We start from the raw sequence: 222,500 nt of genomic DNA, 5'->3' as shown, positions 1-222,500 counted from the left end.
TCTGCCCTTAACAAAGCCAAACTGGGTAGGATCCAATGTTTGGAAGTTCCCAATGTCTCTGTTAATGAGTTCCATAATGATGTGCTCCATAGCCTTGCAGACCAGGCTAGTCAGGTTTATAGGGCGATAGTTCCCGGGGTCCATTGTGGCTCCACCTTTGTGGAGTGGGATAACTGTTGCTGTGCACCACTCTGTGGGTACATAGCCTGTAGAGAGACTGAGTTTGAACAGTGTGTTTAGGTGAGGGGTTAGTTCATTTTGGAGCTCTTGTAAGACACCGTCCGGTCCCATTGAAGCTGTATTTATGGTTTTGGATAGGGCATTTTAACCTGTATGTTGGTGATTGACAGGGCCCTACATTCTTCTGTTATGGTTATGGGCCCTTTAGGGGGTGAGGGGGGTTGAAGTTTGCACTAAACCTGTCTGCCAGAATGTTGGCAATATTCGTCGGTTCAGTGTATTTTGTGCCATTCTGCACTAACTCAAAGCAGATCTGAGAGTTTCCACTTAGGTTCTTGACATAGCTAAAGAACGCTTTGTGGTTATCTTTGGAGTCATTGGCAATTTTTCTTTTGAAACTAGCCTTGGATGATTAAATGAGGGATCGTAGTTTCTTGCGATACTGATCAGGGATGTCTTTCCTTCTTGGGATTTTACTCTTTTCTGTACTAGTTTCCTCCTTCTGTTGTATAGCTTGTTTATGGCAGGGGTCCACCAGACTGGTTTCCTTTTCTTGGAGGAGTGAGTCTTGGTTTTACTTGGGATAGCACGATCCATGCATTTCTGCAGATGCTCATAGAGTGCCTTTGTAAAGGTTTCAGCAGCTTGGACAGCATTGTCCTTTAGCATGGGGGCTGTGAATCACTCCACGTCGGTCTTAAGTAATGTGAAGTTTGCTTTTGAAAAGTTTTTCATGGTGATTTCCTTGATTGGGGGTGGGGGCGGAATGTGGATATCCAGAGTGATTAGTCTATGTTCTGATCTAACCAGCGAGGGGTTGACCTCCAGTGTGGAACACCGGTCGCCCATGTTGGTGATGTCCAGGTCCAATATGTTGTTCCCTGTGGTGGGGGTGTTGACCAGTTGATCCAGGGCATTCGAGTTTATAAATTCTAGGAAGCGTTGGGCAAGGGAGTTAGTACTTGAGTAGTTCTCCCAGTTTATGTTTGGGGAATTGAAATCACCCAGTATTAGGGTGTTTGGTAGGACCTTCATATTTCCCAATGTCTCCAGAAATGCGGAATGGTGGTCCTGGGTCATGGTGGGTGATCTGTAGCAGGCTACAATTTGGATTGCAGATTTGCCCTTTGTTAGTTGCACATGGATGATCTCTGATGCATTGTGCTGCACCACTAACCTGGAGGTGTGGGTATCCTTGATGAATATGGATACACCCCCACCTTTTGTGTTTTGGTCCTGGTTCTGTGGCCGAAAGGCATGGTATGAGTTATAGCCTAGTAGTGCTGGGGTGCTCTCAGGAGCCTTAAACCAGGTTTCTGTTACTGCACAGATGTCGATGTTCTCCATAATGAGGAGTGCCTTGAGTGCATGCATTTTGAGGTTTAGACTTCTGGCGTTGAGTATCATTACCCTCCTTTTTGGTTACTTGTGCTATTTATGGTGGTGGGTTTGTCTTTTGAGACTTGCCTAAAAGAGGCACTATGGGGGCGGCAAGAGCCTTGGTCAGTATTCGAAAGCCTAAGAGTGACAGGTGCAAGCCATCTCTTGCAAAGCAACGTGGCTTGTCGAGCATATCATCCCAGGTAGACAGATACTGGATCCCCTTTGAATGACACCAGAAACTTAGCCAATTGTTGAAATTGATCATTTTTTCTTTATACTGTGGCATCATTCTTGGTGAGGGCAGGATGCTACTCAGGGTCAGGGTCATACCAGCCTGGGCTACATGATCAGAGAGCTCTTCCATGTCTCTTTTCATGTAATCCAGGGAGGTACATCTGAGGTAATTCACACCAACATGGACAATGACAGAGTCGTATTTGTACTTGTTCTGGAGTGATCTGAGTGCTTGTGTTATGTGGCGGATCCTGGCGCCTAACAGGCAGCTAACAGTAACCTTCTCCTTGTTCAGGCTAGTGAGTGGGACATCAGTGTGCCTGACTATAGAGTCACCTATTACTAGTGTGTTGGGTATGTTATTTTGCCTTAAGGGCTGTGATTGCGTGGCACACTGATTATGTGACGTATGTGTTTCATGGTTGGTGATGGGGTGTGGAGGTTGCTTGGATGTCTGCTTTGGAGGTCTCTGTTGCTTTTGCAGATTTTTATTTAGAGCCTCCGACTATGTTTTCATGTATTCATGTGTGTTATTTGCCGGTGTTGGTTTATTAGGTCTATGTGAGACTGGTGGTGTGTTGCAAGTATTACCCTTCTCCTCTTGACTGTCAGTTCAAGTCTTGGGTTGAGAGAGCTCTGCCTCCAGTTTGGCTGTATAATTGCATCTCTCACATATATTATTGTTTGGTGGTAGGAGGAGAGGGTTGTCTGTGTACATGAAGCAATTGTAACATTGCCTCAAAATGCCCAGATTCACCAGCTGGACTGGAGAGTACACTGGAAACTGCCCTTTGGACATGCCTGAATAAGTGGAGTAAGCTGTTTTCTGATTAGCTGGTGGGGACGAATAGAGAGCCTTGTCCTTCTGGACAGTATAGAGGGGTCTAGTGCTAGGGTTAAGTTTTAAGCAAGTGCTTGACTGTGAAATTAATGGTTTGAGTGCTAAAGTTGAAGGTTTGTCTAGTTCCAAGGGAAAAATTGAAGAGTAGACTTTGTGGAGCCGAGAATAGCTTAACTCTAGCTAACTGGCACTGCCCGGTGCACAAAACCGCACAAATGCGTTTTTTATAGCAGGGAAGTGAAAGAGATAGAAATTATCCCAAAATGGCCGATAAAGTACTAACTTCTGGGCTGAAACCACTCCTCCAGGGACAGATAGGTTGCTCAAAGCTCCTAAACTTATGTTTTTGAGTTGCAAGTTTTATGCAACTATATCCAAGCGATTGAGATTAGAGTACTTTTAATAACATAAAATAGGCACCATACACATTTGTGTGTGTGTGTGTGTGTGTGTGTGTGTGTGTGTGTGTGTGTGTGTGTGTGTGTGTGTGTGTGTGTGTATACAGTAATGCTTTGCATTAGTGAGTTATATAAAGTATTACTGTTCTTTGATATTATTATTATAACTTATTAAACAAAAATGATTTTGACTTTCTAGAAGCTTTATATCTACCTTTCTGAAAGTTTATTTTTTTGTAATATCCATGTTTTTCTTTCATCTCTTCCCCCATTTGCTTCTAACATAAGGCCCCATGCAATTTGCTGCACACATAAGTTACCAGATATGTTTCGGTCCACTGTCCCCAGTGATGTGTATGAGCCCCTACCTGTCTTGCATTAGGATAGTGGGGAGGAAGCCCATCATTTTCAGACTACAGCTTTAGTGGTGGTGGAGATTACCTTCCTTTTTCCCTGTGGTAGTTTCTCTATAATGTCAGAGAAGCTCCTCTAAACTGGCAGATTTTCTTACCTGCAGGCATATGCAGTATATCAACCAACTTGCAGAGATGATGCTAATATTGCTCCACAAGTTCTGCTTGGAGCCCCTCTAGCAGGAACAGTGTTAATGGAATTCACTGATACCTCTGTCATGTCACTCTGTCCACAGCAGCACTCTGCCAATCATTTTTCCAACTGGAAACCCTAATCCCTTGCCATGTGACTTCATCTTCTACCCTTACTCTCCTACCTCCAATAACCTACAATAAATGCATGTCTGCTTACTTCAGTTGGTGTCAAACAGAACAGCTTTTCCATATCAGAACCACACAGGCCCATTACTGCTGTTACCATGCCAACCTACTCCGGTACTGTTTTATCTACAAGAATTAATAACACCACTACTTCACTGAGGTATAATTTCATCATAACTCCTCTGTGAAATCATGCATGCCATTGTACATAATTCATTCTCACATTCACTATCTTTGATTGTTAACTAGAAATACACATCGTGTGAGACATAACAATGGATGTAAGACTGTTTGAATGCTGCCATCTCTTTGTAACTAGCTGATAATCTAAACTAGTTTCCTAAAGACCCTGACAAGACAAACAAATTTAGAAGGCCCCAGTAGTGTTAGCAGAGGCACAGTGGGGCATCCAATAGAATTAACATAATTATGAGATCAATGGTAGCATAAAAGGAATCAGGGCTACCATAACTATAACAGCTTCAAATGTACACATTGTTTTTGATTAAAATAGTGTGATCACAGTGTCAGGCTTCCTGTCTGTATAAAAGTCGGGGTTTATAGCATGTTGCTGAAACCACTGCATCTGAACAGACATTCACCCTACAAAAAACTAAGTTTCAATTGGGTTATTAGAAAATGAATTTTAATTTTCTGCTCAAGAAATGTTTGTCGGGTATGAAAGATTAGTCAAGCCAGGACACCCACTAAAAGAATCAGGGAAATCATATCAGGTTTTCTGAAATCAAGAAGCACGGTTCATGTCAAATAGTCACATAATTACATTTAGCTAGAATAGTGTGTGTGCGTGCGCGTGGGCGTGTGCGTGTGCGTGTGTGTGTGTGTGTGTGTGTGTGTGTGTGTGTGTGTGTGTGTGTGTGTGTGTGTGTGTGTGTGTGCCTTCTGTGAAGGTTGGGCACCAGGCTGGCAACTCGACACTGTAAAAACTCCACTGCAAATCAATCTGCAGGCCAGTGATCCACTGTGGCGATCCCTAACACCCTAACAGGGAAAAGCTGAAAGACTCACAGTATAAATTTATTTTTGTGCAGCCAGGATTGTGTTTGAATTTAAAAGAAAAACAAGTATTACTCTTTTCTTCCTCCTTTTATAGGATTGTCGTTGTACATGACATTCTGACATGTTGCCACACAATCTTTCTTTGCTTTGACAGACTTGTAACAGAAATATCAAAATAAGCTGATGTGCTTTTATTTTTTATTTGAATTATTTATCTGCCTTTCCTTGTGCTTATATCGAAAAAGTGCATGTTGCCTCTTATTGTCTGTTGTACTGATGTCCTTCATCTGAATTCATTATCTGGTTAGCTGTTGGATAAAGTAGTGTAATTTTACACTCTAGCAAACACTTGTTTTCTCATCAAGGTTAGTGGATTTTCCTTCTAGTGCAGTGGGAGGTAACCTGGTCTGTCGAGTTTGAGGAAACACTTGAGATTTCTGCATGTAGTTTTACTGGCTGGAGAGTGTATTAATCAGCTTATCTTGATTTTAGTGCCTTTATAAATTATATACAATTTAGTGTCTCTTGGCTCATTTATACAAAGCAAAGTACTTTTGTTCAATAATCACATTTTTTGCTGTTTAAGGTACACTGCTGTATCCATATCTTTAAGTTTGTTTGTGGTAGCACTTCACTCTGGACACTGTCTTACTGTGCTTTTACATTAGGAGGACTGGGATTATTCATCTAGTAGCTGTAGGTGTTTAACTGGTCTTTTTGAGCTGAGAACCCACAAAAGGACTCAAGTATTTTTCTTTGCGTTTCTGTTATATACTGTGACTGTACTTTAACAGTTAAAAAAATGTACTGTTTGCTGCTGTTTTGCCTTGTATTTTGGTACTGCATTTGTTGTACTTTGACTATATTTCACACCAACTGTTGCTTTACTTAATTTAAGAAAAGATCTCTTTCTGCTGTTTTATTCTGTTGCTATTATTAATTAAGAAAAACCATGCTGCTTTTTACACTGTTACTTATTTAATTAAAAAAAATGATCCGTTTTTTCTGTTGTTCTGTTGCACTTCTGTTGGTCATAATATAGACTGGATTCAGACCAGCTAAATTCAGTTCTGTTTGTAGACTGAGCACCAAAAATCAGGACATCTTTTTTTGGAGAAGCCCCCCTGTACCCTCGTGGCAGGAGCATTTAGTAGGACTATGTAATTGAAGGTTACTGGTTCAGGGTCCAGTTGGAGCTATTTCATTGGTGCAGGACTCAGTTTGAGCTTTTTCATTGGTTTCTTTGTATTACCTGCTTTGCTGTTGTTTGAACTACAAGTGTAGGGCCCTCACTGGTTAAATCCGACCATAAATCAGTCATTTTTTTGAAATAGCAATAGTATCAGAACACCCCAAAGGAAAAGTCAGGTACAAAAATTCACCAAAGCTAACTATACCCTCCTAAGGGTAGGTATAATTGACTTCCAAGCTCCAGTTTCCACAGATGGCAATGATGGTTATACGAAGGTATACACTGATGCCCTGTATAAACATCTACACAATTATATAGACACACCTGTGCAGCTGGAATTAAAGCAAGATCCTCTAGAAAAAAATCTAGCATTAATAAATGATACAATAAGTAAAATAAGCGGCTGTCTATAAATAAGATCCTGGAATGGGAAGAGCACCCTTCTCAGCCTAAACAAGCAAATAAGACAACTCGTAAGATATTCAAAGAGCAACTATGAGAAAAATTTAGCAATCGTAGCCAAGGATAACCATTAAGCTTTCTTCAGCTACATCCGGAACCTAAAAGGTAGGACTCAGATGTGTGCTGAACTAATTGTGGTTGGTATCACACACTCTGACCCTGCAGAAATTACAAACCTGCTAGCAGACAGTTTTGGTAAAAATTTCACCCTCCCCAAGCATGCTACAAACCATGTTTTCATCATCTCCTCCTCCCTGCATCTCCAAAGAGCAAGTCATTAATGCTTTCTCTGAGGCTAAGAACACAGCCTCCATGGGACCAGATGGCATTCAGGACTGCATTCTTAATGTTCTAAAACAAGAGCTAGATACCCCATTAGGCACTCTATTTAACCACAGCCTGCGTACTGGCTTTGTCCATACTGAATGGAAAACAATGACTGTTATCCCCCTCTACAAGGGTGGCTCAGCAACAGACCCAGGTAACTATAGACCCATAAGTTTAACCAGCCTCATCTGTAAGGCAATGGAATGAATCATCATGTACCTCATAAATAAAGATATAGGTGACCTCCATACCCTGGTTCCATCCCAGTTCAGTTTTATCAAGGGCAGGTTATGCCTGCTAAACCTGGTGTACTTCTTCAAGAATGTGTCCAGAGCCAGAGAAGATGACAAAGCCATGCACACAGCCTCTCTTGACTTGGCCAAGGCCTTCGACACTATCCCACATTTGGGCATCATTGACAAACTAACCAAGTTGAATATCAACCCCTATGTTGTCAGATGAGCTGCAAACTGGCTCACAGATCGGCAACACTCAGTCAAAGATAAAGACTTTACCTCTACCAGCAGACCTGTCACCAGTGGGTTCCCATAAGCATCAGTGCTGGGCCCCTCTTGTTTGGCATATACTTCTCAGATGTCCAGGCCAAAACTGATGAGCTGTGACTTACCAAGTTTGCAGATGACTGCAAATTAGGTGCTATCATTGAATCTCCTAGCAAAGTCAATGTACTTCAAAAGGGGCTTACACAGACCAATGATTGGTGTCAAAGCCATGGTCTTAAACTAAATGCTAAAAAATGCATCATCATTCCCTTTGGTAAAAACAATGTCCCTGTGATTATAAAATAAAATAAACATGGTGCTGTGGTAGCATTGTCACCTCACAATAAGACGCTGTCCAGTTCGATTCACAGCTAGAGCGTCTTCTACGTGGAGACATGCGTGAATGAGTGTAACTTCGTTGAAGGTTGTGTGTCAGGGCTGGTAACTCGGCACGTGAAAATCAACTACCAATCATTAGCGGACCGGAGTTCTGCTGTGGCGACCCCTAACTGGGAAAAGCCGAAAGACACAAACAAACAAACCCTAAGTACCAACTCAGTAGTGAGAGACTTGGGAACGCAAGTTGACTGTGACCTCAACTTTGACCACCATGTGTCTACTGTGGTGAGGAAGGCATTCTGCATCACTCACCTAATTAGCAAAGACATCGCCTCAAGAACAAAAGAGGTTATAACTCCCCTGTGCTCATCCCTTATCAGGCCTATTACTGAATATAACGCTTCCTTTGGAATGTACCATACCAGATACCTGTATCAACTTGACAGACCTCAGAGATTTCTAACTAAGAAAATTCAGGGTCCCCAGCACATCTTATACTGACAGACTGAAGTCGCTGTCACTGTACACAGTAGTGTATAGACTACTTAGAGATGACTTATGTCTGGTTTACAGGGCTATCTCTGACCCAAATCTAATGGAAATGCTGCACATCCGTAAGTTAAATGAGACTAGAGTCATCCATTCCAGGGACCTTAATCTAGCCTGCGACATAAAGAAGACCTGCTGGAGAGATAGAGCTTTCTAAAGATATATATATATATATATATATATATATATATACTTTTTATCAGGCAAGGGAGTGGTTTATTGTGTTGCCTGATAAAAAGTATATACATATATATATATATATATATATATATATATATATATATTTAGAAAGCTTGTGAGGAAACTATTACTCTATTTTTGTTTTACTTGGATCGCTTGTCTGTGTACTTAATAAAGGATTTTTGACTGGAAACAGACTGGCTGCCTTGCTTGGATTACTTTCAGATACTTAGTAATTCTGTACAATTGTATATTTTTTATTATTTTTTTTTTATTTAAGACGAGTTTAAGTTCGCTACTTCTACTACTATTGTCTGATCTGATTAATATACAGGGATTAACTAGAGATATATGGATTGAAAATCTTCCACACAGAGATGTTTCTTACACTGTTTTGTTTTTGGACCCACTATACTTGTTTAGTGGGTTGTTTTGAGACTTCAGGGATACCACGGAGATTACTTGTTTGTTTGTTTTTTTAACTGCAACATTAAGTAATCCCTCAAGGAATTATACATTTGGCAAAATTATCCAGCAGTATCTTCATTCAAAATGATAAAATAATTTTATATTGTTATGTGTACACATATAGACATTTTCATCCAAAAATCCATTTTCTGTCATACCTGCAAATGCAGTGCTATGTTAAATAAAATATTATCCCAGTGGTAAATATATTTTGCAATTTTTTTGGATGACCAATGCAAACAAAAGGCATAACTGGTGTCATTATTTCATGTGAGAGATAAACAAGCAGAGTACAGTCAGTGAGTTATGAGACTCGATTTGCAGCCCTATCAGATCCCCAGATCTGATTAGCAGAACTATTTGACTATCAGACAGTCTCTCGATCGAACTGTCACTTAGTGTTAAAATGTTAACACTTGGGTAAAAGTCACAACTAACCCTTCACCACCATGAGAGTCATGCCAGGACTTTAGAATAATTGTCTTGGGATAGAGTGCCTTCTTTTTGTTGCAGTAATCACTTTATTATTATTATTATTATTATTGTTTTTTTTTTTTGGATATTGCCCTTGACTGAATCATGTATCATGCTTTTATCATTTCTTATTTCTCAGCAACACAAATTGCCTTCTGTAAGATTAATGTGTCTTGGTTCTTTTTCTGGTATAACCATATCTTCACATTTTCTCTCTCTCTCTAACTATCTATCTATCTCTAGCATTTGTCTCTTCTTATTTCTTTACCTTTTCTCACTCTGGATCTTGGGAAACATGTTACCTTGCTCCTGAATGAGTGCTTGCACATCAGGCTGTTGGACGTGGCTCTAAGAATAGGATGCACCAAATGTATGAATTGCCCTTATTGTACTGTTTGCCTGATTTCCAATGAATGCCTTTCGTCGTGACTATCAAGTTGGCTTGGTAACATTTTGCATGAAGCATTGCAGTAGCCATTGGCTTGTGACCAAAGCAAAGTCACTTTTCCCTATGGAATTCTTTAAAAAGGTCAGATTATTTTTTTTAATTAATGTCTGTTAAAGAGTGGGATATTTTCATCCCTCAATGTTTTAGGTATGCTAAAGGTAGTATGTATTTGTCAATAGGTGTTAACCATTACTCATGGGGATGTGGAAAAAAATTGGTTTAACAGCAGGGAACATAGAATATTCAGCAATGACAACTAGTGCATTTTTGTTTTTTTATTAGCCCATGAAAGTGAATTCTGGGATCAGTCCATGGTTCTTTAGGAAGTGTAGACATCTGTGCAGATGTAGCTGGCTGTGGTGTGTCTTCATGTGTCATAGTATGTAACCTTTCAACATTCATCTATTATCTCATTCGTACTTAGAAATCAAATGTTCTCCCTTGTCATGGATATTGTTACTGAAGAGAAAGCTGGAGATGAGGAAAGGCTCCAAATAGTCATTCCAAGACTTAGAGAAAGCAAATGACAGTGTCCAAGATGGCAAATATGGACAGAGATGAAGTGGCTCAAAGTCCTAGAAACATTAATATAATTAGTGCAGGCTTTGTCCAATGACCTAATGATGCAAGTAATAGCAGTGTTCAGATTCAAAGAGGAGTTCCCTGTGGAAGTAGATGTGCATCAGGGTTCAACTCTGAGCACATCGCTGTTCATACTGGTGATGGACTCCATTACCAAACCATTTGGAGAAGATGGATCAAGAAAGCTGCAGTATGCAGACAATCTGGCACTACAAACAGACTCTGAACAGGAACTTCAGTATGTCATGGGGGCTGAAATGTAAAACTGACAAGTCTCTTGTCATGGCACCAAATGGGAGAATTCAGAAGAAGGTGAAAACTAAGATAGAATGGAAATAGTGGGTAAATTGTTTATCATTTTGAATGAAGATATTGCTGGATAATTTTACCAAATGCATAATTCTTAGAGTGCTTACTTAATGTTGTGGGTAAAAAAGCAAAGCAGCATATTCAAAGTTAGCAGCTTTTGAGTATCTGAGAAGTATGGTTGAAGAAAAGGAAATCGGAATATGGCGGCCATAGTTATAGCCACTGTGTTGCGGCCAAAGTGTCAGGAATCATTTGTGACAGAAGAATGCCAAAGGACCTGAAAAGTAATGTGTACAAACAGAGGTACAATCAGTGATTTTGCATAGCACAGCAACCTGGGCAGTGAAGGCAGAGCAGCTAAGAATGTTTGAGGTGATAGACATGAAATGCCTGTAGGATGAACAATGTGGGAAAGATAAAGAAATGAGGACATCAGACCTGAAGCCAAAGTACAGCAAAAAAATAAAAAAATGAAAACCAAGAAGAGACTACTCTGTGTTGAACACATGCAAGAAAAGAGAAGATGATTTGGTAAAACGTATTTCTGAGAGACAGGAATAAGGCAAGAGGAGATGAGGACATCTAGCAATGAGATGGGTGGCTTACATGAAAGAAGGCCTGCAATAGTTGGGGATAACTGTCAAAAAAGGTAGAAGGGTGGCACTGAATTACGAAAAGTGTCAGCAGTTGATGTGACAACTTGATTCCTCGTAAAAATGGGGAAAAGGGGACTGGTGATGATAATGGTGCTGGCATTAGGGGGTTAAGGCATTTAAGCAAACTTTGACCATTCTCTGAAACTGTTTTTTTTTCCTTTTGTGTTTCTCAAAGCATTTTCTTTTCTCCACATTTGCATCCTCATTCTTCATTTTATGCCATTTGCCAGTGCTAAAGTAGCAATTTATTTTGTGTAAAACATCATCTCATTCACCAGCATTCTTACTGGCTGATAATGTTACTCAGCTGGCAACTATATTTTCATAAGCATCACTCTTATTTGTATCTCTACAGCCAAGTTCACATAATCATCAGACACTCTAGCATGCCTCTCAGTCTCTTATGTCATATCTCTCCAACCATGTTAACACAGTCTTTAGCTACTCTAGCATGTCTCTCACCCTCTTATGTCATAGCTAGAAGGTGGCTTGATAAGCAGTCAGCATTATTGTCATTTCTCTCTCTAGGCTGTACTATTCATTGTGATGACTCCTGTCTCAAGGACTTTCACTCAATTCCAAGTGGAAGCTATTCTAAATATGTTTTTAGTGGTGTAACCTATCACTAAAGTGAAGTGCTTTCTAAAAGTGTAGAAGTGAAAGTGTTCACATGCCCAGATAATGGCTAGAGCTTCCTTCTAAGTATGCGCGTGTGTCAAAGACCTGCTAATATATGCAGTGACTATGTAATACCTTTACTGCATCTAGCATGTTACTGCATCAAGTCCTACAGAGCTTGAATCTGCCTTTAGTTGGGTAAGAATATTCACATCAAAATAATACACCGCTGTTCCTGACACTGCTCCCTTCTTTAGTTCATCTTGTGGCATTTGTTGTTTTTCTGTCTAGATAAACAAAACACCTTTTTTTCACCAGCTTCCTAAGTGACCTGTAATTGCTCTGAAGTCCTTTATAGACTCAGAATTGTAAGTAGTCATAAGCAAAATATTTTTAACATAATTTACGTTTGCTGGAGCTGTTGCATTACTTATTGCTTTTACTACCTTTTGATCTGGTGACATAACATTAAAAATGTAAACTCACAGAATTCAATGTTAGTCTCACCAGATTCGTACTTTTCCTTATGGACAAGACTGCTTTCTTTTAATCTGTCTAGTTCTTCCTCAGAGTTTCATCATACTGTATTTTTTTATAGGTACATAGGTATGTCTTAGGCTATTGATTTGTGAGGATCTTAAGAACCCTAGGCTTCATTTCACATAGTGATTATTAGCCTTTATATTTTCAATATGAATAGCAAAAGACAGTCCAAACAAGTATATGTTGGAGTAATTACATGTTTACCCTATCTACAAGGGCTTATGGTGCTAAACCAAAGCTGAATTTGTGGTTCCCATCCATTCATCCAAAGTGTGCATGAATTAAATAAGAGAAGTACTCTGCTTTATATGCCATATACAATAATGTTATCAATGAAGTTCCTTTTAGATAGCACATTGGTGCAGTAATTAACATTGCTGGCTGTCTGGTTCATTTCCTGGCTAGAGTGTCTTCTGTGTAGAGTCTGCATGTTCTGAGGCTCTGCTGGTATTTCCATGATGTCCAGTTTTCTCCCACATCTTTAAGACACGCCTGTAGGAGAATTGTCAAGTGTTTAAGTTACTAGAAGGTTAAGCCCCTACATTGCTGGAAGGTATGCATGCAGTGTGTGTGCGTGTGTGTGTGTGTGTGTGTGTGTGTGTGTGTGTGTGTGTGTGTGTGTGTGTGTGTGCACCTGTTTTTTTTGCTTATTTTGTTTGAGTTATATATAGCACTTTGTGTACTGTATATTTTTCTAGCTAGTTTCACTGTGTGTGAGGTATTAACTGAAAAGTGTCCACTTTTATTAAGCATCTGTTGGGTTGTTTGTTTCTGATAACTTGTTTGCAAACGCTTTCTCTAGAGGCTCCTTTAGCTGTTTAAAACTTTCATTTAAAGGCTCACTCCTGCTTTTCTACTGTGAGAAACATTTCTGCAGTTTGTTTCTAAGTAGTGTGGATATTTGTAGCATTGTCCATATTCAGGCTTGTATTTGGGCCTAGCATTTGTGGAGGCTGTGTGTCTGAGCACATATTCAGGGACATCTTGGTTTAGCCAAAGCTATCAGGCATTTCAGTGAGAGAGAATTGTTTAAGGTCATTGGCTGACTGAGGTCACCTGGACTACAGCTTAGACTAAGCACCTCATTGGTTCTTTTGAGCTTTTTTCTTAAAAGTTGTCTCAGGTTTCAACTTTCTGTTACCTAAGAAGTTAAGTTGTGAGTGTTTCTGCCATTTCACACTGAGCTAATCGAAGGAAGGACACTGAGCAAACTCGGATCTATAATATATAACATTAAGTATCCTGTTTTTTTGCTTATTTTGTTCAAGTTATTTATAGCACTTTGTGTACTGTATATTTTTCTAGCTAGTTTCACTGTGTGTGATGTATTAACTGGAAATTGTCCCTTTTATTAAGCATCTGTTGGGTTGTTTGTTTCTGCTAACTTGTTTGCAAACGCTTTCTCTAGAGGCTCCTTTAGCTGTTTAAAACTTTCATTTAAAGGCTCACTGCTGCTTTTCTGCTGTGAGAAACATTTCTGCAGTTTGTTTCCCATCCTCCCTCCCTATTGGTATGTTGTTCTTATAGTTGGTGGCTTTGCAGTTGCCCACCCCTACTGTAAATTTGATCTGGGGCTCTCCTCCCAGTCTAGTGTCATTACTTAATTCTACCTAATACAGGGAGAACATTTGAGAAGGCCAATCAGCTTAGTTTCTGCTACTCCTTTCTCTCTTTCCACTAAAAAAAAAAATTCTAAGCTTGTTTCCTGCCTTTCCTGTGGGTAGTCTAGTCTGTATATAGATTTGCTGTGTGCAGGACTATTTGTAGGCTTCTAAGCCGTCAAGCCTTTCTGTGTTGGAGGGAAGCCTTTTAGCTTAATTTTGTTTCTTAGAACTAGCCAGTTTTTTTTTGTTTCAGCACTCAAGTCTGTTTCTTTGAGCTCAGCACTTGTTCAGAACTTATTGTAAGCACTAAATAAGCTACAAATTACTACAGCACTCAACTTTCCTCACTGTTTAGAGGAAAACAGTTTCTAGTACTTAACAAATAAGCACCTATCCAGGCATGTCTAAGGGTTACCTCTCAGTGTTTTCTCCTGTCTACCTGATGAATCTGGGCATCTTGGGGCAATGCAGTAATTGCCTCATGTACACAGACAACCCTCTCCTCCTACCACCCAACACTACAACCTGTGAGAGATGCACTTATATAGCCAAACTGGAAGCAAAGCTCTCTTCATCTAATACTGGACTAGACAGTCAAGAGGAGAAGGTAAACACTTGCACCACACCACACTCAGCACATAGTCCCTCAAAACCTACACCACCAAAACACACACATAGAAACACAAACTACACACCTACATTCATGGAGGCTCTCAGTAAAAACCTGCCCAAGCAACAGGGAACTCCAAAGCAGGAACACAAGCAACCTCCACCCCCCAACACAACCCAAATGACACATAGCCCGCAAACTCAGCGTGCCACTCAACCATAGCCCATAAGGCATAACAACGTACCCAACACTCTAGTCATAGGTGACTCTATAATCAGGCACACTGATGTTCCACTCACCAGGCTAAACAAGGAGAAATTTACTGTCAGCTGCCTGTCAGATGCCATGATCCGCCACATAACGCATGCACTCAGGTCACTCCACAACAAGTACAAATATGTCTCTGTCATTGTCCATGTTGGTGTGAATGACCTGAGACGTACCTCCTTGGACTACATGAAAAGGGACATGGAGGAGCTGTCCAATCTTGTAGCCCAAGTAGGTATGACCCTAGCCCTGAGTAGCATCCTGCCATCACCCAGAATGATACCACAGTACAAGGACAAAATGATTGACTTCAACAATTGGCTAAGCTTCTGGTGTCATTCTAAGGGGATCCAGTATCTGTCTGCCTGGGATGACATGATCGACAAACCATGATGCTTTGCCAGAGATGGCTTGCACCTGTCACCCCTGGGATTCCGGATACTGGCTAAGGCTCTAGACACCCCTATAGTGCCTTTTTTAGGCAAGGTTCAAATGACAAATTTACCACCCTAACAGGTACAGGCAAGAAGAATCTGAGGGTATTGCTACTCAATGCTAGAAGTCTAAACCTCAAAATGCACTCACTCAAGGCACTCCTTAAAATGGAGAACATTGACATCTGTGCAGTGACAAAGACCTGGTTCAAGGCTCCAGAGAGTACTCCTGCATTACTAGGCTATAATTCATACCACACCTTTCGGCCACGTAACCTGGACCAAAACACTAAAGGCAAAGGCGTGTCAATATTCATTAAGGATATTCACACCTCCAGGCTAGTTGCTCAGCACAATGCATCCAAGATTATCCAACTGCAACTAACTCTGGGCAAGACCGCAATCCAAATTGTAGCTTGCTACAGATCCCCCACCATGCCCCAGGATTCCCACACCTCATTTCTTGATAAACTGGAAAATATTAGGGTACAACCTAACACCCTAATAATGGGTGATTTCAACTAGCCTACCATTAACTGGGAAAACTACTCATGTACCAACTCTTGTGTTCAATGTTTTCTGGAATTCATAAATTCCAATGCCATGGATCAACTTATCCACACCCCCACCAGGGGCAGCAATATCCTAGACCTGGTTATTACCAACATGGGCAACAGGTGCTCCACACCAGAGGTCAATTCCTCTTTGGTCAGATCCGACAACAAGCTAATCACCCTAGACATCCACATCCCTCCCCCACCCCCCATTAGGGAAACCACAGTAAACAATTTCTCCAAAGCCAACTTCACACTTCTTAAGACAGAAGTGGCAAACTTCACGACACCCATGCTGACGGACAATAGAGGTATGACTGCTGAGTCCTACACAAATGCACTTTATAAGCACTTACACGAGTGCATGGATTGTGCAATCCCTAACAGAACCAAGATGCTATCCTCCAAAAAAAGGAAGCCAATCTGGTGGTCCCCTGCCATAAACAAACTCTACAACAGAAGAAAGAAACTGTTGCAAAAGAGAGTAAAACTAAAGAATTTACCAGCAAAAATACATCAAAAATTTTTAACATTAAAACCTTTGGCAACTGCAGTTCAGATTGGGTGATATATCTGGCGCAATGCTCATGCTCTGCTTTCGGCCAATGAGGATTAGAATCAGCGAGCACCTAAGTTCCATTAGAAATAGGCGTATAACCAATGCCTTATACAAACATACTAGACAACACACAACAGCTTCGTTTCAGTTTATTATCATTGACAGAATACAATTACATAGAAACTTCAAAATGGGGTGGCACAGTAGACTTAATAATATGGAACAAAGATGGATCACCACACTTGGGGCCCTTTTTAAACCTGGACTTAATGAATATCATGTACATGAAGGATAAATACTAGGTATGTTACATCCATACTAGAGCTATATTGAGTTAATCTGGTATTGAATTCCAGACATATTAAACAATTTCCTCATTTTTCATAATAATCCAAACAACAATTCCTGGTATCCCACTACTTTTTAGAACAGGTACACAATTGTCAGTTAAGAATATACACTCAATAATTCCAATCTTTTTTAATAGTATGGTATTCTAAATATAAAATATAATCCACATGAAGCATATTATTATTATTAGCTGCTTGAAATAGATTTCACAATATTAATGACTACAATTTAAATGTTGATTGATTTATTAATATTTGTATTAAACATTATTGTATAAATATGTCATTTTTGTTGAATCTATTTGGTTTAAGATGGTCGTACTATGATTAGTTAGCAGCAAGAATTACAAAATGAATAAGGAATATACCACTTTAAGAAGTGAGTATAAATTAAGTAGCTGGATGCATTATGGTCTAAATTTACATTTCTTGGATAAGTCACATTGAAAAAGGCAGTGTTAGCCGAAACCGGTTTGTGCATTTAAAATTAGGTTGTTTATACAATCTAATAAAATTATTTTTATCTGTTGCCTTTGAGTGCTGGTCCCTTCATTTTGGATTCATAAAAGAGAGTAAAATCCCATGATTGGAGAAACTCCCTGGTCAGCCTCAGTAAGAAGCTGAGATCCCTCATAAATTCCTCCAAAGCTAGTTATGAAAACAAAATTGCCACTGACTCTAAAGACAACCACAAAGCATTCTATAGCTATGTCAAGAATCTCAATGGCAACACCCAGATCTGCTCTGAGTTACAGCACAATGGCACTAAATATTCAGAACCAACTGATATTGCCAACATCCTGGCAGATAGGTTCAGTGCTAACTTTACCCCCCTATCATACCCTAAAGGGCCCATCTCTATACTAGAAGAATGCAAAGTTCCTGTAATCATGGCTGTACAGGTAAAAAGCACACTATCCAAAGCCATGAACATAGCATCCATGGGAACTGACAACATCCCAGGCTGTGTTCTACATGAACTACAGAACGAACTGGCACCCCACCTAAGTACCATGTTCAATCATAGCCTCACCTCAGGCTATGTGCCCACTGAGTGGCGCACAGCGACAATTATCCCACTCCACAAAGGGGGAGCCACCACAGACCCTGGAAACTACCGCCCCATTAGCCCAACGAGCCTGGTCTGCAAGGCTATGGAACGTATCATCATGGAACTTATAAACATTGACATTGGTCATCTCCAAACTCAGGACCCCACCCAGTTCAGGTTTGTAAAAGGCAGATCATGTCTCCCAAACCTGATAGACTTCTTTGAAGCAGTCACCAAAGCCGTAGATGAGGGTAAGGTGGTTCACACAGCCTATCTAGATCTTGCCAAGGCTTTCGACACCATTCCACACTCTGGAATTATAGATAAACTTACTAAACTAGGTATAAATCCCTATGTCACAAGATGGGTTGCCAACTGGCTCACTGACAGAACCCACACTGTGAAAGTAGCAGACTCCAAATCCAACTTCAGACCAGTGACAAGTGGAGTACCGCAAGGTTCAGTCCTAGGTCCTCTCCTGTTTGGTATCTACTTCTCTGAAATACAGACCAACACAGAAGGTCTTTGGCTAATGAAGTTCGCAGATGACTGCAAACTAGGAGCCATAATCAAAACTCCAAAAGATGTGGATCCTACAAAAGGGCCTTGCTGAGACAGATGCCTGGTGTCAAAGCCATGGCCTCAAGCTCAATGCCAAAAAGTGCATTGTCATCCCTTTTGGTAAAAACTCTGTACCCATGAACTACCACATGGGCGGTAGTCTACTTAACACCGAAAGTGTGATAAGAGACCTTGGGACACAGGTGGACAGTAGTCTCTCCTTTGATAATCACATCGCCACAGTAGTCAGGAAATCCTTCCATGTGGCACACCTCATCACAAATGGTTTCTCATCCAGGAAAAAAGAGGTCATTGTTCCCCTCTACTTGTCACTCATTAGACCCATTATAGAGTACAATGCTCCTTTTGGTATGTACCTCACAAGACATCTACAACAACTGGAAAGGCCACAGAAATACCTCACAAAGAGGATTACCGGCCTCAAACAGATGCCCTACGCAGACTGTCTCAAAATACTGCAGCTTTACTCTGTTGCATATCGCCTACTCAGAGGCGATCTTTGCCTAACACACAAAGCTATGTCAAACCCAGAGCTTTTAGACATGCTGCACTTAAAGAAATCCTAATCCCTATGAGCTACACGCTCTATGGACCTAAACCTTGTCACCACAATAAACAGAACATGCTGGAGGGATAGATTCCTGTCCCAGAGACTTCCCATACTCTAGAACAAACTACCTATCTATATCAAACAAAGCTCCTCAGTAGCACTCTTCAAGAAAAATCTTGATTGGATGGGAGATAGGAAATTCACCCCGGGGATCACTTCTGTGGCTCTGCTCGACAGTGGCACAGGAAAATAATTTTGTTGGGTGGCGAAAGCCAGGGTACCCTTGGCTAGGCTTATATAGGCCCTAGAGCCAATAGCCTAGTACCTACCTATGAACCTATGAGTGCGTGTGTATGGGCACCTATGTGTCTGTGTATATGAATCAGCGCAGTGAAGACAGAGCAGCTGAGGAAGCTTGAGGAGATAGACATGAAATGCCTGAGATGGATAGTAGGATGCACAATGCACAAGCGTATATGTATATGTGTGTGTCTATGAATTAATGCATGTGTGTACATGCATGCGTGTGTGAATGAATGCATGCAGGTGTGTTTTTCTGGTGTATGTGTGTATACATGCATGTGTTTTTGTGTGTGCGAGTGTGTGTGTGTGTGTGTGTGTGTGTGTGTGTGTGTGTGTGTGTGCGTGTGTGTGTCCTGCAACAGACTAATGCCCATTGCATGCTGTGACTGGCTTAGCTTCCTCCTTGAGAGAGAATAGTAGAAAGTGACTATAAGAAAATAACTGAATGAATGAATAAATGAAAGTTTCCTGTATTATTTATCCCTTATATCACATATATCATCTCACATCCTGAAAGATTTCAGCAGCATAGATGACCCTAAATTTCAGTCTTTGATAATTTAGCAGGTTTATGTAGGTAGGGAGAACTGTGAATTTACAACTTATAATATTCTGACCAGAGGTCTAACTTACTCAGCACTTTTGATTTATTACTTTAACTTATAATACCATCTTGTTCAGGTATCATTTACCTCTCCCTTCTGTATGTCTGGCAGCTCTCATATTTATCTGAATCCTGAATTTACCTGGGCTGAGCTTAGGTGGTGTCACTGTGTATGAAACTCATGGAGTGGGGACTAATACTCATTTTATTATAGCTAATTTCTGGATTTTCTCTAACCCTTCCTTTACCTTCCCCCATAAGTAGAATGGGATCCTTCAATTACATTGTACCAGAGTGATTAGCTTGTGGGCTTATATGCAGCTTGACTTGATAGTCCTGTAATTTTCCAGTACCAATGAACACAGTATTGTATTCAATCAACAGTTTGTCCAATGTTTGCCCTTGTTGTTTATTTTCATTTATATAATTTATATTGTTCGGCCTCTGTACTGCTTCTAAGGCTTTGGCTAGATACTAACAATTCTGGTCTTTCTTGTCCTCCCCTCCTTTTGCAGTGGAACAACATTTTAAACAAACTGATTCTGTTGTTCTGTATACACACATACCAGTTTCAGAACCTTTTGGGACAAGGGAGAATGGCACAGGGGCAGCCAATGATGGCCCATCTATCCTGGAGAAATGTAGGCCTCTAGGCCTGATTCCAGCCATTCTTTAAATACCCCTCACCCCACCCCAATGTTTTTTTCTCCTCTGCAGTCTTGCATGAGGAATCATTAGAATACAGGATGGCATATGTCCTAGACTGGAATGATATTCTGCATGAAAGTTGTGATCTCCTGAATGTTTTCCTGAGTAAGGAGGACTTTTCATTTAATCTGTGCTGAATCTAGACACAATGTAACAAAGCACTAAAACTGCAAATTCCAAGAAAAACAGCAATATAAAAATGTGCGTTCCCCCCCTTTTAAAATAAGTTATGAGGTGTATTTATGGCTGCCAACAAAATCAACAATTTCAGTATTTAGGGCTATCTTTCAAACAAAGTCAAATGAAATAATCTGTCTGAGTAAACACATAAATCACTTTAAATCAGTTTCAAGCAAAAGGTGGAAAGCTGTAATTCTGAAAAGGATTCATAAAGAAGAACAGTGCTGGATTTGGAAAAAAGCTTGCTTATACTGTAAGGAAACACAAAAATATACATGTATGTACACGGATAAAAATAAAACCCTCATATACAAATATAAAATAGAGATAAATACATTCTCTGTCAGAACAAGAAAATAAGGACAGATACTTAGTAATCTAAAGCTGACACTGTATATGTATTTTGGACAGAAGGTTGCCACAGATGTGACAGCAAGATACCGAACACAAGAATTCTCATCTCTGCCTTGCTTGCCTGTTTGACTTGTCTGAACTTTTATGTAGTCTAATTATAACAATCCAAAAGATGATGACTTGAATCAAATCTGCTTTGGAGAAACCTTCTTGATACAAACACTTTGGCTTCAGTTATAGACTTGGATGGCAACTGATTACTTTTTACGGATACACGAAAGTTAATTTCTTAGGCTTTGAGGATCCATGAATAGGTCTGTATTGTGCAGCTTGTAAGGTCAGCATTAGGTATTCAGATAGCTTATTCAGCAAAAGCACACTGTACAGACGTAAACAAAACTGGCCTTCTACCCCATCATTTTAAATGATTCTGTCCTTTATTTAAAAATGCAGCCTTAAGACAAAGGAGGAGCCACACTATTTGTCGTTTGGTACTTTCTCATAATTTCACACACCATCTCCTCAGTCATCTTTTGTTTCTTATGTAATGCTAAATTTGAATTCACACCACTTGGAGAAAAAGGAGAAGGTGACTTTATGTATGTGTGCATGTATTTATTTATTTCAAGAACATAGACCCTCTGCCAAAAAGGATGTCTTTAATGTGGTGTAGGTTTGTTTTTTACAATATTTGTAGGCTGCCTTTTTGTTATTTAGATACTTAATTTGCAAAGTTTTGAATCTCAGCTAATGGAGATGTGATGTTTCATTACAGACACACATAGCAGTTTTAGTATGTTTTATTACATTTTAATATGTAAGATTAGCTTAATTATAGTGTGCCACCTGACCAGTAGCCACATGCTACACATACAAAAATGCTGATTGTGATGGGATTAGGTTTCATTCTTGTAGGCTACTCTTATGCTTAGAGATTGTTATTGTCCTATTTTGCTCCTCAGATATCACTACAGAGGCCCCTGTATCTGAGCCCCAATGAGTTGATTATCCAGACAAAGGGAAATGTAACTGTCACTTATTTCTTCAAGTGTGTAAGCAGTGGGGCTAAACATTTTATAAATCCTCTTGGGGACGTGGGTAACGGTACCAAACTACAGTACACATGTGCTTGGAACCTGAACTATTTCCTGTGAGATGGCCTTACTGGGATATGAAGGTCTTCCATAAATTATTTCTATTGTAGGAATGATAAGACATACTTTAAGGCTGCAAGTCAAGCTTCTTTGTTACAAAGAGTTTGTTCGAATTTTAAAGCGTCAGGGCATGTCTCTGGGATTTGTATTTCTCTGGATCCCAGAATAGCCTGGAATATAAGTTTTTTTATATTTTCTTGTGGTATGGAACTCACTCTATTTTAGATATATTTTTTAGTTGTTTTATTAAATGTAATGCAATTTGTACAGGACAAGGTGGACAATCAGGAATGTATGATAAAAGGAATATTCCTGAAACTGTATTGAATAACATTTTCTTTTTTTTTTTTAGAACCTACTTGTTTGCACTTTTCTGAGATAGTACACTCTTCTTATGAAGAATTGAAAACTGCTTCCCAGGGGTACGGGCAAGGAAGGTTGTGGTCACCAATATCTTTTTTATTACTGACATTTAATTAATTAATTAATTATTGCTTTTATTTACCAGGATGGTCCAGCTCAGAAAACTGTGGAGATAAGCTTCAAACACACAGATAAATTACAGTGCTGAGTTACAATAACAGAAAAAATATACAGTTAGGAGACAATGAATAGATATAACAGTAATTAAATGCAGTGGATTACAATGAGGGGAGTGCAGCTGTTGCTCCCAGTCACTACCACAATAAAAAACAGGCTGACATTCAAATGCGTAAGCTTACAAGTAAACGATGTATGAAGAGATCTGTGTGGTGTTAGTTATGATCATGCATCTCAAGTGTACCTCATTACGAAGAACGTTCTTCATTTTGGGACTTAAAGACCCCATGTTCCCCAGAGTTTCAGATTGAAAGGATCTGTCACTTATACATTCAATGACAGGATTTATTTAACTGATATCCATGGTAAATAGTACTGAATCATATTAATTCATCAAAAGATCTTTTTTATAAGTATAAAGAAGCACATTTTGCTGATCTTGTGAACTTCATTGTTGAAGCTGTTAATAAGCTTTTAGTAGGTTCCACATTTCGCCAATTTGTTCCACATTATGAGAAGCAGTGTCCCTCATTTTGGAGATGGAAGGTTAAGAGCTATGGTTTTCACAGTTAAGACCACATCTTGGAGTTTTTAGCAACTGTTTCTGAAAGATGCTCAGAGTGACAAAATGTTCTAATTTGGCTGGCAGTCAATTTATGTAAGTGTAACTTTTAGATCACTGAGTACTTGTGTAAATTAATGGTCTGGTAATACCAAAGAACTTTATGACCTATTACAGATTGATTAAAATAAATGATTTTAATTTCTACTATAACTCTTAACTAGATGCTGCTGCCTGAACCAACCCTGTATCTCCTAGTTTTGGCACTAACAGTCAGATCACTTCCAACCAAGGTGAGCTGCTGTATTCCACACCCCCACCCACTTCCAAATCCTGGTGACATACCTAAAAGGATCCATCTTATGTCCTTTGCTTTGCAGCACCTTTGTGAGGGACTTGCACTGTCACCAACAGACCATATCATTGTATACAGTATGTAGATGGTCCACCGTGCTTTTTCCTGATGTCACCAACATCAAAATAAATCTAAGATCACCTTAGGTAAGGTAATCTATCAGACTTTTCTCTTGACAATTACAAAATGAAGGTCTCTATCACTATAAAATGAAGGTCTCTATCAGTATATTTGTTTTTTTCCTGATGCTTGTCATGTGTTATAGGCCATAAGAGTCAACACATCTGTGAAGTGCATTTCCCAAATTGTGCATTGCTTCACTTAGATTTCTTAGCTGCAGTAAAGTTATAGTTTCAGAATAATGTTTTATTTCTTTTAAACAGCAACCTGGGAGGTGTGAAATGTGACCATTAGCAATTAGTCTGATCAAAAGAAACTTATTAGTGTTGTATTGTGAAGTCTACATGTACTTTTGGCTCCAGTATACTTGATAATGTGGATATGAACAAAAACGGGATTGTAGAAAATATAATGTGCTTATTACAGGAAACAGTATACAAACATTATTGGTTATTATTGCTTCCATATCTCATCAGCATGAATGTTAAACCTCCATACTTGTTTAGATTTAATACTTACAGGAAACATACCAATTACTAAAGTAATAATCCTGTGAAATAATTTAACATGTGCCGAATGTTTGGTATATTTGCTCATCTGCTGCATTAAGCAAAAGCATTCACTCTTTTTTCAAAATTGTTGCAAACGTGATAATGGGTGGGGTGAGGGATGCAGCAATGGGAATTGCCTTTGCTTCTCTAATGGCACCCCTTGGAGGATGGGTGTGCAGCAACTGAGGTTGGAGTTGAGAGTGCACACATCAGGCAATGTACACTGTAGTGTCAGTCATGTGATGTAGTGTGCATGTCTAGGACACTGGTTGTGTGGACCCAGCCCTTTGCCTGTAGTAGGAAACTAGGGGTTGGGCCTCAATCAGGAAACAATTAATGGCTGCCGGGATGAAGGATTTCCATGACTGGCACTCATCTTATAGGGGAAAATGGGCCAAGTGGTAGCTGTGAGAAAAAGGATATTACACACACACACATTGCAGCAATCCTACAACACAGTGACAAGTTGTATTGTTGAAGATACTGCTAAATCGAACTATTGCCACTCTCTTAAACAAATACTCTCAAATACACTGTCGAGTTCAATCACCATTTAACCACGTGACCAACTAAAAAGGTACATAATATACTATACCTACTAGATAAGTGTTGGTGTGCTACATTTTTCTCTGTTTTTACATAATACTAACTTTCTACCAGCTTGTGTTCAGTCAATCGATGTTTCACTGTAATATCAAGGAACCACCTTTACATTATTAGCCTCCAAACTCTGGTACCTCCTTCCCTTCACCAATTGATCATCTATACTCATTCACAAATGCTCCTCAAATGCACCTTAATAAATGGTCTTACAATCATTCTGATTGAAGCACTTGGGGAATAATTCCATCTTACTGATGTGAATTACTGTCTGCATCTCTTCTACCTGTATATCTTAGCTATGATGTGTTTCTCATGTAAATAAACATTTAATTGTATGACAACTCTATGTTACTAAAACTGTTTTGTGAAATGTCATCCCTGGGCCTCTGATTTAAATGGACTTTACCCAGTCAAACTACTCCAGTCATTAAACAAAATCAGTACAAAACAAATGAATAATAAACTGTATATTCCTACTATCATTTTGCACTGCACCAATCCTAGTGCATAGGATAACCATTTTTTTCTTAGTGCATTGAAATGCACTTACCATATCAGGTGGGCATATCATACAATGCAGCAAGATTAAAATGTATACTCTTCACAACAAGTTGTTTGAATAGGATGGTTTAGGACCATAGGCATGCAAAAGTATCATAGAATTTCAGCCTCAATAAAAAAGATGTTGCAGCTTCCAGCAACTACTGTAACTGGTTTTCATGTAAGAAGCAATGATTGATTTATTCAACTATTACTATCATTACAGACAGAACTATTTTTGCAGAGATCTTGAACAGCTGGCCTTGCATTACAATGGGTCGTTCTAAGGCAATCTAGTTGCAGTAGTGACATTATGCTAGAGACGTACTGTTTATGGAGATACTCTGGAAATACTCGGGCAAGTTCATGAAAAAAGTTTATTAAGCATCATAGTAGCTTCTTGTAAGCTATCCAAGCTTTAATATCTGGACTTCTGTTTATTTATTTATTGCCTGGTAGAAGGTGAAAGCTTAGACACTACAAAGATTAGAAAAGGTCACTCATCATCCTGCTTGGAGAGGAAGGGTGGCATTTTACTCTACTATGGCAGAAGAATAGGCTTGGAAGGTAAAGTTTTAAAGGGCTTAGATGAGTATGACTTCTTGGTGAGACTGGTCCTCTGAACAGGTAGTTAGACACCCTCTAAAGGAAATGAGGTTTGTTAAAATGGTTATTGCTATGAAAGAGATCTCCACAGGCTGCCGATAGAAATGGAATAATATATTATGATACCATTGAAAAGTTGTCTAATACTGGTGACTTATGGGAAGTATATTTGTAAAAGGTCTTTGTAGAAGAGTAGGCCCTCTAATAGGACATCAGTAAATACTATGTCTTCCAGACCTAGCTTCTAGCACACACTTGGTCAGAAAGCTTAGTTCAGTTTGCTTTTAACTGGAAATGATTAAATCAGACGCACTAATAATAAACACTTTTCACTTGCAGTGGTTATGAACTTTAAAGCATTCCAGTCCAGATACTCGATCTCACACTGTTGCCTCCTCACCCCTCTTCACATTCAGATATCATAGGTATCCCTCTAAATTGAATGGTTCCTACTACACTGAATGACTTAAGTACCTCCTCAGTACCTCTCAACTCCTTTCATCAGTAGTTCAACAAAGCCAAAAATAAAGAGGCGACAAAGGTCTCAGACAATGTTTACATTTTATTCTAATTCACTTAAAATAATAGCCATACCTCTTAACCACTTAGCAAATCTGGACAATAACAAAAAAGAATGAGGGGGCAAAGGCCCCATAATAGGCCATATTCTAAAAATTAATCTTATAAATTTAGAAGGTTGTTAGAATAACAGGTTTTGTTACTCTTATATGCATTTTCTGAATGATATAAAGTCTGAAATTCAAATGCATGTCTAGTGTCAATCTTCAATGTTTGCCAGAAAACCACACATTTTATGAGGAACAGATCAAAAATTCGAGTAAAAATCTAGTCATTCTGAGAAAATCTTGACAATTGAGAGGAATGGCTTTATATATCTGAATATCAGCCAATTTTTTTATTATGGTAGGGACTGGGAGCAACTGTTGATGGCGATCGTATCTCTCAACTGCCCCAGATTTTTAGAACATTCTTGATTTTTGTCTCATATTTTGCCCTGTCCCTCGGGGAAAAATGACGATTTCTGGTAAATCACCAAAGATTACAGTCAATGAATAATTCGTATTGTTCAGAAAATGTACGTTGATGCATGAGTTATGATCACACCTTGTATTTTTTGTGACTGTTTCTGAAAGATGCTCAGAAAAAAATATATTTTTTGGAGTCCGTAAATAACGGTGAGAGCTGCTCGTGCCAACAAATAAAGAATAATACTTTGAAATGCAGGCACCTGCTCTAATACTGAATGCCCAAAAATCTGGACCTAACATGTATTAAGCCGGAGGTAACCATTTCTCGAAATATTCCCTTTTCTCTGCGGTATGGCGAATCATACCTCATTATGAGGTACGCTCCTCAGTTTGGATCTTAAAAAGTCCGTGTTCCACACTGAATGGGTCTGTCACGGCGGTGACAATCGCATTCAGTCTTCGGATTTTTTTTAGCTGTTATTCGTAGTAAATAGCACCGAATCACATACATTCATCAAAATAACTTTTTATAAGTATAACACAGTTTAACCATCCTGTCAGCTTCCTAGTGAAAGTTGTTAGTACGCTGTTATTAAGTGTTCCACGTTTTTCCAATTTGTTCCACATTATGAGAGGTAGACAGCGTTCCTCTTTTTGGACGTGGAAGACCGAGAGAGAGCTATGACGGTGATCTCGGAGTTGGTATATCTAAGTTCGGGGTGTATGAGGGCTTGCTCCCCCCACGTGTGTGCGTGTGTGTGTGGGGGGTCCCCTCTATCTTTTTTTTGTGGGGGAGGGCGATATTTTCCCGTTTGTCTTGTCCGTACTGGGCTTTTTGAGTGCGGAAATTTCAGTTGGGAACCAAAAAAAAAAACTCCCTCGGGTACAACACCATTATTTGCTGACTAAAATAAACAAACACAGTGGCAATTTTAAAGATGTAAAATGTAAACAGTGATGCCTGTATAATATACATGTTGTCAAAACTGACTATAAACCATGTGATTCGTACATGTTAGAAATAAAGCCCAGGTTCCTGTTTGGGTTTGAGGCTGTCCATCTGCTGGTAGCATCACAAAAAAGAAACATCTTAATGTACGGGTAAAGATGGTTCCGGGAGATTATCAGGAGATGTAGTAGTACGCAAACATTTACAGTTTCTACAACTATTAGTAAGATGAAACGTTCGAGAAATAAGTGCAGCCAGCCGCCCAGGGGTTAACATCAGTTACTGAATGCTGAGCTATATACATAAGAAGAGCCTCCGATGACCTCCAAATGCTTCTGTACAAAAATGGACAGAAGAACACTGTCAGAGGAAGGCAGAAGCCAACCAAAAGTCAGAGGGAAAAACGCAAGGAAAAGTAAACCTCATAAACTAAATGATTGTGATCGTCTGTCTATAAAAGGAGTTGGTTCACAAGTTCCTGCTTCTCCAAAGGAGGGGCTCAGCTTCTTCTGGCAACATCCATTAAGAATTCCAGGAATGTACAGAAGCAGAGTAGCCAAGCCCCTCAGGCAAACTATTGTCTCTTCCTTCCTACTGCTGGCTCTGTTGCCTCACGCATCCCTTGCTTTACCCAAATAAGGTACCCAACTGACCCTGGGCTAGACTCTTTGCTCTCTTCCAAAAAGTAGAGGGGTAGGGCTAAAGGTAGGGAGGAGCCTGCGAAGCTGCGGTGACGTCATCCAGATAAGGCGGTCATTTAGGGGGGCCGCCCTGCTTGGGATGCTTGCTGGAGTGCGAGGACTCTACTCCTGTGTGACGCTCCCTGCGACGGAGGTTTCCAGTACAGACAAGAGACCAGTAAGTATTACGAATAGGACAGATAATGGTGCAATTGATATTTTCATTGCGAGCAATAAGTTATAGGATGTTAGTAGTATTACATCGGTTAGATTTTATTACTCTAAAGTGTACGTACAAGATTGAAAATCTGGGTGGGGGGTGAGTCCAGTGTAAAAGTTTGAAAATATGTTTTCCCTTTAGTTACAAAAGTCAGAATTGTTGTGAAGCAGACTAAATGTAGATGCCATCAGTAAAACATTATATATTTTTTATCTAAATAGAAGAGGTTACTAATGTGAAAGGACTGGGACCAAAGTAATGACACTTACTTTATCTAATTGTCTGTAGTTTTTCTATAACACCGACTTCGCGACGATGAATTGTTATGCAGCTAGACACTTTCGTTTTTAAAGGAAATGCACAAATTTAACTTTTGGCTTAAAATTGGAGATTAGAAGGTTGTTGGTACTTACACGAAACTGGATTTGAACTCCGTACTGTGTGTGTGTGTAGGCGCGCGGAACGTAACTGGATATTTCTGTCATTTCCGAGTAATTTTGTATTGTCATTGTTTATTACTGGATGGATTTAACCACATTTTTTGGGGAGGTAGTTTTCTAGATTGCAGTCACCAGGTTTTCACTTACTTAGGTTAGTCTCTAGTGATGAACATGTATACCCAAGAACAAGAGTTCCCATGCTTATTTTACAACAGACACTGGGTTATTACACATATTTCCATAGCAAAGTGAAATGATATTCCTAAATCAGCAGCTCAGTATAAGCTTTTGAAGATGCATTCCTAGTTCAGGGGCTCCACTACAAACTGTGGCTTGTATTCATGCAGTTTTCTGTATAGATATTTCAGTATATCTAAGAATTTCCAACCGGTTATTTTCAGGGTGATGCTTCTCATTAGTCATTTTCCTGTTTGCTCAGTTAAAGAGCCCCTGGACTTTTGTCTGCTTTTAGAACACTGGGTTGCTGTACAGCTAGCTTGGCTTTATGAAGGCTAGACTTGATGGCAAGCTTGTAATTTATAAAATAATATGCACTGTTAAGACATATCTTGCAACATTTAAGGGATATGTGTGTGTTTGTGTTGGTTACTGAAAAAAAGACTCAAAAATCTATAAAAAGTTGTGTTTTTTATTAAAATACAGTCATTTATAGCCTAGAGAACATATTATGTAAAAGTTCCATTCTGATTTCATTACAACTAATTTCTGAGTAAGAAACTATAGAGTTGCTGTGGACTTACTGGTAAAGGCCGACGTGATTTGGGAGCACTGACTCAGTAGCTTGTTATAAAAAATATCTTTTGTGTTATTCTTCAGTCTGGATGTAAGATATTAATCCATCAGAAGTAATGCTATGTGTTATGACTGCACACCAAGTAAAAAATGTACCACACCCTTTTGCCTGAAGCAGCAGCAGTAGTACCACTGTTTACCACACAGTAGTGCTGTCACTCTACTGAGAGCTGTCTTTAACATCTACCTGCTAATGCAAAAAAGAAGCTCTGGACAAAACTGAGGTAAACAACCTGGTGCCACCCTTCATCTTTCCAAGTGCATGTGAAGCTTTTGTAAGAAAAAGTCAGGAAACAGCTGATGTGAGCCTGTTCCATATTGTCTTACCTCTGCTATGTAGTTTGAGGTTTCCTACAGCAAATGCATCCATCTTCAGCTACTTTATCTGCAGGCATTTAGCTTACAGTATTTATCATTGTTCAAAATTAGACTGGAAAGTAGAACTGCAGTTTTTTAGTGATTCGTTGTATTAATGAAGAGTCATTTCTGCTGTAAATGAAGAAATAGGTTTAGGCAGACTGTGTTATAGAAAACACTGCTTGAGGTAATGCTTTTGGTTCCTTTATATTATACAAACACTTCAGCCCAGTTGTGACAATATTAATACTCTGATTACATGCAGAGAACCATAAAGCTTTTATGTCATACCTCTAAAGCATTCATAACCTTTTCAGGGTTGTCCTGATTTGAGCTCATAATTTTGATCTGATCCTCCTAAAATCTGTGATAATTTGAGAAAATTGAGCTGGTTCATTATCAAAAAGTAATGGCATTCATCACAATTACAGACTTTTTGTATAAAACTATTTTTGTATAAACTTCAGAAAATGTATGCTATTTCATGTATTCTTATCTTGCCAGCTTTCTAAATTAATAATACTAAAATTTAAAAAAGTCCTTAATTTGGGCCCTTTATGCATGATCGTTTTGACATTGTCTCTAATTCAGTTGTTGAGAGATTGAGATCTATGTTTGAGATTGACTATTGCTAATTTCTCAAGTGTGATTCCAACCAGGGTGTCCTGGGAAATCTATGTAAATCAGTCCTCAGAACCCAACTCACAATTGCACCTTTAAGTAAAATTAATGGATTCTGAGCAAAAGCTGTAGTAGAAGACTGTAACAGCATATGTGTCCAGAATGCATAAGGCTGGAGAGTTTGGTCAGACCAGTTCTACTTTTCTGTAGTTTCCACGGACTTTAGTCCATCTGATTCTTTTGTTTAGTTCTCTTATTACCCTTTTTGCTGGGTATTTCTGTAGGGGGGAATTTTAATAAAGATATCTGATGCTGAGCCTAATGCCTACAATTGGAGTAACAAGCCTAGGTAGACAGCACCAATGTACAAAACTATAAAAATATGTGAATGCAGAAACGTAACAGTGGTATGCAACTAAGGGGATATGTTTTGAGTGCTACATGCTGCTAGGGTTAGCGTTCCTTTAGATAGGATTTTCAAACTAAATCTTCTTCCACAATCATTTCATCCACTGTTTTTTTTTTCCTCAATCACATAGTACATCTCCTTTCAGTGAACGTTTCTATACTTGAACTTCATCTGCACACACTATTTTTGTGCTATTCTGTAGGTGATATAGGATCTCTGATCAACGGTGATTAGTAACTTGTACAAAGTCAAACCCATCATAAGGGGTTGGGTATGCTATTAGGCAAGGTGCCTTTGCATCTCTGTTTCGTTATTTCTCGTAGGTACACTGTTGGTGGTCTCTAGCATTGCTTTCTGCTTTAAGGGACAGCCAGCATTACTAGATGTAACTAAAAGGTGGCAGTGCAGCAAAAGAGGTTAATGGTTCACTTTTATTTAGTTTCATAGTTCATAGTTTAGTACTAAACTAAACTATGAAACTATAAAAGGTGGCAGTGTAGCAAAATAGGTTAATGGTTCATTTTTATTTGCAAAGGAACAGTTTAGCAGATGTCTAAACTTGTAGTCTGGCACAGCTAGATTTTTTGATTATATTGTATGGCAGCCTTGTAAAGGTTGTAACATTGTATGGAGGCTGGCTACACTGTTCTTTGTTATTCACAAAGGGCAACAGAAAATGTCATATTCTGTGGCTTGTTCATAGTCTGACATTGCTCAAGTCAAGACTGATGGAATCCAATCCAGGACTGTACGACAGGTTTGTTGGGAACTTACATGCTGTACTATCAGATCACTTGTTTTATTATCTGGAAGTCGAACCTAGGTCAGCTGCTTGGAAGACAGCTACACTTGCTAGTAAACAGAGCTTTATTTCTTCTTTTCCCGGTTAGGGGTTGCCACAGTGGAACTATGGTCCGCTAATGATTGGCGGCTGGAATTTTATGGTTCCAAGTTGCCTGCCCAATGCCCAACCTTCAAAGAAGGTACACCCATTCATGCACACGCCTGCGTGTCTTTAAATGTCACTTGGAACGTGGGGAGGACATGCAGAGGCTCCACACAGAAGGGGCTCCAGCCGAGAATCAAACAGGAGAACCTCTTGCTGTGTGGCGATAATGCTAACCACTGCACCACCGCGGCCTACTGCTAGTAAACAGAGCTCCAGAGGGAAAAGTTCTAGTGGACAAATAAATTGTAATAGTTAATTGGCTTAGCAATTTCAGTTGGCACACACGTAGTCTTTGTATAATTTGATTCTATTACATAATTGGTCCAGTACTCTTTTTTTTTTTTTTTTTTTTCAGGTGAACTTTTACTGTCATTCTTATCATCACAGATACAAATTATTGGAAGTTTATATCAGAGACTGCTAAATAATTATTTCATATTGTTTCTAATCAGTATACACCAATACATAGTTTATGTCTATGTGCTTATCTAGTTATATGTCTATCTGTCTGCTGTCTATCTACATATGCTGCTAATCTCCAAACCAAATAGTAAAATTGTCACACAGACAAACCAATTAGTAGAAACTGTTGAGTAAGTGCGATGTGTGATATCTTGTTCACTGCAGGTCAGATTAAGGGTTTGGATTCAAAGCTGAGATCAGCTACCAAAAGTTAGGGAGAGGTGAAGCAAAGCAAAGGGGTTTCCTGGAAGGAGCAGAATATGTAGAGTAAGTGAAACAGGATGATCACAAGGGCAGCATACTTGATTACATGCTATATGTCACAAGTACAGCACAGATGCTTGCATACAAGCTCCTTGGGAGTAGTTGGATGGACTATAGTAATGTATTTCGGGAAGAGGCAATGAAACGTAGGAGTAGGCTAATAAAGGATCGAGGAAGAATATTTTATTTGTTGTTTGGGATAAGTTTGTGATTCTGTCCATTTCACTATTACTGAAGTGTAAAACACAAAGTGTATTGCCATTTCAGGTTGCTTAGTCTCACATGATGTACAGATGGATGTACTTGTAAGGTGGATAAGGACTTACGTTTTAAAGGCATTTTGGAACAAACAGTTCCATATTTTAGCAGAAACTGCTTACTTAAGTGTGAGACAGTCACTAAATTGATTATCCATAATTTTAGTATATTTCCAGAGTCAGTGAGTGGAAGTCACTTTGTGAATCTTAGGTTATTGGGGATGTGTGCCAGCTTTGGGGTATGTGTCATATTTAGGGACAGAGGCCCCTGCAAAGTAACTGATAAGCAAGGGAAGCTGAGAATAGGTTAACTTACTGGAGGATAACAGACTGATTGATTAATAAATGCATGGTGATGGGATCTTGCAAGTGGCCTCTATACAAATTACACAACTGTGTAATGTGTGTTGGAGAACTTTTCAGCTCGTGGGCTTCTGCTCATTATGAAATTGTTGCTTCAGTGCTGCCTGAGCTTTACAGGTCAAGGTTGTGATTGCTAATTAGTCATTTTGTAGGGAAGTGATTTATTTGAGCTCAAGTTTTATAATATTTTTGAAGTTCTCTGGAATTGTGGTCTGCTACAGAAAGACCAAAACAACTTTTCACTATATATTGATGATCACTGTCTCTGTCCCTGAGGTACAACAACCTTTAAGTGACTAAATGAATAACAAAAGTGAAAGAGTTGTGGCATCTTTAGGGGTATGGGGGAGACGGCTTATCTGCAAAAGTTTGTGCATTTGCTCATAAAATTTAAAGTTTTGGGTATGTATGTTCTGAGAAAATATGTACTCAAGTTGTAGGTTTCAACCTGTTTGTCATACATATATGAACAGAGATGAGTAGTTTTAGAACTTGTATTGGATCCAGGCTTTTCAGTGACACCTTACTGAATTTTCATTCAAATAGAAGTTTCATAGTAATGTAGCCTGGAAAATTCTAAAACTGGTTTCAGCATTCAGGGAGTGACTAGTCCTAGAGTACAGTTGTAGTTGTTAGTGTGGGTTGCCAGTTGCCCTTGCCTAGTGTAAGTCATAACCTAAAGAGTATAATAGCAGACTACCTAGCATTTTTTTTTAACTGAAGACTTTCTGAACAATATCTGATGTCATTAGTGGTCTGCATAGGTGTGTCATTTTTGGTAGTGAGAGTGCACAGGAGTACCTGGTTTGCTGTCAATGTTTTGGTTCAGTCAACTTAGTTGTGTCATGGCCTTAAGAATCAGCCCACATGAATGGAGCTTATGATTCTCCTTCACAGAGAGGAGTGAAGCGTTAGATCAGTCTGTCCTTGATGCTGTCACAGTACATGCCCCACTACTGATCCCTGATGAATGCAGGTCTAATAATGCACTTCATCCTTTATTACTCAACTTGCCTGTGCCCTTTTCCACTTGAACAGTGTGTCGCTTTGTAAGGCTTCATGCGACTTTATAATACATTTTGCCTTGTGGCTGGGTTAGTGCAGAAAGTCCCATTAAGGAAGTTCCCTCACCTGTATTTTACAGAATACGTGACACCTGGTCAGAATGGTGAGAGCTATATGTGTGTTAATGTTATACTTGTCTACTTAGATGCTTTTAGCTAGAGTCTCATGATATACATGAATGATGTTGATAGGCTGAACTGCTGTAATGTGCTGTGTACCCCCTTCCTCCAGTGATGGCCTACAGAGGGGAGTGGCTCTACATGGATGTGGCATTGATAATGAGATGCAGTGCTTCTCCCACAGTAACCAGTAGAGTTCAGAACATATTTGTGTGTGAGTCAGTGATGCATGTTGTATTACCCTCACTGCTGCAGCACTGTAATGCTGCTTTGCCATCCTGATGCAGAAGAAGAACCATAATTGGACAGTGAGCCTCTCCATCTGTTTGATATTTGCCTCAGGCTGTTTCACTTAGTATGTAAATTGATTTCCTGCCACTCCATGGTAAAGATGTTTAATTTGCTACTGTGTGTCTCTTGATTACATGGACCAGATGCTATCCTTGTCTATTCTATTATGTTCATTTCTTTTTAATATTACATTTTCTGTCATCTCTGTTATATTTTTATCTTGTTCTGAAATTGTAAAGGCACAAACCTACACTGGAGGTGCCACATTCTGTCATTTAAGGCCACTGCAGGGAACTAAATCTAAATGCACATCTCAGTGCAATAGATGCATGTGGAAATGTTGTAAGACATAATACTTAACCCCTCAATTCCTAGCTGTTACAGTTACATATAACTGCCACACCTAAAAATGTGGTCACCAAGGAGGGTGATGATCCCTCAACCAGATAAAAAAGTATAATGCTCATATTATTGTTAAATAGCCCCCACACCACTATAATAGCAGACTACCTAGCATTTTTTTTAACTGAAGACTTTCTGAACTGGTATGGGCTCTGAGGTGACCTAATGTAGTTGTATATTGCCAGAAGTCACCCAACATCTGCTGCATGTCAGAGGTAACTAAGAATGTCATAGTCAGTGCTGTATATGAAAATCTGAGACATATTTAATTAGGTATTTTGTTTATTTATTTGTTTGTTTATTTTTGTTTAATGGGGAAGTACACTAATCAATGTTGACCAATTTTAGGCTCAGCCTGGGTGAAATACAAAGCATTTCACAAACAAAAATATAGAAATTTAAGCAGTAAATGAGTACTTCAGACTGACTGCATTGGAAAAAAAACTGTGTCTCTGCATTATAGTGAACTAGCACAGTGCAATGTACCATCTGGCAAAGTGTACTGTACAATAAATACATTTGTTTCTAAAATGAGTTAATCTCCGGTGAATCTTGAGAGAGGAGCAGCTGCTCAGAAAGGAAACATGATGGTTATATGATAAGTCCTGTGTTGAAGCAGGAGCGTTTGGTTTAGTTGAAGAATTGCTTTTTGAGTTGCATTCTGAATTGGGAATAAGTGTTGACTTCCTTCATGCTGATGGGAAGAACTTGTCAAAGAGTAGGCGTTTGAGAGGAGAAAGCATGTGCAGGGCGGTGGAGTTAGGTTCCAAGGTTAATGAGAGTTGATGTGGCCTGTGAGTGGTGTCTCAGTTTGTATTAGGAGTTTTTTTCGTGAAGTCTAGCTGCAAGGGGAGTAAATATGTGGTGTTAAAGTAGTTTCTTGAGTTTTGGTCCTAAACCTAGGTTAGATCTTAGTTTTATGGGTAGCTATTTGGCTTTTTCTAGAGTGATACAGTGATACTAACAGAGAGGTGAATTTGTAAATGAATTGGCCGATGCTGTTAGATGGTCTGGAGTTTAGCAGCGTTTTTCTTGGAGACAAAAACAAACATTGGGATCCCATATTCAGTTGAGAAAGGAGAACTCCTTTGCCAATGGCTGCTCTGGCTGGTTGTGATAGAAAAGGGGAGATCTTTTTGGCTCAGAATGGGGGGGGGGTATTTTGGCTCTCACTTTGTCTGTGTAGAAGTGGAAGTTTAGTGACTGATCAAGCTGTAGTCCTAGGTATTTGAAAGCAGAGTCTGTCTCTATGGAATGGTTATGCGGATTAAACATAGTTAAAGAATGAGATGCTTGGTGAATTTTCTTTGGAGTTCCAAAAGCATAGTTTTGGTCTTGATGGGGTTGAGAAGTAGTTTATGGCTTATAAGCCATTGGTGGGGCTCATCTGACTGTAGTTGGCATTGGATGTTGGTGCAAGAGTGACCTGATAAGTAAATGACCATGACTTCATCCGTAGAGGATAAGTCGGAGATTGGGGCCATCACAAGGAAGTTTGTTAATGAATATAGGGGGAGGGGGGCAAGAATGAATCTTTGTGGTATGCCTTTGGTAATAAGTGCAGATTCTGACTGGGAGGATCCTATTCTAACTCTGAAGTGTTTGTCAGTGAGGACGTTTTTAAACCGGGTAGTGGCATCCAGACTGATACCAGTTTAATTTAGTTTGTTTTGGAGAAGATAATGGTCAATGAGGTCAAATGCCTTTGTCATGTCTGTAAATAGGGCACCTACCTGTAAGGAGGTCACCATCAGAGTTTAGCAGGATGTCATCAGTTAGGGAGAAAAGTGCTGCCATAATACTTCATCCAGGTGAGAGTCCATGTTGTTAGGAGGAGAGCAGGTGGGACTGTTGTATGTAGAGAGAGAATTGGGTGTAGACTATCTTTTAAAGAAGTTTGTCCAGAATTTAGAGGGTGGATATTGGACTGAAGTGAGAGGTATCTTTTAGGTTGGTTTACTTTGGGAGAGGTTTAATTAAAGCAGTTTTTCAAATCTGTGGCATGATGTTTTCTGTGAGACATAGATTATGTGCACAGCGAATGGGACACATTGTGGTTGGGTATCAGCCTTGTGTTTAATTCACTGTTCAGTAATGGCCAGCCATGCATCTATGTAAAGAAATAGGATGAAGGTTGTAGTGCTTAATAGGATGTGGTCATTCAGATGACCGTCTATGTCTGTTAGCCATCTCCATCTGTTAACACCAGAAATGGCTGTCTAGTCAGTAATAAAGATTGTAGTCCCATGAAAGGAAAATATTCAGAAGGTAGAATTGTCACTTGGTGGTTTAATTAAGAAACTGCTACTTTACCACGAGTGCCTCCACTCCTAGCATTCTAGATGTACAGCCAGACTTGTGTTTTGCATTAAAGTAAAACTTACATATACTACTTTCATAACAGCTTAATTGTGGGATCTGGATGGAGGGAATGTAGACCAACAGTTGACTCCTCTTAAACTGTGGGGTACTATTTCTCTGGCTTATTGTCTACTGCATTGTCTTCAGTTTTTTGGGAGAGGGGGCTAAAATCTGGCCACCACCCCAGTTAGTAATTTGTCCCTTAGCTTTCAGTATAGCGTGTGTATTTGAGGTTTGGCTTCCAGATAATGACCGGATTCTGGAAATTACTTGGACAGGCAGACTTTCTGGGGAAGTAAACCCATATAAATAAACAAATAAATTTGCAGGCAAAGTTGATGAATGTTATAAGAATAATCAACTAAAAACAGTAGTCTTATGGTTTCAGCCTGACCTTTCTTTTATGGAAATATCTGTTTCAAAAAAGTTAATGACTTTCCCTCAAAACTTTAAACAGGCTGAGCTTGTGTGGTTGTTTGAATGAGAGATGTGGTTCATACTTGTATGCCTGCATAATAAACTGTGATGCAAATATTTTTGATATTTTGCATTTCTACCTTGGTTAACAGCTAAGTAAATAAACAAATGTATGTTTTCTGCAAGTTACCGACAAAAGGCCATCAGTGACTTTAACAATTAGTTGTAGTAAGCAGTATGCCACCTAGCATTGCATTCTTTTATAAACTGATGAACCATTTTACAGTACACATAAAGATATGAATCGACAAATTGCTGTAGTAAATACACATTTGCTCTAGATTAATGTGGTTCTTGAACTTCTTAAAGTTGTAAGATTTCAGGCTTTTAATACCTCTTCTTTGGGTTGAGGGTATCTTGTCTTGTCAAACATGTGCACTCTGTGTTTTATATTGATTCAAGTCTGTGAACTTGGTAGTTGGCTCTGTAATGTAAAGCAATAAAGTCCTGACTTTATCCCAGATGGCTCCGGTTTGATTGGTGGCCCAGGTGCCGGAGAAGCTGGTGTAAATTTGGAGAGAAATGATGCAGTTTATCCTAGTCACCTCTCTCAGGCACAGAGTTCAAGCAATGTGCTGGGAACATTTCTAGCCTAGGCCTCTGGTCCAAACCTTGGCCATGAGTGGAATTTGCCAGTAGGATGAGGGGCAAGTTATGGAGAAGTACACTACCATGGAGTTGGTGACAGCTTCCACATAATACCCATTACACACCCCATCCAAGACCATCACACAGCATATTAAGGGAAGGCATAAGACACCAAGCAAGCTGGGTACCTCCTTTGCGACAGATCAGTAATAGAGTACTGGCTCACTTCTTTCATCTAATACTCATCCAGTTTAGAAACCTTTTTTTCCACAAGATGGGGGGCAATGTGTTGATCCCGTGGTCTGATGGTAACAGACAATGAGACGTGGAACTAAGGAGCTTGAAAGCTGGTGTCATATGGTAACTTAACAAAAGCCACGACAACGTAGTAAAGATAAGCACTGTACAGTGGGAAAATGTCTATTAACTTCATTGCTAGGTGTGTAGTTAGGATTTTTGATATTCTATGCCATCTTCCAGACCGTAGCCCCCTCTCTACAAGGTTAGCCACTTCAGCTCCAAAAAGTACAGGATGAAGAAAAAAAATAGCTAGGCGGGTGTTCTGAAAAAAAAAGCCATTGACAAATTATACAGCCAATAATTTGTAAAAGTGTACACCGTGATTTACCAGATGTATGTCTGGTTATACTCATTTTGTTAACAGCAGTATTACCTTCAAAAAGGTCAAAGAACCTAGATAATAAAGCAGGGTGAGGGTTAATGTTTTAGTCATTTTCAGATAAGCATGGCAGTTTGGGAAATATTACTGGAATGCAAACGAAAAGTCCTTGCACACTATTTTGATTCTACAGGGATGGATTAGGCAAAACTGTTTTAGGTAGACATTTGGAGTTTTGTCTTTTGTGTTGTGTTTGTAAATCTGTTTTTCAGTTGTTTAAGACCCAGAAAGATGGGGCATAGTTAATGTAAGCTCCATGTTACGGATGCCTTTCCCTTTCTAGTCATTTATTAGGTAATGGCTAGTCATTCTGATTCATGCATTGCTTTTCTGTTCCTAATTATTATTTTTTTTTTTGTGAAATAGCCCTTGGTAGGCTGATGTCATTCATTTTTGAAGTAGAAAATGTGTTCCACCCAAAACATTCTTGAAAGCTTTGTCATGATGTCACTGTGAGTTAATTAAATATCCTGTAACTCCCAGGATGTTTTTTGTTCTGCCTGACATGGGAAGAGTTAATTATTCCTCATCTGCCAGTGTGTCAGCATACATTTTGCATAGTAGCTCAGGCATCATGTAATCGTATTTAGTCTCTTTAATTGTGTTAAGTGAGCTGATATATGAACAGTTTAGTGTAGCCAGTTATCAGCATCTTTTAAGAGTGGGAGAAAACCAAGGTACTCAGAGGAAGCCCCCACAGTCCTGGAAAGAATATGCAAAACTGTATACAGATAGTGACAGGTCTGTATTGAACTCTGGGTCTAGGGCTGTAAAACATTAATTAATCAATGTTTGGAGCTAAGTCCTATGTGAAGGGGAAAAAAAAACAATATCACTACTGCAGCTCTTGTGGGAAATGTACATTTGTGAGATGAACAGCTGAAAAAGATGTGCAAAACGGCTGAAATTTTTTGAGCTGTAAGGTAGACTGGACTCAAAGGCCCATATTCAGCCATGGCCTGATTATAGTGAGCTCTGAACAAGGAAACCAAACACAGTACTTATGTATGTATTTATTTATTTACTTTATTTATTTAATATGAGCACTTTCCATAGATGCATTTTAGTCTCACACCAGGAGCAGTACCTGTTTAAGTGACTTACTGAGGGCTACATAGTAAGGAAATAATGGCTGTGGAAATCAGATCCAGGACTACTGCAAGATATTTATGAATCAGGCTCTGTCTTAAAACTGTGCACGCAACCGCCAGACATTCGACATTATGTTACAGTAAAATGCACACCAACTCAAAGTAAATACAAGGATTCCATATAACAATGTAGCCATTCTGTTAATGTATGTCTGCTTGTTTTGTTTGTAGTGGATTTTATTGTTTAGCGAAACCTATGTGCACTTTGAAATGTAGTCTTGAAGGTGATATCCCTAATATATGTTGCAGTGGAATTCCAAACTGTGAGGGGCATACAGCAAAAAGGATTTCAAGCCATTGTGAAGGAAATAAAGTTGGAGCATTAAGAGAAGAAATAGAAGAGGAAGATCATCTTGGGGCTCTGAAAAGTGAATGAGAATGTGATAGCCTGTGACCTTAAAACAGAGGTTTATAAATAATGGTACAGGTAGTTAGCATGTGTGTACGAGAGAAGATAGCTGGGTTATTTTTTATTTTTTTGCAGAGTATGATAATGGTGCTTGACTCTTGACGAGTTTAACATAAATCTTTTTTTTACCCATTGTCTGCACATTAAGTACTCAAATGTAGAGATCATATTTCAAAATTAGGAACAGAGCTCCTTTTCCAACAAAATTCTTGGCTTCTGCTGCGAGCATATGAGATAATGTGTTGGCAGTACAAAGCCGAGATATTTTTTTTTGCATGGTTCTTTTTCAAACTAAAGCATAAAAGGAAGTGAAAGGCCCATTGCTTAGTCCACTTAAAACTGTTGAGTGTTCCAGTAGACCCTATATTAGGGAAAGTAATGTTCCAATTTTAGTCTGTTATACTTAATCTTTCTTGTGTCATAGAGAGCATGGATTTGGTCTTCTGAATGTTAAACTGCTTTTCTTTTCACAAGCACTATTTTTGCAGTTTGTCATGGTTTGTTTTAGAGCCAAGGTCACTACTTTTGCAGTTGTCATAGTTTGCTTTAGAGCTAAGGTCATTTCCAGGAGGTTATCACCAGATCATCTGTGCTGAAATGGCTCCCTACTGAAATGTCAAAATGCAGAGTGCTGAGAAGCTGAAAAAAATGACTGAAAACACAGAGAAGAGCAAAGCTCGAAAATCGTTCTTCTCCTTTAAACTTCATTTTGTGAGTGGTGCAAGCTCCCCCAACTTATATATATGTCAACTTCAAGATTGCTATACCTCAGAGAAAAGTGAATATTCTGAGAAATGGCATTTCAAACTTAGTACATGTAAATCCGTTCTTTCTGCCATTCTGTCTCTATGTTAAGGAAGTCGCTCTAGCGGGTTCCAGCATTTGAAATGGTTACCATGCAAAAGCATACTTCTGAATCTGGGGTGCCTGATATGAGGGAATTGGGTGCAGTGCAGAGAAGTAGTCCCAAGAGCTAGCCTTGGGGAATCACAGATAGAGACATGACCGTTACCTAAAGAGAAGCTGCCATCCAGCATTTTCTGAAGGTTGTTATATGGGTTACATCCTGCCAAGGATTCAACAGCTGGCCCGATTCCAAAGCTTCAGGGCACCTTCCACATACCCAAACTGTCAAGCAGCTTGAGCTGAGCTGACTAATAGACAGTACTCTTTTTCAAAACACCCTGTGATCCCTGAGATTCTGGGCACACTACAGCACAACCAACACATACATTTCATTAGCTCTTTGTGAAGGAGCCAACGTCAAACGGAGTCAGTTGGATTGTACCAGTCCACACTCACTAACCGCCAGTGACCATCACCCTATGTTGCACACCAGTGACTGAAATCAAGTCAGAGGAATTGCTGTAACCTCTCCAGAAGTTGTATTTCTTGCATAACAAAATATAAGAGCAGGTATTTTTCTTTCAGCTGCTTGGATGCAATGATTTTTCATATTCCGACAATAAATAAATAGGTTTTGGCAAGTAGGCTAAAATACTGCCGACTGAATTTTACAGAGTCGAGGAAATGGCATATACAGCCTTGATCATCAAAGAAAGGTAATGGAACAATCACACCTTGTCATAATGAAACACTGTATAAGTAGGTTTACATATCTGAGCTTGTAGCTGAGATTATTTTCCTTTCTCATGTAAATGCTGTCATGAAAAGAGCTTTCCATAGAGGGTTGTTTTAAAGCCACTTTGCCGGGTCATTAAGATCTGAAAAAAGAAATCAGCAGGGTAATATATTTTTTAAAGAACCAACCAGTAAATTATAACAAAAATAGTTTACAGTAAAAAAAAAAAATCTTTGTCAAAGTAAAACAAACAAGCTGCTGATTTGACTAAATGGCTGAATATTATGGTAAGTACTGCAAATGTGCTGTGATGACATCATCATGTGGGATTTTAGTATGGCAAGATGTGGTATCCATTCCTTGGCATTTTGTGTTCTTTCTGTATAACTAGACAGCATGTGGAAGTAATGGCTTGTATCCTGAGTATAACTTCCCTATATATTGACTAAAGGTTTTAGAATCTTAGAGGTTTTAGAATATTTTTCAAAAAACCCAGAGATCCCTCCTGTTATTCCCTTATAAATTCAGTCTTTTTGGATTGCCAGTCTTGTGGACTTTTAGTAATCGTGTGAAAGGTCCATGGACTGGGTTTGAATGGGATCTGTTCAGTTAATGCATGAACATGGTTTGGAAGAGACTGAACAAGGTTTGTGTATTGTACAGTAGTGTCGCTTAGTGATTCTGTATAACGGGTTTAATCAGTGAGCTGTCCATGTGCTTCTAAGACGTACTTGTCATGGTCTAAAATGATCACAGCAAAACCTTTATCGACTTTCTTGATGATAATGCAGTGAATGAATCACAGAACTGTATTATCACTTTTTCTAAATTTGAAAGGTTATATTTGGGCTGTTTATGTTTGCTGAGGATCTAAATATTAAAAACGTGATGAAAACAATCAACAAACGGTCTAGCTGTCATTGAAGTCTAGTGGGGAAGAGTAAACATTTAACAAAATCCACAGCAAAAAGATGGAATGTTGAGAATAAAACAAAACTATGAATGAAGGTCAGTTGTTGATGTTCAAATGATTACTACTGCAGTAACCTTACCTATATGGGTTATATCTTACCAAAGATGTAACAGCTCCTGAAGTGTGTGTGCTGAAAGGGTAAGGGTATGTCTAGAGCCTAAAATGAGCTGGAGTTTTTGTCAGTGGTGACCAGAAGATATAGGGTCATCCTATTGGAAACAAAATTGTGTCAGCGAGATGTAAAGGGGTCACACTGAACTGAAAAAGTGTAGAAGGTGGCACAGGCAGCAGATTGTAGGGGACAGCTACTCCTCGGCTCTGGGAAAGTACAGCAAATAATAGCCAGCCAGATGACATAGAGGCAGGGCATCCATTTGCAACACTGATAACAGAAGGTTGATAATGGACTCACACTATCAGTAGGGCTGGCTGGATGATGGGATTAAGCAACTGATGGAGATCTCTGCCGTCATGTGGGGATTAAGGAAAAACACCTGATGATTGGATGACCTTCATGGAACATTTCAGGTGTAACATACAGTCTGTTATATAATATATTTAGAAAACCAGATATAGTGGTCCAGGAAAATAAGACAAAAGTAGCATTAATCATTGAAATCTCCCCACCCAGTGACTACAGTGTCCTGCGTACAGAGAGACACAAATTCATAAAATGTCAGGATTTGCAGGCAGAAAAGAGCAATGTGGAAGAAAGATACCCAGAAAGTTCCAATAGTAGTAGGAGCAACGGGTCTAATAAAAAAGAGTCTACAATCCTATTTAAATACGTTACCAATACGTGTAACCCCATTTTTGGCTGACATCAAAGACTGAAATAATACTAATTTCATGAACTTTAATCATGCTTTGAGTTAGGAATGGGGTCCATCTGTGTCATGGTATTAGAAACCCAAAAGATTTGGAGAAATTAAAAAAAGGGTGGCAATGATAATCTAATGCCATTGCACTAGCCTCCTCTACAGCTAGGGAAATTAATCTGCTACCACAGGAATGATGGCTCCCAAGTTCCACGCTCATCATTCCCCAACAGATCCCTTGTTACCCAGGCTTAAACAAGGAGCACCACTAAGGTATACTTCCCAAGGAGTCAGAGGGCCCACCTGATGAGTGGTCATGTCTGTGGTACTGAGCAAGGTGCAATTGGGGATTCAGAAATGTGTGAGTGCAAAAACTAGGAAGAACAGAGAAGAGCCTAAGGCAGTTCAGGGTTGGAGAGGAAGAATAAAAAAAGGCAGACTCTTGAGTATCTGTGCCAAATGGGACCAGAAACTGTCCGAGTAATTGAATACACAGTTTGTGCAAGTTCTGCTGATTGCATTGTGGCACAATAAGAAACAAAAATTGAAGGTATATGCAGGTGCATATGTATGTGTGTGTGTGTGTGTGTGTGTGTGTGTGTGTGTGTGTGTGTGTGTGTGTGTGTGTGTGTGTACATGCATGTGTATGTATTTTTTTCTGTTGGTGGTTTTGTATAACAAAATATAGTGCATCTTGTGCAAGTGGTATCAGAAGAGTAAGAAATCAACCCGCCACACTGATTAGTGAGTTTGTCAAGTTAAGGTATGAAATTCTAGAGCTGCAACAGAAAATTACCTTGAGTACCAGGTGTTAGGAAGTTGTGTTTAAATGAGTGTATTGTTTAGCAAAAGTATGTTTCCTGGTGTCAGTGTTGCCTTCGGACAGTCCTCAGACATGTTTAGAACTGGGGAGGAACTGTCAGCTTCATTTTACACTCAGTGTTCTTTTGGCCCTAAAGAAACCAAAAATATGGTTCCAAAAATAAAATCTGTAATAACACAATGCAGTACATCAGTACATGTAGCAGTGAGTCTGTCTCTAATCTTTTTAAATTCAAATACGATGAGATGAGTTTTGTTGTATAAAGCTTCTTTTTAAAAACGTCTGCTGATTTTTACCTCACACTGTTTTAAACCTTTATGGGCATAAAGTTCAGAAGTACTCGCTAGACATTGTTGCCAGTATGAGGAGTAAGGGCTGCAGGCCTATATTTTCAAAATTTTACTCTGTCTTCTCTTTTATATGTAGACATAATTGCGGCTTTTTTATATTCATGTAAAACATAATCTACACTTGAAGACATTGTAGATAAATGGAAACCGTCTTAGTACTGATGTTTTTTTTAAATAACCCAATTATTGTATCAAGTTCTGTTAAACAGTCACTTTAACTTCATTTAAAGATAAAATAATTGTAGCATCTTTAACAAGAAAACAATCGCTGTCCTCTGTGTGTTGTATATCCACCAACAGGGCCATAGCTGTCTCATCTGTCGAGTGTCCAATGCACAATTTATACCACAATACACACATTGCAGTCCTTATTGCAAAAGTGGTATAGTCATTTGGAAATGCCAGTATGGAATGCCGGTGATGCAGTACCAGTTAAACAGCATCTCCCGATCACATCCTCTAACACCTGGCACTTGAGTCTACAGCCCTCTTCTCTCCATCCTAGCCACACCTCTGTCCACCACCTACAAGTAACTTGTTTTATACATGCCCTTAAACTGCAACAGCAAATACTTCTGCTACAAGTAGCCAAGTTCACTGTTTTTATTTCTAGGTCCTTTTTAGTCTCATTTCTGTCATCCAGTAAGCCTTTCCTAATTACACTCTGCCCTTTCATTCCTCCCATGTTAGGGATTACCCCAGTACAGTGCAGGGGTGAGACAAGTCTGGAGGTGGCATCAAACAGGCAGTCATTTTGTTTGTGCCCTCAATGACAGCCTGGCAGTGAGCAATAAGGATTTTTTTGTATAGCCTAATCCCACCCTTTGACTGGACAAACGAGCACCCCCATCAGTGTGGCGACTAGTATTGCCTTCCCCCTGTGACTGCATGTTCCTTTACATTTGCCCCCCCCTCCCCCCAGGATAGGTTCACCTTGTCTCCCGTGCCCGTTTCATCAAGTGCCAGAACCACTTTGTCCTTCTGTTCCACCGGAGTTGTCACTGACAATCATTGTTAAATAGCTTTAGGCTTTTATGCTCATGTTCTACCAGGACATAGAAACAAAGGTTTTAACTTTTTATATATTTGCTGTAAGCAATTCATAATAATATATGTTTTTCAACATTATGACTGGACATACTACTTCACTGCTGATAACAGTTAGGATTTACAACTACAGTATGAACTACCCAGTGGTGATAATAGAATAGCTTTCTCAGCTTAACATTCCACAGTAAATGATATTTGTGCTCCAGAGCATTAATCATTTCTGATGGAGGTATTGAAATATGAAGTCATAAATTAAAAATATATATATTTTTAATGATTTATACACATATAATCCCAAATTATTCTGTTTTCCAGTCCCACAAGAAGAGAAGACCCTAGTAATAGTCCTTATGCTTGGTCCTTGTAAGGATATTTTGCAGCAGTAAAATAGAGGTCCATCACTGCAGTATTGTTTCTTGTGTAGTTTTATATGAGTCTTTGGTTCATCTGAGAGGATGACTTACTGATTTTCACAAGGTACTGAAAACATTTGCCTGAAGAATGCTAACTGTGAGGGAGCGGTTATTATATATCCATGGTACTGACCACAGTACTGCAGATATTGACTGTCTCTGCAATGATTACAAAAGAAACATTTGCAGTTGTCATACGTACAGGGACTGGTAATGAATTTGGTGACATTACATTAGAAACACCTTGAAGAAACGAAACAAGGAGGGACCCGGGTAGGAAACACTGTTAGAAGAGGGAACAGAAGAAAACAGTCTCGTGGCAAAAAAGGACTCCTTGTCTCACCTTGTCTTCCGGTTTCCTTTGTATGAATAAGCTGCACACTTTAACAATTGCTGTTTTAGCACATCAGTCATAAGGACTGTGTATCCTATGCCTTACTGAATTTTTATCAATGCCTTTAAACCTACAGTCTCATCATGAAGGGTTTTTAAATCATTCAGTACTCATTCCTTGTATTTCCCATATCTGTCATTTCACTTCCCCAAATCCCTCATACATTTGGTGGTGTGGTTTATCTTCATGTGCTTGTAGATTTGTTGTATTTTTGGTTTGAGGAATTAGACTGCATTATTTTGCACATTTTTGCATTTAATTTAAGCTGCCATGTCGTACCTTGTCAAGTCTCTTCTAATCCTATGTTATGCATTATCTTTGCTTTTTTTTGTTCTCAGTAAAAATGCAACTCTTTAAGATATATTTTCTCTTATGACAACATTGAAAAGACACCCTAAATATTGATATCTCTTTTCTGTGCCATCTCTCAATTTGTTTGTGTAATAATTATAAAAGCTATCAGAAGCATAACTAAATTATGTCCTTGTGCCTTCAGAATTAAAAAGAGTGTATATTTCTTTGTAGAAGTAAGATTTTTTTCTTACTTTTTAAAAGTTGTTTTGTTGCTACCACAGTGACATCAAATCAAAATATATATTTTTTTCATTAAGTCTCAAGGTACAGCTGCTCTATTGGATTTGAAGCAACACAATCTAAGGATATTTCATCAGCAACTGTTCCATTATGAGAACGTCAGACTGTTTGGTAGATGAAGCCATTCATACACAGAGATTGAAATAGCAAAAAACACAGTAGTAAAACCCTATCCTTCATAAGTATGTGTTGTAGTAAAGGATTAACAAGGTACACTTAATTATGTCATCATTAGAATAAATGTACTACTTACAATGTTAGGAAACAACATACTGATCTATATACACCCGCAACATAGTGAACCTAGTATATTCTTGTATAAAACGTAAACCAGTCAAGAAGTACTAATGAAGTACAACAAAGGCAAGCTACTGTAGAACTGAAACAAACTACTAACACTGCTCATGTGCAGCTGTCCAGTAAATAAGCAACTTATCACGGCGTATTAACATTTGTCCAACTAAGTGTAAGCACCTTCGACTGAACTCTAACTGGGTTCCAGGTCCCACCCTACCTTCCCGTGATACAGCTGTACACTGCTGTAACACTACCCTTCTCAGTATGATCAGGTAGCCATCAACAGATCATTTTGTATTCCAACACTTTCCACAGCCACTGGTAACAATAACCATCCCTGCTCAAAAATATGCATATTAAAATGATTTCACCAAAAAGTAATTTTGGTCCATCATCTTCAGACATGTAGCTGCTGAAAAAAAAAACAATTAAAAAAACAATAAACCGAGTCTAGACACCAGTCTCCCAGATACTAAAACTCCCATACTCTTTACTAACCATTTCTCAGACTTCTCTACTCTGTTGTCAAGTAACAGCCCAGTGTGAACAGTTCGCAAACTTTATTAGAATAATACAATCCCCATAGGTGTCTGTTGTTGTTGTTAAAATTGTGTGATAACAATCTGGAAAAACTAAGGTAATATATCACAGAGAAAATACCACTATCATCTGGGTAACAGTGTGTTTTTGTAGGCTGTATAGCTGCCAGGCAACGTCTGCACTCTGGAAGCCTTACTGTAAAAGTCTATTAACCTGTCTATAATAAAACCTATGCTATTTTCCCCTCAAATAACTCCTGACTTTACTCATTTCACTCTGTCTACATCTTCCTGATGAGAAAGTAGGAAAAGGAATTTGATCTTTAGATTTAAGGTATTGTCTGATATGACAACAGTAACATGTATCTGGCATATAAGGCATCCTCCAACCTATTACTGATAGGTCAGCAAGCCAGATTGCTTCAGAAATACTCAATCTAGGGATCTAACCCTCTTCTGCAATGTGAATAGAACAGTTTGAAGGTACAGGTATATCTCGCACAAGATACTGTTGCTGTGGAACAGACTCCCCATCCATGTAAAACAAAGTTCATCCCTGTCCATTTTCAAATGCAGTTTAGATCAAGTATAGGTGGAAAGGAAACAGAAAAATTACCCTAGGACTGCTGCCTGTTCTACTAATGGATGGAAGCATCTCCTAAATGGTTTATCCCATACATTGCTCCCTTCAAATTATCTATGGTGTGATCCCAGTTATTCTCATTAGAGGTGATATATAATTGTCGACCAAGAGATAGGTAAGGCCAATCTAAAACCCAATGGGATAGGTTACTTAGAGCCTAAAAGGGGAAATTGGCTATGCTTAAAATATCCCACAAGGGCAGCTAGCCTAGTGTTTACCTATGACCTTGGGCATGAAAGAATTTATACAGTGCGACAGCAGGGGTTGAATTGAACAGGACACCTGCCCTGAGCACCAACCTGTAGGGAGTTGGAAACACAAATGACAACTTAAAAGCTATCAAACAATTCCAATCCGTTAATAGACAGTATTATTAACTCCCTCTTAAAATGTCTCTCTTTTTTTTTTTTTTTTTACCTGAAGGGTTCAAACTCGCTAAAAAGAACATACAGAGAGACCGGGGGTGGGGGCTGCAAATAGTGTGCTGCTCAAAGTGTCAAATTCCCTTACTAAAGCTCTGGGCCACTGTATCTTAACAAAGGGCTAGCTACAGGTAAGGAAATGGCCAATGCAATAAAAATGCTTTTGCACCATGGCATTAGAGCACTGAATCTTTGGTGAACATCTGTTTGGTTTTGGTTTGGGTTCAAGGTCTGATAAAACCCAGGTTCCCCATTCTGTTATGTGATGGCCTTAAGGAGCACTGTGGTTGTGGATGATTCCTTCTAAGAAACTATTTTTCTGCAGATGCCTGTTAATGGTCCTGTGAAATTAATTGTGTGTATTTGTAAAGAATTTTTCATGTTTTTGACTGACGCTATGTAGTTTCTAGTCAAATTTTGTCACCATCAATAATCTGTTGCTTGTGGCTGTTAGTGCATTTGGCCTTTGATCTTCTGAAAAATAATCTCAGGCATATTATACCATTCGCCGGTTCTCAGTGAGGCACTTTCGCAGCCCCTGACGCCTGCTACCTCAGAGCCACAGGCCGCTTCCGACTCCCACGTGGAGCCGGCTAGGCCACTGGAAATTCAAGGTATTGGACCCTTGGAAACTATTCCCTCAGATGGGTCCGGAGCCACTGAGTAGGCATCGGCTTCTGAGGATGTTTTCAGGCCTACACAGTTATATGTAAAAACAACTTCAGCTTCAAAGGCAAAGACTAAAGCACCTCTAAAGACAAAGAAACAAGTACAACATTCCCCTGGACAGGCCTCCATGCCTAAAAAACAGATGCTTAAAATGGCCGAAGACCTAATTACTTTGATCAGGGGTTCCCATCCCCCTCCTGATAAGAGGCCTAGGCAAGAGACAGAATATGAATCTTCAGATCAAGTTTCCATTTCCTCTGATTCCTCTTCTGAACAGGGATACTCTCTTCCTTTTTATGAGGATTCTGATGCTGAAGAATCTATCCCTTCAGCCTCTCCTCCTGAAGATTATTCTTTCGGGGAGTCCCTGCATACTATGAGGGAGCATTTTCAATGGGAAAGCTAAGATTACTCAGAATCTAAGAAAAGGCTCAGAGATTTTTTTTACTACCTCAGCACAGGCCCCTTGCTATTCCTCCTGTTTTAGACATTGTAGATGATGTATTTATAGAGTCCAGTCTCACTCCTGACTCTTTACCACCAGCTCCTGTTAAGCCAGACAGATACTACAAGGTTCCTGATTCACATAAATTTCTTTATAAAAACCCTGCTGCTGACCCAGGAACTATTTCTCAGGGTCCTAAAGGGGTCAAGGTGTCCACTGCAAAAAACCCTATTCCCTCTGATAGGGATTCAAGGGCCCTGGACAGATGGGGGAAAAAGATTTACACTTCTGCTACTTTGGCTGTAAGGGCCTTAAATTGTCAGTTTCATGTGCTTAAATATCAGCAGTATCTTATGTCACTACTAAAACAGAAAATGTTCACAAATTCTGAATGTGCAGAAAACAAAGAAATGCAGGATTTATTGCATGCAGCTGAACAAGTGGGAAAGCATACTTTGCAATGTGGCTTTGATTCTCTGGAGGCCTCCTGCAGGGCCGCTGTTACAGGTTCTGTCATTAGAAGGCATGCTTGGTTAAAGGAACAGAATCTGCCTGTTCATGTTAAAGCAAAATTATTAGATGCTCCATTACAGCATGATACCTTGTTTGGTGTTAAAGCAGAAGAGGTGTTGAAGAAAATGGAGGACAAAGCTAAATCTATACAAACAGTCAAGGATTTCTTACAGGTACAACCTCCCAGATTTAGCAGGAACTGGCCTACAAAGAATTGGTCCTTTCCAGTGTCAGACAGGCCACAAAGAGGCAGATACAGATGCCCCAGAGGCAGATCCCAGCCCCAGGGCTCATACAGGTCTAAACAATGGGTTGCGTCTACCTCCAAAAGCGGAGAATATAAATCACAGCCATACAGGAAACAGTGTCACTGACTTTCCCCTGCCAGCACCAAGCACTTATCTTCTGGCAGCCCCTTTAAGGGGAAAACTAGCACTTTTTTTCACAAAATTGGCACATGATCACCCAGGACAAATGGGTCCTGAATATAGTTTCTCAAGGCTACAGGTTCCATTTTCACACCCTGCCAAGGGCAAATGGAATGCCAGACCTGCCACACAATGGGCAGAGGCTAATAAACAAGTTTCAGCCCTCATGGACATGAGGGCCAGTCAGCAAGTGCCACAACAAGAGCAGGGACTAGGATTTTACTCAAGACTCTTCTTGGTGCCCAGAAAGGACAATGCATGGAGACCAGTACTGGACCTGTCTATTCTAAACACATTTCTGGATATTCCGAAATTCAAAATGTTGACTCTGCAGCAGCTTCTGCCCATGCTGGGCGAGAAGGCATGGCTTGTGACTTTAGACCTAAAAGAGGCATACCTGCATGTCCCAATCAGACATTCATGCAGAAGATACCTCAGATTTATAGCTGGCTCAATGCACTACCAATTCTCTGCATTGCCCTTTGGCTTATCTACTACGCCCAGGGTCTTCACACCAGTGGCACCAGTAATTGCATTTTGCAGACAAAGAGGAATACAAATTTTTCCTTACTTGGACGATTGCCTTATTCAGTCAGAGAACAAGGACATTCTACTACAGCATCTGGCGTTAGTAAAAAGATTACTAACATGCCTAGGGTACACAGTGAATGAAAATAAATCAAAACTAGTACCCTCACAAGAGATAATATTCCTGGGTGCAAGCTTAAATACAACTGCCCAGATGGCTTGTCTCATGCCAGACAAACAAAGACAACTGACTACTTATTTCAAAATGTTGGCAACAAAGACCCGGTTATCTGCAAGAAACATTCTGCAGGCTTTGGGCTTCATGGCATCCTGCATACTGCTAATTCCATATGCAAGACTGCATATGAGGAAACTACAATGGTATCTAAAACGTGTTTGGACTCAACATTGCCACAGCCTGGAAACAATAATTACCCGCATTCCCTGCCTGCAACAGGAGTTTCGATGGTGAGCAGAGACCTGTCACCACAACAAGGGACAGCCTTTCACTTTACCCACAGCCAGGCAGGCACTAACAACAGATGCATCAGATTATGCCTGGGGGGCCCATATGGCAGGAAGATGTATTCAGGGCACATGGTCCGCAAGCCAAATACATCTACATATCAATCAAAAAGAGATGCTAGCTGTTCAAAATGCCCTGACAGCCTTCAAGGATCTACTTCATCCAGCACAACTATTGATAAAGACGGACAATACTACAGTCATGTGGTACATAAACAAGCAGGGAGGCACACATTCCTACCCCCTCTGCAGACTAGCCATGACTTTGTGGGACACAGCATTGACTTACCAAGTACATCTGCAAGCACAATACCTGCCAGGAAGGATAAATCTTCTGGCAGATGAACTAAGCAGAAACTTAATGGATCCCCACGAGTGGAAATTGGATCCACAAGTCTTCAGCATGATAACAAGGAAATGGGGATGCCCGGACATAGACCTCTTTGCCTCGGCTCACAACTGCCAACTACAGAAATTCTGCACAAGGACTTATCACAAGCTGGCATGGAAAGTGGATGCTCTATCTTTCAGCTGGAAAAACTTAACAGTATAAGCCTTTCCCCCACTGCCTCTCCTCCCCAAAGGTACTCCTAAAGGTCAGACAAGAGAAGCCAAAAATAATAATGATTGTCCCAGACTGGCCCCACCAGCACTGGAACCCAATCCTAAAGAGCTTGTCTCAATGCCCAGCCTGGACATTGCCTCAAATTCCTCACTTATTGACTCAACAAAACAGTCAGATCCTGCACAGCCAACTCAGGACCTTAAACTTGGCAGCATGGCGGATAATGTAACCATTCAAAACACGTGTCTGTCTAAAGAAGTGATGGATGTTATTTTGGAGGCCAGGAGGCCTAGCACCAGAAAATCTTATGCAGAAAAATGGAAGAGAGTCTGTGCTTGGAACCAGGCACAAGGAATTAACACAATTGTACCAAATATTCCACAGATTTTACAATACTTAACTGAGATGCTGGACAAAGGCCTATCCTTTTCCTCAATTAATATTCATGCCTCTGCCATTTCAGCTCACTACAATATAGAACCACCTCTATATTTTCTCATCCATTACTAAGGCAGTACCTCAGAGGGGCTAAAATATAATACCCCCAAGGAGAGCACCAATACTTGCATGGGACCTAAATTATGTCTTGGAAAAGCTCACACTGCCTCCTTTTGCACCAGCCTCTACAGCTGATATAAAATTCTCATCTTGGAAAACAGCTCTGCTCCTAGCAATAACCTCTGCAAGACGAGTATCAGAGTTACAGGCACTCATGGCTGTGGAACCCTTTATCATTTTCCATCAGGACAGGGTTTCTCTGAGGACAAACCCGACATTTATGCCTAATAGTGTCCAGTGTGGCCCTGAATCAAACAAGTCATTTGTCTATCTTTTATCCAAACCCACAGAATAAGTGTGAGAGACTTCTGCATTCTTTGGACATTCACAGGCAGCTACGCTTCTACTTGGACAGAACAAAAGCTTTCAGAAAAACTGAACAACATCTAGTGGCATATGCTGCAGGATCACAAGGAAAGGCTATCTCAAAGCAGACTGTTTCAAAATGAATAGGCCACTGCATTTGTTTCTGCTATTCACAGCATGGCAAATCAGTGCCTAAGTGCATTAGGCCACATTCAACCAGAGCAGCAGCCACTTCAGCAGCCTTCCTCAGAGGAGTACCAACCAAAGACATCTTAGAGGCTGCAACTTGGAGTTCAGTGCACACTTTTACAAAGCACTATCACTTACCTCTCTACTCTAAATCTAGAGCAGGCTTTGCCACTGCAGTTCTGCAGGGCCTCATAGCCTCTCTTAATCCTATTTAGCCCCAGCTGCCCAACCATAGCTTTGGGATTCAACCCAAGAGTAATGACTGCAACAGTGAAACACGAACATAGCACAGTTGTGTACCTACCATAAATGTAGATGTTTGAGTGTATTCACTGTTGCAGTCCAGGTTACCCACCCACCAATCCCCTTTCCTTTGCTGGGTCTAATCTGTACTTCTCTATTCTATACAACCTATGTGGTGTATTTGCTTGTAGATGAAGATAGAGTTTTACTTTACTGCATGCATGTTTATTGGCATAAATTAGCCTACCTGTTTGGGGGCACCTGACATTTGGGGCAAGAAAAACTGAAGAAAATGGCATCGGCTTCATCTTTTATACCCCTGGCGCACTGACGTCAGGGAGGAGGCGACAGCAACCGATGCCGGACCAGGACTTTGGAATTCAGGCCGACTGCGGGTAGCCTGCCAGCAGGATAACCCAATTGTAATGACTGCAACAGTGAATACACTCGAACATCTACATTTATGGTAGGTACACAACTGTACTTTCTTACTGAAATAGAATTTAAAAATTTTGATTTCTAATATTATATGTAAGAGGTGGGATGGATACTAAATGAAGGGAGTCTGATATAGATATTATAACAGAAACTTGGTACAGTGATGTCACAGTTCAACTTTGTCTTAAAGACTAACAAGGATTCATCATTACTAAAGGGTGACAAGAGGTGGCAGAACATCAATATACATTGGGAACAAACACATAGACATGGAATTATACAACAACAAGACTTCCAAGATTATTTCTGTATATGTTCACTCTGAAGAAAAACAGGTAAAAATAATAAACTACAGAAGCCCATCTCTTGTGTCGAATGAGAAAGTACCATTGGCAAAACATTTGAGAGTATTTTTAACATGTATATAAAAATGTGTTTTGAAATATTTCAACTTGGCTTCTCTATTGGGAGGTCATGGACAATCAATATGATATAATTTTATTCAGATGTAACTAAGGCAAATGATAGTGATATTCCTGTTATAATTTGCAAGGATATGAGAAACAGGTTTGATTCTGTTCCACATTCCTCAATTAAGGCACTGGCACGGAGTAAGTGGAATGTATATGTCACAAAATAGCTAAACAACTTACAGAGAAGGCTGTCTGTAATGCAGATAGGAGACATAACAATCACATGAATACTCTTTTATTTAGTGGACTAGCACAAGGGTGGTTTGAGGGCCCATACTTATTCTATGCGTGTACTTCAACTATGCTTCTTAACAACAAATGTTGGGTGGCAAAGTTTGATATAAAAATAACAAGCATGGTAACATCAGCCAGTGACCCAGAGGTACAATGCTGTGCAGATTAACTTTTTCATGGGCTTCGAGTAACAAAATGATGTGCAGTTGTAAGAAATGTAGTGTCCTACTTGTAGGTGAGGAAAGATAGATTGTCTGTATGGAGTAAACAGTGGGGTGGGTTTACCAAGTGTGCTAACTTTGATGATCTCTAGTGGTTTTAATGAATGATGCCAGGTTTACTGAGCATGCTGCAATACAGATAGTTTACCAAGTATACTAACTTTTGTTTTAGTGGTTTTAACGGTGAATGATGTCAAGTTTACTGGACATGCTACAATACAAATTGGAAAGCCTTGTGAAATAATGAAGACAATTATAAGATTTATGCCTTATAGAAGTGACTCTGTTGGGTTCATTGAATACAAGTATTATCAGACCACTAGTGGAGTATGGGGCTGGCTTTTATAGCTATAATGTGGCTAATATTGCTTTGGAAAAAGTGCAAAGGCATTTCATGAAATGTGTCTCATGTCAGTAAATGAACATATGAAGATACACTGAAAAAAGAAAACAAATTTAAATTCATTTACATTTTCAGTTGTATAGGAGTGACTCAATATGGATTTTTAAATGCTTAAATAATGAATCATTTGCAGTTATTCTAGATATACATTTCGGAAAGTATGATAAACCAAATAGGAATAACAATGTTTTTTAGAAATTATTGATCAGACAAGGAACAATAGAGGGCCAGGACTAATTAAAAAAAAAAAAAAACAGGAAGACATTAGAATAGGTTGCTGTGAACTGGCCCCGATGTTGCAGAATGACTTTTTTTTGCCTGATATTTTGGTCTTGTAAAGTTCTGTGTGTGAGTGTGTGTGTGTGTGTGTGTGTGTGTGTGTGTGTGTGTGTATATGTGTGTGTGTGTGTGTGTGTGTGTTTTTTTTGGTATGTACATGGGGGGTGTAGATGCTCTCAGTTGACCCTGATCTCACAGAATTCGTCTTATTTTTTTGCCTCACACTTTGGTTGTTGTTGTGTCTTTCGGCTTTTCCCGGTTAGGGGTCACCACAGCGGATCTCCGGTCCACTAATGATTGGCAGTAGATTTTTACGTGCTGACTTGCCGGGCCTGACGCACAACCTTCAACGAAGGAACGCCCATTCACGCATGTCGCCACACAGAAGACGTTCTAACTGAGAATCGAACTGTTCCTTGAAAAGTCTTTTTGCTTTTCTGTTAAATCGATGAGGATTATTGTCACAATAACAGATATTCAGGCTTGGGCTTATAGCCTTCAAATATATGCTAATGCAAGGCCTGTTATGCTAGCATGTTTCTAAGCAAATAAAGGCTGCAGTCCCTGATTTTGGTCCATTATCCGCCATTATCTTAATTTTTTTCTTTAATTCATGAAGTAAGAGATTGAAAGCTATGTGGTGGTGTTTCATGTTTGGGTCTGTTTCTTGTAAAGTTTTTTGCTTTTTTCTGGCAAGTCATTGAGCACTGCAGTCACTAAATAATGATGACATTCAAGTTTCATACTTAAATGCTTTCAAAAAGTATACTAATCAGATAAGATTTTCAGCAAAGTGAGTCCTGTATTGTTGTACCTAGGTTCAGTAACCAGGGTTGGTCGCACTACATTGGCATTAAATAGAATAGGTGACATACTACACAGGTGTTTAAGCACTGTTTGTACTCTTTATGTAGTGCATTTTGGATAGAAACGTCGACAAGGAACATTAGATTAGGTTAGATCAGATCAAATTCTGATTCAGAATGTTATTTACATCAAAAAGCAAGGAACATGGACAACTGTAGGAAAATAGGCATTCAATAATTGAATAAGTACTGAACTCTAACATAAGTAGTATTACCATTATTACATCATTAATTTTTATAGTAGATTACAAAAAGTTTTTACATAATGTAAGGTCGTTTTGTGTAAGAAAATGACTAAAAAATTAGTATTTCTTTCACAAAGCACTTTTTAGTGTATGAAGTGATCTGAATTTAACTTTTATGGGTATGTTTTTTTAAAAACATTGTATAAACAAGAAGATGTTATCATTTAGGGCATTATTAGCCTTCATGTATTTTTAAAATGGCTATTACTAATCACACACTAAAAAAGTCAATTTGTGACATCATTTCCTATTTGTGTTATATAAAAGACATGAGCAAGAGGGGGCTCATTGTCTTTTTTCTGAAGAAGTTCACGGAAATAAAGTGAAAGAAAGCGCTAAGTTTTGATTGCCTTATTGGTGGATGTTTCTATACTCGTGGTCTTTTCATTTATTTGCAAGGTTGAGACATATGTGTTGGGGAACTCTGTAGTGGGTTGCACTGTATTCTGACAGTAGTGAACTGAGACGATAATAAATTCCTGTGTGACAGATATTTATATATTTATCCATCTAGTTCATCACAGTCAAGCATCAGAAGTATTCAGTCACACAAGTGGCTGTAATTGATGTCACATATGTGGGTGTGTATTTGTCTTTGTGTATTAGTGTGTGCACGCACAGTGCGAATGTGGAATAGGAGTTAAAATACATTGCTGTGGTCAATTGTTATTATTTTTAATTTGTTGCGTTCTGATATCTGAGATATATACAGTCAAAGTCGGCTTTAATTACTGAACACAAGGGTCATCTGTGGATGAAACTGATTGACACTGTTGACATTTGTTCAAGATGAGCAGTTGTTTTTGCTTTGCAGAAGTATTATGCAAAATTGTTTTGTACTTTCTGTCAGTCAGACATCAATATTGTATTTGATAAGTGGCTGTGGCACTTTGGGCAAGATGTTTGTGATAACAGCTGATCACTGGCAGAGTCGCACATCAAGTAGTGCTGCCATCTAATAACACTAGATGCTCCTGTTAAGTTTTTGGCTGTTTGATTCCTTCTGTGTGGAATCTACATGTACCCTTTGTCACTTTGCAGATTTTATCCATGTGCCATGGTTTCTTCTCCAAGACCCTTGTCTGTATATGTCTCTGGATTATTTGTGTTTTTACTTTCACCCCAACACCAAATGTAACAGTGTTTTTGAAGGGGTAGGAAGGCAGACACTATTCCCATGCAGGATCTATATATCCTTGTGTTTATCTTCTCACTTTATTGGGAAGGTACTGTTTTCTTAGCGTTGAAAATTAAGATTTATTCATAACTTATTTTTCCTTGAAAGAAAAAACTAAGACTGAATATTTTTCCACTCTCATGTTTTTCTTGTGTGCAGACTATCATTAAATCAAAAGGTTGTAAAAAAAGATGTAAGATGCACCTTATACCATCTAGAACTCTCTGATATCTGGGGGTGTAGTTACCTCCTCCAGACTTGATTACAGAGGAGTTCTGGCCAGTTAGGATATGTTAAAAACATGGGGAGATCTTAAACGTAAAACAAAGTTCAGGGGGAACTAATGGGCACCAGGGAGGCCCATACTGTTCTTTTTCTAGGGCTGCATTTTACCTGTGGCTGGCCTTGTTGATTGCAGCCAGACATCTAAGATATATATGATCAGTCAGTAATGTGGCTATAATGAGTGGGAACATAGTGAGGTAGTCTGTGGATGAAAGTGAATAACCTCACCTGTTCCCACTCATTATAGACATTTTTCTGACCTGACGCAATATAGCCCACCCCACTGCATTTAGCTCCCCTCATTCAGTTGCTTCCAGCATCCCCCCTTTACTTTATAGTCACCAGCCACCAATGAGTTTTCTGAATGCTGTTCTTATGTAAAGATTAACACTATATACACTTGAATGTAGCATTTCCTGATTGCATTTTTCTTAAATGTTAAAGCTATATGTGTGTGTAAGCATGGTGTTGTTACCCCGGTGCTTTTCTGTGGAAAGGGCACAGATAAAGTGGGACTGCCTGATGTACTGATAATTAAATAAACTAATCAATGTATGCAGTATTTGTAGTTTTTTATGTCTTGCAGACAGCAGGCAGGTTTGTTGTACTCCAGGTATGTCATAAGGTTATGTGTTTCAGAGTATGGAAGGCTGAGTTACCAAAAAAATGGTACAGCTAATCTAACCACTCAAGCAGACAGTGGGCCCATTTCCAAAAGACTTGCTCTCAGTGTAAGTGACCATGTTCCTGAAAGCAGGTGTTTTGGAATCTGGCCCCCAGTATATGCCTATTTACAGATAGGCCTTACAATGAAGTAAGTCACTTACACTGATGGCAAGTCTTTTGGACTAAGGGCAGACTTACACTGAGAGCAGATCTTTTGGAATTTGGCCTAGTGTGAAAACAAAAAAAATAATGTTTTCTGCAAGAAACATTCCAGGAATGTGCATATCTTCTTTTTATTGGAGGCCTCACACAGATGCAGTACAGCCTCTTAAAAAAAATATTGATATGAATAGTCCTGGATTTTTTCCAGAGCTAATAGGATTCATGTATGTACATTCTTGATTGTCTGTAGTTGCTTCAGTTGATAAGCTGCCACTGTTCAAGAAAGAGCTAAAATCCCATCTGAGGAAAGAATTCATATTTTATCCCTCCAACTGCTTGCCGACCTTTGAGTGTTGTAACATCCATTGATCCTCTACAACCCAGGGGGTAGAAAGCCAGTTATGTGAACTGTTACACAGGCTGCCATGAGGGGATTCCTTTTTTAGCCATGCTGTTCCCTGTGCATGCCTGCAGCATCTAATGGGTGCCATGCATTGGGCATTGTGATCAATGATCACAACTTGACATTCTGCATAATCATAGCCCTACCCCCTTGTAAACAGTACCTCCTAAGTGATCCCTGGTACAACAACATAGGGAGCATGCTCAGACACACTTTCTGTCCTGACAACAAAGTAGAGGTGAACAGGCTTCACCCTGTCCTTCCTCTCCTCAGCCATACCATCTCCAACAGGTGCATAAGCCATTGGTCAAATTCAGTTACCTTGTCTCAGTCAAGGATGTGACCGTCTGTGCCAACTGAATGAGTAAGGAAGAAAGGATTCAAATGTGATAGTTTTAAAGACCATGGGTATGCACAATGCATATGGACGGCACAGTGGTGCAGCGGTAGCATTGTCACCTCACAGCAAGAGGTTCTCCAATTCGATTCTCGGCTGGAGTGCCTTCTGTGCAGAGTCTGCATGTCCTGCCTGTGTTTGTGTGGGTTTCCTCCTGATGCTCCAGTTTCCTCCCACATTACAAAGACATGCATCTGGAGCATTTCTGCCCGGACCACTGCTGAAAATTGGCTTTGTTCCAAGTCGGACTTTCCCATTTAACAAATGTTGAATAAAAATAAAATAACTGCATGCTGTAATTTATGTCTATCAAATGCAAGCTTAATCTATTCTAGTCTATGAACAATCCACTTGGTTTGACCAATGATGTTGGGATAGGTGTACTAAATTATGTAATTACTGTTGGATGTTTTTCATTTTCCTTAGACTGAGCATGTATAGCATTTTTAGTAACTGCCATCATTACTGTGGATTTTGTAATGTACTATTAATCCCCCCACCCCCCATGATCTTTATGGCCTATTGGATCCCTGCTGAAAGAGAGCTGTCTCCAGCCCATTCGTTTTCATGGAGCAGGAGCCAGTCACAAGACTGTCATTCAGACATCCATCAGGGTTTTTCTTTTTGGTATGCCATACCCACATCTTCTTATCCCACATGTGTCCATAGTACCCAAGAGGAAAGCATGCATTGGACTGATGCTGTAATTGTCCACGTCAGTGCCACAGTCAGTGGCCTGCCACCTTACAGGTAGTGCAGTCATATAATCATGATCTCCGCCAGTGTTGAACCTAAGACTAGTCTAGTCTTTCCCAGCCCCTCCTGTGGGAAGAGTAAGTTGACACAGTTTTTTACCCCCACCACTATTGTCCTCTGCCACTTCCAGAGACACCAATCCAACTCAGACCATCTGGGTTGTAGTCCAGGCTCCATCCTTCTACAGCATGGAATGGAGAAGATTTTGTATTTTATAATTCTGTTTGCTTTACAGGCATTCACTGTAAATAACTTGTGTCATTTGTTTGACATTACATTATGGTCATATCCATTTGAATCTGTTTCATAAATGTTATTGTAGTTGATATATGGCCCATATCATTGCTGAAAATAGTCAATGACCAGTCTACCTACCTGGTTAACAAATGTTAAACACATAAACCACCAAATAATATGATGTTGTGTTTTTTGTTAGACAAAATTTAATTTGCCTGCTCTGTGTATCCATTTGTTTGTTCATAGACATTGTGCAGATATTTATTGATGTGTGCTGAATTTTTACCAGATCCAATTTAAGAATGTATAATACAGCTTTTGTTTCAGGTAGATCAATAGAAGAGCAGTTTAGACAATTGGAAACACATTGTAAGAGGTCTCTAATGGCCAGTGCTTAGAATAACAAGTAAAATGTGTAATTTTAAACATAATAAATCTATTCCTTAGATACCTGTAAAACTGTTGATATTGGAGCTTCTTCGGGTAGGCATTTGAGTGGGAGATGATGTCAAAATGCATTTGTTCTCTAGAGAGGGCTCCTAATCCATGTGCCATTAAACATGTCGGGAAGTATTTGTAAATCTGCAGCCTAGTATGTATACTTGTGCAAAACAGTGTTAATTTAATGTAGGAGACAGTTTTGAAGATAACCTATAAGCTGTTAAAGTTTCTGAATTTTTGGGCAGTTTACCAAGAATAGAGATTTGTATGTGTGTGGAGACTCTATTTAATTTTTCCAGATGTCCAAAAAGATCAGATAAGTGATAAGATACTTGTGTAGGCTAAAGGTTTTGCAGTAATAGTATTACAAGGCTATAAGTCTTAAGGCATTTGGGTAAGAAACAGTATGTCAGAGGATACCCCTTACTGCGGGAGTCAAAGGGCTCTTAACTTTTCATTTCTGAGATACTGTGAAAGAGGAAGTAGGCATGAGAGTTGCATATTTGGGGTATCATTAGGATATGGGGTTTGGGAGACGATGTTTAATGGTTTGTTTCGGTATTTTTTAATCTAAGGGCTGGGTTTCCTTTAAGATGGACCATTCTCTGATAGCCATTTCATGTCCAGGGTCACAGTGGAGTTGAAGCCTGTCCAAGAAAGCAGTACAAATAAGATAGAGAGCCAGTGCTAAATGTAATGCCAATCCATCTCATGACACAAACAGTTGCACACTCTCACATTCATTAGTATGGGCAGTTTAGAAAATCATCCTGTTACTGATCTTCATGTCTTCCTCATGAGGGAGGATACCAGAAGCCCAACAAACATTCATGCAGATGCAGGAAGAGCATGCAGACTCCACAAAGAATACACCACGACTTAGGAAAGGTTTTGTTTTACTATGAGTAAAGTATCTTATAATATATTAAAAGTTTTAGAATGCGTAAAGCGTATATCTTTATATTAGAGGAGTAAAGCAGCATGTTTGTATTACAAGACCTCTCTGAAAAAAACATATCTTTGAAATAACTAACACAGTAATTTAGCTTTGTGTTATTTTTGTTTCCTTAGATCCTTTTTGATTACTCAACATGGCTAACAAGGGACCAGCCTATGGACTGAGTAGGGAAGTACAGTCCAAAATTGAGAAGAAATATGACAATGAACTAGAGTCCCGCTTGGTTGACTGGATCATTGCCCAGTGTGGAGCACAAGTGGGTCGACCAGCTGAAGGCAGACTTGCATTCCAGTTGTGGCTGAAGGACGGCACTGTAAGTGGACCATTTAACTGCCGTACTTGGCATGTATTTGCTGCCTGAAAATTCAGTCTTGCTGTATTGATGTAGAATGTGCAATATTCCAGAAAGTCACACTCTAGCCATTACCTGATGTCTGTATATAGTACTTTAGTCTATTTTTGTTCTTTTCTATTAACAAGGAAAACAGTATTGCAAGAAAGCAGGGATGCAGCATTCTGGAGAACAGAACAGAATCATTGCATTTACCACATATAAAGCATCAAGTCTTCTATTTTTCCATTTATCTTAATGGTTAAACAGAGGGAGTGTTTATGGCAAAGTATTGTTCTTAAGTCTGAAATGTGGAGAAGATTGAAAACATTTAATGCACTCTGGTTTAGGGGGGGTCGGTTAGAAGTACTTTTTTCTGTGTGTTGTGTGTATGATAATGGAGAATTAACTGACAGCTTCACTGTACAGTTAAAGAAGGTAGTTCCAGCAATAATGTGGCTTAAGATCTCCATTACAGTATTAATACTGGAGCAATGTGGAGTTGGTAGCATCTTTAGTGATTTATTGTGACAGCATGTTCCATTGACTTTTAGATTATCTTAAAATACAAAGCAGTAATATTTATAGCTTCACTTTTTCTAGTATCATTCAGCACTACCATTCTGCTGTAAATGTTTCAGATAAGGGACACTAGGCTGCTCTGTAGATGCACTGATCATATCACATTGCTTTTTCTGTCTCACATCCCTGTTTTAACCATTCAGATAGTGAGGCAGTGAACTGTGACAAGTTGTTGCCACCTCTTTGAATTCTTTCTATATATCGAGGAGGACACTGCATTGGGGTGAATCATCTTTTGAGTTATCAGATCCATGGGAACATGGGACCCACCGCAGCAAGGGACTTTGGAAATGACCACACTAAGAAGTAGTGCATTGCATTTACAAACGTGGGAGGCCTAAGGCAGAAACTGGAAAGTTAAAGTAGTGAGATATAAGGGGCTAACCTGTGCCCTTTGCTAGAAAGAAAATGAATTAAAAATGAATGCAAGAGAAGCCAGGGAAAGCAAAGGCAAAGACTGAGGAAAAGTTATCAATGAAGGCCCATTCAGTCCAGAAGTTTGACAGATAAGTAGAGGTGAAAGAAGGAACAGACTAGGCAATGCTTTATTATAGATTGAAAGTAGGAAATGTGAAGAATAAAGGGGTCAGAAAATAGTTAGATGAGTACTTTGCCTCAGTCATCACAAGAATGTTAGATAGAGAAATAAACATTGTGATATTTTCAAAGCAGAAATCAAAGTAAAATGGAAAGGGGGAAAGGATTAGACTTTAAGGATAAGTCCGAAAGATCAGGTGTGTTGCCTTCCTGGACATAAAAGAGACAATGAGTTTCTCACAAAGGCATCAATATTTTACTTTTTTTTTTTCCCTGCAGCGATACTATTCAGCTGAACAGTTGTGTGGCTGCTCAAAGGAGGGTCTAACAGAGAACCCCTGAAGCTACACTCAAGTGAGCTTGATATCCAGCTGAAGAAAGGTAGAGAAGTCCTCAAAGTGAAGTTATTCACTGTCATTTAGCAGCAACTGTTTAACCAGCAGATGAATTGGCTTTGCAGAGCGGAACTGTTATCAGCCAATCCTAACCTGGTAGTGTAGCTGTGGCACATCAGAACTAGACCATAGAAACTCTTTGGATCTGGCCTCACTGATTTTGTTATGGATTTTAACTTAATGCCATTTACGAGAAGTGCAGGGGAGTAACAGTAAGGGAGACTGGAGAAATGTCTAATATGGCTTTCTGGCAGATGGGGAATTTAGCCAGGCTTAAAATTGTTTGCAAGGACAGATAGTCTAGTGTAACCTATGAGTATACAGGTGTTGGGTAGCTGAAGGGAACCCAGGAGGTCAAGAAACACATCTGGTTCATTGTAAAAAGTACCAGACTTTGAAGCAGTTATTGCACTGGCTAGCCTAAATGTGTGAGTTTTGGAATCATCACAGTCCATTAGTACAAGTGATAGGTACTTATTTTGCATAATTTGCTTAGTGTTATTATTTCTGTAAAAATAATAATTATTATTATTGTTCAAAGCAGATAATCCCTCTAAGTATATCTTATTTCAAGGCTGATTCAGGAGTACTGTTTGGTTACGTGACTGGGTCAGAACCATTCAGTATGGAAACAGTGACAGAGAATCAAATCCAGGACTACACAGTGAAGTTTGTTAGCAGTTCACAACCATAATCCTCTGTGCTAAACTGCCAAGCAATCGGAGGGAGAATGTATAGTTGCACTGCGTGTGTTTACAGTTTCTGTTAATTTCATTGCTTTTATTTTAGAATGTCACTGTTCATTTCTTTCCACTTCCCTGGATCTTGCCAGGTCTCATTTAAAGAAGTTATGATCTTCTGAAGATTAAAATGAGTGCACTGCCCATGTTTCCCAAAGAAGTTTAGCTAACAGATAAAAAAATGTAGAAAAGAAATTAACAGTTGATGGGTTGAGGTCAACAGGCTCTAGCTGCATATAGCTCCTTTTAAGTCAAATGGCATGTTTTTTAAAAAGATGCCATTTTCAAAGTTCAGGATCCAAATGATGCCATTTTGAAGTCATGCCTGTAGATCAGTTCATAATGTGAAATTTGTACTTTACTCTGCAGTGTGCAGCAGTGTATTCTCTTAACCGTCATTTCCAGTACTTGCAAATGGTATTTGCCTGAGTGTCTTAGCGTGGTCAGCTGTGGCAGTAATGTCTTCCATAAACTGGAGTAGTACTAACTTAAGTACAAGGCGTGAACCTCTCTGTAATTTTGTAAAGACTGCACCCACTGCAAAAGTGACTGTATTTTCACATATGCTGAAGTGTTCATCGACGTGTCAAAGAATTAAATGAGCTATAGCTGTAGTGCATTAAGCAAATGCTGGTCATTCTGGTCTAGAAACTTGGTTATTTGAAGTTCTCCTTTGGAGTTGGTACTGAGTCACTGCGCTTAGCTTACCTGATGCATTTTTTCCATTGTTCTTGTTTCTTGTGGGCTGTTTCTTAATAAAAAGCTTTGCAAACTGTTTAGTAAGGATTGCTCCACATAAATTAACTTTATGTTTAGGTGACATTACCGAAGGGATAGCGTTTGGATGAATCTATAGACTTTAATGGATGCAATCTTACACAGGCATAGTGTGGGGGCTGTCCCTCTACTGACATCACTGAGGGATAAAGTTCACCATAAGTTAATGAAAACAATGTTGGTATCAGCATAGGAAAAAGTTTATTTTGCAAAAGATTTTATTAAAAATATGGGACATAAATTTACAATAACAAGTAAAAATGTACCATGACGTAAGTATCACTTTTTTATTTATAGGTTAGTACTAGGCAAACTGCCATTGTGAGCCATTTTAAGTCTAGCCAATTATCCCTTGTGAGACTCAAACCCTGCATCTTGTGCTTGTAAGGCAAACACCTTAACCATTAGGCCACCCTCCCAACCCCTCAAAAAAATCACAAAGCATAAAGGAAAATGAAAAACTATGAAGAAATACTTTTAACAGACATGCTTCACAGAACACCAGGTTTTGATGTTAGGCAGACTATTATAGTAAGTATAGGCACAGAAACTTGCACATTCTCAGGAATGAGTCCCCCCTCCTCCCCACCATGATTTCTGCAATTTTAGTATCCATTTCAAAACCACAGACTGTTTTACTAGAGGGAAGTTTGTTCATACTGTTAAAAAATACAGTTAGCCAAATTCCATTACCGAAATAAATGTACAAGAACTGTGGCAGCCTAAAGCTGTATAATAAAATGTGGTCACATTTTGGCAGTAGATTACGAGCTTTTTTATTAACAATATTCAGTTTTTGTTAAAAATAATAGTGGTAGTTTAGGGAGACAACATTTCTGCTGTGAAATTGTTTTTTGTGCCAAAAGCTGCAAAAGTTGTAACCGCACATATTTTATCTATACAAATTTCAGTAAAAAAAAATCTGTGAAGCTAAAAAAAAAGGTATTAAGATGCTGTGTGCTGGGGATAGCAAAGAGGATCAGCTCTTCAAGTGCACTGGTAACGTCTAGGGGAGATAGAAGGAGATAGTCAGTCTGGGGGAGGTTGAAGTTATACCTTGTCCCTCTCAGTATCACACTTGTCAGACAGTAGTCATCATTTAGTATGTAATTGTATTTCATGGTAAATACTGACTTATACTGTTAAAAGTGTAGCATATCCTGTTAGAAAGAACAGTGTGCTGCTGCAGAACAACTGAAATCAGACCGAATAGCATATGTATTCCCAATATTCATAATCGATTACTTCGGAACAGCTGTAGGCAGAAACTGAAAGTTTTTTTGGGTCATGAGTTGGTTGTCTGTGCAGTACTAATGTTTCAGAATTTTACTAGGCAGTCAGTATAACTATTAATTTGTTCTAAACCCATACCAGTGGCATAAAGACAGGGCTTCAGACATGGCTGTTGGCTTTCATTCAAAAGTTGTTTCGCACCACATTTTCTTCATAGGACCATAGGAGATTACTAGGCTGTTGACCTGGAGGTCATTTTAAGCCTAGATGTTTCATCTCAATGTAATGCCATAGATATGCTAGTCAGTACCCAAGATTGCATTTAATGATAACTGCCCATGTCCAGGAGGGATGTGGGCTCTATCCCTGGTATGAATTAATGGTGCCCCATCCACTCGTCCATGTTGCTCTTGAAGTGTCATAGAGGTGCTCCGTTTGACATGAATTGATAGCCTGTTCCAAGTATGCAGCAGTCGCTGGGAGATAAATCTGTCCCTCCAGCATGTCTTATTTAAGTTGCAGGCCATATCTGATTTAAGGATATGCAGCAAGTTCATTAGGTTTGGGTCGTGGATTGCTCTGTAGGCCAGGCACAAGTCTCCCCTAAGAAGTCTGTACAATACAGAGTATAGTGACAGGGACTTCAGTCAGTCTGTGTAAGGCACATGCTGGAGCCCCTTGATTTTCTTTATTAGAAACATCTGAGGTCTCTAATTGCTGCAGGTGCTTAGTACGGTACATGCCAAACGGGGCATCATACTCACTTATGGGCCGGATAAGTGCCACGTATAGGAGGCTTATATATAACCTCTTTTGTTCTTGAGGTCCTTTACTAATCAAGTGTGCTGCTTAGAAAGCTTTCCTTACTACAGTAGACACATGGTGGTTGAACTTAAGGTCGCAGTCAACTTGTAATCCCAGGTCCCTTACCACTTCATGGATACTTAAGGTATTGTTGTTGATTTGATAGTGTGAGGGGGCATTGTTTGTGCTGAAGGGAATGATAATACATTTCTTTGCATTCAGTTTGAGACCATGACTAATACACCAGTTGTTGGTCTGCATGAGACCTCCCTGGAGTATACTGACATCATTTGGGGATTCACTGATTGCACCTAGTTTGCAGTCATCTGCAAAGTTGGTCAGCCACAACCCCTTAGTTTTGACTTGACCTAAGAAGTATATACCAGACAGTAGGGCGCCCAGCACTGACCCCTGTCTCACACCCCACTGATAACAGGGTGCAGGGTGCTGGTTGATGTGGAGTCGCACACTTTGATAGTGTGTGTCTGGTTTGTGAGCCAGTTGGCAACCCATCTTACAATGAAGAGGTTTACATTCAGTTTGCTAAGTTTATCAGTAATGCCTGAATGGCGGATTGTGTTTAAAGCATTTGCCAGGTTGAGGTGTGCTGTGTGCACAGATTTGCCCTTGTCAATGGCTTTGGTCACATTTTCAGAGAAATCCACCAAATTTAACAGGCATGATCTTCCCTTCACGAAACCAAATTGGGTAGGATCCAGGGTTTGTAGGCCACTTATGTCTTTATTTATGAGGTCCATAATATGTTCCATGGCCTTACAGATGAGGCTGGTCAGGCTTATGGGTCTGTAATTCTCTGGGTCTGTTGCTGGGCCACCTTTGTAAAGGGGAATAACTGTTGCTGCTCTCCATTCCGCAGGCTATGATTGAAAAGGTACTCAGTGGTGATGCTAATTCATATTTTAGCCTGTTTAGAAGACAGCCTGGGATGTTGTCTGGTCCCATAAAGTCGGTGTTTTCTGCCTTGGACAAGGTTTTGAGGACCTGCTCTTCAGGTTTGTAGGATGGGGGGAGTTTGGAGGAAGGTTTGTTGTAAGTTAGGAGGGATAAGGGAGTGAAATGTTTGCCATACCTATCTACTAGCAGGTTTGCTATCTCTGCGGAGTCAGTGTGTGTGATACAGTTGGCCAGTAGTTCTGTGCATGCTTGAATCCTACCCTTTAGGTTATGTATGTAGCTGAAAAAGGCCTTCTGGTTATCCTTGGCTGTACTTGCTAAGTTTCTCATAAAGGAGCCCTTGGAGAATTTGACAACTTGTCTTATTTGCCTGTTGAGGCTGAGGATGGTGCTTTTCCATTGTTGGGGCTTTGCCTTTGTTTTCTTGGACAGCAACTTTTTGCATTTATTGTAAAGTTTGTTGATTCCGGATGTCCATCATGGCAGCTTGTTTTTACTTGGGGCTCTGGCTTTAATTCTTTCTGGTACGGCCGTGTTTATATACTTATCCAAGTGATTGTACAGGGCTTTAGTGTAGGCTTTGGCATAGTTACCACTTCCAGCTTGGGGGGGGGGGGTCTTGAAATTCATTTATACCTTCACCTAGGAGGGTATAGTTTGCCTTGGTGAAGTTTTTTAGTCTGATTTCACCCTTTGTGAGTTCTGGTGGTAGTGCCAGCTTGAAGGTGACTGATTTGTGGTCAGTTTTAACTAATGAGGGTCTGACAGTTGTGGTAGTGCATCTGTTTGACATGTTGAGGACCAGATCCAGAATGTTTGTTTTCCTTGTCAGGGTATGGACAGTTTGTTCCAGGGCATTTGAATTAACAAAGTCAAGGAATGTTTGCGCTATCAAGTTAGGGCTAGCATTGGTTTCCCAGCTGATGATGGGATAATTGAAATCCGCCATTACCAGTGTGTTTGGTAAAATTTGGATGGATTGTCTCCAGTTTGGTCAATTAGGCTTTGTGGACATATTGACCCATGGAGGGGGATCTGTAACTAGTTCTGACTTGAATGGGAGTCTTAAACATGGTAACCTCGACATGGAGTAACTCCATGAAGTTGTCCAGTCTAACTAGATGTGAAGTGAATTTGTTTCTAATAGAGACTGAAATGCTGCCTAGTTTTCAGATGTTCATTTTGCAGTTAAAAGTGTGGAAGGCATTGTAGCCTTGCAAGGCTGGGGTACTCTCTAAGGCCTTGAACCAGGTTTTTGTGACTTCATAAATGTCTACATCTTCTAGTGATAGAAGTGCTTCCAGGGAGTGCAGTTTTTGGTTTAAGCTCCTAGCATTTAGCAGCATGAACCTTGTTTTGTTCTTATTGGTTAGTTTCATGTCTGTAATGTTGTTTTCAAGACCTTGACTAAAAAAGGCACTGTGAGGGAGGCAAGAGCCTTTGCCAGCAGCTGAAAGCCTAGAGGTGCCAGGTGCAAACCGTCTCTGGCAAAGCAGAGAGGTTTGTCAACCATGGCGTCCCAGGCTGACAGCAACTGGATCCCCTTTGAATGACACCAAAACTGAGCCAGTTATTGAAATCAATCTTTTTTGTTTATACTGTGGCATCATTCTAGGTGAGGGTAATATGCTGCTCAAGGCTAGGGACATTGCTTCCTGGTACATGTACTCAGAGAGCTCAGTCATGTGTCTCTTCATATAGTCCAGTGAGATGTCTCAGGTCATTCACACCAACATGAACTATTGACAGAGTCATAACAGTACTTGGTGCTGAGAGACCTAAGTGCATAGGTGATCTGACGAATCCTGGCACCAGACGGGCAGCTGACTATGACTTTCTCCTTGTCCAGCCTAGTGAGTGGGACATCCGTGTAGCTCACTATTGAGTCTCCAATGACAAGAAAATTTGTTTTTTGAGTGTTATGCCTTACTGGCTTATGTGTCATGGGTGCTGTGGGGACTGTGTTAGTTGTGTTTTGAAAGTCTCTGGTGTTTCAGTAAGTTTTTTGAGAGAACCTCCACGTATGTGAATTTATGTGTTTGATGCGTACTATGTGTATGAGTAGTAGTACTATGACCATATCTAGTGGTGGTTGAGTTGACAACCTTCTCCATGTTACTGCTTTGAGTGAGCGAGAGCACAGATTCTAGATTCTTGGTGTAAATATCTCTCACACTCTGTACTAGTGTGTTATTAGTAGAGTGTTGTCTGTGTACATGAGACAATTGCTACACTGCCTCAAGAGACCCAAGTCAACAAGGTTGGCAGGAGAAACAAAGGTAGCCCAACTGTCCAGAATGCTAGGTTGAAGACTGTTGTCACTAGGGGTGACTATTCAGAATCGATCATGGAGGAGCTCAGTGGATAAATATTTCTGTCTGGGTTTAGGGACTAACCCCATCTATGGAACAGGCTCCCCATCCATGTGAAGCAGAGTTCTTCCCTAACCCAATTCAAGCGCAACTTGGACAGTTGGATGGGAAACCAGAAATTCATCCCTGGTTTGGCACCTATATCTGTAATGCAAACAGGTAACGTGTAAATGGTTCATCTCCCAAGCCCATGCTTGTCAGAGATTTGGAATGCATGTCAGAGATTTGGGATGCATGGCTAGGCTTAAAAAAGGCCCTTGTGGTCATTAGCCTAGTAAACACCTATGAACAAAAGTGCAGATAGGCCCCTTTCAATCCAAGATGGCCTGGAAAATATACTCAGAACAAACAAACCACTACAAACAGTTCCAGAAGCAGCAAGCCTGTATCTGGACTATGCTACAGGTACTGCAGGAAACAATAGAGAATGTTTAAAACAGCAGAAAAATATCAGTTTGACACTAAAAAAAATGTTTAAGACAGTAGAAAGTCAGCAAGGAGGCCTTAAACAGTTAACAGATCAATTATTTAAAAACTGCTTGGCGGGAAAACCAGAACAACCAAAACAGATAGCTTAAAAACAGTGAAAAATACCAGTAAATATGTGACAAAGTGAAATTAACAAAAAAGCTTTGTAAACAGTGAAGACAGAAATACAATTCAATTTAACAGGCACAGTAAAACAGACAATTGCAATACAACAGTGTAGTTTAGTACACAGTAAATAAATATAATATAAAAGTAGATGGCAGGCAATAAAAAGTGCAGTAAATAGTATAAACAAGCAAAAAAAAAAAACAGGCAACTTATATTTTTTGGAAGCTCAGAAGCCTCTAATCATGTGGTATCTCAGCTCAGAGTTGTGGCTGGTAGCCCACCTCACTTTGCGCTATCACCACAGATTAGAACCACAGTGCATTGAATCTGAAACCAAAATTTTTTTGTGTAGCTGTTGAGATAACTCCATGTTTTTTCCATGACACCTTTTGACTTTTGATAGTTGCAAGCTTCTAGACTGCCTTATGATTGTATTCAAAGATCCTGGGACTGTACATTGTGGTTATTCTGTGAAAGAGAAGATTTTTACATGGTATCATTTTTAGCAGTCTATTTCACAGTTACACTGAAGTTGTCAGTTTGTTAAAGCTGCAGTGTATAATAAATCTTAAAAATTATTTTCCTAACAGTGCCGCTACATACAGTTCAAAGTAGAAATAAAGAAAACAATAAGTGGGAAAAAAAGTGGTGAAAACAGTTTAGACTGGATAAGGGAGGCAAAGACCTAGAATGAAAACTGGAAAGCAAAGACATGTAACTGGGCTGGGTTGTGAATATGCAAAAAAAAAAAAAAAACACACGTATATAAATATATATATATATATATATATATATATACTTGAATTATTTAGATTCAGTAGACCTAAATTTCAGCAAGTTAAATGCTGCATATTTCTGTTTCACACATGCAAAAATGTTTGTAATTAGTTAACAGAGCATAGATGATTATACTCGGGATGATAGTCATAATCTAGTAGTTAGTGTGTTTAAGGAATGGAATTTCTTTCATCCAGTGTTTCATGATGTTCTGGTAGTAGGAAAGAGGTTAATCAGTCAGATTTAATTGTCTTCTGAATAGATAACTTAGCTGAAAGTTCAGCCAGATTATCTGTTTATTGTGTACATCCCTGCTACTCCTTCTAATCAGAAAGTGGGGTTGCCCCATCCAAATGAGCTTTCAAAAAATTGCTAAATGCTGTACTTGGTTATGAACCATTCCCTAGCAGGATTACTTATCACTTATTGCATAAAGTAGCTTTCATAGTAGTTACAAGGCTGCAGTGAACATTTGGCAATAGTAATGAAGGATGATTTGGTAGTGGCATCTAAAATAAGATTGTCAATATGTCTGTGTGAATCCACCAACACCCTTCTACTTCTCCTAGTTTTACTACCAGGGCTCATATCCTGCAGACTCTGACCTCCCCTTTGTGGGGTAATGTTCCAGACCTCTCATTTGATGCACTTTCTTGTACCTATCTCTTAAATGTCATTTTAAAAAACGTTTTCTAAAGATACAGCATTTTAGCAACATAAACTTTGTACTGAGCTTTAGCTAGCTGAAGCCAGAAAGGGATTTGAAAATGCAGGAGGAGAAAAAACTCAGTCAATAAAAAAGTAAGAAGTTTAGAGTATACACTGGAAAAAAATATAATTTAACACCTGTTAAAACAGCTGGAAGCATTAGATCAGAAAGAGCAACCTGAAGAAGTCACTGTAAATTATTTATAAATTCATGACATGAAGTAAAACTGAAGGGTTAGAAAGTGCATATATGTGAATATAGCAATAAGAAGTCTAATATTCTATTCTAGCTGCTGTAAATGTACAAACCGTTCCCACTCATGTGATTTATCAGATGCTTTGTGTGGTGAAAGGGTCTTGCTCTGAATGTGAAGTTAAAGTATGGATTACAAATGTTTAGCCTAATGGTTTACTCAAATAGTGTGAATGTACTTACTGGTTTGTGCTGCATAATGTGAGTTTGTTAGACAGATTCTTCATTGTACCCTGGAGTGTATGCAGCAAGGACTAAAAGTGAGAGACTTGCTCTGCATGGAGAAATTGATGAGATTCAGGATTAAACACAGACAATGATATTTATCCAGGACATAAAGAATCATACCCACAAAGAGCACCCAATTCGCACAGTGTGTAATGAAATGCTGTATTAAAACAAATGTAGTAGATCTACCAAAATGATATACTATCTTAAACTTTCATGGCCACAGAACTTCACCAGGTTAAAAAAAATTCTAATTGTTTCTTCACTAAAAGTAGCAAGTAGGAGGTCACATGACATGCTTAAGCATGCAACATTTTAATAAATTTATAGTGGTTATTGCAGTCTTAGAATAAAGTAAATATATACTTAAGACCAATGCCAGCGCTTTTTCGTAACACATTTCAATTTTCAAATAGGTTTCAAAATCTCTGGCAATGAACATAAAATCAATATCAACATTTCACAGTGACGTGTTTCACTTTTAAAATAGGTTTGAGAGTCACGTCTCTGTTTAGAACAGGGATTTTATTTGCTCTTAAGAGGTAATGCCAATGATATATAAAGATCTCTGTTCATGTAGTCAGCTCTCCTCCTTTTTATTAAGCTGCATTATCTAAGTCAGAATGAATAGAAACTTGGGCATGAAGCCTTCAGGCACAAAATCCTTAGCTATAGCATTTAATCAGGACATTCCTTTGACAAAATAGTGTGCATATCTCCTATCATCAAGACTACTTTTAATTTTCCCTATATAGAAGGCTGCATAAGCTTCACCAGTAACTGAATAGATAGTACATCTTGTTTCACACATAGCTTGTCCATCAAAAGTATAGATTTTTCTTTGTAGCAGGACAGAAAATGTAGTTTCATTGATCACTCTGTAAATAACACATAACAGGGGTAGGACCCACTTTCTTACTAGTTTGAATATGACCATCTGTAAAATCTCTTTTTCTAGTGTAACTGCTGATTTAGATTTCTCATGCAAATAAAATATAATATGAAAATGGTTCCTCATGTGTGTATTTCCTAATCTCTTCTCAATTTGTAACAGACCAGTTCCTATGACTTATTTTTGTGATCATTAGATTGTTTGTGTAAAAAGAAACCATTGAGGTTTGTTGAGTACTTTGAGAGTGGTTGAAAAGCATTGTTACAGTACAGAAGTAGTTAAACAGAGACATTTCATATTTATACAAATCTAGAAGACCTTAATAAAGCTATAATAGGTTAGAATTTTGTACTTCATTCCAGGTGAAAGAAATAGTATTTTCCATGCAAGAAGTAAATATTTTTACTGTGTTTGATGTAAATCAGAGATTTTGATGCATAAATATAAATATTTACGAGGAAGGTTCAACACTGTGAACTTGTAATTCACATGTGGGAAGCAACAGATTTCTAAGACTTCAGCTTCGTATTTCATCAGCAGCTGAATTGTTTCAGTGAGCTATTGGACAGATAGTTGAATGTTTGGATGGCTGAGTTAATCAAGAAGCTTATGTCAAGAAGCTTACTTAGAGTAATGCCAGCTTGAACAAGAGCAAGTGTAAAATGAGTTATTGAGCTGGGATACATGGGCTATGTTTTGTTATCAGGAGGTTTGAAACCAGATACTATCAGATTAAGACCCATAGTACAGATGTGTCATCCTGAGGGAAAAACAGCTATTGTTAGATTTCTAGGAATGATTTGTGTCTTTCTAAATTTCTACTGAACCTCTCAAGTAACTGTCATTAATCAATTGGTCATGATGTGGAATGGTAGTGGAGTACATAGTGAGAAAATGTATTTGAATATGCTTAAATGTTTAGTAACTGAAGTATCCATAATGAAGTGTTTTAATGTTAGGTTTCAAGTAGATACTAGACAAAATTAGATTGATGTAGTGATCCTGCAGGTTTAAATACCCCATGTAGTTCCATTAAATTTGCAGACAATTGCAAGTTAGGATCCGTTATTGAATCCCACACCGATGAAAATGATCTCCAGGAAGGGCTGACAACTAGTGTCAGAGCCATGGAGTAAAACTAAATGCCAAGAAATGCATAATAGTTTCCTTTGGGAAGTCATCCACCCCTGGTAACTATCATATTGACAACATACCCCTAAGAGTTGACACAGTAGTCAGTGACTTGGGCACGTAGACAGTAGTCTAGCTTTTGACCATCATGTGTCTGCAGTAGTGAGGAAATCATTCTATGTTGTGCAACTTATAACCAAAGGTGTGGCATCTAGGTCTAAGGAAGTCATTGTTCCACTGTATTCAGCATTCATCAGATCTGTCATTGAGTACAGTACTCCCTTTGGTATGTACCTAACCAGGCATATCCAACAATTGGAACGTCCACAGAGATTCCTCACTAAAAGAATACAGGGTGTAAGTAACATGTCCCATGCAGATCACCTTAAGGTCCTATTCCTGTAATTCTGTCTCCTACACGCTATTGAGGGGAATCTATGCCTGGCATACAAGGCATTCAGACTCCACTCTGCTGGACATTCTGCATCTCTGCAAAATGTACACCACCAGAATTACCAGTTGTAAAGTCTTAAACCTTGTCTGAGGTACAAATGGGACCTGATGGAGTGATGGGTATGTGTCCCAGAGACTACCATCTCTTAATAACAGGCTCCCCATACATGTGAAGCAAAGTTCCTTCCTAAACCATTTTGTGTGACTTGGACGGTTGGATGGGGAGTAGAAAATGCATCCCTGTTTTGGCACCTGTCTCTCTAATGGATATAAGCAGTCTGTAAATGGGTGATCTCCCAGGCCCCTGCTTGTAAATGTTTAATCTCCAAATTTCATAGTTTCATAGTTTCATAGATTAGTACTAGGCCAACTGCACCTGTGGGCCATTTTAAGCCTAGCCAATTAATCCTTGTGAGAATCAAACCCTGTACCTTGTGTCTGAAAGGTAAATACCTTAACCATTATGCCATCCTCCCTCTGCTTACACTTATCAAGGGTACCAGAACTTGTCAGAGATTTGGGATGCATGGTTAAGCTTAAAAAGGACATAGTGATCGTTGGCCTATGAACCTATAAAATATAAGGGCTAAAATCACAATGGGAATATAAGGCTGGGCTTCTTAAGATCCTCACAGGTTAGCCTAGTAAGTACCTGTGAACCTATTTCAGAGCCTGACTACAGCATTTCCTTAGTTTTCCTTTCTGCCCACCATGGCTGACATTAGCAGCTGTCTTACCTTATTAGGCAAGAAAGGAGGTGCAAAAGCTCTGTAAAACTGTGGTTGCCCGGATTGTCCCAGTAGACCAGCAAAGACTTTATTATTCAATATTTCTTTTATATTCTAGAAAAGACTAACCTTAGATCCATTTTGGATTCACATTGTCTTAATCACTTTATTCCCAAGGGTCTTCCTGAATTTGCTTTTCAGTCCCTCCTGCCCTGATTTTTCAGATGAGATTGGGTGTTCTATGGGATTTTTCAGGAGGCTGTCCTCCACAAAAAGATCTCAGTGATTCAGACTAGTCCTTCACTTCCTTTTAGAAGCGACTTATTACAGTTTTGGACTGTTACCTGTGATCTCACTTTCTCCCAATGTTCATGTCATGACTGCAGGGCTCCAGTGTGCTTTTCTTTTTACACTACTACTTCCTATCTGTAGCTTCTTGAGTCAAACTTTCTGATTTGTTTATTGATTGATATATTGACATTTGTTGACCGGGAAAGTCTGACTGGGACAGAAGCCCATTTTCAGCGGAGGCCCGGGGAGAAAAGCTCCACAAACTCATTATGATTATGCAGTATTTTACAAGAATTTACAGAGTATACAGAACAAAACAGTACAATATAACAAAATGAGAAATAGAATTACTAAATTATGGGAAGTTACAATGTCAGAGAGAGAAATTAAGAATAATTTACAAGATATGTACACACATATATACACATACATATATACGTGTGTGCGTGTGCATGTATATGTATGTGAATATATAGATATATATTTATATATGTGTATGTATATATATATATATATATATATATATATATATATATATATAAAATATACACACACAAACACTTTTTTCTTTTGTAAATATTAAAAAAGCTTGAAAGTTCAGAAAGGAAAAGATCACTAGGGAAGTAGTGTTAGGTTGAAAGAATTAATAAAGGGAAAGAAAAATCACAAGTGGGGTCGGTTTCAAGGGGATAGAATGATAGTTAAGATTAGTGAGATTTAAAGTAAGAACAGAGTTGTTTAAAGTAACTTGTAGTTCAAAAAGAGTTTCCTATTGGTTTTGATGGGTAAAGACTGGGGTAAGCTATAGGAAGGCTCACGGAGAGTAGGATGTGTATCTGGATAGATGCAGGGGCAGATTTTAGTATTTAGTACATAGTTCTTTAGGGTTAGTTTAAATCTGTTGAAGCAGCTAATGGTGTGCATGCTGGCTGGAAGTGAGTTCCATAGTTTAGTGACAGTGTATGAGTAAAGGCAATGTCTGGCTCTTTTATTTGGTACGTGAACAGTTATGAGGTGTTTATTTTCAGAGCGAAGGGTTCTAGTGGGGCTATAAGATATTAAAATGTTCTTAAGGGCAGGGCAGTTGTTTGGATTGTAGACAATTTTATGTGCTATGAACAGTTGAATGAGGTTAAGGTGATGTAGAAATTGCAGCCAGTTTAATTCTTTTAAAGCTTGGCAGTGATGTGAGCTGTATGAGCTACCTGTGGCAAATTTGCAATTTTTTTATGTAGCAGGATTGAAGCTTGTTTTGTAGAGATGAACGCAGGTTAGTGAAAATGGGGGCACTCTAATAGGCAGGGGTGCAAGTAAGTGTTGGCAAGAGCTTTTTTTGGTGGTGCTGTCCATGAAATGTTTCTGTATAGGGCTCCTAATCTGCAGTGTTTTAATGGCATTACCAATATGGTGTTCAAATGCAAGTTTATAGTCAATGAAATACCTAACTTCTAAATACCTTGTTGGCTAGGCTTACGTAGGCCTTTGGGCCAATAGCCTGGTACATACCTATGAGCATATCTGTGGGAAAGATATGCTGGTAGAAACAAACCACAGAATGTTAAAAATAATTAGAACAGTCTTGTACAAAACATAACTATGACTGCAAAAAGTGGGCTGTGATACTACACAAGTATAACTTAACTGTAAACTATAAACTAAGCAAGGGAATGCATGTACTACTTATGGTGCGTTGAACATATCTACCATAAAAACAAAAGGATTCATTTGAGGAAAAGCTTGAGGTGAATTGGGTGATTTAATTTGCCTGTGACCAAAGACAAATTGAAGCTTTTTCACCAGTATAATCAAAGTGATCCAAGTTAAGAATGTTTTAAGATATAAAAAGAAAGGGAAAATTGACTAGAGTAAATTGCGGTTGTATAGGAAGAACTACAACTATGCCTTAGAAGAAAAAGTAAGCATTTTAGAATGTCTGGTGTTTAGAGGCAATAAAGTAATAGTGTCTAATCAGTTAACAATGAAAGCTGGCAAAATATCCGGGAATTGTGAAATGTAAAAAAATAAGAGCATGTGTGATACGTTATTAGCCTGGCATGCTAGTACAAGCAGAGCAGGAAGTAAGAGACACTTCTGTGTGGGGTGCATACCACAGAAATAAAGAGAAGGGAGAATTTCATATGCACTATTGGAAAGACCATGGAGTAATGATAGAACAGATTTGTTTTATTTAAGAGATTGTTTAAAGTTTATAAAGGTTGTGAAGTAACAACACACAAGTATCTGTATTATCAATACATTTAAAACCAAGTTTTCAAGCCACAGAGTGTTTATGTTATCTCAGGCAGTGGTCCACAGCATGCAAGTATGGACTTTAAGAGATGTTTCAGGAAAAGCTGGAATTTCATAATGTAACCTCTAGAGCAACATTTCCAGTCTAGTAATCATCTTGAGAATGCAGTTCAGATTGCAAAAGCATTGTGAAATGATTATTAATGTAGAAGCAGACTTGACTTTTTGTTAATATAGAAGCACACTTGGCTTTGAGTTATAGACTGAAGGGTAAACCATCTTAACTCCTCAACCTTACTACAGCCTGAAAGCAAGAGTTCAGTACAAGCAGGCTGAAAACAAACTAGTAAATTCAAAAGTTTATTGTAATTAATAAGCATGGTGCCTTTGTACTTTCAAAGGAGACAGGGTGAGAGTGCAGTGAAGTTCGACCAAAAAAAGTTGGAGTGTTTTTTTTTTTTTTGAAGTATGAGCAACTGAGATTTTCCAGTACTGAAGTTGGAAGGTTGCTGGAAAGAAATTGCAAACATTTATTCAAAATGAGTTTGTCTCAGAGACTCTGATGAGCATAAGTGCATATTCAGGAATCATTCAGTCTGGAGGCATGTCAGAAAGCATCTAGAGAGGTACCCGTGAACACATCCTCTTAGGTATTTCCAAAAACAGCAATTAATCCTGAACATTATAAAATAATGTTCAAATGGGACTTTCCTGGTAGTATTTGTAGTATATCAGTAGTAGAGTACAGACTACTACATATTCTCCCCAAATGCCCATTAAATGTAAGGTATTGAACAAGCCAGCCAGATACTCAAGACACCTGCAAGAACTGAAAAGCATGGAAATGTTTTTTGACAAAAATGCTGTTAATGTTGTGTTAAAAAATATTTTGACTTTATACCTGAAAAATTGAATTAAAATACAAGAAACAAGAAAAATAAGCTAATGTTGAAAATAGCTCCCAGGCAGAACTATAAGATTCATAGCGTGCAAGTCTCTCAGTCTCAAAAAATAAAGTGCATCTGGCAAAATAATTCAGATCTCAAAACTTACTATAATGACATTAAATCCTTTTCGCTGGACCTCCTGCACATCATTGTGGGGGTCGCTTGCCTTCATCTCTGATACTTCATATACTAGCTGTGAGACTGCTGTACCTCAGACTAGGGTTAAATACTGTGACATACCACAACTTTTTCACACTTCAGGTTTTGTTACAATTAAAACTGCGGTCCTTGGAATTTTAACAGAAACCTATTGAAAATATCCCTGCATACTGAAACAAAGTAGCATTTTTATAATACTAATGATAGTAAGTATAATGATGTCATAATATATGTATAAAAAAGTTTTTGTTTTAATCAGTGGGAAATTTCTGTTAAAAAGATGGGGGTGTAGCCTGAGCCAGTTACACAAAACTCATTACAGCCCAGGTGGCCCGCAATCAAGTAGTGACTGAAGTGCTTGATGGTGGAGGCAGGGCAGATAGGCATACCACTCCTGGGAGAGGGTGCAGTCTGCCTGCTACCAGGGAGGTCAAGGGCACAAGGTCTTTCTTTCTCAGTAGAGAGTAGGAGGGGCTTGCCTGCAGGGTTACAACAGGATCTGACCAGTTTTCCTACGTGCATTCTGAGTGACCAGTAAATGTGAGCTTGTCTGCCTTAGAGGATACAGACCATATGGTCACCTTCTCCCTAGAGAGGGAAGGCCCACCTGCAGAGCTAAGTGGAATGCAGCCGGGAATCTGGGAATCCTTTCCTTGAATTAGGGACGATAAGAGGAAAAATCAGTTTATGTAGAGTAGGGTTGATGTCAGTGGTGAGCAGAGTACAGGGGGGGCACCTAACCTAAACTGATAAAAAGAGTGGGATGCAAAAATAAGTGAATATGAAACTGATGCCTTAGACTAAGTTTAGCATACACAGTATACAATATGAATTACATGATTTGAGTTCCTGTTCTGTGGTGCACTCTAAAGTACATGGTGATGGTAATGTCGTTGTTAAAAATTCCCAATCTTATTTTTTCAGCCATTCTGATACAAAGTCGTGCACACCTATCACTGAAGTCTCAGACAGTTAACATTCTCTTTTTTTTTATTTTATTTTATTTATTAAACAGTAAATGGGGTGGTCAGGCACAAGAGCCTGTTTCAGCCACAAACCAGGTCAAAGGCACATGATACACAGAGAAGCTAACAGAGCAGGCAGAAGGAAGCCAAATGAAACAAAGTAAAAAATTGTAACAGTAATATAGTCATTGTTAGTACATAACAGACAGAATGTATACATACGGTAACAAATAATTCAGATGATGAAAAATAAAAGAAAATATTAACTCTTGTGACTTGACCATGCGAAAAATTAAAACAGTGACAGCGTTAATAAGGCAAGTTATAAAACCATAACATTCATACAGCTCCTGTAATGGGAAGCAGGTCAGTACAGGAGAGCCACCATGCTGAAAACCTCATTATGGTGTTTTCCTAAGAGTACAAGAAGCAGTAAGTGACAAATTCTACTCAGCGGAGTTTACCATTTTTTAGTTAGTAAGTTAACAAGCCCTGTATCCATCATACCCCCAGACAGTTTTGAATTTTAGCTTCTGTTTAACATGTCAGTGCCTGTAGGCTCTTAGATGCATCCAGACACACCCTTCCAAAGTAATGAGTCAGAAGCAAAACGTTCACCTTGACATAAAAGAAATGATGTTACTATTTTTAAATGTGTTTTATAAACATGTTTAGTTTTAAATTACGGATTTATTTTCTCTCCCATCGTTGGTTGTTAGTTGTGGTAGTGGGAGGAGTTTTGTCTCTTTGATGTAGTCTTTGCTATCTGTTTTCTTGACATGATTCCCAGCTGTGTACATTGTTTTGTAGTGATGTTAGGAAAGTGTGCAGCATGTCCATTTTTAATGCATGCTATCATAACTGGATTCACAATTACATAATAACAGCTTGGTCATCAGACAAGGCAAGTTAGAACACAGGAACTCCATTCTTCTGCCCCTCCTCCATCCTCTATACAATGTATGTATGTTTCAGGCCTGATGTCGTACTGTATGTTTCAAAACTAAGAATTGCATAAGAACCTTTGCATTTTCAATCTAGGATGTGCAACAGTAAAGATCATTTTAACATTGGCTTTGCTTCAGCAATGACTGTGAGATCTTCCTTCACTAAGTATATTTGTTTTATTTCCCTGAACAACGCTGATAGTTAATGTGTTTGGATACCTAGGGTTTCCTGACATATTTTTCCCCTGCTGTGTTTGTAATGTATACATACAGCTTCTGTGCAGATATTGTCAGTAACGGCTGAAAACACTGAGACACAATATGTTAACACACCCTGTAATGTTAATTCCCTGTTAAATTATAACTACTGTATTAGTAACATTTATGCTTCACTGCTAGCCACCTTGCTCCCCACTTCACCCTCTGGGTGGATCCCATCCCTTGCTGGGAAGAATATAATTTTGGTATCCCTTCTGTGGTGTTACAGTTGGCAAGACAACACAGATTCTTAGTGTGGAATCAGTCATACCGCATATACTTTGCTGTTCCATCGTATTATCTCCTGTGAGCCACACATGTGTTGTCATGCTGGAACATGCTGCCTCTTGCACTGTCTGACTTGTACAAAGCTTGTCTCCTTTCATTTAAGTACTGTGAACTGGCAGGAGTGCCACTGTGCCGTGACTACATTAGTAATATGTGCTTGCAGTTCCAAGGGTATTTAGCTTTCAGTAATCTTTTTTTTTTCCAAATTACTTTGTTTTATAGCTATTTTCTTCATAATTTATGATTGATTATTTTTTGGGATTACTTTGAAGTTATAAAACCATCCACTGTATTAGCAGGACCAACCAAATTTAGAATTTAACAGGTCTGTGACCAGTTTGCATGGACCTAGTATACTTCCTGCGAAGATCCATGCTGCTGCTGCGTGTTTTTAACTGCCTCAGAGACACTACTGGAAATGTGAAAAAGGATTTAAAATGACAGAATTTATAAAGTGCTGACTAAACCTGTGCTACTGAAAAAAGTGTAAAAAAAGCCATAGAGTATATTAACATGTATTGTTTTATGTCTGTTTGGCTAGTGTAGTTGAAGGTTGGCTTTTTGGCTGCAGGTGCCTAACTGGTTGGTGTGTTAATATATGGGTGAATTGGGAACTCTATGTTTCATGATATTTAGGGTATGGGCTGTAGAAAATACATTTTACAAATATGTCATTTCACCTTTAAGCACTTGGAAAGATATAAAGAATTATCCTAGACATGTGATGCATCTTTGTGAGTGCGGAGATGCGGGCTCTACTTTTAGTGGAGCAAGGGCAGAGGAAACTGCTGTGTCACAAGACGTAATGGTAAAGTAGCTCCATCCAAAGTTTATTTTTTGCTAAAAAGCAGTGACTACAGTGTCTTGTGTACAGGGAGACACAAAGTCATAAAATACCAGGATCTGCAGGCTTAAACAAGAGCAACGTGGAAGAAAGATACCTAAACAGTTCCAATAGTAGTAGGAGCAACAGGTCTTATAAAAAAGAATTTACAATCATATTTAGAGATGTTACCAATCCGTGTAACTCCATACGAATTGCAGAAGGAGTCATTACTGGGCATATTGTGGGTGCTGCAAAGATCACTTTTGGCTGACATCAAAGATCGAAACAATACTAATTTCATGAACTTTAATTATACCTTGACTTAGGAATGGGGTGCATTCCCATCATGATATTAGAAACCCAAAAGACTTGGAGAAATTAAAAAGGCAGTCATAGGAATGGATGTTTTTTTTTTCATACCAATACCAAGTGGCACGTAGCAGCATGACGTGCACAGAAGTCATGCTTTTTCTCATGGCTATTACTGTGGCTGTTGTGCAGAAGTAGAGCCTGATGGATATGCAAGTCTCAGCACACATTGTTTCATGCTGCAACATTCACATGCAGTATCAGGTAAATGGTTGGGCTGCTTCTCATCCCCAGAACCTGTGAGCTGGCCTAATCTACATCCTCCTATCATCCTTGGCTAGCTCCTCTAGCACCTGATCTGCTGATCAGTTTCTGTTCATTTGAGTCTCAGTCAGGTTATTATCTATCTATGCTACTGAGGAAGCACTGGTTGTCTGCTTCTACATACTATTCTGTCCTGCTGATTCACATTCATTCTCATGCCATGATCTTTAGCAGCAGAGACAGATACCCTGCATATTCTGTAGTGGGCAGTTAACAAAATGTATATATTGCTAAAATGAGTCCTTATAAAGTAGGTGTTCTACCTAGTTGTTGGGCTAATGTATACAAAGGTGCTGTTTTATGGATTTAAAACAAAGTATGAGCTACTGTGAGGTACTACATGTCCTTAGAAGAGAGAATCTGGGATGCCCCCCCCCCCAAAAGTCACACACACGCACACGTGCGCACACACACACACACACACACACACACACAAAACTGCTCATCAAACCCAAACTATGCAGCATATGGAATTTTCAGAATATATTACAAGATTAGAGTTGAGTGATGTGACATTTACCCCCCCCCCCCCCCTTGGAATCATAACTGATTTCTGATTCCTGTTTCAAACCAGGTGCAAAATCATTACTTTGCCCATAAAATTGAATGGTTGAATGGCAAAGTAGCAGAGTTAAGGTGATTATGGAATATCAAAATGTGTAGAATAAGAGGAGCCAATGGAGGAGGATTACACTGGCATGTGTTTATATTCCATTGAAAACTGCTATAATGGAGAATTAATCAGCTTTCAGCAAGGAATATTACTTACAGGTGGAATTTGATTTGCAACAGTGAAGATGTGTCTGGAGGCCTAGAAAGGAAATATAACAAAGAAGAGTAGATTTTTTAAAGAAGTTTATGAAAATATTTTGTATGGAAGATGTGAATTCAGTACTAAGAATTCAGAGTGAATTTACATATTATTCCTCAAGATACAAAAATTGGGCTAGGCTAGACAGAATTTACATTTCATAGGAACATGTGCATTTAATTGAAGGTCATGATACCCACTCAATATGTATTTCAGATCATGCGCCAGTAATAACTAAACTAAAACAGTGGCATTTTCCTAAGTATCTGTTGAAAAGAGAGGAATTTAAGGGATAAGTAATGGAAATTATTCAGGAGCTATTAGAGAAGAAATAAACTTCTTCTGAATATATAGCTGGAGAGTGGGATAAAATTAAAATGGAATTTAAAAATAGGGTGGAAATAAAAGAAGGGGTGATATGGTTAAGAATTAACAATAATTATTTGGAGTGACTGACAAAGATTATATTATTGCAAACTAGGGGGAATCTCACAGAACAAGGAAAGGAGCAACTACAGAATGCTAAACAGAAAATAAGGGACTACCTTGATAATATGCATGAGTTTAGAAAGATTGCTGTTAAGCATCTGTTTTTTGATAATAACTCTAGAGCACAAAAACTTTTAGAACGACTCAGACAACAGAAAGTAGAAAGTGCTGTCACCCAGTTTAGGGAGCTTGTTACAAGATAAAAATGGATCCTGTAGAAGTATGAGAAATATTTTGGAAATTCTATGAAAGTCTGTATAAAGCAGTGAAATATAGAAGTCAGGAAAAGGTACAAATGGAAATGTTTATGGAAGAATTAAATATGCCAAGGTTAGAGGAAAAGGAGGCTCAATTACTAACAGGATAGGAGGAGATGAGAGAAAAATGGTGATGCATAACCAGTCTACAGGAATGTCCCAAGGAATTGATGGTATTTCTGTGGAAGTTTGGAAGCTAGGAGGGGAAAAAATTGATGTTTGTTTACAAGTATTTTAAAAGGAGGAGAAGTACCAACATCCTGGAAGAAAGCGGTAGTAGCTCTACTACCTAAAGACGGTAATGATCCATCAGATCCAGCTTCATACAGGCCCATTTTAATATTAAATCATGATTATAAAGTGTTGGTCTATAATGGCTAAAAGAGTGGCAAACGTGATGCCAAAATTGATGTGGATCAATGTGGTTTTGTGAAGGGGAGGCAACTACGTGACAACATAAACAGAATGGTGATGATCCAGAGGGAAGCAGAATGTAAGAAAATACCACTGTTGCTGGTGGGTCTTAGTGCAGAGAAAGCATTTGACAGTAAGTTGGGATTTCATGAACAGAGCAATGGAAGCATTTGCATTCCCTGATAAAATTATAAGGTTGAGTAGGAGGTTATATGAAGGATCAGAGGTGAAAATTGGTGTGTGGTCCTCTCTGATAATCTCTGCTTAAGCAGAGGAACCAGGCAGGGGTGTCCTGTCTCCCCTTTATTTGCATTATATTTAGAATCATTGGCAAAGAAAATAAGGGACTCACAAATTCAAGGATGTAATTGGTATGGTAGTCAAGAAAAGCTGGCTCTTTTTGCAAATGACATTATTTTGTACCTGACAAAAACCAAAAAGAGACAGTGTTGTGGAACATATTGAGACAGTTTCAAACCTTTTTGGGATACAGAATTAATGAAGCCAAAACAGAAGCAATAGCAGTAAATTATGTACCCGCATACAAACTGATTCAGCAACATCTATATTCATGGGGACATGATAAAATTAAGTATTTAAGATTATGGATTAATGATGCTGGTGTGGCATCTAAGGATATGTGGGAAGAGACTAAACAAAAGATAATACAAAAACTGAGAAAATGCTATCTCTGTTATATGAATATAGATAGTAAGATACAGTTAAAATGTTTTTAGTCCCTTTAATTTTATACACTTGTCAGGCATATTTTTTGTCAGCCAGAGGATTTTATCTGGTAGGGGAAGACAGCAAGAGTCAAGTGCTTATTCTTCCAGTCGAACAGGGTGGATTGAGATTACCCACGTTGAAGGGTATTTCAGAGCAACACAGTTAAGGCTTTTGCACAAGTAGAAAACTATAATCCAGAGTGGAGAGGTGATGATGAAACAGGGGAGGAAGCTCAAGAAACAAGGAGAGACTGGAATTTTGGATTCAGACCTTTAAGGAGAATAACAGTAATCATACAGAATATTATATTCATAAAGTAGCAGAAAGTATTCTAAGAACTAAGCCAACACGAGAATGGAGAAAGGAGATTCCTCCAATAGGGATGACTGTAATTCGGGATAGAGACAATAGGGAAGAGAGGGTGGGAATGTACTGGAGAAAAATGGCAAAGGAACCAAGGTACTGGGAGCAAATAACTAGAGAGGGAAAAGTAATAGAATGGAAGATGCCAAGAACTTATTTGGACTGCAGGCTAAAGGCTGCCTTCCATATCAAGGGCTAATATCAGAGTATAGGCAAAGAGAAAAACATAGGGGGTTCTAAACAAAAGACCAGCACTGGTAGAGTTTTTAGTAGAGTCTAGAACAGAAGTTGCCATTAAGAAAGGAATAATTAGTAGAGCATATACAATATTGCATGATAACTATAAGAATCAATCAGAGGAGGTTAGGAAGGACTGGGAAGAGACATTAAATAAGCAAGATGTTTCTTGTTTAAAAAAAAAAAAAGAATAAGAATAGGTAAGAGAAAAATCACCACACACATACATTTCTAAGCCAGGACTAGCACTGCAGAATGGTAAAGAAAAAGCACAGAGTGGAATCTGGAAAGGCTTTTTCTGTGATGCTGCAGCAAGTCTAATTGAAGACACCAAGTGTAATTACCTATCAGGTAGAGCTGTGCTTCCTTTTTCTTTGCTGCTGTAGCTTGTGTGACGATTGGGGAGAGATGGGTGAAGGCTGCCAGCCTAGTCAAATAGAATTTAATATATAATTCTATCAATTGTATAAATAAATGTAAAATATAGGCTTGTGTTTTTAAATGTAAGAAAACACTGTGAAATATGGAACTGCAAAATATGTGACAACATTGCCCTCTACTGGCCCAGTGAAGCATGTTGTATCCTTTCATGTTAGAATTCAGCCTAAGGGCGGCTGGATGAAGATTTCATGCCCATTGTTTTAGGCTAAAGTTTATGACTAGAATTTAGATATGGAAGGTGCTTTATTGATTTAGTTTCTGTTAGTATATGCATGTGAAATGTCTTCTATTGTTGTAAGTTTCTGTGCAGGTGTTAGATTGCTAAATAATGCAGTTTGTGGCCTGAGAACTCAGACCAGGTGTTAAGATGATGCAATATGAATACTGGGAAAACCTAAGTGTCGAAAATGATGTAATTTTGGGAGGGCCTTAGAGACATGTTTGATCTGGACATCTAACTTACCAGCACTGCCTATTCTTTTTGTGTATGTAAGTAGGATTGTAGCACTGTGTTTTCTCCTAAGATTAGCTAAATATTGGAAAGTTAGAGTAAGTATTTTTCTTTGTAATCAGATCTTTCCTACAGTATTATTTTAAGTTTCTGTGTGATCTGTGAACTCTTAGATATCTATGTGGTGTAGTAGATTTGTCTTGTGTTTTAATTATTTATTATTAAATATTTTTAAAACCTAACTGTGGCTGGTTTGTGTAGAGATGATGTATGCTTTAGAGTACATTATATATTTATAGAGGTTACTGTCTAAGCCCTTCCAATAAGCCTTAGACTGTATAGTCACATTACCATTGGATATTAATATTGCACAGTAATAATTGGACACCCTTTTAAGGGCCTTTTAGTAGCTGATATTATTAACTGGGTGGTGGCAGTAATTACTACCGCATAGTCTGGGTAAAGGGGCACAGCTGGAGAATCTGTTCCCAGGAGTGTCTGTGAAGTTGTATAAATACTTATCTCAAAGTGTGTGTGTGTTGTGTCAGATACTTGGGCAGGTGCCCGAAGTGCTGGTTGGACAGAGAGGGTACTGGAGGTTCTAGCTTGCCCTGTTAGGCTGAGACCTGGACCCTATAGCTGTGCCACTGAGGAGTCTTATTGGGGACCTGGTGAGCAAGGGAGCAGCCAGCCCCAGACTGACTGTGATCTCTGTGCGCACTTAAGTGAAATTGTACTTTACTATGTTTATTAGTTATCCTTTCCTCTTCTAGGAGACAACCTCCCTGGTGTTAGAGGTGAGGATTGAGGCTCTTTGATTGCTGGGTCAGCGCACGGTCGTCACAGCTTGTTTTATCATAAAGTGTAACCATATGGAATGATCAAATATGTAGCTGTACAAGATCTGGTGCTTCACCTAAAGTTTAGAAGCCGTCTTCCTTTATTCATGGGCTCTCAGATGCCTAGTGCACGTCTGAACTTCAACACTATCATCTCTCCCTTAATAAGGACACCAGTCTACGAGACACTCCCCACCCACCCACCCAGTGGCAGCTGGTGACTTCAAAAGCAAGGGGAGTAGCAGGAAACAACTGAGTCAACTGAGTGAGGCCAATTGAATGGGATGATGCTCATTACTGTAGGTAAAGACCATTACCTGAGATCAGACAACAGATGGACTCATTAATTTTCATCAACAGACCACTTCAGTACCCTTTCTTTATGACCACTTTATTGAATATGTGTACCTTAGATGCCAGATTGCAATTAACAAGGACAACAATTGGTAAAATGGAGGCCTTGTAAAAAGGATTCCATGAGCCACACTACTGCATAATGGAACTACTGCATCTCCCCATTGGCCCTCCCCTGTCTCCCCCGACCTGACCCCACACTATCTAGTTTGATTACTTTCATGTTGGGTTTTTTTTTTTTCACTTTTAGTCTTACTTTTATTTTTCCCTCCATCTTTTCAACACAAAATGGTCAAGGCTCCATGGTAATAAGTGTGGTGAAAGTAAATAAATGAAGCAAGTGTCCTGGAGCTGCTAGGCACTAAGAAATCATAGATTTTTTTAACAATATGTTGATCCAGTTATGGTCTGGACAAGTAGGAAAGAAATTTAGTCTGTTTTTTTTTTTCTTTAAAGAAAAGCTAAATTCTGCCTAAAGCTTAATGTTCAAATTTAATAAAAAGTAGTTCTCAATGTGGTGAGATGTCAAATGCTTACAAATATCTTCTGTAAATCCTGTATGGGAATACTGCCCACCTCCTTACTCCTCCAAAAATTCTAACATCCTTTGTGTTATTGTGATGTTAGATTGGTATGAGAGTAAAATCACAAATGGCCACAAGCATGTATTCTGCAGCTGGGGGTCTGAGGGATTAAACCAGAGCACCTGGACAAAATCACACAAAGGTCAGGAGTACATGTAGACTCCTGAGAGAATCTGCCAAAAACTCAAACCAGAGAACCAAACACTGTGAGGCAGTAGCACAACTTGATGTACCACTGAGCCAAAGATTATTTGCTATTACATAATACCTACCCAGACTGCAGCAAAGTCACTTACTATGAATAATGCTGATAATTATGATGAAAGTGAAAAAAATTATAATGGGCAACTTGCTATTTTCAGATACACTGCAATCCTTCTCCCACACACAAAGTCATTTTCATCACAGACAGTCCCTATATCCATCAATTACAGCTACTTATGGCATTGTGACTGCACACCTCAGAACTTTGACATGAAACAAGTGAGTACTTAAATAACTTTCAGAGAGTAATGCTTCTTTTGAACTCACTGCTCTCAGGATATAGTGTGCAGCCCCCTGCAGATCACCACCTCCCCACATACATCTCAACCCTTTAGCTCAAGAATCGAGTCTGGAAGTAAAAAATCTAATGGGAGGCAAAGGGCCAAAATCAGGAACAAAAGTGAACTGAGAAGACACATTCTTGTGTATGTCCTTATATACTTAGAAAGTTGCCAGAATAACAGGCTTTGCATTAGCATGCTTTTTTTTCAAAAGCTGTTAAGTGTAAAACTCAAATATATGTCATTATTTAGTAAATGCAATTCTCATTGATTTGTCAGGAGAAAAAAAACACACAAAATTTTAAGGATCGGACCAAAATATAAGGCAAAATTGGTAACATTCTGCAAAGTCAGGGACAGTGGAAAGTAGCCATGCCTCTACACACATGTATTTTATTCATAGATAGACACACGTGTGTGTGCGCACACACACACACACACACACACACACACACACACACACACACACACACACACACACACACTTTAAAACAAATTGAGCTGCTTCTTTCTGAACTCATTCCTCTTCTTAGCCCTCATTCTCTGTGTTAACTGCAGTTTGGCAGTCACTATTTTTTTAAACAAAACTTATTTAGTTGCCAGCCAGCAATTATGTAAGAAAGTGATTACTCAGTGTTCATGAATTAGTTCTGCTTTACTTTTTCTGAATTTCTTCTCCCGGGCTGTGCCTGCAAAGGGTCTATTGTGGTCAGTGTACTGCCCAGTAAACAAACTGCCTGCATGGATGAATTTCTTAAGTGCTGAATATAGTAATTTAATCAAAACAATCCAAAGTACAATGCTGTATTTATGTGACATGAAATGCTCTAACTCTCCTTCATATAAAAGATAAAGAGCACAGACTAGCATGGCTGATCTGTTTTTTGAATTGCACATTGCATCCAGTGAAACTGTTAAAGAGATTTGGCAGAAAAAAACAGTGTCAGCCTTTGAGTACAAAATGGCTATTGCAAAACCAATTGCTTGAAATGAGCTCACTCTTGCAATAAAGCTTAGCATGATTTTGAGTAAGTCAATGAAACAGACAAAGGGCACAAAAGTCCATAAATTTTCTGGAAAAAGGATCCAGCTTGTAAATAAAAAACTTCTGTTTGTTACAGGATGTATGACAGTGTAATACTTTTCTTTCTAAAGAACAGCTCCATTGCTTCTGTAATGTTTGTCTCCAAAACATCTTTCTTTAATGAATGTTTTAACACACCTTGCTTCTGCTTGTACAAAACCACACAGTACACTGTTGTCACTTCCTGTAATTCTTGCATTAGAAATGTCATGTAGGAGCAAAAGTCACCAGACCAACATTTGAGAAACAGCTCTTTGTCATTACTTGTAAAGAAACAATGTGAAGTCTCATTTTATTGTTTAACAATTAATAAAACTTTTCTTCCTGTCTTTGTACCCCCCTTAATTCACTGTGCTAGGAGGCAGCTAAACTTAATGTTTTAGCACTAAAGATTTTTCTGATTCCAATTCAGAATATATGCAGAATACCAGATGAGGTGAAATTAACAAAGAAATGCAGTAAACGGTCGGCAAAACAGGCTTTTAATATTGCTTCTGCTGATGTCCACGTTAATGCTGCAGAACAATGTCACTGTGTAACATTTGTCAGATCGGTAAAAGCAAGTGAAATCAACACACACACACACACACACACACACACACACAGATACATGCACAAATTTAAAAAAATACATAACTTTCGTATATTTTGGGATAAAGGGCATGCATAGAGCCAATAAAAAAGAGCATTTAAAATAAGTAAATTATTTAATAACTAACTAAACAAAACTTGCTGCTGTGATACATTCACACCTTTGCATACGTCCAGTACTTTTTTTTTCAGTTTATAGTAAGCCACCTCAGTCACCTGATATGGCCTGAGCCAGTAGAAACAGCTCCTCGCTGCTTCATACTACAGCTTCAGGAGCCCCTTTTCGAGCAACTTTTCTACCTTCCACACTGTAGAGCTACTTGTTGTTAGGACTGTACATAATGCTATGAATGAAATGAGCCAATTTCCTTTCTCTTTTTTTTCCCTGGAACTTGGAAGGGCCCAGAACTCTGCTCATGTGCAGTAGCATGAGAGGAGTTCTGCCCTTGAGTTAAAGAAATAAAACTAAACAAATAAAGACTTTAAATAAAATAATTACATACTTAAATGTACTTTTTCTTTCTTTTTTTTTTTGGGGGGGGGGGCTGCAGCCCAGCAGCCAGTACCATGAGCCACCCCTGCCCCATCCCCACTCAATACTGTATTGAATCATTGACTCTGTATTTGTAAAGACTAGTTCATCTAAACGAGAATATGAATTTCAGGTTATAAAGTATGGAGGTTAAACTGTTACATTGTTAAGCAATGAGACAGACAAAAGAGATAAATTGCTTTAGAAATGAGAGTATTATTGCTAACATGACTTTTACCAGTTTACAAAACTGGAATCACTTGGTAGAGGTAACACAGAATTCCAGTTTTGAATACTGAACAATTACTTATTTCTGTGTTGTGTTTTACTGTACCCAAACACAAAAGTATTGCAGTGAACTATAAGAAAGTGTTCCTTAAAGTAAAATAAAAGTAATAAGGTGGGTAATATAGAAAATAAAAGGAAATGTATTGAGAGTGTACTGATATAAGTAAACTTTCTGTACCCTGCCCCAGGGCATGTATTTGTATTTTTCATTATTTATGGGATTATGAACATGTGTGGGAGGAGGGTATTACTAGAGCTGGAAATTTCTGCTTCTGAATAATTCTGAAAGAAATGTAATGATGAATGTTTTGAATGATTCTCGAAACATGATGACAGCATGTTTGCTGAAGGCTATGTAATGAATGCATGTTTGAGTATTTTAATTAGTATGGAGTAACAGTCAGTTCTATTGCTAGTTTGTATACCTTTAGTCTCCTTCTCCCGCAAAACAATCATACACCTGGTGTGATCTTGTTTAAAGCAGAAGGGATACTAACTAGCCAGAGGCTGCTACTGGAGAGTACAGGCTCCACTGTGCAGGTTTGTGCAATAACTGTTAGACCAGCCTGAGGAGCATTAAGTAATGAGAGTGGTGAATATCAGTCAAAATATGGGCACTTCTTTAATTTGAGTATCCCTTTAGGTTATTTTACAAAAGTTAGAACTGGGAAAATGTTGACGTAGTAAAGGACACAGATGGACAGCTCTCTAGTCAGGATAAGTACAAAAATCAGAGGTCAGCTTTGTAAAAATCTAGATGGGAAAGGAAACAGAAACTAGAACTGGTCTGGGATCTAATACTATACACCGCAGGGTTCCAAACAAGCTTCCAGCCCTAAATCTATCATATGTGGGACATCCGCTAAGTAAGTTACTATCCTTGAGCTAGCTGTTTATGGTTTTGGAGCAGACAGTTTATCAGTAGATGTTTTCTATCACACTTTCATTAGAATTTAGTTTCTTTAACTATTTTCATTTGTTAATTTCCCATTAACCCCTTGATCTGCCACTTCTGTTGCAGTTTGCACTGTTCTACAAGAATCTGACATGTAGCCACCTTCATTTTAACAATGCTGTGCTCTGACTGTATCATTCTGGCCACCTTATTTTGCAGTAATGTTTATAATTCTCACTGCTGCAGTAGCCTTTTATTATGCCAGCCTTGGAGGTAGGGTTGCCACCTTTTGTTGTGGCTAAAACTGGACCAGTGCCACCCCCTTGCACCTCCCTCATCCCCACCCATCTCCTTCCCTTTCCCCACCAGCTTTCCACCCAATTCTTTGCATTTATAGCCATGTCAGATGAAGAGGAACTCCCTCGATTCCCATTCGTGATACATTCTTCTGCTAATTTCCTCTACTGATTTACTCTGCTTTTCTCTTAAAAAAAGAATAGTAAATCCCTCGGATTAACAAACTATGATAGTCGGTTTCTTTTGTGAAACAGAATATCAGAGTTTGTACAGTGTTTCCCAGACTACAGGACAATTGGTTTGATTCCCAGGTAGTCCGGAAAAAAAAAAATCAGAGGAGGCAATGCTACTTGGAGGATGTGTTAAATGCTTCCTTCAGTAACCCTGCCTCTCAATCTTCAGTCCCTGAAAAAAGGCAGAACACTTATCTATTTATTTTTGAAAAAAAAACACCTTTATTGAATTATCACTTGTGACACAGGCAAACTTATATTTTTATAAAGTAATCAAACCATAATAACCAATTCACATTTACAAACATTATACATCACATATATTGTTTTGTGCAATATAATCAAACAAACATTAGAGAAACTGTTTAATTCCTGCAGTCTGTTAAACCTCATTTCTCCTCCAAAGCATAAGATAGAACCCTTATTAATATCAACACTTCCGCTGAGGACTTGAAGATAAAGTATTATACAGATTTTATAAGAGAATTTCCTTTTTCCGGTTTATTCTGTCAGGTGTTGATAGCTTGTGGGAGTGTTCTGCCACACACTTCCTTCAGAAGGTAGGTCCTGTCTGAATCTTACAGTGTCTAACGTGCCTCAGGTGTCTCCTTTGAAGAAGGTGTATGAATGTGCAGATACTGTGTCTAGGGCCGCTACTACTGCTGTTTTGAGAAGATGTACCTGGGTGCTTACTGAAAAGTTTTCTGATGAGGTGAAGTCTGAGATTTTAAATGCTACTTTAAACAAAGAAGTTTTACTTGGCCTGCTGCTACTCAGATTCTCAAACAGTTTGACAGAGGGAAATTCACTCAGGGCATTACTAAAATTTTTCTAGTCAACGTTATAAATCTTATAAACCCAAAGACAAAATAACCAATCTCTCTCATCTTCCGGCAAGCAAAAAAGAGATAGTAGGATGTGAACACTAAACACAGGGATCTTGTAAAAGATAAATAATAGTAATAAATAAGAATGGGACTGACTGTGCCCTCAGAATGACTATGCCAGCATCTCAGGATTGTAGGGTTCAAGGCTTCTTTGATTCTTCTTGCCTCGTTATACATGAGAATAATTCAGTGTTTAAAAAAAACACGTGGACCCAACATTCTCATCCACTGGGATTTCCAGATCCCAATTTTTAGCTTTATCAGTTAAGAACTGCATTGGTGGAGGCAATAAAACAACTCAGTTTTTGTTTGGGGAGCATTTTCTATGGGATTAAAGGTGTGAGACCTATGGGACAGTTCGGACAGCCCAAAGCACATAAATGTCAAAGCCGTGTTTGCTGTGATCCATGTTATAGAATCTCTTCATGACCTATGGTCCTTGGAACCATTACAGGTGATTACAGACAGCATCGCAGTTATGTGGTACATATACAAATGGGAGGGGGGGTAGGTTCTACTTACCGTGTAAGCTGAATATGATGGTTTGGGAGTCTACAGTGTTTTATAACCCTCCAAGCATCTTACATACCGTCAAAGCAAAATGTTGCAGCAGACTTGCAACTCCGGTATTTTCTCAGTACTGAGTTCTTTAGAAAAGCTGTGTAGGACACACCTTCACAAATGGAAATTTAATGAGGGAATCTTCCAAGAATGGATCCAGTTGTGCAGAAAACCTCAGATAGGTCTGTTTGCCTCCATTCGAAACAGATAATCAAGTAAATTCTCTACCCATTTGCTTTTCCATGCATATAGGGTTATCTGTAGAAAAAATCCCCTATATATGCACTTTACTACCTTCAGAGTGTACCTTAAATCTAGCTGTGTATCTCCATTTCTTTCAGAATTAGAATGAAAAAGGACACTAGGTTATATACACTCTGGTCATGCTTTTTGCAGTTTGGGTATTATATTGTAAGTACTAAGTCCTTTAAGAAAACTACACAACTGCGGAATTCATAAAATGGGACTTAAAAATTGTCACGTTGTCCTTTTTACAGTTCTAATTTGTTCTTACTATATTTTTTCTTACTATTTCCACCATGGTAAAATTTTTCCAGGTGGGATTAAGACTCGTATTAGTAGAACATTGCTTTCTATGATGACATTTTGGAAGGTGGTGGTCTCCAGAAGCATTCTTGAGACAACCACATGGTCCTCTGTGCATGACCATTCCCACAGTACCAACTCTGTGTTGGGCAGAACACTCCATATGGTCTGTAATACTGAAGTGGCATTCCATGAGCTTTGTTAGTAAATCACAGTCCTGTTTGTCCAGCTAGCGGAATATGAGTCATCTTCTGCATACAAAGTAGAGAAGAACGCTACCACTCATAAAGAATGCTACCACTCATACACATGACACTGCCATCTGTCTATCATACTCCCAGCCTGCCATGGAACAACTCCATCTACAGGGTGGAAAATCTAGTGCAGACATTTAGTCTGTCCACCATGTAACACCTGAATTACTAATGCTAACATACAGGTGGAGCAGTTTCTAGACTTCAGTGGACATCACCATACTTTGAAGTTTTACATTCGCATTTTGCACCAGTGTAAAATTTTAGCATTGTAGTGAGGCAAAGTGCCATTTCAGAACAGGGTGTACAGCTCTAAGAGTCCTCATTAGGTTTTGTGGCTTTAAGACTCCCAAGAGACATTTTTTGACTCTGCTCAAAGTTACTGCTTTGAGGTGCATTACACCAAGAGTAACTCCTTTTTGAATCCTATTGTCAGTTTTTTCTCTGTTGCAGGAAGTTTGTGGTGTTTCTATTCTGATGGAAATATTCAGAACTGTCTTCATTTATTTAAACTTTATTAACTATCTAGCTGGACTGAGTGGGACCAGACCATTTTCAGTCATCATGCACAAGAGAAGTAGACTAAGCAAAGTGCAACGCATATAAGGCTTATTGATTAATATTTACAAAAGTTGTACTGTTTAATAGAGTACAATCACCAGGTCTATTAATGCACAAAAAGATTTATCAGGATATACACAGAACACCATGGTTAATCAGAGTTTGTGTTATTATATAGAGTACTGCTCATACAACATTGTGACACACAGTTCTGAAGGGTACTGGGCAATGCAGAAGAATAAGCAATGCCCTAAATAATACCATAAGTGTGAATTAATATAAAATCATAGCTTAAAATACTTGTGAGCATTGTACAGCCTAGGGAATTTGGTCATGCAGTACCTGTTCAAAATCAGGTCAGAAATATCAAGATGTTTCATGCAGTTTCTATCCACAAACTGCAGTTTGTGTATGATCGCTGTAGCTTCCAAATTCTTGTTACCAGTAGGTGAAAATTCCGTATCCAGGTGGAATAACATTATGTGCATGCCTATACGCACATGTGTATGTATATAGGTTCATAGGTTCATAGGTTGGTACTAGGCTATCAGCCCTAGGGCCTATACAAGCCTAGCCATAACAATTCCCTGGCTATTTCTTCCCACATTATTTACTTTCCTGGACCCCTGTCTAGCAGGGCGACTGACGTGATCCCTGGGGTGAATTTCCTTTCTCCCATCCAATCGTCAAGGTTCCTCTTGAAGAGGTCCAAAGAGGCACTCTGCTTGACATGTATGGGCAATCTATTCCAGAGTCTGAGGAGTCTCTGGGTCAGGAACCTATCCCTCCAGCATGTTTTGTTTATTGTGATGACAAGGTTTAGATTTCTGGAGCGTGTAGCTCTGAGGGATTGGGATTTCTTTAAGTGTAGCATGTCCAACAGCTCTGGGTTTGACATGGCCTTGTATGTTAAGCAGAGATCGCCTCTGAGTAGACGATATGCGACAGAGTATAGCTGGAGTTTTTTAAGGCGGTCAGCGTAGGGCATCTGCTTTAGGCCTGTGATTCTTTTAGTGAGGTATTTCTGAGGCCTTTCCAGTTGTTGCAGATGTCTTGAGAGGTACATACCAAATATGTGTGTGTGTGTGTAATTTTTAAATGTGATAATCTGGAAATGCACGCTTAGCTAATACTTCGTTCCAAGTTGTCTTCATACCTCTCAAGTGTACTGTATTACAAGGAACAATTCCTAATTTTGAGTCTTAAAAATTATAATTTTGTTTTTTTATATACATATATATGTATATTTAATGTGTGTGTGTGTGTGTGTGTGTGTGTGTGTGTGAATATATATATATATGTATATATAGATATATTTATATACACACACACACACACACACACACACACACACACACACACACACATTTTTTATTTCAGGTGGCACAACAATATGTGCATACAGATTCAGTCGTGCTGATAGCTTAGCTTTAAGGTATAGGGTAATGCAACATTAACTACACAACTGCAGCACCACTGTTGTGAGTAGTGCACATCTTTACAACTGTTTACTTTTGCTTTGTGACAAGGTCAATTATTTTGAGAGCCAACCCCTCAGTATACTGTTAATATACTGTTTTATTGAGTTTGTTGTCTATAATGTGGAACATTCCTGAGTGTTTTAGATGGAGGCTGAATCTCCCTCATTGTAGAACTGTTCTCCTTATGCCCACTTACCAGTGAAACAGTCTTTTGGTACGCTGGTTTCACTCTCAAGGGCTGATCCATCTGTTTTTCACTGCGTGTATTGTATTTGCATGATTCTACACAGCTGGAAGTAATGATGAACGTCAGAAATACATTGATTTAGGGAGAATGATTAGAGAATGATTGCATGTCATACCTTTTGAAACACACTACTCTTACTGATATTTATTTTACCAATTAAAAAGAATAGGTAGTTGGAGGATAAATGCTGTGTCATGAAGTATTTTTTAATATGCATTTGATTTCCCAGCAGTTCAGTTGAAATCAGCATCCTACTGATTAAATCTTTCAGTTATATTAGAGTGTCCAGTGAGGTTGTTAAAATGTGATGATCTGGGGTCGATACTAAAGCACTGTGTCAGCAGTAAAAATTAAGGGTTACTGGTCCAAATAATCATATTTATTTTACCCCAACAGATTCTTTGTCAGTTGATCAACAGCCTGCATTCACCAGGTTCCCAGCCTATTAAAAAGATCCAGAGTTCCACAATGGCTTTTAAACAGATGGAACAAGTGTCACAGTTTCTTAAGGCAGCCGAGGAGTATGGAGTATCTAAAACAGACCTCTTCCAAACTGTTGATCTGTGGGAAGGTAAAACAAAGTTTGGTACTTTTTACAGAAAATATTGTAGTTTGTAAAGATTGTTTCTTCAATTTTTAAATATGGTAATATGGAAATGCATACTAAGCCAATATTTCTTTCCAGTTATCTTCATACCTATCAAGTGTACCTTATTATGAGGAATTGTTCCTTATTTTGAGTCTTAAAAATTCCATGTCTCATACTCTTCCATATTAAAAAGGTTTGTCACACTTCAATGTTGAGATCTTTTAGTAAACATCCATGGTAAGTAAATCTGAATCATGTTACTCAAAATAATTTTTTTGAGTAGGAGTAACAGTTTTTAACCATGCTGTGATCTTCCTATCCGAAATTGCTAGTAATTTTCCCTGTTTGTTTTATATTATAAGATATATTTTTCCACATTTTGGAGACAGAGCATTGCGGGTTATGAGCGACTTAACCCTACTCCCACTCTAGTGTGGAGGATGTTCTTTGTGTTTCACTGTTGCAGTCATCGCATTTGGGTTATCTGCTTGCAGTAGCCCTCAGTAAGTCTGATTATCAGTCTTGGGTCCTGCGTCGGTTGCTATCTTATCTTCCATGACGTCAGGTTGTCAGGGGTATAAAGCATGCAGCCGACGCCATTACATCAGTCTTTCTTGCCATGCGGTGCCCGAAGCAGAAGCAGTTCGCAAGTGCCGGTCGGCCGACTCCTGAAATTTTTATTTTCGAGTTTCAGAACCGAAGTCTTCAACTAAAGCTAAGTACCCCATTGGGGAAACTTTTTCTTGCTCTAAACCGATGTCAGTAAAAGTCAGTAATTGTATTACTGGTGGAAAGCAAATACCTCATAAAGATTTTCATTCGTACTGTATTCCTTGCCTAGGCCCTGACCACAATGTACCTCACTGCCGGTTTTGTGCCTTATTTAAGCAACAAACTATTCGTCATTGGTATATTTTTGCTTCTAAATATTGTGGTACTCGGTTCAATTATCCAGATATGTCTTCAGTAAGCCATCCGACTACCGACATTCCAAAAAAACGCAAAGATAAAGACAGAGACAGGCTGCCTAGGTCCAAAGCTGCCAACGCTTCTCCTAAGCCAGTCGCCAGTTTACCGGTACTCAGTGAGGCTTTTTCGCAGCCCCTGATACCCACCACTTCAGATTCGCAGGCCTCTACTGAGACCCATTCAGAGTCCGGTATGCTGCGAGATGCTTCAACTGTAGAACCTGCGGATGTCTCTACCTTGGATGGGTCCGGAGCTTCTGAGGGTGTATTCAGGCCTACTGACTTGCATATTAAACCGATGCCATCTTCTTCTTCAAGGCGTAAAACTCGAACCATGCCTAGAAAATCGACGTCCAGACCTCATGGTCAGGCCTCTATGCCTAAAAAACAAATGATAAGAATGGCTGAAGACCTTATTACTTTAATCAGGGGAAGCCAACCTTCCCCCTCTAAGAGACCTAGGACTGAATTTGCTTATGATACGTCTGACCAGGATTCTGAAATTTCTGTTTCCTCTGATGACCAGGATTTACCCTTATGTACTTATGAGGATTCTGATGCAGAGGACTCTGTTCCCTCTGCCCCCCCCCCCCCCCCCCAGAGGATTCCTCTTTTGGTGAAACCTTGCATACTCTTAGGGAGCATTTTCATTGGGAAAGCTAGGATTACTCTGATTCTAAAAAGAGGCTTAGGGATTTCTTACTCCTGCCCCAGCACAGGCCTTTAGCTATCCCTCCTGTACTACACATTGTTGATGATGCCTTTTCTGAATCTTGCTTGGCCCCTGACTCTTTACCACCTGCTCTCAGAAAACCTGCTAGATATTAGAGTTCCTGACTCTCACAAGTTCCTTTTTAAAAATCCTACTGCAGATCCTGAATCCATTTCACAGGGATCCAAGGGTATTAACGCTACTACTGCCAAAAATCCTACCCCCTCTGATAGAGACTCCAGGGCGCTGGATAGATGGGGTAAGAAGGTATACACTTCTGCAACCTTGGCCATTAGGGCCTTAAATTGCCAGTTTCATATGTTAAAGTATCAGCAGCATATTATTGGATTGCTTAAACAGAAAATGATGTTGATTCCTGATTGTGCTGAAAACAAGGATTTACAGGATTTAATGCATTCTGCTGAACAGGTTGGAAAACATACTTTGCAAGGTGGTTTTGATTCTCTAGAGGCATCCTGTAGGGCTGCTGTCACTGGATCTGTACTTAGAAGGTATGCTTGGCTTAAGGGACAATCCTTGCCAGAGCATGCTAAAGCCAAATTGCTGGGTGCTCCCTTAAATCAGGGACGCCTGTTTGGCAACAAAGCAGAAGAAGTTCTTAAAAAGATGGGGAAACAGCTAAATCTATGCAAACTGTTAAAGATTTCCTACAAGTACAGCCTCCAAGATTTAGTAGGCATTGGCCCTCTAATAATTGGTCCTTTCCTGCCTCTTCCAGGCCTTCTCAGTCCAAACCCAGAACCAGCAGAACACTCAGGCTTCAGTCCCAAATGCAGGGAGTAGGACTAAGCAGTGGGGGCTCCCACAAAATCAGGAGGGAGTAGTAAGACTCCCCCTATGGTAAACTGTCTCAATGACTTAATGTTAAAACTTCCAAGCACTTCTCAACTGACTGCTCCTTTAGGAGGAAAGATTGCTCTGCAGGCAAAAAAATGGGAACTCATTACCCAGGACAAATGGGTTTTAAATATAGTCTCCCAAGGATACAGATTTCACTTCCACACATTACCAACCCCAAACGGTTGGCCAGATCTACCACCAAATCAGTGGGCAGAGGCTCAAAAGCAAGTTCTCTCTCTCTTAAGTATAAAGGCTATTCAGACTGTACCAGAAGAGGAAAAGGGACAAGGCTTCTACTCGAGACTTTTCCTGGTACCCAGAAAAGACAACTCATGGCATCCTATCCTGGACCTTTCTACCTTAAACACCTTTTTGGTGATTCCAAAATTCAAGATGCTAACTCTTCACCAGTTACTTCCTATGCTAGGCAAGGATGCCTGGTTGGCAACACTGGATTTAAAGGAAGCCTACCTGCATATCCCAATCAGGGAATCTTGCAGAAGATACCTATGCTTCAAAGCAGGCTACATGCACTATCATTTCTCATCTACTGCGCCCAGGGTATTCACAAAGTGCCTAGCTCCAGTCATTGCATTTTGCAGGCAAAGAAATATTCAGATATACCCATACCTGGACGATTGTCTAATTCAGGCAGAAAGCTAGGACATACTTCTGAATCATCTGGCATTTGTACAAAAGGTGTTAGCTTGTCTGGGGTACACCACATATGAAAAGAAGTCACATATGGTACCCTGTCAACAAATTATATTCCTGGGAGCAAGCTTGAACACAACTTCCCAGATGGCTTTCCTCACGCCAGAGAAACAAATTAATTTGACAACTTAATTCAAACTACTGGCCACAAAAACCCTGCTGTCTGCAAGGCAAATACTGCAAGCCTTGGGATTCATGGCCTTGTGCATTCTACTAATTCCATATGCAAGACTGCATATGAGGAAACTACAATGGTATCTAAAAAGTCTATGATGTCAGCATTCTCAGGATCTAGAAGCAATGATTCCTATCATACCGTGCCTACGGTTATAATTCCTTTGGTGGGCAGAGGCCTGCCACCAAAACAAGGGACTATCATTCACTCTACTCCCTTGCACCCAAACCCTAACATACGCATCAGACTATGTATGGGGGGGCTCACCTGGCAGGGAAGTGCATTCAGGCCAAATAGAACCCAAGTCAAATGCACCTGCATATCAGTCAAAAAGAAATGTTAGCTGTACAGAATGCTCTGACAGCCTTCAAGGACCACATTCTTCCAGGACAATTAATGGTAAAGACGGACAACACCACTGTTATGTGGTACATAAACAAGCAGGGGGGTACCCATTCTTACCCCCTCTGCAGACTAGCCATGGCTTTGTGGAACACAGCTTTGATCTACCAAGTGCATCTACAGGCTCAATTCCTGCCAGGAAAAGTAAATACACTGGCAAATGAACTAAGCAGAAATCTCATGGACCCACACGAGTGGAAACTGGAACCAAAGACTTTTAACATGTTGATCAACAAATGGGGGAGCCCAGATATAGACCTGTTTTGCCCAGAACTACCCAGAACTTGGACAATTGGATTGGACAAATTCTGCACAAGGACTCCCCACACAAAACAAGCTTGGAAAGTGGATGCTCTGTCCTTCAGCTGGAAAAATCTTTCAGTTTATGTTTTTCCTCCTCTGCCTCTCCTCTCCAAGGTACTACTAAAGATCAAACAGGACAAACCAAGGATGATACTGATTGCACCAGGCCAGCCCCGCCAACACTGGTACCCCTCTTGCGCAGTGTCACAGGCAGCAGTGGCCCGCGCTGCCTCAGACCTGCTACTCATGGCACCTGTCACAGCTGCTGTCACAGGCCAGAGCTTCTGCCCCAGCTTCAAACCTGAAGGCTTCACACCCTGGCTAATTACCTGGCAGCCTGGCTCTCCTCGTTACCATCCCTCAACCAAATGAAGTAAACAAGTGTTGGAGTGTCATTTGGATGTCATTTTGGAAACAAGAGGCCTAGTACTAGAAAAAGTCTTATGCTGAAAAATGGAAAAGAAATTTGTGCCTAGAACCAAACTCAAGGGATGGCTCAGGGATGGCCCACAGCAGCTTTTAATTTACCTCAATTTACCTGTCATTTCTTCAATACTTAACTGGAGATGCTTCACAAGGGCCTTCCTTTTAATTCATCAAAAGTCCGCTCAGCTCCTTCATTTCAGCTCATTACAAACACAGAATCACCCTACTTTTCTCACCCACTGCTCAAACAGTTCCACACAGAAGGTCCAACAACTTAAGACCACCCAGAGGCCCCAACCCCAGCCTGGGACCTTAACTTTGTATTGGAAAAAAACTCATCTCCTTCCTGAGCCAGGTAACTTTTGAGCCAACTGCTGCAAGTGCAAAAATTGCTCTTGAATTGCTTTCTTGAAACGTGCACCTTTTGGCAATCACTTCATGAGCAAGGAGGGTATCACGAATTACAGGCCGCTTATGGCAGTGGAGCCTTTCATCTTTCATGTGGACAGGGTGTCCTCAGGGCCAATCCCTCCTTCATGCCCAAGGTGGTATCGGTGTGGCTCTTAATCAATCCATCAGTATTTGTTACCAATCCTTTATTTGCTAATCCACAGATCCACAGGGAATGGAATGGATACTGCACTCCTTAGATGTGCACAGGCAACTTAGATTTTACTTTTACAGGACTAAACCTCAAAATCTAGGAAATCTGGAACAACTGCTGGTGGCATTTGCTGCAGGGGCAGAGGGGAAGGCTATTTCAAAGCAAACCATTTCTAAATAGATAGGCCATTGCATTCATTTTTGCTATAAGCACCATGGAAAACCTATCCCACAGGGGATTAGACCCCATTCAACCAGGGCTGCATCTACCTCTACAGCCTTTCTCAGAGGTGTCCCTACCAGAGACATCCTAGAAACTGCTACCTGGAGTTCTGTACATACTTTCACCAAGCATTACCATTTGCCAATTTTCTCTAAATCCAGAGCTGGCTTTGCCAGTGCAGTCTTGCAGGGCCTTATAGCTGTTCCTAATGTTATCTAAATTCCTCCTCCCATGCTTACCTTTGGGATCTACCCAAATGTGATGACTGCAACAGTGAAACATGAAGAACATAGTACAGTTGTGTACATTTACCATAAATGTAGATGTTCGAGTGCATTCACTGTTGCAGTCCTGGTTATCCTCCCTCCAGCCCCCTGACTTGTTAAAATACAGTAATAAACGTGTAGTTTAAACTCTGAAGTAATTGCATTAAATGCATTAACATCCTGTTCAACAGTAATATGCTCAAACCTTAGCTTTTTCTTTAGGCACATTCTAAATCCACCCCAAATCACCCCAATCTCCCTTCAGATGCAGTTTTATACTCTTCAAAACTGTTGCTCTATTACTTACTTGAATACTGAGATTCAGTCAAAACATGAAAGTCAGACATTTTGTTTCAGTTTCCCAAATAAAGAATTGTAATTTAGAGTGCAGAATTTGAATATTCAAAAGTGCAAGAAAAAGCACACTTAAATAAAATTATTAATTAAATAAATATTGTATATAGTTATTTAGAACGATAACACAACTGTTACTTTAAAAATTCTCAAAGTGATTCTCAGAAAAGGTAAACATCACTTTAGCTGTCATTTTTGAAGCTTTAAAGCTAAGTTAAAAATAAATTAAATGTGATTACCTTAGAAAGTAGGAAAGAAATGCATGTGCTAATAGAGTTGGTGGATGCAGATGGAATCACTTACAAGAATGAGTGGTATAGAAGCAAAGATATTGGGGACCTTGAATGCATTCTAAGATTTCTAGACGATCCGAATGGAAGGGGCAACTGCACCATATGTCAGGCTAGATACACTACCATGTTCTTTAGTGAGGTACACTGCAATGTCTGTGAAGCAGCATCCCCATGAGAAACATTTTGAAAGATAAAGAGTTTCCCATCTGCAGCCACTTCCACAGGCTGGAAGAACATCTTATTTGTGGTCAGAGATGACCAAGATTTGGGGAACACAGAGACCACCACCAATGCTTATGAGGGTGCCAAGCAAGAGGATCAGATGATTTTAGTGAGCTGCAAGCGAGTACCAGTAGTGTATTAAAGGACCATCCTTCCATCTGTATATGTCCACAGTTCTTAATCAATTCTGGTAGAAAGGGGTTCATTTAGGACAACATAGAGATGGAGATGGATGCTTGGAATGTGCTGAATGAAACCGTACAAGAGAAAGACATGGGGGCTCAAGAGATTAAAAAAATGCTGTGTTATCCCTAAACATGTAACCCTAATTATCCCATACCATCTCCCCACAACACAGCATTAACACAGTGTTATCCCTAAACATATACCTATAACTGCTGCATACCATCTCCCCGTAACACAGCATTAATGCAGTGTTATCCCTAAACATATGCCTATAACTGTACCATAGCATGTCCCCACAACACTGCATTAATGCAGTGTTATCCCTAAACCTATGCCCATAAGTATACCATGCCATCTCCCTTAGACCCCATGACCCCCTTAGTCTGTGCTCAGCCACTCATCCTTCTACCTGGCAGTATCCCATATGAAAATATACAAATGTATGCATTTATATTAATTTAAGTAACACTGAGTCACTTATTATTGAAAAAATAAAGCCTTTTAACAAAACTCAGAAATGAGCGTTAATATGAGTGCTGGGTGTGTGTGTGTGTGTGTGGGGGGGGGGGGGGGGCAAGATTCTGTTCTCTAAGTTATGCAGTTGTTAGCTCCAGAATTTTCAAAATGGAATGAGTTGGAGTTCAACAAAATGCCACCGAACAGTGAGACAGCTTTATTCAGGCGGACTTTGATAGTAGCATGTCTACAGTATCTTTTTCCTTCAGTCTGATATTTGATCAGCTTCACCATTAAAAAGTATATGGCCCTCACTAAACATTATTTTATATCCATTTAAAAGTACTTGGGTCAGGCACTGAGGAATATGTTTACATGATTTCTAATATTAGTTCAGCCTCCAGCACGTACTTGTCACAATCCCCCACCAATGAAACACCATCATGTATCTCATATACATAGTAAACTTTGTGGGTCCTCTGAACCAGTCTAGCTAATAGGTTTCACTTTTATTCATCACCAAAACTCAAATGAAAAAAGAGAAAAAAATGAGTATTGCAGTGGGCAGAGTAGTACTGTTTGTACATCCAGTATTAGTAAGCACCATTTATAGCAAATCAGAAAGACCTTTAATGTTTCACTTTTCCTTTTACATCAAGCATACTCTCACTCCTTACTGTTCTAAGTCATGTCTTCTGTTCTTGAGTCTGTCCTATTTTGCTCTGCCGTCATCAGAACCTTCTTGTTTTCTTATTGCACTTATCTCTGTAGCCATTATCTGCATCTTGAGGATCTTAATTTTGTCCTCCCCCTGTGTGATCAAGTCAGACACCCTGTGCAATTGGTACCCGCCTGTCTTGCCCACACACTCTATAGCATTCTCTCTCCTTCTTGGCTGTCAGGTTGTCAAGGTTATCTATCCAACCAGTAAGAAAGCCACTGGCTTACTAAGCTCCCCCAGTGGCCTTTTGGTGTGTCTTCCCAGTCTTCACTAGCTGTACCCTTAAATTGTCAAGTTTCAATGTGCTGTACCCCAGTTTGGACCCATTACTGCACTGCTGCTGCTGCATAGTCTGTATCCACCTTTACTGCCACCCTGTCACATACTTGCCTTTTCTCCATTTTTGGGATTGTGCAAGATAAAGTTTTTGCTTTTGCATATCACCCATTAATCTCCTAGGTGTCTGTCATCCCCAGAGTCCACAAAATGAGCCACAGTCTTGGTGCACAAAAAAAAAAAAAAAACAACCTTTACATCCAGAATTGCTTAGCATCACTCAGAGTGGCAAAAATCCATCTTCTCCCTTTCTGTATGACACCAGCTCCATTTGATTAATGAACAATGTGTCCCCTGCCATTCTCATCTTTGCAGTTAGAAAATTACAAGCCTGCTGCATCCTGTACAGCAGTAATGCATAAAGCACATTGCCTGACTTTACACTCTTAGGCTTTTCAGCTGTTCCACCTTCTGGATAATTCTTGCTGTGTCCCCATAATTGTGGACTTTTGGGTATTTTCTATCTGGGCCTCTCACCGGAATGACCAAATCACCCAGTTCTGTGTACCTTATTATTAGCAAAGACCAGATCTGCTGAAAGCCTAGCAATGTTGCCAGTCTGTCCTTGCAGAAAGCTCTCCAGATGTGTTCTCTTCACTCCTTCTGGAAGCAAAGTGAATCACATATTCCTTCATCAGTTGATGTTCTAGTACAGGTTTGCTAAGCAAATAATCCACAATTTCTTGCAGAACCTGGACAATATGCTTGAAAGTCACTGCAAAATGTGTAAATTTACTGTACTTTTATTTCAATTATTCCATTTCACTTTGTAATTCTAGCACATTTTGTCTCTGTTCTGTGTCTGTTTTGCACACACTTTCCCTGATGCCTGGAAGTTCTGAGGTACTGCTAGTCAGCATCCAGAGTTCCACTTTAGCATGATCTTTTCATCACTCCTTTTAGGGCTTGCTATCATCCGCTTCCTTTTTTGTATACTTTTTAAGTACTGCTCTTTTTTCGGGCACAAGTAAATTCACAATTAACTAGCAAAAATGCCAGAAATTAGATATTTAAATGACTTGATGTCCTTCGAGGATGCATCTGCAGTCCTTACAAATGGGTTGCCTGTCGTCAGGCAGCCCTTCGGTCGGCTGGATTCCAAAGTCTGGGTCTGGCCTCGGCTGGTGTCGCACTTCACCCGACGTCATCTCTGCTGGTCTTCGGGTATAAAGGCATCAGCCGACGCTATTTTCCTCAGTCTTTCTTGCCGCGTGGCGCCCGAAGCAGAAGCTGTTCGCAAGTGCCAGTCGGTCAGATCCAGCGATTACTACTACCGAATACTACTTCGAAGACTTCTAAAAGCTAAGTACCCCGTTGGGGACTCTTTCTTGCCTCAGCCGATGTCAGAAAAAGTGAATAACTGTTTAACTTGTGAAACAACTACCTCATAAAGATTGTCACTCTTACTGCTTACCTTGTTTAGGCCCAGACCACGGCGTAGCACCTTGTTTAGCCTGTGCGTCCTTCAACCCGGCCTTAGGGTGGTCGGAGTTTGCTGAACAGTTTTCGGCTCAGATTTTATGTACATTATGCCGTAGGATCCTCCGACTACCCAAATGGTTAAGAAGCAAAAGAAAAGGACCGACACTTTCATGGTCCGGTTTTAGCCAAACCACGGTTAAGCAAACCGCGAGTGTCTCGGTTTCGGCCGAACCGAGCAAACGGTTCAATCTACAGCGAATCCATGACTACTACCGAGGCCCCTTCTACCCTAGTTGAATCGGCCTCTGAAGTTTTGCCTACTAATGTGGTTTCTAGAATTATCGGACACCATCCCTTTGGATGTCTCTACCCCAGCACGTGGTGCTGCTAGGCCTCCTGCAGCCATGTCTATAAAGGCCTTCGCCAGGGCTAAAGCAGCCAAAACTGCTAAGTCAGTGCCTGTTAAGCCCCCCTCTCACAGGCCCAGCTCCAGTTCCCAAATGCTTACTCTGGCAGAGGATCTCATCTCTTTAATAAGGGGATCCCAATCTCACCCAGACAGAGGGCCTCTCAACCTCCAGAAAAGAGACCTAGAGCAGAGCCCCCTGAGCCAGCTTCCTCTGATGACTCTTCTGATGATTCAGACATTACAGACCATCCAGAGGCTCCTCTCTCTACTTACGAAGATTCTGATGCTGAAGAATCTATTCCTTCTGCCTCTCCACCAGAGGAATTTTCCTTCGGGGAAACCTTACATGCCATGAGAGCAATTCCAATGGCAGGGACAAGATTTCTCAGATTCAAGAAAAAGGCTTAGGACCTTTTTACACTTACCGCAACATAGGCCCTTAGCTATACCTCCAGTTCTTCCTGTCGTGGATGATGCCTTTAATGATGTTTGCACTGCTCCTGATACTTTACCTCCAGCCCTGCTAAGCCCGATAGGTTTTACAGGGTGCGGACACTCATCACCACTTATACAAGGCTCCTTTTGCAGATCCTGAGACTATCTCCCAGGGGCCTAAGGCAGTAGCTTCGACCTCAGCAAAAAACCCTCTCCCTTCTGATAGGGAATCCAGGTCCTTAGAGATGGGGTAAAAGTATACACCTCTGCTACTCTCTCAGCTAGAGCTCTGAACTGTCAGTTTCATATGATCCAATACCAAGAGTTTATGCTTGATCAGTTAACTAAGAAACTGTCCTCTGATGATTCCTTAGATAAGAAATATGTTTTAGAAATGGTGAATAACATTCAGCAGGTTAGTAACCATTCTTTAAAATGTGGCTATGATGCACTGGAGGCTTCATTTAGATCAGCCATGACTGGCACAGTTATAAGAAGGCATGCATGGTTGAAAGAACAGGTCTTACGGATCATGTTAAAAGCAAAGCTATTAGATGCTCCGATGGATAAGGTCAGTCTATTTGGTTCTCCTGCCCAACAAGTAATGAAGAAAATGGAAGAAAGGCAAAATCTGTACAATCAGTTAAAGATTTCTTACAGGTTCAGCCCCCAAGGTTCAGCAGGAACTGGCCTTCCAAAATTGGTCCTTTCCAGACTCCTCTAAAAATCAGAGAGGCAGGAATAGGCGTTCAGAGGCAGAAACCAATCCAGAGGGGGTGCCTACAGGGGACGCCAGTGGCAAGGCAATAACCAACGAGGCACAGATACAACCACTACCACTGCAACAGGACAATCACAGTGACTTGACTCTGACACCGCCTACCAGGGAACAAATAGCAGCACCCTTAGGCGGAAAGTTAGCCTTATTTTCAAAAAACTGGCACTATATCACAAGAGACAAGTGGATTTTGCAAACTATAGACCAAGGCTTCAGGTTTCACTTCCACACATTACCAGTAAAAAGAGGAATGCCAAACCTACCACCAAATCAAAAGACAGAAACCCTAAAACAAATAGCTCAATTAACAAAGATGAGAGCTGTGGAAAGGGTACCACCTACAGAACAGGGCAAGGGTTTTACTCCAGACTCTTCCTAGTACCAAGAAAAGAGAAAAGTTGGAGACCTATTCTCGACCTGTCCACTTTAAACACATTCATCATTGTTCCAAAATTCAAAATGCTGACCCTACAGCAACTTCTTCCCATGCTGGGCAAGGAGTATTGGCTGGTAACTCTAGATCTCAAGGAGGCATACCTGCACGTCCCCATACGACCAATTTGCAGAAGATACCTCAGATTTCTTGCAGGATCAGAGCATTATCAATTCTCAGCATTCCCTTTGGCTTATCTACTGTGCCCAGAGTGTTCACGAAATGCCTGGCATCAGTAATAGCTCATTGCAGGCTTCAGGGAATCCAAATTTTTCCATACCTGGATGACTGCCTGATACAAGCGGACAACAAAAGCAAGCTGACACAAGACTTACAAAGAGTCATTTGCTTACTGCAAGCCCTGGGATACACAGTCAATTTAAAAAAGTCAAGACTGATTCCATCCCAAACAAGAACATTCTTGGGTGCAGAATTGGACACAGTAAAACAGATGGCATTCCTAACTGCAGAAAAACAAGAACAACTTCCTCTTTACTTCTGGGCATTAACAAAACAGAGCAAACTAACAGCAAGAAAAGTACTGCAGGCCTTGGGCTTCATGGCATCCTGCATAATCTTGGTCCCTCATCCAGACTGCATATGAGAAAGCTACAGTGGTACCTAAAGAATTTATGGTCTCAGCACAAGCACAGCTTAGAAACCGAAATACCACTAATCCCATGCCTGAAGGAAGAGTTCCTATGGTGGGCTCAGGCATGCCAGTCAAACCCAGGTTTGTCTTTCCGCAACATTCAAACAAACCAAACCATCACAACGGACGCCTCAGACCTCAGATGGGGGGCCCACATGCTGGACAAGTGCGTTCAAGGCTTATGGACTCCAGATCAGCTGCACCTGCACATAAATCAAAAAGAAATGCTGGCAGTAAAACTGGCAATCCAGAATTTCAGACCATTCCCAAAGAAGGCCAATTGATGATAAGGACAGACAACACCACAGTCATGTGGTACATCAACAAACAGGGAGGCACTCATTCATACCCCCTATGCCGAATGGCTATGGACCTATGGAATATGGCTCTGAGCTACAACATTCAGTTACAGGCAATTTTTGTACCGGAAAAGAAAACATCCTAGCAGACATGTTAAGCAGGACTACCTCGGATGCTCACGAATGGATGCTACACCCGGACATCTTCAAGGCCATCACAAAGAAATGGGGAATGCCACAAGTAGACCTATTTGCATCCCCACTCAATCACCAGCTCAAGAAATTCTGCACAAGGACCTACCACCCACTTGCTTGGAAGGTGGACTCTCTATCCTTCAATTGGAAAGGCCTAACAGCATATGCATTTCCACCTCTTCCTTTGATGCACAAGGTACTACTGAAAATCAAAGAGGAACGTCCAAGGATAATTCTGATAGCTCCAAATTGGCCAAGACAACACTGGTATCCACTGCTGAGGAGCATGTCTCGGGGAGAAGCGTGGACACTGCCCCTGAATCCTTTGATGTTAACTCAGAGCAACTACAACATCCTGCATCCAAACCTGAAAACTCTGCAACTGACTACCTGGAACATTACATAAGAGCAACTAACCCGGATTTATCCCAAAGGGTTAAAGACATAATCCTTGAGGCCCGCAGACCTTCAACAAGAAGGAACTATGCAGGAAAATGGAAAAGGTTTGTCATTTGGAGTACTGAAAGAGGGAAAGATGTGTCAAAGGTAGATATTGCCAACATCCTGGAGTACTTGGCAGAGCTTCTTCATACAGGCCTGTCCTATTCCTCCATCAAGATACATGCATCAGCTATTTCTGCAGAATACAGCTTGATCCCCTGTCTTCTCACATCCTCTACTCAGGCAGGTCCTGAGAGGAATTAAGTATGTAAAACCTCCTAGGAAACCACCATTACCAGCATGGCACTTGTACTTTATGCTAGAAAATTCGACACTCCCTCCAATCGAACCAGCAGCAACAGCAGATCAGCTAGACCTGTCCTGGACCACTGCTTTCGTTCTGGGAATTACTTCAGCAAGACGGGTTTCGGAACTACAGGCTTTAATGGCAGTACAACCCTTCCTAATTTCCATCAAGATAGAGTGTCCATGAGAACTAATCCTACATTTATGCCTAAGGTGGTATCCAGAGTGTCTCTAAACCAGGCAATCCACCTTCCTACCTTCTTTCCCCATCCACAGAACAGGGGGGAAAGACTGCTGCATACCTTGGATGTACATAGACAGTTGCGCTACTACCTGGACAGAACCAAGGGCAATAGAACAACTGACCAGCTGCTAGTAGCTTGTGCAACAGGAAGGGAAGGAAAAGCAATTTCCAAACAGACAATCTCCAAGTGGATAGGAAATTGCATAAGATTCTGTTACTCCTACCATGGAAAGCAAATTCCACAGAACATAAGGCCTCACTCTACAAGGGCTACAGCCACTACCACAGCTTTCTTGAGGGTGGCTACCAAGGACATTATTGAGGCTGCTACTTGGACCTCCGTGCATACATTTGCCAAGCATTATAACTTGCCTCTGTACTCTAGATCCCGAGCAGGGTTTGCCACTGCTGTTTTGCAAGGGATCCTAAATACACCATAATTATTCTTCCTCCTCCCCTAGTTTGGCTATGGTATTCTACCCATTTGTAAGGACTGCAGATGCATCCTTGAAGGACATAGTACAGTTTTGTACCTACCATAAATGTAGATGTCCGAACAGGATAGCATCTGCAGTCAGGATTACCCACCCTCCTTCCCCTCTGTGGTACTCCTAGGATATTTGCCCACCTAATAGCTAGCTGGGGGGGGATCTCTTATGGTGTATTTGTTTGTATATTTGTAACATTGGCATTTACCCAAAAACTTTAGCTGTACAAGAGGGCAACTGGCATCTGGGGCAAGAAACACTGAGGAAAATGGCGTCGGCTGATGCCTTTATACCCGAAGACCAGCAGAGATGACGTCGGGTGAAGTGCGACACCAGCCGAGGCCAGACCCAGACTTTGGAATCCGGCCGACCGAAGGGCTGCCTGACGACAGGACAACCCATTTGTAAGGACTGCAGATGCTATCCTGTTCGGACATCTACATTTATGGTAGGTACAAAACTGTACTTTTTCTTTGAGTTCAGCCTTGATTACCCCAGCCATCTAAATTACATTACAGGGTACTATACTTTGGTAATCAGTGCTGAGGTAGGAGATCCTAAGTCCAGTAATTACCTACTACCAACTAGACATTTCTGGAGTATTGCTTTACCTTCAAAATGGAACTGAAAAAATGCTGCACTATTGAAACATGGCAAAAGTGACTGCATTTCTGAAAAAAGAATGTGTGGTTTATCCAGAACACTTTGCTAGTGTTTGTAAACAGCTTCCTGCTTTAACATCATTCCATGAGTGAGTCTGTATTGTATAAACAAAAAAAAGCAAATGGAAAACTAAAACATCAAACATGATTAATGTCCTTGTTTACTTAACAAATTGTAACACTAACATCTAGTGCAGTGGTTCCGAAACTTTGCAAGCTGGAGGACCCCTTTTATAAAGGAAAAAATTGACGGACCCCTATCGGCGGAGGTACACATACGTTACATTTGGATCAACCCCCAAACCCTCCAATCAGCTTCCACCACCACCACGCAGCCATTTCAGTGTCCCATTACTTGGCTAATTTTCCCCAGTTGCCATAAACACTGTTCAAAATTCTCAGTGTGCATATTGTTTTCTGCTTTACTTCTACAGTGATTACAGATGTTTGGAGTTAATTTAAAACTTGTATTTCAAATTTTATAGCACAAAGACTGAAGGACATTTGCTAAAGCTAAACAGACATGTGCTAAATCTAAGCAAAGCAATATAGTTTCAATGAAAACAGACTTAACATTACAACTTCTTCACATTCACTGAAACAGCATAGAAACCCACATTCAAAGAAAATGCCTCTGGCCAGTGGCAGATTAAGTTTACCTTTGGGCTGTTTTCAAAGCATAGATCCCTTGCGAACATTTTTAGGAGCATGCAAAAGTTCTTTGATTCACCTTCCTGATTGTATAATTAAATTTTAATACACAGTAATTAAATTATATCCTTGTATAATACAGCACCACTTGGTAGTACATGTTTTAAATGTATAGTTCTGCACAGATGTTCTTCGTGTTTCACTGTTGCAGTCATTACATTTGGGCTATCTGCTTGCAGTAGCCCTCAGTCAGCCTGATTAACAAAGTCGTGGGTCCTGCGTCAGTTGCTGTTCCTTCTTCCATGATGTCAGGTCGTCAGGGGTATAAAACATGCAGCCGACACCATTACATCAGTCTTTCTTGCCGTGCGGTGCCCAAAGCAGAAGCAGTTCACAAGTGCTGGTCGGTCGACTCCGGAAATTTTAGATGTTCTTCATCTCACATTGCTGCAGTCCTTACACTTGGGTAGTCCGCTGTCCTCGGTCGGCCCGAATATCAAAGTATAAGGCTGACGTCGGTCAGGGCGCATTTGACTGACATCAGAACGTCAGGGTACAAATGCGCATGACCGACGTCATATCCTCAGTCTTTTTTGCCGCATGGTCCGATGCAGAAGCAGCATTGCAAGTGCCGGTTGGCGTTCTGAGATTTTTCGATTTAGAAGTTTCAGACCGAGTTCAAAGTTGGCTAAGTACCCGTTAGAATATTTTAGTTTTTCTTGCCTCAGTCATTTACGGATGTCAGAAAAGTCAATAATTGCATTTCTTGTGGGAAACAGATTCCGCATAGAGATTATCATACTTTGTGTATTCCTTGCTTAGGGCCTGAGCACGGCGTTGTTGGCTGTCTCTTGTGCTAGATTTAATAAACGCACTATTAAGAGAAGGTTGGATTGTGCAAGGTTAGTCTTTGGGAAGCGGTGCAACTATAAAATGCCGTCGGATGCTCGGCGCCAGCTTCTTCGAAGAAGCGCAAGGACAAGGCAGTTAAGCCTAGGCTAGAAGAACCGTCTGTACCGGACGCCGGTTCTTTAGAGGTGTCGGTGGAGCCGGTGGCTCCACCGGAGGTTTCTTTGTGTTCCCAGGGTGAGACCTTATTTTTGCAAGATGTGGCCTCTCAGGAGACTAGTCAGGCTGAGGGGGCTTCTCAGGTTACTATACTCCCCTCCCTTCCTAAGGTGGCTAGGTCCTCTCCTTCTCTTTCTAAGGCTTCTCCCAGGGGCAGGCCAGGTTTAGCTTCAGTTGGTGTTACCCCTAGCTCTTCAGGTACTGTGCCCAAGAAGCATATGCTTTAGATGGCAGAAGATTTGATTACTTTGATTAGGGGTTCTATGCCCCCTCCTGATAAGAGACCTAGGGTGGAGCCTGAGCTGGGGGTTTTGAGCAGGCTTCAGATGTTTCAGAGTCTTCGGCCGAAGACTTGCAGGAGTACTCTCCTTATTCTGATTCTGATGTGGATGATGCTACTCCTTCTGCTACTCCTCCTGAGGATTTTTCTTTTTCAGAAACTCTTCATTCCATGAGGGAGCATTTTAAGTGGGAAGGTCAGGACTTCTCTGATTCCAGGAAAAGGCTTAGGGAATTTCTGTTTTTACCCCAGCATAGGCCTTTGGCTATACCTCCTGTTTTGGATGTAGTGGAAGATGTTTTTACAGAGGCTTCTCTTAATCCTGATTCTTTGCCTCCTGCTCCTGTTAAGCCGGATAGGTATTACAGGGTGCCTGACGCTCATAAGTATCTTTTTAAGAGTCCTAGGGCAGACCCAGAAACTGTTAGCCAGGGGCCTAAAGGTGTTAAGGCTTCTGTGGTTAAAAATCCGGTTCCTGCAGACAAGGAGGCTAGGGCCTTGGATAGATGGGGAAAGAAAGTCTATACTTCTTCCACTCTAGCTATGAGGGCTCTGAATTGCCAGTTTCACATGTTGAAATACCAAAACTATCTCCTTTCACTGTTGAAGTCTAAGGTTGATGCTCTGGCAGTAGGTATTTATTGTAAAGAGTTGCAAGATTTAGTGCATGTTTCTGAACAGGTGGGTAAGCATTCTTTGCAATGTGGTTTTGTTGCTGTACAGGCCTCGTCTAGGGTGGCTGCCACTGGGTCAGTTCTTCGCAGGCACGCCTGGCTGAGGGATCAGAATTTGTCTGAACATGTTAAAACAAGGATTTTAGATACTCCTTTACAATCTGACGTGTTGTTTGGTCCTCCTGTTGAGTCAGTTTTAAAGAAAATGGAAGACAAGGCTAAGTCTATGCAGACTGTTAAAGATTTTTTGCAGGTCCAGCCTCCAAAGTTTAGTAGAAATTGGCCTACTAAGGGGTGGACGTATCCTTCTTATGATTTCCAGTCTAGGGGTAGATCTAGACGTGGTAAGGGCAGAGCTCAGGGCTCTTTCAGGCCTAGAACAGGAGTTCTCCTGCACAGGCTTCGGGTGAAGGCAGGGGTCAGTCCTTTCGTAAGCAGACCCAATGACCTACCTTTTCAGCTGCCAGAGCCTGCTCGTCTGGCAGCACCTTTGGGAGGAAGGTTGGCACTTTTCAAAGAAAATTGGAGTTTAATTACCCAGGACAGATGGGTATTGGATATCATACACCACGGATACAGGTTTTATTTCCATACCTTGCCTCCTTTCAAAGGCATGCCAGACGTTCCTCCTCAACAAAGAATAGAGGCTCACAAACAGGTTTCTCTGTTGCTCCAACTAGGGGCCATACAGCCGGTCCCTCTGCCAGAAGTGGGCCTAGGATTTTATTCTCGCCTGTTCCTAGTACCAAAGAAGGGGAACACGTGGAGACCAATTTTGGATTTATCTATCCTCAACACTTATCTGGACATTCCCAAGTTCAAAATGTTGACGTTGCAACAGCTTTTACCTCTGCTGGGCAAAGATCATTGGATGGTAACTTTGGATCTCAAGGAGGCTTACCTTCATGTTCCTATCAGACTAAATTGCAGAAAGTATCTGCGTTTTCGAGCTGGGACTTCTCACTATCAGTTCTCTGCATTGCCCTTTGGCTTATCTACTGCGCCCAGAGTGTTTACGAAAGTTCTGGCTCCAGTGATAGCTTTCTTCAGACTAAAAGGAATACAGATCTATCCTTATTTGGATGACTGCCTAATTCTGGCTCAGGGAAGAGAAGAGCTTCTTCATCATTTGGAATATGTGATAGCAGTGCTAAGATGCCTAGGGTATTCTGTGAACGAAATAAAGTCCAGTCTAGTACCCTCTCAAGACATGTGCTTTCTGGGTGTGAGACTGAATACAGCATCCCAGATGGCCTTTTTAACCCCGGACAAACAAAAGAGTCTATCCCTTTACTTCCATCAACTATCTCATCAGTCCGGGCTGACTGCAAGGACAGTCCTTCAAGCCTTAGGGTTCATGGCATCTTGTATTCTGGTGCTTCCCAATGCCAAACTGCATATGAGGAAGCTACAATGGTATCTCAAAAATGTATGGACACAGCACTGCCAGGATCTGGACACTGCCATTCAAATAATACCTTGCATTCAAATGGAATTTTTGTGGTGGGCTCAGGAATGTCACCTAAACAAGGGACTCTCTGTGACCCGGCCAGAGGCGAGTCAGATTTTAACGACAGATGCCTCAGACAAAGCTTGGGGAGCTCATCTAAATGGAAAGTGGATACAAAACAAGTGGCCTGTCAGACTACAACATCTACATATCAACATGAAGGAGATGTTAGCAGTCCAGTTTGCATTACTAGCTTTCAAGGAATTGCTTCTTCCAGGGCAGGTGTTGATTCTAACAGACAACACAACTGTCATGTGGTACATCAACAAGCAAGGGGGAATGCATTCTTATCCTCTATGCAGGCAAGCAATGATTTTGTGGGAGACTGCTCTCAGTTTACAGCTCAATCTCCAGGCAAGGTTTCTGCCAGGAGCACAGAACTCCTTAGCAGATGTGTTGAGCAGACGAATTATGGATCCCCACGAGTGGAAATTGGATCCTCATGTATTTCAGAAATTGACAGTGTCATGGGGAACTCCAGACATAGATCTGTTCGCTTCTCCACTAAAACATTAGCTGCCAAAGTTTTGCACAAAAAGGTTTCATCCCACAGCTTGGAAAGTGGATGCTCTTTCTTTCAATTGGAGCCATCTCCATGTGTATGCCTTCCCACCTCTGCCTCTCCTCCCAAAGGTACTTCTAAAGGTCAGACAGGACAAGCCAAGGATGATTTTAATAGCTCCGGATTGGCCTCGACAGCACTGGTACCCATTACTGAGAAGTCTGGTACGGAAGCCTCCATGGCCTTTGCCTTCGATTCTACACCTGTTGTCGCAGGAGGACAGCCATTTACTAAATGTCAAGCTTCACTCTCTGCACCTAACAGCCTGGCATATTCTGTTTTGAACCATAGCGGGCCTCCGCTTCCTCAGCAAGTTTTGAATGTTATTTTGGAAGCTAGAAGGCCTAGTACAAGGAAAGTGTACGCAGACAAATGGAAGAGATTTTTATTTTGGAGTGCAGCAAAAGATTTTGATGTTTCTGAGCCTAATTTGTGTGTGGCTCTTCAATATCTTACTGAGTTACTAGACAAAGGTTTGTCTTTCTCTTCTATTAAAGTTCATGCTGCAGCAATTTCAGCTCACTATGATTGCGACCCACCATTGTTTTCTCATCCTTTGTTCAAGCAATTTCTTAGAGGGCAAAGAATATAAGACCCCACGAAGAGCTCCTACTCCTGCTTGGGATCTCAATTTTGTGTTGGAGAAACTCACTCTACAACCTTTTGAGCCTGCAGCTACTGCTGAGTTGAAATATTTATCATGGAAGACTGCTTTTTTGTTGGCCATTACCTCTGCAAGAAGGGTTTCTGAATTACAGGCCCTTATGGCGGTTGAGCCTTTCTTGATTTTCCATAAGGATAGAGTATCATTACGTACTAATCCTTCCTTTATGCCTAAGGTGGTTTCTAGTGTGGCTTTAAACCAAACTATTCATTTGCCTACTTTTTATGCAGATCCCCAAAATAAAGGGGAAAAGATTTTGCACACTTTAGATGTTCACAGGCAGTTGCGGTATTATTTGGACAGAACTAAAGGGTTCAGGCAGTCTCAGCAGTTGTTTGTTTCTTTTGCTTTGAGTTCTCAGGGCAGGCCTGTGTCAAAACAAACTATTTCTAAGTGGATTGGGTTTTGCATTGCTTTCTGTTATTCCCATCATGGCAAGGAGATTCCAGCTGGGATTAGGCCTCATTCCACTAGGGCTACTGCCACTTCAACAGCTTTTTTGAGGGGAGTGGCAACCAAGGATATTTTGGAGGCAGCTACTTGGAGTTCTGTGCATACTTTCTCTAAGCATTATCACCTGCCACTTTAAGTCCAGGGCTGGTTTTGCCACTGCTGTTTTGCAGGGCATTTTGGCAGCTCCTGCTTCCTTGTAGTTGGCCATCCTCCCTTACCTCTGCTTTGGGATTCTACCCAAGTGTAAGGACTGCAGCAATGTGAGATGAAGAACATAGTACAGTTTTGTACCTACCATAAATGTAGATGTTCGAAGATCCACATTGCTGCAGTCCAATTTACCCTCCCTCCTTCCCCTCTGTAGTTAGTGGTGGTTGTGTGGGTTGGGTTGTACGTGTGGTGTATATTGTGTATATATATTGTACCTATAGTTAGTGCACGGGTGGTTGGTTGGTTGTTTGCTGTCGTTTGGTTTTGACCTTTATTTTTAGGGTCTTCTGACATCTGGGGCAAGAAAAGACTGAGGATATGACGTCGGTCATGCGCATTTGTACCCTGACGTTCTGATGTCAGTCAAATGCGCCCTGACCGACGTCAGCCTTGATATTCGGTCCGACCGAGGACAGCGGACTACCCAAGTGTAAGGACTGCAGCAATGTGGATCTTCGAACATCTACATTTATGGTAGGTACAAAACTGTACTTTTTCGAGTTTCAGAACCGAAGTATTCAACTAAAGCTAAGTACCCCATTGGGGAAACTTTTTCTTGCTCCTTACTGATGCCAGTAAAAGTTAATAATTGCATTACTTGTAGAAAGCAAATACCTCACAAAGATTTTCATTCATACTGTATTCCTTGCCTAGGCCCTGACCATGACATACCTTGCTGTCAGTTTTGTGCTTTATTTAATCAGCGCACTAGCCGTCGTCGGTATATTTTCGCCTGTAAATATTTCAGTTCTCGGTTTAATTATCCAGAAATGTCGTCGGTTAGCCATCCGACTACTGGTACTCCGAAAAAACGTACAGATAAAGACAGAGACAGGCCGCCGAGGTCCAAAGCTGCCGAAGACGCTTCTCCTAAACCAGTCGCCAGTTCGCCGGTACTCGGTGAGGTGCTTTCGCAGCCCCTGATACCTGCTACTTCTGACTCGCAGGCCTCTACTGAGACCCATTCGGAGAACGGTATGCCGCAAGATGCTTCAACTGTGGAACGTGCGGATGCCTCTACCTTGGATGGGTCCAGAGCCGCTGTGCAGGCACCGGCTTCTGACGGTGTATTCAGGCCTATGGACTAGCATATTAAACAGACGCCTCCTTCTTCATTTAGGCCAAAATCTCAAACCATGCCTAAGAAACTGACGCCCAGGCTGCATGCTCAGGCCTCGATGCCTAAAAAACAAATGATAAGAATGGCTGAAGATCTTATAACTCTAATCAGGGGAGCCAACCTCCCCCCTTCTAAGAGACCTAGGACTGAAGTTGTTTATGAATCTTCTGACCAGGATTCTGATTTTTCTGATTCTTCTGATCTGGATTTGCCCTTATCTACTTATGAGGATTCTGATGCAGAGGACTCTATTCTCTCTGCTTCCCCTCCAGAGGAATTTTCTTTTGGTGAGACCTTACATACTCTAAGGGAGCATTTCCACTGGGAAAGCCAGGATTTTTCTGATTCAAAAAAGAGACTTGGGGATTTCTTACTTCTGCCTCAGCATAGGCCTTTAGCTATACCTCCTGTACTATACATTGTTGATGATGTCTTTTCAGAATCTAGTTTGGCCCCTAATTCTTTGCCTCCTGCTCCCAGAAAACCTGACAGATATTACAGGGTTCCTGAGTCACACAAGTTCCTTTTTAAAAATCCTATTGCGGATCAAGAGACTATTTCACAGGGACCCAAGGGCTTTTAAGGCTTCTACTGCTAAAAATCCTACCCCCTCTGATAGAGACTCCAGAACACTGGATAAATGGGGTAAGAAAGTTTACACTTCTGCAACCTTGGCCATTAGGGCTTTAAACTGCCAGTTTCATATGTTAAAGTATCAACAACATGTTATTGGATTGCTTAAACAGAAAATGATGATTCTTGACTGTGCTGAAAATAAAGAATTACAGGATTTAACGCATTCTGCTCAACAGGTTGGAAAACATACTTTGCAATGTGGATTTGATTCATTAGAGGCCTCTTGCAGGGCTGCTGTTACTGGGTATGTGCTCAGAAGGCATGCTTGGCTTAAGGAGCAGTCTTTGCCTGATCATGTTAAAGCCAAATTGTTCGATGCTCCCTTAAATCAGGACCGCCTGTTTGGCAACAAGACTGAGGAAGTTCTTAAAAAGATGGAAGATAAAGCTAAATCTATGCAAACTGTTAAAAGATTTCTTACAAGTTCAGCCTCCTAGATTTAGTAGGCACTGGCCCTCTAAAAATTGGTCCTTTCTAGCCCCTTCCAGGTCTTCTCAAGCCAAACCCAGACACAGCAGAAACACCAGGTTTCAGTCCCAAGGGACACACAAGACTAAACAGTGGGGGGTTTCCGCAACCAAATCTGGGAGTAGAAAGACTCCCCATATGGAAAACTGTCTCAATGACTTGCTTCTAAAACTTCCAAGCACTTCCCAACTGAATGCTCCTTTAGGTGGAAAGATTGGTCTGCTGGCCAGAAACTGGGAACTCATTACCCAGGACAAATGGGTTTTAAATAGTGTCCCAGGGATACATATTTCACTTCCACACATTACCAACACCAAGCGGGTGGCCAGATCTACCCCCATATTAGTGGGCAGAGACCCAAAATCAAGTAGTCTCTCTTAATCATGGGGGCTATTCAGTTGGTACCAGAAGAGGAAAAGGGACAATGTTTCTATTCGAGACTTTTCATGGTACCCAGAAAAGGCAATACATGGTGCCCTATCCTGGACCTTTCTACTCTAAACACCTTTCTGGTGACCAGCTGCTTCCTATGCTAGGAAAAGACACCTGGTTTGCAACACTAGACTTAAAAGAAGCATACCTGCACATCCCTATCAGGGAGTCTTGCAGAAGATACCTACACTTCAAAGCAGGCTACAGGCACTATCAATTCCCTGCACTGCCCTTTGGCTTATCTACTGCGCCCAGGGTATTCACAAAGTGCCTAGCTCCAGTCATTGCATTTTGCAGGCAAAGAAATATTCAAATATACCCATACCTGGACGATTGTCTAATTCAGGCAGGAAGCCAGGACATTCTTTTGAATCATCTGGCCTTTGTTCAAAGGGTACTGACTTGTCTGGGGTTCACCATAAATGAAAAGTAATCACACCTGGTACCCTGTCAACAAATTATATTACTGGGAGCAAGCTTAAATACAACTTCCCAGATGATTTTCCTCACGCCAGAGAAACGGATTCAAACAAGTGGCCACAAAAACCCAGCTATCTGCAAGGCAAATACTGCAAGCCTTGGGGTTTATGGCCTCCTGCATTCTTCTAATTCCATATGCAAGGCTGCATATTAGGAAACTGCAGTGGTATCTCAAAAGCCTATGGTGTCTACATTCACAGGATCTAGAAGCTGTGATTCCTATCATACCTTGCCTCCGCCTAGAGTTCCTTTGGTGGGCAGAGGCCTGCCACCAAAACAGGGACTACCATTCACATTACCCCCTGCCACCCAAATCTTAACAGATGCATCAGACTATGCATGGGGGGCTCACCTGGCAGGGAAGTGCATTCAGGGCAAATGGAACCCAAGTCAAATGCACCTACACGTAAACCAAAAAGAAATGTTAGCTGTACAGAATGCTCTGACAACCTTCAAGGACCACATTCTTCCAGGACAACTAATGGTAAAGATGGACAACACCACTGTCATGTGGTACATAAACAAGCAGGGGGTACACATTCTTACCCCATCTGCAGACTAGCCATGGCATTGTGGAACACAGCCTTGTGCTACCACATGAATCTACAAGCTCAGTTCCTGCCAGGAAAACTAAATACACTGGCAGATGGACTAAGCAGAAACCTCATGGACCCACATGAGTGGAAACTGGAACCAAGGATTTTCAACATGTTGACAAGCAAAGAGGGGAGCCCAGATATAGACCTGTTTGCCTCCTCCCCGAACCATCAACTGGACAAATTTTGCACAAGGATTCTCCACAAGCTAGCTTGGAAAGTGGATGCCCTATTCTTCAGCTGGAAAAACCTATCAGTTTATGCCTTTCCTCCTCTGCCTCTGCACCGCAAGGTACTACTAAAGATCAAACAGGACAAGCCAAGGACAATTTTAATTGCACCAGACTGGCCTCGCCAACACTGATATCACTCTTGCGCAGTGTGTCACGCTTGGCTCCATGGCACCTGCCTCAGACTCCTTCCCTGTTGTCTCAGCAGGAGAACCAGATTGTGCACTCTCAGCTGCAAACCTTGAAACTAGCAGCCTGGCTAATTACCTAATCTCTCCTTTACCATCCCTCAGTAAATCTGTGATGGATATCATTTTAGAGGCAAGGAGGCCTAGTACTAGAAAATCTTATGCTGCAAAATGGAAAAGATTTTGTGCCTGGAACCAACCTCAAGGAATGAATGCAGCAGTGCCCAATTTACCTCAGATACTACAATACTTGAGGCCTGTCCTTTTCCTCCATCAAAATTCATGCCTCAGCCATTTCAGCTCATTATAGCACAGAGCCAACCCTCTTCTCTCACCCACTGTTCAAGCAGTTCCTCAGAGGGGCCAACATTTTAAGGCCACCCAGAAGAGCTCCAACTCCAGCCTGGGATTTTAACTTTGTCTTGGAGAAACTCACTTTTCCTCCTTTCAAGCCAGCTGCTACTGCACATTTAAATGTCTTTCCTGGAAAACAGCTTTCCTTCTAGCAATCACTTCTGCAAGAAGGATATCGGAATTACAGGCCCTTATGAAGGTGGAACCTTTCATCATCTTTCATGCGAACAGGGTGTCCCTCAGAACTAATCCCTCCTTCATGCCCAAGGTGGTATCCAGTGTAGCTCTTAATCAGTCCATTCATTTGCCTACCTACTTTCCTAACCCACAGACCAAAGGGGAACGGATACTGCACTCTTTAGATGTGCACAGACAGCTTAGGTTCTACTTGGACAGGACTAAACCTCAAAGAAAATCTGAACTGCTGGTGGCATTTGCTGCAGGGACAGAGGGGAAAGCTATTTCAAAACAAACCATTTCAAAATGGATAGGCCACTGCATTCATTTCTGCTATAAGCACCATGGAAAACCTATCCCACAGGGCATCAGACCCCATTCAACCAGGCTGCATCTACCTCTACAGCCTTTCTCAGGAGCATCCCTACTAGGGACATCCTAGAAGCTGCTACCTGGAGTTCTGTACATACTTTCACCAAGCATTATCATTTGCCAATTTTCTCTAAATCCAGAGCTGATTTTGCCACTACAGTCTTGCAGGGCCTTATAGCTGGTCCTAATTCTATTTAAATTCCACCTCCCAACCTTAGCTTTGGGAATCTACCCAAATGTAATGACTGCAACAGTGAAACATGAAGAACATAGTACAGTTGTGTACACTTACCATAAATGTAGATGTTTGAGTGTATTCACTGTTGCAGTCCTGGGTTACCCTCCCTCCAGCCCCCTTTCTCCTTTTGGCTTTACATCTACTCTCACTTACTATGCTCAAAAAGCTTTTTGGTGTATTTGCTTTTTTGTTGGAGGTATATACTTGTATTTATAGATTTAATTGCTTCCCATTAGGGGGGGCACCTGACATCTGGGGCAAGGCAAGAAAAACTGATGTAATGGCATCGGCTGACGTCATGAAAGAAGGGACAGCAACTGACGCAGGACCCAAGACTTTGTTAATCAGGCCAACTGAGGACTACTGCAAGCAGGTAACCCAAATGTAATGACTGCAACAGTGAATACACTCGAACATCTACATTTATGGTAAGTGTACACAACTGTACTTTTCCAGTAAGCAGTGAGAAAACATATGAACCAATAATGACAAAACTGCCCAACTGAACATTTCAACCATAAAGGGCCACTCAGACATCTGTCATTACAATCCACGAATATCAATCAGTATGCAGAAACTCTGCAGAAGTCTTTTGGCTTTTCCCAGTTAGGGGTTGCCACAGCGGACCTCTGGTCCGCTAATGATTGGCAGTGGATTTTTACGGTGCTGAGTTGCCGGCCCGATGCCCAACCTTCAAAAAAGGCACACCCATTCACGCATGCACCTACCTGCATGTCTTTAATGTCACTCGACCGTTGGGAGAACATGCAGACTCCACACAGAAGGCACTCCAGCCAAGAATTGAATGGGAGAACCTCTTGCTGTGAGGTGACAACGCTAACCGCTGCACCACCGCGACCCCTCTACAGAAGTAAGTCAAAACCACAGCGGCCCCTGTGCAGAAGTAAGTCATCTGAATAATTCCGCCTTAAAGAGATCTGTAACTAATAAAAGGGTTGCTGCTAGCAAACAACTTTATTTCAGTGTTTCATCAACAAATTTAGTGCCTGCTGCCCTTGAAGAATAAATTGCTTGCTTAAAAAAATGGTAAGCTGGTAATATTGCATGGATGGCAAAATGAAAACAGGCTCATAGTTATTAGGCATCTCATCCAAAAGAGGATGTATTCAGGACTTCAGTACCCACCCCCTAAAAATGCAAAACAGTGTCAACAATCCATCAATATGCTGCGGGAGTAGAACAGACAGCCTTTTGCTTTAAAATGCAAGCATGCTACCTGTTGTGCTACTAACACAGCTTTAAAAAGCTGTACCACAACAGTGATGCCATTTGCTAACTAGCTAAACAAATCTGTTGAACATTTTAAACAGACTTAGCATGAGCAGCAGTAAACTTCTCTTTCCCTGAAGCTCACAATTCCTTGAAAGTGCACTTGAAACTAAATTTCTTGAGAAATACAATGATTTGCCAGAGAAACCCCATTTTATATGAAACAGACCAAATAAGGCAAAAATATGGCACACTGCGAATATCTGGTCAACTGACAGCTGCACTCGGGCACCGCTTCTTATTAAAGCCTTGATAAAAAAAAAAATATCTTCAGGTTCTATCAACAAGATCGTCTGGATCAATCATTAGCTCTGCATTAATTTCTGTTTGCTGGCAAAAGAGAGAGAGCAGACCCATACCCATACAGCAACCAACATAAATATGGGACCTGTCTTACTTGGAGGGAACAGAACAGTTGTTTAAATTTCCCTCCAAGTTCTAACTGTTGGCAGAAAACACAGGACAAGTGAGCAGCTCCTTAGCCACTGCTCAGCTGCATATAGGGAAGTTTCTTTCTTGTTTTTTTTTTTTTTTTTAAATAAATTGTGGATGAGCAGCGCAACTTTTCTTTCTCCATTTACAGGGTCGGGTCATGGATAATGCCCAAAAGCCAGGTGGGTGCAAGTGAGCTTGTGGACCCCTTGAGTTTATCGTACGGACCCCAGTTTCGGAAAAAACTGATCTAGTGCATAGTTGGTAGTGGAAGTTCACGGGAACAAAAGGCACATCAAAAGACTACTAACAGCATATCGAAAAACACACTTACTGAAATCCCAACATAAAAGCCAAAACAAAATCTTATAACAAAAAACCCACCATCACATTCAGTCCAAATTTTTCTGAATAGTGGTATTGTTATAGAAAAGGTTTTTCTACAGTAAGATGTAGGATTAGGGTTATGGTCAGGGTCAGGGTTAGCCCGAGTTGGTAAGGTGGGCAAGGAGATGCACATGTGTGTGTGTGCATGTGTGTGTTTATAATACTAAGTCACGTTAAATGCCATCAAGGTACAGGAAGTCTGATTTTGAAAGTCCTCTTCAATATGTAACCATTCGTATTTCCAATTCTGATATTCTCAGCTTGATACAGTTTTATAAATATCCAGCTCTCATGATCAGGAGCAGGGGATGCACATAGCATCTTCTGCCAGCACACATAATGACATTGTATACCAGGTTAAAGGGCATGCCAAGACACTGCACTTAGTAATTTTATTCTGCTGCTTACACAGTTCATATCTCAGTCCCAAAATGCATTTTTGGAAAGCCCAAGCATTTTTTTTATTTGTAAGTCACTAGACCCTTTGAGATCACTGGCTAGGACCAGTAGTGCTGCAGTGTCTGTGCAGCCTGGCAGATGTGCATGATGTAAGAAGTTTACGTATCAGACGTTCTTGTAGAAAAAAGTGCAAGAAGCTAGAATTCAGAGGGCATTTTTCCTGATTTGTGTCTCATATGTTGATTTGCAGGACATTCCTTTGTGTGATCCAGTCCAGCCTTTGATTAAAGAGTGGAGGTAAGGGATTCAGTGACCACAGATTTGCCCGGCCTATTCTTATTTAGTCCACTCAAGTGATGCTGTGCAGATCCTCATATGCTGCATTTCTCCCTCGGCTGCTGATGGATCAAACCAATGACCATTATTAAGTAGTAAGAGAAGCAGGAGAGACATCACCAGCAACAACAACAACCTGGGGGTGAATCTTGGGGTTCCACTCTTGTTTGTCTCAAAAATGAGCATCCTGGACACCATGACCAGCAGTTTCATGCAAAGCAAACCCTTGAGCCGCTCACCTAAGGATTAGTGGCTGAACTCAGGCTACGGGTATCTAGTCTCCCCCTCAGGCCAAAAAATACTTGCTGGGCAAGAATGAGAAGGCTTCCATGAGAATGCCAGCACTGGGGAAATGTATGCTGTTTCAAACTGCGAGTGGACCTGTCCTAATGTTTGCTGGAGCATGCCCTTAGTGAACTTGGACTGATGGCCATGTAAGGCTTGAATGATTTGGCAGCACCTCCACATGCATTCCCCTGTGAGAAAACGACATGTTTATCATTTGCTCATCGCGTCTTACATCACATACTCTCTACTGTACTGGTTACCTCAGTAAGTCTATTAGGACTGATCTGACTTCCTTTTTTCTAACTGCAATATTTTTACATACCTTGCTTCCACTAGCAGAGCTTTAATGCACAAGTTATTTGCTAAATCTGATATTACTGTGTTGTGCATATTAATAGTTTGGTGTCTTTGCATCTTGCATTCTGGCTTATGTCATGCCTGAGTCATCTGTGATCAGTGCAGTTGCATAACAAAAGGAATAAATAATCTGACAGATTGTTTGAAAAGTGCTATATGAACAGCACACCTATCTAGCTGTAGTAAAACTAGTGTCACTCAAGTACACACTAGTCTTCCTTATCAAAGGGATAAGTCAAGTAAGTGTGTGAGAGAGTAAGGATCTGCAGAATTTTAAAACGCATTGTGTTTCTGTGAAAACAGAATTTTTGAGTAGAGGATCTTTATTTAATTTTAGTTAACATTTTTTTCTTATTTTCTAGGAAAGGATATGGCAGCAGTTCAGAGAACTATGATGTCTTTAGGTAGCATTGCAGTAACAAAAGGTGATGGATTTTACAGTGGAGACCCAAACTGGTTTATGAAGTAAGTAACCCGAAGACAACTTGCTATTTTATTATTCCATGTGTGAACAACTGGGATGAACATCTCAATTTAAGAAATATGAATTTTTGGTGTATTTGTCTGCATTATTTTGTACTAACTGGCAACCAACTTGGGACAGTATTTCGAATGGCTTTTGTGCAACTTTTTACGGACTTAATTTTTGCATTTTTCTCAAATTTTACATTTTTTGACTTTAGTAGGCTAAATGTATATTAGATAACAGACCAAATGCATTAAAATAACTTTTTTTCTTCTGTATTTTGTTTGCGTATTATGTTTGTATTCCCTCAAGTTTGTGTCATCCTTAGGAAATAACCACATACATAAATTTGAAAATGAACATAAACTGGGCTTTCTGTGAGTTGCCATTGTCACATTGGTTTGGGGAAATTATTGTCCGTAAGTTATGTCCTACTGTAAACACATTATTTGTTATGATCCCTTCTATTCTGTACTGTTGTTCCTTCTCCAAATGTGCCCTTCCTGCAGAAAGTGAACCCTAGTATGTTAGCATACCAGCTTCTTTGCATACCATGCTCCTTTGATTACCAGTATATCTAAAATGCACTTTGTTTAAGGTAACAATTCTTGCATAAACTTGTTTTAGCACTCAACCCCATGTACCTCAAAGATGGCAGTCTTACTAATCCTGCAAACTACAGACTTATGTGCATTCTACCCCCACAAAACAAATTACTGGAGACCCTGTTAAACCGTCAATAAAGGAGAAACCTGATCAGATAAAGTACTTCTGTCTAGTAGCATGGGTTTACACAGGGTTATAACACCACTGTAGCACCATTGTTTCTTATCAGTGCAAAGTATACCAACATAAAAATAAACTACCAGGAGCCTTGTTTAATGATATTAAATGCATGTGTGATGCAATGAGTACCCCCCCCCCTCCTGCTTTAGTGAAGTAGAACAAAAAGGCTGTAGATCTTTAGTTATCACATCCCATCAGATGTATAACTGGCAGAAATTTCATTATAAAAATCATAGGAATGCTGTTAATTCCCACTGTCAGAGTTGGTGTACAAAAAGGTTACTTTAAGGGATACTTCTTTTTTCTGTATGCATAAAATCCTGCTCTGGGGCCTGCCTTGTTCCAACGTAACTATGTCTGGAAATTCTATTGATTTTAGAATATTACCCTACTAAATGATGGTTTTTTGGGTGAGAGTTCAACTCAGCTGTTTAACTCAGTGATGCTCAGCTCAGTCATCAATGTTACTACTGAAAAATCACTGCTTGTCCAATTCCAATTTGCAGGTCAGCAGTTATTCGGTGCCTGTTTTTTTTTTCTCTGTCTTTGTTCTAAAATCATACAACATGGAGTTAGTAGTGTAAAGTAAAGCGGGATTAACCAATGCAAAAAAATAATAGACCTTTTATAGGAGTTGCATTGGGGTGCAGCTTCAGTTTTTTTTTCATCTGGCTGAATCTCTAAAAGTTGAAACTTGGGGAGATGTGGGGAAAGCTTTTTAGCAATTATAAACATAGCTAGGAATGATAGCAGCATCCTAGGTTAAAATTTAGCTGATTTAACCCAACATCATTACCATGTGTACTCAGTGTACTAAATGAGTACACTTTGTTAGTTAACACTGAACACCCCACGGGAGTGTCAGGAGTATTGCACTACACAGAGTACTGAATGCCTAGAACTATCTGTACTAATGTCTGCAGCATTCATCTTCACAGTATGCTGAAGGATGGGACTACTTCTGTAAAAATATCTTTTACATTTGCAGGGGTAAACAGCTTTTACACTTGTGTGATGGTAGAAAGAGGCAATGTACTATCCCCTTTACATTTATTTCCCTTTCTCCAAGCCTGTAGAATGCCTTCATGGATTTCCTGTCCACACCAAACATTCTGTTAGTCCATCCATGGGTTTACAGCCCTAGTACTTCTATAGGTCAAGGAGGTTTTTAGTTCCCACAGTATGTGGCTTGTGTCCTGTCCTCCACCTTCTATTTTTTTTCCTGTTTAGGATGATCTCTTTACATTTCCCTGGTACTATATGTGTATTGGGAAGAGCTCTGGTTTCTGTGTCCTCTGGTCATGTTCTTCCTCTCCATCCTATGCACTGTTCTGACGAGATTCCTGTAGACCCCTCTTTGAAGCTTGACATCTCCCTCCTTATGCAGCCTCCTTGTACTCAGGGTCGGTTCTGCCCAGAACCTGGTACAGCAGGAGCTTTGCCTCCTTACATTTGGAATCTATCCACTGGATGATGGACCTCAACACTCAGTTTGCTATTGCAACTGCCCTGTCTTTTGCTCAGTTTCTAACGATCTAGCCTAGGTGAGATCAGTTTCTCTACATCTTTTTCTTGCTGTATTGGTGTCAGTTTCACACATCCCAGATGATATCTCAAACCAGGCTTGCTATAGCCCAAGTTTATACTTTGAATTTATCAGGACTGAGCCTTTACTACCACTTTTCTAACACTTGGTCCGCCTTTTGAAATCCTTCCTGGTGCTTCCATAGCCATCCTTCATGGCTACTGTCTTTGTGAGTGAGGGTAAACTGATGTGCACATTTCTTAAGTCTAAAGTGACAACATTTGGAGAGATGTGTACATTTTTTAATCTTTTAAGTGGGAGAGGAACTGAGTACATATTACATTTTTCTGATTACAGCTCTGCTTAAATTTCATGTAAACCTTAGTAAAACCTAAACCATACTATCTCAAACCATTAGTTTTATACCAAAAAAAAATGTAAAATAAGCACTCCTTCCAAATTAAGAATTTGCCCTTGCATATGGTTAAAGTACTTTGGAATGCAAGTTGATCACCTCCCTAATATTTTTACAAGCACACAAATGTGTTCCAAAAACCGGAGAAGAATTACGTGCCTGTTGGAGTGTCTCTAGATTTCTGCCACCAATAGCCAGGAACTGTGTTGCACAAATGTACTTCAGATGAAGTACTTCATTCCATTCATAGCTTTAGCAACATCTGACAATACTAGGTACTGTGAATTGTACAGAATAAAATATCAACTTTGTTATTTTGCCCTTGATATGATTACTTTATTTCTGTCCTAATGATGACAAAATATACTTGCTTTACAGTAATAATGATATCCTGCTGGATACATTTAGATTTTGGAAGGAATAACATGCAGACTCTGTGTCATGGTGGAATGCAGGCCTGCAGTGATCTGAGTTCATTTAGTGAGCCTGAGGAATGGGTCATTGGGATGGGAGTGAGGGAAAAGGTCAGCTTGTCATTCCTAAAGGGAGGGGGGGAGTTTGGATGTGCTGCATGGGTGCCACCTGAAGAAATTTAGATGGGAATGCAAGCAGTAGAAATGGACCGAAGATGGTCACTCTAACTGCCAAGTGGTACATTGCACTGTAACTGGAGTCATAGTATATGCGAAGACACAGTTGCACAACTGGGCTAGCAAGCAGTGCGGGGGGGGGTTGCCCTTTTTGCTCATGTAAACAATCAAGGGAAGGGAAACAGAAGCAAAAATTCCTAAACCTGCTGCATGATAGCTGTGAATCCTGGCATTTTTATCCCCCTACAATCAGCAAATGACAAGAAGAGGGAATAAGCAGGATAATGAGAGACTTAGATTTTGTGGTGGACTGTGATAAAAAAATACTAAAACCAAAAACAAAGGCATACTATGTTAGAGTAAATGTTGCATAAATATTCTAGAGCAGTGGTGGAGAACCTTTTGGGTTCGGCGTGTCAAAAATTCAGAAAATGCCTACCTTGACTCAGCTTGCGTGTCACCCCCCCAACAAAAATAAATAAGTAAAAATAAAACAGCATGACGTTCAGCGCATCAGGGATAAATCTCAACAGAATCAGGGACAAATCTAGAAATACGAGACATGGACAGTTTTAAACTACTAGTACTATTAATTCGAGACACTGACAGAAAAAAAACCTTGAATTAGTATACATTTTCTGAAATAAAATTAGTCTATAAATCTGATTGTCATTAAGTGCAAAAAGTTGCCAGTTTTAGGAGGGATTAAGAGGGACAGTTGAAAGGAATGTAAAACAGCAGACTCCTAGTAATGCAGACTACTTGCCCTTTGCAGAATTGTAATCATGAAGAGAAAACAATGGCAGCACTCCCCTTTGCAGACTCTATCAAGAAAGTATACTGAAATAGTCTTTGAGGTTCATAACTTCCTTCCTCTGCAGCAGTGGTGTTGAACTGGCTACTGGCATAAAATAATTCAATGCACTTTACACAAGCAACAAATGCAAAAGCAGTTTCTTTGGTAATTCAGGTGTTGGTGAACGCTGGTGTCACCCAAAATGTCATGGTATGTCACCTTTGACACGCGTGTCATAGGTTCGCCATCACTGTTCTAGACGTAAAGAAGTCTCAATTCTGCTGGAGCATGCTGTTCATTCAAACTGCCTTAAATCTGGCAGTCTGTGCAGTTTGCACAGGGGACTAAGGCTATGAGCTGTTAACAAGCTGCTTTCTGTTGTCCAGAGGTTGATTTCGTGAGCCTCCAAATGCCTACTATGTGACTGACCAAGTCATTTAACCAGACAGTGCTCCCTTTCTGGGTCCTAAAAAGGTCCATGTGGATCAATGCTCTGGTCTGGTTAACAAATAAAATAACAAGTAAAAATAAAAAAAATCCATATCGATAGCCTATAGACCAGATTGCTGTTGAAGAGTGCTCATCAAAGTCAACACATGGATACAGTGCATAAGTAATTGTAACTTTTAATAATATTTCTTTGAAATGTGTTTTTTAAACAAGAAATATCTTTATTGAATTGTTTTATATATATATATATATATATATATATATATATGAAAACAAAGCATACTGACATATTTTCAGCTGTAAACGTTATACATGACATATAATCTTCTATGTAGTCATTGTCCATCAAACAGTAACTAGGGCATTCAGTTCTTGCCTTCCCTTAAATTTCACTCCTTCTCCAAAACATCATTCTGCATACGTTGTTACCACAATTCCCATTTTGTCTATGTAATTTGCTCCTACCTGTTTCTAAAGATCCCACTTTCATTTTTATCACTGTTACTGTATTCACCGCTTCTAGTATGTTGGTTTAGACTTTAATTTACATTTTCTAGTAATTGCATTTTTGGCAGCAACCAGAATTAAATTCAGCGAGGCCTTACTGTGTCTAGGCAATTGTGATTCTGTATCATAGATTAAAAAAATAATTTCCTTAGTTGTATCAGTTTGTTCATCCAGTATTTCTGACAGAGTGGTCTGCAGGGAATTTTTTAAAGTCTACCAACTCATTACATTCCCAGAGCATATGTTCCCAGTTACCTCCTTCCTCCCCATCATACCTACAGTATTTGTTATCTAAACAAGGAAAAAATTCTTTGGAGTCTGCTTGGGGTATAAAAATACATATGCAAACACTTCCAAGCAAAGATACTAAGTATTTTTGGGATCCGTACATATATCTTGCCATTGTTCCTTTGTGAATTACTTATCCAGTCTCTCCAATCCTTTCTAACCTCCTCTGATTCCTATCGTTATCATGCAGTATTTTATATGCCTTACTAATTATCCTTTATTTAAAAGCAGCTTCTGTTCTAGATTCTACTAAAAATTCTACCAGTGCTAGACTTTCACTTAGGATCCCCCTATTCCTTTCGCTTTGCCCATACTGTGATATCAGTCCTTGACAGGGAAGGCAATCTGCAGCCTGCAATTTAAATTGTATTCTTGGCCTCTTCCTTTTCTGTTACCCTGCCCTGTCTACTTATTTGTTGCCAATACCTTGGTTCCATTGCCAGTTTTCCCCAGTAAATTCTATCCTTGTCTTTCCTAATTGCAGTCATCCCTATCAGAAGAATCTCCTTTCTCCAGCCCCATGTTGGCATAGTTCCTAGAGTACTTTCTGCTTCTTTATGTATATAATGTTCTGTATGGTTGTTATTTTCCTTAAAGATCTGCATCCCAAATCCCAGTCTCTCCTTGTTAATGAGCTTCTCCCTATTTCATCCTCTTCCCTTTCCACTTTGAATTATACCTTTATGTTTGTGCTGTGTATAGGAGCCTTAACTATGTTGCTCCGAAATACCCCTTCAGATCAGGGAATGCCAAACCACTTCTATAGGAAGGATTAGCTTATCCCACTTGACTCTTTCCCTCTTCCCCTCCCAGATAAAACCCTTCAACTCTTTATTAATAGTTATCCACAACATCTACTCTGGTTGATAAAAATATGCTTGACCTGTGTGTAAAACTAAAGGGACTAAAACATTTTCACTGCTTGTATCTTGCTATCCATATCCATAAAACAGAGCTTACAGTTTATCAGTTTCCGTGTTATCTTTTGTTTAGTCTCTTCCCACATATAGTTAGCTGCCAGAAAAGAATCATTTTAACCCATATTCCTAAGTGCTTCATTTTTTCATGTCCCCATAAATATGAGTGTTGCTGAACCAATTTGTGTGTCGGTACATAATTTACAGCTGTTGTGTATCCCCAAAAGACTTGAAACTGTCTCAAAATGTTCCATTTCTTAGAAATGTTTATCTGTGTGGAAGAATCCTAGCTGTAAATATTTTGACTGTGTATGTCGTTAATAGGTAATGATCTACATCCTCCCTGGCTTGGTTTTCTGGACATATTTTCTGTAACATTTAATAAAATTCACTATGACTGCATTGCAAAACAAGTGAGCTGTCTATAGCTGATAGTAAATCGGTGCAGGAAACAGGATGTGCGGTTACATGACAAGTTGATACATGTTTAAATTTCTGTTGGTGACTTTTATTTGACTCCATCATAAGGGAAACTGTGCAGAATGTTCTGTATAGATATCAAAACTGCATTTTCAAGATCAACCAAAGATTATGCATCCTCCTGTGATCTGCTTATATCAAAATGCCTCCTTGTTACAATGAAATGGTGTAAAAATACGGGCCCTTCTCATTGCCAGCACCTTCCCAAGCATTCTGATTTGCAGATTGTATAATTGCTTTTGCTTTCATTCCCTATGAGAGCCACTTTGTGGCAGACTTCACCACTTAATACTCAGTCTCTCTGTAGACAAAGTACAGTCCAACATCTTTAAAGATGTGTGCCCACTGCTTACGTTCTCTAGCCATGACTAATATAATACTCACAAGGAGCCAAACTCTCAAACTGAAATGTTAACACTTACAACTTTGAGCATTTTGCACGAAACCTGAACTAGTTCGCCCTTAGCTACTAAAATGAGTTCCAAAGTAGTTTAATGTAGAGGTGTGCGTGTGCATATGTGTGGCAATATTACATATTTTCACTGCATATTGCTGCCATTTTTTATTATAAACTCTGTTTTTCCTAGCTGTAAAGTCCACCTTGGTTAAAGTAAAATATATAGTTTGTAAGTGGCAACATTTAAGTATCAGAATTTGGGTTTTAACATGGAGGTGGCTCAGCCCAAACTTTAAATAAGTAATGTCTGCTTGAGATGGGGAAATGTGTATTATATTTGTGTGGGTTCATGTTTATCTGTATTTGATGACAAATATGTGCATAAGATACATATATATATATATATATATATATATATATATATATATATATATATATATATATATATATAAAATGTGTGTGTGTGTGTGTGTGTGAAAGAACTTCTTTTATTCATTGTTTCACAAAATGATTAGTCACCATTCCATTATTCTTTAGTACTTGATATATTCATTTCAGGATCAAGGGACGCCTGTAGCCGGTCTTGAAATATAGTGGGCATAGGGCAAAGAAACTAACCCTGGATAAGATGCCAGTCAGTCAGTCTGGAGAAAAACAGACATACACCCACTTTTCCACACCTGCACGTGTGGACATGCACACACGCAAAAGCACGTTCATACTGTCTTACAAATAGCAGCACACCTAAGAACAATTTGGAGGATCACATACACAGCAGAAACCTTTGCAGAGACAAGTAGGACATGCAGAAGGATCTGCTGCTATGTGAAGGATCTGCTGTGAGTCCTCAAAATGCCACCCTGATTTACAGATCCTCGGTATAATATTTGCAGGGCATAAGCTGCTGCAAGCCCTATTACTTGATTATTCTTAGTCCAAGATTGCAGCACCTCAGGGAAAATGCAGTTACCAAAACACAATGGGAGGCAGTGATCCCAGATAACATCAGAAACATTGTACACGAGTACAAACAAATTGCTACTACACAAAAGCAAACAATACACGAGCAGTTAGAGCTGCAACAGGGGGAAAATTGCAAACTGATTTTTCAAAGGTAGTTTAATTATCATTAAAAATATACAGCTGAACAGACCGTATACAAGTTGTCTATTAAGCAAAAACTAATTGATAGCTTGTAAACTGTCAGGCTTTTTTACAGTGTCTGCACCCCCCCTGTAGGTTGACACTTTAGGCAGTTGCTCCATTCACTGTACCTTTGCAATGTAGTGTAAGCAGCTACCACCTTGAGTTGATAAACTAGAGCACCTGTGGTATGACCAATTTCATGTCGATCAACAATATGAAAGGCCATGTAGACTTCCTGCAGAAGGCACCACAGCTAGGAACCAAATCAGAGACGCAGGTACTATGAGGTAGTATCCTTAATCACTGTGCCACTGTGTCACTAAAATGTGGCCTGTTACGATTCATTTAAAATGATAGACATCAAAGTTATAACAGAGAGTTACACTTATCCAGCACATAAGGAACATTTCTCTGTCAAAGCTGTTTCTAGAAAATAATGAAACTAATTGCAGTACACAGTCATGAGGGATGAAAATTGCAGCACCTTAAAGTTTAAAGGCTTAAACCCAGAGGTGCTGGATTGGAGCTGTATACATTATCTGATTTATTTCTACTTGAAGGTCATGATAAAACTGAATTAGTAGATTGCTTGCAGAGAAACTGTGGAGACAGGGATAGTGAAATATCTGGTAGTGACATTCAGTCCTAAATGCAAACGTGTAACATTATGTGAACTGGCTGTGGCAAAACCCAGCTGGATATCGGCTTATACAGTGAGGAGTGGATGGGCTTTAGGGAAGAATGCCACAAGTGCTTGCATATCCATATGTGGGCTACTCTCTGTAGTCCTGTAAGTCCTACACACACACATATATACATACACACTGTGTGTGTGTGCATGTGTATCTACACACACTCTCACAAACACATATCTGTAGTGTATTTATATGTATATCTTTGTTTGCTAGCTGTATTCCTATGCAAGGTGGACATAATGCTTATCTAAAACTAACAACTTTCCATGTTATGATGGCTTTTTTTCTTGGATGAGTGCAGACTTTGAATGTCAGTAATTCAGTGTAATTTCAAAATGCAATTTTCGCAGTACTTTCTCATTCTTATCTAAACCAAATTGCATTTTTTCACCATAGCAGATTTGTAATACCTCACCATCTTATGCCTGCCAGTCATCAGCTCCCTTATCTTCCTGTTACCCAGATAGTAATCACAAGGTTTTTGCTGAGTACTTTAATTCAGTGTCTCCACATGGCAGTGTGATGTGAGCGCATCTGCAACACTGGCCCACTGAGATGCACATGCCTGATCGTGGCTACAGTGCATATACATGGGACTAGGTTGGTACAGGAGTATAGTTCCTTTGCAGTGCCTTGCAGTGACAACCACTTGATACCTGTTGCAGTAGACCAGGCTTCCTCACTCTCCCCAGAATGGTGGGTTAGTTTTCTGGCTCATTCCAACCATCCCACGTCAGCTTCACAAATTTTGCTAGTTAATCCAGGGTCATATGGGTCACTGTCAGGATTCAAGTCTTCTGCATCATGAAACCAGCCCACTCCAGGAGGATACATAACCTTCTTCTTATATGTGAATGTTTTTACTATCTGTTTTCAAGTTATAATACTTATATTTTGATTTTATGGCATTAAGCCACTGAAGTGTTTTTAGTTGTGATACCAAATTTATCTGGTAAATGCAGCCTCATATCTAAGACAGCATTCAGTATTTTCTCCTCATATTTAAGCTCTTGTCAGAGGGGTTTGATAGTACCGTATGTTCTTGCTGCTTTAGTTTCTGATGGTATGGCATGAAGTGAGTATGTTGAGATTTTTTGAATACTGCATAGTGTCACAGTCACAGTTGTATAGCAGAATTTTCTACTAAAGACAGTCACTTCTGTATAACAGTGGTAAGTGAAAAGAAATATTTTACTGATGAAAAATAATTTATTCTTAATAAAAATATTTAACATTGCATACATAAGCATTCAGCACTTTCCTTCTGAATGGACAGTGATGTAACAAACATGTGGTCATCATAAAGTTGTGACAGGAAAACAGCAGTTGTGAGTGTGTATTTTCATTGCACTTTATTCATTACTGATTCCACCTCTGCACTGTAGCTATTATTTGGAACCCCTCATGTGTACATGTACCATCTTCATTTACACATACTTGCAAACCTCTGTTTTTCACAGTTACTGCATTCCTTTATCAGTGAAAGACAGCATTCAGTATTGTCACATTTCTTTTCCTTTTGCATTACAGGAAGGCTCAGGAAAACAGGCGTGACTTCAGTGATGAACAGCTGCAAGAGGGAAAGAATGTGATTGGCTTACAGATGGGCACCAATAGGGGAGCTTCACAGGCTGGAATGACTGGCTATGGACGACCAAGACAGATCATGTGAAAACTACTATATTCAGTCATTTAAAACTGAAAACTAATTCCTTATAGTTTCTTTTCATATCTCCAAGTTATGAAAGCTAGGCACACAGTACAACTGATAAAATAACCCACAGAATACAGCAGCAGAAAGTGTACTATTAAGTATGTTATGATTATGTTGGTTATTTATTATGTGAAACACCGCAGTCTTAGATCATTTCAAAGTGTTGTGGTTTATGTTTAGAAAATGAAAGGGGAAAATTGCATCAGTCTTCACACAATCAGTATTGTAAAATGTTTGTTCAGGTTTTCTTTTTTTTTTTTTTTTTTTTAACACGGTTAAGAATTAGTTGGTTAAGTGTACCATCCCTGAGATATAGTTTTGTCAGTTGCAAACTTCCTAAAAAATGATAACATTTTATAAGAACATTTTCAGATGTAGAAAAGCAAGTCATCCTTAGTAAAGCTAGATTCTGACTTCGCTTCTTCATAATTGTATATTTTTTGTAAAAATCAAGAGGTTAAACTAAAGCCCTACAGTTTGTAAGTTTGTATTTTTTGACAAAATAAAGGATTCAGTCTTGCAACAGCATTCCTGTAGAGTCCTTCTGATTTTTGATGTTCATAAATGTTCAAATCTTAATACACAAAACTGAGTCAATACTTGGAATGCTAATCTTGTTGTTGTTGTTGTGTCTTTTGGCTTATCCCGGTTAGGGGTCGCCATAGCGGAACTCCAGTCCGCTAATGTTTGGTAGTATATTTTTTACGTGCCGAGTTACCAACCCTGACACACAACCTTCAACGAAGGCATGCCCATTCACGCATGCCTCCACACAGAAGACGCTCTAGCTGAGAATTGAACGGGACAACGTCTTGCTGTGAGGTGACAATGCTACCGCAGCACCACTACCGTGGGTACAAATCTATAGAGCTATATTTGTAGTTATAACTTTAGGTGAAGGCTGTATTCTTTGAATATGCTACTGTTCTAATCAACATCTCTCTAAGCTGGTGTGTGTGTGTGTGTTATCTATCTGTATGTGCATGCTCAAATGAATCTATCCCCTTTCGTGTTTGATTGGCCTTACCTATCCAATGGTCAGATGTTCTTCATGTTGTACTGTTGCAGTCATCACATTTGGGTTATCTGCTTGCAGTAGTCCTCAGTTGGCCTGATTATCAAAGTCTTGGGTCCTGCGTCGGTTGCTGTCTCATCTTCCGTGACGTCAGGTAGTCAGGGGTATAAAGCATGCAGCCAATGCCATTACATCAGTCTTTCTTGCCGTGCGGTGCCCGAAGCAGAAGCAGTTCGCAAGTTCTGGTCGGCCGACTCCTGAAATTTTTGTTTTCGAGTTTCAGAACCAAAGTCTTCAACTAAAGCTAAGTACCCCATTGGGAAAACATTTTCTTGCTCTAAACCGATGTCAGTAAAAGTCAATAATTGTATTTCTTGTGGAAAGCAAATACCTCATAAAGATTTTCATTCATACTGTATTCCTTGCCTAGGCCCTGACCATGACGTACCTCGTTGTCGGTTTTGTGCCTTATTTAAACCACAAACTATTCGTAGTCAGTACATTTTCGCTTCTAAATAATTTGGTACTCGGTTCAATTATCCAGATATGTCTTCGGTAAGCCACCAAAGACGGACAGAGACAGGCTGCCTAGGTCCAAAGCTGCCAATGACGCTTCTCCTAAGCTAGTCGCCAGTTCACCGGTACTCAGTGAGGCGCTTTTGCAGCCCCTGATACCCGCTACTTAAGATTTGCAGGACCCATTTGGAGTCCGGTATGCTGCAAGATGCTTCAACTGTGGAACCTGTGGATGTCTGTACCTTTCTCTTTTGGTGAAACCCTGCATACTCTTAGGGAGCATTTTCACTGAGAGCCAGGATTACTCTGATTCTAAAAAGAGGCTTAGAGATTTCTTACTCCTGCCCCAACACAGGCCTTTAGCTATCCCTCCTGTGCTGGACATTGTTGACGATGCCTTTTCGGAATCTAGCTTGGCCCCTGACTCTTTTCCTCCTGCTCCCAAAAAAACTAATATATATTACAGGGTTATTGATTCTCACAAGTTCCTTTTTAAAAATCGTACTGCGGATCCTGAGACCCTTTCACAGGGACCCAAGGGCATTAAGGCTACTACTGCTAAAAATCCTACCCCCTCGGATAGAGATTCCAGGGCCCTGGATAGATGGGGTAAGAAGGTATACACCTCTGCAACCTTGGCTATCAGGGCCTTAAATTGCCAGTTTCATACGTTAAAGTATCAGCAGCATATTATTGGATTGCTTAAACAGAAAATTATATTGATTCCTGATTGTGCTGAAAATAAGGATTTACAGGATTTAATGCATTCTGCTGAACAGGTTGGAAAACATACCTTGCAATGTAGCTTTGATTCACTAGAGGCATCTTACAGGGCTGCTGTCACCGGATCTGTACTTAGAAGGCATGCTTGGCTTAAGAAGCAATCTTTGCCAGATCATGCTAAAATTAAATTGCTGGATGCTCCCTTAAATCAGGACCACCTGTTTGGTGACAAAGCAGAAGAAGCTCTTAAAAAGATGAAGGAAAAAGCTAAAGCTATGCAAACTGTTAAATATATCTTACAAGTGCAGCCTTCTAGATTTAGTAGGCATTGACCCTCAAAAAATTGGTCCTTTCCTGCCTCTTCCAGGCCTTCTCAGTTCAAACCCAGAACCAGCAGAACACTCAGGCTTCAGTCCCAGGGTACGCACAGGATTAATCAGTGGGGGGCTTCCACTTCCAAATCAGGGAGTAGTAAGACCCCCCCCTATGGTAAGCTGTCTCAATAACTTAACTTTAAAACTTCCAAGCACTTCTCAACTAACTGCTCCTTTAGGGGGAAAAATTGCTCTGCAAGCAAAAAAACTGGGAACTTATCCAGGACAAATGGGTTTTTAAACATAGTTTCCCAAGGATACAGATTTCACTTCCACACGTTACCAACCCCAAACAGTTGGCCAGATCTACCCCCAAAACAGTGGGCAGAGGCTCAAAAGTAAGTACTCTCTCTTAAGATTAAAAGCTATTCAGACTGTACCAGAAGAGGAAAAGGGACAAGGTTTCTACTCAAGACATTTCTTGGTACCCAGAAAAGACAACTCATGGCATCCTATCCTGGACCTGTCTATCCTAAACACCTTTTTGGTGATTCCAAAATTCAAGATGCTAACTCTTCACCAGTTGCTTCCCATGATAGGCAGAGATGCCTGGTTGGCAACACTGGATTTAAAGGAAGCCTACCTGCACATCCCAATCAGGGAATCTTGCAGAAAATACCTACACTTCAAAGCAGGCTGCATGCACTATCAGGTCTCTGCACTGCCCTTTGGCTTGTCTACCGCACCCAGGGTATTCACAAAGTGCCTAGCTCTAGTCATTGCATTTTGCAGGCAAAGAAATATTCAAATATGCCCATACCTGGACGATTGTCTAATTCAGGCAGAAAGTCAGGACATACTTCTGAATAGTCTAGCATTTGTACAAAAGGTGTTAACTTGTCTGGGGTACACCATAAATGAAAATAAATCACATCTGGTACCCTGCCAATGAATTATATTCCTGGGAGCAAGCCTTAACACAACTTCCCAGATGGCTTTCCTCATGCCAGAGAAGCAAATTTATTTAACAACTTACTTCAAAATAGTGGCCACAAAAACCCGGCTATCTGCAAGACAAATACTGCAAACCTTGGGGTTCATGGCCTCGTGCATTCTACTAATTCCATATGCAAGACTGCATATGAGGAAACTACAATGGTATCTAAAAAGCCTATGGTGTCAACATTCTCAAGACCTAGAAGCAATGATTCCTATCATACCTTGCCTATGGTTAGAATTCCTTTGGTGGGCAGAGGCCTGCCACCAAAACAAGGGACTACCATTCACTCTACCCCCTGCCGCCCAAACCCTAACAACAGACGCATCAGACTATGCATGGGGGGCCTCACCTGGCAGGGAAGTGCATTTAGGGCAAATGGAACCCAAGTCAAATGCACCTGCATATCAATCAAAAAGAAATGTTAGCGTACAGAATGCTCTGACAGCCTTCAAGGACCACATTCTTCCCGGACAATTAATGGTAAAGACGGACAACACCACTGTTATGTGGTACATAAACAAGCAGGGGGTGCCCATTCTTACCCCCTCTGCAGACTAGCCATGGCTCTGGAATGCAGCCTTGAGCTACCAAGTGCATCTACAGGCTTGATTCCTGCCAGGAAAACTAAATACACTGGCAGACGAACTAAGCAGATATCTCATGTACCTACATGAGTGGAAACTGGAACCAAAGATTTTCAACATGTTGATCAACAGTTGGGGGATCCCAGATATAGACCTGTTTGCCTCCCCCCAGAACTACCAATTGGACAAATTCTGCACAAGGACTCCCCACAAACAAGCTTTGAAAGTGGATGCTCTGTCCTTCAGCTGGAAAAAATCTTTCAGTTTATGCCTTTCCTCCTCTGCCTCTCTTCTTCAAAGTACTACTAAAGGTCAAACAGGACAAACCAAGGATGGTAGTGATTGCACCAGATTGGCCACGCCAACACTGGTACCCACTCTTGCGCAGTGTCACAGCTTGCCCCATGGCACCTACCTCAGACCCCTACCCTGCTGTCTCAGCAGAAGAGCCAGATTCTGCAACCCCAGCTTCAAATCCTGAACCTGGCAGCCTGGTTAATTACATAATCTCTCTGTTACCATCCCTCAGTAAACAAGAGTTGGATATCATTTTGGAGGCAAGGAGGCCTAGTACTAGAAAATCTTATACTGCAAAATGGAAAAGATTCTTTGTCTGGAACCAAACTCTAGGGATGGCCACAGCAGCGCCCAATTTACCTCAGATTCTTCAATACTTAACTGAGATGATTCACAAGGGCCTTTCCTTTTCCTCCATCAAAATTTATGCCTCAGCCATTTCAGCTTATTACAATACAGAACCACCCCTCTTTTCTCACCCACTGCTCAAGCAGTTCGTCAGAGGGTCCAAAAACCTAAGACCACCCAGGAGACCTTAATTTTGTATTGGAAAAACTCACTCTTCCTCCTTTTGAGCCAGCTGCAACTGCGGAGTTAAAATTCCTTTCTTGGAAAACAGCTTCACTTCAGCAAGAAGGGTATCTGAATTACAGGCCCTTATTGTAGTGGAGCCTTTCATCATCTTTCATGTGGACAGGGTGTCCCTCAGAACCAGTCCCTCTTTCATGCCCAAGGTGGTATCCAGTGTGGCTCTTAATCAGTCCATCCATTTGCCAACCTTCTTTTCTAATCCACAGAACAAAGGGGAACGGATACTGCCTCCTTAGATGTGCACAGACAACTTAGATTTTATTTGAACAGGACTAAACCTCAAAGGAAATCTGAACAACTGCTGTTGGCATTTGCTGTAGGGGCAGAGGGGAAGGCTATTTCAAAGCAAACCATTTCTAAATGGTTAGGCCATTGCATTCATTTCTTCTATAAGCACCATGGAAAACCTATCCCACAAGGGATTAGACCCCATTCAACCAGGGCTGCATATACCTCTACAGCCTTTCTCAAAGGTGTCCCTACCAGAGACATCCTAGAAACTGCTACCTGGTGTTCTGTACATACTTTCACCAAGATTTGCCAATTTTCTCTAAATCCAGAGCTGGCTTTGCCACTGCAGTCTTGCAGGGCCTTATAGCTGGTCCTAATGCTATCTAAATTCCTCCTCCCATGCTTAGCTTTGGGAATCTACCCAAATGTGATGACTGCAACAGTGAAACACGAAGAACATAGTACAGTTGTGTACACTTACCATACATGTAGATGTCCGAGTGTATTCACTGTTGCAGTCCTGGCTACCCGGCCTCCAGCCCCCTGACTTCTTTTGGCTATACCTCAATTCTCCTCTACTATACTTAAAAGCTTTTGGTGTATTTGCTTTTTTGTTGGTGGTATAACCTTGTACATATATATATTTAATTGCTTCCCATTAAGGGGGGCACCTGACATCTGGGGCAAGAAAAATTGATGTAATGGTGTTGGCTGTATGCTTTATACCCCTGACTACCTGACGTTACAGAAGATGAGACAGAAGCCGACGCAGGACCCAAGACTTTGATAATCAGGCCGACTGAGGGCTACTGAAAGCAGATAACCCAAATGTGATGACTGCAACAGTGAATACACTCGAACATCTAAATTTATAGCAAGTGTACACAACTGTACTTTATACATTAACCCAAATGAGAATAACTGGGATCGTACCATAGATAATTTGAGGTGACCCGTGCACGGGATAAAGCATTTAGGTGCTGCCCCTGTCCATTAGTAGTACGGGGAGCAGTCCTGGGGTAAATCTTCTGTTTCCCATCCATAGATCCAAGTTGGGGTTGAATATGGGCAGGGATGAGCTTTGTTTTACATGGATGGGGAGTCTGTTCCAGAGCATTGGTATCCTCTGTGAGATGTACCTGTCCCTCCAAACCATTCTGTTGGTGCTGCAGTAGAGGTTTTGATCCCTAGATCAAGTATTTCTGATGCCATTTGACTTGTTGATGCACAGATGCCCTGTAAACTACACATAGGTCACCTTTTAGCAGTCTGTAGGATACCAAATATAGTGACACGATTCTGAGTCAGTCCATGAAGGATATATAGTTTAGGCATTTTTATCATTTTAGTAAGGTATCTCTGTGAGCCATGTATGTGTAAAACTACGACTCCTAGATTTCTTATAGACGGATTTTGTTTTAATTTCTGGAAACATTCATTTTTTTGCTTGTGGTAGTAAAATTCTGTCATTTATAGCTTTTTATAGGGCTTTCTCTGCTTGTTTTGCACATTACTCTGGCCTGCACAGAAATACTTCATATAACCGGTAAAGGAAAATTAACAGCATATTGAATTCCAGAGTTGGTTGCAAGAGTATGCCATCATGTTCAGAGCAGTCCTTGTTGGTATTTTTGTTTTCTTTTTTTGAATTTCTTCCCAACATTATATAGCATATGCCCGTTAAAAAGCTTTTCTGTTGGCAGATGTCCTTCAAGAATGCAACTGCAGTCATAATATGTGGGTTGTCCTGCCTCAGGCAGCCCTCGGTCGGCCAGATTCCAAAGTCTGGGTCCGACGTCGGCTGATGTCGCATTTCTCTCCGACGTCAGAGCGGCTGGAGTACATAAGCATCAGCCAACGCCATTTTCTTCAGTCTTTCTTGCCGCGCGGTGCCCGAAACAGAAGCAGTTTGCAAGTGCCGGTCGGTCAGCTCCTGTATTCTTCGATACCGAAGTCATCAAAAAAGCTAAGTACCCCGTTGGGGACCTTTTCTTGCCTCAGCTGATGTCAGAAATAACGGAAAAAGTTAACAATTGTCTTTCTTGTGGTAAACAAATACCTCATAAGGATTTCCACTCTTACTGTCTTCCTTGCCTTGGCCCAGACCACGACGTGTCGGCCTGTGTAGCCTGTGCTCGCTTCAACAAGCGCACTCTCAGGTGCCGGGCGGAGTTCGCTGAAGACTTTTTTGCCGATAAATTTGCTTACACCATGCCGTCGGATCTTCCGACATCGCAAACTCCCAAAAAGCGAAAAGACCGGGACCGACATCCTCGGCCCGCATCTACCACCGACTCCACGCCAAAACCTAGCGCGAGTGCTCCGGTTCCCTCTGAGACGGTCTCTCCACCGCTCCGAACCAAAGACACCGCATTACCGACGACTCCGATTCCGGACATCACTCCGACACCAGTTATCGATTTTCCTCCGGATACCGACAAGGTCACTCCTGCACATGGAGCTGCCAGGCCTCCTATGGCCATGTCTATTAAGGCCTACACTAGGGCTAAGGCAGCCAGCAAAACAAAGCATATTACTTCTAAACCCTTACCTCAGCCTACTCCAGACACACAAATTATGTCCATGGCTGCTGATTTAATTTTCATGATTAGAGGTTCACAGGCCCATCCTGAGAGGATCCCAGCCTCCTTCTGATAAAAGGCCCAGGGTTGAACCCTCTGAACCTATTCCTTCAGATGAAGACTCTGAGGGCTCTGTCCACTCTGATAGCCAGGAAGAGCTCTTCCAGACCTATGAGGACTCGGATGCAGAATGTTCCATCCCCTCGGCCTCCCCTCCTGAGGATATTTCCTTTGGGGAAGTTCTGCACACCATGAGGGAACATTTCAAGTGGCAAGGTCAGGAATATTCTGATTCTAGGAAACGCCTGAGGACTTTCCTTAAGAAGCCCCAGCACAGGCCCTTGGCTATTCCTCCTGTACTTGATGTTCTGGATGATCTTTATTCTGACTCTAGTGCTACCCCTGATTCTCTTCCTCCTGCTCCAGCCAAGCCAGACAGGTATTACAGGGTCCCAGAAACTCATTCCCATTTATTCAGGGGCCCATGCTGCTGATTTGGAAACTATTTCACAGGGGCTTAAAGGAGTTTCAGCCTCCACCTCTAAAAATCCATTGCCCTCCAACAGGGAGGCCAGGTCATTAGAGAGATGGGGTAAAAAGGTTTACACATCCACTACCTTATCTATGAGAGCTTTAAATTGCCTTTTTCATATGTTACAATATCAGGATTACCTTTTAGAAGATTTACAAAAAACTCTAGCCACTCCTGATCCTTTAGACAGGAAGACTTTGCAGGAAGCTGTACATAACACTCAGCAAGTAAGCAATCACTTCCTGCAGTGTGGATATGATGCACTGGAAGCTTTATGTAGGGCAGCTATGACAGGGGCAGTCATTCGTAGACATGCTTGGTTAAAAGATCAACCTCTACCAAATCATGTGAAAGCAAAACTTCTGGATGCACCTTTGGAAAAGAACAAGCTTTTTGGTGCAAATGCTAAGGATGTGTTAAAGACCATCGAAGAGAAAGCAAAATCAGTTCAGACAGTGAAAGATTTCTTACAAGTTCAACCCCCCAGATTCAGTAGGAATTGGCCTTCTAAAAACTGGTCCTTTCCTAATACAGAAAAGTTTCAAAGGGGTAAGAACAGACGTGGCCGAGGAAGAGTGGCCAATACAGAGGCCCTTACAGGGGACAACAATGGCAGCCAGGAAACCAAAGAAGTGACGCAGGGGTTTCACCTGCCCCACAACCACAATCTCAATGACTTTCCTCTACTACGCCTACCAGGGAACAAATAGAAGCTCCCTTGGGCGGGAAATTATCTCTGTTTGCAGAAAATTGGCACAGACTGACAAAGGACAAATGGATTTTGGATATTATAGACCGAGGGTACAGGTTTCATTTTCATACCTTACCAAGAAAACAAGGCATGCCAAACCTACCACAAAACCAGAGGGCAGAGGCTATCAAGCAAATCACTCTTCTGACTCGGATGAAAGCAATAGAAAGAGTTCCACAACAAGAACAAGACCAGGGGTTTTACTCAAGACTGTTCCTTGTTCCAAGAAAAGAATCTCAATGGAGACCAATACTGGACTTGTCCGCATTAAACACCTTTCTCATAGTACCAAAGTTCAAAATGCTGACTCTACAGCAACTCCTTCCCATGCTGGGCAAGGGGTCTTGGCTGATTACTCTGGACCTCAAGGAGGCATACCTGCATGTCCCTATCAGACACAGCTGCAGAAGATACCTCAGATTTCTTGCAGGACCAGAGCATTATCAATTCTCAGCATTGCCATTTGGCTTATCTACTGCACCCAGAGTATTCACAAAATGCCTGGCTTCAGTAATTGCTCATTGCAGGCTCCAGGGGATACAAATTTACCCGTACCTGGACGACTGCCTCATACAAGCGGACGACAAATTGATGTTGACAAAAAACCTGGATTATGTCATACGATTACTTCAAGCTCTGGGATACACAGTCATCTTCCAAAAGTCAAGTCTGCAGCCATCCCAGCAAATAATCTTCTTAGGAGCCAAACTAGACACAGCCTCTCAGATGGCGTACCTGACAGAAGACAAGCAAGAGAAGTTAACTCATTACTTTAGAGGTTTAGCAAAACTCACCCAGATGACTGCAAGGAGATTCCTACAGGCCCTGGGTTACATGGCATCTTGCATTCTCCTGGTTCCATTAGCAAGACTACACATGAGAAAGCTTCAATGGTACCTAAAAAGCATTTGGTCTCAACACAGCAACAACTTGGAGACAATCATACCGCTCATTCCATGCCTACAAAAGGAATTCCTATGGTGGGCCTCGGTGAGCCAGGCAAACACAGGTATGTCATTCAAAAAACCACAGATAACACAGACCATGACCACAGACGCCTCAGACCTTGGATGGGGGGCACACATGGAAGGCAGGTGTATACAAGGACAATGGTCTCCAAAGGAAACACATCTGCATATAAACCAAAAGGAAATGCTGGCAGTAATGCATGCCATCGAGGCTTTTCAACACCAACTCCAGCAAGGCCATTTACTGATATGGACAGACAACACCACTGTGATGTGGTACATAAACAAGCAAGGGGGCACCCACTCTTACCCCCTTTGCAGACTGACAATGCATCTTTGGGAGAAATCACTGAGTCTAAACATCCAGTTACAATCCCAGTTTGTTCCAGGAAAAGACAATGTGTTGGCGGACAGCCTAAGCAGGAATTTCACAGACCCACACGAGTGGAGGTTACATCCGAAGGCCTTCAGACAACTCACTTCGACATGGGGCAAGCCAGAAGTGGACCTATTTGCCTCTCATCTCAACCATCTTCTACCAAAATTCTGCACAAGGACATACCATCCAAAAGCTTGGAAAATAGATGCCCTCTCAATCAACTGGAACTCACTAACAATCTATGCATTCCCACCTCTGCCACTGATGACCTCAGTATTACTAAAGATCAAAGCAGAGAGACCCAAGGGAATCATAATAGCTCCGGACTGGCCAAGACAACACTGGTACCCACTACTACGGAGCATATGTCACACCAGGAGGTGGGCCCTTCCCCAATGGCCTCTACTTCTGACTCAACACAACTTTGAAACAGTTCATCCAAATCTACAGACACTGCAGCTAACAGCCTGGGAGATCCCATAAATAGCTTCAGCCTATCTCTCTCCAAGGAAGTTCAGCGGATACTAACAGAGGCTCGAAGACCATCCACCAGAAAGGTTTACTTAGCAAAGTGGAAAAGATTCAGCAATTGGAATACCAGCAAGGGACATGATGCATCATTGTTGAACATCCCACTCATCTTGGAATATTTGGCAGATATGTTAAAGAACGGCCTCTCATATTCCTCCATAAAGATACATGCATCTGCTATTTCAGCTAGATACAACACTGATCCTCCTGTTTTTTCACACCCTTACTAAGGCAATTCCTCAGGGGAATCAAGAACATTAAGCCACCAAGAAAGGCCCCAGTGCCAGCCTGGGACCTCAATTTTTGTCCTAGAAAACTGACTCTACCTCCATTTGAGCCAGCAGCTTCAGTTGACTTGCAATTTCTCTCTTGGAAAACAGCTTTCCTGTTGGCAATTACATCAGCAAGAAGGGTTTCGGAGCTGCAGGCCCTAATGGCAATACCACCCTTTATTATTTTTCACAGAGACAGGGTTTCATTAAGGACCAACCCTACTTTCATGCCAAAGGTGGTATCTAGGGTTTCTTTAAATCAAGCAATTCATCTGCCTGCTTTCTTCCCCAATCCTGAGAACAAGGGGGAAAGACTGTTGCATACATTGGACATTCACAGACAACTTTGTTACTACCTGGACAGAACCAAGGCCAGTAGGAAGTCTGAACAACTTTTTTGTAGCTTACGTCCCTGCAGTCCAAGGAAAAGCAATTTCAAAACAGACTATTTCAAAATGGATTGGACATTGCATCAGATTCTGTTATTCCTTTCATGGAAAGAAAGGCTGTTCCAGCCAATGTCAGACCACATTCCACCAGAGCTACAGCCACCTCTACAGCATTCTTAAGAGGGGTGCCTACTAAGGACATTCTAGAAGCTGCTACATGGAGCTCCGTGCATACATTCTCCAAACACTACAATCTCCCTCTATACTCCAGATCCAGGGCAGGCTTTGCTTCGGCAGTCCTGCAGGGTTTGATTGCCACACCATCTTTTTCCTAGAGCATTCCTCCTCCCCCAGCTAAGCTATAGTATTCTACCCACATGTTATGACTGCAGTTGCATTCTTGAAGGACATAGTACAGTTTTGTACCTACCATAAATGTAGATGTCCGATAGACATGCAACTGCAGTCAATTTCCACCCTCCATACCCCTCTATGCCTAGGGTCCACTCCTATCCCTGTTTCTCTTAGCTGGGGATATCTGTTATGGTGTATTTGTTTTATTGCTCATTTATTTGTTTGGAATCCTGTTTTTGTCTTCCAATTTGATTACAGCCTTCCTTGGAGGGCACCTGGCATCTGGGGCAAGAAACACTGAAGAAAATGGCGTCGGCTGATGCTTATGTACTCCAGCCGCTCTGACGTCGGAGAGAAATGCGACATCAGCCGACGTCGGACCCAGACTTTGGAATCCGGCCGACCGAGGGCTGCCTGAGGCAGGACAACCCACATGTTATAACTGCAGTTGCATGTCTATCGGACATCTACATTTATGGTAGGTACAAAACTGTACTTTTCCAGGATATAATCTGCAATACTTTATGTACATTTCAGTGTTTCAGGTCTATATTTTTAGTTGCCTTTAAGCATTTCTTTCTGTAGCTAGTATGCAGGCATCGTACAACTCAAAGGCATGTAAATGAAATATAATAGTTGGTAGTTTCACAGATGTTGATCGTGTTACACTGCTGCAGTTATTACACTAGGGTTATCCTGCCGTCAGGCGGTTCCCCAGTCGGCCTGAGTTCCAAAGTCTTGGTCCGGCATCAGTTGCTGTCGCCTCCTCCCTGATGTCAGTGCGACAGGGGTATATAAGATGCAGCCAACGCCATTTTCTTCAGTCTTTCTTGCCGCGCGGTGCCCGAAGCAGAAGCAGTTCGCAAGTGCCGGTCGGCTGACTCCTGAGATTTTCGTTCCAAATCCAGAACCAAAGTATTCTACAAAGCTAAGTACCCCGTTGGGGAAACTTTTTCTTGCCTCAGACCAATGTCAGTAAAAGTTAATAACTGTATTTCTTGTGGAAAGCAAATACCTCATAAGGATTTCCACTCCTATTGTATTCCATGCCTAGGTCCAGACCACGACGTCACTGGTTGTCGGTTTTGTGCTAGGTTTAACAAGCGCACTATTAAACATCTGTTTGATTTTGCCCGACATTATTTTGGCAGAAAATTCAATTACACCATGCCGTCGGAACGTCCAACGACCGGAATACATAAAAAGCGCAAAGACAAGGACAGGCATCCGAGGCCCAAAACTGACGATGAGGCCTCTTCTAGGCTGGTCGCCGGTTCTCCAGTTTTCAGCAGGGTGCCTATGCAGCCCCTGATGACCGCTTCCACAGAACCACAGACCGCCTCCGATTCCCACGTGGAGCTGGCTGGGACTTCGGATGCTCTAGGTTTTCAGCCTACCAAAACTAACCCTTCAGAGGGAACCGAAGTAGCTGAGCAATCCACAGCTTCAGAGGGTGTTTTCAGACCTACCTAGTTAACCATTAAACCCTCTGCTAAGTCTAAGCCCCCCTTAAAAACAAAGAACAGATACAGCATTCTCCAGGACAGGCTTCCATGCCTAAGAAACAAATGCTCAAAATGGCCGAAGACCTAATCATCCTGATCAGGGGGTCCCATCCCCCTCCTGATACAAGGCCCAGACAGGATGCAGACTATGAATCTTCCGACCAGGTGTCCATTTCTTCAGATTCATCCTTAGACCTAGGATATTCTTCACCCCCTTATGAGGATTCTGATGCTGAGGAATCAATTCCATCAGCCTCTCCGCCTGAGGACTACTCCTTTGGGGAGACCTTACATACCATAAGGGAGCATTTCCATTGGGAAGGCCGGGATTACTCAGAATCCAAGAAAAGGCTCAAATACTTCCTTTTATCACCTCAACACAGACCCCTTGCTATTCCACCAGTGTTAGATATTGTGGATGATGTGTACACTGAATCCAGCTTAAACCCTGACTCCTTACCTCCAGCCCCAGTTAAACCTGATAGATATTACAGAGTCCCTGGCTATCACAAATTTCTGTATAAAAGCCCTGTTGCTGACCCTGAAACTATTTCTCAGGGACCCAAAGGGATTAAGGCCTCATCAGCAAAAAAAACAGTTCCCTCTGACAGAGATTCCAGAGCATTAGACAGATGGGGAAAGAAAGTATATACATCTGCAACTTTAGCGATGAGAGCCTTAAATTGCCAGTTTCACATGCTAAAATATCAGCAATTTTTGATGTCTCAATTGAAACAAAAGATGCTTCTAGATTTAGATCCTCGTAATTTTAAAGAAATGCAGGATTTATTGCATGCAGCTGAACAAGTGGGAAAACATACTTTGCAATGTGGGTTTGATTCCTTAGAGGCCTCCTGTAGAGCAGCAGTTACAGGCTCTGTCATTAGAAGACATGCTTGGTTAAAAGAACATACATTACCAGATCATGTTAAGGCAAAATTATTGGATGCACCTTTGCAGCGGGATGTGTTTGGAGTTAAGGCAGAGGAGGTATTAAAGAAGATGGAGGATAAGGCAAAATCTATGCAAACGGTGATGGATTTCTTACAGGTTCAGCCTCCTCATTTTACAGAAATTGGACAACAAAGAATTGGTCCTTTCCAGTCACAGACAGACCTCAAAGGGGCAGATACAGATGTCCAAGAGGTAGAGGTCAAGCACAAGGTCCTTACAGGCCTCGACAATGGGGTACACCAGGCCAGAAAGAAGGGGAAGACAGGCCCCAACCATATAAAAAGCAGCCTCAATGACTTCCCACTACAGCTGCCAAACAGCTCTCTATTGGCAGCCCCCTTAGGAGGAAAACTGGCACTTTTCTATCACAATTGGCATTGCATCACCAAAGAAAAATGGGTTCTCAACATTGTACCTCATGGTTACAGGTTCCACTTTCACACTCTGCCAAGGTTAAAAGGAATGCCAAATTTGCCACCAAATCAATGAGCAGAGGCTCAAAAACAAATTACAGCACTCATGGACATGAGAGCTATTCAAAAGGTACCACCACAGGAGCAAGGACAAGGATTTTACTTAAGACTCTTTCTGGTTCCCAGAAAGGACAAAGCCTGGAGACCCATTCTGGATCTTTCTTCTCTAAACACTTAGCTGGATGTTCCAAAATTCAAAATGTTGACACTACAGCAGCTTCTTCCCATGCTGGGAAAAAAAGCTTGGCTCGTGACTTTGGACCTCAAGGAGGCATACCTGCATGTCCCTATCACACAAAACTGCAGAAGATACCTCAGATTCATAGCTGGTTCAATGCACTATCAATTCTCTGTACTGCCCTTTGGCTTATCTACTGCGCCCAGGGTCTTCACAAAGTGCCTGGCACCAGTAATTGCATTTTGCAGACAAAAAGGAATTCAAATTTGTCCGTACCTGGACGACTGCTTGATTCAAGCAGAGAGCAAGGACATTCTTCTAAAGCATTTGGCGTTCGTAAAAAAGTTAAGTTGCCTGGGGTACACAGTAAACAAAAAGAAATCAAAACTAGTGCCCTCACAAGAGATAATATTCCTGGGTGCCAGCTTGAACACAACGGCCCAGATGGCTTATCTCACACCAGACAAGCAAGGACAACTGACTCAATACTTTCAATTGATGGCAACAAAGACCCAACTCCCTGCAAGAAAAATTCTGCAGGCCTTGGGCTACATGGCATCTTGCATACTACTAATTCTATATGCCAGGCTGCATATGATGAAACTACAATGGTACCTAAAGAGTGTACGGTCTCAACACTGTCAAAGTTTGGAAACAGTTATACCACTAATTTCTTGCCTTCAACAGGAGTTTCGATGGTGGGCTTAAGCGTGTCACCTCAACAAGGGACAGCCTTTTACTCAACCCACAGTCAGGCAAACACTGACAACAGATGCATCGGATTATGCCTGGGGAGCACACATGGCAGGAAAATGTATTCAGGGCAAGTGGCCCGCAGAGCAAAGGCATATTCACATCAATCAAAAAGAGATGCTAGCTGTACAAAATGCACTTATAGCTTTCAAGGACCTGCTGCATCCAGGGCAACTACTACTAAAGACAGACAACACCACAGTTATGTGGTACATAAACAAGCAAGGGGGCACACACTCCTACCCCCTCTGCAGACAAGCCATGACATTGTGGAACACAGCTCTAGACTACCAAGTTCATCTGCAAGCACAATTCCTGCCAGGAGAGAAAAACACACTGGCAGACGACCTAAGCAGAAACATCATGGATCCCCACGAATGGGAATTGAATCCACAAATATTCAGAATGATAACACAAAAATGGTGGAGCCTGGACATAGATCTGCTTGCATCCCCAATGAACTGCCAGCTACAGAAATTCTGCACAAGGAGTTACCATCCACAAGCATGGAAAGTGGATGCCCTCTCATTCAGCTGGAAAAACTGGCAAGTATATGCTTTCCCACCTTTACCTCTCCTTCCAAAGATACTCATAAAGGCCAGGCAAGAAGAGCCAAAGATGATCCTGATTGCACCAGACTGGCCATGCCAGCACTGGTACCCAATCTTAAAGAACTTAGCACAAGAACCACCCTGGATTTTGCCTCAAATCCCACATTTGCTGACACAGCACAACAATCAGATACTTCACAGCCAGCTGAAGACCTTAAACCTAGCTGCATGGAAAATTCCTTAGTCAAGCAAGCAATGCCTCTCTGGAACCAGGCGCACAGCCTTGACCCTCTTGTCCCAAACATTCCTCAGATACTTCAATATTTAACTGAGATGCTGGACAAGGGCCTCTCCTTCTCATCCATCAAGATCCACACCTCTGCCATTTCTGCTCATTACAACATGGATCCACCAATTTTCTCTAATCCTTTGCTCAAACAGTACCTCAGAGGGGCTAAAAATATAAGACCGCCCCATAGAGCACCTACTCCAACTTGGGACCTCAACTTTGTTTTGGAAAAATTAACTTTATCTCCTTTTGAGCCAGCTAACACAGAAGAATTAAAATATATCGCTTGGAAAACTGCTCTGCTACTGGCAATAACATCAGCACGAAGAGTTTCAGAATTACAGGCACTAATGGCAGTGGAACCTTTCCTCATTTTCCACCAGGACAGGGTGTCTTTAAGAACTAACCCTATGTTTATGCCAAAGGTGGTATCAAGTGTGGCTCTAAACCAAACTATTCACTTGCCAACTTTTTATCCAAAACCACAGAACAAAGGGGAGAGACTACTACATTCTTTGGACATTCACAGACAGTTACGCTTCTACCTGGACAAAACCAAAGCTTTCAGAAAATCTGAGCAATTATTGGTAGCATATGCTGGAGGAGCACAGGGAAAAGCCATTTCAAAACAGACTATTTCAAAATGGATAGGACATTGTATACGTTTCTGCTATACTCACCATGGGAAACCTGTACCTAGCAGCATTAGATCTCACTCCACCAGGGCAACAGCCACTTCAACTGCCTACCTCAGAGGAGTACCTACCAAGGATATTTTGGAAGCAGCAACATGGAGGTCTGTGCATACCTTCACCAAGCATTACCATTTGCCTTTATACTCCAAATCCAGAGCTGGCTTCACCACTGCTGTGCTGCAGGGCCTTATAGCCACCACTAATCCCTTATAGAACCAGCCACCCTACCTCAGCTTTGGGATTCCACCCAAGTGTAATGACTGCAGCAGTGTAACACGATGAACATAGTACAGTTTTGTACCTACCATAAATATAGATGTTTGAGTGTTGACACTGCTGCAGTCCAGGTTACCCTCCCTCCTTCCCCTCTTACTTGCTGTTACATACCTAGGTCTTCTACCCTTTACTACCTGTGGGGAGTATTTGCTGGTAGCTGAAAGTTGTTGTTTTCTTTTCTTTTGTGTACTTTACTAGCAATTTGAATTGCTTACCTATTTGGGGGCACCTGACATCTGGGGCAAGAAAAACTGAAGAAAATGGCATCAGCTGCATCTTATGTACCCCTGTCGCACTGACATCAGGGAGGAGGCGACAGCAACCAACGCCGGACCAAGACTTTGGAACTCAGGCCAACTGGGGAACCGCCTGACGGCAGGATAACCCTAGTGTAATGACTGCAGCAGTGTTTACACTCAAACATCTACATTTATGGTAGGTACAAAACTGTACTTTTTACTGGAGTGACTGACTACTTGTCAAGTAATCCACAACCGACCATGGGTATATGCGGGTTTACCTGTTTGCCTACAGCTGGCATGATTTGATCATGAAACCTGCTGTCATGATCAAATTAGTAAGCCAGTGGGTAAACCAGTATGACCCATACAGAAGATTAGATTATTGCTATTCTACAATGCTGTCATTAAAAAATAAATTGCTTACTTTCTTAACATTTTATCTAATGGTATTGTATCTCTATGAGTGTCACACTTCAGTTGCGTTTTTCTAGCTCCCTATTGAAATGTCAGTGCTCGAAATGCTGAGTGCTGAAAAGCTGAAAAAAAAATTCTCAAAACCCAGAGAAATATTAATCTCAAAAATGACTGTTATCCTTCAAACTTCTTTTTGCAGGGGAGACAAGCCCCCCTGCAGCTTAGGACTCATTCTAGCAGATCCTGACATTTCAAATTACCATTTTCCTCCATCTTCTGTGACTATGGGTTGGTTTCCTAGTGTCCTGCTCATTCATTGGACATGTCCATATTGATACGTGTATAGCACACCAGGCAGAATGTACTTTGTGCCACTTTTTTGTTTTTTGGGACTCAAAGAATGAACAAGTGTTCTACTGTTTAGTGAGGTCTCTTGCAGGCTTCTTATGTCCTGGATTTTTATTATTTGGCTAATTTTTGTTATTATTATTATTATTATTATTCATTATTATGTTTGTTCTTGGGGTAGGGGGAAGGTTGTCATTCACTCTCTAGGTAGTTTAAGTTTCTTATCTTTGCTTAGTGGAGTGCTGAATATGACAGTTGTAGCTTTTGTATAGCTGCCTGGACTTGCTAATGTGGGTAATGCAGTATTTACAGTGGGCACACTGATTGCTCCGTCCAATCTTTTGAGCATGTTTTTTTTGCATTTTAATAAGATTTAGTTGCATAAAGTAAGATAATTTTTGACATGCATGACCTGCTGTTAAAACACAGGAATGTCCATGCCATAGAATAATAGATATTGGATAAGCCGTACATAATGAAAGTGTATATGTTTTCAAGGGTGGAGAGATTAAAATGTAAATATTTTAAGAAATGGAATCTCTCTCTAGCTTTCCCACTTCCTTGTGTAGCAGCTGGAGGCCTTCTTTTCTGTGAGCAGATATGGAGAAGGATGTCTCTGGTGTGGGACAGCTGCTGGGAAAAGGAACCTTTTTAAGTATTAATCACAGCTTATGACTAAGAGGGAAAGCATAAAAGTTTGGTTAGTGCCTGTTATTAGCAGTACAAGTTTAAATGGGGGTGCAGATTTCCACACATTTGTTGACTCCTTCTCTTTATTAAAAAGTAGTGCTCTACATATTTATTGCCAGTGGGATGCAAAGGAATACTTTCTTCCCATCAGCCTGACCAACTACACCTTCTCATCTTTGGTTGACTCAGTAATTTCCTGTATGTTTCACATGGTGTTGCTCCCTACACCCGTTAATGGAAGTTTCCCATCTTTTCCAGGCAGAAGTAACTCACCTGTAACAGTAAGTTATTTCAGGAAAAAGTGGGAAGCTTGAATTCTTTGTCATTTGGTCATAATTAATAGCTGCTGAAGATTTTCTATGACCTAATGTCTCTTCTTCTCAGGAGTGTGGCCTTAAAGTATAGTGCGCACAATGCTGGCCTTCTATTCACATGGACATGATTACATAAGTATGTCTCTACTGCCTTCTGTTGCTGTGCCTTGTCTTGACCTCTGTCAGTAGCCCCCCCCCCCGTGTAGGAGTGATGCCTGGAGATCGCCTTCACCACATGTAGGATGAAAAAGTCTCAGTTGCTCACTTCCTCCTCCCCAGCAAGCACCTAGTAAATGAAAGCCTGCTATTCACACCTGTCAGTGGTGTCACAGAGTACCTTCTCTGTACCCCACAGCTTAAGCTATGAAGTAATGATTTACTGTCTGGGTAAAGCCATAGTGTGAGTAGCACTGCATCTCCAAGAAGGCATTACCAGCAGATATACATACATATGGATCAGCCTACAATATGAATGGTGAAGGGTTTGGACTGCAGATTGATCATTCTTTTTAAATATTTACTTTATGTGCTTTGGTGCATACTACTAGTGCTACAGCACAGAAGCGTATATTTGGTATATTATTAAACGTATAATGGCTCCTTTTTTATAGGTTCATACTAGGCTAACTACTCTTGTGGGCTATTTTAAGCCTAGCCAATTTCAGCCTGTGAGAATCAAACCCTGCACCTTGTGTCTGTAAGGTAAACACCTTAACCATTATGCTAACCCCCCTTTAAACAAGAAACATCTTTATTAAATTGTCACGTATGACATAAGCAGTCACACACTTATATAAATGAAAACAAACCATAATGACATAGTTTTAGTTGCAAACATTATGCATTACAAACCAAGTTAACATAACTGTAGTTGCAAATATTGTACGTCACTTGTAATCTATCCAGTCATTGTCAGTCAAACATTACATAGATCATTCAAATGGTTTGCACTCAAAATTTCGATTGAACTTTCACAGAGCCAGAATGTAGAATGTCCGAACTCTGAACACTGCTATTGCGAACACTGATATTTCAGACTGCTAAATCTCTTCCCCTTGTGACCCATGGTAGCGCTTCTTTCTAGGTCCAAAACTGGAAGTGAATATCAAAGTTGGGGTATTTTTGCAGATATGGATTTTTGGCAGTTTGGTTTTCACAGATTCTATTCGATAATATGAGAGAACGGCGAAGTTCAATCGAAATTTTGATAGTAAACCCATTCAAATCCTGCCTTCTTTTATACCTCTTTCCTCCTCTGCATGTATTGTCCCCATGATTCCCATTTTTTCTTTGTAATTTGTTCTTACCCTTTTCTAAAGCTCAGTTCCAGTTTTCTCTGTTACTATTTTCAGTACTTCTAGTAAGGTTGGTTTAGATGTTGATTTCCATTTTCTAGTAATTGCTTTTTTTAGCAATTACCATAATTAGACTCAGCAAAGTCTTACTCTGTCTAGCAAATTCCAATTCTGTATCATAGCTCAAAAAAATAATTTCCTTAATTACACCAATTTCATCACCCAGTATCTCTGACAGTGCAGTCTGCAGGGAATCTTTAAAGTCTGCCAACTCATTACACTCCCAGAAAATATGTCCAAAGGTCAGTCAATGGTTTCCTCTCCAGTCCAGCTGGTGAATCTGGGAATTTTGAGGAAATGTTACAACAGTCTCATGTACACGGACAACCCTCTCCTCCTCCAAACAGGTTCAAATATATGTGAGAGATGCAACCATATAGCCAAACTGAGGCTGAGCGCTCTCATCTCAAAACTGGTGTAACCAGTCAGGAGGAGAAGGTAACCTCACACAACACAATTCCAGTATCACATAGTCCCACCACAACAGCGAACCAAACACATAAAAACACAAAAACATACTCGGAGGCTCTAAATAAAAATCTACCTAAGCAACAGAGATCTCCAAAGCAGACATCCAAGCAAACGCTACCCCAAATCAAAACATGTACGACACATAGCACACAAAGTCAGTGTGCCAAGCAGTCACAGCCCTTAAGGCTGAATAACACACCTGATACTCTTGTAATAGGTAACTCTATTGTCAGACACACTGACGTCCCGCTCACCAGGCTGAATAAAGAGAAGGTCACAGTGAGCTGCCTGTCGGGCGCTAGGATCCGCCACATAACGCAAGCACTCAGGTTACTCCAAAGCAAATACAAATATGACTCAGTCATTGTACATGCTGGCGTGAATGACCTGAGACATACCTCCCTCGACTACATGAAAAGAGACATAGAGGAGCTCTCTGATCATGTAGCCCAGGCCGGTATGACCCTGACCATGAGCAGCATCTTACCCTCACCTAGAATGATGCCACAGTATACACACAAAATGATCGATTTTAACAATTGGCTAAAATTTTGGTGTCATTCAAAGGGGATTCAGTGTCTGTCAGCCTGGGATGACATGCTCGACAAGCCATGTTGCTTCGCTAGGGACGGCTTGCACCTGTCATCCCTGAGCTTTCGGATATTGGCAAAGGCTCTTGCCACCCCCATAGTGCCTTTTTAGGCAAGGCTCAAAAGTCAAACCCACCTCCATAGACAGCACAAGGAACAAGAAACAAAGGGTAATGCTGCTAAACGCCAGAAGTCTTAACCTCAAGATGCATGCACTCGAAGCTCTCCTCAGTATGGAGAACATCGATATCTGTGCAGTGACAGAAACCTGGTTCAAGGCTCCAGAGAGCACCCCAGCACTACCAGGTTATACCTCATATCATGCTTTTCGGCCCCAAAACCCGGACCGAACCACAAAAGGAGGGGGAGTTTCCATATTTATCAAGGATATCCACACCTCCGGGTTAGTGGCAGTGCACGAAGTATCAGAGACCATCCATGTGCAACTGACAGTGGGCAAGACTGCTTTTCAGTTTATAGCATCCTACAGACCACCCTCTCAAAGTCAGGAATCCCACTCTGCTTTCCTGAAAACATGAAGATCTCTCCGAACACCATTATATTGGGTGACTTCAACTACCCAAACATAGACTGGGAGCATTACTCAAGCCCCAGCACCTTAGCCCAAAGGTTCCTGGAATTTATAAACTCAAATGCTATGGAACAACTAGTCACCACTCCCACAAGAGGGGAAAACATACTAGACCTGATCATTACCAACATGGGGACTCTATGCTCCATACCAGAAGTATATCCCTCATTGGTAAGATCAGACCATAAATTAATTTCACTGGATATCCACATCCCGACCCCACCCCCAGCCCAGAAAACCACAGTGAAAAACTTCTTAAAAGCGAACTTCACACTTCTCAAAACTGAAGTGGAATCCTTCAAGGCCCCAGGGCCAGTGGAAACTACGGCCCAAACTGCAGAATCCTATATAAACGCATTCTACGGACATCTCCAGGAATGCATGGATCATGCTATCCCAAACAAAATCAAGACCCAATCATCCAAAGGCAGGCGTCCAGTCTGGTGGACCCCAGCCATAAATAAACTGTACAACAGAAGGAGGAAGCTACTACATGACAGAGCAAAATCCCTAAAAGGGAAGGCATCTCTGATCAGTACTAGCAAAAAATTACGATCCCTCATAAAATCCTGCAAGGCCAGCTTCGAGAGAAAAATTGCACAGGACACTAAAGACAATCATAAGGCTTTTTTCAGTTATGTTAGGAACATGGGATGCAACTCCCAGACTTGTTCTGAGTTGATTCTAAATGACAAAAAATACACTGAACCCACAGACATCGCCAATATCCTGGCAGACAGGTTCAGTGCAAACTTCTCCACCCCCTCCCTCCCAAAAGAGAAAGTATCTATCCTGGCAGAGTGCAGCCTCCCAAACATCTCTGATGCTCAGGTGAAGGCCGCCCTCTCCAAAGCAAAAAACACTGCTTCCATGGGACCAGATGGCGTCCGGGTTGATCCTACATGAACTCCAAGAAGAACTAATCCCTCAAGTAAAACTGCTGTACAATCTCAGCCTCACTACAGGATATGTGCCCAAAGAATGGTGTACAGCAACAGTGGTCCCACTCCACAAAGGTGGCGCCTCTGCGGACCCTGGAAACTATCGCCCCATAAGCCTGACTAGCCTAGTATGCAAGGCTATGGAGAGAATCATCATGGAACTCATAAACAAAGACATTGGGGACCTACAGACACTAGATCCTACCCAATGTGGCTTCATCAAGGGCAGATCCTGCCTTTTGAACCTGGTCGACTTCTTTGAAACAGTCACCAAGGCCATAGATGAAGGGAAGGTAGTCCACACAGCCTATCTGGACCTCGCAAAGGCATCTGACACAATACCCCACTCGGGAATCATAGATAAGCTATCCAGCCTAAATATAAACCCCTATGTCACAAGATGGGTCACAAACTGTCTCAAAGACAGAACCCACAGAGTCAGAGTTGCTGGAGCCATGTCAGATTCGAAACCGGTCACAAGTGGCATCCCACAAGGTTCTATCCTGGGACCTCTCTTGTTCGGTATTTACTTTTCTGAGGTACAGGCCAACATGGGAGGACTATGGTTCACCAAGTTCGCAGATGACTGCAAACTGGGCACCATAATCGACTCTCCAGCTGACACAAACATCCTTCAAAAAGGTCTCGCAGAGACGGATAACTGGTGCCAGAGCCATGGTCTAAAGCTAAATGCCAAAAAGTGTATAGTCATACCCTTTGGCAAAAACAATGTGCCCACAAATTACCACATAGGAGGTAACCCATTAAGTACAGAGAAAGTAATTAGGGATCTGTGGACCCAAGTTGATAGCAATCTCTCCTTTGACAACCACATTGCCAAAGTGGTTAGAAAGACCTTCTACATAGCCCACCTCATCATGAAAGGATTCACATCTAGATCAAGAGAGGTAATCGTGCCCCTTTATTCATCCCTCATCAGGCCCATCATAGAATACAATGCCCCCTTTGTGATGTACCTTACCCGACACCTGCAGCAATTAGAAAGACCCCAAAAGTATCTCACCAAGAGGATCAAGGGACTCAAACAGATGCCATATGCTACTTGGTTAAAAAAACTCCAGCTCTACTCAGTTGCATACCGCCTACTTCGAGGCGATCTATGCCTGACATATAAAGCTATGTCCAACCCAGAATTAATGGACATGCTCCACCTCAGTAAATCTAAATCCCTTAGAGTCACGCGCTCGAGGGATTTGAACCTCAGCACAGAAATAAATAGAACATGCTGGAGGGACAGATTCATAACCCAGAGGCTCCCTTCACTCTGGAATAGAATTCCAATTCATGTTAGGCAGAGCACCTCACTGACTCTCTTGAAGAAGAATCTTGATGAGTGGATGGGGGATCGTAGGTTTGTCCCGGGGATTACTTCCGTGTCACTATTAGAGGCACAGTAAACTAAACTTTAAAAAGGGAACAGTATACTCAAATCAAGGGGTGGTGTAAGCTGAACACAATCGGGCTAGGCTTATAAATGCCCCAGGGCAGATAGCCTAGTATGAACCTATGAACCCAGTTACCTCTTTCTTCCCTCCAACATTTGCTGTCTACCTGAGGAAAATTATATGGAGTCTATTTGGGGTATGAAAATACCTATGTAAACACTTCCAAGGAAAAATCCTAAATCTTCTAGATTTTGTTGCATATTTGGGAGACATACATATATCGCCATAGTTTCTTTGTGAATTGCTTATCCAGTCTTTCATCCCAATCCTTTCTACCCTCCTCTGATTCTTATATTTATTATGCAATATTTTGTATATTATACTAATTATTCATTTTTTAACAACAGCTTCTGTTCATGATTCTGCTAAAAATTTTACCAGTACCGTTTTTTCACCTTGGATCTCCATATTTTTTTTCTCTTTGTCTATACTCTGATATCAATCCTTGATAGGAAAGGCGATCTTTATCTTGCAGTCCAAGTAAATTCTTGGCCACTTCCCATTCTATTACCTTTCCCTATATAATTATTTGCTCCTAATACCTTGGTTCTTTTACCAATTTTCTCCAGTAAATTCAGTCCCCCTCTTATCTATTGTCTGTATCCCTAATTGCAGTCATTCCTATTGGCAGAATCTCCTTTCTCCATTCCCTTGTTGGCTTAGATGTCCTTCAAGGATGCATCTGCAGTCATAACAAATGGGTTGTCCTGCCTCAGGCAGCCCTTCGGTCGGCCGGATTCCAAAGTCTGGGTCTGGCCTCGGCTGATGTCGCACTTCACCCGACGTCATAGCTGCTGGGGTATAAAGGCATCAGCCGATGCCATTTTCCTCAGTCTTTCTTGCCACACGGTGCCCGAAGCAGAAGCTGTTCGCAAGTGCCGGTCGGTCAGATCCAGAGATTTCAGCGTACTGAAGACTTCTAAAAAGCTAAGTACCCTGTTGGGGACTCTTTCTTGCCTCAGCCGATGTCAGACAAAGTAAATAATTGTTTAACTTGTGGGAAACAAATACCTCATAAGGATTTCCACTCTTACTGCCTTCCTTGCTTAGGCCCAGAACACGGCGTATCAGCTTGTTTAGCCTGTGCTTCCTTCAACCGATGGACTCTTAGACGTCGGTCGGAGTTTGCAGAAGAGTTTTTTGGCTCCACTTTTGCATATAAAATGCCGTTGGAGACTCCGACTACACATTTAGCTAAAAAACGCAAAGAAAAGGACTGACACTCGCGGCCCGCGGTTTCAGCTGAAACCACGGTTAGGCCTACCGCGAGTGTCTCGGTTTCGGCTGAAACCGAGACCTCGTTTCTCCCTTCGGCCAAAAGCATGCCTCCGATAACCGAGGCCACACAGGCCATGGCTGAGTCGGCTACAGAAATTCCTGCTGAAGTAGCAGGCACACAAGAGCTGTCTGACACTATTCCGTTGGACATCTCTACTCCTGCACGTGGGGCAGCTAGACCCCCTGCTTCTATGTCTATCAAGGCCTTTTCCAGGGCTAAAGCAGCCAAACTTTCCAAGGCCTTACCTTCAAAAGCTCCCTCTCACAGGCCTACCTCAAGTTCCCAGATTCTCAGCCTTGCTGAAGACCTTATTTCTCTGATCAGGGGAACCCATCCTCACCCAGACAGGGCCTCACAACCCCCTCCTGAAAAGAGGCCTAGGACTGAACCCCCTGAACCTCTGTCCTGTGACTACTCCTCGGATGGTTCAGATGTTTCGGACCATCAGGAAGGCTCGTACTCACCTTATGAGGATTCTGATGCAGAAGACTCCTTTCCTTCTGCCTCACCTCCAGAAGAATTTTCTTTTGGGGAAACCCTACACTCAATGAGGGAACACTTCCAATGGCAGGGTCAGGATTTTTCTGATTCTAGGAAAAGGCTAAGGACTTTTTTACACTTACCACAGCATAGGCCTTTAGCCATTCCACCTGTACTATCAGTTGTTGATGATGCATACAATGATGCCAGTACTGCCCCTGATTCTCTTCCCCCGGCCCCTGCAAAGCCTGACAGATACTACAGGGTCCCGGATTCTCACTACCACTTGTATAAGGCTCATGCTGTCAGACCCAGAAACCATTTCTTAGGGCCCTAAAGGTGTTGCAGCTGCCTCTGCCAAAAACCCACTACCATCTGAAAGAGAATCTAGAGCATTAGAGAGATGGGGTAAAAAGGTTTATACATCTGCTACTCTTTCTGCCAGGGCTTTAAACTGTCAATTTCACATGATACAGTACCAGGAATTTTTGTTAGATCAGCTGAATAAAAAGCTGGCCTCTCCTGAACCTTTAGACCGTAAGTCCCTTCAGGATTTGGTACACAATTCTCAGCAGGTCAGTAATCATTTCTTAAAATGTGGCTATGATGCACTGGAGGCTTCATTTAGATCGGCTATAACTGGAGCAGTGATTCGAAGGCATGCCTGGTTAAAAGAACAATCCTTACCAGACCATGTTAGGTCTAAACTCCTGGATGCCCCTATGGAGAAACAAACTTTGTTTGGCTCCCCTGCACAGGAGGTTCTAAAGAAAGTGGAAGAAAAAGCAAAATCTGTCCAAACAGTCAAGGATTTTTTGCAGGTCCAACCTCCGAGGTTTAGCAGAAATTGGCCTTCAAAGAATTGGTCCTTTCCAGACACCTCCAGAGCACAGAGAGGCAGAAATAGACGCCCAAGAGGCAGAGGTCAATCTAGGGGTGCCTACAGGGGTCATCAGTGGCAACCTGCCAACCAAAGAAGTGCCGCCACAGCTGCGACTGCAACCACTTCTACAGGACAGACACAATGACTTGGCTCTGATTCCGCCTACCAGGGAACAACTGGAAGCACCCTTGGGTGGAAAGCTAGCCTTATTCTCAAGAAATTGGCATTGCATTACAGGAGACAAATGGACTTTACAAACAATAGACAAGGGCTACAGGTTTCACTTCCACACTCTACCAAAAAGAGAGGAATGCCAAACCTTCCACCAAGCCAGAAATCAGAGGCTCTAAAACAAATCATCAGTTTACTAAGGATGAGAGCAATAGAAAAGGTACCATCTATGGAACAAGGCCAAGGATTTTACTCCAGACTATTCCTTGTACTAAGAAAAGAAAATCAATGGAGGCCTATTCTCAATTTGTCCGCACTGAACACATACCTCATTGTTCCAAAATTCAAAATGCTGACCCTACAGCAACTTCTTCCCATGTTGGGCAAGGAGTCTTGGCTGGTGACTCTAGATCTCAAGGAGGCATACCTGCATGTCCCTATACGACCAGATTGCAGAAGACACCTCAGATTTCTTGCAGGATCAGAGCATTATCAATTCCCAGCATTGCCCTTTGGCTTATCTACTGCGCCCAGAGTATTCACGAAATGCCTGGCATCAGTAATTGCTCATTGCAGGCTTCAGGGAATTCAAATCTACCCATACCTGGACGACTGCCTAATACAAGCGGACAACAAGACAAAATTAATAAAGGATTTGGCCAATGTCATACAACTGCTGCAAGCCTTGGGATACACAGTCAACATACAAAAATCAAGACTAGTGCCATCCCAAAGGATAACATTTTTGGGTGCAGAACTGGACACAATAACTCAGATGGCTTTTCTCACAGAGGAAAAACAAAAGCAACTACCAGTCTATTTCATGGCATTAACAAGACAAACTCAGCTTACTGCAAGGAAAGTCCTGCAGGCCCTGGGTTACATGGCATCCTGCATAATATTGATCCCACATGCCAGGCTGCATATGAGAAAGTTACAATGGTACCTAAGGAATGTATGGTCTCAATACAGACACAGTCTAGAAGCCCAGATACCAATCATTCCATGTCTGAAAAAAGAATTCCTGTGGTGGGCTCAGGCCTGTCAGATAAACAGAGGATTGCCCTTCCACAAACCACATCCAAGGCAGACCATCACCACGGACGCCTCAGACCTAGGCTGGGGGGCACACATGGAAGACAAGTGTATCCAAGGCCTATAGTCACAAGACCAGCTGAACCTACACATTTATTTATTTATTTATTTATTTTACATTTGTTAACCGGGCTGGTCTAGCTGGATACATATCCGTCACATAAATCTAAAGGAAATGCTGGCAGTGAAACATGCAATCGAGGCATTCAGACCATTCATCCAGCAAGGACACTTGCTGATAAGGACGGACAATACCACAGTCATGTGGTACATCAACAAACAGGGAGGCACACATTCATACCCTCTATGCCGGACGGCAATGGACCTGTGGAACTTGGCCCTGAATCTCAACATCCAACTGCAGGCCAGATTTGTACCAGGAAAAGAGAATTCAATAGCAGACAGCTTAAGCAGGACTACCACGGATGCTCACGAATGGATGCTGCATCCAGATATTTTCAAAACCATAACAAAGAAATGGGGAATGCCAGAGATAGACCTGTTTGCCTCCCCACACAACCACCAACTGAAGAAATTCTGCTCAAGAGTATACCACCCACTTGCCTGGAGGGTGGACTCCCTTTCTTTCAGCTGGAAGGACCTGACAGTATATGCCTTTCCACCTCTTCCTTTGATGTACAAAGTTCTACTGAAGATCAGAGAGGAACAGCCAAAGGTAATTCTGATAGCTCCAGACTGGCCAAGGCAACATTGGTACCCGCTACTGAGAAGCATGTCTCGGACGCATTCATGGCATCTACCTCTATGTCCTTTACTTCTAACACAGAACAATTACAAGACCCTGCATCCAAACTTAAAAACACTGCAGCTAACTGCTTGGAACATTGCATAAAACAAAACCAACTTGATTTATCTCAGAGGGTTAAGGACATTATCCTGGAGGCTCGCAGACCCTCCACAAGGAAAACGTATTCAGCCAAATGGAAAAGATTCTTCATTTGGAGTGCAGAAAAGGGAGAAAATGTCACACTAGCAAACCTAGCACACATCCTGGAATACTTAGCAGAACTGTTCCACAATGGCCTGTCCTATTCTTCCATTAAGATACATGCATCAGCAATTTCAGCAGAGTACAACATGGATCCTCCTGTCTTCTCTCATCCTCTCCTCAGACAATTTTTGAGAGGGATCAAAAATGTAAAGCCTCCAAGGAAACCACCTTTGCCTGCATGGGATCTCAATTTTGTGCTAGAAAAAATAACACTTCCCCCTTTTGAACCAGCAGCAACAGCAGACTTACAGTTCTTATCTTGGAAAACTGCCTTCCTGCTAGCAATCACTTCAGCAAGAAGGGTATCTGAGTTACAGGCATTAATGGCAGTGCAGCCTTTCCTTATCTTCCATCAGGATAGAGTGTCTCTGAGAACCAATCCTACTTTTATGCCAAAGGTGGTATCCAGGGTATCCTTGAACCAAGCCATACATTTACCTACATTCTTCCCCAACCCACAGAACAGGGGGGGGAAACTACTACACACCTTGGATATACACAGACAACTGCGCTACTATCTGGACAGAACCAAGGCCAGCAGAAAAACTGACCAGCTTCTGGTAGCATATGCAACAGGAGTGCAAGGAAAAGCAATTTCAAAACAGACAATCTCAAAATGGATAGGAAATTGCATTTGATTCTGCTACTCATTTCATGGAAAGACAACTCCTGAAAATATCAGGCCTCACTCCACAAGAGCTACAGCCACCACTACAGCTTTCCTACGAGGAGTGGCTACCAAAGACATTTTAGAAGCTGCTACTTGGAGCTCTGTGCATACATTTGCCAAGCATTATAATCTTCCCTTATACTCCAGATCCCGAGCAGGTTTTGCAACTGCTGTTTTACAAGGGATCTTAACTACACCATCATTACCTTAGTGCCTCCTCCCCCAGTTTGGCTATGGTATTCTACCCAATTGTTATGACTGCAGATGCATCCTTGAAGGACATAGTACAGTTTTGTACCTACCATAAATGTAGCTGTCCGATAGGTATGCATCTGCAGTCAGGATTACCCACCCTCCTTCCCCTCTGTGGTATTCCTAGGGTACTTACCCCTCTTTTAGCTAGCTGGGGGAATCTATTATGGTGTATTTGTTTGTATGTATATATGTATATATATTTTGCTTTCTACTGTTTGGAATTATCTGCATTTATCCAAATTTAGCCTTCCTAGAGGGCACCTGGCATCTGGGGCAAGAAACACTGAGGAAAATGGCGTTGGCTGATGCCATTATACCCCAGCAGCTATGACGTTGGGTGAAGTGCGACATCAGCCGAGGCCAGACCCAGACTTTGGAATCTGGCCGACCGAAGGGCTGCCTGAGGCAGGACAACCCATTTGTTATGACTGCAGATGCATACCTATCGGACATCTACATTTATGGTAGGTACAAAACTGTACTTTCTTAGACTACTTTCTGCTACTTTATAAATATAATATTCTGCATGGTTGTTGTTCTCCTCAAGGATGTGCATCCAAAATCCCAGTCTCATTATTTCTTGAGCCCCCCCCCTCCCCTGTTTCATCATTATCCTTTTCCACTTTTAATTGTAGGTTTCTGCTTCTGCTACATATAGGAGCCTTAATTGTATAGTTGTGAAATAGCCCTTCAAATAAAGTAATCCCAAACTGACCAATTCAACTGGATGAATCAGCTTATCTCACTTGACTCTTGCCATCTTCCCCTCCCAGATAAAATCCTTCAGCTCTTTATTAATTGCTATCCACAACTTCTCCTCTGGTTGATAAAAAATATGCCTGACCTGTGTAAAACTAAACAGACTAAAACATTTCTTACTGTCCATATCCATATAACAGAACTTCCAATTTCTCAGTTTTTGTATTATGTTTTGTTTAGTCTCTTCCCATATATCCTTGGCTGCCACATGAGAATAATTTTTAATCCATACTCTTCTAAGTATTTCATTTTGTCATGTCCCCATAAATATGGATATCGAACCAATTTTGTGTGTGTGTGTGTATGTGTATATATACATAATTTACAGCTGTTCCCTTTGTTTTACCTTCATCCATTTTGTATCATGAAAAGATTTGAAACTGCCTCAAAATGTTCCACAACACTGAAATGTCCTTTTTCTGGTTTTATTAGGTATAAATAATAACTTCTGCAAATAGATCCAGCTTTTCTTGACTGCCATATCAATTATATCCTTGAATTTCTGGGTTTCTTATTTCTTTGGCAATGGTTCTAAATATAGCACAAATAACAAAGGGGAAAGATGACACCCCTGTCTGATTCCTCTGCTCAAACTATCAGAGAGGAACCTGCCCACTTTAATTTTCACCTCCAATTCCTCATATGTCCTAGTAATCGACCTTATAATTTTATCAGGGAATGCAAATGCTTTCATTTCCCTGCTCGTAAAGTCCCAGCTTACTCTGTCAAATGCTTTCTCTACATCAGGACCCACCAACAACAGTGGTATTTTTTTACATTCAGCTTCCCTCTGGATTATCAATATTCTTTTAATGTTAAATGTCTGCCTCCTCTCCACAAAACCACACTGATCCATGTCTATCAATTTTGGCATCATCTCTGCCATTCTTTTAGCCATTATTGATTTAACACTTTGTAATCATGGTTTAGGATTGAAATGGGCCTGTATGAAGCTGGATCTGATGGGTGTTTACCTTCTTTAGGTATTACAGCCACCAACGCTTTCTTCCAGGAAGTTGGTGTTTCTCTTCTTAAAATACTGTTAAACAAAACCTTCCATATCTTTATCAGTTTTTACCTCGCTTCCAAACTTCCACAGGCATACCATCTATTCCTGGGGTCTTTCCTGTTGATTGGTTATAAATCACCATTTTTATGTAATCTCCTCCTATCCTATTAGTAATTAACCCTCATCTGCCTTTAACCTTGGCATATTTAATGCTTCCATAAACTTTTCCATTTGCACCTTTTCTTGATCTCTGTATTTCTGTGCTTTATACAGACTTTCATAAAATTTCCAAAATATTTCTAGTACCTCTACAGGATCTCTTGTTATCTTCCGTGTTATAGGCTCCCTAAGCTTGGCGACAACTCCTTCTATTTTCTGTTGCCAGAGTCGTTGCAATAAAAGTTTGTGCTCTGCCACTATTATCAAAAAACAGTTGCTTAACAGCACTTTCTCTAAACGTATGCATATTATCACGGTAGTCCTTTATTTTCTGCTTAGCATTCTGCCATTGCTCCTTTCCTTGCTCTGTGAGATTCCCCCTGTTCTGCAATACTTTAACATCTGTCAGTCCCTCTAAATAATTTTTGTTGCTTTTTAGCCATATCTCTGTTTCTTAAATTTCTACCCTTTTTTAAACTCAACTTTAATGTTATCCCACTCCCTAGTTATAATTTCAGAAGAAATTTCTGTCTTCTCTAACACCTCCCAAATAATTTCCACTACCCATTCCTTAAATTCTTGTATTTTCAACAGATAGGTAGGAAAGTACCAGTGTCTCATTTTTATTTCATTACCCTGCATTTTATTTTTGTTATTATTGGCACTTGATCTTAAATAGTTATGGGATATGTATCAAAACTTTAAATCAAGTGCATGTTCCTGTAAAATGTAAGTTCTGTGTAGCCTTGCTCAGCTTTTATATCTTGGGGAATAATATGTAAATTCACTCCGAGCTCCTACAACTGAATTCACATCTTCAATGCAAAATATTTTCATAAATGTCTTCAAAAATCTATCTTTTGTTATATTTTCCATTTTGGGGCCCTCAAGACACATCTTCACTACTGCAAGTCATATTCCACTCCCCATCTATAAGTAATATGTTGAAAGCTGATTATTTCTTCCAGAATTTTTGTTAAACTCCATTATAGCAGTTTTAGGTGGAATATAAATAGATAGCAGTATAATCCTCTTCCCTTGCCAGTAGTCCGTTAGTACCATTATTATCTTGTTTATCCTCTTCTATCACTATTGGAGCTCTCTAGCAATTAGATATAAGTACTTATCCTTTCCTTTGTCCCAGGTATTCTGCTGAATAACTGTCCTGAAAAACTTTCTTTAGCAAATTCACATGCTCAGTTCTTTCCAAATGTGTCTCATGTAGCATAGCTATTTGCACTCACTTTTTTAATATAGTTCACTACTCTTTCTTTTGTGTATATATCTGTGAGACTATTAACATTTAAAGATAATACAGAAAGCATATTTATGTTAAAAGTTATTATGCCCACCTTTATGTGTAACAGCTTTAAGTATCTAGTTCCAGCATTTGTTTTACATGCATGCAGTAATATTTGGCAGGTTGATCTTTTATAGTTGTTTATTGTCATATCCATTTGAGCCCATGCCACATCTTACAAAACTTTCTGTTTTACTGAAAGCCCTCAAATAAAAAAAACAAACACACCCCCAGTACACCCCTAAAACCTATTAACTTAATACTAACACACAAAACTATAGACATATTCAAATAGTGATGTTTTACCCTCCTAATAGGAACAATTGTCCCAAACTGATAGACACAACTCAGAGACTTGGGTTAACCTAAAAGGAAGGATATCCATGCTAAGATGCTTTGTACAGCCTATGCTTCTACAAAGTGCTGTCTGTTTTTGTCTTATCTGTGCTGCTCTCCTAGAGTGGGAAAACACTTGAATGCTTTCAGAAAATATCTCCTAGCCATTGAAAGAAAGTTTTCTAATTGTATTGTTCTTTATCAGATTGCCTCCATGGAGACATGAGAACCAGATACAGTGTTGCTTCTACAAATATTTCTTTATTTGCTAGAGGAGAGCTTTATTATATGCAATTTTCTTTTTTTATTCTTTTTTACATTGCAGTGCCTACATTTCTTAAAACTGGACAAGGGGAAAGAGAAAAGAAGGAAACAACAGGGGCACGTGTTTACTTTAGTGAACCCATTACACTTGAAAAAAGAGAAGACTTTACTTTGTAGCATGCGGATATCATGCACTATTCAAATATTACTGTTACGCACAAATTTACTCAGATAACTCTTTCCTTCCTCTTCCCCTCTCCTAAGTGCTCCTCCAAACATTAATGACATGAAATAGGGTGTATGCTTTAGAGTCCCTGTAAGTTTTACAAAGTCAAAAAAGTCCAGTATTTCCAGGATGTCCTTCAAGGATGCATCTGCAGTCCTTACAAATGGGTTGTCCTGTCGTCAGGCAGCCCTTCGGTCGGCCGGATTCCAAAGTCTGGGTCTGGCCTCGGCTGGTGTTGCACTTCACCCGACGTCATAGCTGCAGTTATTCGGGTATAAAGGCATCAGCTGACGCCATTTTCCTCAGTCTTTCTTGCCACGTGGCGCCCGAAGCAGAAGCTGTTCGCAAGTGCCGGTCGGTCAGAACCAGAGATTACTACCGAATACTACTACCGAAGACTTCTAAAAAGCTAAGTACCCCGTTGGGGACTCTTTCTTGCCTCAGCCGATGTCAGAAAAAGTGAATAACTGTTTAACTTGTGGGAAACAAATACCTCATAAAGATTTCCACTCTTACTGCTTACCTTGTTTAGGCCCAGACCACGACGTAGCAGCTTGTCTAGCCTGTGCTTCTTTTAACCGGCGGACGCTTAGACGTCGGTCGGAATTTGCTGAGGAGTTTTTCGGCTCCGATTTTGCTTATATTATGCCGTCGGATCCTCCGACTACGCAAATACCTAAAAAGCGCAAGGAAAAGGACCAACACTCACGGTCCGCGGTTTCGGCCGAAACCGCGGTTAAGCCAACCGCGAGTGTCTCGGTTTCAGCTGAAACCGAGCAAGCGGTTCTTCCTTCAGCCGAAAACTTACCTTCCACCGAGGCCTCTTCCAACCTGGTGGAATCGGCTTCTGAAATCCCACCTGCTGTTGCAGTTTCTCAGGAATTATCTGACACTATTCCCTTGGATATTTCAACCTCTGCACGTGGAGCTGCTAGGCCACCTGCAGCCATGTCCATTAAGGCCTTTGCCAGGGCTAAAGCTGCTAAAGCTACTAAATCTGTGCCTGCTAAGACCCCCTCTCACAGGCCTAGCTCTAGTTCACAAATGCTTAGTTTAGCAGAGGATCTCATTTCTTTAATCCGGGGATCCCAATCTCAACCAGACAGGGCCTCTCACCCACCTCCAGAGAAGAGGCTTAGAGCAGAGCCCCCTGAGCCAGTTTCTACAGATGATTCAAATGATGATTCAAATGATACAGACCCCCCAGAGGCTCCTTTCTCCCCCCTTATGAAGACTCTGATGCTGAAGAGTCCATCCCTTCTGCCTCTCCGCCTGAGGAATTTTCCTTTGGGGAAACCTTGCATGCTATGAGGGAACAATTTCAGTGGCAGGGCCAGGATTTTTCAGATTCCAGAAAAAGGCTTAGAACCTTTCTGCATTTACCACAACATAGGCCTTTAGCCATACCTCCAGTTCTTTCTGTTGTAGATGATGCATTTAATGATGCTTGTACTGCTCCTGATTCTCTACCTCCGGCCCCTGCTAAGCCCGATAGGTACTACAGGGTCCCGGACACGCATTACCACTTGTATAAGTCTCCTTTTGCAGATCCCAAGACTATCTCCCAAGGACCAAAGGCTGTAGCAGCTACCTCTGCCAAAAAAACCCTCCCCTCTGAAAGGGAATCCAGATCCTTAGAGAGATGGGGTAAAAAAGTTTACACTTCTGCTACTCTTTCAGCTAGGGCCTTGAACTGTCAATTTCACATGATCCAGTATCAAGAATTTATGCTAGACCAGTTAACCAAAAAGCTGTCCTCGGATGATCCTTTAGACAAAAAATCTGTTCAGGAAATGGTACATAACATTCAGCAAGTCAGTAACCATTCTTTAAAATGCGGCTATGATGCACTGGAGGCTTCCTTTAGATCAGCCATGACTGGCACAGTTATCAGAAGGCATGCATGGTTAAAAGAGCAGGCCTTACCAGACCATGTCAAATCAAAACTATTAGATGCTCCCATGGATAAGATCAATTTGTTTGGCTCTCCTGCACAACAGGTGCTGAAGAAGATGGAAGAGAAGGCAAAATCTGTCCAAACAGTGAAAGATTTCTTACAGGTCCAACCTCCAAGGTTTAGCAGGAATTGGCCCTCCAAGAATTGGTCCTTTCCAGACTCCTCCAGAACTCAGAGAGGCAGGAATAGGCGTTCAAGAGGCAGAAGCCAATCCAGGGGTGCCTACAGGGGACGCCAGTGGCAGGGTAACAACCAGCGAGGTACAGCCACAGACACAGCCACCACCGCAACTACAGGACAATCACAGTGACTTGGCTCTGGCACCGCCTACCAGGGAACAACTAGAAGCACCCTTAGGCGGGAAGCTAGCCTTATTTTCAACAAACTGGCATTACATCACAAGAGACAAGTGGATTTTGCAGACAATAGACCAAGGTTACAGGTTTCACTTCCATACTCTACCAGGGAAGAGAGGAATGCCAAACCTACCTCCAAATCAAAAGGCAGAAGCTCTAAAACAAATATCTCAATTATTAAGGATGAGAGCTGTGGAAAAGGTACCATCTATGGAGCAAGGAAAGGGATTTTACTCCAGACTCTTCCTGGTACCAAGAAAAGAGAGCAAATGGAGACCTATTCTCGACCTGTCCACTTTAAACACATTCCTCATTGTTCCAAAATTCAAAATGCTGACTCTACAGCAGCTTCTTCCCATGCTGGGCAAGGAGTCTTGGCTGGTAACTCTAGATCTCAAGGAGGCATACCTGCACGTCCCCATACGACCAAATTGCAGAAGATACCTCAGATTTCTTGCAGGATCAGAGCATTATCAATTCTCAGCATTGCCCTTTGGCTTATCTACTGCGCCCATAGTGTTCACGAAATGCCTGGCATCAGTAATTGCTCATTGCAGGCTTCAGGGAATCCAAATCTACCCTTACCTGGACGACTGCCTGATACAAGCGGACAACAAAAACAAGCTAGCAGAAGACTTGAAAAGGGTCATTTACCTACTACAAGCCCTGGGATATACAGTCAATATAAAAAAGTCAAGGCTGATACCATCCCAAAGGATATCCTTTTTGGGTGCAGAGCTGGACACATCAAAACAAATGGCATTCCTAACAGTAGAAAAACAGGAGCAACTACCTCTCTACTTCTTGGCATTAACAAAGCAGAACCATCTAACAGCAAGAAAAGTCCTGCAAGCCTTGGGCTTCATGGCATCCTGCATAATATTGGTTCCACATGCCAGACTGCACATGAGAAAGTTACAGTGGTACCTAAGGAATTTATGGTCTCAACACAAGCACAGCCTAGAAACTCAAATTCCAATAATTCCATGCCTGAAGCAAGAATTCCTATGGTGGGCTCAGGCCTGTCAATCAAACACAGGATTGCCCTTCCACAGCACTCAACCAAGCCAAACCATCATGATGGACACCTCAGACCTCGGTTGGGGGGCCCACATGCTGGACAAGTGCATACAAGGTTTATGGACTCCAGACCAGCTGCACCTACACATAAATCTAAAGGAAATGCTGGCAGTAAAACTAGCAATTCAGACATTCAGACCATTTCTCCAACAAGGTCAATTGATGATAAGGACAGACAACACCACAGTTATGTGGTACATCAACAAACAGGGAGGCACACATTCGTACCCTCTATGCCGGATGGCACTGGACCTCTGGAATGTGGCCCTGAGCTACAACATTCAGTTACAAGCAATTTTTGTGCCAGGAAAAGAAAACATTCTAGCAGACATATTAAGCAGGACTACCACAGATGCCCACGAATGGATGCTGCATCCAGACATCTTCAAAACCATTACAAGAAAATGGGGACTCCCAGAAATAGACTTATTTGCATCCCCATGCAATCACCAGCTAAAGAAATTCTGCACAAGGACGTACCACCCACTTGCTTGGAAGGTGGACTCCCTATCGTTCAGCTGGAAAAACCTGACAGCATATGCATTCCCACCACTTCCTTTGATGCACAAGGTGCTATTGAAGATCAAAGAGGACCGTCCAAGGATCATTCTGATAGCTCCAGACTGGCCAAGACAACATTGGTACCCATTACTGAGGAACATGTCTCGGGAACAAATATGGCCCCTACCCCTGGTTCCCTTGCTGTTAACACAGAACAACTACAACATCCTGCATCCAAACCTGAAAATGCTGCAGCTGACTGCCTGGAACATTGCATAAGGCCAACTAACCCAAATTTATCTCAAAGCGTTAAAGACATTATCCTGGAGGCTCGCAGACCCTCAACAAGGAAAAATTATTCAGCAAAATGGAAAAGATATCTCATTTGGAGTACTGCAAGAGGAGAAGATGTCTCACTGGTAAACATAGCCAACATCCTGGAATACTTGGCAGTGCTCTTCCACAAAGGCCTGTCCTATTCTTCCATTAAGATTCATGCATCAGCTATTTCAGCAGAATACGACTTGGATCCTCCAGTCTTCTCTCATCCTCTGCTCAAGCAGTTTCTGAGAGGAATTAAAAATGTAAAGCCTCCTAGGAAGCCACCATTGCCAGCATGGGACTTGAACTTTGTGCTAGAAAAATTGACACTTCCTCCTTTCGAATCAGCAGCAACAGCAGAATTACAATACTTATCATGGAAAACTGCTTTCCTGCTGGCAATCACTTCAGCAAGAAGGGTATCTGAGCTACAGGCATTAATGGCAGTACAACCCTTCCTGATCTTCCATCAAGATAGAGTGTCCATGAGAACAAATCCTACTTTTATGCCTAAGGTGGTCTCCAGAGTATCTTTGAATCAGGCTATCCACCTACCTACATTCTTCCCCAACCCACAGAACAGGGGAGAAAGACTGTTGCATACCTTGGATGTACATAGACAATTACGCTACTACCTGGACAGGACCAAGGGCAATAGAAAAACTGACCAGCTACTGGTAGCATATGCAACAGGAATGGAAGGAAAAGCAATTTCAAAACAGACAATCTCCAAGTGGATAGGAAATTGCATTAGATTTTGTTACTCCTACCATGGAAAGAAAACTCCAGAAAACATCAGGCCTCACTCTACAAGGGCTACAGCCACTACCACAGCTTTCCTACGAGGAGTGGCTACCAAGGACATTTTAGAGGCTGCTACTTGGAGCTCCGTGCATACATTTGCCAAGCATTATAATTTACCTTTATACTCTAGATCCCGAGCAGGTTTTGCCACTGCTGTTTTGCAAGGGATCTTAACTACACCATAACTTCTTTTTTCCTCCTCCCCAGTTTGGCTATGGTATTCTACCCATTTGTAAGGACTGCAGATGCATCCTTGAAGGACATAGTACAGTTTTGTACCTACCATAAATGTAGATGTCCGATAGGAATGCATCTGCAGTCAGGATTACCCACCCGCCTTTCCCCTCTGTGGTACTCCTAGGGTATTTGCCCATCTTATAGCTAGCTGGGGGAATCTATTATGGTGTATTTGTTTGTATATATGTACATACATGCTTATTTTTGTGTTTGCTCTCTACTATTTGGAATCATTGGCATTTATCCAAATTTAGCCTTCCTAGAGGGCACCTGGCATCTGGGGCAAGAAACACTGAGGAAAATGGCGTCAGCTGATGCCTTTATACCCGAATAACTGCAGCTATGACGTCGGGTGAAGTGCGACACCAGCCGAGGCCAGACCCAGACTTTGGAATCCGGCCGACCGAAGGGCTGCCTGACGACAGGACAACCCATTTGTAAGGACTGCAGATGCATTCCTATCGGACATCTACATTTATGGTAGGTACAAAACTGTACTTTTTCTTTTTCTGTCATGTTTCACAAATATAATTAATGCTTTATAATCCCATTTCTATTTGTCATTTTCCGAGTTTCTGATTTTATTCCTGTTTCTCCATCTCCCATATCCAGTCTCTCCTTTTCCAACATACTCTTGGTTCTTCTAGTCAAATTTTCTGCTTTTTCCTGTCTCTCAAGCATTCTCTGTTAAAACACTAGAAAAGGTTTCATTGGCACAGTCTCTCTGTGGTTTTTGTTACTAGAAGAACAAGAAACAGAATCTTCTTGTGTTTCACAGTTCACTTTTTTGTTGGACAAATGTTTGTATTTCCTCCTTAAGCATGTTCTGCATCAAAAAATGATTTTGTCCCTCCAGGAAATAATATTCTGAAGACAGCTAGATACAACAGTTTGAATCTCATGCCTGCTTCTCAACATTCTCTGATTAGTAGAATAAATGTACTCATTTTCTGCTTGGGTGTACAGTGATAATCATTTTCCACAAACACTCTACTGTCTCCAGTGTTTAGTACTTTGTCCTTCTGCCAGAACTTTGTCAGAATCAACTCCTTCTGCTGGTAGGATTGCATCTTTACTATTAAAGATTTAGATTGCTTTCTCACAGCCAGGTTTGGAGCATGCACACAGTGTGCCCTTTCAATTAACAACTCCTGCTGTGGTATACCAGTGCAGTTGCTTATTTGTGCTTTTATAAAATTAATACAGTCTATTCCTTCCAGCTTCTCTGGTACAGCAGAAAATCTCAGGTTTTCCCTATGTAGTCTGTCCTCTAATTCTATTATTTTTTTAAACATATCTTCTTGAACAGTTTCCTATTTAGCCAGCCTTTTCTTCATTTCACTCTCTTATTTTTGAAGTTTTACCACCTCATCTGAATACGTTTAAAGCTTCTTTTATTTTTTCCAGCCTTTTCTTATTTGAGTTTATATACTCCCTCAGTGTTTTATTTTAATCAACTCTGAGTACATTTGACTTGTTTTTTCCTGTAGGTTAATGGAAGTCGTGTCTTGCACTGCTTTTTTGCTGAACAGCTGCAGAATCCTTCCCAGTCAGTGTTTTTCCTCACCTTTTGTGGCAGATTTTCTTTTAGGTTCTCTGAATTTCTTTTTTATTTGCATCCAGGCAGTGCAGTTGCTAGCCACTTTGAAATTTACCCCCCAAAAGAGTTCACTAGCTGTCTCTTCTGAGTTTCTTTTTTAACACTAGGAGCACTGAAATAAAGCAGTTGCTCAATCTGTAACCATCTTGTGAGTCCTTGTATAATGACTCTTTATCACAAAATGTCTCTGGAAGTCTTATACTTGGTGGAGGACTGTGCAGTGAAACAGTACCATAAGTTCTGGGTAGACTGATGTAATACCTTTCATGGCATTTCTAGAATATGGCTTACTAGGCAGGTTTTTGCAAGAACAGCATCCTTTCACAAAATCATTTTCTCTTTTAGCTTCTGAAGAATGGAAAGCAGCTATCGTTGTGACTTACACCCCTTCAGCATCCTTCAAATGGTGTAACAACCTATCCTTTGGGCTGTCTTGACCCTGTCAGATTTGGTGCCTGCAGCTTGTCCCAGATATGTATGGTATTGCTGTAGTGAAATTAAGAAATGAGGAAATGTATTAACTTTATCAGGGAAACTGGGGGACCTTCTGTGGGCTGCTGTGGAGAACTACATTCTTTCTATATTAAAACTTAATAAATATTTAAGTGTGTGTCCTGTACATGTAGCATGTAGTATTAACACCACTATAATTATGAATGTCCCTACAACTCCTGATACTCATCTTCCTTCACTTAATTTTGTAAACTATCTTGTAGCCTGATACTGTTACTACAGATGTCAAAAATAGTGTTTGTTTATGTAGATGTGATGAGCAAGAATCTTCCTGTTCTGAATGACCATAAATGCTGGATATTGTAGAATTTAGGTTTTGTCATCATTGTGAGACATTTAAGACTGGGATCACCCTTACAATGTCAGCTAATAAAAGGTAACTAGAATAATACTTCAGACTAGTGTATAAGCAGTTTTATATTTCTGGTTTAGAAATTAAACACCACTGCAACCTATTGACCATACTAATGTGACTACCCTGTATTTTCTAGTGACAAATATTTTCTCTGTGTGATAATATTTAAACTTTATTCCTCAAACACTCTATTTTCAGCTTTACAAGGTTTCTCAGACCATTTTTATTGTTTCAAAACTCCCTGCATTTACATATTTAGTTCACTAGGTAAGTGGACTAAACCTAGCCTATTTAATAGGGCTGGTGTAGTCCTTTTGTCATAGGATAATGACATCAGTGACATTATGAATTGGCATATGGTTTGTAGGAGCTCAGAAGGCTGACGTGTCAGTTTATGAACTCAGCTACGTTTATAATGAGGCTTGAATGACTGAGTGTGTTTAATCAAGTAGACCATAGACATGTTTTCTAACTTGTTCTAAATGTGTAGGGAGCCTGGAAATGTTGGGGAGGGCTTCCATGTTAAAAACAAAATCAGTCAACATCCATCCCAACTAAATGGGATGAAGGATTCAGTTCTCATTGTAAAGAGAGCTGAGCTCATGTACCATCTCTGACAGGAGAATGAGTTAATAAATCTTCTAATCTAACATCATGGACCCTCTTTGCTGGGTTTGCAGTTGGGTTCATTCTGTGAAAGTTTCAATGCTCAGTGGAATGCATGCCATATGCTACTGCTTGCTGTGATATGTTTCACTGTATAACACGGCATCTGTATAAATCTTGAGCATGACAGTTTTTTCTGCCATTCATACAGTTCAGCTCTTGATTTTAACTTGTGTCATGGAAATATTTCCTTATTTTATTTCCGTAGCAACAAAAATATTCTGTGTGTTTGTGTGGACTTTAAACAAAAAGTCAGTGCTTTACCAGCAGTGTCTCTACTGCCTGGGATATGAGCACAGTTTGCAACACTGGCATAATAGTGATTAGACACAGCTACTTACCAAGACATCAGAGGGAGAAATTTTAGAAATGCCTCTGTACTAAAAGAATGACAGTGGCTGGAAGTGGTAAAAATGCCAGTACAGAAATATAAGGAAAGGGAAAGGGAAATCAGGTCTCAACAAAAACTAGAAATAGTCCCGTGGTCCCCATGTGTCACAAACTCAACCTCTAATAGTTACAACTGCACATCAAACCCATCTTTCACTGTGGTGATCCTAGGAGAAGTCCTTGAAGAGGTCCACCAGGTTGTAACCACCACAGTTTCTCAGTTCAAATGTGCAGACCGTGCACATGGTTAGTCTGATTCTTTGCATTGTCCCTATGAGTCACCTAGCTATAGGTTAGTTGGAGTATTTGGAGCTGAGAATTCCTTGCTCTCAGGTCTCCACCAAGGTCCAGCAAGGTTAACAACCCAGGAGTAGGAGGGTGCTGTGTCTTTTTTTTGTTGTCAGATTCAAGTAAATGTGCTGGATCCCACCCTTCAGAAATAAGAATGATGCCAGAACTAGGCTAAGGATAAGTATGTCTTGTTTCCAGGGTGCCTTCCATAGGCAGATCCTTGAGATTTAGTTCCCGCCCAACATCTGCCTCAAACTTACTGTCCAGTTGAGCTCACAGACATTATCTTTGCACAAGTTTGTCCCTGCTGGGGCTGGTATGGTTTAGGTGATTTCCTCCATTTTAGCTTCCTTTGAGGAGCCAGTGGAACCTGAGGCCTTATTGCTAAGACAAATTAGGTCATTCAGTCTTCCTGCAGCATCTCCTGCTCCCTTGTGATGATTCCCCACTTCCCTTGGAAGTAATCTTGCAGCTTTTGGATAAGTCTATGACCCTTATTCTTTTCCTCCAGAAATATCTCATTATGTATCTGATAAAGAAAAAAACAGGAGTACTGGTTCACCAGGGATGCCGATTTTGCAGCCTGAAAGCATTAGACTCTGGTTGTGGCTACCAAGAAATCAGGCACTGTCTATAATCCTCTAGCTGAATGAAGTGAGATCTGACCATGAATCCTTATACTAACATTTATCCTATCTTTTTGGTCAAGCATAGGACCCAGAGATCACAGCATTTTGTCATACTGCTGACAGACAAGTCTAATACTTTGGATCGGATGAGTAAAAATTTTTTCTCAACTGATATTCTAGGTCTTACAGTTCCATTGTTTCTCTCACTTGTATTGATTCCAGTCGTGTCTTGTGGTCCAGACACTCAAGAAGGTCTACTCCATTCCTGATTTTTGACTCAAACAGGAAGTGATTAAGACTCCCTACACTGTCTAGAATAAGCTTCCACTTTTTCTACTCTAATTTTAACAGATACTACAACATGGGTAGATGGCTTGGACAGTGCCTGCACAGGATGGCCTGGATGAGGCTGTCCCCACTTAAAGACAAGTCTAGGTAGTCCTTCCTGGATGGCACTTTCAAAGGGATAGTTTTATTCAGTCGGTCTTCACAGGAACTGGGTAGATGACCTCTTGAAGAGAAGGCAGGCCCTCTGTACCATGAAGAAGCTCAGGGGACCCCCTTTAGTCCCATTCACATTTTTCTGTTCTATGTATAGCCAATACCTTGAGAAGAAGTAACCTTCCTGCAGATCAAAGAAAGTCATTACATGTCACATGGTTTTGCCCCCTTCTTTAGTGGTGATCAAGTTTGCTCAAAATAATGACTGCAGTGACCCAGCAGTCACAACCTGAATCCTGATTATCACCTTTAACTGCCTTGGAAGAAGTTTCTCTGAGTTTGCTCCAACTTGAGTAGCCATCAGAAATTATAAGTGGATGCTTGATATAGTAGTGGACAACCAGCTTTTAAGTCCTGCCTAGAAACAAACCCTACTGAAAGTACAAGCTATTTCCATGGAGCTCTTGGGATAGGCCAAGACTCTACTCCTCAGAGGTGCAGTAGAAGATGATTCTCCTCTGTAATAAGGCCCAGGGTTGTACTGTCACCTCTTTCAAGTTCTGAGGTGGATAGAAGGTCCCTGTGCCATCACAGAATGCAGTGACTTCAAGAAGCACATATGACACTTCAGGTTCTATTAGCTAACTCCACTAACTCCAGGGCTTTCATTCCTCTAATGCTGGAAACTCCAGGCTGCATTTATATATAGTGAATGTTTTTTATGTTCATGATTGTCTTGGGGCAACACAAGAGATTATTTCGGTTTGTTCTGGGTAGGCACCACTTTTAGCTGAAAGTGTTGTCATAGGACTTTTCCTGTACCCAGAGTGTTGGTCAATGTGCTAATTGAAATTGCAAGAGAAAGAGTTTTATGCTTTCTCCTACATGAATTACTGTTTTTTTAGTAGCCCCACCAAGGAACTCCCTGGTGATGAACATGAGGTTGTTTCTCCCATGCCTACCAAACCTTAGAGTAACTGTAAGTCAGGCAGAGCTGTTTTTGATCCCATTTAAAAGGTTTGCATTCATTGGTGTAAAGGCAAACATCTTCCAGTGTCTGTCATCTCATTTTTCCAGTGGTGAATACCTAGGAGGTCATGAATCTGGTAGAGTGAGTGAAGACACATGTACTTCCTAAGCCTTAATCTTCATGATACTATTTGTATGTCTGAGGATATGGCTGTTGAAATGGACTCTGAAATGCCACAGGGGGCAGAGTCGTCACAAATTCACTGATCTTCTTTTGGTGTTAGACACCTTATCTTTGAAACTGGAATGGAAGATAATCCCCACTAGCCACAGGGTAGACATTTCACTTATGCAGCAGAAGGTGTCAGAGATACTGATGACAAATGCTTCTATAGTGGAATAGAGAGTGTAACCTAATTCACCTCTGGTATAGTGAAGTGTCTCACTCACTCTGGAGACAAGGCTCCATAACCAGTTCAAGCTACTTGTGGGCCTTCCATCCCTATAGGTGCTAGAAAAGAAGTTGTGTATGTGGCCTAATTTTGTCTGACTAGTCTGTTGTATGGTTTGTAAATAAGGACGGGGAATCTAGCTGTAGCCCTTGTGCAGAGAGGCTGTGCATGGTTGGCAGTGAGCCACATTAGTACATCACTTTGTCTGAAGTTCACATTCCCAGTGAGGTAAATGTATTGGCAGGCTCTCTGAGGTTGCCAACCATTCCTTTTCTGGATTTACAGATTCAGGATTCTAATATTGGTTGGGTCTTCTAGAACTAGAACATTGAGAAATTTGTTTCCCAACCTAAATAAAGTGGTCTTACCCTTTTTCTGCTGAGTGTGGTAGAACAAGAGGAAATTCATGGTGAATGCATTCTTCATCCTGTGGCAAAACAGGTTCTACTAGGCTTTCCCTCTCTTCCATTGGATTTCATACCTGAAGACAACATTTAGAAAAGAAAGATCAAACATATCATTATTTCTTGGTGGTTGAAGTGGGTATTGTTTAAGGCTGTTAATGACCTGATAATGCAGGAAACATTCTAGGGCATAGTTGAGGAAGTTCCCATTTTAAGGATGATAGTGTCTCACCTCAAGGCCTGTTTCCATAGACTGTCTGGTACCACTGAATTTCCTAGTTAGATTGTCAGAAGGAAGTCCTCTACCCCAAAAGGCATGTTCTTCCATAGGGACAGTTCTTATTTTTAGCAGAGTGATGCCTATATGACTCTTGTCAGTTTTTTTTGCAGATGTTTCTCCTCCAAGATATCTGTGATTTGGGTTTCAATTACTGCACATCACATATTTACATACTCTATTTCTTCCCATTATATCCTTGAGGATTGTAGGAATTTAACCCAGCACTAATAACAGAGTTTCTTGAGAGGGTTTTTATATCTGCCTACCACTAAAGATCCCCATCCCGTCTATATAACACGGACCTCATAATCTGGTTTTCCTGTCCTTCAGCTGAAGTAGATTCAGCTTTGCTGATGTTCATACCTTAGAAAACATTTTTCGTGGTGGTCATCACCTCTACTTGCAGCATCTCGGAACTGCAGACTCGTGCAGAGAATAATGTAGATGTCTCAATAGTAGCACCCAATATTTCCTCTTTAAAATTAGTGTCAGAATTGTCCTTAAATCAGTCTGTTCATATTCACGTTTTCTTTGGGGGGAAAAACAAGAATGAAATGGCCCTGCCCACCCTTGATGTGTACCAGCAGCTCAAGCTTTTAACTGAAACAGGTGCATGGGTTTAACCAAGTTAGATAAACATTTATTTCAAAACCTAAAACAAATTATCACAAATATATACATAATTTAAAATACACTTGTATGTAAGCATGTAAGCTTGTAAGCAGGTGTCATATAATATGGCAATTAAAAAGTAGTGTTAAAATTCATAATACTCTTAAAATTCTCAAGGTTAAACTCTGAAATCACCAGCAGTACTTTACTTGTTAGGCAAAGGGAGCTAGATAGCTGGTAAGGCTCCAGCAGTTCTTTAATCCAGGAGGGACTCAAATCTTGAAGGTTCTGATAGGTCATAAGCTTAAATTCACACAATGAGTCCACTGCTACTTACTGCAGACTACACAGTGAAGGTGTAACATAGCAGTAATGGCTTGCTTCCATTAACACAAATGCTACAGCATTCTATATCGTATAAAGGAGGAACAGGTCTCCACTGTCTAGCCTTAGGATCATAGGAAGTTACTAGGCTATTGGCCCTGAGGCCATTATAAGCCTAGCCAAGAGTTTGTCCATGTTTAGACAAGTCAGCACCCAAAGTCCCTGTCCAGCAGGGACACAGGTGAAATCCCAGTGGTGTATTTTCTGTTTCCCATCCAGTTATCCAGGTTGTGCTTATAAAGGGATAATGAGGTACTCTGCTTGACTTGGAGAGGGAGTCTGTTCCACAGATGGGGGAGTCTCTGGGACACAATTCTGTCCTGCCAACAAGTCCTATTGATATCACAGACCAGGTTGAGGTCACACGTATGGATTACTTGAGTGGAGCTTGACTTGCAGATATGCAGCAGTCCCATCAAAGTGGGGTCTGAAATTGCTTTGTATGCCAGACAAAGGTCACCTCTGAAGAGTCTGTATGAAACTGAGTAGAGGGACAGGGCTTTTAGCCTATCTGTGTAGGGTAGATGTTTGAGGCCCTGCATTCTCCTGGTGAGGAACCTCTGTGGTCTCTCCAGCTGCTGCATGTGCTTTGCGAGGTACATGCCGAAGGGGGTGTTGTACTCAATAATTGGCTTTATAAGGGAAGAATACAGGAATATTATGACCTCTTTGTCCCTGGATGAGATACCCTTACTTATGAGATGGGCCATGTAGAAAGCTTTCCTTAAAACAAAAGCAACATGGTGGTCAAAAGTCAGGCTGCTATCGACCTGGGTGCCCAAATCCCTCACTACTGATTGTGTACATAGGACATTGTTATTAATGTGATAATATGTGGGGATGTCACTATCCCCAAAGGGGATGATGATGTATTTTTTGGTATTCAGCTTGAGGCCATATTTTTGGCACCGGTCATTTGTTTGGGTGAGACCCTCTTAGAAGATATCCACATCACTTGGGGAATTGATGACTGCACCCAGCTTGCAGTCATCTGCAAACTTGGTTAGCCATAGCCCACTGGTTTTGGCCTGCACCTCAGAGAAGTATATCCTGAATAACAGCAGCCCCAAGACCAATCCCTGGAGTGCTCGGTACACGTATACTGCTTGAAGTGGCTTCCCCTATTTTGATTAGGTGGGTTCTATCAGTGAACCAGTTTGCTACCCATCTGGTAACATATGGATTCATGTCTAGTTGAAAGAGTTTATCTATTATCCCTGAGTGGGGAATAGTGTTGAAGGCTTTGGCCAGGTCAAGGTAGGTGGTGTGCACTGTCTTCCCCTCATCCATGGCTTTGGTGACTGTCTCAAAGAAGCCAACCAGATTTAACAGACATGACCTCTCCTTGACGAAGCCAAACTGTGTGGGGTCGAGTGTTTGGAGGTTGCCAATATCCCTGTTATTAACATTCATGACAATCTATTCCATGGCCTTGCAGATCAGGCTAGTTAGGCTGATGGGTCTATAATTTCCAAGATCGGTGGATGCTCCACCTTTGTGTAAAGGGATGGCAGTGGCTGTCCTCCACTCAGCTGGGACAAAGCCAGTACTTGGTTGAATAGGGTGCCTAATGATGCTGCAAGTTCATGCCTGAGTTCATGTAGGATGCAGCCCTGGATGTTATCAGGTCCCATGGAGGCTGTATTTTTTTCCTTTGAGAGGGCAGTGATGACCTGTTCCCTAGACATAAGGGGTGGGGGCAGGAACTGTGGATGTCCTGATTTACTGATGGGGGGACAGAGGGGAGAAGTTTTTGCCGAGTCTGTCAGCCAGTAGATTGACTGTATCTACAGCATTTGTGTATGTGGTATCCTTGACCACCAGTTCTGAACAGATCTGGGTGCTTCTTTGAGATTTTGGACATATATGAAGAAGGCCTTATGATTGTCTCTAGTAGATGTGGCCAATTTGCATTCGAAGTTGGCTTTAGAGGATTTCACTAGTGCTCTTGTTTGCTTGTTCAGGCTAAGGAGAGATTGCTTCCAATTGGGCACCTGCTCCTTCTTGGCCCTGGACAGCAGTTTTTCCCTTTGTTATATAGTATATTGCAGATGTCCACCAGACAGGTTTACTGTTCCTTGTGGAGGATGATTTTGTCCTGGCAGGTGTTCCTGATTCCATGCATCTATATAAATGTTCGTATAGTACTTTGATGTAGATTTGGACATTGGTGCCAGTTCCTTCAGAAGGGGAGAGAACTGTGAAGCTGTTTATACCATCTCTCAGGAGATTGTAATCAGCTTTGGAGAAGTTTTTTATTTGACCCTAGCTAGAGGGGGTCCCGGGAGATGGTGGCTTTGAAAGTGACAGCTTTCTGGTCGGCTATTACCAGGGAGGATGATATTGTAGGGGTGCTGCGGTGGTTACTCATGTTGGTTAATACCAAGTCCAAGATATTATAACCTCTTGTGGGGGTACTAACTAGCTGTTCCAAGGTATTTGCATTGATAAAATCAAGGAATCTCTGGGCATTTGTGCTCTGGCATGAGTAGTTTTTCCAATCTATGGTTGGGTAATTAAAGTCACCAGAATCAGGGTAAAGGGTGGAATCTTGATAAATTTGAAGAGGTCCAGATAGGTGGAGTTGACACCTTGAGTCAAATTTGGGGGCCTGTAGCTAGCTATAATTTGAATAGGGGTCTTGTCAATGGTTAACTGCACCTGGAGTGTCTTCTGTACGTCATACTGTTTGACCAGCCTGGAGGTGTGTGTGTCTTTAATATATATTGACACTCCACCTTATTCGGCTTTGCTGCCCACAGTTTGGGGTCTGAATGTATGATATGATGAGTAACCAGCTAGGGCTGGGGTGGTCTCTGCAGCTTTGAACCAGGTTTCTGTGACTGCACAAATGTCAGCATCTTCCAGGGTTAAGCATGCCTGCATTGAGTACAGTTTTATGTTTAGACTCCTATCGTTTAGCAGCATGACTTTTAATTTGTTTTGGTGAAATGTTTATGTTGGTAATATCGACCTCATGACTTTTCCTAAAAAAGGCACTATGGGAGAGGCAAGGGCCTTTGCCAGAAGCCTGAAGTCCAAGTGAGACAGATGCAGGCCATCTCTAGAAAAGCATCGTGGTCTGTCGATCGTATCTTCCCAGGCTGTCAGGTATTGGATCCCCTTGGAATGACACCAGAAACTAAGCCAATTTTTAAAGTCAATCATTTTCTATTTGTATTGAGGCATCATTCTGGGTGATGGTAGAATGCTGCGTAAGGCTAGGGACATACCTGCCTGGGACAAATATTTAGCAAGCTCAATTATGTCTCTTTTCATATAGTCCAGGGAGGTACATCTCAAGTCATTCACATGAACATGGACTGTAACAGAGTCATAACAGTACCCGTTGTTGTGAGACTTGAGTGCGTGTGTGATATGGCAGATTCTGACACCTGATAAACAATTAACTGTGACTTTCTCCTTATCCAGCCTGGTAAGAGGCACATCAGTGTGTTTCAAAATGGAGTCCCCTATGACTAATATTTTGGGTTTAAGGTTAGGCCTTAGTGGTTGCGAGACACTGATGTGTGGACTATGCATGGTATGTGGTGTGGAGGGTTGTGGAGTTCGCATGTGTTTATGCCTCTAAGGTCTCCTTTGTTTGGGTTTGTTTTTGTTGAGAACATCTGCATATGTGGGTGTGTGTTGTATAGTTGTGGGTGGGTTGAGTTGTAGTTATTATGTTGACAACCTTTTCAGTGCCAGATATACTGGCTTGTGAGGTAGAGAGAGCATAGACTCTAGCTTCTTTATGTAATTGCGTCTCTCACAAATTGTGTTCGTAGCTGGTAATAGTAGATGGCATTAAGAGGTAAAGGCCATTTCAGTAGTCCAAGCACAAAGATGATAGAGCATTTCTAACAGTACACTGGTGATCTGATAAAATCAGCTGCGTAATCCAGGTAATGTTTCATAGATAAAAAAGTCAAGTTTTAAGAAGGAACTACACTTGATCCTGGAGTATAAACAGTTAAAATGGCCACACCTGAAGGTTGCATATATAGTCATATATAGTCATTGCCTCTGTCTTGATCAGACTGAGGCTCAAACATCTGAATCTACCCCACATCCATTCACATATGGCATCCAAGCTGTCTTGTGCTGCCATCTCTCTGTCAGACTGGGGCAAAACTAAAAGAACAAACAGAACACAGTAACATATTTCCACCCGCTGCTGTCAGGCCTATATAACTAGCACGTCTCCTTTTCCTTAACCCCAAAAGATAGCCACCTGTATACAAACTGGATGTTTCATTATGAGGAGAGTGAAAACATAATGATCACAGTAATCTATACTAATGTGTTGTTCTATTCACTGCACACTGACCCTGAAAACCCAGAGTAATGATTGTTTCACTTGAGCAAATGACAACAGGGCCAGTCAGTTTCATCCTTATAGAAAGTCCCCATACCAAACAATTATAGTTGACTGTGTATACATCACATGTCTGTAAAAAAACAACAAATTAGTAACGGCCACATCAACATATTTCAGCTCTGTTTCATGCAAACATATAGTAGCAACAGCAAGGTTTTCTAAATTTTTTTATTTTATTTGGGTGTTTATCAGGGGTATTGCACTGATTAAAATTGTCCATTTTAGACATGGCCTGGGTGAGTATATTGCAGTGACATCATGGCTTATAACAGGAGAGAATAATGACAAGAATTTTGTAAGTAGGTAGCAGTATTAACATAATACATAGCTAACATGATTAAGTAAAATATTTAAAATAATGCAGCTAGTATACCATAATATTGTATGCTTGGGTAACACATACAATGTTGCAATTGCTTCACACAAATTAATAAAATTAATTAATTAGTTAAGATTAATTTATTAAAAAACTGTTGTCTGACTTGCTCAAATGACAGCAGACTCCGTCATGTTCATCCACACAGTCCCTATAACCAGAAATTATAAACATTTTCTTGTCTCTGTACATCTCAGATGCCATTTTAATTACTTCACAAGTTGTGCATAACAGTGCAGTGGGGTCTATATTACATTGAAAACCCAAGTCAGCGAATGTCTGTTCACCGACCACTAAACAGCGAACTGTCATTTCTGTGAATGGCCACTTCAGTGAATTTTCTCCTAGGGGAAAAAAATTATTGGCCAAGCAGAAACAAGGCAGAATTGCAAACCTGTCAAAGTGGGGGGCTGTGCCCCCCCCCAACTAAATATACCAGCTCCGAGATCACACTACAGTGGGGAAAAGGGCAAATTCACAATGATGAATTATTGGGTTTTTTGTTAACCATACTCTGGTATCTGAGGTGTACACAGTCAGTAAAGTGGTTGTAATTAATGGGTATGGGGGCTGTCTGTTAATAAAAGAGACTTAACCGTGCTGTTGTTCCATCATTGTTGAACAACGGTCACTAATCTGGGGTGACAGAAGTAGGGTCATGCAATGTATTGTATTTGCTGAAATTAGTGTAAAATGTGTATTCTATACTTGTATGCATTTGGGAGGTTGCAGTATATTTAAAAGTAACAAGTTGCATTGCACAACATAAGTGACTATTGTTGGTGGACTGGCAAGAGCAGGATGTGTGTAATATAACTGCTTATTGATGCAACAGTTTAGCAAATAGCATTGTCATGTGATAGTGCTTGGCTCTGGGTTGAGTTTTTGGATGTGGAAACTTCTTTGTGAAGTCTGCATGTTCCTTTGTGGGTTTCCTCAAACACCCTAAAAACATGACATAGGTGAATTGCAAATCCTCCATTTTGACTGTAGGTAAGGATGCAGTGTGAGTGAGTGTATCCATCCAGGTATGTGTGAGTGATGTTGATCGATTCAGTTATGTGCTGGTAGGTAAGTACATAACAATAATAAAACTAGAGGGAGAAAAGAAGGGCAGATCCCAAGGTGATCAAGTAATTACTAGAAGCAAGAAGTGTTAAAGTGAAAAAAAATGAAAAGTACAGCAAATCAGATAGTTCATCAAAGGAAAATGAATCAATCTGAAAAGCAAAAGCAGGATTACAAGAGGCTCTTAGGTATTTCTATTAATAGGAAACATTTGTCCAGCTCTAAAACTTGTTATAATGTCAAGGAGGCTTAGGATATTTACTCAGGAGTGCCCCCACAGGTACTTTCATACTCTGACGAGATTAAATTATATGTTTCCACACATAGATAACACCTGCTCAAAATTAAGCAGGACATTGTGGGAACCTGGAAAAACAGATTGGTTGAATATGAGAAGAATAATCAACTGAAGGAGATTTTCAATGGATGTTAGAGGTGATATTTAGAAAGGAGATTCACCTAACCATTGAACTGCTCCTGGTGAATTTTGTGACATTTGAGGAACTGGAAAAGCATAAACATTTATCTTTTAAATTTGCTCATTATAATGACAAAGGAAATCATTAATTAAGCCAAGTCTTCTGGAGTAAGTAAAGTTAGTTAATGAGGATAAATTGAAGCAGCAATTTATAAATAAATTGTTGCTATGGCTTTAATTTATATGTCAAATTGATCAATACAGAAATAAGGTAGTTTATAGGCTCATAGGTAAGTACTAAGCTAGCAGCCTTTGCAGGCCATTTTAATCCTAGTCAGTTTTCCTTTTTGTGCTCAAATGACTCTATCTTATCTGATGTTCGATTAGCCTTACCCATCCCATGGTCAGTATTCATATCTTACCTATAATTAGAATAACTGGGCTCATACCATAGATAATTTAAGGGGACCAGTGCATGGGATTAAGCATTTAGGAGCTGTCTCTGTCCATTAGCAGTATTGGGAGTAGTCCTGTGGTAAATTTTCTGTTTCCCATCCACAGATCCAAGTTGCACTCAAATATGGACAGGGATGAGCTTTGTTTTACATGGATGGAGAGACCATTCCAGAGCAGTGATATCCTCTGCAAGATATACCTATCCCAAACCATTCTGTTGATGCTGTTGAAAAGGTTTAGTTCCCTAGACCAAGTATTTCTGATGTCATTTGATTTCAGTAAATTCATCAGTGTTGGATCAGAGAATGTCTTATATGCTAGACATAGATCACCTCTTAACACTCTGTAGGATACCGAGTATAATGACAGGGCTTTGAGTTGGACAATGTAGGACATTCTGTTTAGGCTTTGTATCCTTTTAGTAAGATATCTCCGTGGGGCATTCCATTTTTTGCGTGTGTCAGGACAGATACATCCCAAAGGGGGCATTATACTCAATGACCGGCCTAATGAGGGCTGAGTAAAGTGGGACAAGTATATCCCTAGAATCCCTTTGTTTATAAGCTGTGCAGTATAGAAGGACTTTTTTTATAACAATAGACACGTTGTTGAAAGTTAGTTTACTGCCCACAACTGGGTCAGCTCTGTGGAGTACATTCTCAATGTGGTAGTCCCCAATGGTAGATGACTTCCCAAAGGATACAATAATGCATTTTCGACATTTAGTGTCAGTCCATGATTTTGGCATCAGTTATTTATTTGGAATAAACCTTCCTGCAAGATGGGTAAGTCATTTGGGGATTCAATGACTGCTCCTAGTTTGCAGTCATTGGCAAACTTAGTCAACTGGAACCCTTTGGTATTGGCTGAGGACTCCACTGGTGACTAGTCTGTTTGAGGAGCTAACTTCCCCTATTTTGATTTCCTGCATACTATCTGTTAGCTAGTTGGGAATCCAGCAGGTGATATAGGGTTTTATTCTGTTTATTGTGTCAGAAGCTTTGGCCAGGTCAAGGTATGCAGTATGTACCATTTTGCATTCATCCATTGCTTTGGTGACCTTTTCAAAAAAATGTTGAAATTCACAAACACCAATCACAAACTGTAAAATCCACAGTAAAATGCAGCAGGACCCAGAAATGGGAACTATCCAACTTTATTCATATTTAATTCCATACCTGCTGGCGACCCTTGTTCTTCTTCCAGGGCCCCCGCCAATAGTTCTGCCATGACTGTCTCTGCTGTTGTTGCTGATTCTTCCTCTTGAGTCTGTCTGACCTCCTTAGGGCTGGTGATTGTATCCCTAAACCTTAAAGCTTTTCAGAGATAAGTGTTTTTACATATACATATTTTTTAATAATTATTTTAATGGCTGTTTATTCATCGTTTCATTTTTTCATCTTTTTTAAGTATGTTTTTAAGTGGTTCTGTTAGTATTATGTGATGTATTTTACAATGCTTATAATTGTGTGTGGGCTCTTTAAATGTGATACATTGGAAGTCACATGATGATGGGATGTGTTTTAAATATGGTGGACTATTCAAGTGAACCTCATCTGATGAAGTTTGTTTATTACAGACGAAAGTGCTAATCATGGTTGTTTTACTGAATAAAGTTGGGCTGTTGCTGTTTCTGGGTCCTCCTGCTTTTTATTGTGAACTTTCCAAAAACCTCCACCAGACTGAGTAAGCATAACAGGCCCTTAACAAATCCAAAACAAAACAGTTCCAATGTTTGGAGGTTCCCTAAATCCTTAGTGATTAATTCCGTAGGTCTTTCCATAGCTTTGTAGATGAGATTGGTCAGACTTATGGATCTGTCGTCGCCTGGGTCTGTGTAAGGTCCTCCCTTATGCAGGGGAATGATTGTAGCTGGTCTCTCTTCAATGGTTAAAACCTGTATGTAGGCTGAGACTGAACAGTGTTGTTAGTGGTGTGGCTAAATCGTGATTCATGTTATTTAAGATGCATCTAGGGATATTTTCCTATTATACTATATAACATATTGAATCAAGAATACCACCAGCTTGGTTACAGACTGAGGAATTATGGTTGCAAACTATAGGGGAGCATTCAGTGTTACATAATTTTTGTAGGAACAAAATTTATATCAGAAGATACTAGTTGTTGCTATACTACTATACTAATTTGTAAATAGTTTTTTTATGAATTTGTTGATTCTACTTGTTTTTATATGTACTTATGTTTTGATTAAGCTTGTTGAAAAAAAATGAATTCCACTAGCTTTGGTAAGTTCTTGGCCCTGAGTTGATGGTTAACCCAAAACCTATGCTTCATCTATAGGCAAGGTTCCCTAGAACATTTGTGAGAACTATGTGAGATATTAACATTGCTATATGGGTGGAGGGAAATAATGGTCTGCGCCATAGAACCAACCTATAAATGCTTAAACCATAAATCAAAATCTGCTAGTATTAATATTAATTACAACAATTACTAAAAATTTCTAAAAAAAATACAATTACTAAGACTGTAACAGTAATACACATAGTTAAAATTACAGAGTTTTGTGAGAAACTGAAAATTACTGGAAAAGCAGATGTACTGGCCATAACATTTTGCAGGCAAAATGCTGGTTAAAATTCTGTATAACAATTTTGCAGCGTTGTTTAAAGTAGACAATAAAGCAACTTCAGTTAGGTGCAAGTAACACACGTTATCCAGGCAGCACAATGGCATAGTGGTAAGATCTCTGCCACAAAGTTCTAGCATAGTGGGATCAATCCTGATCTTTGGTCTACTTTCAGTTGGTAATCCACTTTTTATCTGCCTCTGAAAAACATGTTGGTTGACCGGTTGTAATAAATCGTTCTCAGATGTATCATCCCTTGCCTTTTAGCAACGATCATAGCTAATAAGTGTCTGAGAAGGACTAGCTCTCTTAACCCATTAACAAACAATAGATATATAAATAATTATGCTATTCAGCTCCTAGTATGAATTAGGGGCTTTAGTTTCTCAGACAAATGTATGGCTTCATTAAAATTGTGATAAAAAGACATCCTATCAGAGATTCTAAGACTGTAGAAGTGGCACCAACTCTGTCACAAAATGTCCATTGAATTATATTTATTCGTTTATTTATTGACATTTGTTAACCGGGTTTGTCCAGCTGGGCTAGAGGCCCATTTTCAGTCGAGACCCGAGGAGAAAAGCTCCAGTTACACACAGTATACAATACATAAAAGTTCGGTTTACAATACATAAAAATTCAGTTTATAATTCATAAAATTGCAGTTTACAATCCAAATACGTACAAATTCACAGTGTTAGATAAGAAAATGAGTAAGGTAAATCAGATCAGTAGACGTATACACAATAGTAGTAAAACCCCCTTTTTTATGGTACATGTTTAGCAAATACTACTGTCAGAGCAATCCATAACAGTTTTGAAGTGGTGGACTAGTGTCTATGTTAAGGAAGCAGTATTATAGGAACTGTACAACTGTGAGGTGTGAGAGATGAAAATACATGTATAAAGTGGAAGAGGTAGCAAGAGGTAGATTAAGATGCTAAGGCAATATGAGGGAAACATTCGAGAAGATTAGGATAAAGGATATTAGTGGAGTTAGGTTGTGTCATGACATGTACAAGTTTTGGTGTCAAGTAAGTGAAGTCTGAATTCTTTCTTAGTGTATAGGGCGGGCAAATGAGCGTATGTGTGTTGGAAGTTTATTCCAAGTTTGGGATACAGAGGATTTGTACAATAGTTTAACCAACAGTCTTCGTTGGTTGGTAAATGTCTAGGAGTTGCTGGTTTGAGGTGCAGAGTGTGCGAGTGGGAGTATTGGTGGATACTAAGGAGGAGAGAGCCGGGCAGGAGGATGGCTTGTATATCATGGAGTGAGTGATTTGAAATTATGATAGAAAGAGTTGTGAAAGTTCAAGCCACTGTAGAGAGTTGAGCGCAAGGCAATGGTGAGTTATAAAGGGGAGTTTGTGACAAATCTTGCTATTTTGTGGTAAGTTTGTTGGAGTTTGGCCAGGGTAGTGGACTGATTGTTAATTAGAATTGGGGTGGAATAGAGAAGGGAGGGGAGAAGAAAAGCCTGTGCTAGGGAGAGTCTAGCATTAGAGGTCAAGAATTTACAGTTGCGATAGAGTAAACCCAATTTTTGGTGAGGTTTTTTTATACCTTGAAGGATATGCAAGTTAAATTTAAGTTCGTCATCAATGATGGCACCTAGAAGCTTTGTGTGGGAGTCAGGTTGTATGGTGGTGTTATTGGAGGATGTGATGCGAAAGGTAGATTTAAGGTGAGAGACAGAACGAGGAAGGAATAGCAGGAGTTTGTTTTTTTGGGGGGTTCAGAATGAGTAAATTATCAGACAGCCACTCTTCAACGGATAGAAAAGTGTCTTGGGTAAGTGTGAAGGTTAGAGATATTGTGATTTGGAGCAGCGATTTTTTTCCCTAGGAAAAAAATCTCTGTTCTGACAGTTCGAGATTGTAAGCTTTCGCTTACATGGGGTCGATTAATCACCGTTCACTTCTTTAAGCGGTCGGTGATCTAATATAGACCTGAAGGTTGATACTGAGTTGTGGAGATTCAGTAGAAAGTTTGGTCCAGTCGCTGTTATTCTTTCCTGGGGATATATATATATATATATATATATATATATATATATATATATATATATATATATATATATATATGTTCAGCTGGCCCTATTTGAATTTCTATCAGAGCGGTAGGTATTATAGCCCAGTTGAAGTATTTCCTTGTTTATTATTTGGCGTTTTAGCCAAGTTTCGGATAATGCTAGGATGTGAGGGGTGGTTTGGGCAATCCAGGAATGCAGCTCAGTGATTTTGTTAGTGAGGCTTTGTATATTTAGGGGAATAGATAGAATAATTCAAAAGGAATCCAGCAGCCTTTCCTTCAAGTGATCACTATTCAAGCCAAACAAAGCAAAATGTATCACATCCTGTTGGTAATCAGTTCACACACTAACCAAGCATTGTCTGAACTTTAATGCCAGGATTTGGGTCGTCTTTAACACTTTGGACTTCAGGACTCAGACTTTTATGTCTTTTTTTCTTTTGATTGCCCTGTGATTCTTTCTTCATTCATTGATTTACCCAGTCACAGACTCACCAACGAGGGCCATTAGTGTTAAGTAAAACCGATATACTCATACCATATCAGTCTTTCGTCTTTTTCCCAGTTAAGGATCGTCACAGCGGATCATCTGTCCACTTATGATTGGCAGTGGAGTTTTATGGTGCCAAGTTGCCAGCCCAGTGCCCAACCTTCCACGGAAGGCATACACACACACACACACACACACACACACACACACACACACACACACACACACACACACACCAATTTAGAGTATCCAATCCACCTACAGCATGTCTTTGAGATATGGGAGGAAACCAGAGCACCCGGAGGAAACCCATGCAACCACAAGGAGGACATGCAGATTCCGCACAGATGGCACCCCAGCCCGAGGATCGAACCAGAGAACCTCTTGCTGTGAGGTAACAACCCTAACCACTGCACTACCATGGTCACCCCATGAAGAGCTGCAGCAAACTAGGATAATGTGAATTACTAACATTACTAATTTGAATGTTTGCCCGAGGCAGCTTAACAACTCAGAATTTCTAAGTCGTTTGATTGCTCCTTACACGTGCAGCAATGCACTATTTACCAGTATTGTCTTATTGTTAATATTGACTTATGATTATATCTGAAACTGGTACATTCTGAACTAATCATAATTAACAGGAAGATTATTATATGAATTCACAGATGGGCTCTGTCACAGTTCACATTACAGACTAAAAGAGTTCATGAAATATGAAGTAGGAAGGCTGATTATGATACCATAATATAGGAGTACTCAAAATGCCAGGAATGAAAACCCTTTAAGATCACTGTTGGGAGATCTAGTCCAGGTAGGAGCTCTCAGATTCTGTGTGCTGTTATAGTTCATTATTTCCTATAATACTTCCTTGAAAAGATCCTCTCAGAAAGTGAGTTGTTTTGTTTTTATTATTCTTGAAGCATACTGCAACCCTCGCCAAATGACCAGTCTCCTTAACCATTTTTCTATGATTGTTTTATTTTTCTGCTACCATTACCTTCTGTTTTGCATACTCCAGCATACCTCTTAACCACTTATCACAATAATTCTAAACAAACCCAAAAATAATAGAGGGACAATTAAATATTGCTCTTGTAACCTTAGAAAGCTACAACAACAGTGTTTGCATTAGCATGCAGTTTCTGAAAGATATGAAGTCTGAAACTCAAATGTCTTTCATAACTGAGTAACTTCAATCCTGGACAACTTGCCAGAAAATCATACATTTTATGAGGAATAGACCAAAAATATTAGGCAAAAATATGGACATTCTGTGAAATTCTGGACATTTGAGAGGTATGCACTGCACTTAGAACCAGCTTCCAGAAAGAACATCACAGTGTTTAGCCTGACCTTCTTCTTATCAGCTGTTGTCTATACCATTCATAGTAGCTTTCTAGTTAGGCTGTTCAACACATTTACTGCCCACTGCATTAACAAAGCCCTTATGCAGTCATCGGTCTTGAGTGTTTCTTTTCCGGCAGCAGGTCTAATAGTTTGGAATATGTTAAATAAAGGTCTATTTTACATCATAAAACAGGTTAACATGACTTCTACCAATTTGTATTTTCTGTTAAAAGTCGTTAAGTGCATTGTGTCCCTGGTTGACAAACAGCAGATGATGGTTAGCTTTTCTGTTACACAGATTGATGGTTGCTAGGTAACACACCCTTCCAGCAGCAGTCTTTTCTTTGGATACAGGAAAGAAAAACAAACTCTCATCAACTCTTCAGAGTACTAAAAACTCTGGCTTTACTGGGTCTGGCTGTGAGCCAGATGCATGCAAACACGATACTAATATACAAAACTACTAACAGCTGTTCTCCAAAATGTTCCAGATAATCCAACCCATCCTATAAGAATTAGCAATGTTTGCCTGTAAGACGTTATAACAAAGTAATTTATATTTAGATATTTATTCTGATCTGTGAGTTTTACAGACCTCACAAAGAAATTGAAAAACTGAGCCCACATGAAAAAGCAGACCTTATTTTACAATAATATTGTTGAATGGTTAACATCCACAAGGCAGTCTGGGAGCATTGGTTAGGTTAAGTGCTCAGTCATTTATTATACAAATGAAGACAGAGAATGCAATGCGGCAACATATAAACTGGAGCTTGTGTTTCAAACTCTACTGCATGTTGTGATGTCATTGTTCTACCTCCTGTTAATGGCCAGGTCACCAATAAGAAGTGGCTGATGAAACACTCTCATTAACTGTCCACACTGGTAAAGTGCACAGTTATCGGGACTATTCAAGTGGCCTGCATGTGGATGTTAAATATGGAATCATGTGTCCTCACACTTTTTAGGAGGGAGGCTTTTTTGGCAGTGTGCATTTGTGTGGGGCTGGAATTTTTGTTATACTGTTTTGTGAGTGACACTTTCTTCTATATTGATGTACTTTGTGTTAGCTATATACAATGTAGAGGGGGCATGGGGAGGTGGCTTGCTGGTTGGAGGTGTTTTTTTTTTTCCACATTTCGTACAAACAATTGAGGGTGCCCAGAAATTTAGTTTGCAGTGCTGCTTTAGTCTACAGGTAGGAGTGAAAACACAATATGCTTTTGGCTAGAGGTGGTTGCATTTCACTGTTCTTAGAGCTGTACTATTTAACATCAGCAGTTTGGTATTTTTTTTTTTTTTTACACTATGTTTGTGCCAAGTGTGCTTGAATAAGCAGCAGACTGCACTGTTGTGGTTGAACATTGACAGGTCTGTAAAGTTTGTAGAATTGTATCTTTAAGTATGGCTATCCAAATATACAGAATGAAGTATGAAGAGACTTCATGTTTCACTGCTCTGAAGATTATGTTTGGAGTTATGATTTTACCTAGATGGCAGTAAGTTTACTTGTCACAGCGTGTTTGTAAAGAGCTATATTAATGAGTGTTGTTGCACTCAGTGTCATTGTCGGATGGGAAGGCGCGCGCGCGCACACACACACACACACACACACACACACACACACACACACAGAAAGAGAGCGAGATTAAATGTAGAGTCAACATGTCTAATGTTGCCTAGACTCTTATTATATACAGTATGGCATAGTCCATTTTGTCATGTAATAGGTTAGTGTGTGTGTGTGTGTGTGTGTGTGTGTGTGTGTGTGTGTGTGTGTGTGTGTGTGTGTGTGTGTGTGTGCACAAGATGGAAGGCAAAAGTGGTTAGCATTAGGTGAGCATCTATTCTGGTTGGGGACACACAATTTATTAGGATGTTGTTAATCAGTGCTTTGACAAGTAATGTGCAAGATCCATGAGCAGGGTTAGTCGACAAGTGGGTGTTGATGACTGGCTGATAATTGACAAGTCGGTGTTCGCTGAAAAGGACAAAACTTGCAAAATTATCTTTCGGACATACTTTGTGTGCACATCCAAGCATATTTTTCCCAAGCATCCTCGAGAGGTATTATAGATCCCAGAATTTCTGAAACTATCTATATGAATGTCTACAACATGGATCTGTACAAAAGGATTACCTACTAGTGATTAATGGCTATCTGATCAAGTTCTAACTGGCTGCTCACATCTGGTCAAATTTACAGTTGGTAATGTATCATTATAAGGCAGGCACTTTGGGATCACCAGTCAAGACCATATGGGAGAGTTTCTCAGTTCGCCACTGTTGTGTGATTGTAAAGTTAGTATACATACATACAGATATATATATATATATATATATATATATATATATATATATATATATATATATATATATATATAGATAGATAGATATATAGATATATGCATATATAGATACATATATATATATATATATATATATATATATATATAGATACATATATATATATATATATATATATCTATATATATATATATATATGGATCCCTGACAGAAGAACAGAAGATCAAACATTCACAACAGTGAACACTGAGACACTGAACCCTCCTCACTGGAAGCTCGAAAGTAATGCCAGGATCACAAAAGCTTCTCTTTTGTGGGGAGGAAGCCCCAATCCCCCCTGCTAATTATATACACAAACTCCGAGATCTCTCTATACTGCGGTTTTCCTTTCCCCACTACAGCAGGCAAAGGGGAAAAACCCTAATCTCCACTGTACTGTGATCCTACACAGGGACAGCCCATAATATTGTAGGTGATGTGGTTTTGGTGTTTCAGTGTTCGCTGTTGTAAACATCTGATCTTCTGTCAGGGACCCATATGTATATAAAGAAGAAAATGTAAGAGATGAATTTTATCATAGAGGGTTACAGATGATCTTGCCTTCTGCCTGCAGAAATACTTTTATCGGTGAGAGGCAATGATTGTAATCGACTTGTAATCACGGTACTGGTTTACAAACAATACTATCTTGGTTGCTGATAATATAAGTCTCCACACAACATGCTTAAAAATAGGAATTTACCTCATAAACAGCATGAACAGCTTTTTTTTTTTTTTTTTGGTTGTAGGGACAACAGCTGAAAATGGTTGAATACATTTCTGAAGTGTACAGGTCCCAATGCTGGAAGAGATGTCTATATTTTTCAAATTATGGGGGGTGGGGGGGCAACAATGTGAGGTCTGACTATAAAACAACATTCTGGCTATAATCCTGTATAGACTGACACCATCAACAGCCACCAGTGTTATGATTGCAGTTTGGCTGCTTAACTTTAGAAGCCTATAAAAGACCTTGTTCACCAGTACTGACCAATGCACATTTGGAGTGTTCATGTGTTCTGAAGTCCACTGTTGCAAACATATAGAAAAAGTAAAGTGATGGCAAATTTTGACACTCAGGGCTTTACTACTGGTTACAAAGTCTTCTGAAAACACGAGAAAATCCTTGATAACTCAACGTTTTCCTGGGGTTTCTGGCTGGTCATGTAGAGAAATCTTGAAACAATTCTGTTTTCATCTGATTATAGAGTGCCAGTAGGAGTACTTTCTTAGACTAAATTACTACGGATATTTATAGCTTTGATGATCCCCCCCATCTTTTTTTTTATGCTGGCTACACATATGCAGCATGGCAAATTGGTTCAGTATTAAAAAATAAAATAGAAGTGAATAGGACCCCAGGTATAGATGGATCTGAAATTTATAAAATTTGCCTCAAAATAATAAGTTGCTGATAAATATGGATAGTAGGTTCCATGATGTTACATTGAACAAGTGTTTTATTGAGTGCATTACAGCTTGTAAAACATTATCAAGAATAAAATTCAACAATAGCTAATACCGAACCAGCAAAATGTTGCAAAACAGGTTAGAAAAGATTGGGAAGAGAGACACTGCAAAAGAAACTTACAAGGGAACAATGGCAGGACATATATATGGCTCCCAAGTTTGGTACAAAATCCAGAAGGTTTAGGGTTTTTGCTTGGAAGTGTTTGAATGGGTATTTTTATACCCCAAGTAAACTTCAAAGTATTTTCCTCCAGTAGACAGCAAATCTTTGAGGTGTAATGGGGAAGAAAGGGGAAATTGGGAACAAGTTTTTCTGGAAGTGTAATGAGTTTGCAGATTTAAAAAAATCTCTACAGAGTACTCTCTCAGAAGTATTGGGGGAGAAAATGGCTGTAACTAAGGAAATGATTCCTTTGAGCTGGAACACAAGATCTGAACTGATTAGATATAGTAAGGCCTTGTTATTTTTAATTGTGTTGGCTGTCAAAAAAAGCAATTGTTAGAAAATGGAAGTCAAAATCAAAACCAATTGTATTTGAAGTACTGAATGTTGTAATAGAACTGAAAGAGGGATCTTTGGAAATGGGAAGGAGCAATACATAGAAACGCATGGAATTTGTGGAAACCATGCATGCAGAATAATGTTCAGGAGGACTGAGGTTTAAGAAAAGTCAGGAATTGAGTGATTTGTGTAATATTGGACTGAAAGTTGTAACAAAGAAAGAGAGCATGTAATGTATAATGTGTAAAAACGGAAAAAGTATTAAAATGGTTTGTTTTCTTTTCTATTAATATATGCGTGCCTGTGTCTTAAGTGATATTTTAATAAAGGTGTTTGAAAAACACTATGGTCAGTATATTAAGTGAACCTTGCTGGCTTATCATGAACATAAAATCTAGTTGTCGGGTGACATAGGCCATTACCGTGAAGGAGCACAGCAAGCTAGATCAAGTGTGTGTTCATTGGTCATCTGGGAAGACCTGTACACTACCCAGGAAATGTGCTTTGGGCAAGGATAGGTATAGCAACAATAGTTTAGAGTGTAGGGATGATTATATTATCTTTGTAGTGTTTAAAATCATCTTTCATCAACCGCACACTTACGTCTGTTGATTTGTATGATTGACCACTCATGTAACACTGCTTGCTATATATATTTCCCTGTGTCCATTGATATGTTTGCCATTAAAACATTGTATAGGTTTTCAACATTTTTATCAGAAATATGTATCAGGTATGAGTATGTTAGTACACTACATTTTGGGACAGACAGATTATTATTATGCTCACCTCTTTCAAGTGTACTAATAAGATTATTTTTCCCACAGCGTTTATATGGTTTTCACACCATCATTCATCAAGATGCACATGCATCTGCTGACAATGTGAAGTAGCAATATAACATGCTTTACTGATACATTTAACATACTGTTAGACATGTCATATCATGTTTGTCTATATGTAAATCAGTATTTCTTTCCTATTTCAGGTAACTATATGGCTGTTACAAAACCATGGCATGGCTTTACACACTAATTACAGCTTATCAGCATCATATACTATGTGTCACAAGACAGTTGCTGATTATCAACCATATGTTGGCTCAATATTTGTACAGACTGACATTCCATATGTTTAACATTTCACCGACAGATTACACCATTTCAATAAAACTCTGGATCGATGTACCATCAGGGAACTGGATAATAATATTCAAATAAATAATAGCATTCCTATGTCATTTTAAAACAAGAAACATCTTATACAGCAATTGCATTATTAAATACTTATTGTAAATATTTTGTTTTGATATATGCAGATTGACTTAAAAATTATATACATCTGCTCTTTTTCATCAGCAATAATAGATATTAGAAAAAGTACCAGGCAACCAGGCAAGATTGTTTATTACCAGCCATATGCTTTGCTCTAGATATTCAACCTCTAGCTAATGCTTTAAGAAATAAACAACATATAAAAGGCTTTCAAATAAATACTCAATACCAAACTAAAATATTATTGTTCCTGATTATATTCCATTAACTGTAAAGACTTTTGAGAACAAATACAATTTTTTGTCAAACACTGTGGACTAATAGATGTATTCTTACTAGGAATATTATTTTGTATAGTGTTCCACTACCTGACTGTATAAATAATGATTAAAATTCACTTATATGATCTGCTCTAGCAATAACTAGAAAAACAATAAAACTGGCTGCAATACTTAAAACCAAAATTTAATGATTTTTTTCTCGTCAAAAATGTTCATTGTAAAGAAATTCATATGCTAAAACCAATAAATGTTAAGAAAATCACATTCCTTAATTTCTATGATAATTATGCCTCATTGAATTAGTGATCTTGTCAATGATGTAATTACTAGTAGAGTAATTTAGACTGAATGATTTGTTGGAGAACTTATAAGTAGTGTAAATGGCTTTAGTTAATTAGTTAGCCTTTTACAAAGACATTTAGTTGAGAATCAAAATTACATTTTTGTGCTATTTTTATTGTGAATATGCACATGAAGTTTTGTTGAGGTTATATTTTATCTGACACAGTTTCTACCACTGATAAGCATTGCAGAAATGCACTGATGTTGCACCCACAGAACATTGGTAAGTACCTCTACAATTGCTTTTCACTTTGTCATAGTAATTATCCTGTCTAAAAATGTAGCACAACTGATATGCATTAATCTGTAGTAATAGACCTGCCATAATGTATAGTTCTTTTTGCTTTTTGTGATGAACAGCAGTTGTAAAAGGAATGGATTTTTTTGTATTAAACAATAAGATTATGTTTTTTCCCATAATGAGCAGTGCCTGTAAAATAATCTTATTTTTGAAATCAACAGCACTTGCAGAAAAATGTATTTTTTTAATCAGCAGCAAAATACTATGTGTTGTTTCTTACAATGAGCGTTATCTGCAGGACCCTTCCATTTTACCTGCGGTCTCATCTCTGAGCTCTTCCAAGAAAGGAAGAAAGAAATCTTGCTCCATCTTCATTCCCTGCTCTCCAGCTTGCCTTCCTTCCACTAGAGGCTGAGAATTTGAATATCTGGAATCTCAGGACCCTTCCATTTTACCTGCGGTCTCATCTCTGAGCTCTTCCAAGAAAGGAAGAAAGAAAGTATGTGTTCACCTAAAACTGGCAGAAAAGCTGACATTTAAGATTATTATATCTTGTAGCTTATAATTGTTAGTTTTTAGCCAGAACTGCCAGCAGCCATACCCTCCTCTGTACTCAGTGGTCCGATTTCAAATCCTTACTCCCTCTTTTGTTGCCTCCCTTAGCTGAATTAATAGATTGGATCTAGTCCCTGACCAGCTTTTTCCCTGGCACCTACGTCTATGGTATTAACATTCCCTGCCCACTAGGCGGCCCCACATCCAGTCCCTCATCTACTCCCATCCACTTTCCTATCCTGCTATCCTATAATCTGCATCACCTAAGTTTTGCTGTCTATACCCTGCTCCTGCTAGCCTATACATTTCTTTTAACACATTCTGCTGCCCATATCTTGCCCCATCCTTTCTTTCATATATCTTTTGCTCTTCTGTAATCACCTCTTTCCTCCTCCGAACAGTACTACTTCACTTTATTATTCTCCACTCACCTGCACTTTTCTCTTACCTGAGCAGTCTGCAATCCACTGATTGTTCATCCTGAGCTGTTCTACTCTTTTGTCTCTACCTGCTCCATTCGCTCTGCGGGCTCACTTTGCTCCCCTACCCTACCCCCAAATCTCACCCTCCCCACTCCTCCTACATTTATTTCTCCAGTTAACCCCTCCCCTCTCTATCCACACCAATCACTGGCCTTTCCGCCATTCTCCTCTCCTCCCATCAATCATAGGCCACTCCCTTTAAGTACATCCTCCTATCCTCCCACTTAGTAAAACCACTCCCTACACAAATTACACCATAGTTACATCCCTCCTCTCTGTCTCTTTCTCTCACCATACTTTTCACTCCATTCTTCCTTATCTTTCTTACTCTACCCACTTACATTATGTACTCTCCACTCCTTCTCACTCTTCGAATCCCCTTTATCGCGCTTTTAATTCTAATTCCACTGCACCTTACCTCCTCCTATACCTCTTCTTCTCTTCCCCCTTCTTTCTGGTCTCACCTCTCAACTTCCATTCCAAATTCTAACCACTCCACAACTCACTTCCATACCGTATCATCTTCTCTATTACAGCATAATCCTCTCCACTACTTCAAACTAAAGATCCTACCTATCTCTACAATGCATGACTCTCCCAAGGCCCTAATCTACTGCACACAAGAGTCAAAAGGCAAACTAAATCTCCTACTATTTTTCTTTTTCTTCCACCTACTCCTATCAGGTGATATCCACCCAAACCCTGGACCTAGCACTACTAACAATCTCTCCCTCCCAAAATGCACTACTAACAATCTCTCCCTCCCAAAATGTAGCAAAACCACCAATCTCAAAAGCCTAAAAATAGTTACTCTCAATGCCCAAAGTCTAAGAAATAAATCTACTCTATTCCACGCCTGGCTTCACCATAACCTTCCAGACATTGTAGCCATCTCTGAGACTTGGCTAAAACCTACCATCTCTGACTCTGAAATCCTTCCCCCTGGTTTTCAAGCCCTTCGATCTGATCGCTTAAATAGAAAAGGTGGAGGAGTAGCCTTGATATTCTCCAATTTACTCCCTGTTATTCCTTACCCAAACCCTATTCCACAGTTTTACAATGCAGAACTAGTTATAGGTTTACTACAAATGAATACTCTTCTGCTTCATCTCCCTCTATATTCCCCCAGGTAACAATGCTATCACCCTTGAAGAAATCCTCCAGTGGGTCTCAACTAATATTAACCTAGAGACCTACATTTTAGGGGATGTTAATATCGATTGGAACAAAGTTAATAACCCAAATTCAGCCATAACTGTCAATCTTTACAACTTTACTCAATCAACCAATTCTATTACCAGACCCAACAAGAGCAATCCTCCAGGATCTACACTTGATTGGATCTTAGCTACCCATGCTAATAATATCTTGGACTCAGGAATCCTTCCCGACTCTTTCAGTGACCACCTGCCAGCCTTCATCCACCGAGCAGCCCTGTCCCCCCCACCTCCAGCATCAATACCTACATACACACAACCTAACTCACTTTAATCCTGTAACTTTCTCTAATACCCTCAAACAAACTAACTGGAATAATCTAAAGGCTTTACCACTTGACAGTGCCGTTGAAACCTTTAACTCTACCTTCCTAAATATACTTAACTCCCAAGCACCTCCTCGAACTATAAGAATCAAATCTAAATTCACACCATGGTTAACTAGGGAAACCAAAAAACTCATGCGACAGAGAGACAAATGCTGGAAATTATCTCAGCATAATAAACATCCTGAGACCCTACTTCAATATAAACAACTTTGCACTCTTACTAAAAGACTTATATACAAAGACAAACAATCCTACTATATGACTCTCCATGCCAACCATTCTAAAAACCCCAAACAATTTTGGAAGTCCATTCATTCTCTTCTCAACCCAGGCACCAAAAATAATCCTTGCCCTGATACTACCAAATCCGAGACAGAAATTGCTACTCTTTTCAACTCCTTCTTTATTAATTCTATAGCTGAACTAAATAAGTCCTTCCCTATTAACCCATCCTCACAGTTCAGTCACTCTACCCCAGCCTCTAAACCCAATCCTACCCCCACTTTTCAACTCAAACCAGTCTCTACCTCATATATAAAACAACTTCTCAGCAAACTGAAACCTTGCTCAAATGCCCCAGATAATATTCCATCTAAATTCTTACAAATTGCTGCAGATGGAATCGCTCTCCCCATTAGCATCCTAATCAATCGATCCATACAGGAATCATATGTCCCTAAGCTGTGGCATACTGCCTTTATACACCCCTTTCATAAGGGTGGTATAAACAATAATACCTCAAACTTTCGTCCCATAGCCATCCTCTCCCCTATATCAAAAATACTGGAAAAATGCATTCATGTTCAGCTAATGCTTTTCCTTACTGAAAACCACCTCCTCTCTCACACCCAACATGGTTTCCGTCCTGGCCATAGCACTATAACTGCTCTACTTTCATTCCTAGATATAGTCAATCATGCTCGTGACTCTGGCAAAATAGTTTCAACAGTCCTACTTGATCTCTCTAAGGCTTTTGACTCATCTCCTTAGTCACCTATCTAACCTTAACCTCTCTGACAATACACTATCCTGGTTCTCAAGTTACCTTTCCAACAGATCTCAAGCTGTAAAATGGAGAAAAGGCACCTCTAACTTCCTTCCTACCCCCACTGGAGTTCCCCAAGGTTCCATTCTTGGCCCCATTTATCAATGACTTCCACTCTGCCATCCCAAATACTAAAATCGTACAATACGCCAACGACTCCACCTTAATCTGCTGTGCCACCAACCTCCCTGAACTTTAAGCACACACACATAATGCCTTCTCTACCACTGAGAACTGGGTGCTCCAAAACCACCTATCTCTAAATGCTAACAAATCTAAAATACTACTCTTCCCCCCCACAAAATCCTTCGCTCTTGACAAAAAGACCTTCACAATTAGAAGCCTTAACAATTCTACCATAGAAATTGTTCCCTATGCCAAACTTCTTGGGGTCACTATCAATGAAAACCAAATATTTGACACCCATGTTCAACTCAACATTATGAAAACACATCAAAAACTTGGCCTGTTATACAGAAACTTCCACTATCTCTCTCCTTCTTCTAGACAAATGCTTGCCACTACCTTTTTCCCCTCACTAATGTATGGTGCCCCTCTATTAACTAACTTATCCGCCTCCACCTCCTCAAAAATGGAAATTTTTTATAACAAAATTTCTAAATTCGCCACCAAAGCCAAACACTCTTCCCATCATTGCTCTGCCCTCCAGTCACTAAACCGGCTAGAACTCCCCAACCTTCTAGACTGCCTCCAACTTACCACTGCCCACAGGCTACTATTTAACCCTTCTAAATGTCCTGCACTATCCAACATCCTTCAACCATATACCCCTAATAGGCCACTTCGATCGGCCTACCTAAACCTACTCAATATCCACAAACCAAAATGACCTGCCGGGCAGCACCTCCTTTCTTTTTCCGTAGCCAAAAAGTGGAACTCACTCTCTCCTACTTTAAGATTGACAGAAAATCCTAATAATTTCAAAACTCTACTCCATTCCTACCTGTTTTCTAAGTGGAAGTGCAACTGCACTTTCCCCACCTAGCCTCCTCACTGTACATATTAACAGTAATGCTATTCAGTTTCTTACTACTATCAACCTTGTTCATATCTACTTATTGTTTACTGTTGTCCTGTGTATATATGTAAATACTGTAAATAGTTTGCTCTCCCTTTATTCCCCTCCCTAACATTTATGCTTGTTCTACCACTCTGCCATTACTAGACTCAGACTCTTTGTAACCTTTTAATCATCCATTTCAATATATGACTCATATGTTATGTAAACACCATTCCTTATATTGCCTCTGTATCACAAATTACCAGCATTCATACCATGTAGACTGACGGCTGCATACTTATGTATCTGTACCTTGAATCTTATGTTAAATTTTATCTTTTGTATTTTTGTTTTTATCTTTGTATTTTGTAATGTGGAGCTTTTCTCCCCGGGCCTCCACTGAAAATGGGTACCTGAGCCCAGTGGACCTCCCCGGTCATCAAACTGAAATAAATAAATAAATAAAATTTTTAATCAACAGCAAAATATTGTCATGTGTTAAATAATGCAGCTAAGATATCCCCTTGCCTTATTTGGTAATTACTTTTCAATAAGAGGTGTTATTTAAACTATCACTATTGGGTATTGTAGCATGGCGTTTGAAGGAAATGTGAGTGTTTAAATCAACAGGAAAATATTATATGTTGTTTACTGTTATTCAAGTTAACAAATTTAATCACTTACAATTCACAATCATGCAGTGGTCAGTATTGCGGTCTTGTAGGTTTAGAGTCTCTTGCTCAGTTCTTAGCTAGGGACTCATTCTGTGTGGAGTTTGAATGTTCTCAATATATCTATGTAGGTTTTTCTGGGTGCTCCAGTTTAATCTCACACTCCAAAGATAAGCCATAGGTGAACTGATGATCTACTAAATGCCTTATAGGTATATGTGCAGTTTGGGAATGAGTGTGTCTGCATGTCTTGCAATGATGTGACATTCTGTATAGGATGAGTTTCTATAATTTACACCCTAGGCTCTGGCTGCCCTGCAATTACATATTGGATTATATGAATGGTTAGAGAATGGATGGACAGATGAATGAATGAATGAATGAATGAATGAATGAATGAACGAATGAATGAAATAATGAATTATTTTTCCACTTGCTCCTTCCCATTGAATAATAACAATTGTAAAATTAATGGATTTCTTTAATCAGTAGCAAAATGCTGTAAGTTGCTTCCCAGTGATCAACAGTGCCTGTGAAAATTAATGTCATTTATTTTAAACATGTTGTACATTATTACATCAATGCAGATGAAATATTCCAACATTTTGCAAATTGTGGGGCCAGCCTCCCTGGGAAGGCTCAAGCGTGTTTCAGGGGGAGGTCAATCAAGTCTAAAAATGTTGTGTACTTGAAACATTATCCATATCGCTTATGATGTATGTGATATCAAAATACTAAAAAGCTAAATACAGGATAGAAGTCAATGAACATGTGTATCTAATTGTAAATTAAGAGTAAATATTCACTATTTCATGTGTTTCTCTACTAGGAAATTTATGATTTATGTTTTTTTTTTTTTTTATAGGGACATCTAAAGTATTTTTCTGCTCTGTATGGGAGACTGTCTGTGCCAAAGTCTGAGAACACGTAAAACGTCATTTTCCATATATCTGGCTATTACCTCTTACTATGTGTATTATTAAAAAAAATAAACTATCAAGTGTCATAGAACAGCTTGTAAAATGAATTAATTTTGATAAATTGATGGGAAAATGCTGAATATTTCTTTTCCAGCATTAAACTTCTAATTTTCTGTATGTGTTTCTGGAACTGCAGAATTGTCAACAAGTGGAACTAAACTGGCTGCTATGATTTTAGTTTTGTTATTCAAAACTGTTACATTACCAAGTTCATATTATCACATAACAGGTTCATAATAAATCTGCATGTATCACCATATAATTTAAAGGCATTGGTCTTCCAAAAAAGACATTTTCATATTTATTGTTTCTGACTGACTTTTATTGTCTTTTGAATAAAATATTTCTTTCATATGAGCTTTATGGCATTATTTCCATTTTGAAATGAGAAACATTATCTCAGCGTTCTACTTAAAGGACAATTTTTATTAAGTTATAAATAATTTGTCTAGGTTTCTTGTCATTCATGCTGCATTAAAATATATTTTTATTTCAACTGATTCTTTGTGTTTGGGATTATCTGCTAAGTTTAAATGATTTAGTTTACATGTAGTTTCCTGCCCTCAAAGCACTTCTATATGTATAGTTATCGTTTCTGTCTGACTGTTTTTAAAAGTTGGTAAAAGCTCAGCACTTCATCACTTCCATGTACAAGCTGAGTAATTACTATGCAGTGTAGCCTTCTCTGTACTTCAGTACAAACATTATAATGTAAAATCAAGGAACAGAACCGTGTCAGTCCTACAGAAACAGAAATATATTTACAGGATATATTTTAAGCATTGTATGCTTCATAGGAGATCACATACATTTGTTACTATTTTTCTAATAGAATGACAAGGTCTTTCTGTGCATCTTTTCAGTATGAACTGCTGATGGGTTTTATCTTGTTGTGCCAGGTTTGATTCCCTCTCTGTCTCCATTATCCTGCTCTCTGACCTTAAAAAAGTCACTTAATCAGTTAGTGCTCCCAGGAAACCCCCTGAAAAAGGATAAATGTCTCATCAGGTTTGCCCTGTTAAAAAAAATTAGATATATTTTTTTATATGCACTGTAGCTTCCTATGTAAAGCAAACAGCTTACTTTCTGAATATGAGGGTTTTACTCATGCAGCATCTATTTTACTTGTAATTTAATTTTGAACAAGTCAATAAGTTAATTTTCATTAAATCTCTTCCCCCCACCCACAAGCACACTCCATATTTGACTTGGAAAGGCTAAATTGGCTGTTGATTGGATTTGCAGACTGCAGTTTTCTGCTTTGTGAATTGCATATCGAATTACACCTGATTATGCTACTTTTTTGTATGGGCATTGTGCATGTTAATAACGCTGATGACTGTTCTATTATAAATATCGGTGTCTGCTGTCATTTATTTATTTTCGTAATGGTTTTGCTAGATGTTGTGAGACATATTGTACCATTAATTGATTTATTTTTATTATTTATTTTATTGAAATAATATATTCTGTCTCCAGAATTTGCCACTTTCTTTTCCATAACAGTATCTGTATTTCCGTTTGATTTAGATTGAGATTTTCATTAAGTACATTCAGACTCCATCCATCCATCCATCCATCCATCCATCCATCCATCCATCCATCCATCACTTTTTCAGCATCAGCTTTATCCTTTTCATGGTATATAACAGTCTGTGTGTGCTCTTGCAAGCCATTCATGTACAGCAGGAAACAATACTGAGCAGGACACCCAGCTCTCAAGTTTCTTACTTAAACTGAAACTTTATATAGATGATATTCAAAGTCTCTTGTCTGTAATCTACCCAAAGTATAAATAATGATTTTGTTTCTAAGATGATAGATACACATTTCAAAAGTTGAGTCTTGCATTATTATACACTGATGAGGTTTAAAAGATATACTACTAGTGGGAGGAGGCTACAATACACTGGCATTACTACATAAACTCTGTACATATCATATGCTAACAGAACAGGTGGTTTTACTTATTATTTAAATAGAGCACATAGCAAGCCACACTGTGCTTCCTGTATCATACTAATGTTCTAAGTGCTGGGGATATGTTTCATTTTTTTAGAGGAAGCACAGTGAGGCAGCTTGTGTGCCCTGAATGTTAATAACACTATAAGCACAGGGAGAAGGGTGAATCATTATTTTAGTGGGGCACACAGCATTGCTGTCTTACTGGCCCACTACATAAGAACATATAAAGCACTTGGGGGTTATACATTAATTTTGAGAATGCACAGCTTGGCAGCATTGTGCACCTCCATTGAATAGTTTACAAATTGGGTTATATCCTAATGTTGACGGGGTCACATCAGAATAGTCCTTTGCACTCTCATATGAATAGCGTACAGGACAGATTATATACTAATCCTGAGGCTCACAATAGGACAGTACTACACACCCTCACCTGGGTGGTACTTACATGTTTGTACAGCCTTACATTTGGAACAGAGCTGCAATGTGCAATTTAGATTGAGACATAACCACTATAGTTAGATCAAGACATTTATTATTCAATACAATACTTACATGTTTATAAAACATCACGTGCTTTGAAACATTTTACTTATTACAGTTCTTAGATATCTGATAATGTCACATCCTGTGCAAAATTAAGTTTCATGTGATTTATAATGTGTGTAACTGTGATTGCTCTTTGTCAATGTAATCAATGTACTGTCTATTGTATTGCTGTTGTCATTGCCTTTTGGCTTGGGTCTGGCTGACAAAGGTCTCTGGATCAGTCTACCTACCTAGCTAAAAAGCTGAATAAATAAAATAAATGTGGAGCCATGCTGGGAATGATCACATACACTGAAAATCCACTATAAAACAGTGAAGACAAGTAAAGCCAGTTGAAGTAAAAACAATTAAATAAATATATATATATATATATATATATATATATATATATATATATATATATATATAAAACTGCAACTGGAAACGTAGATGCAAAACCTTTATTCTCGAAACAACAACAAGTATTTTCACATCACCAAGTCACTTTTTCAAGTTGTATAATATCATTTACAAACAAGAGCTTAAATATACCTTCTCTTATTTATACTTATTAACTGCCTCTAAAGCCACTATTCCTGAACAAGTCAACATTAGGTATTAATAAATGCTTGTTTCAAGATTTAGTACATAGTGGCTGTAATGTTTGCTGTAATTTAAACTTGTCTTGTGGCTGAACATAGAAAATTAATTCCATTTGTTGTAGATGATTTGTATTTCTGACCCATGATAATCCATCTAGCTGGTTATCAAGACTAGGCACTCAACAAAGAAAGGAAAAATCTACTCCTGAAATCACTAGGAAGAATGCTTGATGAAATGAGATTTCCTCACTAAAGTTAAATTTCCTGTCTCCATGTTCAAGATCTGTAGCTGTTTTGTCACATACTGTAGCCTTGTCAGGTATGACATTAATGATGCCTTAAGTGAGGGTGTCTGTCCTTCATTTGACATCTGACTAACGGCAATACAAATGTATAATCTGAGTGAAAGTCTTGGTCATAAAGGATAGTCATGTGTATATGTGGTTGGTTTATAAGGCTTTTCTCACCCCAGACATAAGACAGGAGTATTTAACTCCACAGAGTTCTTATTCTTCAGTTCCAGTCCTGAACTAATTATGTGATTTTTTAAAGACTTTAACATTTTATGGATAATCCTTTTGAGTTTAGTTTTCTTCTGAAAAAGTCTTCCCGTTTGGCTATTGATTCTCTTAGTACCCATGAGTAAAGCAGGAATGATGAAATGATACTGCTTAGATGTCAGTATTACCTGAGACATTTCCCATAATAGAGTCTTGATCTAAATGCAACAATTTTCCTCCTCAGGTGCAAAGACTATTCTTATTCTTTCTGTAGCAGGTATGGTACCAATTTAGTTAGTGACAACACTGAACTTTGTATTTTTCAGCTGTTTGATTAAAAGCATGTAGAGTAACAAGGGTTGCCATATCTGCTGTAGATAAGAAAATGATAAGAAACAGTATCTCATAGAATGGCTCTGACAGTATTTGCTGATTCACAGAACATATTTATGATGTCTCTCTTACATGTCCAAACTGAAGACCACATATAAATAACCTGTTCACAGACTTCTAGCTGCTTTAAAGCTTATGAACAGTGTCAGGGGTCTCTACTCTGGGCCAGCAATCAAGGAGGCTCAATCTTCCCCACTGACTCCAGTGAGGGATGGTCACTAAGAGTAAAGATGGATTCACATAGTATTTTAAGATGCATCACCCTGCAAGAAGCACTATTTCCCCTTAAGACTACACAGGGAGCATGCTCCAGACCTGGGGCTGGACTCTCTTTCTCTCTCCAGACCCACACAAAAGTCCACACCACCCACTTTGGAGCTCTGTGTCCCTGGTCCCAGTAGCTGACACATACACCTGAATATTTGAGGTTCACACACCCATACACACTTGGAAAAAGCTGGCACAGATTTACTAGCTGTGCTCCTTTCTGCCCAGACTCTGAAGTAATCACTCTGCCAGCAGTCAACTACCCTAGGGTTCTTACAAAAGGTAGCCAATTATACTGTGTAACATTAATACTACTACAAATGGTAGGGTGTGACCGAAGCAGCAAGGCTTTCAGGAGCTGTCACCGTATCACTAAAACAAGCATAAGTATTGTCAAGATGTTAAAAGTATTCTGTAAAGGACCAGCCAAAATGAAAGGTATTAAAATATTTAATGATAAATAATAAAACAGAAAACAAGAAAACAGGAGAATACTGAATACAATAAACAACAGAGTTTCAATCAAGAGATATAAAAAATAATACAGTTGGACACTTTCACACAGTTGCAGAAAAAGAATACTAAAGTATTCTCACTAAATATCCCTGAATGACTAAAGAATTACTGTTCCCTGGTTACTTACTAAAGCAAGACAAGATAACGTGTGTCTTATCACAGCAAAAGCCAGATGATGTCTCTCTCTCTGCCTGTGTGAATGTGTGAGATATATATCCCGTCAGAAATCTTTCCTGTCAGGTTCCAAAGTGCTGCTGCGAGAGTTCCAAGGAAACCAGATACTTGTTAGAGGATGACATCACCTCTGGTTACCTGACTTGTACAAATATAAACACACAGAGCTTTGATAAAATCTGTGGCAGCATCTGAAAGCTATAACACAGTTTCAAACTTTCCACCCTTTCAGAGTTCTCTGATAAACATACACATTTGATCAGTTACAACAATACAACCCAGTATGCATGCATACGTTCTTTCTGCCCAGCAGGACCTACTGTTGGGGCTTTTTTAACACAAGTAACTTTACAAATATATTTTTAACTCAAACATCTGTACAAATCAGTGTGACAGTCAAATGACATGAAATTATTTACAAAACTCCAGCTAGCTATGCTGGCATATGTACACATGTAATGCCCTAATCTCTCTGGCACAGATGGCGCTACCTCATAATATCACAAACAGCAAAGGCAAATACCATGACTTGTATGAAGTGGTGAAGGAAAAGTATCAGGAAAATTAACTCTATCCTGCTAGGGTCTTGCTCAAATTATCCATTATGATAATTATCTTGCATAAGTGGTAAAATCCTATTTTGTAGTAAGTTTTGCAACATATACTTCTTTGCAGAGTAGAATAATAATAATTAAGAATCATTTCAGATGACAAAACATCTATAAAAGCTTGCTGTCCTTGTAGCTAGGCTAAATTTTTGAAATTAAGTTTTAAACTTAG

General features: G+C 40.3%; 1 protein-coding gene across 1 annotated transcript; it reads left to right on the top strand.

Annotated features, from left to right (window-relative positions):
* Window positions 1–28,846: 28,846 nt before the first annotated feature.
* TAGLN (transgelin) lies at window positions 28,847–143,118 on the top strand. Its single transcript, XM_044080962.1, has 5 exons — window positions 28,847–28,977; window positions 64,118–64,317; window positions 101,389–101,563; window positions 131,781–131,883; window positions 142,407–143,118. The coding sequence occupies exons 2-5, from the start codon at window positions 64,138–64,140 to the stop codon at window positions 142,546–142,548; spliced, it is 600 nt and encodes a 199-aa protein (XP_043936897.1). The 5' UTR covers window positions 28,847–28,977; window positions 64,118–64,137; the 3' UTR covers window positions 142,549–143,118.
* Window positions 143,119–222,500: the final 79,382 nt, after the last annotated feature.

Source organism: Protopterus annectens, chromosome 8.part0 (genome assembly GCF_019279795.1).
Source record: "Protopterus annectens isolate FY-2018-M chromosome 8.part0, PAN1.0, whole genome shotgun sequence".
NCBI lineage: Eukaryota > Metazoa > Chordata > Ceratodontiformes > Protopteridae > Protopterus > Protopterus annectens.
This window is presented reverse-complemented; position numbering and strand designations above follow the sequence as displayed.

Excerpts from the sequence above, each read along its gene's own strand:
- TAGLN (XM_044080962.1), top strand. The coding sequence starts at position 64,138 with ATGGCTAACAAGGGACCAGCCTATGGACTGAGTAGGGAAGTACAGTCC. Across the intron at positions 101,564-131,780 it reads AACTGTTGATCTGTGGGAAG|GAAAGGATATGGCAGCAGTT; the intron begins GTAAAACAAAGT and ends CTTATTTTCTAG. Across the intron at positions 131,884-142,406 it reads GACCCAAACTGGTTTATGAA|GAAGGCTCAGGAAAACAGGC; the intron begins GTAAGTAACCCG and ends TTTGCATTACAG.